At 42.0% G+C, this 288,358-nt stretch overlaps 2 protein-coding genes and 2 long non-coding RNA genes across 12 annotated transcripts; 2 read left to right on the top strand and 2 right to left on the bottom strand.

Moving 5' to 3' along the window:
* Positions 1 to 26,058: 26,058 nt before the first annotated feature.
* On the bottom strand, positions 26,059 to 27,249 carry LOC129474499 (small ubiquitin-related modifier 5). Of its 2 annotated transcripts, XM_055265830.1 has the most exons (2): positions 26,939 to 27,215; positions 26,213 to 26,869 (listed from the first exon to the last, which is right to left on the bottom strand). In XM_055265830.1, exons 1-2 carry the CDS (start codon positions 27,102 to 27,104, stop codon positions 26,799 to 26,801), a joined length of 237 nt encoding a protein of 78 aa, XP_055121805.1. In that variant the 5' UTR covers positions 27,105 to 27,215; the 3' UTR covers positions 26,213 to 26,798. The 2 variants fall into 2 exon arrangements, with proteins under 2 accessions (XP_055121804.1, XP_055121805.1); XM_055265829.1 differs by having other exon boundaries at positions 26,059 to 27,249.
* A 70,393-nt stretch (positions 27,250 to 97,642) lies between these two features.
* BCAS1 (brain enriched myelin associated protein 1) lies at positions 97,643 to 213,031 on the bottom strand. 8 transcript variants are annotated; one of them, XM_055265671.2, is made up of 13 exons: positions 212,984 to 213,026; positions 212,661 to 212,737; positions 211,803 to 211,872; positions 183,134 to 183,714; positions 149,303 to 149,458; positions 148,424 to 148,468; positions 145,941 to 146,075; positions 138,421 to 138,633; positions 128,920 to 128,961; positions 120,098 to 120,265; positions 110,609 to 110,674; positions 106,227 to 106,490; positions 97,643 to 99,069 (listed from the first exon to the last, which is right to left on the bottom strand). In XM_055265671.2, exons 2-13 carry the CDS (start codon positions 212,730 to 212,732, stop codon positions 98,995 to 98,997), a joined length of 1,887 nt encoding a protein of 628 aa, XP_055121646.2. In that variant the 5' UTR covers positions 212,733 to 212,737; positions 212,984 to 213,026; the 3' UTR covers positions 97,643 to 98,994. The 8 variants fall into 8 exon arrangements, with proteins under 8 accessions (XP_055121646.2, XP_055121647.2, XP_055121649.2 ...); XM_055265672.2 differs by lacking the exon at positions 145,941 to 146,075 and having other exon boundaries at positions 212,984 to 213,031; XM_055265674.2 differs by lacking the exons at positions 110,609 to 110,674; positions 145,941 to 146,075 and having other exon boundaries at positions 212,984 to 213,031.
* Positions 101,815 to 102,849, top strand: LOC134735940 (uncharacterized). The gene is made up of 2 exons (XR_010119548.1): positions 101,815 to 102,639; positions 102,732 to 102,849. It is a non-coding gene; the product is annotated as an uncharacterized lncRNA (long non-coding RNA).
* LOC134735939 (uncharacterized) lies at positions 198,865 to 237,890 on the top strand. Its single transcript, XR_010119547.1, has 6 exons — positions 198,865 to 199,106; positions 199,380 to 199,522; positions 224,760 to 225,189; positions 227,225 to 227,450; positions 234,612 to 234,736; positions 236,345 to 237,890. It is a non-coding gene; the product is annotated as an uncharacterized lncRNA (long non-coding RNA).
* Positions 237,891 to 288,358: the final 50,468 nt, after the last annotated feature.

Here is a 288,358-nt window from a genome sequence, read left to right as displayed (position 1 = left end):
ATACACTAAAATTAAGTGATGGCTTATTATCATGGTTAACCAGTCTGTCTTGAATTTGCAGCCTGAGCTGACCATCGCTTATCCTCATGTGACCTTGGGTGAATTAATGGACATCTCTGAACCTCCATTTGCTCCTGTGTAAAATAGCAGCTGCAGCAAAAATGAAATATCAATAATCTCTGAAAAGAATTTAGCTCAGTGTTTGGTGAAGATTGCCTCTCCTGAATCTAGAAAAGGGCTGGTTTGGTATATATTCAAAATCTAAATGTTCTTTTGAAACAGCAACTGAGAAACACTGTATTGAAATTAAAGTGGCAGTCTAGAAGAAGTTTAAAAAGCTGAGAAAGTATGGATTTTGTGATGATCGGGGTAATCTCGCCACCTGGAAGAGAAACCAAACATCCTGCTATGTTTTTTGCTTTGCTGTTATCACTTCAACATCTAGCCCGTAAGTGAACAAAGATGGGAAAAGATTGGCAAAGATCAAAATAGAATTGGAGAAGAGTTTCAAGAAGAGGCCAATGGAGGGGGACAGCTTATCTGTTCTGGATGGAACCTGGTCATGAACACATACGGAGAAGACTGACAGGTGAATGCACAAGCAGCTCTTGCAGTTGTTCAGGCTCACGTGAAGCCCTGGACAATGCTGTGCTGCTGTGGCTGCACCTGCTACCAGCCCTGACACTGCATGTTCTCTGTAGAAATGATACTGCCCTCGAAGGGGTAAAACTGGTTCTTGGGAAGAGGTGAGAGAATCTCACTTTAAAAAATATTAATATAGGCCGGGCGTGGTGGCTCATGCCTGTAATCCTAGCACTTTGGGAGGCCGAGGCGGGCAGATCACTTGAGATCAGGAGTTCTAGGCCAGCCTGGCCAACATGGTAAAACCCCATCTCTACCAAAAATACATGTATAAAAAATTAGCCGGGTATGATGGTGCATACCTGTAATCCCAGCTACTCGGGAGGCTAAGGCAGGAGAATCACTTGAACCCGGGAAGCAAAGTTGCAGTGAGCTGAGATCACGCCACTGCACTCCAGCCTGGGTAACAGAACAAGACTCTGTCTCAAAAAAAAAAAAAAAAAAAAAAAAAAAAAAAAAATATATATATATATATATATATATGCTGGGTGCAGTGGCTCACGCTTGTAATCCCAGCACTTTGGGAGGCCGAGGCAAGTGGATCATCTGAGGTCAGCAGTTCGGGACCAGCCTGGCCAACATGGTGAAACCCTGACTCTACTAAAAATACAAAAAAATTAGCAAGGCGTGGTGGTGGGCACCTGTAATACCAGCTACTTGGGAGGCTGAGGCAGGAGAATTGCTTGAACCCAGGAGGCGGAGGTTGCAGTGAGCCGAGATCGCGCCATTGCACTCCAGCCTGGGCGACAAGAGCAAAACTCTGTCTCCAAAAAAAAAATTAATATATATAATACACAATATATGTACCATACATAAACAGATAACACAGTATATATGTGGTACTGAAGTGTCATGCGGGACAATTAAAAGAAAAAAAGTCCGAAAGGCTCTCCAGAGGATTACAGGTGAAAATAGCGTTGAGAAGCACTAACTCACACCACTAGAACAGGGCAGACGGAACATGGCAGAAGGGCAGGGGTCTGATACAGGACCTCAAGGAAGAAAGGAACTTGGGAGGACGGGGAGGTGGCAGTGGGCCTTGGGAACAGGGATTTTGCATGTTTGGCAAGTGGGAGGTTCCCTTGGAGGTAGCAACACAATCCTCTTGCTCCTTCCTCCTCCCAGTTTGGAAGGCTGTGCCGCGTGGCAAGAAGAGAATAAACATCTTGGGAATTCTGGCTGTGCTGTACATTAGCTGTGTGGCCTTGGGCAAGCTACTGACTTCTCTGAACTCAGGATCTACAAACTGAGGATAAGTAACATGACAATCTCTGTGAAGTACTTTAAAAACAGGAGATGTCTGGTAAATGTGCAGTCACTTTCATGATTCTTCAAGTTTTTTTTGAAATTTCTTAAAATGCCGGGCGCAGTGGCTCGTGCCTATAATCCCAGCACTTTGGGAGGCTGAGGTGGGTGGATCATGAGGTCAGGAGTTCAAGACCAGCACGGCCAAGATGGTGAAACCCCATCTCTACTAAAAATACAAAAAAAATTAGCTGAGTATGGTGGTGCGTGCCTGTAATCCCAGCTACTCAGGAGGCTGAGGCAGAGAATTGCTTGAACCTGGGAGGCAGAGGTTGCAGTGAGCCCAGATCGCACCACTGCACTCCAGCCTGGGTGACAGAGTGAAACCCGTCTCAAAAAAAAAAAAGAAAAATTTCTGAAAATACGTATATGGGGGATTAATTGTGCATGTGGTGTTGTACATCCATTATTCTATTTAATCCTTACACCAGACCTATGAAGTGTCTATGATTAGTGTTATTGCCCTTTTACTGATAATAAACTCAAGCTCTGGAGGGTTAAGTGTAAGTGGTTCAAGCTCATATAGTGCCAGAGAGTGAAGATGTAAATTCCCCCACCCCATCAGCAGAGAGCCCCGTGCTCGTTACCACCATATTATTCGTGAACATTTGACATCAGCTGGGACTTTTTGCCCAGGAAATTACACATCTGTGCACAATTTTGCATGCCACTGCAGAAGACTGAGTCCATCCCAAACTCCTTGTTCTAAAGTAGAAATTTCAACAAGGCACTGTAACTTCCTCCTAAAACACAGTTTGGGAATTGGTAGAGGTGCTTTTGATGAACACATCAGTGTAGCACTAACATATGCTGGCATACACAGCAGGGATGATGGGTTGGATGTGTTTTTTGAAATGTACTTTTAAATTTACATACAGTAGGGCCGGGCGCGGTGGCTCACGCTTGTAATCCCAGCACTTTGGGAGGCCGAGGCGGGCGGATCACGAGGTCAAGAGATGGAGACCACGGTGAAACCCCGTCTCTACTAAAAATACAAAAAAATTAGCCGGGCATGGTGGTGGACGCCTGTAGTCCCAGCTACTCGGAGAGGCTGAGGCAGGAGAATGGCGTGAACCCGGGAGGCAGAGCTTGCAGTGAGCCGAGATTGCGCCACTGCACTCCAGCCTGGGCGACAGAGCGAGACTCCATCTCAAAAAAAAAAAAAAATAAAAAAATAAATTTACATGCAGTAAAATTCACTCTTTTTGGTGTACAGCACAATAAATTTTGACACAGTATAGTGATTTGTTTGTTTTTTGAGAGACGGAGTCTTGCTCTATCGCCCAGACTGGAGTGCAGTGGCACGATCTCAGTTTACTACAACCTCTGCCTCCCAGGTTCAAGCGATTCTCATGTCTCAGCCTCCTGAGTAGCTGGGACTACAGGTGCACGCCACTAAGTCTGGCTAATTTTTGTATTTTTGGTAGAGACAGGGTTTCACCTTGTTGGCCAGGCTGGTCTCGAACTGCTGGCCTCAAGCGATCCTCTTGCCTTGGCCTCCCAAAGTGCTGGGATTACAGATGTGAGCCATAGCGCCCAGCCTAAATCTTTTCACCATTAAAAAAATGGGTAATTTCTTTTTCTTTTCTTTCTTTCTTCTTTTTTTTTTTTTTTTTTTTTTTGAGACGGAGTTTTGCTCTTGTTGCCCAGGCTGGAGTGCAATGGCATGATCTCGGCTCACTGCAACCTCCGTCTCCTGGGTTCAAGTGATTCTCCTGCTTCAGCCTCCCGAGTACCTGGGATTACAGGCATGCGCCACCACACCTGGCTAATTTTGTATTTTTAGCAGAGATGGGATTTCACCATGTTGACCAGGCTGGTTTTGAACACCTGACCTCAGGTGATCCGCCCGTCTTGGCCTCCCAAAGTGGTGGGATTACAGGTGTGAGCCACCGTGCCTGGCTGGTTTATTTTCTTATTATTGAATTTTGAGAGTTTAAAAACCATATCAAAAGTCTTTGTCAAATATATGATTTGCAAATATTTTCTTCTAGTCTGTAGCTTGTCTTTTCATTCTCTTAACAGGTGTTTTTTCAGAGTGAATTTTGATAAAGTCTAATTTATCAAAACTTTCCTCTATGTATTGTGGTTTTGCTGTTGTAGCTAATGTTTTCAAACACCATAAGCCAACCAAAATACAACTAGGGGTCATATTTGCCCTGTGGGTTCCATATTTAGGTAGGATTTTTAGGCTAGAAGGAACTTTAGGAAGACATGGAAGACAGAAACATGTGCCTCTTGTATTTCCTGCAGCAGGGACTGTAATTGACCGAGGGCCCTGCAATGTTGTGATCTGAAATCTATTATCATATTTGTGCCAAGGTCACATTTCCCGTGGGCTGCTCCTTGCCCATGACTACATGCGACAGGGATACTAAGGCAGGCTTGTTCCTGGGGGACATGAGACTCCTCTGATACATAACTTTGGCTTTTTCAAAACTTTCTCAGAACTGCACCACCCTCTCAGACTTTCCCTACCAACCCGTCCTTTCTTCCCTTCTTCGTCTGCGCGGGTTAGCCCAGCATTGTGGGAAAACTCCTTCCCCTTCTCCCTCCAGCTGTTTCTCCCAGGAAATGTCAGGCATGCTTTTTCCACTTTGCAGTCTGATAGTCTGCACCTCAAAGGAACCAAACGAATGCAGAGGATCCCCTGCCACAGGAATCACTGTCTCCAATGCCATGCCTGGCGGGTAATGTGGATGAGTAAACAGGGTCAGGTGACAACTGAGGTGAACTGAAAATTCCATGCCCTATTTTATGAGGACAGCTTCTACCTAGTTCTAACAGGCTGTTATCAAGATGAAACGTGAGCCCACAGTTGAATGCCACTAGATTTTTAAAGAGAAAAGCTACAAAATATTTACAATTTCTAATTCAACTCTATCATTTGTCAGAGGAAGATAGCAAGACAGAGAAAGGAAGTGCTTTTCCTAAGATCATCTGAATAGATGGTGCAAAGTGTGGCTGGAATCCAGAGGTGCTACCTTCTGATCCAGCTCTTTCCTTTCTTCCTATTTATTGTTGATTGACTATCTGGGTTTGTATTTGCTGTGTCACAAGTTACCTAAACATTTAGCACCTTACAATAAGACATATTTATCGTCTCATAGTTTCTGTGGGTCAGAATCTGAGCCTTTGCTTCAGGGTCTCATACAAATTGACATTCAAGATGTCAGCCTATGCCGGGATTTCATCTAAAGACTCGACATGGGAAGAGGCTCTCTCTAGGCTCACGCGGTTATCGGTAGGATTCAGTTCCCTGAGGGCTGTTAGATTGAGGACCTCAGATCTTTTCTCACTGTTTGTCAGAGGCCTCACCCTCCATTCCTTGCCACCTGGGGCATTCCAGATGGCAACTTGCTTCATCGAAGTGTGCAAGCTGAGAAGGCCCTAGAGAGAGTCTGCTAGCAAGATGAAAGTCACAATCTTTTGCAGCCCAATCATGGAAATGACATCCCATCCCCTTTGCTCTATTCTATTTGTTAGGCAGTCATTAGGTTCAGCCCACACTCAAGGGCCTACACTACAAGGACATGGGGACAGGGTGGGGACCATAGGGGCCGGGCTAGAATTCTGCCTATCGCAAGGCTTTTTTTTTTTTGGAAAATGGAAAATTCTCAGTTGTGCTTGATCTTTCTCTTCTAAACCAGGAAACTAGTTTTCAGGGGAGAGGTCAGGGATCTATTAAGACAGAAACAAGCGCTGGGGTAACTGCAGAAAGAGATAGAGAAGAGAGATAGTGAGAACAAGAAGGAAAAAAATTGCAGGGGATAGTGTGAGGGGAGCAAAAGGAAGCTCTAAGCCAGGACAGCAAAACTCTGTTCTCCTTTCCAGGTGACCTCACCGTGCGATCTTTTATTTCTTTTTTTTTTCTTTCTTTCTTTTTTTTAGATGGAGTCTCACTCTGCCACCCAGGCTGGAGTGCAGTGGCGTGATCTTGGCTCACTGCAACCTCTGTCTCCCAGGTCTAAGCGATTCTCCTGCCTCAGCCTTCCGAGTAGGTGGGATTACTGGTGTGAGCCACGATGCCCGGCTAATTTTTGTATTTTTTAGTAGAGACAGGGTTTTGCCATGTTGGCCAGGCTGGTTTCGAACTCCTGACCTCAGGTGATCTGCCCGCCTTGCCCTTCCAAAGTGCTGGGATTACATGTGGGAGCCACTGAGCCCGGCCTGTTCTCTCTTTTCATTTTGTACTTGCCACAGGTGTGAAAAACTGACAGATTGTTCTTAGCAAAGTTCAGGACATGGCTTTTGCAGAGATTATTTGCTCTTTTAATGATTACGTATTTCTTCTTCCACTACTGATAGTGTATGTAGTTGTCAAGGGAGAATACCCAGATCAAAACAAAGGAAACTGATTCCTTTGCACATAGGGGGGAAGTTGTAACTGCCCAATGGGTTCTCCTTCCTCATTGCCTAGACAGAGCTGATTTATCAAAACAGGGGAATTGCAATACAGAAAGTGTTTAATTCACGCAGAGCTGGCTGTACAGGAGGCTGGAGTTTTGTTATTACTCAAATCAGTCTCCCCGAACACTCAGGGATCGGGGTTTTTACGGATAATTTGGTGGGTAGGAGGTTGAAAAATGGGGAGTGCCGATTGGTCAGGCCGGAGATGAAATCCTAGGGAGTCGAAGGGGTCCTCTTGTGCTGAGTCAGTTTCTAGGTAGGAGCCATAGGACCAGATGAGTCAGTTTATCCAGGGCTGTGCTAGCTGATTCACTGAGTACAGGGTCTGAAAATACCTCAAGCACTGATCTTCGCTTTTACAATAGCAGTGCTATCCCCAGAAGCAATTTGGGGAGGTTCAGAACCTCGCAGCCTCCAGCTGCGCGGCTTCTAAACCATAATGTTTAATTTTGTAGCTAATTTGTTAGTCCTGCAAAGGCAGTTTAGTCTCCAGTCAGGAAGAGGGGTTTTGTTACAGTCTTTCTTTCAAAGTGAAACTATCAACTAAGTTCCTCCCAAAGTTAGTTTGGTATCCACGCAGGAACGAACAAGGACAGCCTGGAGGTTAAAAGCAAGATGGAGTCAGGTCAGATCTTGTTCACTGATATAGTTTTCTCCATTGTAATTTTTGCAAAGGTGGTTTCAAAGTGTGGAAAAAATTAAATGAATAACTTAATATTTTTAAAGGGCTGGACAGCCTTGTCCCATTGAATGCTCAGAACAGCCCTGTGAGATTGATATTCGTATCGCCCCCATTCTACAGAGGAAGAAATTGAGGCTCAGGGCGATTATGAAACTTGCCTAACTGAGGTCACAGCTAGATGGTGCTGGAACAGGAATTGATTCACATTTGTTTTACTCCAATAACCGTCACCAGAGCATTACCTAAACTTTACTCACTCATGTATAAACTGTTATAGCTGTTGTCATATCTAATGTCGCTTATTCTACTGTCACATATTTGTATCATATATGGGAACATTTTACCACTCTCTCCCTATAACATGCAGTAGTCCAGGCTCTGAAATGCTGAACCGAACTGAGTTCAATTCTGATTCTACCACAAGCTGGACCATCTGGGCAAGCTACTTAACTTCTGTGAGCTGCAGTTTTCCCATCTCTAAAATGGGGTGCATGGGCTCAGTTTGCTGGCTAGTAGAGAGACTAAGTAATATGATAGAAATAAATTACCAGGTACATTGTAGGTGCTCCATAAATACTTTGTTGGAAGGACCCTCAAAAAGTAGAATTTTTATTTAATTAGCTCTTCTAAAAGGCATATCCATAGTTAACATATTTCCAACACCATCATCAATATTAATGAATTTCTTAGCTTCCCAGGACTCTCCAGAAATGTCCAATTAAGTACTTGTTAAAATTGGGATGAAAATTTGATATCCTATAGTTTGAGACAATATCAAAAAGCGTTGTTACTCTATTTGGATCATATCAAGGAAACTAGATAAATATATTTGCTTATATTTGCTATAGTTGTGTGTGTGTGTGTGTGTGTGTGTGTTTGCTTACTTGTGGAAACCATAATGACAATATTATACAATGGCTGGGAGTGTAGATTTGGAGGTTTTAATTTCTGACCCCTCAGTTCATTGACTTTGTGACATTGATTATCTAATAGTTCTCTGTCTCAGTTTCATTAGATAAGCTGGGAAGGCTTTCAGCTATAAGTAGTAACCACCATAACAAAAAGCCAACAGAGGCTGAAACAAAGAGGTTACAATTTTTCCTCACTTTAACGGATGCAGAGGTAGCAGTGTGCTTCCGTATCTCAAGAATGTCAGTGCTTTGTGGTTCCCCTAGTCTTTCCTTATGGTCGCAGGATGCCTAACCCAGTTCACTTTTATGGCAGGGAAAAGAGAAACAAGTAGAACCACTGACATGTAATCATTTGCAAGACAACAAATCCCTGCCCAGAAACTTTCCAGCAGTCTCTTCTGTTCGGGCTTCATTGGCCTGAATTGTGCCATAAGGCCAAGTTGCAAGGGAGCCCGGGAAGAGCTCCAGAGTGGAAGTGGCCGAGGAACAGGGAGCTGTCGTGAGGATGAACTGAGATAATGCATATAAAGGGCTTGGCACTGTGCCGGACTGTAACAAGCACTTCATTCATACTTAACAATGATTGGCATTTTCATAATCGGGATGTTTGAACTGGAACAGGGGAACTCAGCCCTGATTCCAACATTCTGCGGGGAGCAAATGTTGGACGCGGGGCAAACACCTGATTTTCTGCCAGACTGGATGACAATATTATAACATGACTGAGAGTGTACATTTGGGGATTTTAATTTCTGATCACTTAATTCATTGACTTTGTGACATTGATTATCTAATAGTTCTCTAATAGCTCCCCTCCATGAAGGGTGGGTTTATGTCTTTCTTGTCAATTAGCCCAGCTCAGTGCCTAAAAGTAGATAAACATATGGTGCTGCTCAATAAATATTTCATAAATGAATTCATACCTAATGATAGTTTGATACATTTATTTTTAAAATTTTTTTATTTCCATAGGCTTTTTTGGGTAACAGGTGGTGTTTGGTTACATGAGTAAGTTCTTGAGTGGTATTTGTGAGATTTTGGTGCACCCATCACCACAGCAGTGTACACAGAACCCAGTTTGTATTCTTTTATCCCTCACCCACTTCCCACCCTCGCTCCCTGAGTCTCCAAAGTCCTTTGTGTCATTCTTATGCCTTTGCATCCTCATAGCTTAGTTCCCACTTATGAGTGAGAACATACAATGTTTGGTTTTCCATTCCTGAGTTACTTCACTTAGAATAATAGTCTCCAATCCCATCCAGGTTGCTGCAAATGCCATTAATTCATTTCTTTTTATGGCTGAATAGTATTCTATCATATCTATCTATATGATAGATATATATAATATATAGATATATATGATATAGGGATATATATTGATATGTATATGACATATATATATATATATATATATATATACACACACATGCCACAGTTTCTTTTTTTTTTTTTTTTTTGAGACGGAGTCTCGCTCTGTCACCCAGGCTGGAGTGCAGTGGCGCGATCTCGGCTCACTGCAAGCTCCGCCTCCCAGGTTCACGCCATTCTCCTGCCTCAGCCTCTCCGAGTAGCTGGGACTACAGGCGCCTGCCACCACGCCCGGCTAATTTTTTGTATTTTTAGTAGAGACGGGGTTTCACCGTGGTCTCCATCTCCTGACCTCGTGATCTGCCCACCTCGGCCTCCCAAAGTGCTGGGATTACAAGCATGAGCCACCGCGCTCGGCACCACAGTTTCTTTATCCATTCATTAATTAATGGGCATTTGGGTTGGTTCCAGTTTGGCAGTTGTGAATTGTGCTGCTATAAAGATGTGTGTGCATGTATCTTTTTCGTGTAATGACTTCTTTTCCTTTTTTTCTTTTTTTTTTTTTTTTTGAGACAGAGTCTTGCTCTGTTGCCCAGGCTGGAGTGCAGTGGTGCAATCTCGGCTCACTGCAACCTCCACCCCAGATAGCGATTCTCCTGTCTCAGCCTCCCAAGTAGCTGGGATTACAGGCATCTTGTCACCATGCCCGGCTAATTTTTGTATCATGACTTCTTTTCCTCTGGGTAGATACCCAGTAGTGGGATTGCTGGGTCAAGTGGTAGGATAATTTGGTGCATTTCTTAAAGTTTTTACTGTTCACCATTCTCAAAAGCCATTTATTCGTTGTCTATTTAATAAACTTCAGAATATAAGAATCATAAAACTGGAACTTTTGTCAGTATATTAATTATCTCTTGCTGTGTAACAAATTTTCCCTAAACTTACTCGCTTAAAATATGAACATTAAAAAAAATTTTTTTCTATTTGTTAAAATAAAAGATTGTCTCAAGGGCCAGCTAGAAAAATAATGAACATTTCTTATCTCACAGTTTCTGAGGTCAGCAATCCTACAGCAGTTTGGATGGATGGTTCTGGCTCAGGGCCTCTTGTGAATAGTCAAGATGTAGTCAAGATGTTGTGCTGGGCTGGAGGCAACTAAAGGCTTGACTGGAGTTGGACAACACGCGTCTGAGTAGGCTCACGCACGTGGCTGTTGGCTGGAGGCCTCCGTTCCTCACTATGCAGACCTTCCCATAGGGCAGCTTGAGTTCTCATGTCGCAGCAGCTGGGTTCCTAAGAGGAACAGCAAGGAGGAAACTCCAGTGCCTTTTATGATTAGTCTTGGATATCACCCAGTGTCGCCCCCCAACCTTCTATTCCTTAGAAACGAGTCTCTGGACCCCGCCTACACTCAAGGGGAAGGGAAATAACCTCTGCCTTTTGGAGACAGGAGTGCCAGAGAATTTGTGGACCTATTTTAAAACCACCTCCATCTGTTTTGTTCAATGATTTCTAGCATCTAAATATGCTTGGCTCATATAGTAGGTGCTTTAACGGAAGTGGTTCCTGTTTATAGGTCTTCAAAAGAAAAAGAACACAAAATTAGTTAGGAAAGTTCATGTTTATTTAGAATTTAAAAAAAAGTACAACAAATTGTAAAAATTTTAAAGCTGAAAAAATCACTAATATCATAAAATCCCCCCAAAATAGCATCTTTTAAAAATTAACTAACTGCTTGACTTTTTTTTGAAACAGAGTCTTGCTCTGTCGCCCAGGCTGGAGTGCAGTGTCGTGATCTCGGCTCAGTGTAAACTCTGCCTCCTGGGTTCAAGCGATTCTCCTGCCTCAGCCTCCCAAGTAGCTGGGATTACAGGCACCTGCTATGATACTTTTGTCCTATATGTTTTAGCTACAAACTCTTTAATTATCTTTTAACAATACTGGATTATTATTTTATAGAGAGTGACTATGAGAAGGAGGATTTAGTCTTTCCTCCATCATGACTGATCAGAATTTTTAATATAATTTAATTTAATTTTAGAGACAGGGTCTCACTCTGTTGTCCAGGCTGGAATGCCATGGAGTGATCATATGCTAACTGCATTGTCAAACTCTTGGGCTCAGGTGATTCTCCTGCCTCAGCCTATAGAGTAGCTGGGACCACAAGTATTAGCCACCACACTTGACTAATTCAATTTTTTTTTTTTTTTTGGTAGAGACGAGGTCTTGTTATATTGTGCATGCCGGTCCTGAACTCCTGGCCTCGTGTGATCCTCCCAAAGTGTTGGGATTGCAGGTGTGAGCCACTGTGCCTGGCATGATTGATCAAAAAAGAATTTTTTTAAAATTACTTTTGTCAGTTTTGAAAAGTTTATTTTGGCTTCACCACTTATTACTAGTCAGGTATTGTAAAATTTTAGGATTATTGTGTTAAATTTGAGAAAACATATATCACATTTCTTTCTTACATGATCTCCAAGATTTCAGGGCAATCCAAGTTTTCTTGGGCAGCAATTAATCTCAATGCTCTTTGAAGGATGACACTCATTAACCAGCCTTGTTGTCCCCATCCTCTTTGTAAAGATGGGGCATGTGTTTTATGTTATCTTTGTCAATGCCAATACCTCATGTCAAGTCAACAAGAATTTTACTTCATTTTTCTGGGTGATTCTATCATTTACTCCTCTTTAATAATGGGATGATTAGATAACCCAATCGCTTATTCATTACTTTTACTCAAAATTCTGTCTTGTTCTTAATGGTGTGACCTGTGTTCTGTTACAACAGAGAGTTAAAAGGTCAAGGTGCATCAAACATTATGAGAGGTGGCTGGACACAGTGGCTCACACCTGTAATCCCAGCACTTTGGGAAGCTGAGGCAGACAGATCAGCCGAGGCCAGAAGTTGGAGACCAGCCTGGCCAACATGGGGAAACCCCATCTCTACTAAAAATACAAAAATTAGCTGGATGTGGTGGCACACACCTATAACCCCAGCTATTTGAGAGGCCGAGGCTGAGAGTTGCTTAAACCCGGGAGAAAGAGGTTGCAGTGAGCTGAGATCATGCCACTGCACTCCAGCATGGGGGAACAAGTGAGACTTTGTCTCAAAAAAAAAAAAATAAAATTCATGAGAGGCCACCGGATTTGTTGGAAATGCACTAACCGTGACCATCCTGTGTGTTCTCACACCCATGCTTGCTGTTTGTGGAATTGCAACACTGAAAGGTAAATTTCAGTGTCTGCATATACTGTTTTAGTGGAACACAGCTATGCTTATTCTATGTGGATGCTTTTGTGCGACAGTGTCTGAGTTCAGTACTTGCATCAGAGACTACATGGCCTACAAAACCTAAAGAATTTGCTATTTGGCTCTGTACAAAAAACTTGCTGACCAACTACCCTCCTATGGCAATAAGTAAAAGACATACTCACCCCTTCGGCCTCACTGAGGCAATGACCATTTTTCAGTCCTGAGTACATATCAACCTGTAGACTAGCTCAAGACTCACCTCCCTGCTATTCCTTCCGCCTGGAACATTCTTCTCTTTCCTAGTGATTTTTCCTTCTGATCCCATTCATTCTTCAGACAATATCACCTAATAAGAAAAGACTCCTCTGAACACCTATCTAAAACAGGTCCTCCCTGTTCTTTTTTTTGAGACAGAATCTGTAGCCCAGGTTGGAGTGCAGTGGTGTGATCTTGGCTCACTGCAACCTCCGCCTCTCAGATTCCAGTGATTCTCCTGCCTCAGCCTCCTGAGTAGCTGAGATTACAGGCACTTGCTGCCATGCCCCAGATAATTTCTGTATTTTTAGTAGAGATGGGGTTTCACCATGTTGACCAGGCTGGTCTCAAACTCTTTTTTTTTTTTTTTTTGAGACGGAGTCTCGCTCTCTCACCCAGGCTGGAGTGCAGTGGCGCGATCTTGGCTCACTGCAAGCTCCGCCTCCCGGGTTCACGCCATTCTCCTGCCTCAGCCTCTCCGAGTAGCTGGGACTACAGGCGCCCGCCACCACGCCCGGCTAATTTTTTGTATTTTTAGTAGAGACGGGGTTTCACTGTGGTCTCGATCTCCTGACCTCGTGATCCACCCGCCTCGGCCTCCCAAAGTGCTGGGATTACAAGCGTGAGCCACCGCGCCTGGCCTGGTCTCAAACTCTTGACCTCAAGTGATTTGCTGGATTTGGCCTCCCAAAGTGCTGGGATTACATGTGCGAGCCACTGCGCCCGACCCTTCCTGTTACTCTTCACCATAGTTTCCTGCTTTTCTCCATGATGGTCCTGCCTATGATTTGTAACGATTGATTGGTCTTCTTGTTTAAAGTTGTTGCCCTCTTTACTCTGTAAACTCCCTGTCAATAGAAACTACACGTCTTATCACGATAGGTAAAAAAGATGTACTCCGAAGTCAGATGGCCTGGATTTGAATCCCAGCTCTGTTACTTAGAAGTCATGGAAGCTTGAGTAAGTCATTTCCCCTCTCAGCTTCTCAGTTTTCTCATCTGAGAATGGGCGCAATCATAGTAACTATTGCATTAAGTTCTGAAGGTTAAATGAGTTGATGCAGATAAACCACTAAGAACAATGCCTGGCTCATCATAAGCACTTGAGAAGAGTTAGTTATTAATACTGAAAACTGGCCGGGCGCAGTGGCTCATGCTTGTAATCCCAGCACTTTGGGAGGCCTAGGTGGGCGGATCACGAGGTCAGGAAATCAAGACCACGGTGAAACCCCGTCTCTACTAAAAATACAAAAAATTAGCCGGGCGTGGTGGCGGGCGCCTGTAGTCCCAGCTACTCGGAGAGGCTGAGGCAGGAGAATGGCGTGAACCCGGGAGGCGGAGCTTGCAGTGAGCTGAGATTGAGCCACTGCACTCCAGCCTGGGCAACACAGCGAGACTTCGTCCCAAAAAAAAAAAAAAAAAATACTGAAAACTGTATCTTCAAGGTCCAGCACAAAAGAGCTGAATGAGTGTCCCTTTAACAAGCGAAACTTTTATTTTTTTCTGAATGAAGTATTCGTGGAATGAAGGCTTTATCTAGATGGAAAAATAAGTATCTCATATCTCTCTTGCTCTTCAATCATATGCTGCTGTACTGAAACATTATGGGCGTCTAATTTCATTTAGCACATGAAAGGCAATGATTCACCTTGATTTACAAAACAAAGTCGAATCAGTAATGCAGGAGTTTGAATTATTTTTTAAAATTAATCCCCCCTCCCCCCCCACGACTCCCCCAGGATCTGTATTGGTATGCCATGGCCAGAGTAAAGCCCATAAATATTATGAGGCCTACATTACTCAACTGTTGCCACAATAATGCAAAAAATCACTCCAAGACTCAGTGGCTTAAAATGGTAATTATTTATTCTCACATAAACATTTGCAAGTTAGCTGGGGTTTAGATGACCTGGGGTGGTCCGGGCTGGGCTTCAAGTTATGGGCTGAGTCCGAGTTTGTTCCAGGTGTCTTCCATCTTCCTTGGACGCAGGCATTTGTATGCATCTCAAGGCAATGTTGGAAGTGCAGGAGAGCCAGGCCCACTGTGCAAATCCACAGTGGCCTTGCTGGCAACATGCTTGCTAACATCTTACTGGCCAATAGTCACATGGCCAAGTCCAACATCCCTAAGTCAGGGAAGGGTATTCCTCCAAAGTGGGGAGGAGTAAAAATTTTCTGAACACAAATCCGAACTATCCCAAGACCTGTACCCTAATAAAAATGAAAACAAAACTCAACTAAAATGTAAAAGTATGTCTTCCAAAGGGACAAAAAAATCTGTATGTTGAAACTTAAATTAACTTTCCTGAATTTTCTTGTTGCGTCATTTGGCCAGTAAGGCAGGAGCCCGGTGTTCTCGCTGCTTTTGCAGTCCTTGAAGCATGTGCTTCATCTGCATAATGGGCCAATCAGAGCTGTTTATGTTTCTGTCCTAGCACCGCCCCCATGCAGCAGATATTTGATAAAGTTGATGGAAGAGAATTGTTGAATTCTTTTTTTTTTTTGAGACGGAGTCTCGCTCTGTCACCCAGGCTGGAGTGCAGTGGCGCGATCTCGGCTCACTGCAAGCTCCGCCTCCCGGGTTCACGCCATTCTCCTGCCTCAGCCTCTCCGAGTAGCTGGGACTACAGGCGCCTGCCACCACGCCCGGCTAATTTTTTTGTATTTTTTAGTAGAGACGGGGTTTCACCGTGGTCTCGATCTCCTGACCTCGTGATCCGCCCGCCTCGGCCTCCCAAAGTGCTGGGATTACAAGCGTGAGCCACCGCGCCCGGCCGACAATTGTTGAATTCTATGAATATATGGCAATTGCATCAATGCATGCTATATTTGTTTTACAGAAATTTAAGGTCGCCGTAGGTATTGCGTATTTCTACATCAAAGCTTCAAAAATAGTTCCCGGGTGTGAAGGTGCACACAGCTTCTACTACCAATACACACACTCTGAAGCACTCCCGGGAAGTCGTGGACTCTGGGTTTTCTGTTTGTTTCTCTGTCTCCCTTGCAATGTAAATGAAATCACTTTCTCAGCCTGATCATTGCTCGAGGGAAATGCATGCCTGGAAAATAATCAACAGAGAGGAGAATGTAGACAAGTAAATAAACAGTTTAATGAATATAAAATAAAATGTGAATTAAAGCTGGCTTTCAGAACCTACCATTATCCTTTCATCCACTGTTTATTCAATAATTACACAGTCAATTACAACTTGCATAAAGGATTTTATATACCTATTAGTCTATAAATATCTACGGTATATGCGTATTTATAGATAAAGAGGGAGGAGAGGATCGTGACTGACGAAGAGTGTTCTGACAGAATAACCGCAAATACTGCAAAGATGAGCTTCTACCAATGCTAGTTTTTCCTGACCCAGGAAGTTACATAGTGTTATGAATTTTAATAATCACAAGAATTTTTTATCGAGAACTTAACGGGAGCCACACATTAGATTAGCCGAGAAATCTCTCTATATCTATACCCATATTATTTCTAACCCATGTGACACAGCCACCGTATATCCCATTTTGCAGAGGAGAACACTGAGACTCAGGAAGCAGTTCAAGCCTGTGTTTGAACTCTATTATGTTCCATGAGACAATAGGGCTGTGATGAAGTTTGGCTACCCACCTGTGTACAGAGAGTGCCGTTGGAAGACAAACAATGCGGGCATATTGATATCCATGTGGCTGTCGCATTTTTTTTGTGCCAGGATTAATGTAATAGAACACTCAGCATGGGAAGCCACCCCGGGGCTACTCCTGCATATATTTTGTTGCATATTCCCTTCTGTTTCCCTTCAGTCATTTAACATAGAGCTTCTTTCACTGGAGAACGAGAATAGGCGTGGTGAGTATGTCTCCTGGATTAGCAGGTGCCTCTGGTTTGAAAATGTTCGTTCTCAGAACCTTCGGTGAAACCCAGAGATGAAATCTTGCAAGCTAATGATAAAGCTTCAAGTAGCCACCACCATGGGAAGGACTTAATTATGTGATGTTTAAAGCAGTGTCTGTAGATTACACAGATATGGTGTCTCCTTTCTGTCTGGCGCATGCCTTGCAAGGCACCTTTATTGAATCACGACTGTTAGCTTTCCTTGGCTGTGTATTAGGGCCCTGGAAGCTTCTATTCAGGTTTAGCTATTATCCACGCAAAGATCGTTATTGCTCTCTTGTTTGTGTTTTAGCCTGGAGATTTGTGAAGGAAAGAAAAAACAATTAGGTAACTGTGTAATGACAAAGGAGCAATTTGGTTTGAAAAGTCTCAGAAAACAGTTTTTTTTTTTTTAACTTCTAGGGCATTTCTGCTTTTTGAAAACAAAATATGTTTAGGAGAATCTTCGTTTTTACAGATACAAAATAAAGCAAGAGGGTTTCTGCCATTCCAGTTAAAGAGCAATCTTTAAAAGGCATCCAAGAAAAGTTGGCTGTATTTTCTGAATTGCTAGTTGGGAGAACAAAAGAAGCAAGGGAAAGTTTGACTTGACTTCCTCTACAATTTGTTTATATCATCGGAGCAGAAAGAATCTCAGGGCTCAGCTCTCCACTTCCTGAATGAAGAGAGAGAGAGAAAAAAATGCCCGTGTGTCAAATTCATTGAGATGTGCAAAGCGATCAGCAAAAATTCTGATCGACTGCAGCCCAAATGGCAAAGGAAGGGTATTCTTCAATTCAGCTGCTATCTGGCAAGAGAGCTGCAAAGTCCTGATGCCGAGTGTCACCAAATACCTCCTCCTTTCCTCCCCAGCCACAGAAAGGACAGGCAATGAGGGTGCAGCCTCTCCTGGCCTGTTGCTATGGAGTCGGGCTAATCCAAGACAATGTTTCAGTCCGTCCAATCCAAAGGCAGCAGTGGTAGCAATGGAATAGCATTGAAATTATAAATATTTACTTGAAAATAATGCTCAAGCCAGACTTAACTGAAATGATAAGGTCCTGTTTACTTCTCTTGGTAGTATCCAGCTGAAACAACCAAACCAGTTAAGCAACATTTTTTTTTTTTTTTTTTTGGTCAGGTATGTACTGAATCACTGGCAGCAAACTTCTGGGATTTTAGGAGAGAACTTTTCTCTCTCTCTATTCTGGGCAGAATGCTTATTTTTGTTTTGTTTTGTTTGTTTTAAGGAAAACAAGAACAGAATTTGAGGCTGGCTGAGCTTATTAGATTATTGATTATCACTGTTAGTTTCCCGCTGCTCGTATTTGTTGGGGGTGGTAAGGGAGATGAGGACAAGAATTTATTTGAAAAACACCCAGGCTTCTCTCTTCTTCATGAAATCCCCCCTGTGAGGTTTTCCAGCTTGCCTTCCCATAACTTGATTCTGATGAGGTCTGCCAAAGCTAACCTATTAAAGAGAACATTGAAATTGGTGAGTGAAAAGGGTTAAAAACACAGCTTGGCAGTGAATATATTAGGGTTTAGCACCCTTACTGGAGGCTGTGATTTCACTGGCCTTGGAATACCAGAGGGAATTGCAAAACACGTAGATAGAGCAAAGAGATAGAGTGCAGATAGAGTGGGGACAGAATAGAGTGGTAAAGAGAACCAGGCTAAGGGTGGCTACTTCCCTCTGAAGGGTGGGTCATTCTTGCTACAGTGGGTTTCTTGGTGAATTACAGTGGCAGCTCAGAGCTGGGGAAGAGGGGAAAATGCCATCCAATAAGGCTGGAGGCAGTTTGAAAGATGAATAATATAACATGCAGTGATTTCAAACTTCACGCTTTCTTATTGAAAGTTTTTCTTCCAGTTTGGAAGGCAAATTTCAATCGATTCTCTTGTCTAATCCCTGCTTCCTGCCAGGCTGCGCTGTTGGTGTTTTCAAGAAGAAACCTGGGCCATGATTTGAATGCTTCAAACACTCAGTGCTCAATTAGCCCTCTTTTGAATCCTCTCTGACGGTTGGTTAAATATGGGTCGAAAGTGCTTTTTTAAAGTGGAACTGATCTTTGGAACTGATCTTGGGTTGAGGTAACTTAATCTTCTGAGGGTTAAGACGCTGAAAAATAATGTTTTAACAGAACAATTACTAGAAGACATGGAAATTGCATTACCCTAGGCTTGTCTGCCCAATTCTATTTTATAGACATGAACATTTCAAAGTACAAAGGGTTATTCTATAAAAAGGACACTTGGCTATTCTTTATAAAGGTTCCCCTTGTACTTTTATAGAATGTTTACAAGGTTAATAAGTATGCTTTTTTTTTTTATCACTGTATATTTTAAATGGCCCAACGACTGCTCCCACGTTGATTTGAGAATCATTGAAACTGCCTGAATGGAGCAGGGGTATCCTTTGTTTCCCATTGATTTGGAAACAAAAGACTCAGGGGGGATAAAAAGTTTAGTTTGCTTCTGAATGCCATATGCAGATGAACTTTCTGCTGATAAAGTACACCAAGGATCTGAAAACTTTTTCAAGTCTTAGGACAGAAAGGTTACTCTTGCAGTCATACTGCATGTTTGAACCTGCCTTCCATTTTTCATTTCTCCCATTGTGCCCTGGGCTACCATGGGATTACTTATGTCACACACCCAAGTCTTCAGAAAAAATAAACAGCACTCAATAGAAGAGAATCATTATCAATCGAGGCAAAAGTTGTCTGCCGTTTCTTACTTGGGAAATACCCCATGGACATCATCGGTAAATAAGGTCCCCTACTTTTCCCCTCATCATTTTTCCCAATTTCTCTATATCCAAGATCTCATCCTTGGCGCTAATATTTTGGACTAGAGCATTTTCTATTGTTGGCGGCTGTCCCGGGCAGTGTAGGGTGCTCACCAGTATCTGGTGACAGTAGCCGTTCCCTCTACAGTCATGAAAATAAAAAATGTGAAAATTGAGAGCTGGGCTCAGTGGGTTCACCTGTAGCCCCAGCTACTCAGATGGCTGAGGCAGGAGGTTCCTTTAAGCCCAGGAGTTCTAGTCAAGCCTGGGAAATGTAGGAAGACATTGCCTCTAAAATATATAAATACACACATATATATTATATATACACATATGTACAATATATAATATATATTATATATACACATATATACAATATATAATATATTATATATACACATATATACAATATATAATATATTATATATACACATATATACAATATATAATATATTATATATACACATATATACAATATATAATATATTATATATACACATATATACAATATATAATATATTATATATACACATATATACAATATATAATATATTATATATAATTTATTAATTATAATATATTATATATGTTTTACATATAAATATATGTAACATATTATGTAAAATATATTTTTTACATATAAATTATATATAATATATATTATATATTTATATATAAAACTAAATAAATACGTTATATATTATATAATGTATAAATTTATATACAAATATGATTATACATAATATATACATAATACATAACATATACATAATACATAATATACACATAATACATAATACATAAATACTTATGTATATATGTACATATATACATAAATATGTATATGTATATACGTATATACTTATGTATATATATACTTATGTATATACAATATACGTATATACTTATGTATATCGTATATACTTATGTATATACGATATACATGTATATATATAAGTATATATGTATATACATAAATATGTATATATTTATATACATAAATACATAAATATAAATATATAGAATACAGCATATATAGATCATATATACTATATATCATACTGTATTATGTATATAATATACATATAATATATAATATACATATATAATATATAATAATATACATATTATATATAAGTATGCAGCCTAAGCAATATGGCAAAACTCCGTCTCTACAAAAAAATTAGCTGGGGGTGGTGGTGTGTGCCTGTGGTCTCAGTTACTCAGGAGGCTGAGGCGGGAGGATCACCTGAACCTGGGGAGGTCGAGGCTGCAGTGAGCCATGACTGCACTTCAGCCTGGACAACTGAGTGAGACCTTGTCTCAAAAAAAAAAATGTAAAGTGTCAACATTGCCAATGTCTCCAAGAAGGGGAGGTAGGGAGATCGCTTCTGGTTGGGAAATACTACTTTAGAACCATCTGCCCACAGACTCCTGCTTGAGAAAAGAAGAGGTGAGTTTAATGCTCAGCTAGTTATAATGAAAACAACTGGTTACAAAATAGCACTTTTAGTCAGAATTCATAGAGTTAGAACTTAAAATAGACAAAAGGAAAGGCAAATAATGCATCAAGGGACCCAGAGATCACGGAATAGCCAGCCCTTGATTTTCAGGTGAGGGCCTCCGTGGGAAGGTGCGTTCCAAGCCACACAGTTGGAAGTTGAGCGAACTGAACCAAGGCCGGGCTTTTGTGTTTGCTTTTTAAACTGTGTGGTTCTACTCATCTACCATAGTGCTCCTCCTACTGGTGGGCACCTTAGAGTAGGCTGAAAACAACGCGTCTCACTGTCCTTTTTTGTTTGTCTCTGAGTATTTTTCCTTATGATCTTGAAGTAACATTTACTTACTTAATTTGCAATGAATGAAAACGGGCATGTACTGCAGTCATTTAAAAGGTATATTTTATGAGGTTTTGTTAGGATAATAGATTAAAAATTATTGTAGTGACTGTAAATAAATATGGCTATAAACAGTTAAATTCTTTTTGGCATATAAGATACATCTTTGCTCCTTTAGTAGGTATAGTTTACATCAACTATTTTATTATATACCTAAAAAAGAGAAACAATGCCCAGAACCACATATTCCAAGTCCTATAATCATAAAGGTAATAATAGTAAGGAGTGTTTCATGTTTACTTTTTAAAAAATAAGTTTTGAATTATCAGCTGTCCTGAGCAATAGCAGAGGTGGACAGAATAGCATCACAAACAGTCTTGAGCTCAGCACTCTGCTTGACTGGTTTTGAGCTCTCCTGTTTCAGGGTCTTTTCAGGTCCTTCTGGCCAGGAGCCGTCTTTCCTTTGCAGGGCTCACACCTTCCTTCCTTCATGCAAGCCTCTGCTGAGATGGTGTCTCTTCAGACAGGTCTCCTGACTGTTCTATTTGTAGTGAATGCAACTCCAAAATGTATTCTGTATAATAAACAAAAAGCACCCTCCATCTCCCCTGGTCGCTCTTCATAGCACTTACATATTTGTTTGACTTACTTATTGTCTAGCTTATCCAACTAGAATCCAGGCTGTGACTCGCCGAGGGCTTTGTTTTATCTACCAATACCCAGAGGGATGCCTGTTATACCGTAGGCACTGAGTAAATATCTTTTTTTTTTTTTTTTTTGAGACGTTGTCTCGCTCTGTCGCCCAGGCTGGAGTGCAGTGGCGCAATCTCGGGTCACCGCAAGCTCCGCCTCCCAGGTTGACGCCATTCTCCTGCCTCAGCCTCTCCGAGTAGCTGGGACTACAGGCGCCCGCCACCACGCCCGGCTCATTTTTTGTATTTTTAGTAGAGACGGGGTTTCACCGTGGTCTCGATCTCCTGACCTCATGATCCGCCCGCCTCGGCCTCCCAAAGTGCTGGGATTACAAGCGTGAGCCACCGCGCCCGGCTGTAAATATCTATTGAATAAAAGTATTATTGCCTGGGCAAACTTTGTAGGCAAGAGCAGGCTAGTAACAGTTTGGTGTAGGTTGATGAATTCTTACACTCTGGTAAATGACCTTTGTCTTTTTAAGTATAATAATATTATGTTTAATGTTTAAATGGCTTAACACGACAAATTATATTTCCAAGAGTTAATCATTTATCCATCTTAAATAACAGGTCTTGTTTTCAGTAGAGAAAAGTTTAAGAAGAAAAATAAAAAATGGTCTTTCAGCCTACTGATCAGAGAAGCCCTAGTGACACTTAAATAAGCAAACAAACAAATAATACAGACACAAGTTTAGGCTGCAGCTGCTCATGCCTGTAATCCCAGCACTTTGGGAGGCTGAGGCAGGCAGATCACCAGCCTGGCCAACATGGTGAAACCCTGTCTCTACTAAAAATACAGAAATTTGCCAGGCATGGTGGCACATGCCTGTAATCCCAGCTATTCCGGAGGCTGAGGCAGGAGAATTGATTGAACCTGGGAGGCAGAGGTTGCAGTAAGCCAAGATTGAGTCACCGCACTCCAGCCTGGGTGATAGAGTGAGACTCTGTCTCCAAAAAAAAAAAAAAAAAAAAAAAAAAAAGTTTAGAGTTAGAAACTTAAAATTTTACAGAAAGGTACAGAATAAAAAGTGGCAGATATTCCCCTACGTACTTTTCTAGTTCCTTTCATAAAAATAAAACTCCTGTAACTAATTTTTCATGGATTGTTCCAGAAAAATTTTTCTATGCCTATAGGCATAAATTTATCAACAAAATACACATTCTCTTAAATTGCTTTAAAGATACACACACGTGCACATGCCCATCCCAGAAGTTTCTGTAACAACCCTTGCACAAGTTATACTTAGATATTTATTTGCCCAACCATATTGTGAACATCGCCTCCACCTGACTGTCTGCCTGTCCCCTGTTCCCTCCCTAGTGCCTGGCACGCAGCAAGTAATGACCTATTCATTGAGTGAATAACTAAACTAGTACATCCTCATTCAACAGAAGGCACTATGCTTTTGTTAATGCACCCTGACAAACAGAATTCTTATACCACTAATTAAGTTCTTCAAGATTCATATTCAATGAATATTGATAGTTTTTTTTTAAATTGATTTTGTTCTAGGTGCTTTCACATGAATGAGATCCTCAGGCTAATCTCCTGAAGTGGTTATTTTAATTCCTGTTCCTCATATGAGAAAATGGAGACTCACAGGGTTAAAGCCAAATTATGTAATAAGAGTTTAATACTAGGAAATGGTTCTAGGCCTCTGTGCCCTACTTATATTTCTAAGTCTCTTCCTTTCCACTAGTTTCAAAAGTAAGAATGCTATGAATGTTTAAGCTTAGCTCTGAATACCAAATATTTCTGTACAGTCTGTCATGCCACAAAGGTTCATTTCAAATCTCTCTAATTAGCCCAGCAGATAAAGCAAGGAGCTGAAGACTAAATAAACCACTAACAAACAAAAAACACCTCTAACACAAAAGAAATCTCTTGATAGTGTAAAAACTAAGCAATGTGGCTTCTAAGAACGTGGCTTCTGAACAGCTCAGAATCAAAACACAGGAAGTAAGCTGTTAATGGCACAATGAAATGAATAAAAACTATTTTGGGGGTGAACCAGAATTTGCTCTCTGCTATTTACTGGTCCGTGTTCAAAGTGGGGAGAGGGGCCTTGGGGTCAAGAGTTTTCCCCAGTGGCCCTGTTTCCAAGAAGAAATAGCCAATACACAACTCTGTAAAAAAATTTAAAAACATGGAATTGCACACTTAAACTGGATGAATGTTATGATACGTAAATCACGTCTCAATGAAGCTGTTAGAAAGAAAGAAAGAAAGAAGAAAGAAAGAAAAAGCAAGCAAGCAAGTGAGCCAAATTTAATGTGGTTTTACTTTGCCAGCAGTCAGCTGGTACAGATTTTGGTCGTGTGGTGTGTGTGTGTGTGTGTGTGTGTGTGTGTGTTTAAAAAACGTGGTCTGTGATCCAGAGCATACCAGGATGTAGGAGACTCACAGGTTACCGTTTAATATTATATAGAAAACGTGTGCAGAGCCAACGAGGGGAAAACAGTTCTCTAATTAAAAGACAGGACTAGGGCTTCCTGAGAAGCAAAAATAGATGAAAAAGGTGAATCTTTTGTTCTGTGGGTGTTGCCACAACGTCACCTACTAGGGTGAAACTGCAGTGTGTACCACTCGCCTCCCACTTGTAGCTGGTCCGTTGATTCCGTTGACTTGGAATAGCAGCCTTGTTCCATCTGCTGGAGTCAGAGGTTTACGGAGGCAGAAAGTGTGTGGAATTATTTCCAAAAAAAATAATCACAGGAACAGGGAGAGGGAGGGAGGAAGACAGAGAGAGAAAAAGAGAGAGAGACAGAGACAGAGAGAAAAGAGAAATGAATTTTCAGAATAGAATGAGGTTGGCTGTGTTTGCATTAAAATATTTAAATGAACACTGCAAAAGCTATAAACTGATGATTCCTTGAGAAGAGCTGACTGTTGGGATTGGACCAGAAAAAAGAACCTCAAAAGAGAAGGGATGGGCAGGAGGGAACTTGCTACTGAGAGGAGTAGGGTTTGTAGGTTTGCAGTTATACCTGTTGCTGTGATTTGATGCCCCTGTGACTGTGAGGCACGAAAGGTGGGACGTGAGACTCTCTGCAAGCCAAGGGGCCAGGGGAGACCCCACACACACTCTGCCTGAGCGCCTCACCACGGGAAGGAGGATAAGGACAAACAAGCACTCCCTCCATGCCAAACAAAAAAACAAACCTTCTTATTCAATCTAAAAGGAAAAAAACCAAAAAAACAGGTATTTCCCACCCTCCCCCAACTTTTTTTTTTTTTTTTTTTTTTTTTTTAAGAGCGAGGGTTTCACTCTTGCCCAGGTTAGAGTGCATTGGTGCAATCCTAGCTCATTGCAGCCTCAACTTCCTGGGCTCAACCAATTCTCCCACTTTAGCCTCCCAAGTAACTGGAACTATAGGCATGGACCAGCATGGCCGGCTAATTTTTAAAATTTTTTTGTAGAGACATAGTTTCATTAAGTTGCCCAGGCTGGTCTCAAACTCCTGGCCTCAAAGTCTCCTCCCACAGCGCTGGGATTACTGGCATGAGCCACAGCGCCCAGCCAACTGAGGTAATTTTTTTTTTTTTTTTTTTTTTTTTTGAGACGGGGTCTCGCTCTGTCACCTAGGCTGGAGTGCAGCGGTGCTGTCTCAGTTCATTGCAATCTCTGCCTCCTCAGTTCAAGTGATTCTCCTGTCTCAGCCTCCCAAGTAACTGGGATTACAGGCACACACCACCATGCCTGGCTAATTTTTGTATTTTTAGTAGAGACGGGGTTTCACTATGTTGGCCAGGATGTTCTCGATCTCCTCACCTTGTGATCCGCCTGCCTCAGCCTCCCAAAGTGCTGGGATCACAGGCATGAGCCACTGCGCCCGGCCTCAACTGAGATAATTTTTTGAGAAATTCTGGGCAAATGCCCTCACTTACCACTGATCATACGTTTAAAAACGCCAATAAAACTTGTTTATTGATTAAGACTAGGGCAGTAGTTACCCTTGCTGGGGAAGTGATAGAAGGGGGTGCAGAGGAACTTTCGATGGGTGTCCCTTTGTGAAAACCCATCAAGCTGGATACTCCTGATTTTTCCACTACTGTGTATCTAGGAAATATTTGACTTTTTTTCTTTTACGATTTTTACAAATATTGTTTATTTTAACGAAGCTAGTGTAGATGTCCATTTAAAACCTGATATCCCAGGCCAAAAAGTACAACTAAAAAAGAGCAATATTCTGTTGTATTCATTTCTGCACTTGTACCTTTATTGCTAATGAAAATCAGAACTTTTCTGGGATCTTCTGACAAGATTAAGAATAAAAACATCTTCAAATGTCTTTTCTTCAGGGAAGCCATCTTTGGAGTTAGTCGTTACTCTCAACCTTATCCGTCATCTTGACTTAACCTGATGTTCCTTTTCTTTTGGTCCAGAACCTCAAATCTGAAAAATGGCTTCAAGTTGTTAAGGAGAGGCCATTTTTCCACAGCTCAGTTCTCTAAGAAACTTCCATCTCCCACCAAAAGTCACAGTCCAGGAGTGAAACAATCACATGATTGAACATCAGGGCCAACTGGAAAGTCATTATGAACAGTTGCATTGGTCGATCTTATCATCTGAAAATGCACAGTCCTGAAAACGGTGGCCTCTCTGTGCACACGTAATTTTTATAAAAGAAGAGGGCAATATGAAGAGGACTGAGCCTTGATCACCAGAAATCAGCATAATGAAAACAAACAATAATGAATAATGAGCACTGGAATTCAAATTACCAGATGTTTTAAAGAGATGGAGTGCCCGTTTTCAATTCCGTTTTAAATACCACGTTACAAAAGAACTATTTTAAAAAATAAGAAAGGATTGAGGGAAAAGAAAAAAAAAATGTCTAAATTGTTGAATGACCCCCGATTTGTTCCTGATGAACTTCAATCACATCTTCTTCCTCCATTCCCAGTTCTTCTGGAGTATGATTATCAGCAATTCTCTGACCTTCGAAGAGAAACCTGAGGGAATTCACTGGAACGCCCTGTCTCTGACAGTACGATTTCTTGAGTTTCTTGAGAGGTGTTGTCATTTTCACTTTGAAATGAATCTCACTGCTATCCTGTCCAATAACCCTGAGTTTAATAGCTTCATCTTTTATCTTATCCCCCAAATCCTCAGTTGAAGGTTTTGCCTTCTGGTCAGACATGGTGATGGGGCATTCACCTGCAGGTCTCCGAACAGCAGCAGTCTCGGGGTAGGCAGAGCCTCGCTCTGGCGTTTACAATGCCATCTCCCTTCGTCACAGCATGACACCGCAGCCGCAGTCACTTCCGCTATGCCTCATGTCACTTCTGCTATGCCTCGCATCACTTCCGGTGCACCTTGCGTCACTTCCGCTAGGCACAGAGAGGAGGGAGGGAGAACAGCTAACTTTTTTTTTTAAGTACCGGTATGTATTCCCTGTTCCTGCTTCCTCATCAATTTCAAACTTAACATGACCCAAAGAGAACTTGGGTTCTCTGTTCTCAGGGGCCGCCAGCCATCTTTCCCAGCTTCACTCCAACAACTTCAGTGCGTCCTTGATTCTTCTTTCTGTAATCTCCTCACCCAGTCTGGATAGCCTGTTGTCTTTCCCTCTAGAACAGGTCTCAAATCTCCTGGCTTTACTCCGTCTTCATCGAGCTGGCCAAGTCCGTGTGGTATTTTGGCTGGACAACTGCTGCAGACTCCCAGTTGGTTTACTCACTGCTTCACTTGTCTCCCTCTCCAGTGAATCCATTCTTCATTTCCATTTTATTTTATTTTATTTATTTTATATTTTATTACTTTATTTAATTATTTTATTTTATTTTATTTTATTATTTTAGTCTATTTCATTATTATTTTTTGAGACGGAGTCTCGCTCTGTCACCCAGGCTGGAGTGCAGTGGCGCGATCTCGGTTCATCACAACCTCCACCTCCCGGGTTCAAGCAATTCTCCTGCCTCAGCCTCCCAAGTAGCTGGGATTACAGGCATGCGCCATGATGCCTGGCTTTTTGTATTTTTTAGTAGAGACGGGGTTTCACCATGTTGGCCAGGCTGGTCTCAAACTCCTGACCTCAAGTGATCCGCCCACCTCAGCCTCCCAAAGTGCTGGGATTACAAGCGTGAGCCACTGTGCCTGGCCCCCATTTCCATCTTATAAGAATGGAAATCAGATGATGACATTCTCCTTCTGTAAAACCTCCCCATGGCTGCCCTTCACATTGAAAGAACCATCCAGGCTGGGGAGAAGCCTTCTGGTGTCACACAAGAAAAGCCATGGCCACCTCCCCTCATCCCTTCCCTCCTCCCTCTTGGTCATTGTGTTCTGGTCTCCTTCTGTCCTTCCAACATGTATAGCTCATTCCTTCCTTGGCGACTTTGCCTTGCTGTCCTCTGTCCTGGGTCTCGGCCCTAATGTCTCCTCGCCACAAAGGCCGTCCCTGGTCACCTGTGTGGTTGCCACTCACCATCTCATCACCTTCGAAACTCCTGTCACTGCTGGACATGTGATCTTACCTCTTTGTTTTGTTATTTGTTAGATGTTTCCCTCATTAGGATATAAGTGCCCAGAGGGGCAAGAACTGTCTATCTTACACTACCCTACACTACTTCGGGTGTATAAAAACAATGTGAAATGTCACATTCCTAAAACCCGATTCCTGAACTTCCCATTCTCACCGTCACCACCTCCCTCCTGTCCTGATCCTCTCCTGGTCTTCCCCTCTCAGCGCATGACGACTCTATTCCTTCAGTGGCTCAGACCCAGATATTGGAGGCGTCCGGGGCGCCCTTTTTCGCCTCATATTCCACACTCATCCTGTCCGCACCTTCAGTTGCCTTTACCTTCAGAGAGCCTGAGACCACCACTGTGTCCTGCTTCCGCCCTGGTCTGGGCAGCCACAGGGGTCCCTGGAGCTTCCTGCAGTCGCTGCACTTACTGTCTCTATATCCCCCTGTGCCCTCCTTCAATTTAGTCTCTGGAGTGAGGTTATTTGAAAATCATTTCCAATGTCACATCTCTTTCCAGAGCTTTCCAAAGATGGCCAGCTCAGAGTGAAATCTAAAGCCATTTAGTCACATCAGCCCAAGTGCCCCTCTCTGACCGGCTTACCCACCTACCATCCTTTTCCTTGCTTACTCCACTCTGGGCACACTATCTAAGGGCACGCCCCTGAGGCCCTGTGAGCCTGCTGCTCTCTTTCTGGAAGGACCTCTCCCAGATGCTACCCAGTGCTCCCTTCCTTGTGGAGGTCTCTGCTCAGTGAGGTCCTCTCCAGCGTCTCCCTTTAAAATTGTTCCCATGGGACGGTAGCTGTGGCTCCTGCCTGCAATTCCAGGGCTTTGGGAGGCCAAGGTGGAAGGATCACTTGAGCCCGGGAGTTCAAGACCAGACTGGGCAACATGGTGAAACCCTGTCTCCACAAAAAATACAACACTTAGCCAGGCATGATGGTGCAGACCTGTGGTCCCAGCTACTCTGGTGGCTGAGGTGGGAGGATTGCTTGAACCCAGGAGTTGGAGGCTGCAGTGAGTTTTGATAGTGTCACTGCATTCCACCCTGGGTGACAGAGTAAGACCCTGTTCTTTTGTTTTGTTTTTAAATGCCCCCTTATACACATGGTCCTCCCCTATCTCTCTCCCTATTTTTTCTCCAGAGCACTTCTGACTCCTCAGACGTGTGTCGTTTTTATTATTTGTTGATGCTCTTCTCCCACTACAATGTAAGTTCCACGTGGGTGTGGATTTCTGTCTCTTTGTCACTATGGTATCCTCATTGTTCAAATTGGTGCCCAGCAGGTATTAAACACTCATAGATATTTGCTAATTGAATGAACTAATGATGATGTTCACTGTTGAACAGCATACAGTACAAATCTAAGTCCTCATCCAGTGACCGAATTAATGATAATTAAAAGAAATTTACCAAACTTCAAACTTAATTAACAAATATATATAGAGTTTCTATTGTAAGTCTGGAACTGATCTACCCTGATCTACAGTGTTGAATGAAATAGACGAGATCTCTGACCACCTGAAATTAGCAGTGTACTTGGGGAGAATCCACCGATCAAAGAATCATAGAAACGTTTCATCATAAACTTGGTACTGCTGGCAAGGAAAAGTCAAGGACTCTCAGAGCGTAGTTCCATTTGAGAACTAGGAGGGCTTCTATGAGGAGGTGACATCTGAGCTGAGATGAGACGGTTGAGATGGTGAAGGGAAGAGGTACAGGGGTGGAGAATGGGGAGAAAATTTCAGACAGAAGAAACTTCAGAGGCAAAGTCCCCAGTCCCTGGGTAATGGTTAATCATTTACATCTTACTGCTTCCAGTATTCTCGTTTCTGATGCTTACTATGATTTAACTTCATTTTTTAGCTACCAGTAGAATATTGGTGATGATTTTCATTCTTTACCTCCATATTGGAGGGATGGGAAATGCCTCCAAACTCAGGATTCTAATTAAATTTGGGAGACCACAGAGTTTATGCAGTGTGTGGTTGGATTTTTACATCATCCTTGTTTGTTTTCTTCTCTTTCCAGTCCTTCGACACTGGCTAGTCATTAAAATTTAGAGCTCACCCTGGGTTAAGGGGACAATTTCCTGGAAAACAGCTGGTTGAGCTCTCCCCTGTGCATCGCCGAAATAAACATCCCCTTTGGAGAAAGGTTTCCTTTAGTGCCTTCCTGCTTAGCATCTTTTGGCAATCTATATTCCTGTTTTGCATGACTTCTCAGAAAAAATCTAGAATGATAAGTAAAATAACAGCCAAGGTTTATTAAGCACGTCATTGCTTCACACTACCGTCCTGGGAGCTAGCCACTATTATTATCCTGTATTCACAGATGAGGACCCGAGGCTTGGGAAGCTAGTGTGTTTCACACCCATCAATAATGAGCAGAGGCAGATGGAACACCTACAACCATGTGGCTCAAGAACTTGTGCTCTTAACCATTGAGCCACAAGGCCTCCCTGGCCCTAAATGTGAAGATCTCCTGTCAGTTTCAGTTTCCCCAGCTGTTACATGAAGGCATTGCAATTGCACCCAACATTCTACAGTCGATGTGCAGAGGGTGGGATTGGTGTTTTCTCTTGTAGAGGGCACTTTATTCTATCTTGTGCTAAAGATATTTATTCATCTTTATTCTATCTTGTGCTAAAACTCAGCTGGGCGCGGTGGCTCACGACTGTAATCTCAGCACTTTAGGAGGTCGAGGTGGGTGGATCACCTGTGGTCAGGAGTTCGAGACCAGCCTGACCAACATGGTGAAACCCCGTCTCTACTAAAAATACAAAAATTAGCTGGGTGTGGTGGTGCGCACCTGTAGTCCCAGCTACTCAGGAGGCTGAGGCACGAGAATTGCTTGAACCCAGGAGGTGGAGGTTGCAGTGAGCCAAGATGACACCACTGCACCCCAGCCTGGGTGACAGGGCAAGACTCCGTCTCAAAACAAAACAAACAAATCTTGTGCTAAAAAAGTTTAATACATGGATGTTGAGTAACTCACAGGTGGAGAAAGAAGTCCTAAGAAAGAAAGAAATACAGAGGCAGAGAGGAAGAAGAGAGGAGGAGTGGGGGTTGGGGAAAGAGAGAGAGAGACAGACAGACAGACAGACATGAGCTAATGCCTAGCTCCCAGGATGGTTGTGTGAAGCAACAACAAGCTTAATAAACCTTGGCTGTTATTTTGTTTATTATTCTTCTAGATGTTTTTGTCAAAAGTCCCACATTTCTAGGGAGCAGAAATGCTTCTTGAGAACTTTCTGCTGGAAGGGATGAGTTGCAATTCTGTTTTCTACTCCATGTCACTCTGGTAAAGATTCTCCATCCCTGCACTTAGAGTTTGATGATTTGCCTTGGCCACGGACTCATTCCTTGGCTAAGGGAGAACAGGCTGTCTTTATTAACACTCTGCTGAGATGGCTGACAATGGTTTGTGAGGATAGATAATCCCCTAAAGTTGCTGTGTAACCCAAAGAACCCGAAATGAATGCTGGACTTTTCAAACCCAGCCATTACTCTTCCTTCCTCGTGGTCACCTCCTGTAGAAAGGCTGGAAGTGAAACTTAATTCAGTCTCGATTCTGTCTCTTGCTCCCACTTTTGAGAGCTCATCTTTATTCAGAAGGTGCCTGGTACAATACCAGGCATGTAGTAGGTGCTTAGCCAGCCAATGGTGGGGCAAGTAAGTGAATAGAAAAGAAAAACACATTCCCACTGTTTAACAATTGCTCCCTTCACCGAAGCTCCCTAAAAGAAGCCTTCCTTCTGCTGAGCTTTTTGAGGAGGTCGGACAAATAGCCCTTTCTTCCCTGCCTGGGTTCTTAAACAGCTGAGCCATAAGACAGAAGAATAAGCCAAAATGTGGGCCGGGCACGGTGGCTCACGCCTGTAATCCCAGCACTTTGGGAGGCCAAGGCAGGCAGAACACCTGGGGTCAGGAGTTCGAGATCAGCCTGACCAACCGGGTCTCTACTAAAAATACAAAAATTAGCTGCGACATGGTGGCATGTGCCTGTAATCCCAGCTACTTGGGAGGCTGAGACAGGAGAATTGCTTGAACCCAGGAGACGGAGGTTGCAGTGAGCCAAGATCACACCACTGTACTCCAGCCTGGGTGACAGAGAAAGACACCCCATCTTAAAAAAAAAAAAAGGCCCGGTGTGGTGGCTCATGCCTTTAATTCGAGCACTTTGGGAGGACGAGGCAGGTGGATCACGAGGTCAGGAGATCGAGGCCATCCTGGCTAACACGGTGAAACCCCATCTCTACTAAGAAATATACAAAAAAATTTAGCTAGGTGGGGTGGCGGGTGCCTTTAGTCCCAGCTACTCGGAAGGCTGAGGCAGGAGAATGCGTGAACCCGGGAGGCGGAGCTTGCGGTGTGCCGAGATCGTGCCACTGCACTCCAGCCTGGGAGATAGAGCGAGACTCTATCTCAGAAAAAAAAAAAAAAGCCAAAATGTCACCTTTATTGCTGAAAAGTCTATGAATATGTGTGGGCCAGAGGGCTTGCCAGGACTGACCAGAATTAGGCAACCCCTCCAACTCCAACAGGAACAGAGAGCACAAGATCCGTGGGCAACTCCCTCCTACCGAAATATACAAGGAGCAGGTGGCAGCTCAGCTGCTTTCTTCTTCCCCAATCTACCAGCCAGATCAATCACTCCTCCTCTTGCAGAGTGGAGTGGGGAAGGGGCAGAGACAGACCAGGAGTTTTAGGAGCTGGGCTTTTTTCTGGGGGAAGATGCCTTTCCTCCCAGCCTCCTGACTAGGCCCCTGTGGGCCTAGGGATGTGCAGAAGGAGTGTCGGCCCCAAGCTGGTAAGAATCTACTCTGCAAGTCCTGTTCATTCTCTGTGTGGCTATCTACTGATTACTTTTTCTCAGCCTGTGACTAAAAAAATTTCCATTACCTGAGACATGATATTAAAACACCTGGTTTTGAAAAGTAGGGTTTGTCAAATGACTGTGAAAGTTCTCTTGCAAAAGTAAAAATCCCTCAGAAAAACAAGATCTAATAATTCAAAAAGCAAGATATAATAATAATGATTATTATTATTATTTTTTTGAGACAGAGTCTCACTCTGTCACCCAGGCTGGAGTGCAGTGGCGCGATCTCGGCTCACTGCAAGCTCCGCCTCCCGGGTTCACGCCATTCTCCTGCCTCAGCCTCTCCGATTAGCTGGGACTACAGGCGCCCGCCACCATGCCCGGCTAATTTTTTGTATTTTTAGTAGAGACGGGGTTTCACCATGGTCTCGATCTCCTGACCTCGTGATCCGCCCGCCTCGGCCTCCCAAAGTGCTGGGATTACAAGCGTGAGCCACCGCGCCCGGCCAAAATTTTTCATGTTCGTAGGTCCATAGTAGGTGTATATACTTATGGGTTCCATTAGATGTTTTGATATAGGCATGCAATGTGTAATAATCACATTATGAAAAATGGAGTATCCGTCCCCTCAAGCATTTGTCCTTTGTGTTACAAACAATCCAGTTATACTATTTTAGTTATTTTGAAATGTAGAGTTAAACTATTATTGACTACAGTCATCCTGTTGTGTTATCATATACTAGGTCTTATCCATTCTTTCTTTCTTTGTTCTTTGTACACATTAGCCATCCCCACCTTGCCCCACCCTACCACACCACCCCGCCCCCCTCCTCTGCCACCCAACCCCGCACTTCCAGCTTCTGGAAACCTTCCTTCTCCTATCTCCATGAGTTCAACTGTTTTGATGATTAGATCTCACAAATAAGTGAGAATGTGTGATGTTTGTCTTCCTGTGTCTGGCTTATTTTCAGTTAATATGATGACCTCCAATTCCATCCACATCATTGCAAATAACAGGATCTCATTCTTTTTTATGGCTGAATAGTACTCCATTGTGTACCAAATTTTCTTGATCCATTCATCTGCTGATGGACACTTAGGTTGCTTCCAAATCTTGGCTATTGTGAACAGTACTGCAACAAACATAGGAGTGCAGATAGCTCTTTGATGTTCTGATGTGCTTTCTTTTGGATATACACCCAGCAGTGGGATTGCTGGGTCATATGGTAGCTCTATTTTTAGTTTTTTGAGGAACCTCCAAACTGTTCTCCATAATGGTTGTACTAAGGTACATTTCCACCAACAATGTACGAGGGATCCCTTTTCTCTACATCCTTGCCAGCATTTGTTATTGCCTGTCTTTTGAATATAAGCCATTTTAACTGGGTTGAGATGATACCTCACTGGGGTTTTGATTTTCATTTCTCTGATGATCAGTGATATTGAGCACCTTTCATATGCCTATTTGCTATTTGTATGTCTTCTTATAAGGAATGTCTAGCCAAACCTTTTGTCCATTTTGAGTGGGTTATTCTATCTTTATATTTTTTATTTTTTTTTAGACAGGGTCGCATTCTGTCACCGAGGCTGGAGTGTGGTGGCTCAATCATGGCTCACTGCAGCCTCAACCTCCTGGGCTCAGGCAATCTTCCCACCTCCCAAGTAGCTGAGACCACAAGCACAAGCACATGCCACCATGCCCAGCTAATTTTTTGTTGAGATGGGCTTTCACCATGTTTCCCAGGCTGGTCTTGAACTCCTGACCTCAAGTGATTCACCTGCCTCAGCCTCCCAAAGTGCTGAGATCAAAGGCATGAGCCACCTCACCAGGCCAGATTTTTTTCCTACAGAGTTATTTAAGTTTCTTTTATTTTCTGATTATTAATCCCTTGTCAGATGGGTAGTTTGCAAATATTTTCTGCCATTCTGTGGGCTGTCTCTTCACTATGTTGATTGTTTCCTTTGCTGTGCAGAAGCTTTGTAACTTGATATGATACCATTTGTCGAAGCTTGTTACTTAATCCATCTGGACCTCATTTACACAACTATAAAATAGGGATGGTAATAGCATCCATTCCTTAGGCTTTCTGGTGGCGATTGAAGATATATATGCATTTCAAACACACACACACACACACACACACACACACACACACACACACACACACTAGTGCCTGGCATATAGTAAGTTCCTAATAAATGTGGTTGATACTGTTATATGATTTGTATTATTGGTGATGATAGTTGGGGTCCTTGTATCACCATGAAATGTAAGTTATTCACTTTTATTATGCCCCCGTTGTCTATTTGCTAATGTGCAACAGAAGTGCACTGGGATGCCGGGGGTGGTGGCTCATGCCTATAATCCCAGCACTTTGGTAGGCTGAGGAGGGTGGATCACTTGAGGTCAGGAGTTTGAGACCAGCCTGGCCATCATGGTGAAACCCCTTCTCTACAAAAAATAATAAAGAAGAATTACCCAGGCATGGTGGCACAGGCCTGTAATCCCAGCTACTTGGGAGGCTAAGGCCCGAGAATCGCTTGAACCTGGGAAGCAATTGATCCGAGATTGCACCACTGCACTCCAGCCTGGGTGACAGAGCGAGACTCTGTCTCAAAAAAAAGTGCCCTGAGAGAGCAATCTGGGAGTCCAAGTTCAAATCCAATCTCTGGTGTTTTCTACTATGTGATAATTGGCAAGGTCACTAAGCTTCTTTGAGCCTCAGTTTCCTTGCCAGTTATGAGTGACAAAGAATCAGAGGAAAGATCAATTTGACCTTGGAACAGGAACTTTGTGCTCCCTGGAGCATTCTTTCCTTCTGGCTTTTCTTTAGTTAATACCTGTTCAGCTGGCTGCTGCCTCTGTAGGGGTGCCCTCCACAACCTCCTAGACAGAGTCAACTCCCCTGCTCTTATCCCATTGTGTCTATTCACTTGCTCCACAAATTTTAATGAGCAACTACCTTCCAGACGCTGCTCTAAGGTCAGAGTGAGGAACAAGCAAAACGTGGCCTTGGGCTTTCTAAATTGGGAAGAAAAAGTCAAGGGACTCTCCTACAATATCGTGTTCTCCAAGGTGACCTTCTCTCCCCAGGTGGGCTTGTTCTAGGTTGTGGACATGATCCACATGCTCCAGACCTAGGAACACACACACACACACACACACACACATACACACACACACCCACTTACCTTCTCCCTGGACTAGAAACTTTGTAAACCTACGTACTGGTTTCTAGCTGAGAATACACTGAATTTCCCCAAAAATGTTCTCCCAGCCTCAGGCCTCCTCTGCACCCCAGACTGAGATTATTCAGAGGCACTACTTAGCCGCTTCTGAGAGCTCCTTTCTGACCATTATGGTGTTAGAGGAGCACCAAGTTTCTGACTCAATCTACTAAGAGGTAGGGTTCACCGAGGGGCTCCACCACAGGCAAAGAAGTGCAGGAAACAGCATAAAACCAAACCAACCAGAAGTGGATAGGTCACTTCCTTTCTCACTCCTGTCTGGGATGCCTTTGGCAAGCTTCGCTAGGAAAGGAGGAGCCAGAGAGCTGAGCTGTTAACACACCTGAGTGTCCTCACACTGCCACTTAGTACCAGTGTGGCCTCAGGCGAGGAGCTAAGTCATTTTGGGCCTTGGTTGCTTCATATGTAAAATGGGATGATGGTGTTGACTTCATAAGATCATCATGCGTGCTAATGGTGATAACACATGACAAGTGTTTACTATTATGCTTGCAGTATAACTGCTGAATAAAAATTAGCTACTATTACTATTAGGATGCATGCCATTCTTCTCACATAAGAGAAAGACAAAAGTAGTTTGATGAAAATACATAATGAATAAAATACACGGAATATATGATTCTTCTCTCCCCACTGCCACGATCCCCCACCCACGTGGCTGACTCATGTCACTTTTGAGGTCATGGTTGAAATGTCATCTCCTGAGAGAAGGCTGTCCTTTGAGGCAGTTATTCCCAACCTTGGCTGCACACTGGAACACCTGGGGTGCTTTTCCAAATAATGGTGCTGGTTCAACCCCCAGAGGCGCTGCCTGGATGTGGCCTTTTTTTTTTTTTTTTTTTGAGACGGAGTCTCACTCTGCTGCCCAGGCTGGAGTGCAGTGGCGTGATCTCGGCTCACTGCAAGCTCCGCCTCCCAGGTTCACGCCATTCTCCTGACTCAGCCTCTCTGAGTAGCTGGGACTACAGGCGCCCGCCACCACGCCCGGCTAATTTTTTTTTTTTGTATTTTTAGTAGAGACGGGGTTTCACCGTGGTCTCGATCTCCTGACCTCGTGATCCGCCCGCCTCGGCCTCCCAAAGTGCTGGGATTACAAGCATGAACCACCGCGCCTGGCCGGACTTTTTTTTTTTTTCTTTTTTTTGAGATGGAGTCTCACTCTGTTGCCAGGCTGGAGTGCGGTGGCGTGATCTTGGCTCACTGCAACCTCCGCCTCCCGGTTTCAAGTGATTTTCCTGTCTCAGCCTCCCAAGTAGCCAGGATTACAGGCATGCGCCACCATGCCCAATTAATTTTTGTATTTTTAGTAGAGATGGGGTTTCAGCATGTTGGCCAGGATGGTCTTGATCTCTTGACCTCGTGATCCACCCACCTCGGCCTCCCAAAGTGCTAGGATTACAGGCGTGAGCCATCGCGTCTGGCCGCCAATCAGAAAATTTAAAAATCTACCTGGAACCCGGAACCACCCTCCCCTCACCCCACTTCAAGTTGTCCCATTTTTCTGGACTGAACCAATGTATGTCTTACATGTATTTGATGTCTTATGTCCCCCTAGAATATAGAAAGCCGAGCTGTGCCCTGTCCACCTTGGACATATGTTCTCGGGGGTCTCCCAAGGGCAGTGTCATTGGTCATGGTCACTCACATTTGGCTCAGAATAAATCTCTTAAAAAATTTTACACGCTGGGTGCGGTGGCTCATGCCTGTAATCCCAGCACTTTGGGAGGCCGAGGAGGGAGGATCACAAGGTCTGGAGATCGAGACCATCCTGGCTAACACGGTGAAACCCCTTCTCTACTAAAAATACAAAAAATTAGCCGGGCGCGGTGGCAGCGCCTGTAATCCAACTACTCGGGAGGCTGAGGCAGGAGAATGCCGTGAACCCGGGAGGTGGATCTTGCAGTGAGCCGAGATCGTGCCACTGCACTCCAGCCTGAGCGACAAAGCGAGACTCCGTCTCAAAAAAAAAAATTTTTTTTACAGAGTTTGACTCTTATTGTTGTCAATAGTGAGATCTTTAGTTTTAATTCTTTTTTTATTTTAATTTTAAATATATTTTTATTGTGGTAAAATATACAGAACATTTACCATTGTAGCCATTAATAAGTGCACAATTCAATGGGATTCAATGCATTTCCAATGTTGGATGACCAGCACCACTATCCATTGCCAACACTTTTTCATCATCCCAAACAGAGACTCTGTACTCCTTAAATAACAACCCCCGATTCTCCCCAGCAGTCCCTGAGCCTCTGTTATACTTTCTGTCTCTGTAAATTTGTCTGTTCTATGTACGTCATAAAAATGGAATCATAGAATATTTTTCTCCTGGGTTTGGTTTATTTCACTTGGCGTAATATTTTCAGGTTTCATCTATGTCATAGCATGGATGAGAATTCCACTCTTCTTATGGCTGAATAATATTCCATTGTATGCACATACCTGTTTATGCATTTATCTGTTGATGGAATGTGGCTGTTTCCACCCTTTGGCTATTGCAAATATGTGCTATGAGCATTGCTGTAAAAAAGTATCTGTTTGGTTGGGCGTGGTGGCTCATGCCTGTAATCCCAGCACTTTGTGGGGCCGAAGTGGGCGGATCACCTGAGGTCGGGAGCTCGAGACCAGCCTGACCAACATGATGAAGCCCTGTCTCTAGTAAAAATACAAAAATTAGCCAGGTATAATGGCGGGCACCTGTAATCCCAGCTACTCGGGAGGTTGAGGCAGGAGAATTGCTTGAACCAGGGAGGTGGAGGTTGCAGTGAGCTAAGATAGCACCACTGCACTCCAGCCTGGGTGACAGAGCGAGACTCTGTCTCAAAAAAAAGAAAAGTATCTGTTTAATACCTTTAATTATTTGGGTTTATACCTACAAGTGGAATTGCTGGATCATGCGGTATTCTGTTTAATTTTTTTGTTTTCCTCAATGGCTGCATCATTTTACATTTGCGCCAGCAATAGACAAAGGTTCCAATTTCTCTACATCCTCACCAACACTTGTTATTTTTGGTATCTCATTGTGGTTTAGTTATAATTCCTTTTGATCTCATCCAAAGCAGATTACCCACTGCCTGTCATCCTCTCACCCACAGAACACAGCTCTTTGCTTACATGCTGCTATCACAGCGTGGCCTCATGTTTGTTGAACGTTTGCCTTGCTGAGCAACCCAGGAGTTGGCAAACTGTGGCCTGGGGCTGCAGGTGAAACCTGGTGGCTGCTTGTTTTTGTATAGTCCACAAGCTAAAAATGGTTTTTATATTTTTAACTGGTTAAAAAAAGAAAAAGAAAAAGAATATTTTGTGAAATATAAAAACTATATAAAATTCAAATTTCATTGTTTACGAATACTCTTATTGGAACACAGCCATGCTTACATATTTAGGTACGCCCATGGCTGCTTTTGCCTTAGAAGGCAGAATAGAGTGGTGGCAACAGGGACTGTATGGCCTGTACAGCCTAAAATATTCACCATGTGGCCCTTTAGAGAAAAGGTTTGCTGAACCCTGCACTGGACCCTGAACTCAGGGACAGTGATCCTGCCGTCTCCAGGGTGCCTGGCCACTGGCAGGAAATTAACAAATAGTCATTGTATTGGTTCATTCTCCCATACTAACTCCAGATACAAAAATAAATTTGAGTTAGATCAGAGAACTAAATATAAACTTAAACTAGAGTATTCTAGAAGAAAACATAGAATAATATTATCATAGGCTTGGGTTAGGCAACGATTTCTTAGGACACAAAAAGCACTATAATCATAAAATAAAATAAATAAATTGGTCAACATTAAATTTTTAAGCTTTGTTCATCCAAAGATACTACAGACCAATCTGGAACCTGCCACATGTACCAAAATCCATGCATACTCAAGTCCCCCAGTTGGTTCTGTGGAATTTGAGTATATGAAAAGTCAGCCCTCTGTTTTGCAACCTGAAAATACTGTATTTTCAATTTGCAGTTGGTTGAAAAAATCTACGTATAAGTGGAACCACACGGTTCAAACCTGTGTTGTTCAAGGGTCAACTGTATTAGGAGAATAAGTAGAGAAGCCACAGATTGGGGAAAATTTTGCATATGTGATAACTTGTATCCAAAGTATATAAAGAACTGCAAATAATAATACAAAGATAAACACAACTTTTAAAAATGAGCAAAAGACATCGAAGTGCAATTTAAAACCACAATGAGATACAATTTCACGCATATTAGAATAGTGAAAAAAACAAACAAACGAACAAAAAAATGTTGGTGAATATGAAGAGTAACCAGAAGCCTGGTTCATTGCTAAAGGGTGTACAACTGTTTGGCAGTTTCTTATAGACTCTACTCTTACGTATTACTCAAGAGAAATGAAAACCTGTGTCTACACAAAGACTTATTCATGAATATGCATAGCAGCTTTATTCATAATAGCCACAAACCGGAAACAACCCAAACGGCATTACTAGCAAAATAGATTTTTTAAAATTATTTTATTTTATTTTTTCGAGACAGAGTCTTGCTTTCTTGCCCAAGCTGGAGTGCAGTGGCATGCTCTTGGCTCACTGCAACCTCTGCCTCACAGGTTCAAGCAATTCTCCTGCCTCAGCCTCCTGAGTAGCTGGGACTACAGGCACCCGCCACTACGACCGGCTAATTTTTGTATTTTTAGTAGAGACAGGGTTTCACCATGTTGGCCAAGCTGGTCTCAAACTCCTGACCTCAGGTGATTCGCCCTCCTCGGCCTCCCAAAATGCTGGGATTACAGGCATGAGCCATCGCATCCAGCTGCAAAATAGATTTTTTAAAAACGAGGTCTGGCCGGGCGCGGTGGCTCAAGCCTGTAATCCCAGCACTTTGGGAGGCCGAGGCGGGCGGATCACGAGGTCAGGAGATCGAGACCACGGTGAAACCCCGTCTCTACTAAAAATACAAAAAATTAGCCGGGCGCAGTGGCGGGCGCCTGTAGTCCCAGCTACTCAGGAGGCTGAGGCAGGAGAATGGCGTGAACCTGGGAGGCGGAGCTTGCAGTGAGCCGAGAACGCGCCACTGCACTCCAGCCTGGGCGACAGAGCAAGACTCTGTCTCAAAAAAAAAAAAAAAAAAAAAAAAAAGAGGTCTATCTATACAGTGAAATATGATTATTCAGTAAGAAAATGGAACAGACAATCCATGCAACATGAATGAATCTCAAAATCACGTAGAGTGGAAGAAGACAGACATGAAGGAGCGCAGTCTGAATGATTCCATTTCTATGAAATTACAGGAAAGATTAATCTATAGCAACCAAAAGCAGGTTAGTCATTGCCTCTTGGGGGTGGGGCGTGGTACTTGGCATTGCTTAACAAACAGCCCACGGTGCTTTCTGGGCTAAAGGACACATTCCCTTACTTGTTTTGGGTGGATGTTAATTACAGGGGTGTATATAATTCTCAAAACTCAGAACTAAACACTTAAGATCTGTGCTTTTATTGTATGTACATTATGCTTCCTTTTAGATAATGGGAGAGGAACAGCTGCCCTTGAAAGGTGACAAAATATTCCTTCATAGATGGACAGTGTCCAAGTGTCAGCCCCCATTCTGGCCTTGGTGAGCCCAGTTAGATTGTGAAGGAAATGGGGAAAGCATGGTGCCCTGATGTCTGTCCGCTGAGAATGGCGTTTCCTGTTTTAACCAGACCTCTCTTGTGAAGGAAAAAAATAGCCATCACTCCATGAGCCCTTCAATTTCCAGTCTAGAAGGCCATTTCCTGGCCTTGCGAAAAAACGACAGCACCCTCTGCCCAGCCTAGAACATCTACCTGCTGGGCCCTGCTGGTGGCTGGGGCCCATCCGAATGCAATGACTTGTTTGTCCCCGGCCAGGGAGAACATCCTCCCAGCAGCCTGGCCTGGATCTGCTGAGTGAGCACCCAGGCTCCCAACACTGCAGGGGAGGGGGAGAAGCAGAAGCAGTGATTGTCTCTATGTTTAATTTTAGATGATCAGTTAGACAAAGCTGCCTGCGTGAGGCAAGTTGTCGGGACCTCTGACTTCCTTATGGATCTGAAGCCAGCTTCTCAGTCTTCTCTTATTGTATCAGTTTCCTATGGCAAGGTTAACAAATGTCCTTAAGCACTAAGTGGCTTAAAACAACACAAATGCATTTTATCTTACAGTTCCAGAGGTCAGAAGTCCAACACAAGTCTCATGCAGCTAAAATCAAGATTTTGCCAGTTCCTCCTGGATGTGCAAGAGGAGAATCTGTGGCTGGGCGCGGTGGCTCACGCTTGTAATCCCAGCACTTTGGGAGGCCGAGGCGGGCGGATCACGAGGTCAGGAGATCGAGACCACGGTGAAACTCCGTCTCTACTAAAAATACAAAAAATTAGCCGGGCGTGGTGGCGGGCGCCTGTAGTCCCAGCTACTCGGAGAGGCTGAGGCAGGAGAATGGCGTGAACCCGGGAGGCGGAGCTTGCAGTGAGCCGAGATTGCGCCACTGCACTCTAGCCTGGGCGACAGAGCGAGACTCCGTCTCAAAAAAAAAAAAAAAAAAAAAAAAAAAAGAGGAGAATCTGTTTCCTTGCCTTTTCCAGCCTTAGAGGCTGCCCACATTCCTTGGCTCATGGCCTCTTCTCCACTGAAAGCCAGCAGCATTGGCTCTCTCTGTGCCTGTCTTCTAGAGTCACATTTCTTTCTGACTACTTGACTATCTTCTTCTTCCACTTTTAAGGACCTGTGAGATTACACTGGGCCACTTGGATAATCCAAGCTGAACTCCTTATTTTAAGGTTAGCTGATGAGTCAAGCTAATTCTGTTTACAATCTTAATTCCCTCTTGCCACGCAAGGGAACACAGTCATAGGTTTTGGGAATTAGGATGTGGATATTTTTGGAGAGACATTGTTCTGCTGATTGCACTCCTTGATGTTCAAGTCCAACTTTAACTCATAAGCTCCTTATTCTCTTAAAATGGCCCTAGGTTGATAGTTTGGTTCCAAGACTTATAAGGTGTGTGGATAATGGTAACAGAAACAGCAATAATTACAGCAACCATACACTGAGAACATGCTATGAAGCAGGCATAGGGGACACATGATATCATCTGATCCCTGTAGGACCTGATGGAGTAGGTATCATCATCCCTATTACAGATGGGGAAATCGAGGCCTGGGCAGTATAAATAATGAGCCCAAGGTTACTCAGCTTTTAGATGGCAGATTCAAGATTGGAACTATAGCTTGCCTGACTTTAACGACTTCTGTCCTGACAGCAAATGACTAAATAGCAAACCTCTACCCTGTCTCCAAGTCAAGCTTCCTCTGAGCAGAGATTTTAGATGAGGAATAAAGATGATGTCTGTCCAATGCTTAGTGCAAAAGAGAACCCAAGACATGGAACTTTAGTTAGGTAGCTTAAAAATAATACTATTGGCCTGGTGCAGTGGCTCGCGCCTGTAATCCCTGTGGCAGGCTGAGGTGGGCGGATCACCTAAGGTCAGGAGTTCAAGACCAGCCTGGCCAACATGGTGAAACCTCATCTCTACTAAAAATACAAAAATTAGCTGGGTATGGTGGTGGGTACCTGTAATCCAAGCTACTTGGGAGGCTGAGGCAGGAGAATCAGTTGAACCCAGGAGGCAGAGTTTGCAGTGAGCTGTGACTGTGCCACTGCACTCCAGCCTGGGTAACAGGGCAAGACTCTGTCTCAAAAAAATAAAAAATAAAAATAATACTGTTGCCGGCCGGACGCGGTGGCTCACGCTTGTAATCCCAGCACTTTGGGAGGCCGAGGCGGGCGGATCACGAGGTCAGGAGATCGAGACCACGGTGAAACCCCGTCTCTACTAAAAATACAAAAAATTAGCCAGGCGTGGTGGCGGGCGCCTGTAGTCCCAGCTACTGGGAGAGGCTGAGGCAGGAGAATGGCGTGAACCCGGGAGGCGGAGCTTGCAGTGAGCCGAGATTGTGCCACTGCACTCCAGCCTGGGCGACAGAGCGAGATTCCGTCTCAAAACAAACAAACAAAAATAAATAAAATAATAATACTGTTGCCTCTATCTCCCCTTTCCCTTTCCCTCCACCCCCCTCCCCTCCCCTCCCTTCCCCTCCCTTCTCCTCCCTTCTCCTCACCTCTCCCTTCCCCTCCCCTCTCCCTTCCCCTCCCCTCTCCTCACCTCTCCCTTCCCCTCCCCTCTCCTCACCTCTTCCTTCCCCTCCCCTCTCCCTTCCCCTCCCCTTCCCCTCCCCTTCCCCTCCCCTTCCCCTCCCCTCCCCTTCCCCTCCCCTCCCCTCCCCTCCCCTCCCCTTCCCCTCCCCTCCCCTTCCCCTCCCCTCCCCTCCCCTCCCCTTCCCCTCCCCTCCCCTCCCCTCCCCTCCCCTCCCCTTCCCCTCCCCTCCCCTCCCCTCCCCTTCCCCTCCCCTCCCCTTCCCCTCCCCTCCCCTCCCCTTCCCCTCCCCTCCCCTCCCTTCCTCTCCCCTCTCTGGCATCTTTTGAAGTGGGTGACAATGGGGTAAAGGTTTAGATCTAGGCTCTAAGTTTAGGCTACCCAGCTTCAACTTCTAATATTGTCACATTAGCTGCTTCCACTTGGGTCCACTTCATCCCTGTAAACCTCAAGTTCGTCCTCATTTGTAAAAATTGGAGTGTGATACTGTCTGCCCTGCCAAGTGCTGGGTGGATTAGAAACAATCATGCATGCATAGCACATGGTAGACGATCACTATGAAACCACTCCCACATGTCCATTATCGAAGCAGGTGGTGTGAACAAGAGAGGCATGTATGGTCTTTGTTCACAAGCATCTCTCCCTCTCTCCCTCACCCTTTCTTTCTCTGTCTTTTACACACACACACACACCAGTTAATGACATCAAGGCGGAAATTAGGAAAGATGAAAAATTGGAGACCAAGACGTTCATAACATGGTTCTAATTTGTGGTTAAGAAATTCATGAAGGAATAGGTCAGTGTGTACTCAGAGAAAGGAAAGATTCACTTATAAAGAACGTGGGAGTGAATCACAAGACTGTCACCGTCTGCAACCCTTGAAGGGGCCCCCTGACCATCTTGCTGGGCGATTTGAATCACCAGATGTGGTCTACCGCAGTGTCTCTCATGCCGCTGCTTACATACGAGCTTCATGATTTTTGCCATATCTCTTGCTGCCTTGTTTAGTATTGACTCAAGATTTTTCTTTAAGTGAATCCATTGTTTGGATATTGACTACACTGACATAAAAAGGAAATTTATGTCACGGTGGTCAATGGGAGGCTGATTTTCTTGCCACAGATAGAAACTGAAAAAAATAGATACCATTTTTTTTTTTTAAAGAATGCTTTTTTTAAACTTTTAGGTTCAGGGGTACATGTGCAGGTTTGTTATATAGGTAAATTGTGTGTCATGGGGTTTTGGTGTACAGATTATTTTGTCACCCAGGTAATAAGTATAGTACGAATAGGTAGTTTTTCCATGCTCTCCCCACCCCACCCTCCACCCTTAAGTATATATGTGTCCATGAAAATACACAACTATTAAAAGTAATACAGCCAGGTGCAGTGGCTCACGCCTGTAATCCCAGCACTTTGGGAGGCCGAGGCGAGCGGATCACCTGAAGTCAGGAATTTGAGACCAGCCTGGCCAACATGGTGAAACCTCGTCTCTACTAAAAATACCAAAATTAGCTGGGTGTGGTGGCGTGTGTCTGTAGTCCCAGCTACTTGGGAGGCTGAAGCAGAAGAATTGCTTGAACCCGCGAGGCAGAGGTTGCAGTGAGCCGAGATCGCATCACTGCACTCCAGCCTGGGCAACAAAGCGAGACTCCACCTCAAAAAAGAAAAAAAAGTAATACATAATGTTGCCGATAGCTCTCTGAATACCCTTCTGTATCCCACCAGTGTTTGGTGTAACATACTTCAGGGTGCACCATTCTTGCAGAAAAAGCTGAAAATTCTGTATCTTTATTTATTTAAATTTTTTTTTTTTTTTTTTTTTAGAAATGAGGTCTGGCTCTGTCACCCAGGCTGGAGTGCAGTGGTGCCATCATGGCGCACTGCTGCCTGAATGTCCTGCACTCAAGCTATCTTCCTGCCTCAATCTCCCTAGTAGCTGGGACTACAGGCGTGAGCCAACACGCTGGCTGGATTTCTGCATCTTTAAATTCTTAATCCTTAACCTTTTTGCTTTTCAGTTTCTCATCATTAGAATGGGGCTGTTTCACTGTGCACAGTGGCTCACACCTGTAATCTCAGCACTTTGGGAGGCCAAGGCAGGAGAATCTCTTGAGGCCAGGAGTTTGAGATCAGCCTGGGCAACAAATTGAGATCCTCATCTCTACAAAAAATTTAGCCAGGCATGGTGGTGCATGCCTGTAGTCTTAGCTATTCAGGAGGCTGAGGCAGGAAGATCACTTGAGCCCAGGAAGTTGAGACTGCAGTGAGCTGTGACCACACCACTGCACTCCAGCCTCGGCAACAGAGCAAGACCCTGTCTCAAAAAAAAAAAAAAAAAAAGTGAGGATGTTTATAAAAAGAGTCATTATTATTGAGAAATGACTGAGCTGAGCATTTTGCACCCATTAGTTAATATGGCCTTCATAAAGTTTCCATAATGATGTATTATTATTGAGGTTGTATCTGTGAGGACACCGAGGCACAAAGAGGTAGTTTTGCTCTGTCACACAGCTTGTCACTGCAAGGAGTACGAACCCAAGACCATCTGAATATGAAGCCTTGACATCCTGCAGTCCTGCCTCTCTGTGCTAGCCACTTCATGGGGGCTGACAGCAGCCGAATTAACTAACAATGAAGAAGATGCACTGGGGATAAAGAGGAGAGGCTACTTACTGGTGCTTGCCATGGGCCAGAGACTCCTGGAAGTACTTTTTCTGTATCAACGCATCTCATCCTCATCATAGACGTATAATGGAAGTCTTAGTATTATTCCCATTTTACAAATAAGGATGTTGAGGTACAGAGCCTTTAATTAACTTGCAACTAGTAAGTGCTGAACCTGAATTGGAACCCAAGGGGTCTGGTTCCAGAGCCTGTCCCCCTAACCTGATAAAGGCATCACACAGATGGTACAACTGTTTATATCATTACTGGTGACAGTTTCAACTCTGCAACCGAAGACTTATCTGTCTGCCTCAGGCTCTTATTTAGTCCCTGCCTGGCCCTACCTTGCTTGATTTCTTTTTTATTATAAGATGGAATTCAGATGACCTGAGCCTTCTAAGGAATTAACTTTGTGGCAGGAAGGTGCTCATTAATTCATTCACCTGACCAACATAACTGGGGTCTATCTATGCGAGGCACTGCATTGTGTGCCAACAAAACAGGAAAGCAGTTGTGTGTGATGGTTCAGATGGGAGACACAACAGCCACACAGACCCAAGATCCACACCCCACATCCATATTCGTTAGCTTGCAGGACTTCTGGTCTGAATTTCTCCAAGCATCTGTTTCCTCATTCTTATTCCTATAAAATAAGATGACTAAACTTGTCCATAATTTATTTTTTTCCCATAATTTTTTTTTTTTTTTTGAGATGGGGTCTTGCTCTGTCACCCAGGCTGGAGTGTAGTGGCGTGATCTCGGTTCACTGCAACCTCCGCCTCCAGGGTTCAAATGATTCTCCTGCCTCAGCCTCCCGAGTAGCTTGGATTACAGGCAGACACCACCATGCCCAGCTAATTTTATTATTTTTGTAGAAATGGGGTTTCACCACGTTGACCAGGCTGGTCTTGAACTCTTGACCTCAAGTAATTCACCCATCTTGGCCTTCCAAAGTGCTGGTATTATAGGCTTGAGCCACCACGCCTGGCCTTTTTCCATAATTTACTTTTTGAAGAGAATGTTCTAGGTGGATGTTTACCTCATACATACCTTCTTAATTGATAGTCATCTGTTGAGTAGGGGAGTATCATTATAATTTTCACCTTCCTATCCCCCTGATTATAAACATAATACAGGCCCACAATCCTGTATCCCCAAGCCAGGGGCCAGATACATTTCGTAAGCCAAATTTTTTGAGCTTTTAGATGCATTTGGTTTACACTAAATGTCAAATAATATGTGAACACCTCTTCAGAGAAATGTATGGATAGTCACAGCACCTGAGAGCATTAAAGACTTCATGTAAACTCAGAAGAATCCATATTTTGCTGTCAAATGAACTTTGTGGATTTTGGAATTATAGGTAAGGGATTATTAATGGGACTTGCATATGCTTATGGTGGCAAATTTGGAAAAATACAGTGAAGTATTAAAAAGAAAGTAATCACATTAACAAGAAATAACAACTGGAATTTTCATGTATGTTTTCTAATTCATTGAATTATTCAACAATATCATTGATCCCCTATTAGATGTTCTAGGCCAGTGGTTTTCAAAGGTGAAATTTTGTCCCCTGAGGGGATTTAGCAATATCTGGAGACATTTTGGTTGTCACATCTAGGGCCAGGCGCTAGCAGGTAGAGTTGGCATTTAGTAGGTAGAGTTGGCATTTAGTAGGTAGAGCTGAGGATGCTGTTAAACATCCTACGATGCATAGAACAGCCCTCATGACAGAGAATTATCCAGCCCCAAATGTCAATAGTGCCATGATTAAGAAGATTAAGAAATCTTGGCTAGGCTTTAGACATACAGTAATGAATAAAACAATTAAAAGTTAATATATTTACTATATATTTATAAAATATATATAATATATGCACACACAGAAAACTATAAGGGTTTTAAAATGTGGTATTATTCCATATACAGGTTTTTTTTAACTTAACATTGCTTCATGAATGTTTTATGATATTATCAAAAACTCTTCAAACACGTCATTTTTATGCCGATAGAATATTGCTTCAGAAAGAAATGAAATTATTTTTAGCCATTTCTTTACATAAAAATTGATTTTTCCTTCTTTATTTAAAATAATGCCATGATGAACATCCTTATATTTACATTGTTTTATGACATCTCTGATTATTTCATTGGGTTCTCAGGCTGACAGTTCATTCTGGAGTAGGGTTATTGAGTCAAAGGATACAAACTTTAAAACATCCTTAGTGTATGTGATAAAATTGCTTTGCAGAAAGGTTGTTCTAAGTTTTACTTGGTGCAGGAGTTTACATTAAAAATCAGAGACTTATGGTACCAAATAAATATAGCTAGGGCTGGGCGTGGTGGCTCACGCCTGTAATCCCAGCATTTCGGGAGGCCAAGGTGGGTGGATCATGAGGTCAAGATATCAAGACCATCCTGGCCAACGTGGTGAAACCCCATCTGTAGTAAAAATACAAAAATTAGCCAGGCGTGGTGGGGTGTGCCTGTAGTCCCAGCTACTTGGGAGGCTGAGGCAGGAGAATCGCACCTGGTAGGTGGAGGTTGCAATGAGCTGAGATCTCGCCACTGCACTCCAGCCTGGTGACAGAGTGAGACTCTGCCTCAACAACAAAAAACCCCAAAAACCCCCCAAAATAAAAAACAAAAACAGAGCTAGTTCAAGCTACGAATAACACATCCAGAAAATTCTGGTGACAGGAAGAAGCCTTCAGAAAGAGAATAGCCTGTTGGCTATTCTCAGCTGGCCATTTGGTCCTGGATGGACTGGGTGTATTTCCTCTCAGTCAGGCTCATGATACTCATTGTATTGTAATCACCCCAGTATGCGAACAGATTGGACAACAGTTCAAAGACTGGGCAACAAAACACAATTAAGAAGTGATTAACTTATGGGAAAAGATGAAAAGAGCTCAAGTATGAAAGCCATGTGGCAGAAAACCCCGGGAGGAGGTGATCACCATTTCCAAGCATTGAAATTCCATAAATAAAAGGCTAGAAGAGGAACTTCTCGGGGGATTATTTAAAAGGTAATGGCATATCTTTGAACAATGAAGATTCCAGGCTGAAATTTCAAGAGGAAGCTTCCTTGTTCTGGTTCTCGACAGGAATAATCCGTTGAGGAAATGATAGAATTCCTTTTAACGTGTCGGTAGGTGAAACAGCAAGAGGAACATGGGCCAATCAGATAATGTGAATTTGTCCTCCAGCAAGTGCTGTACGGGAGCTTAGTGAATGAGTAAGGTTCTCCCAGACTCAGGGCAAGGGAGCACACTCCATTATAGGCAGCAGTTGATGGCGAACCTCGATTTGGAGGGAAGAAAATTCCTGGTTTCTCTTTTTCTGAGGCTGAAGGAGAACAGAAGCTCATAAGTAGAGGAGGGCTGGCTACTGCTGCAGCCATAAAAAGGGAGACGGAGTAGATATTTTCAGCTTTGCAGGCCCACCAGGTTCTGTGTCAACCACTCACCTCTGCCTCCACAGACTGAAAGCGCCGTCATAGACATAGGTAAATAATGGGTGTGGCTGTGTTTTAATAAAACTTTATTTGCAGGCCGGGCGCGGTGGCTCACGCTTGTAATCCCAGCACTTTGGGAGGCCGAGGCGGGCGGATCACGAGGTCAGGAGATCGAGACCACGGTGAAACCCCGTCTCTACTAAAAATACACAAAAAAAAATTAGCCGGGCGTGGTGGCGGGCGCCTGTAGTCCCAGCTACTCGGAGAGGCTGAGGCAGGAGAATAGCGTGAACCCGGGAGGCGGAGCTTGCAGTGTGCCGAGATTGCGCCACTGCACTCCAGCCTGGGTGACAGAGCGAGACTCCGTCTCAAAAACAAAACAAAACAAAACAAAAAAACTTTATTTGCACAAGCAGGTAGTGCCTAGGGAGCATGGTTTGCTGACAGCTGATCTCAAGAAGCGGGAAAGACTCCCTGTAAAAGAGCGAGGAAATTTAAAGAGAAATGGGTTCAAGTACCATCTCTACACTTAACGGCTAGTTAATTAACCTTTGTGAACACTTGGGGTTTTTTTGGTCCATGAAAAGGGTTAATTGCAGTGCCTCCCTCATGGGTTTGTTCTCAGAATCAAATGGAACAATGTCTGAATAATGCTTATCATAGGCCTGGGTGCACAGAAGTACTAAAATAAGAGAAAGAGTAATAAGAATGCACATTTTATTATAGTTCTTACCCTATTCTATTGGGTTTATGTAACTGTTTCCTTCACTAGTATGAGCTCCTGGAGTTCAAAAATCCCACTTAGTTAACACACGTCTCCAGTACCTATCATGGTGGCACATGGTGAGTGGTGTTTTGGGTTTGAAAGCAGCACTGGGGATGGGGGGTTGGGGGCAGTGGTTTAGTGAGGGAAGGCTCCCAGGGGAATGGGAACCAAGGAAGCAGGACACGGTGGGAGAAGGAGCGAAGCAGAGGTTTCTGTGAACTGGAGTCTAGCTTCAGCCTGATGCCTTGGGGATATACATTGCATGTATCGGGAGCAGATACGGCACCCCAGCATTAGCTCATGTTGAAGCAAAGGGGCTGGCCTTTCATGGGCTGGAACAGTCAGTTACTGGCTGTGGGCTGGCCTCATTAAGAGTGAGGAGATAATCTCCCAGGTGAATTGGCTTCTGTGCTACTGAATGAGAGCAGCTGGGAGCTGTTAGCTCTGCCATTGGGGTGGGGGGATGGGTGAGGGGGGCATGACAGCTTCTCTGCAGTGCCCAATTATTGCTTGTTCCATAAAAGCCTATGTGTTTGTGGTTATGCTCTAAATCACCCATGAAACACAGCTGGTTTATAGGAAATGGGAGAAGGGCAGAGCCAGGGTGACTAAGTCATCACCTGTCACTCCAAAGACAAATTGTTTAGCTGAGAGGCTGAGCCCAGAGATGGTGAGCAACTTGACTCAAGGATGGTGATGTTCTCTCTTTACAGGGACAGGAAGTGGCTTCTTTTATCAGTGGCCTGTGAGCGTTTCCTTTGCCTCCAGACTGAGCGTTGCTGAAATCCCTCACCGTGCTTGATACAAGTGCCAATAATGCCACAGTAACATCTGCCTAGGTTCTGGCATCTAGCGAGAATGGGATTGAATCCCAGCTCTGCCACTTTAGCCATGTGACCTTGAGCCAATGACTTAGCAATATAAGCCTTAGTTTCCGTGTCTGTAAAATGGGAATAGCAATATTTCCCAATTCTTAGGGCTTCTGTGAGGCTTAGAGTTAATGCTTATAAAATGGCTGGCACCTAATTAAACTCCAATTACAATACATGGTAATTTTATTTACTTTCTTTGTTATGATGGTGTGTTTTTTATGTATTTATAGAAATGGTATTGTTCAGTTAATGTTTCCCAATTGTCATTTGCATATTATTTTGGATTTTTGCCATATCTGTTGCCACCTGTACTATTATTTATTTAACATACATTAGTTGACTCTTGAAAATAAAACTTAAATAGTTTTAATAGGACCAGGGCAATAAGGGGTTTGGATGGGCTAGTGCTTGGCCTATGATAAGTATGCTATGAATGAGAGCTACTATTATCATCAACATTGACATTAAATGACTCTTAGTTTTGTATTCTATCTGGGAATTTGCGTTGACTCATTTCATTTCTTCCTTTTAGAATCAAGTTGCTTGCATTCTCTCCACCGGATGAGGTCACATCTTTACTCCTGCCTGAGCTAATTGATGTATTCTTAAAGTGGCTTGCATGGCTAAGAATTTCATGCATAGTATCAGGGGATTCTTTTTCTCTCTGTTAAGTAACTCGGGCTGTGACAGATTACAAGGAAGTTGTTACTCACAGCTAAGTGCTCAAAACTGATTGTAGGGAGCAGTGGAAATTCCCCTTCCTTGCTTAAAATAACTGGAACTGGAACATGACAATATGAGCTTTGTCCAGGCTTGAAACGATATCCTTTCCAAGTGAATTTTGTACGGAAATACTTACCAATATATAGTGGTAGTTCTCACTGACAGGCTAGAAAAAGGTTAGTCATTCCCCGTATTCCATAGCTAAAAGGGCCATTGTTAGGGACAATAAGCCCCCGAGGAGTGAAATTTAAGCATGTGGACATAGTAATATTGGACTTACGTGACTTCTCCCTGCGCCTTATCCCATCTGATTCCTTCACTATCAAAAGAATCTAATTCCGGAAATAGACATGCTCTCCATTTGTTCGATTATTTTTATTGCAAGTATGTTTGTGACAACCTTCCCCCGAACACTCCTGAGCAGGTCCTGAGGAAACGGGAGAAGGAAATGCTCAGGTCCTTGGAGTAGATGCGAGTTCAGAGTGGCTGACTCAGATGAATGTCAGTGAGTTCAAATTCCACAGCAGTTTTTAATCCCATGCCTTGAGCTGGTTCAGAAGGCTGATAATTAGCAAGGGCATGGGTCCAGCCCTCACAGACTCAGGATGTAAAGATCTGGAGATTTTGTTTGAGTGAGTATTCCAATGCTGAACAAAAAAACTAAACTGGGCAAGATCTTGTGAAATGCTTCACTCTTTTTTTTTTTGTTTTTGTTAATAAAAATTTATTATTAAAAATATTTAAGGCTAAGTGGAAAAGGGCGGCAGGAATAAAAGTGGGAATCCGTCAGTGAGCTTTTTTTGTTATTATAAGCTCCAAGAAATTCTGTTAGTGCTGGTCATATTAGCTAGTGTTAAGATTTTCTCAAGGCCTGAAATCTACTGCATGCAATTTATTAAGCTGCAGCACCCGTGCCAGGAAACATTCCCCTCTAAAGGAAGAAGGAGGCAGAGTGTAAGGGTTATTTTGATTTGCCTTTCCTGGCTGAGGTCTCTGAAATCACTCTCGACACAACAGGCTTCCTCTTTTGGGGAGGGTCTCCCTCTCCTACCAACCTTGCAGGTTCAGGAGGGAGGCCCTGGGGGAGCAGGAATTTGCTCCACCCACTAAATGAGGCCAGATGATTCTGGCATTTAGTGGAGTGGCAGGTAGGACTTCAGAGCTCACTAAAGTCTTTCCTTGCTTTTCCCTCTTCCGTTCCTCTCATCAGTGCAGAGGAGTCACATCTTTAAGCTCCTAGAATGGATATGACTCCAACTCTGCCATCCCAAGCTTGGTGGGGGTAATAATAGGAATGAGAGGGAAATACCAATATTAGTGGGGCCTGCCAATTCGCACACGTGCAGGTTGCAGGGGAAGCTTGGGCTGGGAGGGCGTGGGGTGCCTGCTCTTAAGAAGGGAGCGTCTCCCTGCTCCTGAGTGAGTAAGCACAGTTTGCAATGGCATATATATTTTTTCTTATACTGTACTATGGTACCTTGAATGCAAGTCTACTATTGCATCTATTACAGTATTAAAAGATCTCTATACTCCACAGTACCCCTTATGTGGATGCCTAAAGAGACTTGAAAAGAATCCTTATGGCAGCATGGCTGGTCATGGTGATCAAGTGGATATGCACAAAATGGCCAACAAGGAGAATGGGTTCTGGGTTGGGTATGGGTTCCAAGTATAGCCAGAGAGATTCTTGCCTGGGATTTCTGTGAGAGCTATTGGGAAAAAGGGGTGTGTGTGTTTGTGTGTGTGTGTGTGTGTGTTTCTTTTGGTTTCTTTTGGAGTCACCAGCTGTGGGGACCATCTAGGCCTGAAGCTACAGATGATTGCTTTGCCATTCACATGGAGACAGCCTACCTGAAAGGAATAGCAATATAGAGGAAAGGAGAGCCAAGAAATAGAGAATGACACATTCCTGATAACGCTTCTTGCTGCCTGGATCCAGCGTGCCCAAAGTCAGCAGTAAACTTGGATGCTTCAGTTACAAGTGCTAAGTTCCCTTTCATTTTTTTTTTTTTTTTGAGATGGAGTCTCGCTCCGTTGCCCAGGCTGTAGTGCAGTGGCATGATCTCGGCTCACTGCAAGCTCCGCCTCCCGGGTTCACGCCATTCTCCTGCCGCAGCCTCCCGAGTAGCTGGGACTACAGGCGCCTGCAACCACGCCCGGCTAATTTTTTGTATTTTTAGTAGAGACGGGGTTTCACCGTGTTAGCCAGGATGGTCTCTATCTCCTGACCTCGTGATCCGCCTGCCTCAGCCTCCCAAAGTGTTTATATTACAGGCGTGAGCCACCGTGCCCGGCCTCCTTTCATTCTTAAACAAGATGAGTTATGTCATTGTCATGTGCAACAAAAGCAGTCTTGGCTATTTCATCTTCCTCCTATTGATCTGAACTCTAAATGTATAGGTAAATACTTATTTTGGTTAGAGACCAAGCTTTGCAAGATAGAAAAGTCACTATTCCAAGGACCAAGCGCTTAGGCTCATTTGTGCTCCAAGTTGGACTTTTATTTTGAGGAATTGGCCTGCTTTAATCACAGATAATTTGTCTAAGCTATTCCAATTGCGATTGAATAGTCATTTATGGCACAAGTTGGAATCAGCCGATGCCTTCAAATGTTGATATCTGTGATGAGTGCAAAGAACTTTTTTTCTTTTTTTTTAACAATCAGTTTTCATAACAGAGGTGCACACTCAGCCCCTGAGTCTCCCGTTGGCTACCAGTTCTTTCTCCCATTTGTGATGGCCATTCACCCATCTGAGTTTTTGATAGACATACACTCCCAAATACCTGTCCTTAATGAGCCTCTATGTTATGCTCTGGCATGCGGGATATTGCCCCATAATCCTGTGGTCCCAGTATAGACAGGTACCCATTTCCTGTGGCTGCCCACTGAGTGAGTGGTGATTTCCCCATCAGAGGCATCAGCTTTTGACTTGTGTTTCTTTTAGATATGATGCTTCATGCCAAGTCATCCACCAAACACCGTGCAACCAGGGACAGGGCTGAGTTGTCTAGAGAAGCAAAAGGAAAATTTTGTAAGCTGGTTGCATAACCATTGCTCCTTGTTAGTGCTAGTGCCTAAGAGGACTGTCTTCCTCCTTCAGCTTTCCAGAGATCTGTATGCCCTCAGGAAGCAAGTGCAATAGGGATCTATCTCCAAGAATATGGACATTAAACAGGTACAGGGCCCAGGACCACACAGAAGCCGGGAGAGACACAGGCGTGTCCACTCAATGAGGCATCTGGCATTTCAAGACATAAAGACGAAGAGATGGCAAAATAGGGGTTATCCAAATTTATGAAATATTTTATTTTCTTTTTTTTGTTTTTCAGGGACAGGGTCTCATTCTGTCACCCAAGCTGGAGTGCAGTGGTTCCATCATGGCTCACTGCAGCCTTGACCTCCTGGGCTCAAGTGATCTTCCCACCTCAGCCTCTTGAGTAGCGGGGAACTACAGGCATGTGCCACCATGCCTGGCTAATTTTTGTTTTTTAAATTTTTTGTAGAGATAGGGTCTCATGTGCTGCCCAGACTGGTCTCGAACTCCTGGTCTCAAGCGGTACTCCAGGCTTGGCCTCCCAAAGTGCTAGGATTATAGGCATAAGTCACCACTGGTCTCCTTGGAATATTTTTCAGTGTTATATTGAACAAAATAAAAGCTTGAATACACACACACACAGATTACTGTTCATTGCAATAGCATTGTGCCGTATACAAGGCTATAGAAGTTATTAACCATATTGTCTTAGAATGAACTTGAGGTAACATGATCTGTGGATGGGTACATAAGTGTAAAATTGCCCTGTTACGAATGCATCCCTGTGAATTCATGCAATGTTTTTGGAGATGACATTGGAAAGTCAATATGAGGCCAAGGCCAAATGTCCCCTGGCTCCTCACAGCCAACCCTATTAGAAGGCATTAAGTTAATACAAAATTAAGATTTTTTTTTTTTTTTTTTTTTGGGGATGGAATCTCACTCTGTCACCCAGGCTGGAGTGTAGTGGCATGATCTCGGCTTACTGCAACCTGTGCCTCCGGGTTCAAGCGATTCTCCTGCCTCAGCCTCCTGAGTAGCTGGGACTATAGGCACACGCTGCTGTGCCTGGCTAATTTTTGTAGTAGAGATGGGGTTTCACCATGTTGGTCAGGCTGGTCTCAAACTCCTGACCTTGTGATCCACCTGCCTTGACCTCCCAAAGTGCTGGGATTACAGGCGTGAGACACGGCGCCCGGTCAAAATATTAAGATTTAAAAACACGATTAGGTTGTCTTGTGTTTCCTCCCTCCATAGGCCTGGAAGAGAAGGGCAGTGTGGCGTAATGGGCAGTGTGGCGTAACACTAACTTGATGGGGACCCAAGGGAATGCAATGCTTGCTCTGTGGCTTTGCCCCAGCTAGCCGTGAGAGCGTGGGGGAAATCACTTACCGTCTTTGGATTTCCCCATCTATAAAGATGTTAAGTGTTGGACGATGGGCTTGCAAGTTTCTTCTAAAACTTTGTGATCACATCTGTTCCATGTGGATGGTCTAGGTACTAGGGATACAGTGGTGAGAAAAATCACCTTACGCAGATCGTTCCTGCCTACAGGGAATGAGGTAGGGGGATGAAGATAGAGAGGTGAGAAGATAAGCGGGTGGAGTTTATGTGTATGTTGATAACAAGCAAAAATATGAACTCTACAATGTTAGAGGGAGCAAATGCAATGAAGAGCAATGAGCAAGAGGAGCTAGAGAGTGGGCAGGGAAGGCCTCTCTCTCTGGCCATCAATGCTTCCCAACTGATTGGATATTTTTTTTAGAAAGACATTAATAAAGGATGTGCCATAGAGGGGGTGGAGGACTCAGTGGGCAGAAGAGCCACTGAAGAATCTACTAGATACAGGAAATGATGTAGGCCATAGGTAATGGTGGTTGTTCATTATTTTTGCATGCCGATATCCAATTGTTCAAGTATCACTTGTTGAAAAGACTACCATTTTCCTATGGAGGAAATAATCCAAGTTTTAAAAGTTCCACTTAGTGGTCATTTCTATGAACAAAATAAATGGTGCTGGATAACAGGTGAGACTTACATGATTCAAAGGCAGTTACGTGAAGCCCTGGGGAAGAGCTTTCCAGGAGAGGGAACGGCAGGTGCACAAGCCCCGAGGTAAGAAAGGGAAATGTCAAGACCAGAAGGCAGGCTGGTATGGAGGAATCTTCCAGAAGAAGTTCAAAGGATGAACTGAGACTGGACTTGAGGCAGGACCTTGAGAGCCCAGGTAAAGATTTAAATTCTACTCTAAGGAGCAATGGATACCATGGGTTTTGTGTTACATAATCAATTCTACTGTATAGCTGCTTCAGTGTAACTTACTGGCAAGACTGAGTGCTTGGCCTGTATTTCAGAAATGTCTAGAGTCCTGAGAAGCCACTGGGGGTGTGGCTGTGCCATCTGGCAACTTCCTGAGAGCCCCCTAATCTGGGGGAATTTATGAAAATGCTCAGAGATAGATGTACTTCACATTTCGACTGTTGAACGGCCCTGTATGCAAATAGGAATAGCGTTAGAATGAAGAATGAGTTTTGATATATGGGGTGCATGTGTGTTTACAATTCTTAATCTTGATGAGTCATGAAGAGTATTTCCACATTTCAATAAGTGAACATTCTAGTTATTGTTTACAGTATTTCTCTGTCCACAGCTTTTAAAACACCTTTTATTTGAAAATAAATTCAGGCTGGGCACGGTGGCTCACGCCTGTAATCCCAGCACTTTAGGAGGCTGAGACGGGTGAGTCACTTGAGGTCAGGAGTTTGAGACCTGGCCAACATGGAGAAACTCTGTCTCTACTTAAAAAAATTCAAAAATTAGCTGGGCGTGGTGGCGCATGCCTGTAATCCCAGCTACCCGGGAGGCTGGAGCACGAGAATCGCTTGAACCCAGAAGGTGGAGATTGCAGTGAGCTGAGGTCACACCACTGCACTCCAGCCTGGGTGACAGAGCGAGACTCTGTCTCAAAAAAAAAAAAAAATTCAGAGTTACAAATATAGAAGTAGTATAAAAATACTTATATTGCCTTTATTTATCTATTAATATCTTTTTTTTTTGAGACGCCGCTCTGTCACCCAGGCTGGATTGCAGTGGCGCCATCTCCGCTCACTGCAAGCTCCGCCTCCCGGGTTCACGCCATTCTCCTGCCTCAGCCTCTCCGAGTAGCTGGGACTACAGGCGCCCGCCACCACGCCCGGCTACTTTTTTTGTATTTTTAGTAGAGACGGGGTTTCACTGTGGTCTCGATCTCCTGACCTCATGATCTGCCCGCCTCGGCCTCCCAAAGTGCTGGGATTACAAGCGTGAGCCACCGCGCCCGGCCTATCTATTAATATCTTAATATCCATCTGCATGATTGTTTATGCAGTCCTGTAACCTGGAACATTCTCACAGCTTTTTTTGTCTGTTATGATATTAGCATTTTCAAAGACTACAGCTTCCTCCTGTTTGATAGAATGTTCCCCATTTTCTGTTTGTCTGATGTGTCTTGATTTGGTGTAGGCTATGCATTCTTTGCTGGACTGTGGGGCATAGAGGATGTTGTATCCTTCTCAGGATATCACATCTGGACGCAGGTGGTGTCTATCTGTTCGTCACTGGTGGCATTAAATACCTCCAACGTTGAATCCAATGTTTGTGGATGAGACAAGGCGGGGGAGGGGAGGAAGAAAGTTGAAAACACAAGATGTCATGACTCAACATTAGTTAAGTTCTTGAGTCATCTGTGTTGCTAAATTAACCACCAATGCAAGGCACATATAGGCATGCACACAAGCACACACTCACATGTTAAAACACACACACACACACACACAGAGCTCAGTTCTATGTTGCATTTTTTTTTTTTTTTTTTTTTTTGAGACAGAGTCTTGCTCTGTCGCCCAGGCTGGAGGGCAGTGACGCAATCTCGGCTCACTGCAAGCTCTGCCTCCCGGGTTCACGCCATTCTCCTGCCTCAGCCTCTCCGAGTAGCTGGGACTACAGGCACCTGCCACTACGCCCGGCTAATTTTTTGTATTTTTAGTAGAGACGGGGTTTCACTGTGGTCTCGATCTCCTGACCTCGTGATCTGCCCGCCTTGGCCTCCCAAAGTGCTGGTATTACGAGCGTGAGCCACCGCGCCCGGCCTCTGTTGCATTTTTAAAGCTATCACTGGCCGGGCATGGTGGCTCACGCCTGTAATCCCAGCACTTTGGGAGGCCGAAGCGGGCGGATCACCTGAGGTCAGGAGTTCAAGATCAGCCTGGCCAATATGGTGAAACCCTATCTCTACTAAAAATACAAAAATTGCCAGATGCGGTGGTGCACGCCTGTAATCCCAGCTATTCAGGAAGCTGAGGCTGGAGAATAGCTTGAACCCGGGATGTGGAGGTTGCAGTGAGCCGAGATCGGGCCACTGCACTTCAGACCAGGCAACAGAGCGAGACTCTGTCTCATTTAAAAAAAAAAAAAGCTATCACCAAAGTCCCGTTTTAGCATTGAGGACATTGGAAGAAATAATTTCGGGAGATTTTCAAATTCCGTAGTAAGACTTCACATATAATTAGTACTTCCTAATAATTCCTTGGGTCTTACAGGATTTGGTGCTATGGCTAAGAGGTCTGTGGGCACCAGCCAAGCAAATGCATTAGCTTAGAGCAGTTGTTTTCAGCCCTGGCAGTTCATTAAATTCTCTTGGGTGGATTTAACACCCAGTGCTGTGCAGACCCCACCCCAGATCAACTGAATCAGAACTGAACATGGGCCACAGATGGGAGAGTTTAGAAGCTCTGCAAGAACTTCTGATGTCCTGCCAAGGTACAGAACCACCAGCTGAAAGGTGTGATTCTGAAGCTTCAGTGATGCCCAAATATTCCTTGCCCTCTGGTCAGGTGCTTCCTTTAATAGCTAACATAGATTGAGTACTAACATGTGTACCAGGCCACATGTTGTGGGCATCCATAGATTTTTGTATTCACACATTTATTTCCCTTCTTTGGGTAAAATCTCCCCAATTTTCCTTTGGCTAACTACCACCCCCACTTTGAGCTCGTGGTTTTTAGGGCACTGACTGTGCGCTCTGACTTCAGGGATGAACATTGATTCCCAGCTTGAATGGTTCATAAATGATCTAAGTGGTCAAGTGAGACTTGAGCCCAGGACTTTCACTGAAATTACTGGGCAAGAGGCTGGACGCAGCAGCTCACACCTGGGATCCCGGCATTTTGAGAGACAAAGGTGGGCAGATCACTTGAGTTCGAGACCAGCCTAGGCAACATAACAAAACCTTTTCTCTACAAAAAAACCCCACAAAAATTGGCCAGGTGCAGTGGCTCAGTCCTGTAATCCCAGCACTTTTGGAGGCTGAGGTGGGTGGATCTCCTGAGGTCAAGAGTTTGAGACCAGCCTGGCCAACATGGCAAAACCCCGTCTCTATTAAAAATGAAAAATTAGCTGGGCCTAGTGGTGGGCGCCTGTAATCCCGGCTACTTGGAAGGCTGAGACAGGAGAATCACTTGAACCTGGGAGGCAGAGATTGCAGTGAGCCAAGATCACGCCACTGCACTCCAGCCTGGGGGACAGAGTGAGACTCTGCCTCAAAAACAAACAAACAAACAAACAACCACAAAAAATTTGCTGGGCATGGTGGCGTGCACCTGTAGTTCCAGCTACTCGGGAGGCCGAGGATTGTTGGCGCTCAGGAGGTCTAGGTTGCAGTAAGCCGTGATCATGCCACTGCACTCCAGCCTGAGCAAGAGAAAAAAAAAGAAAAAAAGAAAGAAAGAAAAAAATAAATTATTGGCCAACAGATGTTTTTATCTTTTCTTGGACTTAACATGGAGAAAGAAAACCATGAAGTAATCAGAGTTTACTACAGAGAGGGGCCAAGCCAAGAATGAAACCGACATAGAAGAAAGCAGAAAAAAAAAAAAAAGAACAGAGTAGATATGGTTTGAGCCCCCTGGATTTAGCCACACCTGAAGCTATCAACTCCTGGATCATTAAATTATATGAGTCAATAAATTCCTATTTTGCTTAAGTCAGTTTGAGTTGAGGTTTCTGCCATTGCAACTGAAAGGCTCCTGGTTAAAACACATTTAAAACTTTTTAAAATTTTACAGAAGTCTAGGAAGTAGCTATTGTTAGTATCCTTGTTTTATAGATGCTTTATAGACACTGAGGATTAGGGAGTTAACCGCTTCAGATGATTCCTATGTATACTTAAATTTGAGAATCACTGGCCGGGCGCGGTGGCTCACGCTTGTAATCCCAGCACTTTGGGAGGCCGAGGCGGGCGGATCATGAGGTCAGGAGATCGAGACCACGGTGAAACCCCGTCTCTACTAAAAGTACAAAAAATTAGCCGGGCGTGGTGGCGGGCGCCTGTAGTCCCAGCTACTCGGAGAGGCTGAGGCAGGAGAATGGCGTGAACCCGGGAGGCGGAGCTTGCAGTGAGCCGAGATTGCGCCACTGCACTCCAGCCTGGGCGACAGAGCGAGACTCCGTCTCAAAAAAAAAAAAAAAATTTTGAGAATCACTGATAAAGGTACTTGATCTAGCTGCTTCTTAAGGGTGATAACACTTTTTTTTTCCTCTTCTTTCCTTTTCTTTCTTTTTTTTTTTTTTTTTTGAGATGGAGCCTTGCTCTGCGGCTCAGGCTAGAGTGTAGTGGTGTGATCTTGGCTCACTGCAACCTCCGCCTCCTGGGTTCAAGTGATCCTCCTGCCTCAGCCACCCGAGTAGCTGGGATTACAGGTTACTCAGGTGGCTGCCACCAAGCCCAGTTGATTTTTGTAGTTTTAGTAGACACGGGGTTTTGCCATGTTGACCAGGATGGTCTCGAACTCCTGACCTCAAGTGATCTGCCCAGCTTGGCCTCCCAAAGTGCTGGGATTACAGGCGTGAGCCACTATGCCCTGCCTCTCTTCTTTCTTCTTTTCTTTTCTTTTTTTTTTTTTTTTTTTGAGACAGTGTCTCGCTCTTGTCACCCAGGCTGGAGTGCAGTGGCGTGATCTTGGCTCACTGCAACCTCCACTTCCTGGGTTCAAGCAATTCTCTTGCCTCAGCCTCCTGAGTAACTGGTATTACAGGCGCCGGCCACCATGCTTGGCTAATATTTGTAGTTTCGGTAGAGATGGGGTTTCACCATGTTGGCCAGGCCTGTCTCGAACTCCTGACCTCAAGTGATCCACCCACCTTGGCCTCCCAAAGTGCTGGGGTTACAGGAGTGCACCACCACGCCCGGCCTATTTTTGCTTTTAAAAATAAGTCTGGAATCTAACATAGTCTAAGCAAAGAAGGTTTAAAATCCCCACCCAGACCTAACTGACTAGAGCCATGGAGCATGGGGTGAAATCATGAGGTGCTTGGGTTGGAACCGTGTGGATTTCAGCGTGGCTGCAGTGGTGCCTGCCACCTCCTAGCTGTGTGGCCATGAGCACACTGTGAAGACCCTCTGCCACAGGGCTTCCAGGAGCACCGTCTGCAGCAGGCTTCCCACAGCTTCATTGAGATGAGCCATCGAAAGCCCTGCCTTGGCACTCAAACCTGCAGTTTCAAGATTGGGAAGGACAAGTGTATTTCCGCATGTTGAATTTTCTTTCTTTTTGTTTCCTCTTTTGGTGGCTTTATGAGGAAGATGGAAGTGGCAATTGCCAAGTGGAGAATAAGAAGTGGAAAAGAATGAAAATAAGAAAGATAATAGGTGGAAGGCAGTCAGGCAGAGTGAAGCAATCAAAGAGCAGCACAGGACCCTGAGATCTGCCCATCATCCATTAACAAGTATTCATGGAGCACCAATGTGTCAGGAACTGTCCTCCGCCCTGGGACCATGCTGGGACATAGACCGAGAATAGTCACAAGTCCGTGGAGCTACTGAGGGAGAGAGATGCCAAATAATTATGGAAAAGGTGTATCTGCCAAGTAGAGGTAAGTGCTGGGAAGAAAAATAAAACAGGGAGAGTAATGGATGCGTGGGGGACAGGAGGGCACAGCCTTGTGAGGGTTGGGGAGTGAGCCACCAGGAGGGAGGGTGTATTAGTCCGTTTTCACGCTGCTGATAAAGACATACCCGAGACTGGGAAGAGAAAAAGGTTTAATTGGACTTACAGTTCCACATGGCTGGGGAGGCCTCAGAATTATGGCGGGAGGCAAAAGGCACTTCCTACATGGTGGCGGCGAGAGAAAAATGAGGAAGAAGCAAAAGCAGAAACTCCTGATAAAACTATCAGATCTCATGAGACTTATTCACTATCACAAGAATAGCAAGGGAAAGACCGGCTTTCATGATTCAATTACCTCCCCCTGGGTCCCCCCCAACAACACATGGGAATTCTGGAAGATACAATTCAAATTGAGATTTGGTGGGGACACAGCCAAATCGTATCAGAGGGAAAAGCTACAAGGTGGGAACATGCTTGGCCAGAAGCTATTGTGGCTGGGGTGAAGAAAACAAGGATGGAGGGCCGGGCGCAGTGGCTCACGCTTGTAATCCCAGCACTTTGGGAGGCCGAGGCGGGCGGATCACGAGGTCAGGAGATCGAGACCACGGTGAAACCCCGTCTCTACTAAAAATACAAAAAAATTAGCCAGGTGTGGTGGCGGGCGCCTGTAGTCCCAGCTACTCGGAGAGGCTGAGGCAGAAGAATGGCGTGAACCTGGGAGGCGGAGCTTGCAGTGAGCCGAGATTGCGCCACTGCACTCCAGCCTGGGCGACAGAGCGAGACTCCGTCTCAAAAAAAAAAAAAAAAAAGAAAACAAGGGTGGAGAGGAGTGACAGAGGCCATCAGGCCAGGGCGTGAGCGAGGATCCCAGAAAGATAGAGATTTGTCAGCGGGTACAAGTCTGGGGACACTGGAGCGATGCAGGCCTTCGCAAATTCTGAAGTGGTAGTGGCCCTTGTAGGTGGCCTTTGTAGGGAGGGCCTTCACCTCCAGCACACATCCCTGTCCTGGGTTAGCCATCCTTGCTTCAGCTTTGGCCAGGGTCCATATCATCAAGATCACTGTCACCCTGTTAAAGAACCTAGGTTTTGTTGGAAGGATCATGGGGAGTCCTATGCAGCATGAGACAATGAGCTTTACATTTAAAAAATGACACTGATGCTTCTTGGAGAACAGATTGCAGGGATGAGGGCCAGTGGGCAACAGAGAATGTGACCAGTCATCTGGATTCACCAGAGATGGAGGGGTTTCCTGGGACATGGGACTTCCAGGTACAAAACCAGGCACTGGAATGAGTTGATGACCAGAAAGCAGAGAGACCAGAGAGGCGGCTCTAGTAGTCTTTGACCAAGAGGTGTGAGTAGCTTAGATTAGGGTAAGAGCGGGGGGAGGGGGTGATGACAAGTGGTTGGATTTGAGAGGTATTTTGAAGCAGTGGTAAGACGAGGTATTGCTTTAAGAAGTAGGCAAGGGAAATCTCAGCTCCAGGTGGCAGGAAATCCTTTCAGAAGGAGAGCTCCCACCCTGGGCCTGCAGGTCAGTTGGCTGTGGGACATAAGTCATTCATCTCCCCAGGCTCCAGCTCCTTCCTTGGTCGGGGAGAGTGTGGGGATAATGATGCCAACCTCGCAGTGTTGCCACAGGATTCAATCGCACATCCTAGGATGCCCCTTTGCAGCAGGCGCTGGCTGATATTATTTCTTATGAGCCTGCACAAAAATTTAAGAAGGCATTTAGGAAGTTGGTGGAGCAGGAGATATGGATGTTTATAAAATGAGAGCCGTCTCTCCTTTGGCCAGTGCTGGATCCTCTCTGCTGTGTGTATCTATATGTGAGAGGGAGGTTTGGGGCTCTTACGTGCAAGACCGCTTTCTGTGCTCTCTGTCTCTTATCTCCTGTCCCCAGCTGAGGTAGGAGCCATCACTCCATCATCCTTGCCCCTGTCGAATGGTGCTGGTCTTCTGCCCCAGCCCTTACCCTTCTGGCCTGCTGTGTAGTTAGTTCCTGGCGTGGGATGGAATCCTAAAAATGAAAGACAGGTCAAGCCCTTACAGTTTGCAAGGCCATCTGAGAGGTCTTCGTGTACCTTGATGATGATGGGGTCCTCTCCCCAGCCCCAAGTGAAGTTCAAAGGAAAAATACAATAACGCGGCCGGGCGCAGTGGCTCATGCCCGTAATCCCAGCACTTTGGGAGGCCGAGGCGGGCGGATCACGAGGTCAGGAGATCAAGACCATCCTGGCTAACATGGTGAAACCCTGTCTTCACTAAAAATACAAAAATTAGCTGGTCGAGATGGTGGGCGCCTGTAGTCCCAGTTACTTGAGAGGCTGAGGCAGGAGAATGGCATGAACCTGGGAGATGGAGCTTGCAGTGAGCCGAGATCACGCCACTGCACTCCAGCCTGGGCAACAGAGCGAGACTCTGTCTCAAAAAAAAAAAAAAAAAGAGAGATATATATATATATATATATATACACACACACACACACACACACACATATATACATATATATACACATATACATATATACATATATACACACATATACATATATACATATATACACACATATATATATAAAATAAAGCATAAGATATAATTATATTTTTGGAAATGACACACAACTCTATGTATTATGATGGTTTTCTTTTGAGGTTTCCTCTTTGGTTCTTGAGGAGTCAAACCCTTCTTTGCTATGCCTTAGCTGCATGTTGAGAGGTCCTGTGCCAGGTGCTCAGGTACCTGTCATTTCATCAGCTACACACCCTGGAAGCAGGCCTGACTCAATGGTCCCTGCTTTCCCCATGAAGCAGCAGCGACACAGAGAGATGACAGATTTGCCCATGGTCATTCCGTTTCTCAACTAAATGAAGCTTCATTTAGCTTCATTTCTCCTTCTCTTAATCTCCAGGTATCTATTTATCTATCCATCCATCCATCCATCTTCCTATCCATCTATCCTCTATCTGTTGATGTAAGTATATATATATGTATTATGTATCTATGTGTCTATTACCTGTTTATGTTTCTATTACTCATCTATCTTTATCTACCCATTTATATGTAAGTATGTATCTATCTACTATCTATCTATCCATCCTCTACCTATTTTCCATCAATCTGTCTATCATCTTTGTATGTATTATGTACCTATGTGTCTGTCATCTATTTATGTATCTACTACCTATCTATCTTTTTAAAAATTTATTTAATAGAGACTGGGTCCCGTTATGTTGCCCAGGCTGGTCTTGAACTCTGGACTCAAATGATCCTCTTGCCTCGGCCTCCCAAAGTGCTGGGATTACAGGCATGAGCCACCATGCCTGGCTGTACCTATCTATCTTTATCTACTCATCTATATATATTGTATTTATCTATCACCTATCTGTCTGTCATCTATCTATCTATCAATCAATCATCTATGTGTCTTGTCTATCATCTGTCTTATCTATGTATCTCTATGACCTGTCTATGTATCTATCTGTTATCTCTCTGGTTATCTGGTCTCCAGTGCCCACCTCCTCCTCCCAGTCTTTTCTCTCACCCTGACTCTGAACCTCTCCAGGCCTGGTGTTATGTCTTCTGTAATGTGACCTTATAACTAACCATCCCATCGAAGACACTTGGGGAAGTGAAAGGAGGGGCTATTAATACTTCTGCAAAAACTGGTGCTGCCCTGAGCACACTGGGATGCCTGGCGGTGCTGGTGGTTAGGTGTAGATTTCTCCCCATTCCTTAGTGCCTCACAAGGGTGCTGTAAACGTTTGTCGAGTGTGTTTTATCAACAGTCTCAGAAGGGGTGGTAAAAAAAATACTCATTTGTTTCATACAGAGAGAAATTGCATCACAAAGTGATGATTTACAGAATCACGGAAAGGAAATCAATGGTGAGGTGGAGCCAAACCTCTGCTGTAGAATTTCTGGATTCAGATAACACAGAGCTCTCTCCATCAAGCATTTGTGTACAGAAGCTAAGCTCCAGGCCCAGGGAGAGAGCTTGAAGCAAAGACATAATAAAACAGTAACAGCTGCTACCGAAGCTGTGTCATGCAACTTTGCTTAGCTCTTTACTGTATGGTCTCATTTATTCCTTAAGGAAGGTGAGATTATAATAGAAAAGGAAAATGAATGTGCCGCAGTCACACAAATCACTCACTACTACACTGCCACCAGAGCCCAACAGAGTAGCCACAATTCTTGTTTTCTTCCTTAAAGGTGCAATGGAGCAATACTGCACATTTTCCATTTAGATGTCCCTTCAACACGTTTCCTGGGAATCTTAGAGCAGTTCCTCTAACACCCATTTAGAAAGGAGCTTTTTCATTTCGTAAATATGTTCAATGCACCAAAACAGGCAAACAAGATAACCCAAACTCTTAACTTGCCTCAGCACCTCACCCCTTAAGATACACAGAAACAAATCAGAAATTATGCTTAATAAGGAATTTGCAAGGCTGAGGAGGGGGAGCTGGAGTCAAATCAGCTGGGTCTCCCGCCCCTTCAGTAGGAGGGGGAAGATTACTGCAGAGAATATAGCAAGGAGAATAAGAGAGAGGGAGGGAGGGGGAAGAGAGAGAGAGAGGGAGGGGGCTGGAGAAAGAGAGAGACAGAGAAAGAAAGGAAGAAAGAAAAAGACAGAGAATAACTGTTGGTAACGGACAGCCCAAGAAAATTGTAGAAAAGTCCATCTCTGGTACCTACCTGGTGTCACCTTCCCCCCACCCCCGCGTTGTTTATTTATTTATTTTTTATAGCCACCACCATTTTGTTGCCTGGCAGAGGTGTGAGATGCAAGGCTGTTTACAAAGCCCCCAGCAAGGGCAATCCCATCATCAGGAGGTTTGCTTCCCCCACCACGGGCCAGCCCTCTCGCTCTCCATGCCCGTCTTGGCTGCACGCGTTGTACCTAACACATTTAACCCGCGTTTCTTGAGTTCTGCAAAATGGTGTCTGCTGGTGTTCGCAAGGGAGGCTCCCGCTGGGCGTCCCGAGCTGGGTGGGAGCTGAGTGTGCGGTTCCCTAACGAGCTGGCGGCCGGCCTGAGCGGCTCTGATCTCCGATTCTGACGGCTTGTCCTTCAGGTGACCTATATTATCTGGCACCTCAATTGCTGCTCACAAAGAAAAAGTATCACTGGAAGAAAGAAAAAAAAAAAAAATCCCAAGTGATTGTGTACATGCTCTTTATTGAGAATATTAAACTCAGATGCCCTCTGCTGGGCAAGACGGGAAGGGGAGGCTGGGAGTAGGGGAGGGCGGCCGGGAGGGCTCAGGAGAAGCCGGACGGCCTCCTTCCTGTGTGATCTGTGGGCATGATTCAGGGCAAAGGGCACCCATCGGAGCTGCTTTAGGCAAAGGGAAATACAATACAAAACTGAAACCGCTGACAAGAAAATCATTTAATTGGGGAGAAATGACAACTTCTTCACTTGGATTTTTTTTTCCTGTTCCTAAAATTGTTGCTTTTGATAGGTGAGAGGGAATGGGGGCGGGGGCGGGGGGAAGCAGGGAGACTGCTGGACACTGCCAACTTATTCGAGACAAAGGGTTTGGGTTTCAGGGAAGTCCTAGCAAAGAGTGTGGCTCAGCGGGTAGAGAGGGTAGCTGAACTACCAGGACATTTTTGAGAGTGAAACAGAGTGCTATTGATGATGATGCGGAGACAGCAGGTATAGTCCAGAGTTTCCCGGGCAAATCTGACTACCTAGTCCAGCACCACACAGAGAGCTTTCTAGGATGATATGAATGTTTTGCATCTGTCCTGTCCTATTTTATTTATTTATTTATTTATTTTTGAGACAGTCTTTCTCTGTTGCCCAGGCTGGAGTGCAGTGGCACGATCTCGGCTCGCTGCAACCTCCAACTCCTAAGTTCAAGCAATTCTCGTACCTCAACCTCCCGAGTAGCTGGGATTACAGGCACCCGCCACCATGGCTGGCTAATTTTTGTATTTTTAGTAGAGACAGGGTTTCGCCATGTTGGCTAGGATGGTCTCAAACTCCTGACCTCAGGTGATTCACCTGCCTCAGCCTCCCAAAGTGCTCGGATTACAGGCGCGAGCCACTGCACCCAGCCTGTCCTGTCCTATATGGTGACCACAACCCGCGTGTGGCTACTGGGCTTTTGAGATGCAGCTACGCAACTGCGAGGGGGTGAATTCTTACCTTCATTTAATTTTTGTTATTCTGAATTTACATTTAAATAGTCACATATGTCTAGTGGCTATCAGACAGTAGAGCTCTGGTCTTTTTTTTTTTTTTTTTTTTTTGAGACAGAGTCTCGCTCTGTCGCCCGGGCTGGAGTGCAGTGGCGCAATCTCGGCTCACTGCAAGCTCCGCCTCCCGGGTTCACGCCATTCTCCTGCCTCAGCCTCCGAGTAGCTGGGACTACAGGCGCCCGCCGCCGCGCCCGGCTAATTTTTTGTATTTTTTAGTAGAGACGGGGTTTCACCGTGGTCTCGATCTCCTGACCTCGTGATCCGCCCGCCTCGGCCTCCCAAAGTGCTGGGATTACAGGCTTGAGCCACCGCGCCCGGCCGAGCTCTGGTCTTATTATTCACAGGGACACACCATGACCCCCATTGACAGCAGCTAAGACCCCAGGAATAGGCTTGTTGTGAGAGGCCCTCCAAACAATTTACTGAATCAATAAAAACTCAGTAATCAAAAGTCACAGAGAGAAATTCACAACACTTCTTGGAGACTTATAGGAGCTTCGAGAAATACAACTTCTCCCAGGGAGAGTCAAGAGAGCAGTGTCATTTCCTATAAAATGTCCAAGGCCAATCCCAGGTCCTGGTGTCAGCCCTTGCGTGTGGCACTGGCACCAGCAGCCAGAAAGGTTACTTGTGACTTGTTTTCAGTGCTTTCCTGGGAGTGTCCTGAAAGCTGGCAGTGTTTCTGCCTCGTCAGAAGAGGCCTCATTCATTTGGGGTTGTACCAGCAACTTAAAAAGTTTTTTTTTTCTTCCCTCTCCCAGTGTTAATAGATTTTGAAAGAGGCATTTTTGTTTCTAATTACAAATTCCTGGGTGATGTCATTAAGCCCTCAAACACCCGGTGAGGGCGGCACTGAATAGGGAGAGACAATATGCTAACAAGTTATCTGAGGGTGTCAGAAAGAAATGATGAAAAACAGTACAGTTGGGGGAAATGTTTTCCAGCCTGCTTTCTGGTTTTAGCGACTGCATGGGAAGAGATAAGACACACATGGCTTTTATAAGGAGCCACTGGGATCTCTAGGGGACATGAGGCAGGAGAAAAGAATTGGGCTGAAAGCATCCAATCATCACATATTCACTGAGAAAGAGATTACAATATAGCAAAGGAAGCTCTTCAACAGCTCCTACAGGGACCTTTGGGGCAAAGATTCAGTGGGCTTTGGGACAGCTTGACTTCAACTAGATGGTATTTGAATAATCTGCTAGAGAGAAAACACATATAGTACACATTGTCACATTTAGCGTTGAAACTCTCGGTTTGACTATGAGTAATGTTCAGCCATGCCCAAGGGTCAGGCCTACACTCACTCAGAAACAAGTGGGGAATTGAAGCAATTATTCAGATAATCCATAGACATAGCTACCGGCCAGTGCTGCATCCCTGATTTAGCCCAGAAACAGTAATGCTATTATAAGCTGTTGGTGATTTGTGGAGCAATCTTGAATTTATTAAGGAAAGGAGATTATAGAAAAATCCAGAATGCCAATGGGATGCATTCAGGTTGAGTCATGCAGAGTAAGGTGGGAAATGGAGGGCCTCCCACCCCCACAAGGAACATCTTGCTTTAGGCCAAAATGGAAATCAAACTTTGGGTTGAAATTTTGCAGATGGTTCGTTTCTCCACATCACTGTTTTTACATGTGTAGTTGATAAATTTCATGTTGGATTGTATGTGGATCAAAAGGCAGAAAATGGTAAAATGGCACATTAAGAATTTTGAGATAATATGAATAAAATATTATTATTTACAGGTGTTTCTTAATTAGTACCTTCCCATGATTTTGAGTGACTAGCCAGTGGGAAAAATGTGTTCATTTTCTTCAGTTGTTCAAAACTACTTTGAACAGAATATAGTTTATCTGCCTATAATGGAAAACCCAGATACCAGCAGCTTAGGCAAGATTTATGTTTCTCATTTACTGCATAACCTAGAGGTAGATAGCTAGAGGCAGAGGTATAACCCAGAGGTACCTACCTAGAGCTAGGTAGCTGCCTACCTCTACTCTACCCCGTCTCTACTAAAAATACAAAAATTAGCCAGGCATGTGCTTGTAATCCCAGCTACTCAGGAGGCACAGGTAGGAGAATCGCTTGAACCCCTGGAGGCGGAGGTTGTAGTGAGCCGAGATCCCACCACTGCACTCCAGCCTGGGCGACAGAGCGAGACTCAGTCTCAAAAAAAAAAAAAAAAAAAAAGAAAGAAGGGAGACTCAATTAGACTCAATTAGGGGTAAGCATCACGTAGACTTTACCATTTCAAAGAATCTTTAAAACACGGAAAGTAGTAGTTGATGTGGTGTGGATTTTAAGGCCAGATTTTTTGACCCTTCTCTGATCGTCACGTAGTCTTCCAGGTAGCAGATAGTCAGTCACATCGTCTTCCAGGGAGAAAGGCAGAAGGAATCACTTAAGTCCGCACTCCTACGTGCTACCCCACCTCCACCTTTAAGGAGCGTTTGGGGAAAGCCCCAATCAATGATTCTGACATCTCATTGGCCAGAGGTCTGTTAAATGGCCACCCCTAGTTGCAAAGGGGGCTGGGAAATGTAGTTTTAATCCCCCTTACCCCCCACCCCCACACACCAAGTTGAAATCACGTTATTAATACTAAGAAGGGAGACTCAACTGGGCGCCGTGGCTCACTCCTGTAATCCCAGCACTTTGGGAGGCCGAGGCAGGCGGATCACCTGAGGTCAGGAGTTCAAGACCAACCTGGCAAACATGGTGAAACCCCATCTCTACTATAACTACAAAAATTAGCTGGGCATGTGCCTGTAATCCCAGCTACTCAGGAGGCTGAGGGAGGGGGAGAATCGCTTGAACCCGGGAGGCGGAGGTTGCAGTGAGCCAAGACCACACCACTGCACTCCAGTCTGGGCAACAGAGCGAGACTATGTCTCTAAAGAAAGAAAGAAAGAAAGAAAGAAAGAAAGAAGGGAGACCCAATTAAGGGTAAGCATCATAAGTCTAAAGTAAAGTAGACTTTACCATTTCAAAGAATCTTTAAAGCACGGAAATTTGTATCTAGTTTTACAAAAATCATCCTAACTCAGTAGTTTATAGGAGCAACTTTTATGTGTAACTAATTACCATGGAGCAAAATAATCATTATGTATAATAATTATATATGTCGAGGAGACAGTTAAGGGGTGTGTGTGTGTGTGCTCTAAGAATGTAAACCTCATTCTTACTGGGTGAGCTTAACTACACTTCTCCTGGGGATTTTAAATAAATTAGCTGTGTCTTCGTCCGTCAGCAACTCAGTCTACCTCTATTAGCATCTGTGCTGAGTAGTGCACTCCTGAGAACTAAATGAAGAGCTTCAGTAGTAGTTTCGTAAACCTGAAATGCAATGTCTAGAGCAAGTTCAACTTCATTAGCGATTTGAAGAGAGATTTATCGAGCCAAAGGGAAGACCTCTCTGAACAGAGTTTGTCTGCCTTGATTTAAGGAACGAAAACAACCATGGCATTTGAGTGGTGGTTAGGTTCAGGTCTGAAACAATTTCTTTGTGAGTCAACTGTTATTAGCGGTGGAAGAAAGGATGGGGATGAAGGGAAGGGCCGGGAGTAGAGACTATGGTGAGGCACAGGGGCTGATCACACAGGGTCTTGTGGGCACATTAACAGACTGAGTTTTGGCCTTTGGTTCGGTGGTTGGAAACTCTTTTAGGGCCAGGCAGTAACATCCGTGCATGAGGCTGGCCAGGGTACAGAAATAGAGAAAGGAGAAAAACTGCAGGGCTCTAAAGCACGTGGCTCCCCAAAGCAATGGTCACTACCTGGCTCTAGAGGATGGATTCCATGGGAGACTAAAGACCTACTGCTACAAGCCAGTTAGATTTTTTTTTTTTTTTTTTTTTGAGACAGAGTTTCGATCTTGTCACTCAGGCTGGTGTGCGGTGGTGCAATCTCAGCTCACTGCAATCTCTGCCGCCCGAGTTCAAGTGATTCTCCTGCCTCAGCCTCCTGAGTAGCTGGGATTACAGGGGCCCGCCACCATGCCTGGCTAATTTTTGTATTTTAAGTAGAGACACGGTTTCACCATATTAGCCAGGCTGGTCTCGAACTCCTGACCTTGTGATCCGCCCGCCTCAGCCTCCCAAAATGCTGGGATTGTAGGTGTGAGCCATCACGGCTAGGGCAAGTTAGATTTATGAGGAAAAGTCCAGTATCTAAATACTTCTATGAAATCTGACTTCATAATGTTGGATCAAATTTTATAATGGGTCAAGTGCTGAACAAAGGTGGCCACAGTTAGCAACTATTTGATGGGCAACATGGCGTTAGCAAGGCTCTCTCTGAGCAGGGAAGACACGGATGCTTTCCCTTTCTCCTCCTCCTGTCCGCCTCCACCTCTTCCTTCTCCCCTCCCTGCCTCCTCTGACATGACGTTCTCTCCAGCAGCCGTGGCAAGGATGCTTTTGAATGGAGTGGAGGGTAGCACGAGGCAGGTAGGGTAGGCATCACCTAATGGCAGGAAAGCCAGTTAGGATGTTCTGGTCACAGTCAGGATTTGATCTGTTGAGAGCTGGAATTAAGGCAATGACAGGGAGGACAGAAGGGTGGGCTGAATTCTGGAATGATTTCTCAGTCACTCACGGGACTGGTGTCTGACTGGATAAGGCACAGGCGGGTGTTAGGAAAGGGAGGATTTGAGGAAGAGAGTGAATTCTGTTTTAGGTCGAAGTCACCATCTGGGATCTTGGCAGCTGAAACTACTCCACAGGGGTGTTTTGTTAAACACAAGGGATTAAAATTTCTTTTGAATTGATTTTCAATTCTTAAGAAAATGCGAGCACTTATATTTAAAGCTAGATTTCCACCTCCTTTTGGAGAAAAAGAAATCTGAGAGTATTAGGCATAGATTCCAATAAAGCAACAACAGCTGCAGCTGGGGGGTGGGGTCGGGGCTTGGATATTGGGGGAGGTACATGGATTCCCTAGTATTTCTTTGCCCCACCTGCCTTCCGTAAGTATTTCAGTCTGTGACCTGTGAGGGAACCGGTTGTGCAAGTCATAGGAATATACGAGATCATTCAGGCACAACAAGGAGAATTCCAGGCAACAGTCACATTTCAGGACAGACAGAAAAGGGGAAGATTGCAAAGGGGATTTAGAAGCTTGGGCTGGGAGAGCGGGAAAGCAACAGGAAGACAAAGTGGAATAAAAGATAGAAGTGGGGAACCCGCTGTACGAGACTACTGAAGAGCCGAGTAGCATGGTGTTGAAATGGGTTGTTCACGTAAATGTGCCACGTTGTGGTGGTGGTTGGAGCCTATTAACGTTAAGAGGAAAAGTGCGCACTCAATCAGCCTGCAGGTGCAATTCTCTGCATCTGCCCTAGAGAAATGAAATTCTCATGGGTGCACAGGGAGAACGGGTAAAGGGTGTCCTTTGTTGTATTATTGTTTGTTTCAGTGAAGAACTAGAAACAACCTAAACGTGCATCAGGAGTTCAAGACCAGCTTGGCCAAGAGACCAGCCTGGCCAACATGGTGAAACTCCATCTCTACTAAACATACAAAAATTAGCCGGGCGTGGTGGCGGGCACCTGTAATCTCAGCTACTCAGGAGGCTGAGGCAGGAGAATTGCTTGGACCCCAGAGGCAGAGGTTGCAGTGAACCGAGATGGTGCCACTGCACTCCAGACTGGGTGACAGAGCAAGACTCCCTCTCAACAAACAAACAAACAAACAAACAAAACCAAAAAGAAACCCCCCCCACACAAAAAAGTGGAGTTATAGGAAAATATAGCGTTATAGAGGGCCTGTGCTGTGGCTTCCTCTCCCTCTCCTCCTCCCTCCTCTTCCCCCTCTCATTTCCACCTCCACTTCTTTAGAAACAGGATCTGAAGAAAACACATCACATATACAACACTAGATACCCTTGATGTTCCTAAGATTGGGAATAAGTGGTTAAAAGTGAATTTAGGCTGGGGGCAGTGGCTCATGCCTGTAATCCCAGCACTTTGGGAGGCCGAGGCGGGTGGATCACTTGACGTCAGGAGCTTGAGACCAGCCTGACCAAAATGGTAAAACCCCATCCCTACTAAAACTATACAAATTAGCTGGGCATGATGGCGCGTGCCTGTAGTCCCAGCTACTTGGGAGGCCGAGACAGGAGAATCACTTGAACCTGGGAGGTGGAGGTTGCAGTGAGCCAAGATCGTGCCATTGCACTCCAGTATGGGCGACAGAGCGTGACTCCGTCTCAAAAAAAATAAAAAAATAAAAAAATAAAAAATAAAGTGAATTTAATGTTTACCTTTTTCTTTAAGTTGTTAATTATCATTTTAACTAAGAAAGTGCTGTTGTGTATCACTTGTGCAATTAGAAATTAAAGCATAGCACAATGGATTTAGTGTTTCGCAAGGGCTGTTTCAGCAGTTATGGGAGTGGAAAATAGATTACAACATTCTGAGAAGTAAATGGGAGGTAAAGAGGCAGAAATTGAAATTAAGGGGAAGTGAAACATAGGGCTACAGGATGGAGGAAGAGAGTCAAGGGAAACTTCTGTGTTGTTTTGCTTTTAACTGGAGTGACCCAAAAGCTCACTAAAAGGGCATGTTGGCTTCTCCTCAGAGGGCGTTGCTGCTACGGTACAGCAATGGAATTTGTTTCTGAGCTGAGATCACTTCTGTAATTTACATCCCAACTCTTCTGATATGGAAAAGCCTAGAAGGAAGTTGGTGTGAAATAAAAATAGTTTGGTGGAATCAAATTATAATCTCTGTATAAAGTCTAAACATTTGTATGGGGGAGATGTTGCTTGAAATAGGATATAAAGGAATGTCCACCAATAGAGAAATTATTAAATGTTTTAATAATCTATAGGGTAGACTATTAGATAGTTATTAAAAATCATGTTTTCCAAGTTTTAGAAAAATTTTAAAACATGGGAAAATGCTGGTAATACAATGTTTAATTTTAAAAGTGCATGCTACAAAACGTTTTATGCAGTTGAGTGCTTATAAAATAGTATTTATGCATAAAGGAAAAAAAAGAAGGAAAAGTAGTTAAAATGTTAACAGTGGTTCTCTCTGGGTGATGAGGAAATTGGTGATTTTATTTTTCATGCATTTCTGTTGACACAACAATTTTCCATCAAAAACATGATTGCTTTTATAATTCCTTGAAGGAACTGTTTTTAAAACTGTAGTTTGAAAATCATTTAGGAGGGAAGACAGCCAAGGAAGGGCTCCTGTTTGACAAGCAATCAGGCAAGCAGGCCGTAAGCAGCCTGGGCTTGGATTTTGGAGTTTTTTTTTTTCTCCCACCTTTTCCCCAAATATCAAATGTTAGGCCTCCACACTGTTCAAAGGACTTAGAACCATCAACTTCTCCAAGACTGGGAAACAAAAGTCAACTCTTTCCCGCTCCTAACTCCAGAGGGTGTTGTGTGTTCTTAACTTTATAAGAGAAACACAGAACTCTAGGGAGCTGTAGACACAAGCTAGCAACAAAGATGTGGCTCCTGTCTCCTCAGGCTGACCTGAACAAGTTGTGTGATTCGCAGAGAGAAGGACTCTGCCTGCCTCCCTCATACTGACCCCTGCTGCTTTCCCCAACATGGCAGGAGGCGATGCAGCCTCATGATTAAGTCTGCAAACTGGGAATCACACACTCCCATTTGTAATCTTTCCTTTTTCTTAACAGCTCTGTGGCTTCTGGCAAATTCTGTAACTTCTTTACACCTCAGTTTTCTCATGTGTAGAAAGGAGATGAAGAACCCCACCTCACTGGGTTCCTCTGAAGATTAAATGGAATAAATCCATAGAGGAGAACATACGACAGTTACTGAATCAATGATTTCATTCTCAGGTTCTCTAATTTTGTTTTCTTTTCATCCTGCCTTATGGCCATAATTCAGGTGATAAAATAAGAAAAGACATGGCTGGCTGTGGTGGCTCTTGCCTGTAATCCCAGAACTTTAGGAGGCCAAGATGGGAAGATTCCTTGAGGCCAAGAGTTCAAGACCAGCCTGAGCAACATAGCTCAAAACATTCTCTACAAAAAAATGAAAAGATTGCTGGGCATGGTGGCATGTGCCTGTAGTCTCAATTACTTAGGAGGCTGAGGCAGAAGGATCTCTTGAGCTCAGGAGTTTGAGGCTGCAGTGAGCCATGACTGCACCACTGCACACCAGCCTGGGTGACAGACCAAGGCCTTGTCTCTTATAATAAATAAATAAATAAATAAATAAGTAATAAAAAAGGATAAAGAAAAGAGGGTTTGAAGAGAAAGATTCTCTCTCTCTCTCTCTCTCTTTTTTTTTTTTGAGATAGAGTCTCTCTCTGTTGCCCAGGCTGGAGTGCAGTGGCATGATCTCAGCCCACCTCAACCTCTGCCTCCTGGGTTCAAGCAATTCTGCCTCAGCCTCCCGAGTAGCTGGGATTACAGGTGCCTGCCACCATGCCTGGCTAATTTTTGTATTTTTAGTAGTGACAGTGTTTCGCCATGTTGGCCAGGCTGGTCTTGAACTTCTGACCTCAGGTGATCCACTCGCCTCAGCCTCCCAAAGTGCTGGGATTATAGGCGTGAGCCACTGTGCCCGACCCACTGTGGCTTTCTAAAGCCAGACTTAGAGTTAACCAGATCTGCTGAGATATTTCCTTACTTACACCTACTAAAGGTGAATTTAGTGTTCTTTTGTTAATGAATACATCAAAAGACTCATATCTTTTATTAATCTCAGATAAGACATCACTAGAGTATTGGAAGAATCGTTTCTAATACAACTTTTTCAGAAGAGGGGAAGCAGCTTTTCAAAATGAAAATGAGGTCACTATTTCATTCACATGACTGTCATCTTGTGAAGTTCATTTTATTACAACCTGATCTTATAAAAAGAATCTCATTTTGGTTTAACTTTTTTAGGCTGTCTTACAGATAACTTAAAAGTTTAGCTGAGAGTATTTATTTCCAAATTCCACAGTTGTCTTAAGAAATTTTAGAAAAAAAGGCAAAACACTGTGTACAAAACAGTTCGATGTGGTGTTATCTAAAATAGTGTGGTTTGTAGTAATTCCATGTATAATAGTACAGCAAAAGAAAAATGACTTATTCAAGGCGTGTTACATTGACACCATGAGATATCTTGTAGCCATAAAATTGTAATCACGTTGTTTATGAGGAAAAATAAACCAAAGCGAAATATATCTGATATAATTTTATGTACACAAAGCATAAAACAAAATAGTTTGCACTGAACTGGGGAGTCAGCCAGCGAGCATTTTATTGAGTGCCTACTATATGCCAGCTACTTTCGTAAGTATGAAATGATCAATGTAAAAAATATTTGCAAGTACTGTGTAAAATTAAGATTGTGCCAGGGGAATGGGATTATCATGGTTGTTTTCCATTCTCTCCTCTAACATTTAAAAATACGTTGTGGTTTCATAATAAAGAAAAACACATGTCTGAAACAGCATCATAATAAACATTGCAGATGCTGATTTTGTGCTAACTTGATGCCAGGCACTGCCCTGAGCAGTGTGTGTCTGTATCTGATTTACTTCCATGATGACGGTATTATCACCACAGAACAACACCATTATTACCATAATAGCACCACCCCCATTTTATAGTGAAGAAACTGAGACAGGATGTTCTAGCTCAGTGTCTTAGCTTGAACAAGCTCTCTCACTTAGCTCAGTGGGAGAGCTGAGTTGTAGAATCCATGTTCTTACCAAGACTTCAAGCATATCACACAAGGGTCTGCAACACAGTTATGCATGTGGCAGCTGCCATAGTATTTTCTTGACATTTGGCCTTTGGAGTGGCTCCCTCCCGTTATACTGGGGTGTTCTGTGCTTTTCTGATTTATCACTCCCTTAAATCTTTACTCACAGGCAATATTCAATCAGGCATTGAATAAATCAATCAATTCCCCTCTCATAAAAGAGGCCAGGGATAATGTTGTTCACTTTCTTTTCTTTCACAAGTGTCTGTCAGCTCCCTGAGATTTTCATAGAATTTTTCCTGCATGCCCACCCCTGCAAGTTTCAACAGACAAGGCTAACTCAGTTCACTAGACAAGCAAACACTTTAACTGAGAAGGCAGTGATAAACACAGGAAGTTATTTCACCCTGGGAATATTCCGGAAACCAACTTTGAATAATTGCTTCATGTTCAGTTGGACACAAGTTCACTCCCAGGTTGAGTCATGTATGTGAATGCTTGTGACTACCATCTGACTGCATCACACACACACCCCTACCTTTCCAAAATGCTAACTACACAGCGTGAATCAGCCACTCCTGATTCAGAGCCCTGAGTCCTTCATCATCAACCTGGGCTCCTGCCTTTGCCTTCTACCCTCATCCAGTCCAACAGCAAACCCCACCTGCCCCATCTTCTAAAGAAATCCAGAATCTGATCACTCTTCACCATCCTGCAGCAGCACCTCAGTCAAATTCCAGTCATCGCTGAGCTGCGTGACAGCAACAGCCTCCAAACTCCTCTCCCCGTTTCTTCCATGGGAAGGCTTGGAGCCGATCTGACTTAAATTTTAAAAGACTCATTCTGGCCGCTGTGTGGAGGGCGCGCTGGAAGCTCACCTCTTTCTCTGGACCAATTTCTATCTGCTTTTTTCCTTCACATCCAAAATAGGTGCTCCCCGGGGATTTGGCTCCTGATCTTATATATACATGTGTATATATATATATGGGGTGTGTGTATATATACATACATATACACATGCACACACACACACACACACACATTTGAAATGGAGTCTCACTCTGTCACCTAGGCTGGAGTGCAGTGGCGTAATCTCGGTTCATTGTAACCTCTGCCTCCCGGGTTCAAGTGATTCTCCTGCCTCAGCCTCCTGAGTAGCTGGGACTACAGGCAGGCACCACCATGCCCAGCTAATTTTTGTATTTTTAGTAGAGATGGGGTTTTGCCATGTTGGCCAGGCTGGTCTTGAACACCTGGGATTACAGGTGTGAGCCACTGTGCCGGCCGCTGATCCAATATTTTACAAAGTTTGTGAAGAGGATGACTAATTCATGGAATCACAGGTTTTAATAAGCTCAGGGGCACTGGGCTCAGCAACTTGCAACTGGTTATTTACTGCAGGGATTCTCAGAACCTTTAATATCCTCACATGTCCTGGGGATTCTCAAGAGAAAGACAACAGCGAGTGTTTTCAAATCATGCTGTTGTCTCAGATTCCTCCATGGCTTGCTCCCTTTGTCCTTCAGGTTCATGCTTCATGTCACCTCCTCAGAGAAGCTGTCGCTGGCTATCCATCACATCCCGTCCCCTTTCCCTGACTTAGTATTTTGGGGTGTGTGGCATTTATCAACATTAATAAAACTATATCTCTTTTTTCCTATTTATTACTATTATTTTTGCTTATGTAATCTCTTGAATTATCTTTGCTCATTAGTTTCTGCTACTTAGACTCAGTAACCCAGAATCTATTAATATAACCTTCAGGAGGGTGCATGACGAAGTTATATTCTGTCCTGCTTAGTCTTCAGGGGTTACACATTTTTTGTTTTTTGTTAGACAAAACAAAACAAAACAGGCCGGGCGCGGTGGCTCACGCCTGTAATCCCAGCGCTTTGGGAGGCCGAGACGGGCGGATCACGAGTTCAGGAGATCGAGACCATCTTTGCTAACACGGTGAAACCCCGTTTCTACTAAAAATACAAAAAATTAGCCGGGCATGTTGGCGGGCGCCTGTAGTCCCAGCTACTTGGGAGGCTGAGGCAGGAGAATGGCGTGAACCCAGGGGGCGGAGCTTGCAGTGAGCCGAGATCGCGCCACTGCACTACAACCTGGGGGACACAGCAAGACTCCGTCTCAAAAAACAATAAACAAAACAAAAAAAAACCCAAAAACATGTGACTGCTGAAGGTCAAACCTGTGGCCCTGCTCTGTGGCTCAGGCTGGAGTGCAGTGATGCCATCTCAGCTCCCTGCAACCTCCGCCTCCCAGTCTCAAGCAATCCTCCCATCTCAGCCTCCTGAGTAGCTGGGACTAAAGGCACACACTACTACACCCAGCTAATTTTTTTTGTAACTTTTTTTTTTTTAGACGGAGTTTTTGGTCTTGTTGCCCAAGCTGGAAGCAATGGCGGGATCACGGCTCACTGCAATCTTTGCCTCCCAGTTTCAAGCAATTCTCCTGCCTCAGCCTCCCGAGTAGCTGGGATTACAGGCATGCGCCACCAAGCCTGGCTAGTTTTGTATTTTTTTTTTTTTTTTGAGACGGAGTCTCGCTCTTTCGCCCAGGCCAGACTGCAGTGGCGCTATCTTGGCTCACTGCGAGCTCCACCTCCTGGGTTCACGCCATTCTCCTGCCTCAGCCTCCCAAGTAACTGGGACTACAGGCACCCGCCACCGTGCCCGGCTAATTTTTTGTATTTTTAATAGAGACGGGGTTTCACCGTGTTAGCCAGGATGGTCTCGATCTTGTGATCCGACCTCGTGATCTGCCCGCCTCGGCCTCCCAAAGTGCTGGGATTACAGGCGTGAGCCACCGCGCCTGGCCTAGTTTTATATTTTTAATAGAGACGGGGTTTCTCCATGTTGGTCGAACTCCCAACCTCAGGTTATCCTCCTGCCTCAGCCTTTCAAAGCACTGGGATTACAGGCGTGAGCCGCCGCACCCGGCCTTCTTTTGTATCTTTAGTAGAGATGGGGTTTACCATGTTGCCCAGGCTGGTTCAAACTCCTGAGCTCAAGCAATCTGCCTGCCTTGGTCTCCCAAAGCATGGGATTACAGGCATGAGCCGCCTTTGTTTTTCCTATTTATTATCTGACTTTCCCTGCTAGGACTGTAAGCTCCAGGAGAGCAAGAACTTTGTCAGCCTCGCTCTCTGTGCATCTTCAGTTTCTGGAACAGCACCTAACATGCAGTAGGTGCTCTCATTAAAGCTCGTTGAATGGACACAGGTGTATTGATTTTCTATCATTATGTAGCAAATCACTGCAGAGTTAGTCACTTAAAACAATACCCATTTATTATCTAACAGTTTGAGACTCTGGGTATAAATTAGATGGGTCCTTCGCTTTGTGTCTCACTCAGCTGAAATCAACATGTCGGTCAGGGTTGTAATCTCATTTGAGGCCTGGGTCCTCTTCTGAGCTCACTAGTTTTTGACAGAATTCAGTTCCTGGCAGTTGTAGGACTGAGGGACTCAGCTCCTGGAGCTCCTAGTTGGCCGCCATGTTGTTCTCTCCACAGCATGGCGGTTTGTATTGTGTCCCATACAAGGCCATGGGACAACATCTGCTGCTGCTTCCCTAGTTCCTTTTAAAGGATCACCTGATTAAACCAGGCCTACCCAGGATAAACTTCCTCTTGACTAAATCAAAGTCAACTGACTGGGGACCTTAGATACAACATTCTTTTACCTTTGTCATCTAACTTAATCATAGTAGTGATAGCTCATCAATTCAAAGGTCCAGCCAATGTTGCACGTGAGGGGATTATGGATGCCATGTACACCAGGTCAAGGAGGGGACAATCTTGGGGACCACTTTAGAATTCTGCCTGCCACAATGTGAAGCTTTATATCCTTAAGAATACCTTATAGGATTGGTGGTCCTCTGGGAAATGCTTTGAGAAAGGTGCTTCCTCTTCCCCAATTCATCAATCTCATTTCTTAAACTAGAGAGCATATCTGCAGACAGCTGTGGGGGCTGAGCAGGTAAGAAGAGTTCTGTGGGGATTGTGTAAAAGTGAGACTGAGCCCCAGCTTAGTCCTGTATTTGGTGTCCTATATTTTGTCCGTGATCCCCCAACTTCCAATATTTCAAGAGAACATGGAAATCTGAATTTGCATATGCATTTTTCTGGTATTTAAATCTTGGAAACAAATTCAAGTTTTAGCAGAATGCGTTGCCTCTTCCCCAAAGAAACGTGATTGTAGGCTGTACTGGGGAGGTTGCGTTTGAAAATTGTTGCTGAAATGATCACTGTCTTTTGAAGGCTACTGCATCCATATCTTTAACTTGAAACTCTGAGGTGTCATTTACATTTCTACTTGCTTGCATGGTGGAAATGTTTCTTGAGCTCAGAACAGAAAGTCCACTAACAGTTTCATCATATTTTTACTCCCTCCTCGTAGTCACACATCCTTCCTGGTGGGGTTAAGGGTTTTCATATACACCTGTTCAACCAACCTCAGACCTCAGTGATGTTTATGACTTGTTCTGTCTCTGTCACTTTCCTAACATCCAACTATCATGGGGTGAAAAAAATCGCTCTTAGAAAAGCTGCTCGAAGCCCTCTCTCTCCTGGCAGGAGGGCAGGAGGATGTATTTATGGAGAAAGTTTGCTTTTTCCTTGGAAAATCATGCTAATAGAACTTGAATTACAGAATTTAAAGCCTGTCAGGGAGGAAAGTGACAAATTAACCTGCTTGGAAGAGAAATGGAAAAAGATGTCTTATGAATGATCAGATTCTGTCACTTCCCTGCCGAAAATGCTCTAGCATCTTCCTATCAAGTTCAGGCTAAAATCCAGGTCTTACCATCGTGGTTACAAGGTCTTTCTGGCTTCTGACAGCCTGTCCAACATTATCCAAGGGCACACGAGCTCTTTTCAATGTGTCAAATGTGCATTCACCTTAGGGCTTGTACAGTACCTCTTCCTTTTGTCTGGAATGCTTTTCTTCCTCATATTTGCATGATTCACTCCCCATTCTATGAAACTCTGTGGTCAAACGTCATCTTAAAAGAGCCTTTCCCTGATCAACCCAACTAAATTCACATGCCCTTTTCTCTGTATTACTCCACTTTTTCATTTACTAATAGCATATTCCACTTTTTGAGGTCTTATCACTAGTTGTTTATTGCCTGTTTCCTGTACCAAAACATAAGCTCTTTGAAGGGAAGAACTGTGTTTTGTTCACTTCTTTATTCTAAGAAATTAGAACAGTGCCTTATCCACAGCATATGGATTCTCAGTAAATATTTATTCAATGAATGAATGAATGCAAGGATGGATGAACAAATGAATGGTAGGTCTGTTAATCTAACAATAAGAGGTGTTGCATCTCCACAAAGAGCTGTTTTGTTGTACATTTATTTTCCTTTCATAACTGTCTTCTCTTTATTATCTCCTTGTTCCTAATTTTTCTAGGTTTGATTGCTTTTATTTTTCTAATTTTCTAAAGTGTGTGCTTAAGTGATTGATTTTCTTCCTCTCTTGTTAGCTAATATGTGTATTTAAAGATAAACATTTCCCTATAAGCACAGCTTTAGCTGAATCCTACATTTTGATATGTCAAATAAATATTTTCTAATTTCTACTGTGATTTCTCTTAAATCATGAGCTATTTGGATTGCTTTGCCTAATTTTCAATTATTTAGACATTTTCTTATCCTTAGTTATTGGTTTCTAGCTAATTCCACTGTAGTCAGAGAACATATTGTGTGTTTTTAGCATTTGAAGTTTGTTGAGACCTACTCCATAGTCTAGCATGTGACAACTTTTGTTAAATGTTCCATGTGCACTTAGAAAAAAAAGAGGCATTGTGCAGTTATTGGTTGGTTTGTTCTACAAATGTCAGTTAGGCTGAGTGTGTAAATAGTGCTGGTCAAAATTTCTCCATTCTTAGTGACTTATTATCTTTTTGTTTATCAGTTGCTGATAGAAATAGGTTAAAGCCTACCTCTATAATTATGGATTTATTTCTCCTTTTAGATCTGGCAGTTTCTGCTTTATGTATATTGAAGCTATTCTAGTAGGTAGTGTAGATTTACAATTGCTTTTTTCTGGCAGGATTGACCCTTTTTGTTATTATAAGATAATCCTCTTTATCTTTTATATTGTTTCTTTTCTTAAAGTGTATTTCATTGGAAACTAGAATAGCTACACTAGCTTTCTTTTGATTAGTACGTTCATGAAATACCTGTTTCTATATTTATTTTCATCTTTTCTGTGTGCTTATATTTAGGTCTTATCTCTTGTAAGAAGATTATATTTAGGTTTTTGTTTTTTCATTTAGCATAAAATCTGTCTTTTAATTGGAATATTTAGTCTATTTACACATAAAGTAATTATTAGTATAGTACTATCACAATATTAATATATTACTATTTTAATTAGTTTCAACTTTTACAAGTTCCCCCTTTTCTCCTTTCTGACCTTTTAAATTAATGAGGTCTTTTTTCAGTCATTGTGCTTCTCCTATTAGCTTGTTTTTTCTATATTTTTTATTACCTTATAGATTACAATGATAATTCCTGACTTATCAGAATCTAATAAATTAGTATATTTGCTAGCTCTCAGGCAATAAAAGAATTTGGAATATATTTAGTACCGTTTTTTTCTTGACTACCTTTTGTGTTATTGCTACCATGTATTTTGACTCTACATATATTTTATTTTATTTTATATTTTATTTCTTTTTGAGATGGAGTCTCGCTCTGTCGCCCAGTCTGGAGTGCAGTGGCACAATCTTGGCTCGCTGCAACCTCTGCCTCCTGGGTTCAAGCAATTCTCCTGCCTCAGCCTCCCAAGCAGCTGGGATTACAGGCAGGCACCACCATGCCTGGCTAATTTTTGTATTTTTAGTAGAAATGGGGTTTCACCATGTTGGCCATGCTGGTCTTGAACTCCTGACCTGAAGTGATCCACCTACTTTGGCTTCTCAAAGTGCTGGAATTACAGGTGTGAGCCACCACACTTGGCCTTCTATATATTTTTTAAATCCCAGAAGACATTATTATGATCTTTTAATATAGTTGGTATTCGTTTAGATTTACCGACACATTTATCCTTCTGTTGCTTTTAATTCTTTCCTATGTTTTTTTTCTTCCATCTGAGATCATTTTATTTTTTTCTTAAAGGGTATCTTTTAGTAAGGACCTGCTGGTAATATAGAATTTAGTTTTTGTTTATCTGAAAACATAGTTATCTTCAATTTTGATAGCTATTTCTTACTGGGTGTAGAACTATAGGATGGCAGGGTTTTTTTTAACCCCTTTTTTTTTCTTTCTTCTTTTCTTTCTTTTTCTTTTCCATCTTATCTTGACTTTTTTTTTTTTTTTAAGGAGATTGTCCTCAGACTTTCATTAGTGCTGCTGAAAAGTCAACTGTCAGTCTTATTGTTGCTTTCAATTGAAGTGGAGCACTGTATCTCTCTTTTAGGATGCCTTCAAGGTTTTTGTCTAGCTTTTATATTTGTACTCAGTAGGTAAGACGGTCTGCAACTATGTAGCCATTTTTCCCAAGAGAAATTTTACATATTAAATGGCTTTGGTTTTCCACATATGTTAGAGACAGCAAGTGGAGGTAGAGGGAATGAAAGGAGATCAAATCAAGAGAGGTTAAGATAGAGGAAGTAGCTTTACCTAAGGTAAGCAGACCCTAGACAACTGGCAGAACACTGGGCCAAAGGAAAGAGATAGGGGGCAGGATGGCATTTTCTGAAGATAAATGACGCCAGAAATTCGGACACTGTGATATCCAATATTCATTTTATATCTCTCTTTATTGTGTTGTATTTCCCTTAAGTAAGTGAGGTCCAGAGAGGATAATCAGCTTGTCCAACATCAAACAGCCGGTCAGAGTGACAGGCTGACATTCAAACTCATGCCAGTAGACTCTAGATCCCACACCTTTAGCCGCTGAACTATATTAAAGATCAGAGGCTTTTAAACTTTTCTTATTACAAATCATAATAAGAAATACATTTTGAGTCTATACACATATATTAGTAATCAAAACAAACCTCCCACTAATGGATATTAACCATATTACCCGTGATGCACCATGAGCTTTCTATTGTATTCTATTCTATTCCATTCTGTTCCATTCCATTTCATTTGCTGGATCAACATAAGTGGGTTGGGCCCTGGCTTCAAATAAAAACCACTGCTAAAGACAGGAACTTACCTTAAAGGTTAAAAAAAGTACATAACTCCGATTAGCCAAGAAAAACTCAGAAAGTGAGAAGGAAGGGCAAAAAAAAAAAAAAAAAAAGTCACTTCTTTTTGTCTTTCAGGAATTTTAATAATAAAACAGCTTTGGATCACCTATTTTAGATTCTTCTAGTAGACAGCCCCCAGTAGATTCCTTAACTTTTCAAATGGCGTTGAAAAAGCGAGGAAGTTATTTCACCTCTTTGGGAGGCTGTCTCCATCCTCTCTATTCATTGGAGGGCAGGGCAGCCACTCAATAAATGTCTGTTGCATGAGTCAAGTAAAGGATCAGACCCGGCTGTCTCAGAGTCTTCCCTGCTCTTCTATTCTCTGTTAAGCCACTGAATGAAGAAGGCTGCCATATTTTCCTCTGGGTCAATATCAACAGCAAAACAATATCCCAGAACGGTCATTTCTGGGACAATAAACAGTTTTCCAGAGCTGCTATCTTAGGCCTCTCTGCCACTAAGGGATTAAAGAGAAATGCACCCCCCTCCAGAATTTCCTGTCCTGTCTTGCGGTTGACTTAAAACATTTTCAACTCCCGCCTCCCCCTTTCTCACCATCTCTCTTCATGGTTAAAGAGGTTATAAATTTGCAAAGGAAATGATTAAGCAAATCCAGAAAACTTGGCCATGAGACCTGATTTTTCAAGACCTTAGTTTTTGAAAGCTGAAGAAATCTGTCCACTGAAGGATTTGCACATGAGTTTTTTAGTCTTAGGGCTGGGGCATAATTTCCTGTTTTTGTATTCTCAAAACTGTTAAGCTACTTGTGAACAACTGGCCAGCAAAGATAGGGAGGGGGCAGGGGATGCGGAGAGAGGGTTGTGAGCCCAGAGGGGAGGAGAAAGGCTGTTTCTCCTCAGTTATCACAGAACCTCTATGAAAATAGAAAGATTTATTTATTTATTTAAAGACAGTGAAGTAGAGACAAGAGGTAGATTCTAGACATTGAAGTTGGAGGTGTGAGTGGTAAAGAGGAGAAGAAACATGTTTTAGCAGGAACTTGAATAAGCTGATTGAAACTCAAAGAACAGTCTGTTTCCATAAGCATGAACATTTCTTAGACACTCATTTTGTGCTTTGCATGGAATACATCATTAAATCCCCACAGCAACTCAGTGAGGTGGATTCTGCTAGTGTCTCCACTTTATGGATGTGAAAGTGAAGCTGGAAGAAGTTAAGGAACTTGCTCAAAGCCATGTGGCTAGCAAGTAGCACCACTGGGATTGCAACCAAGGCCGTTTGGACCCAGAGCCTGTGTTCATAGCTACTGGTCTCTTCTGAAGATAAAGGAGGAGACAAGGATGTCAGCATGACCATAGCATACATGTTCATTTATTTAGAGCCAGGGAAGGGGGTGGGACCCTAATCAAGGTTGGCCCTTCCCTTCCCTTCCCTCCCCTTCCCTCCCCTCCCCTCCGCTCCCCTCCCCTCCCCTTCCCTTCCCTTTTTTCTCCTCTTAAAGCCACCAACTGTGCTAGGTATTTGTCTGTTTTCTCAGATCATTATTCCAAGCTTCTCTTCAAACTGCATTTCCCAGGTTCCATTACCAACTGGCTTCTGGTTAGGTTCAGCCAGTGGGCGGCACTGACACATATTTTTCCTGCCTCCTCCCTCCAGTCAACAAAAAGGTACTGTTTGCAGAAGCCTCCATCGGGTTCCAGCTGCCCTCAAGCAGCCTCACCCCCATCCACATGGGGTTCTACTTCCCACAGGGTGCCCAGGTTCCCTGGCTCCAGTACCATCACCTCTTCCCTTTGGCTGTGTGTCTCTAGTGGCGGTTCTGTTTGTAGCCTATTTCTATTTCTTTTTTTTTATTATACTTTTTTTTTTTTTTCTTTTTTTGAGACGGAGTCTCGCTCTGTCGCCCAGGCTGGAGTGCAGTGGCGCAATCTCGGCTCACTGTAAGCTCCACCTCCCGGGTTCACGCCATTCTCCTGCCTCAGCCTCTCCGAGTAGCTGGGACTACAGGCGCCCGCCACCACGCCCGGCTAATTTTTTTTGTATTTTTAGTAGAGACGGGGTTTCACCGTGGTCTCCATCTCCTGACCTCGTGATCCGCCCTCCTCGGCCTTCCAAAGTGCTGGGATTACAAGCGTGAGCCACCGCGCCCGGCCTTTTTTTTTGTTATACTTTAAGTTTTAGGGTACATGTGCACAATGTGCAGGTTATTTACATATGTATCCATGCGCCATGCTCTATTTCTAATCTCTGGGTGAGCCTCACGGCCCCATGGTTGTCTTTTCAACTCTTCCAGCACTTTTAAAACTAGCGCCCATATTAATGTCCTTCTATTCAGCTCCTTGTTATGGGATAGATGTTCCCGAGAAAACCCTAAGACACAGATCACAGATTTTGTTTTTCTTTTTTTTGGGAACAAAGTCTTGCTCTTGTCCCCCGGGCTGGAGTGCAATGGTGTGATCTCGGTTCATCGCAACCTCCGCCTCCCGAGTTCAAGGGATTCTCCTGCCTCAGCCCCCCGAGTAACTGGGATTACAGGTGCCTGCCACACCTGGCTAATTTTTGTATTTTTAGTAGAGACGGGGTTTTACCATGTTGGCCAGGCTGGTCTAGAACTCCTGACTTCAGGTGATCCACCCGCCTTGGCATCCCAAAGTGCTGAGATTACAGGCGTGAGCCACCACGCCCGGCCGACACAGAAGTTTTTAACGTAAGACACAGACCCTGAGACAAAAACTTGGGTGCAAGTAGTTTATTTGGGAAGTGATCCCAGGAAGCACAAATGGGTGGGGGGGCGCTCATGAGTGTGTTACTGCTGTGGGTGACGGGTGGCTCGGTCTTGCTGAGGACCCTTGAGAGAACACAAAGACGACCCCGCAACATTGTCCCACTGAGAGATGGGGCAGCTGAGATATTTACCTGCCCTCTCCCATCTTTCACTGATTGAGAGTTGTCCTTCGGGGCATAAAATTTCAGGTATTTTCAAAATGCCATGCAGGTGGGCTAAACAAGCTCCTACAGCCCCTGGAGAAAGCCACCGAAAGGAAAAGCAACGCACGAGGAGTTTTGGGGTGGGAAGCTGTCAGTGCTGCAGGTAAACTCGGGTAGGCTGAAGACGATGGGGCAGGGCAGCCACAGCACTTACTGCCATGGTGACTTGGCCACCGTTATAAGTAGATTCAACTGTACAACCAAGGAGAGCCAAGGGTGGACCCGAGCCCCCTCTCCAGAAATTCTGCCTTACTTTAGAATGGGGTGAACAGCAGGGAAAATGAACATTTTTCTTTGCTTTTTCTCCTCCCTCCTTTCCTTTTTCTAGATAAGCCAGCCAGCCAACTGCTTATGAGGATGAGGAGAAACTGGGGCAAAGTTTAAGGATGTCGCGAAGTCTGGGTGGCCTTCAGTCCGTGAAAGAGAATACATCTGTTCTCTCTCAGGCTGAGGTCATCTGCATCCTTGTCAATAAGCTAACTGAGCACTCATTACCTGCCAGACACGGTGCCTACATGCTCTAAATGCACGGTCTCATTTATTCTCAGCAACTTTCTGAGATAAGTGCTGTTAGCATTCCCATTCCACAGAGGAACAAACTAAGGCTCTGAGAAGAAGTAATTTGCTCAAGACTGCACGGCCTGGGATCATGGGTGTGAATCATCTGGGTGAATGATGAGGCCAAATCCCAAGTCCATGTTTATGACACTTAGAAATAACCATTTAAGTGTCCTTTGAAGGGTCAAAACCATTTAGAGGTTTTATCTCTTTCTTACAATCTTCAGAGAAGTTTAACACCTTATAATAAATATCTCACGGATAATGCAGGTCACTCAGTGCAAATTAGTTGAACTGCTTTTGTATTAGATCCTACCTGCAGCCAAAATATAAATCCGACTATGTCACCCTCCAGCTTAAATATCTTCCATGGCTCCCCATTGCCCTCAAGAGACAATTTAAACTCGTTCCTATGGACTCTTTACTCCAAGTCCTTGAGATCCATCTGTGCCACCTCCCCAGCGTCCATCCTCTTATCCGTTCTCACAGTCTTACTTCAGTCATGCTAAGCTACCTGCCATTCTCTCTGTGGTGGGCTCTTGCACTTGCTATTCTTCTGGGAGCCCTTTTGTCCAACGCTTATTCATTCTGTGTGAGTTAACTCAACTGTCACCTCCCCAAAGTGGCCAACCTCCACCCACTGTGGTCTTGCGCCAGTGCCTTCCCCTGAGTCCCATGACATCCTGCATTTGCTTCTCTTACATTGTATTATTATTATCTTTTGGCCTGCCTGTCTCTCCCACAGACACGAAAGCAAGCCTTTATGTACTTAGGTTGGATTTCAACCTTGGCTCTGCCATGTGTGTTCTTGGGCAAAGTTTTTTTTTTTCTCTGTGAGCCTTAGTTTCCTCAGCTGTCAAATAAGCAGTGAACAAGGTTAAGTCATGTGACACACAATACCTGGCATATAGTGAGGTTCAATGTTAGCTTTTTTTCTCTAAGCATTTTCAGGGCCAGTCTTTGGACCAAACACGCTGTTGATGCTCACTGAAGTGGTAGCTCTACCTGGACCAGTGGTTTTCAAATTTTCTCCTTCATTGGAACCACCTGAGGGGTTGCTAAAACACAGGTTACTGGGTCCCACCCCAAGAGTGTTTGATTCTGCGGGTATGGAGTGGGGCTTGAGAGTTTGCATTCCTAATATGTTCTCAGGTGGTGCTGAGGCTGCTAGTCCTGGGACTGTACTTTTAGAACCACTGGGCTGGTTACCTGGGAAGGGTAGATGTCTGGTTAGGGTGATCAGACATTCAGAGCTAAAACAAATTCACACTAGAGGATAAGGCAATCCACAATGGGTGTGGCCACAGGATATTTCTTTATCAATTTATCCATTCAAGCAATATTTGTTGAGTATCTACTATGTCCAGGCATTGTGCTAGACACTGACAATAGAACAATGAATGAGCAAGACAAGAAGGTCCAGATCTTGATAAGTTCACATTCTAGTGGCCCTGCTTTGGAAGGTGGGGACTGTCATTACACAAATCCCATGGGTGTGAATTGAAGGGACACAGTTAGTTTGGGGAATGGTTAGCCTTAAAGCCACTGATATCAATAATGGCTTTACTTCTACTGCATCATTGTATTGCCTTCTCAACATGATTTCACCAAAATGATTCATTGAAACTGATTATGGTATTCCCACAATCCCCTTGCCTGGAACTGCAGCCATCATTCAGCACAGTTTTAGGATGAAGTCAACCCATGGAACATGGCAGAATGGAGTGTCAGAGAACCAGAGCCAGGCTATGAGTCTTAACACCAGTTATATGAAAGGATACATTTCCTCATTATCGTTGTTAGCTGGAACAGAGTCTCAGAGAATCAAAGCCAAAGATGTTATACAACACCTATGATATGAAATGATAAATACCCTTATTGTTACGATTATCTGCCAATTCAAGTAGGGGTTTTCTGTTACTTGGTGCTAAAAGTTCCCCATGATAGAATAGCTTGCCTTTCCTAAGTGCTTACAATGTGCCAGCCACTGCAGTAAATGTTTGGTATGCACCATCTCACCGCATGCTGGCAGCAGCTCCACAAGTAGGCTCTATTATTAGCCCATTGTTGAGGGAGGACACTCAGAGTTTAAGTCACTTGTTCTCTAGTTGGGAGTGGAGAAGATGAGAGGTAAGGCTGCTTTGTGGAGCAGGATGGGCCAGTAAGGATTATTTAAATGCATTGCAATGACACCAACTTAAACGTTTTGCAATCACACAATCTTCCTTGAGCTTCTTCCAAGATAGAGCAGATAAGGATGGACACACAAACCAACCAACCTTATCTTCGTTTGGAGGACTGAGAATCATAGAAGGCACTGACTTGCCCAGTTCAGCTTTCTCGTTCTAGTTCTCCTAATTAAACTTGACTGCTTTCTAGAAGTTAATCAACAAATACTCTCTCTGGCTGCTTTGGCCCAGTTTCCTGGTTAGGCAATCAGGGAAAAAAGGTCTAGGCATTGCAGAACCCCAGGTCCTGCAGCTCCCCCACGTGGCTGCATTTTGACAAAAGCATGCTTCTGAGAGAGTAGATCACGTAAGGAACCAGCCCTTCCATGGCTGTCATTAGCAGAAGTGCAGCTGGGGGCCATTTTGTCAAGAAGTGCTTATTTGGAAAAACAAAACAAAACAAAAAACGAAAAAAAAATCTATACAGGTGCATGCCAGTCCCCCGGTAATGAAATGTAACAAAGGAAGTACTTAAGTTCAGTGAGGGAAATACAGCTTTAAATTACAGATTGTACCCAGAGCACTTTATAAACGGTAATGTGTGATAATGTATTATCCTTACTTCTGTGAAATTGTGGACTGCAACTTCTGCCGGGGCCAGTTAAAGGGCCAGGAGATGGAGAGGGTTGCGTGAATGCCGTTCAAGAAAAGGGCAACAGAGGCTAAGGGGTTAAACTCCCCAGAAAACCAATTTATGCAAAGGGCTGGATCCTGACCGGCATTCTGCACTAAAGATCTGAATTACAAATTTAGAGAATTTGCTGCTCGGTAAGTAATTTCTTTTCTTCCTAATGGAGACTATAATTTCCAGTGGGCCAGTGCCACTTAATTTGCACTGATAGAGTGAACAAAATCTTGACCATGGAGAAGCCTAATTCTACTCACCGTGCAAAATTGCCCTTTAAAAAGGCTTAAAGAGGGACATTCAAAGGATGGTTAAAAAACCAACCCCTATAATCTTACATTGCTGCAAAGCACATTCCCTAGTTTCCCCTGTGTTTGTGTCTTGGGTTAGTTAATAATTGGAATTCTTTCTTTTTCCTTCCCTGTAAGGTAGGTAGTGTAGCTGATTTTATTTTTTTAAGGTATAAGATCTACTTGGGATTATCTGACATAAGAAATAACATTGTCAGATTCAGATTGGAGAAATCTGCACCCTTCCAGGCACTCTGAGAAGGGGAAGGACACAGATTCTTGGTTTCTTGAAATCTAATTCTTTAAGACACTTAGAATCTAATTTAATGAGACCCCAGTGCTTCTGGACTGTTTGCAAACAAACAAGAACAATCTAGTGTGTGTGAAGTGCGAGGAGGGAGGGGAGAGAGTGTGTGTTTAAACCCCTGATAATTTATCTAAAAAGCAAGGGGATACATACAACAAAGACACAGGAATTTCACTTTCTTTCTCTTTTCCTTCCCATTTTGGTTTCTATTTTGTTATGTGCCTCCTTCTCCAAGACGACGAATGCAGGAAGGACCTCACTGGCTGCTGAGAACAACTGCCCTTTTGAATGAATTCTTTTATGGTTACCAGTCAAAAAGTCACCGTCAGCTGGAACTGGAAGGGAGAGAGGTGTGTGTGTGTGTGTGTGTGTGTGTGTGTGTGTGTGCAGTGGCAGCCATTTCAGCTCAATAGCTCCATTCCTGGAAAGGCCACTTCTTCTTGACATGGGAGAAGACACACTTCCCTGTGTACCTAAAAATAAATAATAAGTAAATAAATAATAATAAAGTCATTTTTGCTCCCTCCCCCAGGTCTTAATTCTTCTTTCTCTTTTAATAATGTTTTTCTGTGTGCCACCTTTGCTTTGCTTATTTCCCCCACTGCTTGTTCTGTCTGAGTGGCATTTCTGGGAATCTGTGTCCTAAAGGCTTTCTTGGGTTTACTAGTGAGTTTCAGCTCTTTTTCACTCTAGTTCAGCATAAGGGGGTGGGCATTAGAATTTATGGTAAATGCACTGGAAATGCAACTCAACACAGCAACAATAACACACACACACAAACACAAAAGTGGAGTATTAACTTGTTTCTTGAGCTATAACTGAATTTAGAGTTCTCCCAGTAAGTCATGTGCTTTACTTCTCTCTGGCCTTTCTTGCTTTAAAAAAAAAAAAAGCAATTTCATTACAAGACTATTCTCTTTTTTGGCCCAGAAGCATAGGAAACCAGTTATAAAAACTGTTGGCATGCTTTGCAGAGAGATTCTCAGCAAAGAGCCTTTTTTTGTTTTATTTTGTTTTGTTTTGTTTGAGTGGGGGGGCTTGGGAGGGCTCCATCTGCCTTAGTAACTGGCTAAGTAACTGGCCTGGGCTACTCAGTCTGTTTCTCTTCCTCCTGCCTAGGGGCATTTCTTATCTGGGCAAAAAGCCCCTGTACCCAGCGAGGTGAAACTTGCAAATGATACTGTCACCTTCCTCAATGGACCGCAGCTCAGGAGCTCACCAAAGGTTGCAGCAGGCAACCCCCGCGGTGTTTGGAGACAAAGGAATAGCAGCTGCCTGGTTTCCTCGAATCACCCCATGCTCTGATGATGGCAGTGATGGGCCTCCCATCAAGGGCTTCCCCAAGTGCTGTTTTCCCGCTTCCTGCCAAGTTAAGCATTCTGATACTAAGCGGCACGAGATAGTTCGCAACTGAGTGAGGCACAGGTGTGAGTAATCTCGAGGTATGGTCAGGAGGTTTGAAAAAGCTAACCCAGCTGCAAGGAAAAGACCTCTGGTCTTTATTGGAAACACGAATTTGGCCCGTCCAAGCTGGGAGCTAACAGGCCCCAGCAGCACAGGGTCCTGTCCTCGCTTACGCTTGGGTTTTGAGTGATACCATGTTTTTCTGAATACATTTTCCAAATGCCTCTTTGCCAAAGGCATGGTGTAATTTGCCTAAGTGGCAAACTTGTCCTTATAGTCGAGGTCCACATCAGGAGAGTATATTCAATGTTTATCTCCGATCAATGTGTGATGAATTGCATATGAGATAGATTTGTGTGAGCCAATGTGTGTGTGTGGATCTGTGTTAGTTACATGTGTTTATTTGCATGTATGTAAATATGACTGTGTGAGTGCATGGATCTATTCCTGCATGATATGTATGTATATATATGAGTATGTGCATTTATCTAAAAATATGGGTATAAATATGTATCTGAACATATATGTGTGTATCTGTAGTGGACACTGCCAATGCACTCATCCTCCAATTACTTAGGCATCCCAGCTTCTCAGCTCAATGGGGGCCGCTTGCCCATCCCCCCACCTCCCAGGGCAGCCTAGAATTCACCAACGGGGGTTCAAAGACCGGCTCCCTTGACTCAAGGTCAAACTATCTGGGTGGTGCAATTCATGCTCCAGCTGAAACCAACCCTTGCCCAACTCCTTTCTTGCCCTCTTCTTTTTCTCTTACTCCCTTTCCTTGGGAGCCCACTCCCAGTATATCCCATGCGCCCAAACCCCCATCTCAGGCTCTGCTCCAAGCAACCTGGCCTAAGACAGCACTATTTTATACATGCGTGTGTGTGTACATGCAAACATACACGTGCACACATTTGTGTGTGTGTGTGTGTGTGTGTGCCCATATACAAGGAAATCCGGGAGGATCTGGGAGAGAATTATCTTCCAAAGAAGATAATGGAGGAAGAGTATGGATTTTATAATGTAGAAGTTAGAGCCATTTCAGATATAGAGTGGGACTGCTTCGAAAGTTAAAAATTAAAAGATACTTTAGAAGTAAATGTATTTTTTATTAAATCAGAAAAAGAAAGATACAGTTTACATGACTGTCAGTCAATCATATGCTACTTTGAATTACATTTTAATAGACTCAGGGTCCTATTTACTCCTTTGTACAGGTATTAAAAACAACTCAGGTATTTGAGAAATCTTCTGTAAATTTTTATTAACTGAGGTTATGGGGAGGGTTTTATCAGAGCACATCCTGAGAACATTAGGAATGACAGACACACTTGAGATAAGTGTCAGACGGAACAGATGAAGCGAGCCCCTCAGCCATCTGAGAAACATTAATAATGTAAGATAGCAGAGACCAAATCTTTGTTAGGGATACAGAATACAGGATAAAAATGGGGACCTTGCCGCCCCCTTGTGTTGCAAAATAACCGTGCAACTTCCTTTATTTTATTTTTTTGAGTTGTAATCTTTGCCCTTGTCACTCAGCCTCAAAAGCAATTGTTTTCCCAAATCATTTTAAGCCCTCCCCAGTCAATCTTTTCCCTCTCATCAATAACTTACAAGGACCCTATTTGAAAAACAACGCTTATTCATTCCTTTTTCTATACCCCACACATTCCATTCTAGGAAATTGGCAACCACCCAACACAGCCCGGGTTCTCCCTCCTTGAGATGTGAATTTAAACAAATGTTAGAGGATGAGCACGCGTTTACTACAACGCTTAATTCCTTCTAGCAGCAATTCCTCTTCTATAACTTACTTGCCACTGCCTTTTTTTTTTTTTTTTTTTGATAGAATCTTGCTCTGTCGCCCAGGGTGGAGTGCAATGGTGCAACTTTGGCTCACTGCAACCTCCACTTCCTGGGTACAAGCGGTTCTCGTGCCTTGGGCTCCCAAGTAGCTGGGACTACAGGTGTGTGCCACCATGCCTGGCTAATTTTTGTATTTTTAGTAGAGACGGGGTTTCACGATGTTGGCCAGGCTAGTGTTGAACTCCTGACCTCAGGTGATCCACCTGCCTCGGCCTCCCAAAGTGCTGGGATTACAGGCGAGAGCCACCATGCCCGGCCACCACTGCCATTTTCATCACTTAACCCGAACACATTCCTCTATTCCCTCCCTTTCCTGCTTAGTGACCATCGACTCTTCTGACCCAACTAGGTGACCTGCTAAACCATCTTTACAGTTATTTGCCAGAAAAGACTGGACCAGAGACGTAAATAATACACCTCAATATACAACAGCTCAGGCTTAATTTCTAGGCAGAATTTCATTTGCTGGCCATCAGAAGAATATATACATGGAGCGTGTTTGGGGAGGAGATGGAGTAAGGAGAACACATCTTGGTGGCAGGAGAACCTGGTGGGAACCATGCTGATTTGTTTACTTGGATTTGCCAACTGGTCCGATGGATACTGGGTCTGTTTGCACTTGAGCATCCAACATCCGCTTTGGTCCCTGGAGAAAAACAGAAAGACGTGGCAGCCTATTGAAGATCTGTAATGTCAACAGCAACAGTGGCCATTTATGTAGCACTTACTCTGTGCTAGGTGTTGTGCTAAATTAATATATCTCATTCCTCAGTGCTGGGTAAGAGAATGGTCTCCAATCAGATGCCCGGGTTCGACACCCAGTTACATGACTTTCTAGCGTTGTGAAATCTTGGACAAATTACTTATCATCTCTTTGCGCTTTGGTTTATTTATCTTTAAAATGGAAATGACAAACTTAGAGAGTTTTTCCCAAGATAAAGTGAGTTCATACGTATAATGCACTTAGTACCTGGGGGGTACTAAATCTACCTCACTTTAGCCCCCTCCCCAGTTACCATTTAGGTTCATCACCCTGTTTTATTTTCTTCTTTTTTTTTTATCATACTTCAAGTTTTAGGGTACATGTGCACAATGTGCAGGTTTGTTACATATGTATACATGTGCCACGTTGGTGTGCTGCACTCATTAACTTGTCACTAATTCATTCAACAACATATATTGAGCACCTACTGCAGGTATATCTCCTAATGCTATCCCTCCCCCGACCCCCACCCCAAACCCTGTTTTATCTTCTCTCAGAACATACCACTCTCTGAAATGATCTTACTATCTAATTTATTTGTCTAACATCTGTCTTCTACACCAGACTGGAAGCTGCAAAGATTCTGTGTGTCTCAGCGCCTTGCAGGTTCCTAGCACATGGTACCTAGCCTTAACATTGACTGAATGTGGGTGAAGGAATGTTGTCAGGCAGATACTATTATTTTATTTTATTTTTTTGAGACAAAGTCCCACTCTGTTGCCTAGGCTGAAGTACAGTGGTGGGACTGTGGTTCACTGTAGCCTTGAAGTCCTAGGCTCAAATGATCCCCCCACGTCGCCTTCCCAGTAGCTTGGACTACAGGCGCACACCACCAAACCCAGCTAATTTTTAAATTTTTTGTAGAGACGGGGTCTCAATTTGTTGTCCAGGATGGTCTTGAACTCCTGGGCTCATGTGATCCTCCTACCTTGGCCTCCCAAAGTGTTGGTGTTACAGGTGTAAGCCACTATGCCTAGCCTGAGTACTATTATTATTATTATTGTTAGTATTTTACCGTTTCTGTCAAGTATAACTTACAAATAGTAAAGTTAACCTTTTCTGTATTTGGTTCTATGAGGTTAGACCAACACAAATAGCCACCTAAAACCACCACCCAAATTGATATGTCACATGGTTCTGTCCCCTCTCAGATCCTTCTTGTGCCTTCTGTGGTCAACCCCTCCCCACCGCAGACCCTGGCAAGCACCCACCTGTTTTCATCCCTAGAGTTCTGCCTTTGCCAGGATGTCATATCATGGGATCCTAGAGTATATACAGCCCGTCAGACTAGCTTCTTTCATGTAGCATAGTGGATTTGCGATTCATCCACCTTGCTGCATGTATCAATTGTGGGCCTCCTTTTATACTATAAGGCAGTATAGGGTAGTACAAGATTGTATATATTGTATACAGTATATATACATACACATAGAGAGAGTATAGTATAGAGTAGTATAATAACGTATTGCAGCATAGTATATATAGATAGTATAGTGTAGTATACGGTAATACAGGATAGTATAATATAGGGTAGTGTATATTTTATAGTATATATAGGATACATATATAGTATAGTCAAGTATGGTAACTATGGCACAGTATAGTTTAGTATACTGTATAGTATAGTAAATAAAGTATAGCAAAGCATAATGTATAATATAGTATGATATATACAGAACACTATATAGTATAGGAAAGGGAAGTATAATGTACTATCACAAAGTATGTATGGTCTAGTATATGTACATAGTGTAATATGGTTTAATGCAGTAGAATATACATGGTATTGTATAATATGTAATATAGTATATAGAGTGTTTTATAGCATAATAAATAGTGTAGTTTAGTATATATGATGTATATAGGGCACATATATAGTATATGTATATAGTACATAGATTGTGTAGTGCTCTGTATAATCTAGCATAGTATAGTATATTGTATATACTACACAGTGTAGTGTAATTTCATGTAATTTACCATGGAATCAGATTGCTGGGCTTTGACTGCCAGACCTGTCACTTCCTAGCTGGGTGACTTTGGTCAAATTGCCTAACCCTCTACTTAAGCCTTAATTTTACCATTGATAAAATGGGAATTCACAGGGTAGTTCTGAAGATTAAATGTTAGTATATGCAATGTACTTTGAACAATCTTTGTCACGCAGTAAGTGTGATAAAAGAGTTATGATTATATTTAGTGGTGGTAGTTGAATTCACTAATTCATTCAACAACATATATTGAGCACCTACTGCAGACAACACATTGTGTTATTAATAGTTTTGGGGCATCACGAGATGGGGCATCACGAGATGACCAGGACACCGTGAGATACCAAAAGCTTGGGCTCAGGAGTCAGCTGTGGGTCTGGGGATGCTCCATCCCTTTCTGGTTGCATGACCTCTGGCCGGTCCCTCGCCGCTGAGAGCCTGCTGCCTCATCTGTGTGAGGTCTTAGACTGCCATCCCACCTGGTCCTCACTGCAGCCCTGTTCACTGCCCGCTGTTTCCAACCCTCGGTCTCAGGCTCCTTGCGGTGACTGTGCTGATTGTCACAAGCCTCGGTTCAGCCCACACCAGTGTGGACAGATGTCTTCCCCTTTCAAGCCTCCATTTGTTCATCTGCTAAACCTGCCTGCAGATTGCACTGCACACAATCTAGCACTTCAGGGGCTCATGAAAATGGGAAAGGGGAAGGCTGGGAAAGGGCCATCAAAGAAGTGGTGCTTAGGGGAAGGGAGAAACCCAGTCTTCCACCAATCAGAATAGTTTCACTTTTATCATATGTGTCTGTGTGTGCGTATATGCATATATCTGTACACACACACACAGGTTTTGTGACATTTTCTTTTGTAAACAAAAAAGTCCCTTTGCTCAAAAAGAAAGGAAAATGTTTGCAAACAGTTGGACTTTGTGAATTCCAAGGGCTTCCTTCCAGTTCTTTTCAGATTTTTGAAAACCAAGTGGGTTGCTCTCAGTTAGAACTCAAGCAGCATGATGGAGAAGGAGGAAAAAGGACCTGACTAACGAGGACGTCACTGTGAGACAAAGATCATGAAGGGATCGGCCTGCGGTGTGTCTCATTTCCTGTGGGTGATAGGCACCACGATAGTTCTGTGGGTGGTGACAGGCTCGGCTGCCAGCAATCCCCTGCCAGGAAGGCGGTCAGGCAACCCTGGGGAATGTGTCCAGCTTGAAAGTCTTCCAGACTTGGTCTTTGGAAAGTGGCAGGGAAGCCCCCCTCCATCCTCCATCATTGCTGGAGGCCTTGTGACACTGGGACGATGCAGGACTTGGGGTCTAGGGGACCTGAGCTGAATGCTGCCTCTGTCTCTTACAACCTGTGGAATGTTCAGCAAAAGACACAGCTTCTTGGAGGCCCAGCTTATTTGTCTGGGAGGTGTGGCAGAAGCAGTCCTACCCTGAAGGGATGCTGCCATCCTAAAGAGATGAGGTCTGTAAAGGAGTGTGGTCCCAGAGGAGGGACTCAGTTTCTAGAACTGTAATTAGTGTCTGCAACCTGTCTACTTCTTGTCACTTCTTCAGGAATCACCAGGCCTATCTCCATCAGCTCTCCCAGGAAACATGACCTGTATTAACCATCTCCTAATGATCTTCAGCAGCCATTCTCCACCACAGCAGCAAATAAAATCTTTGAATGTTATCAACATGGGCCAAGACTTCTTACTTAATATCTGTGAGTAGCTTCCCTGCTCAGATAGGATTATGTCCGCATTCCTTGCACAGCCTGTACAGCCTGCATGAGCAGGTCTCCGCCCACAGCTCCAATCTTACTTCCACCATTCTCCCCCTACCCTACCTCTCCACCCTCAGCAACCATGGCCCTGTTTCGCTTCCTGAAATGTCCTAAGCTCACTAAGCTCATTCCCACGCCCGCGCCTTTGCCAGGGCTGTCCCCTCCTCCTGGAAGAAAGAGCCTTGCTCTCTTCCTGTCTGGCACCTTTAACCTTTCCTGTCTCATCTCAGACATATCTCCTCAGAGACAATTTTGGGATTGACTGATTAAAAGTAGCACACCCCGCCCCCCATCCATACTCAGGCAAACTCTATCGCGGGACCTTGTTTATTTCCCTCAGTGATCTCCCAGACCTACAATTTTGTTGGCAAATTTTGTCTTTAATTCTGTAATTTTAACGTTGTAGTTTTAATAATTTTAACTTTGTTTTTTAACTTATCTATTAATACTTTTTAGCTCCATGCTTCCCCTTAGAATATGAACCCCTGATGTCAGGGACCCTGTCCCCTTTGTTTGCTGAATATACCTCCAGTGCCTAGTTCAAGGCTTGGCACATGTTTCTGCAAAGGGCCAGATGGCAAAAATTTTTAAGCCTTATGAGCCATGCAGTCTAGTTAATTAGCCAACCAGTCAACCCAACTAGTCAACTCTAGTCATGCAACTAGTCAACCCTAATGTTTTTGTGTGAAAGCAGCTACAGACAACATGTAAATGAATGAACATGGCAATGTTCCAATAAAACTTTATTTACAAAAACAAGGGTTGCATTTTTAATACCCCTGGTCTAGCTCACTGTCAGGATTCTAAATATTCTACAAATGTTTGTTAAATGAATGACCAGATTATTAGAAATCATCTGAACTTTTCCATACCATCTTTCTTTTTCAGCCTTCATACCTATTGTAGAGGCTGGCTTCTACTAAAATAATTAGAAGCCACAATGTAAATCATTCCCTGGGTGGTGTTCATTTTAAATGAATGAATAAATCATGGGTTAAAAAAGTGTAAACTAAGGCCAGGCATGGTGGCTCATGCCTGTAATCCCAGCACTTTGGGAGGCTGAGGCGGGTGGATCACTTGAGCTTGGGAGTTCGAGACCAGCCTGACCAACATGGAGAAACCCGTCTCTACTAAAAATACAAAATTAGCCAGGCGTGGTGGCACATGCCTGTAATCCCAGCTACTCGGGAGGCTGAACCCGGGAGCTTGAACCCGGGAGGCGGAGGTTGCAGTGAGCCAAGATTGCACCATTGCACCCCATCCTGGGCAACAAGAGCGAAACTCCATCTCAGACAAAAAAAAAAAAAAAAATAATAAACTAAAAGAAATCCAAATACTTTCCCCAACATCTTCTTTTCTGGTCCTTTAGCAACTTGCTACTCAAAGTGTGATCCTTGGATCAGCAGCTTTTGTAGCATCAGTCAGGAGCTTTGTGGCATCCCAAGTCAGACCCCAAAACTACTCAATCAGAATGTGTGTTACTAGATCCCTGGGTGATTTGTGTGCACAGTACATTTTGAGAAGACTTGTGTTGGCAAATCCAGTAAAGCCTCACCCACTTGGGTGAAGTCTTTCTCCCAGGGCTACAAACCGGCATTCCTGCTTTACATCAACATCTGCCTTCCTCACATCAATGAAACCACTGCAAGGACTACATGATTAGTTTGAAGACAGCACTACACCCAGAAAAAAGAAGCTAGTAAGGAACTATTACATCTTGTGGAATAGGAGAGAGAAGCTATGAATGTGAATGTGCTTTAGATGGAATGCTTAATAAATATTTTTGGAAGAAAAATGAAAGAAGGAACGAGGGAAAAAAGGAAGGAAGGAAGGGAAGAAATTTCAGTGGTTTCCATATGTAAATAAAATGATTAGTGGATACCTAGTTTCAGTGTCTCCATTCTCAAAGTGGGTGTTTTTTAAACATGCAAGTAGAAATTGTTAAGTGTGGTTAAAGTTGAGTACAATGTTTTATCGAAGGGTAACAATTTCAAGTAATGTATTCCAACTTTATATATCATATTTTGGTATCTATTATTTTAATCTCATCCATTCATTCCTTTGTTTATCAAGCACCTGCTGTTTATACAGTCCTATTTCAAGTGCTTGAGATACAGCCTTGAACCTGAAAGGTGGTGCCCTGCCCTCACGGAGCTGGGAGTCCAGTGGTGAAGAGGTGCTTCCATTTTGTAGAGGAGAGTAAAATAAGCAAATCTAAAACACCTCCTCACCAGTCTGCCTAAAACTGCAAGCAGTAAAAAAAATTTCGTCTGCTTCTAGCAGCCATTGATTCTATAGTTTATGGAGTAACACGATTGTACATTTATACCCCTGTTAAATAAGCAGGAGGCCTTTAGCCTGAGGCAGTCTCCTTACTCTGAGTATCTATGTAACAAACTGCAATCACACTTAGTAAGTAAAGAAACCAAAATCTACCTTATGAGTATACTTTTTTTTTAAACAAATAGCCAGGTTGTAGCCAATCACAAATAGCTGAGCGTCAGCCAATCACAGGCAACCAATTGATCAGACCATTCCCAAATAAGGCAGACACCTCATCACATCGTGACCAAATAAGGCAAATGCCTCATTGTACCCAATCAGATAAATTTTCTACTTTGCTTCCATGTTTGTCCTATAAAATCTTATTGCTCATGCCATTGGGCAGGTGCTCTCTGAACCTCGTTGTGTTTTGAGTGCTGCCCAATTCATGAATTGTTCTTTGCTCACAACATAAAGTGTGTTTAAATTTGATTTGTCTAATTTTTTTAACACTTCAAATTGGTATAATATAATGTAAACAAAATAAACCAATAATGCATTAATTCTCCATTCATTCATTCATTCAACAAATATTACCCAGAGCATCTACTATGCACAAGACACTGAACAAAACTGATGATGATGTTGATGGTGATGATGACGATTACTTCTACGTGCTGATTGCTCCCTAGGTCTCAGGCACTGTGCTAGGTGACTAGATGCAGTATCTCACCTAATTGTTTCATGAACTCTATGAGTTAGGCACTATTATTTATGCACAGATAAAAAATCTGGTTCAGAGAGGCAATAACTTCCTCAAGGTCTCAGCTTGTAAAATGGAGAGCGATTGAACCTGCTGGAAGTCACATAGCAGTTCAAAAACCCTGAGTGATAGACCCGGGATCCCAGTGTGAAGAGCCACATGTAGAATTTGAAAAACTGACTGGGGCAGATGGTCTTGGGGAAGGAGAGAGCCCAGAAAGAAGAGGAAAAAAAAAAAAAAAAAAAAAAAATCCACCTACCAGGCCTTTAAAGAAGCCCCCGAGGGACTGCTGCCGCTTCTCAGGTCTCTTTTGGAGCTTGTCCCCATTCTGCAGTGAGTTCGTGTCCACTGTGGCCTGTTCTGTGCACTGGGCTGGTTCTTTGGCTTCCTGCTTGTTGCTCTTCTGCTTGTTCATCTCGGCTGCTGACTTCTTGTCCTTCAAGGAGCCCTCTTTACCCTTCTGTGGTGCTCCTGTTGGTTCAGGCTCTGGTGGTGTGATAGTCTTTTCTGTGGAGTCTGACGTCTACAGCAATTTCAAACAAAGTACATTTTTAGTGGCTGCAAGACAACTCTCAATAGCAAGGGAATAAATATGTTAAAACAGAGATGTTCAAATGTTGGGTGGTATCTACATTTTCATGAATCCTAGGTGAAATGAAAATAAAAAAAAGAAAAATGTGCACTTATGAAGTTGTTGTGGGGACATTTATTTAGTTATCTAACAATTCATTAATACATTTTATGTTATCCCAGAAAGCACTCTTTATCCCTTATTCTGGAAACAGAACTTGGCTTTTCCTTGGGGAAACACCCTTCTTCCTCATCTACTCCATGTGGTCCAGGCAAACTACTTCCACCTCCAGACAGGAGCATGTGACTTAGGCCTGACTAATCAGAGCATTGTATGTGATTGGCCTGCTGTGATTGGCTCAGCATAGCCAAATGCAGATAACACTGGAGCTAATCTCAGAGCTTTGCTGAAATGAGAGAGGCTGGTTCCCTTTCTGTTAGATTTGAAGCTGTGAAAAGGTAAGACTGGAGCTTCCAGAACCACCAATATTTCTAGGGAAAATCTTCCCGAAAAGGAAGCCAACACAGAGAAAAGCACAGCTGAGAAATGGAGAGAGAGAGAGAGAGAGAGACCAGGCATTGATGGTATCATGCATGCCTCCTAGATCTAGCTGTTCCTGAAGCCCTTTTATGCTTAAGCCAGCTTTGAAGGGGCTGCTCCCACTTGCAACCACATGTCAGTGTTTTCCTGGGGATGCCCATTCTTTTCTTCATAATTACATTTACCCTAAATTTTTGGTGTGAAACTGTCCTTTTGCTTCATGAAATGGTGATAAAAGAGATTATTGTTTTATTAGTTTTGAGTGTATATCGTTTTTTGTCAAACTGAAAGGTTTACAATCCTACATGGTTGCAATAATTTGATGAGATGAGGCTGTAAAATCCAAAAATCTAGTACATGCAGGCTAGGGTAAGAATAACCATGTGGATATCTTATTTCTCCAGCTGCAAAAGCAACAAAGTTCCAAAAAAATATTTCTCCAGTATAAGAAAAGCACTAGTTCAAGCAAGGCTGGCTTTGATATTGGGGAGAAAATTTAGAGCAGGGGAGACTGAATGTTACATACCCTGTCCAAAGGGCAACAGTTGCTCTGATCCAGCCAAGACATACCACGTAGGCTTGCAGCCCCAGTGTGGTCAGAGCTTCTGTTTTTTCAAGACAACCTTGAAATTAAATTTTAAAAAATGCAAAATGTCAACTTTTAAATATTGACTTTAAAAGTTTTAAAGCCCTGATTGTGGCAACTGGCAAACACACTTGACCCACCGGATATGTGTGTATAAGCATGATTCATGAAGTTATGTACTGTACCCAGGTAAAAAGTTCTACAACAAGGTAGCAGCTTTGATGGAGAAGGCATCAACTGTAGGAGAACTTTCCTTTCACATCAGTGAATCATGCACACCCTTAGAAGTAAGCAGGAAGACAAACAGCAAAGACTCCCCAGTCCAGGAGGCCTTCACCGGTGCTCTTCAGAGGACAGAAGTCCTTGGAGAAAGAAGCAACAGGCATCCAGTGTACCTTGAGAAGCTCTTCTGTAATACATGTCTTGAATACTTCTGGCAGAGCCCAACTGTCAGAGTTGCAGCAAATGCTAAGATATGGATGTCCAAGTACAATAGATATCCCAGAGCAGATACTCTCCTTAGAATGAAACAGAAACTCTCACCACAACGCTCTTCAGAAAGGCCAGAAACCAGAGATCCCAGTTCAAATGCCTTGTTAACTGTTTTTGTTGTGTAGAAGATTTTAAGATGCAGTGAGTGGCTAAGAGCTCAGTGCCTGGAGTCAGAAGGACCTGGTTTCTTTCTAATTCCACCATAATCTTGCTGTGTGACCAAGGATCAACTGACCTCTTAGTTTCCTCATCTCTATGGGAGCAACAAAAGAAATGACACCTTATGGTGCTGTGAGAATTAAATTAGCTAAAAATGGAAAGAACACATCAGTGTTCTCAAGTCTGAATCCAAGGCTCCGGAAAATAAAATTCCCAATTGGATTCTGAAAACACTCCTAGATGGGTATAAATACAAGGATGTTTCCAGCTTATTTGGATTTGTATGGCTGTCATTCCAATTTTAGAATCACCAAGATTATTGGCATAATTCCTTCACTGTAAAATTCCAGACAAAATATACCATAATATTTAAGCTTTTCTTTTTGAATAAAATAATTTTATCCTGTTTTTAGGTAATAATCTTTGGGAATTTTGGTCCCAAAGTTGTCTAGGGACTTAGTTTGGAGGCCAGGTATAGTCATAACTTAAGAAACAAAATGAGTATAGTAAAAAGCAATATATTTCCTGTTTAAAAATGTAGGATAAACCAATTATTATGGAAATAAAAATACTATAACCTATTTACAGTCATTGCTGTCCATTCATGAGAGTGATATGGGCAACATTATAAGATGGAAATTCCCTATCAGCCACATAATAGTAACAAATAGACACTGTTAAAATAGAATTGTGTCCCCACCCCAATGCATGTGTTGAATCCCTAACTCCCAATGTGATTATATTTGGAATAGGAAGTAATTAAGGTTAAATAAAGGCATGGGGGGGGGGGCCCTGCCCCAATAGGATTAGTGTCCTTATAAGAAGAGACATTGGTGAGCTTATTCTCTTTCTCTCTCTGCCATGTAAGGACACACAAGCAAGAAGGTGGCCATTTATAAGCCAGAAAGAGAGTCCTCACCAGGAACCAAACCCTGCTGATTTGGTTACTCCTTAATCCTATCTTTTCCAGCCACAAGAACTGTGAGAAAATAAATTTCTGCTGTTTAAGCAACCAGCTATGGCATTTTGTCGTGGCAGCCCATGCTGACTAATACAGTAGCTAACATGTATTGAGCCCTCTATACCAGAAATGTTCTAAGTGTTTTACATGTATTAATTCATCTAAGTATGACAACCCTGTGAGGAAGTACTTTTCATAGCTCCTTTATATAGATGAGGAAGCTGAGGCGCTGACAGATTTGGCAATTTGCCTAAGTCACACAGCAAAAGAAAAAAAAAAAGTGGCTGAGCCAGGATTTGAACCAGACAGTTTGAGTCTACCACTCATTCTTGTAGCCACTTCTCTATATTGTCAAAACTACTAGAAGAATATTTGATGCCATTTTTTGTGGAGGTATATTTTTAAATTAAAAAAACAGTGCAGTTGCATGATCCCATTTAAAAAAAGGAACACGTAGTTATAAACATGTCATAGCTATGTTTCTTTAGAATAAAGAAAATAATGAAAGCAAACTGCGTGACCTCCCCACTCCATGTCTTTATTCTGTTCAAGACATAGATTCTAGTACTTGCCAAACACTATGCAAGGTGATAGAGAAATAGAAGAAGGAGGCTTCTTGCTCCACAGACATTCCAGACAGACATGAGAAGGAGCAGGGGAGATAAATGAATTATTACAATTTGCGATGACGCTATGAAATAAAAGAACAACATGTAGTCATGAGAGGCAGATATGGAAGGTCTTTTTGAGGAGGTGACATTTATGGCAAAAAGTGAAGGGTGAGAAGAGATTTTTTTTTTTTTTTTTTTTGAGATGGAGTCTCGCTCTGTCTCCCAGGCTGGAGTGCAGTGGCGCAATCTCGGCTCACTGCAAGCTCCGCCTCCCGGGTTCACGCCATTCTCCTGCCTCAGCCTCTCCGAGTAGCTGGGACTACAGGCGCCCGCCACCACGCCCGGCTAATTCTTTGTATTTTTAGTAGAGACAGGGTTTCACCGTGGTCTCGATCTCCTGACCTCGTGATCCGCCCGCCTCGGCCTCCCAAAGTGCTGGGATTACAAGCGTGAGCCACCGCGCCCGGCGAGAAGAGATTTTTAATGCAGAAAAGAGGGAAGCGCACGTGTGAAAACTTTTTGATAGGATAAAGCTGAGGAACTCTAGCTTGTTCATGCTTGTGTCTGCAGACCTCAACATAGTTCTTGGTATATAGTAGGTGCTTAATCCTGAGATATTAAATGAGTTGGCTGTGGCTGAGAATTTTATTGAAAAGTATACTGTGAAGAAGTGAGAATACACCACTAATCCCACCACCAAACTGAGTTCAAGGTCACTTACTTGGCAGCTGGAGTCTTTCCCATTTATTTCTTCTGAGTGGGTGATCACTCCATCCCCTTTCACTGACTAAAATAACAAACAGACAATGGCCTTCAGCCACCACAAGTACAGTGACATGGAGAATGCAAGAAAGTTCTAAAATGGATGATCTCAGTCATTTATCATTGAGGTTTGGGGTCCAGACAAATGGAAGACCAACTGGAAACATGTTACTCATTGGATATAGAGATTTCCATGCAATTTCTAACCAGATCTAATTAAATTCAAGTGTTGGCCTCCAAAAATAACAACAAAAGTACTAAATCCTGGAATTAGGCAATTCTGAGATAAATGATGATGGTTCCAATTAATGTTGGAAGCAGGAGTTAGTTGAAAATATTAAATGAAGACTGAATGAACAATTGACCCATGAGTAGCCTTCCACTGGGAATATGTAGGCTGTGGGTGTTTTATTGTTTTTTTTTTTTTCTCTCCTTGATAGAGATATGAGTTTTGTTTAATATTTCATTTTCTACTCTTTAGCACCCACTATAGCCAGCAACACCAGTGACAGGGATAAAAGGGGTTGGCCTTGACTCCTTAAACTCCACACTCTAAGCTAATGGTTCTAGAAGCATGATTCCAGGACCAGCAGCTTCAGCATCACCTGGGAACTTGCTAGAAAGGCAAATTCTGCAGACCCATGCTGGATCTAATGAATCAGAAGCTTTCAGAGACGGAGGCTCAACGATCTGCATTTTAATAAGCTCTCCAGGTGGTGCTGAGGATTGTTTTGAGTTTGAGTACCACTGCTCTCAGCAAGCTGGCCATATACAAGTTCAGACTCATGCTGGGGTCTGTGGTTTTAACGGTGCATTTAGTAATGTCCTATGCTTAGTGCTTGATACCTAAGAAACCTGGTGATAAAATGCTCGGTTCTTATCAACAACATTGACTCAGGTCTAATTCCCACATATTTGACCACTGCTTAATGTCTCCTCTTCCCAGCTAAAGGAGGAGTATAGAGAGCAGGGTTTCAGCCATGTGGGGCAAAGAGGAAGACTCTAGATTCCACTGTTATTTATGGCCGTGGCTGTTCTCTTAGCAGACAGTAAGAATCCACAACACATGCACTAAGAACAGCCAGAAACATTAAAGGCACTCAAATACTTTTTGACTGATTAATATTATGTATCTTTGTTGTCTGAGCTATGGTGTTCACATTAGAGATAATACAAATTATTATTTATGAAGGATAGTTTTTAGTGGAGTGCTTACTAAGTGCTGGGCATTGTGCTAAATGAGATAGTAACTTGCATTATTTCATTTATTCATTATGTTGGAACCTTAAGATAGAGGAATTACTTTATGTTTTAGACAAGGAAATGGAAGCTCAAAGATACTAGCATCACCATGGAACTAGCAGGTTTGAGTGCCAGTATTGGATAGCAGGCAATGACTCCATATTCCAGACTCTAAACCACCTCCCCATACTGCCCCTAGAAGGCAGGAGGCACTACTCAATCAATAAACGTTTGCTGAGCATTCACTGTATGAAGTTGCTGAATGTTAGATTAAACAAAATGATAAAAGCTTGGATAAGATGGAGGATGACCAAACTTAAATGTGGATATTTATAGGATGTCCCCTCATCAGAAGTCAACTGTGCTCTTCTTTATTTTTGATATTATTATTGTTTTTAAGAGACAGGGTCCCGCTCTGTCACTCAGGCTGGAGTACAGCGGCACAATCATCATTAACAGCAGCCTCAACCTCCATGGTCAAGCAATCCTCCTGCCTCAGCCTCCCAGATAGATAGGACTGCAGGTGTACACCACCATGTCCAGCTATTTTTTTTTTTTTTTGAGAGAGAGTCTCACTCTCTTGCCCAAGCTGCAGTGCAGTGGCATGATCTTGGCTCACTGCAGCCTCCACTTCCCGGGTTCAAGAAATTCTCCTGCTTCAGCCTCCCGAGTAGCTGGGACTACAGGCACCTGCCAACATGCCCTGCTAGTTTTTGTATTTTTAGTAGAGACAGGGTTTCACTATGTTGGCCAGGCTGGTCTCAAACTCCTGACCTCAAATGATCCACCCGCCTCAGCCTCCCAAAATGTTAGGATTACAGGTGTGAGCCACTGTGCTTGGCCTAGCCATTTTTTTAAGAAATTTTTTGCAGAGATGGAGTCTCACTATGTTGCCCAGGTTGGTCTCGAGCTCCTGGGCTCAAGTGATCCTCCAGCCTTGGCCTCCCAAAGCACTGGGATTACAGAAGGGTTGTGCTCTTTTTAATATACTGCTTAGTGTGAAAGAGGTGGTGTCTGGAATTTCCATGTACTGAGAACATCATTGTTGCAGGTTTCACTAAGATTTTCAACCCAATGGCAAACAAAGATTAGACTGTCCTCTCCATAAAATTTAGATCTATCTACATGGAAAGTGGGTTTTTCCTTCCTCCATGTCTTGTGCATTGTTCTGCAAAGGCCAGTCTTGCTTGAGAAGGTTTAGAAAAAGAAATGAACTCTTGGCTATTTCTTCCCTCCTCATAAACAGCTCTGTCAGCCTTCCCATCACACCCAAAGCTTTGGACACGTAAGGATTTCATTCAGCCTTCAGATTCAGGCTGTGTCGTAAGAGACCTTCCTACTCAAGCACCTTCCCAAGTGGCCTTTAGACTATGGCTTTGGATCAAATCTGTCGACCTCTGGGGAATGTTGAGCAGCAAAAAACAAACAAATGCACAAAATGGCTTTTTAGGCAAAAACCGAACGGACCTGAAGAGTCACGCATAAGCACTCCAACACCTTCTAGAGAATAAAGTTCTCTCACTTGCCCCCTAGGAGACAGGAATTCCAAACTTCCTGTTAGTTGTTTCAATTTGGCATTCATTAAGGACTCTGTCAGTTTAAGGTTTCAGTTTGCTTTCTTTACCCCCATTTCTTTGAGAGCCCTTGGAGAAGAATTGGGATTGAATCAGAAGGCTGTGTTGACAGCAGCTGATCTCAGCTGACATCATGAAAACAGACCTCCAGGCTGTCAGGGAGATTACCGCGACGAAGTTCAACTTCTAAAAAATTAAAAAAAAAAAAAAAAGAGAGTATCTCAAACTTTTCAGTGATTTTTCTCTATTGCTTATTTTGAGGCATGTAAGCTGTATGTATGCAAAGGTGACTGAAGTTGGGTTTAGACTTAGAATCTTATTAAGACCATCTGAAGTCACTTCTGTAGCAGCAGTTATTATTAATAACAACTCCCTCCCTTCCTTCCTTCCTTCCTTCCTTCCTTCCTTCCTTCCTTCCTTCCTTCCTTCCCTTCCTTCTTTCCTCCCATCCTCTCTCTCTCCCTCACTTCCCTCCTTTTCTTCTATCCTTCTTTCCTTTTTCTTTGCAGAAACAAATCAGAATAATTCATGTTGAACTCTGTATTCAAAGGAACCATAAACATAGAAGCTTATTTTTTCTAGCTGTCAAAAATAGCAAAGTTACTGTTTAAAGAGACTAAAATTCTTCCAGAGACTATTTAATACTTTGAAGAACAGTTTAAAGACTATGAAGTAATTTCAGAGATTTTCCAGTGTGATATTGAGCAACATTCTTCATGGAGTTAATTTTTATTCATGAGAGTCAAAGGTGAAGCATCTCAGGGCATTCAGCCTGCAGTGTTGAGATGGAATACTTGTGGCATCCATGCCTTGTATATTAATGAAATCATTTTTTATTTCTTTCATCGTGTCATGCATTCCTATAGCTTGATACTCTGAGGAATGTTTGAACCATCTCCAATGTGTATCACTCAGCTGTTCAAAAATCTAGCAAAAATGTTTGGTGGTCAGTTCACATTTCTTTGAAAGGAATGTTAATGTATTTTGATGGCAATATAATTCAAACACGATTGACATTTAAAAGAAAAAGAATTGGGCTGAAAATTTGATATATGGTGACTATATCTGCAATATTGTTTATCAGACCAGTCTCATGAAAACAAATCCAAGGAATGGGATCTACTGGAAATTTCTAGGATCAACAAAGGTAATGGATCTGAGCTTAGTATTTTACCAAGATGCTCACTTGAAATGGAATTGGACTAGTCAGGCAAAATTCCCCAGCCAAGGTAAATTTTGTTTTAGTGACAAATATATTTAGAAAACGTATGTGCAAGCTTTAAGTAAGCCATATATTAATTTTCTTCTCCTTTGCCTTATTGTCATTTTAGCTAAGTGCAACAGCTCAATGCATCAAAATGGTATTTCCATAGAACACACTACTAAAGAAATTACAAAAATGGAGCATGTGGTTGTTCTACCTTCATATCCTTTCTGAGAATACCAGCTGCAGAAGCACAGGAAGCAGCAATTACACATGAGCCAAAGGGTGAGCTTTAGAATAACAAAATGACAACAAAACAAAAAACTGAGTTGGAATTCTGGCTCTCCCGCTTCCCAGCTCTGGGACCGTGGAAAAATCCCATAAATACTCACGAGTCTGTGTCCTCATATCTGTCATGGGGCAGAGAGAGAGCTTGTTTCCTAGAGTTCTCTATTAATAAATGAGATACTGTGTGCAAAGTGCCTAGCACACAATAAATAAACGGTAGCTCTCATTGTCATTACTGCCAATAACTGAAAAGTGCTGAATGACTACAGAGGCCGTTTTAGGGTAGAAAGGAATGCAAGTCATTGGTAGGGACAGGAACTGACCAAATTAATGCTTCCTTCAGAAATCTTTCCTTAAAGAGCAAATCAGTATTAATCTTTTAATGCTCAGGGAAGAATTTCAGATCAAAGACTTTCGGTTTTCTGTTTTGTAACTACCATCGCAGACCACCCTCTTTCCACCTCCAATAGTACGTCTCAACAGGTTTTGTTAGACTTACTAGATTGAATGTAATTAATTAAAAAACCCTCTGATTTCATGGCTGCCTCCTCATTTGGACTTTTAATTTACCCATTATTAAAGCTCATAGTATTTCTCTAAGCCTGAGAACATTATTCCAACAAAGATTTTCTTACAAATCTAATGGTCCAAAGAAAGATATGAGGAGTAAATGAAATAATGTAGGTGAAAATAGTTTGGAGGAGGAAAGCATTTTCAAGTGTAAGGTGTTATTAATATTGATGAAGTATAAAACTGTATCTAGATATTTCTATCTACCACCTTTCTGGTTTCCTTTGCCTACCTGCTTTGTGGACACATGAATGCAGTATTCTACCCACTCACTTTATAAAAATACACCAGCACTTCAAATATTCAATTTCTTGACATACAGCTGAATTAATATGTATAAGAATCTTTTCCTATTTAGGGCATGACAGATGTCTTAGATATTCCTCGCAATTATTTAAAATCCTGCAGGAGCCCGCAGAATTTCTGTGAAGTTCTACATCTCTATGTGTTGAATGCACTGTTAGGACTTATATGATTCTGTTTTCCCTTTCCTAAAATATAGTTTTTTAAAAAATGATACTTTTTCTATTTTTATTTATTTATTTAAGACGGAGTCGCGCTCTGTCGCCCAGGCTGAAGTGCAGTGGCGCTATCTCGGCTCACTGCAAGCTCCGCCTCCCGGGTTCACGCCATTCTCCTGCCTCAGCCTCCCGAGTACCTGGGACTACAGGCTCCCGCCACCAAGCCTGGCTAATTTTTTGTATTTTTAGTAGAGACGGGGTTTCACCATGTTAGCCAGGATGGTCTCGATCTCCTGACCTCGTAATCTGCCCGCCTCAGCCTCCCAAAGTGCTGGGATTACAGGCGTGAGCCACCGTGCCTGGCCTCTATTTTTATTTTTATGAGCAGTAAATTTCTAGAAAGAAAAAGATCTCCAGCTGGGCACAGTGGCTCATGCCTGTAATCCCAGCACTTTGGGAGTCCAAGGCGGGTGGATCACCTCAGGTGAGGAGTTTGAGACCAGCCTGGCCAGTATGGTGAAACCCTGTCTCTTCTAAAAACACAAAATTGGCCAGGTGTGTTGGCATACGCTTGTAATCCCAGCTACTTGGGAGGCTGAGACATGAGACTCACTTGAACTCGGGAGGCAGAGGTTGCAGTGAGCAGAGATTGTGCCATTGCACTCCAGCCTGGGTGACAAAGCGAGACTGTCTCAAAAAGAAAAAAAAAAAGGAGGGAAATGCAAAGGATAGAAAGTAGAAAATCATGATTTGGCGAATGGTGAAACTGAATACAAAGCATAAGTTTTGCAGTTGAATTTTCTCTTCCATTAAATCAATTATTTTAACAAATCGATATTTTGCTAACAATATCCAAAATTTGTTTGAAACGTTTATTTATTTGGCTCAACATCCCCACCCGCTCAAAAAACCCTTCGTGATGGGCCAGATGTTGTCTCTATTTTCAAGCTGTTAGGGCAGGTTTTTTCTTTCCTTCACAAATCCGAAGACTTTGAATCAGTTTGGAAGCTATGAACATGTTACCAAAAAGTATTTCCTAAAAATAATTGCTAGAGCCAACTTCCAGAAATCTACCCAATGGGGACATTAACACATGTGCACAGAAGTAAATGTATAAGGATCTTCATACAGGCTTGAGAAGCAATTGAGATAACATGGGTAAGACACTTGGTGTGTGCTCACTGAATATGAGGATAGAGTTAAAAATAAATGTCTGTTTTGTTCTCCACGGGGAGAGACTGCACCTGTTTATGCTCACTGTTGTAACCCTTGTGCCCAGAATATAGTAAACACTCAATAATTATTTGTTGAATAAGTGAATGAAATGCAAAAAGTTGAAAACATACCAAATGTCCATCCATTGAGCAATGGTTAATCTGAGTATGATAAATCCAGACAATATGATTCAAATAAATTGTTCTAAGGAATGAGGCGGTTCTCTATCAGGGGTTGCAAACTCAAATACCCACAGGGAAAGGGCCGGTAACATAAATGAGTGAGCCAGACTGGGTGTGAGTGGTAGGGATTTTAGTAAGCTGGAAAACTCATCATTTGTTTATTTGAATTAATCGCAATATAAATATAGTGTTGTAATGAAAGGAAACAGAAAAAAAGACAATAGTTAGAATCCCTGGAATTTTAAAGGAAATTCCAACAATCAGTATTTAAACTTGGCAAAGATAATGTCTGTGTTCCCAGGCCTTTTTGTGGGCAACTGGTCACAAGAACAATGGACATCATGGAACCCAATTCGAAGAATCCACTGGGGATTGCTGGGGAAAAGTGTGTCCTCACCTACCTTCATCCCTATCCTATAGCGAATTGATTCCAAAGGACGCTTTTCTTTTCAATTTGTTTCCCTCAGAATTTAGACTTACCCATTTTCTACTGCCAAAAAATTTTCCCAAACAGCATCTAACAGATAGCTGTAGGGGATAAATTTAAGTAATATGAGACCTCATTAGAATTTAAGAATTTGTTTTAGATGGATGCTGTGAGTGGCTTACAGGTTTTTTTTTTTTTTTTCATGCTTTCTTTGGAGTTTCTTGTACTTTTCCCTGTTTTAAATGAAGGAGCTTCGTGTTGGTTATTTGGAAGAGACCATCATTCTATTTGCTATTTTTGTTTTCTGTATCTCTCAATTCCATCCAGAAATGGAAAAGCTGATCACTCTCAATATTATGATGAGCTATTTGGGGATCCCATTTGTAAGTCAGATGAGTTGCCAGAAACAGGCCAAATGTTCTTTTCTTTCCTGGCATAATGTAAAAATTGGTTTAAAAAAAAATCTCAAGTCTTAATCTCCATTTTCACTGCCAAATTGCAGATCAAATGGCCAATGAGATAGATGGGGTTTTGGCCATATGGGCCGCCCACAACTGATTCTACACTTTTTACTCCATGAGAATATAACGAGAAAAGAAAATGGTTCCTGTCAACAATTTCTAAAATAATTATTTCTAATATGCCTCGGTTCCCATTGGCAAGGATTTTGTTTTGTTTTGTTTTGTTTTGTGGGCTAGATAGATTTCCTTAACAGGTTGAGCCTGTGAAATTAGAGAGTTGCTTTCTCAAAGGATTAAACTCCAAATACTCCTGAAAATAAAGTCACACTATAATGAAATTCTTGTTTTTCATTAAAAGAGAATTAAACTAATGACCTTTTACATGCATTTTTGTTTTTTGTTCTCCAACTGATTGAGGTTTTGTTGCATTATATTATTTAAGCTCCTGGCTGTTTAGCCGTTTAATATGCATTGCTTTTTATAAACAGTAAATATATCTATCACATTCTTTCTATTCTACACAAATTAAAAGCATGGCTAATTCATCAACTAAGTTACGTATTTCACTATTGGAATATTATGTTGTCATTTCCTTATTTAATTTATCTATAACCTAGTTTTGTCCCAATTTGTGTCACTCACATGTCACCTTCAGAATTTTTGCACTTCTTTATATAACTTGGACTATTTAATACACAATCCTTAAAATACCTGATATTCTTTATGTAAACAAATGTAATTCAAAGAAAACGTCATATCATTACCATAATAAGAAAAGCAGTATCATTGACCACCAACAGAAGGAAACTTTAAAAGTAAATAATACTAAGCAATAATAGTAACTTCCAGTTAGATGCTGTTGTATGCCAAAATTTGGACGCAACCACAATTAAAAGGCTGAAAAAAAAATAGATGTTGGCATGGATGTGGTGAAAATGAAACACTTTTACACTGTTGGTGGGAATGTGAACTAGTACAACCACTATAGGAAACAGTGTGGAGATTCCTTAAAAAACTAAAAGTAGATCCACTATTCGATCTGGCAATCCCACTACTGGGTATCTACCCAAAGGAAAATAAGTCATTATCTGAAAAAGACACCTGCACACGCATGTTTGTAGCAGCACAATTCACAATTGCAAAGATATGGAACCAACCTAAGTGCCCATCAACCAATGAGTGGATAAAGAAAATGTGGCTTATGTACACCATGGAATACTACTCAGCCAGAAAAAGGAATGAAATAATGTCTTTTGCAGAAACTTGGATGGAGCTGGAGGCTATTATTCTAAGTGAAGTAACTCAGGAATGGAAAACCAAATACTGTATGTTCTCACTCATAAGTGGGGGCTAAGCTATGAGGATGCAAAGGCATAAAATATGTTATAATGGACTTTGGGGACTCAGGGGAGAGGTTGGGAGAGGGGTGAGGGATAAAAGATTGCATATTGGCTATAGTGCACACTGCCCGGGTGACAGGTGCACTAAAGTCTCAGAACTCACACTAAAGAACTAATCCATGTAACCCCAACCCACTTGTACGCCCACAACTATTGAAAAAAAAAAAATTCGGACCCAAGGGCAGCTCTTTTTTGTTAAAAAGTGTTAGCAGGCATTACAGAAGGGTTAAAGAATATTAGCAATAAACTGAGACTTTCTGTATGATTGAATCAGAAGGAAAAAAGGGAATTTTCTCACTATGCAATTCATATTCCATACATACCATCTACAATTATGTTTCCTACTACCTGTGGCATGAGCCCATTGTTCCCAGAAGCCGCTCTAGGTATCTTAGGTTTCCTATACTGGAAGTAAGGGGCTTACCATTTGTCTGAGAAATGCCATCAGAGAGGTTCTTGGTTTGCTTTCTTCTCTTTTGATTTTCGTTTCTGTGGGTTCAGGTGCAGTGTCTCCTTCGTTGAGGTCCACTGTTTGTAAGGCTGATTCTACTTCCTTGGACTTTATAATCTCTACTGGTGATTCACACACCACCTGGATTATTTTGCCAGGTAATAAGAAAATGAAAAACAAAACATTCCCCCAAAACATGTTTTACAAAGTGGGGTCTTTGTTGCCCCCTGTCCACATAGTAGCTACAGTTTTGAATCTATGACCATTTCTACACAGGCACATCTTGGAGAAGTAATGCTTATGTTGTACAACGCACCAATTTCCAAGCAATTGCCACATTGACATGGAAGTGGCAAAATCCCTTCCCCAAGGGGAAGAAGAGATAGGAGGTTCTTTTTGGGGACTGTCCTTCGGAGCATGCCCAATACCCATTCTATTCTAGTAAGTCCACCTCTTTAATCTGCCACCTAGGTGAATTACACTTGGCCTGTGTAGAAACCAGGAATAATCATTTTCTTAAGAGTCCAACCTTAGAGACGGTAACCATCACAGCTTCCAGTTCTCTTTCCAGTTCCCCTGCAACTGTGAAGAAACTGTCCTTTTTGTAGAAAGGAGAGTGTAAAAACCACTCAATTTAATCCACTTCATCATTAAGTGATATCTAATTTTTCCCCAGAACAGTCATTTGCCATTTCACTTAATTGAAGTTCATGCTTTCAGAAGAAAAATGAACTTGGCAAGAAATTGATGGTTAAGTTGTTCACGGCCCTGGCCATGGTACCTAGTGAGCTCGATTTCCTCTGCCTCTGAGTGTCTGTGGCGGCTTGGATGGAAGGGCCCATCTACCACACTCTGCTCTCAACTTGTGTTCTTTTGCAGTGCCTCACTCCATTTGTACAGGGCCCCAGTCACATCTGGGACAGTTTCTGTATTTGTATTGCTCTCTGCAACAGGACAGAGCGAATTGGCCAGGAAAGGCTTTTATAATTTCCTTTGTTTCCTCAGGCAGGGGGCTGGCAAAATACTACCAAATCCAGCTCAGTGACTGTTTCTGTATGGCTCCTGGGCTAAGGATGGTCTTTACCTTTTAATTTTATTTATTTATTTAAGAAATGAGGTCGCACTACGTTGCCCAGTCTGGCTTTCAACTCCTGGACTCAAGTGATCCTTCCACCTTGGCCTCCCACGTAGCTGAGACTATCAGCACACGCGACAATGCCTGATGGATTTTACGCATTTAAAGCGTTGGAAGAAATATTTTAAAAGATAAAATGTATGGGATGGAGACCACAAACGGCCTATGCAGCCTGAAATATTTACTATCTGGCCCTTTAAACTGCACGGCTTTCATCTGCTGCCTCCCTGGAAAGTACCATAGAGTCAAAGGCATCTTCCCACTTGTCTTTGCTGGGCCAGACCCCTAGCTCCTCGGAGCCTTTTTTTTTTTTTTTTTTCTGAGACAGAGTCTCGCTGTCGCCCAGGCTGGAGTGCAGTGGCACGATCTCAGCTCACTGCAGGCTCCGCCCCCCGGGGTTCACGCCATTCTCCTGCCTCAGCCTCCCGAGTAGCTGGGACCACAGGCGCCCGCCACCTCGCCCGGCTAATTTTTTGTATTTTTAGTAGAGATGGGGTTTCACTGTGTTAGCCAGGATGGTCTCGATCTCCTGACCTCGTGATTTGCCCGCCTCGGCCTCCCAAAGTGCTGGGATTACAGGCGTGAGCCACCGCACCTGACCAACTTCTTGGAGCCTTGATCTTGGTGTCTGGGGGTAGGGGAAGGGAACTTAGTTATTTCCAAAAATATGGTCTGCTGAGAAACTATTTTCTTTCCCATCATACAGAACATACCATTGGTTTGCAAAATGACATGAATTTTCCAAATTGAGAAGAACCCTTAATCTCTGTATTGTCATTTGATTCAGGGATTTGCCCATCAATAAATCAGCATGCAGAACACCCCAACATTTGGCAACTAAATCACATTTCTTAAGCTAAATTAAATTTCTTAAGCTATTGACACAATTTCTAGTATTTTCTTTTTTGTAAACAAAAATGGAAGTTGGGGGGTTATAGACTCAAAAGTCCTCAGGAGGCAAGGCAGAGAATATCAGCATGGATTGACCAGACATAAGACAAAAAGGAGTGATAGGGAAGATGACAAAGTCAAGTCAAGCTGTCCCATTGAAAGATGTTAAACGATTAAAAATGCTGGATTGGCCAAACAAAACCTATTTGTGAGGAAGAGTCTGCTGCTGGGCTGCTGGCTTTGGACCCCAATCTATCTTTAGGAAACGAGGTGGAGACTGGAGCCATACCAAAGACTGAGAATGGCAATAGAGCGTGGACATGGATTTCCATATTTTGAACTGATTTAATTCAATTGCATTTCTGAAAAATAAGTGTGAGCCACAAGAGCCCTTCAAGTGAGCCCTTCAGTTAGGCAGTCTAACTCATGGTCATAGAGGACAAGCTCCAGAACAACTTGCTGGGCTCTAAATCACATCTGTACCTCTTATGGGTGTGCTAATCTAAGCTCAGTGCTCCACGTCTCTGTGCTTTCGTCTTCTCTGTTCTCGGTGGGGATCGTATACACATCAGAAAGTTGTCTGCATATTAAATCAGGCAATACATGTCAAGTTCTTAGCACCATGAGCTCAATTAATGCTAGTGGTTGTTATTTGTGTTAATGTTACAGCTATTTAGTCCATGAGCATGAATTATCTGGATTAGGCACCATTCACATATCCAATATTTAGAGATGATTATATTAATAGCTACTTCTTACTATGCCTGGTGTTGTACCAGGTGTTTAATATTTTTTTTATAAATAGCATCAAGAAATAGTTCGACAGCTTAGGAAATACAACATTATCCCTATTCTATAAAGAGTGAATAATTGAATGACTTGGCCGAAGTCTCACCACAGATAAATAGGCATTACAATGAGGATGGCATTCTCTGTGGCAACTCAACGTATCTAATAGCGGCTTAACCAATGAAAACATGGAACAAGAAGTTCTGGGGTTGGTTCAGGGGCTCCACAGTATCTCTAAGAACTTTGGCTGTTTCTGTTCTCAGCTCCACTATTCTTGGCATGCTAGATTTTCATCATTTTATTTGTTACCTCATGGTTATAAAATAGCTGCCACAATTCCAGATATCACATGCTCAATCCAATGTTCTGAGAAGGAAGGAAGGTCACAGCCAAAGACTTGCACCAAATAAACATCTGTATTTTGATCCCCTACCTCAGGGTACCTAAATTTCATGGGTCAGAGCTAGGCCACTTACCCCCAGGCTACTTACTAGTGAAGAAAATGAGATTACTAACTTAGACTAATCATGATCAAATACTTTGGGGGTATAAAGTTGGCAACTTTGCCTAAAACTAAGAGTAGAAGAGTGGAGAAATAGAAAATAGCTCTTAAGTAGATAAGGAATAGAGTTTGCGTTCAGAAGTATTCTGTCTTTGAGGCAGTGAGTTCTTTCTTTGTGTGCAAAGACCTGGAGGAAAAATTACTCATAAATAAAATGATCAGATTGTATGGCAATTACTCTGTAAATCAGTTCTATTTGGATGCCAGTGGTTCCCTTGCTGAGCCTTTCCAAATGTTGAGAGGCATCGACCCATAAATCCTAGGCCACAAGTCCATTCTCCAGAACACAACTATTGCAGTAGGTAAAAAAATATAGTACTTCTGGAGACTTGCACTGCCTTTGAAGTCAGTCCAAGAAGTCGGCTTTTAGTAGCCAAGGAAAATCCACTGACATCCAGTGTGGAAATCCAGAACAATCTTGGCTAAGTAAGGATCTGATTTGCATATACAGACATAAGAATTCAATTTTTATTTGGATAATTTTCCAAATTTCTCCTAGGCCAGGGCTTTGGAAAAAGTTGTTTCCTATTTAGAACATATGACTGCATCTGCACATTTTAATTTTGGATATCATGAATGGACATAATTAAAGTCAGATGTGTGCTACATTTTAGAATTAAATCCCCCCTGCTTGATTTCTGTAGAGGATATGGTAGACATTGCATGAAGATGTCAGTTACATCTAACATTGACAATATACATTTCAGTGAAGAGTTTCCCTTTTTGCCTCAAATTTTATACTACACTTATGCTTGAAATTTGGTTATACAGTTTTTACTAGAGCTGTGGCTTTTGGAAATTGATTTATGGCAAATAGATTTCCTCCATTTAAACTTTATGCACATCATATTAACATTAAAGGTTTTTATTTTAAAATATTTTAAAGATTATTTTGATAGGACTTTTAATGTGATTGATTACAAAGACCTCCTACAGTTTTTTTTTTTTTTTTTTTCTACTCAGTAACTATTCTCTCTCATCTGCTTACACACTCTAATTTTGCTTTGGGAGAGCAATCTTTCCTAACTTCAAGACTATGTAATTTGGATTAAGCCAACTGAAAAGGTCTAAACCAATCAACATGGTCAAGCTCCTTGACTGTGTTGGTTTAGAAATGACAGCATGCGGCAAATTGTATTATTTCTCCAATTATTGACCCTACCTTCCCGTAAATGAATTACACACCTATGCCCATTGATGTGTGACTTGCTTTAATGAATGGAACATGGGTAAAAATGACATATACCATGCCTGAGCAGAAGCTTTAGGATCCGTTGCATGATTCACCCATGCCACTATTTTCTCTCTGCAACAAGAACTGCATGTCTTATTGAAGGGACTGCTGCTTCCCTACTGACCTCAGCAGGAAGAGGCCACATGGGTTAGCCAAAGCCAACTGATAGCTGGCTTGTAGCATGAGTGAGAAAAGAAAAAAAAAAACTTCTTTGCTATTGAGAAGCACTGAAATTTGGGACTTGGTTGTCACTGCAACATAACCTGGCAAAAGCTGACGAATACAGCATGTGATTGCATTTCAGTCAGTGAAACAGAACAAACTCCAGGACATGTAGGGTTGCTACTTGACAAATAGCTCATTTACTTTGGACTGAGTGATGTGATGTTGGAAAGCTGAACGTGTAGCCAGGCCAAGAAGGCTGAACCCAAGGAGAGCCCTGAATTAAACTTTATTTGAAACCAATTTAACTTTCTAGTGATGACAGCCAGTAAAGGCCACTTTCTTTCTAATCCAGGTTGAATTGGGTTTTCTTTCACTTGCAACTGAGAGATTACTTATTAAGAGAGATAAACAACAGAAGTACCTCTTTCTGTGGTCTTACAGGTTATTGGAAGGAAAGAAATTTTTTTCACTAGAACGTTAACTCAATTAACCAATGGGCAAAACATTTTTTTTATTACAACTGAAAGATTCTATCATTTCAAGAGTTAAAAAAAGATTTATTTCTGATAGGACCAGAAGCACATTCTAGGAAAAGCACTAAACTTCCACAGGCTTCAAAATCCTTATTTTTCTTTCTGTGAGAAACTTTGAGAAATATTGACATCACTCGTTTTTTTTTAAATACAAGTGGGCCTTGCATCAGTTGATAGATTAGTTCTGGAAAGTTGTAGGTAGAGAAATTTTAAAGAATAAACTCAACCACGTTTTAGCCAGAAGTCGCTATTTAAAGCACTCTTGTAATATGGTTAATCACATCTAGTTGTCCTGTTGTGAAGGTGTAGAGTACTATACATTGTTTTGACTAATGCCTTCTCTCTTATTTAAGAGAGGAGGAAATTAAAGCTAACTCTGTTTTACATATTCCTTCAATCCACATGGACACTGAGTCAGCTGTGAGCTGTATCATTTCACTAGGAAATAAAATCACTGATTACTGGGACATGCTCACTTACTATGTTGTCTCTTATTCGCTAATTTGCTAACAATTACTGCAGAAGGTGGCAAACTTTTCCTGCAAAGGCCCTGCCAATCAGTGTTTCTGTTGAAACTACTCAACTCTGCTGCCTAGCAACAAAGCAGCCACAGATGATATGTAAAGGAATTAGCATGGCTGTGTTCTCATAAAACTTTATTTCTGGACACTGAATTTGAATTTTGAATTCACATAATAAAATATTCTTTTTTAAATTTTTTTCAACCATTCAAGAATGTAAAAATCATTTTTAGCTTGTGGGCTGTATTCAGCCCGTGAGCTACAGTTTGCTGATCCCTAAAATTATTGAGTTCTGCCTACATTTCAGGCACTGAAGTAAGCACGTTATAGACATTATCTCATTTAATTTTCACAAGAATCCTAAAGTGTAGGTGATATTATTATCACCATTTAACAGATGAGTAAACTGAGGCTTAAGAAGTATGGCCTGAAGATGATGGGATGAACGTCACAACCATCAGCCTCATTCCCTCCAAGTGATAGGCTGTCAGAAGATGAAATACTGATGCTGGGAGTGGTGGCTCACACCTGTAATCCCAGCACTTTGGGAGGCCAAGGTGGGCAGATCACTTGAGGTCAGGAGTTTGAGACCAGCCTGGCCAAGATGGTGAAACCCTGTGTCTACTAAAAATACAAAAATTAGCCAGGTGTGGTGGTGCCTGCCTGTAATCCCAGCTACTTGGGAGGCTGAGGCAGGAGAATCACTTGAACCTGGGGGGGTGGAGGTTGCAGTGAGCCGAGATTGCGCCACTGCACTCCAGCCTGGGTGAAAAGAGCAAAGATCTGTCTCAAGAAAACAAACAAACAAACACACAAACAAACAAACAAAAAAAGAAGATAAAATATTGAGCCTTAAAAATCAAAATGTTGCTTGCAGTGTTAAGTCATTTAAGGCAATTTTTATAATGCTTCTTTATTTTATTTAACAAATATTTTGCCTTATTTTATGTCCCTATCATCAGTTTTTGTGTTATTGTTTGGTGTCAATAATTTAACTTTTAATTCTGGTTTATATTTCTATTTAAAATTTCACACTAGAAAATAGAATATCTCCTGTTTGCCTGTTAGAGATCAACTCTGCATTTTAGCATCTGAGCTGCGGGAAACACAGGGTTCCTTAAACAAGCAACTATACACAAACATCCAAAAAGTTTTTCTTTAGAAAACTCAAAGCTAATAGATGCTACAGATTTTACGGGCAGCTTTTAAACTTAAAGTTCGTGGAAAGAAGTCTTGTGGAGTCCTCCTTGTAGGTTGCTGGAATAGAAACTTTGACTTTCTATAAAATAGTAATTCATGAGAACTTTCTGGAATGATGAGAGACCTGAGCTTTGCTGGGCTACTAAGATTGGCTCAAGAAAGAAAAGAAGGAAGGAAGGAAGGAGGAAGGAAGGAAGGAGAAAGGAAGGAAGGGCAGTAAAACCAACAACAGATTTTGAGAGGTGAAGCCAGCTGGACTTCCTGGGTCGAGTGGAGACTTGGAGAACTTTTCTGTCTAGCTAGAAGTTGTAAACGTACCAATCAGCACTCTGTAAAAATGCACCAATCAGCACTCTGTGTCTAGCTAAAGGATTGTAAATGCACCAATCAGCACTTTGTGTCTAGCTAAAGGATTATAAATGCACCAATCAGCACTCTATAAAAACACACCAATCAGTGCTCTGTGTCTAGCTAAAGGATTGTAAATGCACCAATCAGCACTCTGTAAAATGGACCAATCAGCACTCTGTAAAATGGACCAATCAGCAGTCTGTAAAATGGACCAATTAGCAGGATGTGGGCGGGGACAAATAAGGGAGTAAAAGCTGGCCACCCCAGCCAGCAGCGACAACCCGCTTGGGTCCCCTTCCAGGCAGTGGAAGCTTTGTTCTTTCCCGCTTCACAATAAATCTTGCTGCTGCTCACTCTTTGGGTCTGTGCCACCTTTAAGAGCTGGCTTCTTTCTTGAAGTCAGCGAGACCAAGAACCCACTGGAAGGAACCAACTCCGGACACAATTTCAAGATTTTTCTTCCAACAAGAATCATAACACAGCCATTCTAATTTTTATTCCACATCACAGACAACATTTCAGAAACGTGTTTAGATGTTCAACATCTGTTAAGTTCCCATAACTAAATAAAAATAAAAGACACGCCCTATTTATGGCAAGTAAATAAGGGACACCCAGAACAACTTTTGCTTTGGCAAAATGATAATATTCGGTTTCTATCTCAAGGAGCTGCGAATTCACTTATCCCTACTTATAAAAATTTCCCAAAGACTGCACTTCTTTCAGGGCAGAGAGCTGTTGTTTTGGGTCTGAAACTCACGAGGTCAATTTATTAATCTCCCTGGAAGCTACGTTTTTGTGGTGTTTTATATAGCGCCATCCCTTTCGGGGATGAATGTACTGTCTTGAAAATTTTGACGATTCCTCTAGAAGATTCAAAGCCAGGAAAACAGTGAGGCTCAATGTCTGTATCTCAGAGGTAGACCTGTAGAGTCAGCTCTCTAACCTGAAACTGACATTCTCAGCGTCTATTGCTGAAAGATGTTCTCATGCCTGATGCAACTCCCTGTCCTGGGTACCGCCCAAAGTTAGTAAGAAAGTGGATCACCATGGAAATAAGAGTTAACGAGCAGTCAAGGTGGAATGAAGCAGAAGGCGGAGCATCATTATCCCTCAAGGAAGCGCAAAGCTGTTCTTACGTGTAGTAGACTCTTTCAGCCCCTCCTGATAACAATTGTAAAAATTAATTCCCTGATTTTGCATTTATTTTGCACTGATTCAATGAGAGTTACAAAAATTCATCCAATGTTATCCTCCATGCGTCCCTAATCACATACGGGGTAAAAGAGTCTACAACAAACGAATCACACTGGCAGCATGCAAGAACACAAGACCCCAGTGCTGAAAATGCCCAATTGTCCAACATGGCGGAAGATGAGAATGGAATGATTCTGCCGTGGTGTGTGTAACTTACATTCTCCTCTGCACCTGTGGGGACTGAGTCCTCTTTAACTGACTAAAGGAAGATAAAAACAAAAGTGAGAGTTAAAAGGTTACAAAAAACAAAATTGTTACATAAAAGCAAAGGGTTAGTTAGGCTCGCAGTCTTGTGGTGCGTTCCGGGACATTGAGTTGCCTAGGTACACCTCCTTCTAAAAAGAAAGGAGACTTACAAAAATGAAAACGGTATATATATATATAGTTATGTATTTTAAAATGCAACAAAGAGAAAATTAAAACAAGATGCAGCCAGGATACAAATGGAGCAAGCAGAAGTGTTGTCACAGAAAATGCTAACTGCTGTAGGTAAGCAATGTACTTGCCTTTGTATTTTCTAGTAGCTGATGAAAAGAGAGAAATGCAATTAATCATTTAATACAGAGTCACTGTTAGGTAAAACAAAGAAGCTGCTCAGGAAAATTCTGGTAACAAGTCCAGAGAAACTCATTCAATTATCCTTTTGAGCAAGCAGGCTTTATAATACAATACGCAGGGTCCAAGCCCTATCCTGACCATAGCACAGGGGCCAGCAGCAGGGGCCGCTGCTTTCGTCAGCCCTCAGTCTAGGCCAAGTTCATTAGGTCAAAGTTCAATTTGACTAAAACATGTCTGTGGAAGGCTAGAGAGCTGCAGTCCTACATATCCACATTCACACACCATTTTACTCCCAGGAGTAATTCTGGCATATACAGTCCTGCCCCAAGTGGGATAGGAGCTATCCCGATTCTGTCAAAGGTCAAAGCCACAATCATTCTTTCAGTTAGCCAACTTTGGAGTTTATTTCTGCATCTTTCTTTTGGTGGTTCTTAAACTTCTGGAGGGATGGGGGTGGACGTTACAGACCACTTTGAGACTCATTTGATAGATTTAGACTCTCCTCCCAGAGAAATGCACGTAAACAATATACTTTGCAAATAATTTCAGGATTCATAGACCTCCTGTGTCTCTCCTCTTGGATTACAAGTTAAGAACTCTGTCTATATCCATTTTGTTACTAAGTCCTATTTTTTTTTTTCCTTTAAGGCATCCAGGGGAGGGGAAGACAGGAAGTGATATTTACAAATGTATCTTCTGCACTAGGCATCTTGCCTTATATATCATCTCATTTAAAGCACCCCAAAATGGTAAGTATTGTGATCCTAACTTACAGAGTAAGAAATAGAGGTTCAGAGAGGTGAAGCCACTTGTTCCAGTTAAACAGCTAGAAAGTGGTGGAAATGGTTTTGATGCATTTATTTTACATCTAAAAGCCAAATTTTCCCCTGCTATGATGACTTCAAGGGTCAGAAACACATGTTTTCGGCAATTGTGTGAACTCCTTTCTTCACATATAGACTTACTCTCTCTAGCTGAGATCTTCAGATTGCATAATTTATTTCTAGTTATCTTCTTCCCACAGTGAAGTTTCTCTGGGCACAAAAATGTTCCTAAAAGAGATTGCTGAATTTCTGAAAGCTTCTGATTATCAGGAAAATGTAATGTGTTCAGAAGAAATTAGCAGTAGTGTCACTGTATTAATCCGTTTTTACATTGCTATAAAGATACTACCTGAGACTGGGTAATTTATAAAGGAAAGAGGCGTAATGGACTTACAGTTCCACATGGCTGGGGAGGCCTCAGGAAACTTACAGTCATGGTGGAAGGGGAAACAGGCATATCTTACATGGCGGCAGGCAAGAGAGAGCGAAGGGAGAAGAGCCCCTTATAAAGCCATCAGATCTTGTGAAAACTCACTCGCTATCAAGATAACAGCATGGGGGAAACTCCCCCCATGATCCAATCACCTCCTATCAGGTCCGTCCTTTAACACCTGGGGATTATGGGGATTACAATTTGAGATGAGATTTGGGTGGGGACACAGCCAAACCATATCAGATACTTTCTTGAAACTGCACCCCTTTTTCTCTGAGATTAGTCAGACACTAGTTAATACCATGAACACGTAATGAACCAAATGGTATCTTCAAAGCCAGTCCTCCTCAAGGCCAGCCCACAAAAATTTCAAGAATCATTATACTGTTTATATTAGACAGAGAAAACCCTTCCATTATTTAAGAACAGCACTTTTAGGTTTTCATACCCTTTTTCCTGTCCCAGTTTATTGCAACAAGACTACTTTTTATCTTTGATTGCCTGTGTCTAGAAAGTTTCTGGCTGTTCATTGCTCACTATATTTCAGAAGCAACTGGGAACTTGGAGTAGATTCCATCACCAATGTAGATGATGGTGAGGAATAGAAGGGGCTGCTTCTGAACAGATTTTTAAAATCTTCATTATGTTTCAGACCGCCACATCTTTCTGATGTTTTAAATCTGGCATTATAAATATTGTCTGTTTCAAAAGGAATTGCTATTTTATATTTTTAAAGTCAGACTACTTAGCAAAGCACTCACTTTGGGAACTAATACAGTTGAGCATCTCTCAAACTTCAATGATTTTCATACCATGTTCTAATTCTTGACCTGTCCATGTACCACCTCTATTCAGTTGATGTTTTTCTTTAAACTGTCTCTCTTCTCTTTTTACTTAAATATATTTTTACTTAATATTTTTTACTTAAATATATTCTACTTTTTAAAGTTAAATATATTTTAAAAGAAATGCCTTATCATTACAGTAAATGTCATATCAACATCCTTGCTGTAAATAGCAGTACGTATTAAAAAGTACAATAGATAAAAAACACGCATTAAGTTCTAATTGTTTTTAAGTCTTTCTTTAAAAAAGAGATCAGCAGGTGTTTGTACAGTAATAAATGCCTGTGACTATCAGGAAGAGACTTCTTAATGTCACCAGGAGAATTGGAGTAGAATGAAAACAGGAGATAAATGCACTATGTAAAGGATTAAATGCTTCTCAGATTGTGCCCAAGAGTCATTCTAAATAATTTTGAACTATTCTTGTACATTTGCACACTAGCCTGCAAGTGTAGCCTTCTGTTAGCAGTTGTTGAAATATCCAGTTAATATAAGAATTCAAAAATGGATAATAAGAGGGTAGGTTCTGATCCTCCTTTAGTGTTTGACACATGTAAAAGAAAATCTGCTCAGAACCCAAGTCTAGAGTAACATACACTGTGGAATCAGGTACAAATTCAGTGTTCCAACTATGCAATCTTGGGCAAATTAATCACACTTCTCTGCACTTCAGTTCACTTACCCAAAGGCTGTCAGACTATCTACCGATCATAGTGTTGTTTTAAGGAAAAAATAAAATAAGGCCTGTGTAGGGAAAATCATGGCTGAAGCACAGCTGCGACTCACTGAAGCCTGGTGGCTGGAGTCAAACCCACATGGTTCCTCTTGGTACTTACATGAAGACCCTCATTTACATGGGAGTTGGAGATCCTGGAAGGTATGCGTATGGGGGAGGGACAGGAACAACTCAAACCATATCTGGAATTAGGGTACAGTTGTCTATAGGCTTTTCTGCAAGCCAGAATGTATTGAAGTAGAGCAAAAATAAAGTTTCAAGAAATGGACCCTAGAAATAGAATTTGCTGGGAGCAATAAGAACTCTAGACTCAGCAACCTCCAGGGCTTGTGGGAAATAGTGGCTCTGGGTAGGGTGCTGGTGGCTGGTAGAACAACTCAGTCCAGCTCAGCTACTCTTGAATTGGGTGTGTACTGGGGAGAAAAAGGGCTGTATGGATGCCTATGGTGGGTCTTGCCAAATGGGGTCACTCTGAGGCCCAAGCAGCTGCAGCGGGATTCTCCTTCCAGAGCTGAGCATAACATGGAAGGAAAAGGTTTTCTGCCTGCTGCCTTGCAAGAGACAGGTGAATTCTGGTGGGCTTCGTAGTCCCAACAGCAGTGATGAGTGGGATAACTTGGCACGGATCATCTCCTTGGTGGCTGTGGTGGCGGAAGTGGTGTGGCTTGGGGGTGACCACCCAGTAGGGACATATGGCAGCCCAGGCTGATTCCTGGGCTGAGTTGGATTCCTGGAACTATCTGGATGGGATTTGTGTGGGCATGGATTCATTTATGTTCAGCATTCTATTAAAATTGCTGATATTTATTTTGTTTATGTAAAGCACTTAGCACAGTACCTGCACATGGTATATTTTCAATTAGCAGTAGCAATTTTTATAAATGCTGGGAAGAAGTGACATTGGCTAGATCTACTAGACCTATTTAGAATTTTTCTTGAGTAATTCTATGTTGCTTTTGAAATGTTCTTAAGTCTGCTTGGGCCAGATGTATGTTTGCTACTGAACCCCTTTATAAACAGACATTTTTAACACTGCTAACTAATAGGTTATATTAGGTTCCAAAGTTGGAATGGTGTGGGGGACAATGTGGGTCTCAGTTAAAATCTTGATGACCCAAGTACCATAACATAGTGTTACGTTGACCTTTCAGAACCAAAAATTCTAGGTCATACTAACTTCAGCCCATTGTGCCATTAATTTGAGATTCATATTGTTTATATTTTGGACTGCATTAGTGAACCCACCAAGCCTGTAAACTTGATAAATGTTCTTTTAACTTGGTCGTTGTCCAAGTTAACTGATAAAAATTTTGAATAAACAGGGCTGAGTCCAGATTCCAGAGGTCTTCCCAAAGACAGCTCCTTGCAATATGTTTTGTTCCTTAATAAATATTTGTAGGCTTGCATTCCTCCAGCTTCTTAGCATGCATTAGATGCAATTGCACAGAGCTGAAAAAAATAGTAGTGCTAATAAAGATAATAATGATGACAACCCACATTATAGGGCCACTCTTAGGCTATTATTGTCAGGCAGCGGGTTAAGTGGTTTATGTTGTATTCCAAGCTAGTATTCAAAATGGAAACCAATCTCCTTTAATTTCCAGGTCTCTACTGGAACATCTGTTAAACTTTTGCTCTTACTTGAACATCACATCTGCCGTTGGGGCTTGAGGTGTGTCTCTACTCAACTTGAAAGCTGACTGATGTGTTATAGCATCCTCTTTGAGTCAGTTCTTTGAGCCAAGCCTGGATCTCACATTTAACCTGTATTTGTATTGGGCATGGTTTCCATGCTCATACATAAAGACAAATGAAGGCAATTTCTCCCTTCTTTCTATATGTTCTCTATATAACAGGAAGCCTGGAGCTAGGGAACCAGAAGTATCATTTTTCAATTCATTATTTTCTACTGCCAATGAGTATGTTGTGGTGGATGATCCACAGTTGAGGTCCAGCCTCATTAACAGTGACAATAAAAAATCTAGTTTAAAATCTACGGGATCCTGTTTGGACATTTATATTGCTAAGAATAGGGAGCTAAACAGCAGATAAATTATCCATAGGAACTTGAATAACAGAGTTTCCTGTCCTTTAAAGAGCAAATTCAATTCTTAAGGTTTCTTTAAAAGACTTTCATATGGTAACACTTAAGCCAGCATTTGCCCTGTTCCTAGTGAGTCTTCTAAAAGCATCATTTTGATCATGTGACAGCTCTTCTGAGCTCATTAACTTCACAGTAGCCCTAAGACATTTTCTATTAAGCCCACATTGGTCAGCCCATCTTTCAAGTGCTTTCATAATTGTCCAGACATACGCCCAGACTTTCTTAACCAGAATCCCTATGGGAAGGTGTTAAAATCTATATTTGAAACAAATCACCCAAATGATTCAGATAAATTTTTTAAGTTCTTAAGTCTATTTTGACGTACACTGATTGCTCCCTTTTCTAAACAACTGTAGCATTTGTTACCTGTACTCCGTAGAGTAACACTAAATTGCAAATTTCATTGTTTCAGAATGGGGTTATAATTCACTCAATATCAGTCATTTGGCGTTCTTTTTTTTGTTTCACTCAATCCTCCCAATAAACACAAAAGATAGATGTCATTGGCTAATTTTGTGACTGAAGAAATGGAGGCTCAAGAGTTTAAGTGCTCCGCTAAAATTCAAACAGTCAGTAACTGTCAGAACTGAGATTTGATACTGTCTCTGTGGCTTCAGAGCACATTCTTTTCCCACTCCACTCTTTGTCTCTCCCAGAGGAAAGCAGAAAAGGGCTATTTTGAAGATATTCCAAATATATCAATTATTAATTACAAATACATGTGCGTGTGTGTGTGTGTATCATGTTCCTCCAAATGGATTTCAAATCTTTTGATGGTAGCAAATGAATTTTGTACTTGTTTTGTACCTAGGTGGTGTTAACACCAGAAGCCACACATGAGTGTTTAGTCATGACCACTGATTTTTCATACTTGAAGAAATGATGACATCATTCACTGAGCACATACTATATATTTGGTGCTTTATATGTACAATTATTGGTTTCTTATAACAACACTGTGAGAAAAACACAGTCCTTATTTTACAGATTAGAAAGGAGGGTCTTTGAGTGGTCAACCAATTTGTCCAGGGATACACAGCTCAACCTTTCTGATTCTGTTATGTAAGCCTTGCCATACACAAGAACTATCAAGACTGTGTATCCCAATCCTCTTATTCAACAAATGGGGAAAAGAAACTCAAATAGTGTAAATAACTTATGTAAGGTCACAGAGCAAGTAAGAATCCAATTTACAGAATAATAAATGGCATATTTACTCCAGTTAACTGCATTTTAAACACATTTTTGGAAAGTACAACATAATTTGAAATTGGTTTCCTTAAAGGTATTTTTTTATTTTATAATAATAACTACTCTAGCAATAAAGAGTATAAATCAAAACAACTTATACTTTCATATCCATAGCCTGTTCTGGGAAAAATTCATTTCTGCTGTCCATAACTACAGGCTTATAAACTTTAAAATCAATATGTTTGAAAGCTTTTCAACTAAAAATGAGAGAAGAGAGAGGTCAGGTTAGTTATCAGTGAAAATATAAGAAAATGTAAGAATTTCCTAGAATTTCCCTTTGCATTTTTCAAAACTCTTCAAAAATTTACAAGGGTGATTTTATAGTCATAGTCTTTGTAATTTAAAGAAAAGAAAACAAAGGTCCTCATTTTGTTTTCTACTAGAATATAAGCTTTCTTACAAGAATATAAGCTAGGAAAGGGCAGACATTTGTTTACTGCTACTTTTTCAATGCCTAGTATTTAGCACAAACTATTTAGCACAAAACAACTTAGCACAAATAAAGTAATTAAAATATTGTTGAATAAGTAAAATTTCGATTAGAGCCTTTTCTTCTGATTGGGTGCAAGAAGGAGAGACACAGGGGATTTGGTTTTTGATTTCTTTTAACTTCATATTTTTAATGATATACTAAATAAATAAAGCTAAATAGTGGCACAAAAGACAGTGAGACTGAAATAAATGAAATTCTATCATCAGGGAGATGAATGTCAAGTTGTCCTGACATTGTTTTTCAAAGGAATAGCTTGAATTTCAAAGAAGAACCACTGTATCTCTTGTAGATTGCAAACATTAAATAAGCACTTGAGGCAATAGGTTAGCAGCTTTCTCAAACTGGACAGTACAGAAAGATAAAGAGGTTGGCATGGTTAGTTCTTCAACCCTCCTGAGCACAGAGGAAATAGATGAGAGGTAACACTGTTCAACGGGCACTTTTGTACTAGGTCCAGTGTTGGAGGTTTTACCATCATTATTTCACTTAATCCTTACTTCATTTGTATGCATTTGTATGACATAGGTACTATTATCATTTGCATCTTACAAGTGAGGAAACGAAAGCTCATAGAGACGAACTGAGACTCAAAGTCAGATCTGTCTGATTTCAAACTTTTAGCTTTTACATCAGTGTTTCTCAAACTTCAGCCACTGGCACACCACCTATGTGGTTTTTGCCATATTGTATCACCTGTAGCAGCCATGGTAGTGTGCTGCTCAGATTCTTGCAGGAAAGACAGCCCCACCTGTCATGCCTTCAGCTTCTGCTCCTCTCCCTGGGGGCTCCTACCAATGACTGGGCATGACAGGAGTACTGGGCCATTCATTCCGGTCCAGTGTGGGCCTCCTGGGACAGGCAATCTGCACTCTCCGACTCTCCATTGGCTTGGTCAGGACTTTGTTAGCACCACCTTCAGTGTGAGGCTTTCTCCACCCACTTCTCCTTCCTCCTCTCTCTTTCTTCCTAGATGGTCAGAACTCTCTGTAGTCTGAAGGCTCTCTGTACCTAGCCCTGCCACTCCCACTTCTCCTTCACAGATGTCTTCCTCCAATAAATCTCTTGCACGTCAACTCTGTCTTGGTGTCTGCTTCTTGGAGGACCCAAATTTACCATTATTTATCTACTATCAGAACCATTATTTATGTAACACTGTCCTTTTTATTAGATTCCTTTTTAAACAAAATATGCTTATTTAACCTTGAGCAAAACATACGTTAATCTCAAATTTAATGTGCTAACTCTATTTTTCCTAAGACACCTTGAATATGCATATGAATACATGGTAATTATTTAACTAAAGTTATTCAGATATGGGCCACTTAAGTCTTCATCTCCAATATACACATATAACTTACTTGGAAATTGTTTCTTATATTACATTGCTGGTAAAAGATATTTTAAGATAAGTAATGGTGGGTGATGAAGAAAACGGATTACAACAGACTGTGTCAGCTGACATCATCCAAAGTTTTTATGAAATAGTGAAGACTGTGTTCTGGGAAGAACCTAGAAGGAAGGTTTCCGTATGACAGGAAGCAAACAGGGAAGGGGCCCCGCATCCAGCTGGATTCTGGATGAGAGAGTAAAGTTGACACCACAGTGGCATCTGCATTCATCATCTGCTTTGCATGGTGTGCCAAGTGCAATAGATATTTTGATGAAATTCTGAAGTTAGATTTTTCCAGCTCTATGAATTCCACCCACACCCTCATCTCTAACTTCTTGCTCATCTTTTGGCCAAATTTAAAACAGACAAAAGCTCTGCACATGTGTAGCAGCTGGGGTTTGCTCAGCAATGATAATTAAGGAATAGATCTAGAATAACTCAGCCCCACTCCCTCTGTCCTTGCACCACTCAGACCTCAGATGGGAACAAAATCAGACCGTGGTTTGACTTTTCCTGTCATAGAGCACAGTGTGTGCCTTCCTGGTGGTGAACTGCTGGACACCCTAGGTTTCTAAAAGGATAGTGGAGACCTAGTGGCTGATAATGAATGATTCTGTCTGGCTGGGGAGGAGTGAAGACAGAGAGCCCCTAGGTGGTTCATCTTGCCAGAGTAAGAGTGCTCAAAGAGACTAGGAAGAAGTCAGGGTTTTAAACCATTTCAGAAGGAAAATGAAATCATGAAATACCACAACTCTCTCTCATGAAATGAAGTCACTCGAAGAATGAAAAATTCTACTTGTTCATTTCCTTTTCTTCCCCACGAAACACATGTTTATAACATGACAGGCATTTCATTCTTCCTAGGAACACATTAGAAGGCTTCAACTCAGTGGCAAGCCAAATCATTCTGAAGAAGAAGAAACACCTTCTATATATTGTTGAGTACAACAGTTAACCCAATAGAAATATGTTCTCAAGTCATCCCCGCCCGGACGACTCTCTAAAGCTTGAAAACCAGACTTACCTTTTTCCAAAACAGTTTGCCCAGAGGCAGAGAGGTGGGGCCTGATTTCTCCTTGGTGCTTTCCTTCGCAGTGTCAGGGGTTGTCACGGACTGTGTGTGCCCCGATGGGTTGCATCCTTTGGAATTCTTGCCAGCCCCTTGGGTCTCCTGGGATGTAAAGTTGGCTTTGTCTGACTTAAGGTCAGCTGAAGTGGTGGGTGACTTTTCAGCACCCTGAAGAGTTAAAAAAATGAAGGGAAAACATTCAAAATGGTCTCAAAATTTTAAAAATGGAAGATCTCTTTTTAATAAACATGGGCTGAGGTTATACATAATGTTAATTTTCTTCTTTATATTTTTCTGTATTTTAAAATTTTTTACTGTGAATGTGGAGTTGTGTTAAAATCTCAGAAAATGTTAAGATATTTTTCTTTCAAAAAATAAACATAGAGGCATTATTAATTACGTTTATGTAAGTAACTCATTAGGAATCAAGGTGGTGGTAAAAGACCCTTTGCTGTTAGAATATGGAGTTCTTATTTAGGCCACTGGTCTCCAAATGGTTTCAGTCAAGTTCCCACCAGTAAAAACATTTTGAATTTCCACCTTCAATACATGCATACTTATTTATGTATACATTATAAACATGTGCCGGGCGCAGTGACTCACGCCTGTAATCCCAGCACTTTGGGAGGCCGAGGCGGGCGGATCACGAGGTCAAGAGATTGAGACCATCCTGGCTAACACAGTGAAACCCCGTCTCTACTAAAAATACAAAAAATTAGCCAGGCGTGGTGGTGGGCGCCTGTAGTCCCAGCTACTCGGGAGGCTGAGGCAGGAGAATGGTGTGAACCCCGGGGGGCGGAGCCTGCAGTGAGCCGAGATCGCGCCACTGCACTCCAGCCTGGGCAACAGCGAGACTCCATCTCAAAAAAAAAAAAAAAAAAATGCATCATTTTACTAATCAAAATTAGAAATTAAAGAAGAGTTAAAATAAATATAGAACTTCTGAAATTTTTCTCCATACTCCACTTTGGGGATGACTGAGTTAGGCTATAAAGTTAGTAAAAGGCAACTAGGCTGGAACTTGGTGAAGGGATTTTGAATTGGAAGAGTGTCCACAAACCCTATTTCTTCACTTGTAGGTGCAGCCCCTACACTCCACAATTAAAACTTCTTCAAATGTTATCCATTCAGTCTTTATTTCCTCTCTTCCTCTCTCTTCCTTCCCTTCTTCCCTTCCTCCACCTCCTTCCCTCTGTCTTTTTCTCTCTCCCTCTGTCCGTATCTCCTTTCTCCCTTTCTGTGTCTCTCTCTGAGCAGCTGCACTGAAGTCCAATTCCAGGACATCTGATTTCTTCAGCAAGGGGGTGTTAATTTCTATGCTCTGCCACCCACTGAGTCATGAGATAAAGGAAGAGTTGGGAGAATTATAGTCAGAATTTATCTTGACATGAGTGAATATTGGTACTCATAATTTTAACATCAGGTTCATCTGACCTAACCTTTTAATCCTAAACATCTTCATTTTATGATTTTTTTTGCTCTGGATACTTGTGACTCAATCCCTTTAAATTCCCAGGGATGTAATATCCTTGACTAAATTTTCTGACTTAAAGAAAAAATATATTGCAATAAAAATGGGGTATGGGCCAGGTGTGGTGGCCCAACACTTGTAATCCCAGCACTTTGGGAGGCCGACATGGGAGGATTTCTTGAGGTCAGGAGTTCAAGACCAGCCTGGGCAACATGGTGAAACCCTATCTCTACAAATAATAAAAAATTAGCTTGGCATGGTGGCTTGCGCCTATGGTTCCAGCTACTTGGAGGCTGAGACAGGAGGATTGCTTGAGCTCAGGAGGCTGCAGTGAGCCATGAGCATGCCACTGTACTCCAGCCTAGGCAACAGAACAAGACACCATCTCAAAAAAAATATATAGAATATGGACAAATTTAGAAAGTTTGACAGTATTTTTTGATCCTGGGAAGAGTCTTAAAGCCCATCTGTTCCAATGCATGAATTTTCATGGATGGGGAAACTGAGGCCAATGATCTGCCCAAGGCTGAACAAGGGCACAACCTGGCCTCAAGTCTGAACTTCTGGCTCCTGTCTAGAGCTCTTCCCAGGCAGCACATTGCTTCTCCAAAGGATGTTTGCAAATAACATGAATTTTACTATTTGATGCAAGACACAACATCTTCTTTGCTGAAATTTTTAATACTAAGAAGGAGTCATCCATTGAGCAGATTCTAAGTTCAAGTTAAGATAAAGAACTGATGTCTGGAAATGAATTTTGTGATAGTTGATACTGGAATAGCTCCAGTTCCATTTAAAAGTATACAAAATGGCAAAATGTTGGAATTTACAATAACATTTGCATTTCATAGACAGTGAAGTCAAAATGACTGAGCTCATAAGATTCTGCATTACAAACGTCACAAGTGCTCTTGAGGACCTGGTGCTATTTTAGCTCTAAATGGTAATTAAATTAAAGGGGACTGGTTAAAGGGTAAGTACCCCTCCTCCTAACACACATGCTAAGTAGCTTGTTTTCTTTTTTAGAAAATAAGAGAAAGTATTATTCATTAATTCATTTAAAAGCCACTTTGAGTGTCTTCTATGAGCCATGATATGTACTAAGTGCTGGGGTTACATGTCCTCAAGGGGAGGATGACAGTAAATAATTCCACAAATAAATGTAAAATTTCAACTGTAATAAGTGCTACTGAGTGGGGAGGGGATTTGAGGCTTTTCCTCTCAATCCCATAAAAAGCTAAATCAAGGAGTTTGATCCACTCATGAAAATCAGGGAAGGCTTTACTGAGAAAAGGATGGTTGTGCTTTCATCTGAAGGGTGACTGAAAATTAACCAGAGAAGGGAAGAAGAGAGTTTTCCATGCACAGGGAACAACTGCCCTAAGGTCCTTCGGCAAGTATCGGAGCAAAGAGTGGCCAAGCGTGGCTACTGCTCCAACAACAACCTCTCCTTCTGCTTTCCAGGGAGAATCTCCATTTGCCCAGTGGTCTATTTTAGACCAAGAATCCGGGGGTTGGGGCTGACCTCATTCCCATCTCTAAGAAAAGGCTCTGGTTGCTTTAAGCCAATCATCAATCCTGTCAAAGTCATTAGAAGGGAAGCTTCAAGGCCCCATGCTATTTTGGTGTAACTTCTGTGGCTTGGCTTTGTACCTTTTCTAAATGCTGTGTTATTTTTCTGGCTCAAGGGTGCCCTTTGATGTGCATTTAGCCCACTTACTCAGAGTCACATAGAGGTTACAAAAAACAAGGTCCCCAGGTCCTGGAGTGCCAGAATTTCCCTGGGACAGCTTCAGTTTACCTAATGCATTACATACTTGGCCGTTTTCGCCACTCAACCACCACCCTTTCTCTCTCTGCCTAGTCTCCCTGGACCATCGTTGCATCTTGAAGACATAATTTCCAACTTCAAACTTTTATGTGATGACAAGAATAAAAGGTAACAGTGACAGACACTGTTTTAAGCACCTGAATGTCCTGACAAAAGTCCTACGAGGAAGGACCTATTGTTTTTTGTATTTTAAAATTTATGAATCATAGTTGTACATATTTTCGGGGGGTCCATGTGATATTTTGATGCCTGTATATAAAGTGCAATGATTAAACCAGGGTAACTGGAATTTCCATCACCTCAAACTCTTATCCTTTCTTTGTGTTGGAAACTTACAATTTTTCTCTTCTAGCTATTTTGAAATATCCAATAAATTACTGTTAACTATAATTTCCCAATGGTACTATCAAATGCTACAACTTATAGGAAGACACTAATTTTTATGTCAATTTCACAGACAGGGAAATTTGGCTGCTTGGTGGCTAACTTGCCCACGGTTATACTAATGAGGGGGCAGAGCTGACAGTTGAATCCAGGGAGTCTGATCCCCAAACCCAAGCATTAATAGTGACTCCATACTACACTGTTTCCAACGAATCAAGGTTTCCTGCTCCCTGGGCTATTCCACCCATCAGTGAAGGAAATCTATACCACCATTCTCAACAAGGGCAATATACAACAAAAAATAATATTGCCTTTGTTCTTGGGAGAAGGGTTATGACAAATTAGATATTAACATAGTCTGTGGCTCCCCTAAAGAATTACAGTGCATTAACAGGTATAAAGAATATTTGTTACATTAAAATTTCGTGGAGGGAAGGGTGATTAGGGCAAAAAATAGTCTAAAAAAGCATCATGGTGAGGGCTGATACCGAGATAAAGATTGGGAAACACATCTATACTGATCAGTTTCATAGGGAAATGACCAATTTTTTTCTCTTTGCATTGGGAGGACATCCAGAAACCCTTGAAAAACATTACAAGGACACAACCCTACTATAGTTATAGTAACTATATAATTCTAATTTATTTGTGTAGTTGTTTGTTGAATATGTATCTCTTTTGCTAGAGTCTTGGTCATCATCATATCCTAAGACCAAGAAAGTCTTGGTCATGATTACGTCCCCATTTCCCATCAGGCCTAGCTTCTGGAACAAAATAGATAATCAGTCATTCAATTAATAATTACAGTCTATGACAGGGACCAGAGAGAGACACCCACACAAGATCCTGTCATGCCATATTTCCAGCCACCCACCCCTTCCTCATGGGGTTGTAGAGTACCAGTCAGAACACCATTAGTCTTTTCATTTCTGCCCACCACTCTCCTGCCTTCCCAAAGAAGTCCCCCAGATGGAGTTCTGCCAGGATCAACCAACTGGATATTCTTTGTTTGCGTTACAGAGGAGACTACAAAAATTTTAATTGTGTTTTCAGAGGCAATCTCACGAATAGGGTTGCCAGATTTAGCACATGAGAATAAGAATATAAGATACTCCACTAAATATTAATTTCAGATCAGCAAAGAATAACTTTCTAGCATAAGCATGTCCCAAATATTGCATGGGACATACTTATATGTAAATTAAAAAGTTATTTCTTGTTTATAAAAAATTTGAATTTAACTGAGTCCTCTATATTTTACCTGGTGGCCCTACCCATGAAATCCTAGTGGATTCAATTTGGAGATTGTATGTCAAATGACCTTACTTTCGTAATAAATTTTCATCTTGTTGTCACACTGGGTGTGGGAGAGAGGAGATGTTAGTAAGATGTAAACACTACACCAAGAGCCAAAAACAATGAATGAATGATAGAGCTTATGAATCATGCATGCTGCTTGCTAATACTTCAGCTGCCTTACAGAAAGGGTGAGCACTGGGGAAACTTGAGGAGGGAGGGGAGCCTTTTGAGGCATGGCAAAGGCATTCTAAAGGAATGCTCTGTTTTGTGTCTAAAGTTGTCAACAAACATTGGCGGCCCATGAAAAAATTTGATTCTGAGACATCACATGCCATTAGGCCAAGAAAAATGGTTCCAATTCAGCAAAAGCTGACAATAAATGTATTTCATTTACTGATTTCAGACTTCCCCACTTTTTGAACTGAGAAAATTCTTTTTATAAGGAGGATCATAGAGATGTAGAGAAATAAATCCCCAGGATTAACCAGAATTGGTAACTTTTTTTTTTTTTTAAATAGCAAAATAGTTTTATCCTTGAATTTACTTGAATTTCCCGTTTTCTGTTCCAGGTGACAAACCCATGGGGAAATGGAGAGTATCACATCTCCTAAAATCATGATAATGTCACTGAGAGAATCTGGCTGGTTATTTAAAGGCCCTATTTTCCTATCTTTAGAGACAACAGAAATAATCAAAAGAGAAAAAGAAATAAACTGTCTCAGGTGTAGAGGTAAAAGCCAATGAGCTCTAACAAACTGCTGCGTAAATAAGAATTCAGAACATTTGGGAGATGTCCCTTACTTTAATTTACACTTACATAAAAAAATACACTGAATGCCACTCAAGGCAAAACCCTAAAGTCCTTGTGTCTGTGTTACAGAATTTCAGAAGGCTGTTCCCGCTACCTCTTCTCACTCTTCCAGAATCCTGTCTTTTCCCCATCTACCTCAGTGACAAGATGGAAGGCTAACAGTTTTGCAAAGCCCTAGGAATGATAACATTGAACTTGTGTGCTCCCTTTATTGGTGGCAAGAGATACTGCAGACGTAAAATTTTGTAGTGCATGAAGTGAATGTCATAATGAAAGGCAGATCTGGGGAAACGTGATGTACTTCTTAAACTTTCAAGGCCCCTTACTTACAAAAGCTCCAAGTGGGAGTTAAACTAGATTCTTTCATATGAGATCTATGACGTGTTTCACCAGCAGTTACTAAGTTATTTCTCATGTGATGTTGGAGCACATTTTAATCTCCCCTCCCCTATTGCAATATTTATCGCTCCCAATTCTTTTCTCTTTACAGAACAAAATTATCCTGTATGGAAATTGAAAGGTGGCTTCATAACACAGTCTGCTTATGCAAATACAGATTCAGCTGTGAGAACTTTCTATGGAGTGCTTATTTGCATATGCAGTCCCGGGACTGTGACATCCAGGTCACAGGGAAGTTTTTTTAATACATGCTTTCGACTTGGTGGAAAGTGGCTGATATTTTAAATAAATTTTCAAGCATGCTAACCCAATTCAGGGATCCTTTACACTGATGGTTTCAGACCAACACTGGCGTCTTCTTAAACACTGGAAGCATAATATTTCCCAAACTGACTTCAGTGTTGTCCTAACTTCCCAAGGACATGGAGCTGAAACACGTGCTGCCTTCATTCATTGCTTTTTTCCGCCTGGACTTTTATTTGGGTTCAATGTAAGCTTAGTTAATATTGGAAATAGATGAAACAGACCACAGAAAGATAACATTGTTACTTGAGGTTAGAAGAGTATTTCCCAAAATGTAGGAAGCATACCATTGGTGGATCAGAGAAGATTATAGATTGTGCAGAAATATGATATTAAATAGTATTCAAATAGTGAAACTACTTCTCCTTTTCCAACTCTCATTTAATCCTTCTACTAACATTCTGGAGAAAGTCTCAGTCTGATGATGGTACATCTTTAACATTTTTCTACGATTGGCCAATTAATCACCTTTTAATAAAGCTAGAAAGAGCATCAGATTCAGAGCTTAACACAAATGAGGTAGCTAGAATGTAATGTCTTTTTAATTAGCCAAATTAATGCTTACCTTCCTCTTAGGAAAAATTATTCTGATTTTCTGTATATGATATAGAGTTTCTTTTAAAGATACATTTAAATAGAAAATAGGTCAATTTCAATGTAAAAATATCAAATAATAGTACATCTAACAAAAATGGTGAAGGTGGTACACAAGTGATTGACATTTGGGAAATACTGGGTTAGAAGAATAGTTCCAGAACCCTGGTCCGCACTAGGAAGACACCCATTTGAAATGTTTATGACTATGGGGACTTAAAAATCACTGAAGTTTAATTCATATCATCTTTAATTCTCTTTTAATGATACCCACCATCCAAAGCTCTGTTTTTACTGGAGAGGAGCTGGGTGGGCTCAGGATGGCACATGTCTTGTGCAGACCAGAGTTCTTGTTTTTCCTCCTACTTTAACAAGATACAGACCTTATGCCTAAAGAATTTTCTAAAGGCGAGTCCTAGCCTGGGGCTATCCAGGTGCTTTTTCTTGGCGCCTCTAGCCTGGATCTCAGATGTCTTCTGACCAGCTTGTCCATCACAGACACTTTCTGCTTTCGATGCCTTTGGGGCAACAGCAGTCACAACCTCAGAACTTTGTTTCTGAACAAAATTCTTTTTCTTTTCTGTTGTTTTAAAGTGTGTTAATACACTGTGACAATTAACTGTTGGTACACCATCCCCTCTTATAACCACAAAACACCGTGTAAATGTTTATCTTTTTTAAACTCCCATATTCACAATTTTAGATACACAATGATTTTCAACAGTGACCTATTTAAATGACCCAGATGAACACTCCTCAAAGCAAGATAGAACTAAACAAAACTCTGTATCCCCATTTGCTGAAGACAAATAACAGGACAAGATAATGCAGTCTCTACTTGATAGTTGTAGATATCTAAATGCTATTGCTACATGGTAAAGTAAAAAATACCTGCAGACAAAATATTTATTTTTCATCCTGGAGTCAAAGCAAATATTGCTGCTGAATGTCTTTTAGTCTCAAATCGATCTCCTTTGATTCACTATCAGAAACTTTATGGAAGCAATATCACCTGCAAAAATTTCAATTCACTTCTAGATGGGCAGACCCCCCAGGCAAAGAAAATGTGTAGTGTGAACCAATCCACTGAGGCAAAGTAGAGGGAGATTGAAACCGAAATAGCCTGGCTACAACCACTCAAGATTGTTGACTCAAGTTACAAATGTCAGGGCCTTTTGTGTGGGGGAGGTAGTGGGCTGAAAATGATACAGACTTCAAAAGCATGAATCCAAGAACTTCAGTAGAAAAGATATCAAAATTGCAAGGTATGAGAACCAGATTTGTAGAAAACACATCTGTTTGTGGATGTCATGGACAACCTACATTCACAAAACCCTCTTTTGAGACCCAGCTCCACTAATGTGACCCCACGGCTTCCTGGGCAGGATGGTGAGATTTTATCAGCTGGGTACGTTCAGCTTTGACCACATTCTGGGTCAGGGAGGAGTCTTGGTGCATGACCAGCTAAAGAGAATGAGTGCATCAGGTCACTTGGGAAGCCACACACACATTCCCATACCCCACTGTTTAGAGCCTTTTATGCTATGTGCTTCAAACAATGCAAGACATAGAACCAAAAGAAATACATTTTGCCCCAACCATTCATTGAACTTGACCCTATGACCTTGTAGCAAATGAATAATTTTATAGGAAAATGCATGTAGATACTTCAGATACATATTTTTTTTTCAATGGAAGAAGAAAATTCTCAAGGAATCAATAAATACAATACAAATGTAGTCATGTCATTCAACCAGTCTTGGCTGTGATCATGGAAATAGGGATCACTACATTTAATCAGAGCTCTACAGTTTGCAAGGCATTGCCACACCTTCATTCAACTCTGGGGTCCAGGACAAAGAATTTTTTTGTCCCAATTTTATAGACATGAAGACTTGGGTTCAGACAGATTAAGATTGTACCACTATCAAGTAGCAGAACTGGACCTGAAATGCAGGTCTTTTGAGACAAAATCTAGGATCCTCTTTTCACAGCCAACTCCTTCACATATGGGTAGCAGATGAAGGGGGCAGACCAAGCCATGTATCTGATCCCACTGTTTTTCAAAGTACTTTCCAACATCAGAAGAAGGACCCAAGACACTTATCTGTCACTAAGTTAAACTTCCGTCATGGTTCTTGTGAAACTTAAACCATGTATTCCACTAGAGGTAACGAGCCTTGTCCAGTGTAAAGGGAGACCATCTCTAGGAAGATATTATTTCAAACAAAATTTATTTTGAGGGGAATTGGCTGAATTTCTTGGATGACAGTGAAGAATCTAGGCTCTTTAGCGTGTCCTAATGCCTCTGCATGGCCATCCGTTTGGCAAGTGTCCCATGGAAACTATTTTATTTCACCAAACCACTGCCTTTGCGGTAAAGATTTATTTATGTTTCAAATTACATTGAAAAATAACATATTTTTTAGAAAACAAAAATATAGCAGCTTTCTTCTACTTTATTTTTTTAGAGTCCATGTCCTACTGAAAAGCTTTCTTCTACTTTACATGGACTGTTTTTAACTATATCACCTGGGTCCCTCTACACGCAACTAAAAAGACTAAGATGATGATATAATTATTAGTATTCTGTTCTTATGCTATATAAGAAATTGGTATTGTGATATTATTTAGCCAGAGTTGGCACATCTTTCAAGCTTTCCAGTAAAATTTTAACTACCATTAACATAAATAAAATATTTTAAAGACAATCTAACAGCACTATTAAATTGCTAATTATATATAGATATGATACACACACACATGCACACACATATATATTCAAAAAACAAGCAAGCAGACGCAAATCCAAATCCAATTATATGCGCAAACCCAAATATATACATACACACTTCAAACTACCTACCGTGTCTTCTGGGTCCTTTTTTGTTTCAGCTTTGTTAGGTGAAACCTTAAAAGTTTGAGAAAGCCAAATATTAGAAATCATTGCTCTTTACAGTGATTTTTATTTCATAGATAAATAATTCTTTAGGGTGGTCCAGTTCACCAAACAGGTCAAGAATAAATTGACAAGTATTTTTAGTTCGATAGAAATCTCCAGACTGCCGGGTAATACAAAAGTTAACAAAATTAGTATCTTATAATGAGATACATCTGATCCTATACATTTACCAAGAGTTTGACCACATTCAAAATTGTCTCCTGGAAGACCGCAGACTTTCCATAAATTCTACCATTACCCCAAACACAGGTGCAACCCTCTGGTGTTTGTGGCACATTCTGTTGACATTTATTGTTTTTTCTTTTGAGGTTAGTCTTGATATTTGAAAATAGCCCAGACACATTTGGGACAGTCTGCTTCACTATGCATTCATTCATTCAGGTTTTTTTTTTTTGAGTGATTTCTACAGTATTTTATTTGCCACTTGAGTGGCAAAACTGCTTTGAGAGGTCTACAACACAGGGAGATACTTTTCAATTATTTTTATGATCAATGACCATAAGACATTCAATTGCAATAGAATTCCATTACAACACAGCCCATGTTACATGATTTGGGCATCCACTGCTTATACCATGGTTCCCAACTTCAGGGGCTATCTCGCTAAAAGCCTGATGTAACACAACTTTCTTATGAAGCATATCTTGTCCCTGTTCTCTCCCATGCTCCAACTGCACCATGATAATCCATTCAGTACAATAACATTCAAATGTGCGTTGTTCTTAGGATTAACAAAACTTTTGAGCAATAGAGTTGTGGGGAAAAGAGGAGAAAACTGCTTACCAGAGTTTTAAAGAAACTCATGATGGAATTATTATTCTCTGCTATAGCTGCTGCCTGGGAGTCGTCCTTTGCAGTCTCCAGTACTTCTGGGTCCCCAGGGACAGAGCAATTCACAGTTCCAAGTTCTTGTCCTTTTTCCTTGCCGTCAACTATGTCCTAGGAGCAAAACAATTTTCACAGTTGCCACTTGCTGAATGTGAACTCTCAGAGTCATACTTTTGCTTCATACCCCTTTCTCTCTTACCCCCCTAATTCCAGCCATACTTCTTCTGCCCACGGGTGTGCAGAACAATCATGAGATTATAAAAGTCACTCTTCCTTCCCTCCCCCTCTTTCTAACATATTCAGCATTTGCTGTTGGTTGGAGGGACATTGTTTGGAGCCAAAGGGTAACAAACAGCAGTGCACGTTGCATTTCAAACAAAAACCCTTTTCTTCCAACTCTGCAAAGAAGTTGTGTAAGGTATCGATATTTTCCATCTTTATAGTCTCCTTATTTAATGATGTGTACATTATCCCCAGAGATGGCGTTATTTGATTTCCCATAATTTCCATAGAGGTGAATTACATCAACTAAAAAAAAAAAAAAAGAAAAAGGAAAAGAAAAAGTACTGGTGTTTTAAAATAACTATTTTGCTTTTGAGATCTGAGGTTCATCGGTGCAAGGGGTGTGATAGGGGAACTGATTTTCTCCCTGACCTCTCTCAGGAGGGTAGGATGCGTTCTGAATCTGCCTTCCTTTCACCATCTCACCTCTCACGACCCTGGGACAGGAAGCTACTACCTCTCCACCTTACGACTGCAATAGCCCTGGCCCCGTCTCTACTTGGGCTCTTGACCCTCCCAATACATTCTTTACTCAACAGATCACATCTTTCCACTCCTTACCACCCTCCAGTAGCTTCTGACAGCTCTTGGAGTCAATCCCAAACTCGGATGCAGGATCTCCAACGTCTAACGTGGTCTGCCCCTGCCTAAATCTCCATCCTCTCTGTACCACGTGCTCCTTCATTCCATTTTCTGGCCCACTTTCTTTGAGTTTTTCAGACACACCACAGGCTATTTCCAAACCTCTGGTTCTCTGAAACATTCTGCTCCTCAGATCACTGAACTTTTGAGTGTCAGGATGTTTGGAAGGACAAGACAGTAAAGTGTTTTAGTACAGGGTTCAGTATTTAGTAAGCCTTCAATAAATGATATTACAACATGTAATAAAAACTAAGCATTGAAAGGACTAGGAAAAATGCATCAAATGTTAGTTCTGCAGGTTATAGAATTATACTTTTACGTAATTTTAAAATTTCAGTTATGAGCATGTTTGTCCATTAACAAACCTATAATAGCTGAAAAACAGGGTTGTGAGAACAGCTTCATTTAAAATTGTCCTGTCTAGCTTGAATATTTCAAGAACAGAAAGCCTCCTTTTTTTTTTTTTTTTTTTTTGAGACGGAGTCTCACTCTGTTGCTCAGGCTGGAGTGCCGTGGTGCGCTCTCAGCTCGCTGCAACCTCCGTCTCCCAGGTTCATGCAGTACTGTGGCCCACCCTCCCGAGTAGCCGGGATTACAGGCGCCCGCCACCACTCTCGGCTAATTTTTTTGTATTTTTAGTAGAGATGGGGTTTCACCATCCTGGCCAGGCTGGTCTTGAACTCCTGATGGTGATCCACCCACCTTGGCCTCCCAAAGTGCTGGGATTACAGGCGTAAGCTACTGTGCCCGGCCCCCGCCCTTTTTTTTAAATTACAGAGAAATAAGTTACACTTTAGTATCAGATATTAATTTTCTTCAGTGTTCAGGCAATTAGTATTTAGAAAGCTCTTGTCATGAGATGGTTCTGGGATGTGATGATGATTGTTGGGATTGAAAAAATGGTAGTATCATGGAGAGATCATAATAAATTCTTATTACAATAAAAAAAAAACATTCTGCTCCTCTCTCTGCCTGTAGGTAATTTCCATCCATCCTTAAGGTCATAAGTGTCATCTCTTTGGAGAGATCATTCCTAAACATTCATCTAAGGCTGTCCTCCCACCACGGTCGTCTCCACCAGAGTCCCTTGCCCTTTTAAAAATCTTTGCTGTATCAGCAGTTCTGTTTACTTCTCAGTATCTGTGCGTTTCCTCATACTCCCATTAGACTATAAACTCGACAAAGACAGGATAATATCTGCTTCACTCAGTGCTTTTCTCAAGTACCAAGGACAGCGAGGCCCACAGAAGGCATTCAATAAATATGTATCATTTATGAAAATTTTACAAACATAGAATAGTGCTATCTGTACCAGCATAAATTCTCATGTGACAAAGTAGTACAGAAACTTCCCATTGCAACACAGCTAAACCTGCATCATTCTTTATGACTCAGGTGACATTTATTCCATTGCTTGGTTATAACATTGTTTGTTGTCTAATATCCTTATTGATGGACATTCACAGTGTGTATAGTTGTACATCTAGAGTATTATAAGCAGTAGTAAAGTGCACATCTCACTTTTAAATACTGATATGTATCTATATTTTCTTTGGGTAAATTATCAAAAGTGAATTTTTTGGGTCAAGAGGTATGCAAATTATATAAACTTGATGAATATTCTTGCAAAAAATGAGAAGATTTCAATAGAGAGATCCTGCAGGTACATCGATGGGTCTGAGAATTTGTTTGGTGCACCGGTGGTTGTGACAGGTGAGACCTAAAATGTATCCAGGCTGGGCAGGTCGGTGCATGTGGTTGTGGCCTGGCAGTGGGGAGCTTGGTCTGGAAGTGGGTGGAGTGAGGGAGGTGGACTTGACTCTCACCTGCTGGTTGAGCATCCTCTTCACTCTTCGCCCTCCCTTTCATCCCTGAGTAGTCCTTCCTTTCATCCCAGGGCTGTGGGTTCTGCCTTCTCCACACCATCTCCCTACCCCCATGATGCCAGTTCCCTTACTTAGAGGAGAATGGAAGGAGACACTTCTGTTTCCTCAAAAGCGATTTCTAACAATTCCCAGTGTGTGAGGTGGCAGAAGCCCACAGAAGACTTGGTATTTCTATTTTGACCCATTCTCTCAGTAGTGGAGAGTGGGATATGGTAGCACTGCATTTAGACTCCTGGATTTTATACTTTCTCCTCTGGGGTTGGCAGTGTCTGGACGAGCAGTATAAATTGATATGGGTTGACTATCCCAACCACTGAGATACAATTCAACTCATTTTAATGGACGATTGTATTAGGCCATTTTTGCGTTGTTATAAAGACATACCTGATTCTGGGTAATTTATAAAGAAAAGAGGTTTAATTGGCTCACAGTTCTGCAGCCTTTATAGGAACCATGGGACTGGCATCTGCTTGGCTTCTGGGAGGCCTCAGGAAGCTTACAATCATGGCGGAAGGAGAAGTGGGAGCAGGCACAGCACATGGTCAGAGCAGGAGCAAGAGTGGAAAGAGTGGAGGGGGTGGTGCGACGAACTTTCAAATGACCAGATCATGTGTGAACACAGAGCAAGAGCTCAGTTACCACCAAGGAGATGGTCCAAGCCATTCATGATGGATCCACCCCTGTGATCTTTCACCAGGCCAAACCTCCAGCATAGGGGATTACAATTCAACATGAGATTTAGGTGAGGACAGATGTGCAAATTACATCAACTACTTATTAAGCACTACATGTACACCAGTGCTTTCTCTTTCCTAAGCTAGTATAATTGGAACGAGGTCACTTAATCTTAATATATCATTATTTATTATAGAATAATATACAATGTCAATATGTCAAATATTTTACATTTACAGCATGCAAACCACTGTACAAATAAATGTATTAAACATATGCCACTTAATCTTTACAACAATCTTCTGAGACAAATATTACAATTAACAGTTTCAAACAATGAAATGAGGCTCAGAGAGTTTAGGTTACTTGTCTAAGGTCACACAGCTTGAGAGGGGCCAATCTGGGGATTATAACTCAGGCCTGTCAGAACTGAACATCTTAAAATGCTATAGATTATTTGGCTATGAGTGTCAACTTTGCTAAACTCATATAGTATGTGCAGTAAAATGTAACATCATATAAATTAAATGCAGGTGGTGGAAAAGCAAGATTCTCATAGGGAGTGTATATAAATATAGACTACATCCATAAATTCCACCCGTAAAAACCCTTCATAACTTAACTCTCCGAAAAAGTACTGCACTTACACCTTGTTTAAACCATGTCATCCTTATGTCTGAAACAATGTTTGTTTATGCTTGTATAGCTTTACAGTTATGAGGCGCCTTCACACATCTATCATATCTAATCTTTGCCAAGATTGTGCAAGGCATCTTACAGATGAGAAAACTGAGGCCCAAAGAGGTTTAAACATCATGTCCAAGGCCACAGAGTTGGCAAGTGTAAGCATTAACTTGTTTTTGCCTAAGTAGCATTCCTCACTCCTTGTGATAACAGGACCCTCCTGCTCATTCCTGGAGAAGTGCCCCTCTTCCATTCCATTCTCGTTGCTTTTCTGCCCTTTTTTTTTGTTTGTTTTATTTTCCCCCGGGTCACTCTTTTGTAACCCCAGTGACCTGCTTGCTCTTCTTTGAACATGTCAAGTAGGCTGTTGCCTCCGGACCTTTGCATCTGAGCTGAGCTTCTGCCTGCCAGGAGCCTGTGACCTTGCTTCTTTCAAGTCTTTTTAAATTGTCACTTTTTTTTTTTTTTTTTTTTTTTTTGAGACAGAGTCTCACTCTGTCACCCAGGCTGGAGTGCAGTGGCATGATCTCGACTCACTGCAACCTCTGTCTCCCCGGCTCAAGCAATTTTCCTGCCTCAGCCTCCCAAGTAGCTGGGATTACAGTGTGTGCCACCATGCCTGTTTAATTTTTGTATTTTTAGTAGAGATGGGGTTTCATCATGTTGGCCAGGCTGGTCTTGAATTCCTGACCTCAGGTAATCCACCAACCTCGGCCTCCCAAAGTGCTAGGATTACAGGCATGAGCCACTGCGCCTGGCCCAATGGCCACATTTTTATTGAGTTCGTTCTTTACCACTCTACTTTAAGTTGCTATAATATATCCCAGCATATCTGATGCTGCTAATTGCTTTATTTTTTTCCTAGTATACTTCACTTCTAATATATTACTGGCTCCTCTTCCCCCCAAGGACATCTGGTAATGTCTGGAGACATTTTTTTGATTGTCACGAGTAGCGGGTTAGTGAGCTACTACTGGTATCTAGAGGGTAGATGCCAGGCATGCTGCTGAAATTCCTGCAATGCACAGGACAAAGAATTATCTGGCTCTCAGTGGCAAGACTGAGAATTATATTAAAACTCTCACTTGTCATTTTGTGTTTTGTTCCTCTCCCTTCACTGGAATATAAACCAATGAAGGTTCTTTTTCTCCCTTATGTTTCCCCAGCACCTAGACTTGTGCACATGGTACAATCTCAAAAATTACTAATGAACGAATGAACAAATGATTTAATCCAAGTGAGACTATCAATCATCAATTTTTAGCCATTATGTCTTCAAATATTTTTTCTTCTTTTTCTGTCCTTTCATGGACTCCAATTACCTGCCTACTAGCCTACTTGGGGTTATCCTGTAGCTCATTGATGTTCCTTTCTTCTTTTTAAAAAAGCCCTCTTCCTTTTCACCCACTGCCCTGTGGTTCCTTTTGGATAGTTTCTATTGCTGTGTATTTAAATTCACAAATATTTTCTTCTGCATTGTCTAATCTGTTGTTAATGTCATCCAGTGTATTTTTTACCTCACACATTGTAGTTTTTATCTCTAGAAATTTGATTTGGATTTTAAAAATATATCTTCTACGTCTCTACTTAACTTTCCAAACATATGAGACACATTTATGCTAATCCTTTTTATTAATTTTTATTTTTTTGCCAATTCTAACACCAGTGTCAGTTCTGGGTAGGTTTTGATTGATTTCTCCTCACATCATGAGTTACATTTTCCTGCTTCTTTGCTTCCCTGGTAATTTTTGTTTGCATGTCAGACATTGTGAATCTTACCTGTTTGGGTGGCTGGATATTTTTTTGTTCCTATAAATATTTTTGAACTTTGTTTTTGGAGGTAGTTAAGATACTTAAAATCAGTTTGATCCTTTTAGTTCTGGCTTTTAAGATTTGTTCGTGAAACTGACTTTGCAAAAATTATGAGTGAAAAAATTATGACTGTGAAAGAAATCTGACCTAACCAACACCATCTTGCCTTTAACTTCCAAGTTGCCCTTGTTCATTCCTGGGGGTAGGTCACGCTAACTTTGGGAGGAATTTAGTTATAGTTTAACTTTGAAACAAAGATAACAACAGTCCCTTCCCCAGACAAGCCCCCTTTATTCTTGGGGACCAGTCCACCTTTGTAAAACTAGCAAATTAGACACAACATTAGAAATTATGGCTCAGGAGTCATACAGCCAGAGGCCACAAGATTCTTAACCTCCCCAGTTGTTCTTATGGATAACATTTCTGCTGTAAAACCTAATATTGGTGTTTGAGATATTTTTCAGACCCTGCATTCTGGTCTGGCTCATCTGGACTTGCGGCCCCCACCCAGGAACTAACTCAGTACAAGAGGACATCTCTGATGTCCTATGATTCTGCCCCCAATCAACTAATCAGCATTCTCCACGCCTTAGCCATCTGCCCACCAAACTGACTTTAAAAACTCTAGCCTCGGCCGGGTGCGGTGGCTCACGCCTGTAATCCCAGCACTTTGGGAGGCTGAGGCAGGCGGATCATGAGGTCAGGAGATTGAGACCATCCTGGATAACATGGTGAAACCCCGTCTCTACTAAAAATACAAAAAAAATAGCCAGGCGTGGTCGCAGGCACCTGTAGTCCCAGCTACTCGGGAGGCTGAGGCAGGAGAATGGCGTGAACCCGGGAGGCAGAGTTTGCAGTGAGCCGAGATCGCGCCATTGCACTCCAGCCTGGGCCACAGAGCGAGACTCCATCTCAAAAACAAAAACAAAAAAAACAAAAAAACAAAAACAAAAAAAACTCTAGCCTCTGAATTTTGCGGGGAGGCTGATTTGAGTAATAAAAAAGCTTTAATCTCACATTTAATTGGCTCTATGTGTAGTAAACTCTTTCTCTATTGCCATTCCCCTGTCTTGATAAATTGGCTTTGTCTGGGCAGTAGGCAAAAATAACCCATTGGCAGTTACATTAGGCAGGACCAAAATCGTGTCTAGTCTAGGAAGCTAATCTTTTCTCGCTAATGAGGAAAGACCCTGTGACTACTCTACCCAGTGCCTTATTAATAATGAGGTTTTCTAGTCTGGCTGGTGAGAGAAGGCACTCTCTCTGGCCCTGTGTAAATGCCTTTCTGGTGGTTGGTTTTTTTTTTTTTTTTCCCTTCAGTCTTTGCTAGTTTCCTCATATGAACATATTGGTCAGCTCTCTGCCTCATACTCTGTGAGGACCTTTGACAGACCCTTGGAGTTTGCTCTCCGTGTATCTCTCTCTCTCCTCTGATGCTTTGTCTATGAACTCTGGCCACCTTGGGCTCAGGGAGCCTGCTGGGCTCTGCCTCAGTTCCTCCCCCCAGGATGTGGGCTGGAAACCCTCTCAAGGCACTAGGCAGGAGCAGACACAGGGATCATCTCTTATGTCCTGTCTCTCAGAGAACACCTATCCTTGTTGCCTGATATCTTAAAACAGTCTTAAAAATTGTTGTTTGGTTTTTTTGTCCAGGTTTTCATCTGTTTTAGGCAAGAGGGCAAAGCCAGTTCCTGTAACTCTCCCTTAGCTGAAAGCGTCTACTCTGCTCATAGTAGACAGTGTTGACTTCCTGTAGCTGGCTACAGGTGAGGTCATTTTCGGTGATGCATGAATCTTGAGCTACATTATCATGTGAACAGCAGTGAGGATCAAATCAGGTCTGAAAAGAAGTGAGCTCCCTAAATTTGAAATTAATAAGTGTATTTGAAATATGAACTTTGTCACCAAAATTAATAATAAATCTTGTTCTAGGGGTGTAGCAGATCTTTTTATATTAATTAGTGATAACAATTATGAACATTATTTATAAATGAATAAATGAGGAGAAGAATGAATGTCAATGATCAATCTCTCTTTTTCTTTCCCATAGACTGGTATTCAATTGAGTAATTTTGCAAACAAGAATTCAAGCTCATTATCTCTTACTGCTATTTGTTTTCATAATTCCCCTCTCATCACTACCCATCATACTGAATCATAATTGATTAATTGCCAGTATCACCTGCTCAACTAGGCATTTGAGGACAGGCACTGTGTGTGTCTCATTCACAACAGGATCAAGTGGTTGATAAAAGTTCCAGTGCCTGACAAAGACTCCATATTCACCTCCCAGCTCCACTCACAGGTTGGGGAACCCCAGCTGGGGTCTTAGCCTCTCTGAGACACGGTCTTCTCATGGAACACAGGATTAATAATAAACCTTGCCTGGTATAATTTGTTGTGAGTTTCCATAAGAAATAATGCATGTAAATTCCTTAGCATAATGCCCAGTATAGAAGTGTCCGATAAATGTTAGCCAAACAGACAAAAAAAAAAGCAATGAAAATGCCATACAATTTGCACAGTTCCTGACACAGAGTAGATTCATGAGAAACATTTGTTAAAGGATGAAGGGATATGGAGTAAATTCTTTTTTCTACGCCTTTGTACACTGTGCTCTCTACTCCAGCTTCTGTCTTCCCTCTTCAAATCCATTCTTCATGATTGGAATCAAGTCTCCCTCTCCCATCAATGTTTTTCTGGGTCAGGCCACCCATGGAGTCTGTCCCCTTCTCTGAATTTCTATACCACAGTTCTCAGCACTCAGTTGGTACTTAGATTATGCACTTAGACCAGCCTAACAACAAAGGCCAGGTTGGAATACTTTGCATTAAAAACGGGGCTTTTGTGAAATGGCTGCAAAAATACAAAAAGCACATTTTGGTGAGTATTTTAAAAGTAACAGTAATACACATATTCTACAAGGGTTTCAATCAGCCGCAGGACTCTTTCTAAATGGAAGCATACTTCTTGTGAAATGCCTCATAAACAGCTGACGCTTCATAAAACTAAAAGCAAATAAAAGCTATGGTCTTAATAGTCTTGTTAGGTTTTCTGGTTAATTCTGGGAGAAAAGTGTTTTGCTTTGGAAGAGATGTACTTTTTAAAAACAGGTTCTAATATGAGTTGAACTTTTAAAAACTAACTCTGAGGTATAATTGGGATCCAAGTGGTTAAGCTGGTTGATTAGAAGGATGGCTGCAAATTCTGTTTATAGCAGATGAGTGTCGATATACGTATGAGGGAAGTGATTTTATTTTAGGTGGTATGTGTGCACACACACACGGTTATTCTTTTAATGTGTATTGTGGACTGAAAGTTTGTGTCTCCCCAAAATTCATGTGTTCAAATCCTAACTTCCGATGTGATGGTATTAGGAGGTGGGGCCTTGGGGAGGTGACTAGGTCATGGGGGTGGAGCCCTCATGAATGGGACTAGTGCTCTCATAAAAGAGACCCCAGCGAGTGTTCTAGTCCTCTTTCCATCATTCCAGGGTGCAATGAGAAGTTGGCCGTCTGCAACCCAGAAGAGGGTCCTCACCAGAACCCAACCATGCTGGCACCTTGATTTCAGACTCATAGCCTCCGAAACTGTGAGAAATCAGTTTCTGTTATTTATAAGCCATCCAGTCTATGGTACTTTGAAAGCGGCCTGAACTAAGACAATGTGCACTAGAAAAATATGTCCAGCATCAACCTTTTCATATTATGGATATTTTTGCTTAGGTGAAGTTCAGTATAAAGTAAACTTTAAATAAAGCTATTACATGAATAACTGAACAGGTGTCTTGAAGATGAGTCATTATGAAAGTGGTACAAGACATAAATCTAGACTGAGAAATTCCCCACAGGCCTAAGTAAGGTGTTGCCCAGGAGCACCATTCATGAATTCCTCCTCACTCAGTAACTATGTGGGGGTAGTTACGTTACATACAAGCTGTGCAGAGGCCACACAGCATTAGCATGGGCTCTGAAGTTATTCTTTCACTGTGTATTGTGGACTGAAAGTTTGTGTCTCCCCAAATCCTAACCCTCAATGTGACTACATACAAGCTGTGCAGAGGTCAGCTGCCCAGGCCCAATCCCTGCTCTACCATCTATGCATCTGCAGTACTGCACTTTCCCTAACTCTGGGTTGCAATTTGCTTATTTGTAAAAGTGGGGTGATGAGTAGCACCTGCCTTTTAGGGTTGTTGAGGCAGTAAATGGGATAATCCATATAAAGGACTTAGGAGAATGTGCAGCACACAGGAAGCATTTGGTAAAGGCTAGCTATTATTATTGTGTTTAATTTAATTACTGAGCACTGTGGTGAGCTGTGAGATTTACAGAAATGAACCTGACACTGTCCTCTCTCCTAGATGCTTGGAGCCTCATGGTGGATAAAGGTCAGTAGATAGGGACAAGTACTCTGATAAAAAGACAAGTGAGGCTAAGCACAGTGGCTCACATCTGTAATCCCAGCAATTTGGGAGGTCAATGCAGGAGAATTGCTCGAACACAGGAGTTCAAGACCAGCCTGGACAACATAGTGAGACCTTGTCTCTATGAAACAAAACAAAACAAAAAACCAGAAATTAGCCAGGCATGGTGGCATGCACCTGTGGTCCTAGCTACTTGGGAGGCTGAGGCAGGAGAATTGCTTGAGCCAGGGAGGTCAAGGCTGCAGTGAGCTATGATTGTGCCATTGCACTCCAGCCTGGGTGACAGAGCAAGACCCTGTCTCAAGAAAAAAAAAAAACAAAAAACAAGTTAATTTCGTCAGCCCACTGGGTCTCAGCATGACTGGATTTTCGAATCACCTGGGCAGCTTTTTAAACAAATGCCAATACCCAGATTCCACCCCGACCAATTACATTAGTCTTTTTGGAGGTGAGGCTCAGATGTCAATATTTTTAGACCTCCCCAGGTGCTTCCAGTGTGCACCAAGGTCAAGAGTGACTGAACTAGAAGGGAGAGGGAGACTTGAAGATGAAGCAGCATTTGCCCAAGGCCATCGAGCATAGGTTGCAAGTAGACTCGCAGAAACAGGGAGGAATGGGGGGTGGTGATGGAGAAATTCCTGTCAAATGGACATAGAGGAAGGCACATGAGAAACGTAGAAAAAGATGAGGTGGGGATGGGTTTGGGGAGGGTTTAGGGTGCAGGTTATTCAGTTCAGTGGAGGTATGGGGGTTATGAAAAGCAAGATGGTTATAACAATAATTTGGAGTCAGACGGAGGAAGTGTTGACTGACATTTAAGGAGTAGGTGCCATGAAGGTGTTTGGGCTCAGGCAGCCTCACTCTACCTCACCAGGAGGGTGGGCACAGGGCAAAGGGGCTCAACAGCAGCAGAAGCAGCGGAGGGTCCCATCACAGAATTTTGAAGTGGAGAAGTCCCCACTTATTCCCTGAAGAGAGACATCATGTGGATGCCCACAATGGAGAAAATATGGAGAGTCGGAGAGAACAGTGGCACCTGCAAGGCCAAAAGCCTAGAGCCCTTTTCCCTTAACCCCTCCTCCCTAAACTCACATGCATGGAGGGAGGGTGAGGAGAGGAAAAAAAGCAAGTCCCCCTTCTTCCAGACTGCAAGGACCTCAGGCCATGGGTCAAGGCAGAGCTTGCTTCTAGCAGGAATTGGGATGAATGTTATAATGAATGTGAGATTAAAGTTTTAAAGTTGGATTGGGCTGGGTATGGTGGCTCACGCCTGTAATCCCAGCACTTTGGGAGACCAAGGCAGGTAGATCATCTGAGGTCAGGGGTTCGAGGCCAGCCTGGCCAACATGGCGAAACCCCACCTCTATTAAAAATACAAAAATTAGCTAGGCGTGGTGGTGCATGCCTGTAATTCCAGCTACTGGGGAGGCTGAGGCAGGAGAATCGTTTGAACCCAGGAGGTGGAGGTTGCAGTGAGCCAAGATTGCACTACTGCACTCCAGCCTGGGTGACAGAGTGAGACTCCATCTCAAAAAAAAAAAAAAGTTGGATTGAACAGGACTTTTGAATCACAGCAAGTTTGGGGATCTGCCTATGGTGTCATGAAGGATTAGAAGTTTTTGATCAAATATCTACTGTGTGCTTCCCACTGATGGAGGCAGTGAGAATACAGCTCACAGTCCTTGGGGAGCTGAAATTCTCACAAGGGAAAAAACCAAAGTGGACAAAAATACAGATAAACTAATACATCTCACAGATGACTCAAGTGGTGAGGGCTGCTAAGGAGAAAAGAAGAGGCAAGGCCATGGAGGGTGAGGGGATGGGCTGCTGGCTACTTGGACAGTAGGCAAGGTTCTCTGAAGTTGGCGTGGAGGCGAGGAGGCAGCTCTTCTGATCCCCAGCCTGGGTCCACTGCTCTGAGCTACTCCGGTCTGACAGCCCACATGCTCCCCAGTGCTCATCACAGAAAATAAAAGGGGCTATGTCTAGGTCGCCCCCAGCTCCTGTCCAGATTGGGTTTCCTAAAGGGCTGCAAGGCAATGATTCTTTTCTGTGGTTCCAGGGCTAGACATACAGGGAATATCTACTGAACTTTCTCAAAACAAAATGGAATACAGTGATGTCAGCTGAAGGGAATAGGAATTACTAAAATATCAAGTGGACCCTATGGATCTAGGTGGCCATCAGGATCTGCCGCGTTGGACGCCCTCTGAATGCGGAAGAAAGCTGTGAGTACTTCCGTAACCTGGAGAAAGAACCCTACTGGAGTGGACACGGTTCAAAAGAACTCCAGGAAAACAGGAGCCTGCTGCCTTTCTGCATTGCCCCATGACATCTTCTCTAGCCTCTCTGCTTCCCTGATTTCCCAATTGCAGTACCGTCTCCTGCCTTGGACAGACAGTAGTTGTGGAGGAGCAAGATCTGCCTGCCCAGGGCAAGGAGTAGGTTTGCGTGTGGCTGTTCCTGAGTGAGAGTTTTATGGCCTTTCCAGGTGAAATTCTCAGCTTGAACTTAAGCCCTTACTTTCAAATATTTTTTTTTCCTTCTTAGATTGACAATAAAAAACAACCTAAGACTTCCGCTTCTGGGAAGATGGGACACACACGCTTTCTCCTGTTTCTCTCACCAAGGACAATGAAGAACCCTGGACATTATATAGAAAACATACATAAAAGGACTCTGAAAGGTGGAGAAGAGAAGGCAGACCAGCTCAGGACCCCAGGAACAACACGATGCTGAATTCCTTGGGTTTTCTTTTTGCCTTATGTACCTCAGACTTGGAGTTGAAGAAGTTAGCAACCCGGAAACACCTATAGGCGCTGACATACTCACAAATCCTTCCCGAAAGCCTACTCTCTCACTAAAGGACCAGGAAAGTGCAATCTAGCAAGACAGAAAACTTTTAGACAATGACCATACTACTCCAGCCAAATACCACAGGACATTCTGTGGTCTCACCATCTCCCATGCCAGAGAAAGCCAAGTGGGGAGCCCAGACTTCCACCTTCACGAGGCCATAATAGGTTATCCCAATATCCCTGCAAAGATGGCATCTGTGAGGCTAAGTAGGGAGCTGGGATTCTCATCCTCACCAGTTGGTAATAAGCCACCCCCACCATGGTATCTGTGGGGACCACGTGGGGACCACATGGGGAGCCTGGACTTCCAACTCCACCCAGGAGTAATGAGGTGCTCCTCCCTCTCCCCACTGGGGTGGTGTGAGAAGAGACCCAGCGGAGTTAGCGTCAGCCAGTGGTAATGAGACCTCTACTGTGGTATCAGTGAAGGTCATGTGAGCAGAAAGAACTCCCACCTCCACCCAGTAGTAATAAGGAGTGTACTCCCGCCCCCCCACAATAGAGGCTGGTGAGGAACCTGGATGTTTGCCTCCACCAGACAGTAATGAGGTAGCAGCCCCAGTACTGCTGGAATGGTGTCGGGGACAGCCAGCTAAAATAGAAAGTTTAAGCAAGATGCAGTCTCATAATATGAAAATGGTCAGATTTCAATTGAAGACAACTTGTCTTACCAAGAACTAAGAAGGCCTCAAACATAATAAAAACAAGGCAATCAACAGATGTCAACATGGAAATGAGATGACAGAGATGCTAGAATTATTTAACAAATTTTTTTTTTTTTTTTTTTTGAGACAGAGTCTTGCTCTGTCATCCAGGCTGGAGCGCAGTGGCGTGATCTTGGTTCACTGCAGCCTCCGCCTCCTGGGTTCAAGTGATTCTCCTGCCTCAGCCTCCTGAGCAACTGGTATTACAGGTGTGCACCACCATGCCCAGCTAATTTTTGCATTTTTAGTAGAGATGGGGGTTTCACCATGTTGGCCAAACTGTTCCCGAATTCCTAAACTCAAGTGATCTGCCCGCCTTGGCCTCCCAAATTGCTGGAATTACAGGCGTGAGCCACTGTGCCCAGCCTCTGTCAAAGAGTTTAAAGTAGTCACAACAAAATGCTTCAATTAACAATTGTAACAGTGCTTGAAACAAATGAAAAAATAGAAAGCCCCAGCAAAGACATAGAAGATATAAAAATAACTAAAATGGAAATTTTAGAATGGAAAGGTATAATAATGAAAACAAAAAGCCCCAGTGAGTGAAATCAACAGCATAATGGGAGAGACAGAGAGAAGCAGCAGCAAAAACCTCTATTAGTAGAAACAACAGACGACAACAAGAAAGAGAGAGCAAGAGAGTCAAGATACAAATTACCAGTATCAGGTACGAAACTGGATAGGAGAATGCTATAACCAATGCTACCCACATAAATTTGATAATGGGCAAAATGGAACATTTGCTCAAAAAACAAACTATTATAACTGACCCAATATAATATAAATGATTTAATTATCCATATAACTATTCAGAAAATTGAATTTATAATTTAAAAACTTCCAGGAAAGAAGTCTTCAGGCCCAGAAGATTTCACTGGAGAATTCTACGAAATGTTTAAAGAAGAATTACACCAATTCTACATGAACTCTCCTAGAAAACAGAAGACGGAATGCTTACTAATTTATTTTATAGTTACCAAAAACTTGGTACCAGAAACAGATAAAGATGGCACCAAAAAAATGAAAAATACCCTACAGATCAATATGCCTCATGAGTATAGATGCAAACATTCTTAACAAAATATTAGCAGGTAGATTTCAGCAATATGTGAAAAGAAGTATACATCATAACCAAATGAGATTTACTATAGGTTTGCAAGCTTGATTAATATTTGAAAATCAGTTACTGTTATCCACAATAGTGACAGACTAAAGAAGAAAAGTCATATGATCACAACAGTGAATGCAGAAAAAGTGTTCAACAAAATTCAATCCTCCATTCGTGATAAAAACTCTAAGGAAGACAGTAACAGAGGGTGCTTCCTCAACTTGATAAAGACGATCCACAAACTAAAAATTGAGAACTAACATTATCTTTAATTCTGAAAGACTGAATGCATTTCTCCTAAGATTAGGAGCAAGGCAAGGATGTCAGCTCTCATTATTTGTATTCTACATAGTAGTGGAAGTTCTAGGAAGTATATTAAGGCAAGAAAATAAATATAGGGAATACACATTGAAAAGGAAGAAATAAAACTGTTCCCATGAGAAGATGGCAAAATTAGACAATTTCATTATTTTCAAAATTAGAAAATCCCAAGGAATCAACAGAATAACACCTAGAATTAATAATTGAGTGCAGCAAGGCTGAACAATACAAGATAAACATGCAAAAATGATCTAGATTTCTATATACTAGGAATGAACCCATGGGCACTGAAATTAAAAATACAATACCATAGTAATCATATGAAAATGAAATACTAAGCTTTACATCTAACAAAACATGTGCAAAACTTGTATGCTGAAAGCTATATAATGCTAATGAAAGAAATCATAGGAGACCTAAATAAATGGAGAGACATACAATGTTCATGGATTGGAAGAAATCATAGGAGACCTAAATAAATGGAGAGACATACAATGTTCATGGATTGGAAGACTCACATAGTAAAGATGTCAATCTGCCCCAAATTGATATGCAGGTTTAATGCAATTCCTATCAAAATTCTAGCACTTGTAGCAAGACATTTTGTAGAGATAGATGAGGTTATTCTAACATTTATATGGAAAGACAAAGGAATTAGAATAATTTTTTAAAATATAAATTGATGAATCAGTCTATCTGATCACAAGACTTGTTATATAGCTACAGTAAGCAAGGCTGTATGGTATTGGTGAAGACATAGACATATAGAACAAACAGAATAGAGAAGCCAGAAAAGACCCACACAAGTATGTCCAAATGACTTTTGATAAAGGTGTAAAAGCAATTCTATAGAATAAAGATAGTCTTTTCAACAAATTGTGCTAGAGCAATTTGACATCTATAGAGGAAAAGAAAGAACCTCAATTTAAGTCTCACATCTTATGTAAAAATTATCTCAGAAGAGATCATGGACTTAAACATAAAAATGTCAAATATAAAACTTTTAGGAAAAAAAAAGAAAATTTCTGAGACCTATGGTTAAAAAATCCATAAAAGACAAAAGACCAAAAGCAAAATCCATAAAAAGAAAATATAATAAATTGGAATTCATCAAAATTAAAAAATTTTGCCCCATAAAAGATCCTGTTAAAAAGACGAGAAGGGAAACTACAGAGTGGGAGAAAATATTTGCAAACCACCTATCTGACGAGAGACTAGTATTTAGAATACATTTAAGAGAAAAAAAACTCTGAAAACTCAACATTAAAAACAAACAAAACAATTAGAAAATGGGCAAAAGATGTGAGGGGGCATTTCATTGCAGAGGATATACAGATGGCAAATAAGCACATGAAACATGGTCAATCTCATAACCATTAGAAAAACGCAAATTAAAACCATAATGAGATATCACTATGCACCCATCAAAGTGGTTAAAGCAAAAAATAGTGACTATTAAATGCTGGGAAGGACGCAAGAAACTCGATTACTCACTTTACAATGTAATCACTTTACATTGCTGGTAGAAATGTAAAGAGATACAGGCAGAATAGAAAACAGTTTGACAGTTTCTTAAATAATTAAACATGCAGGCAGGGCGTGGTGGCAAGTGTCTGTAATCCCACCTACTCTGGGGGCTGAGACGGGAAGATCACTTGACCCCAGCTGGTTGAGCCAAGATGGCGCCACTGCACTTGTCTGGGCCACAGAGCAAGATCCAATCTCAAAAAATAATAAAAAAAAATAAATAAACATGCAACTATAGTGACTGCACTCCTGGTCATTTCTCCTAGAGAAATGAAGAATTATAGTCACACAAAAACCTATATATTAATGTTTATAGCAAAGTTATTTACAATAGCCTCAAAGTTGGAACAACCAAACATCAAACTGGTACATCCACAGCATGGGATACTACTTGGCAGTCAAAAAGGAAGAGAAGGACCAGTATCTACCAAGACACCCAGTGATTTGGATTAATTTCCAGAGATTTATGCTGAAGGGGAAAAAAGCCTATATAAAAAACAGTACTCACTGTATGATACTATTTAGATAGCATTCTTGAAATAATAAAGCTATAGGAATGGAGAACAGACTAGTGGTTGCAGGAGGTAAGAAAGGGATGGGGGTGAGAGTGAAGTGGATGCGCCTGTAACAGTCAGTCTGCAGTATCCTTGTGGGGATGAAAATGTTCTCTATTTGATTGTATCATTGTCAATATCTTGGTTGTGATATTGCACTATAGTTCTGAAGATGTTACTGTTGAGTGACACTGGATAAAGGGATAACTGTTCTATTTCTTACAACTGCATGTGAATCTACAATAATTTCAAAGTTAAAAAGTAAAAGAAAAAAGAAGCTTTATAGAATAGTTCTGGAAGTGTAACAATGAAGAACCACTTAAAAAGTTGAACTTTTGGAATCTGCAGTTAAATAAATTAGCATGTGGTTTTAACATGTGAAATTAACCTACAACAATGTGATGGAATATTTTGCAGCCATGAATTATTTAAGGGGTGTGTAATGAGAAAATAAGTGTCCATGATAACAACAAAAATGATCAGACTTTATGTGTCAGGCCCAGTGCTAAGCTTGTTAAAAAGATCCCATTTAATTCTTACAATGATTCCATGAAGTATGCACTGTTTGTAATTCCAATTATACAGATAAATAAATTAACGCACAGAAAGAATAAATAACTTGCCTAAGGTCATAAAGTAGAGTTGGGATTTGACCCCAGGCCCAGCTGATTTCAGAGGCCAAAGGTTTTTCAGTGCCATGCTGCACCGATTCTATCTCCTTTCCTTCAGATGTTTACTCAAATACTATCTTCTCACCAAGGCCTTTCCTAAGTTTCTGCCACTTTATTCCTTTTCTCTGCTGTATATTTTTCTACTTTGTAACCATCAGCCACACAACATATGTTACCATCAGCCATACAACATATGTTACCATCCACCATACAACATATGTTAGCATCAGGCATACATACATATATTGCATGGCTGATGATAACGGGGTGGTAAAATTCCAAAGACATATAGGAATTTAGTATATGATAAAGATGATACCTAAAATCTATGGAAGTGAAGAACTTTTAAATAAAAGATGCAGGAAAAACAGAGCAGCCATCTGGAAAAAAATTAACTTGGTGTCACAACTCAACCCTCTACCAGGATAAAATCCAAATAGACTAAAAATACTACAAAGAAACATGGAAAACATCTTTTCATTTTGGATTGAGAAGGCTTTTGTGTGTATGACTAGAAATCCAGAGGTCATGAAAAGGAAGAATGAAAAGTAAAAAATCCAAATATTTACAAATACATTCATTGGCCAAGCTTGTGTGAAGAAGGCAGTCATGCATTGCTGTTATAAGTATAAACTAATTCAATCCTGATGGAGGGCAATGTGGCATTACGTACCAAAACTGTAAAAAAGAATATATTATTTTATCCAGTATTTCCATCTCTAAGAGTTGATGTAGAGGATAAACCTAAACTTACACGTGTGAAATAGCAAATGTACAAGGTTATTCATTGCAGTGAGGTTAATAGCGAAAGTCTGGAAGCCAGCCAACGGGTATTAATGAGGTCCTGGTTAAATAACTCATGGTACAACCATTCAACAGAATACCCTGCATGCGTTACAAGTGAGGAAGCTCCCTGCAGATACAGAAAGTATTGTTAACTGAAAACAAGCGTGGAATAGAACAGAGTGCATATTATGTTACCGTTTGTGTAAAAAAGAATAAGAATTTGTTTTATTTCTCATATATGCTCAAAGAAACCTTAGAAAGATATATTAAAAAATACAAACAGTAATTATCTACTGGGTGGCATTTTATAATTTTTTATTTTGAACAGAGTGAATATGTTACATATTAAAATTAAGACTAAAGCAAAATATGCATGATTAACTAAAAAAATTTAAAAACATCAAAAGGGCCAAACTAAGCACAGTTGGGATGAGAGTCCAGCCTTCAGGCCACCAGTGTGTGGCCTGTGCTTTAAACGTGTCATTTGTAGGTGCTACTGCTATTCTCATCAGGCCTCCGAATCATTCTCAGCAAACAACATTATACGGAAACAGAAACATTCTCCAGGAAATACCTGGAAACTGTTTTTAAGCAAACAGATGTCCGTGGTGTTAGCTTGTTTTTCACCTGTGTGTGAGAAGTTTATACATATTTTCTTTTTTTGTTGGCTTCAAAGAGCAAACAGATAGGAACACTGCTAAAGTGATTACAATTTGTCATGTTGAAAAATCATGCCGCCTTATCATAATTTGATTGTCTACAATAAGGCCCATATGGAACTTCTGGCACTTTCTTTCAACTGTATATTGTCAGCTGGACTTCAGACTCCTTTAAGCAAGATCTACATTGTTAAAGTGAAAATATAAGGTAAGGCTTAAAAAGCCTTGTCTGGAATGATTTGTGATGCCTCTACTCCATCTAGGTTTCCTCATTGTGCAGCACTGATTTTACTCTTAGTCTTAATACCACGAATCAGTACCGAAAGTACAGGCGAACACAAGAAAATTTGTCTGAAAAATGTTGAATGGTACAGAAACTCATGACTCCACTCCTTTCCATCTGTTAGAAATTTGAGCCCCATGCTGCTTGGGATAAAAGGGAAGCCTCTGCTTCCTCTCCCCAGAGAATATCACATGAGCACAGAGGGTTTGATTTGCTGGACAACAAAAGTCTCTGGACAATCATGGAGTCTTCATTTTTCTTCTTCTGAAAACACTGTCACCTGCATGTAGCCATTGTCAGATTCAGGAAGAAAAATAGGGTTTGGTTAATTTTTGAAGATAGAATTTGTCCCCCAATTTGCCTAGAAAGGAAAGCAAATTAATATGCAAGCACGAAGGAATGTGAAGACCAATACAAAAATATTTTGCAGAATCTCAGAATTTCCTAAGCAGACTATGATTTTTTTTTTTTTTGAGATGTTGCCCAGGCTGGAGTGCAATGGTGCCATCTCGTCTCACTGCAACCTCTGCCTCCCAGGTTCAAGTGATTCTCCTGCCTCAGCCTCCCGAGTAACTGGGATTACAGGCATGTGCCGCCATGCCTGGCTGATTTTTGTATTTTCAGTAGAGACGGGGTTTCACCATGTTGACCAGGCTGGTCTGAAACTCCTGACCTCAGGTGATCCACCCACCTTGGCCTCCCAAAGTGCTGGGATTACAGGCATGAGCCATCATGCCCAAACTTTTTTTTTTTTAAGTTTGTTTTACTACAGTGCTCAAAGCCACTGAAGGAGGGTCGATAAATATATATTAATGTAGGAATTCTGTACTTTTATTTTTTCCACTACTTCTACCCAATTCACATCAACTGATAAAAATTCAGTGAGTGGTTTTTTTTAAATAATGCATTCACATCTTTCAAGCCCTTGGCAAAAACAGGGAAAGAACACAGACAGCACAACCATAGGAAATCCAATTATGAAAGGGCTTCAAATCTGCCCACTTAGGACATTTCTCTTTCTGCTCTCCTACTGGAGATTATTACACATTAGCTATAAGTATATTTAAAAAGTTGTTATTCTTTCTGAACAATGAATTGTCTCATAAGCTCTGGGTGGCATAGTTTGGAAATTATTGTTAGAGGAAAATAACCTCTTGTTGAACTGTTGCTAGCAGCCTGTGGCAATTTCTAATTAACACAGCTCAGGAATCCTCAACCTCTTAATGCAGTCTAGGGGAGGAATCGAGAAATTACCTAGATAGTGGTATTTTTTTACTTTTACTTAGATTGGTTGTTCACTACAGTGCTCCTTTTATAAAAAAGAGAAAATACAGATGAACAAAGAATAAAACAAAATGCATCTATTATTCTATTACTGAAAGTCAACTACTCTCAACAATTTGCAATTTTTTATTCCATGTTGCTCTTTGGGTGGGATGACAGATCTAGGGCACAGGCAGGCAGAGATCATTTTTACCCAAAGGAGATTCTTCTGTATGCTAGTTTGAAATCTGCTTTTCTCATTTAACATTATATTATGACTTTCTTCACCTGACCAATTCTATTTTTATGTCACCCTTGCTTATGGTGTCTAGTGTAAGGGTGTGCCACAATCAATATAAAAGACCTATTGGATCATTTCAGCTTTTTAAAAATTATTATTATACTTTAAGTTTTAGGGTACATGTGCACAATGTGCAGGTTTGTTACATATGTATGCATGTGCCATGTTGGTGTGCTGCACCCATTAACTTGTCATTTAGCATTAGGTATATCTCCTAATGCTGTCCCTCCCCCCTCCCCCCTCAGCTTTTTTTCTTATAGACAATACTGGAAATTTTTTAAAGCCCCGTGAATAAAATATTGATCATGTTCTCAATACATTCTTTTTAAACATTTTTTATTGATGCATAATAGATGTACATAATTTTGGGGTACGTGTGATAATTTAATACATTCATATAATTTGTAAAGATCAAACTCATGTACTTGGGATATTCATCACTTCAAATATTTGTCTCCTCTTTATGCTAAAAACGTTCGACTTATTCTATTCTAGCTAGTTTGACACGTACAATAAACTATAGTCACCTTACTGACCTATCAATCAATAAATTCTTAAATGCAGATTTGCTCATTCAGAAAGCATGTGTGTTTGAAGACTTCAAAATTTCATACTGCCAAAGTGCCACAGTGGAAACAATTTTCTTAGTGGTCCAGGTAGTTGATTAAGAAATTATCTAAGACTTCAGAGGGAAATAACATGAAAATATAAAACCAAGAAATCCACATTTCCATTGTCCTCTGGCATCTTTTCTGAGACGGAAATTGAGTCTGGATAACACAGGTATAAAAATGTTCCACTTAGCCATTTTTCTTCCTCTTTTGGGGAAGAGAGAGGCAATGTTAATTTCAGCTGCTTATACTAATTGAACCAAGCCAGGTTGGACCAATTATCCAGTGTGATACTCTCTACTGTAAATCAAAACATCACTACCTGTTTTACTACCCTGTGGACATAACCTCAGGATACTTAAGGCTCATCTCACACGGGGGTAGCAGAAGTCTAGCCCAGGGCCTTAGCATGGTACATCATCATTAATCCATAGTTATTAACCGATGTGGAGATGTTACGTTTGTAAGATTAAATAAACCATTGTCTGTTGCTCACATAGGTGGAGGGTGGAAAGAAATCTAAGAAAGCAACGCACACTTGCTTCCCATATAAAGCTAGCGTGCATTTTCTCTTTTCTCCCTCAGCAACTCCTCTGCTTGACGCGTAAGTGAATTTGTCAACTTGAGTTCCAATGGCAAGTAAAATGTGGGTAGAGAATTAAGCAATAAAATGTTCTTCTCTTGTTTCCCTTTTGGCAACGGGCTTTGCTTTGGGGATATTCCTAAGGACACATGAGTTGGCACACTCTTAAGTAGATTTCCCTTATGTGTGATTTTTTTTTCTTTTTTCTTTTTTTTCTTTTTTGAGATGGAGTCTCGCTCTGTTGCCCAGGCTGGAGTGCAGTGGTGCGATCTCAGCTCACTGCAACCTCCATCACCCAGGTTCAAGCGATTCTCATGCCTCAGCTTCCTCAGCTTCCTGAGTAGCTGAGATTATAGGCATGCACCACCATGCTTGGCTAACTTTTGCATTTTTAGTGGAGATGGAGTTTCACCATGTTGGCCAGGCTGGTCTTGAACTCCTGGTCTCAAGTGATCCTCCTGCCTCAGCCTCCCAAAGTGCTGAAATTATAGGTGTGAGCCACCACGCCCGGCCAATATGTGTGATTTAAAATGGAAAAATACTGCTGCAGGCGGAGTGAGTGAAGAGTGATTCCCAGGGTAAGCCACACTGGGCAAAAGGGATTTGTGGAAGATTCTTCTGTTCCATGATTAGTTCCTAACTAGCACAACCTTCCAGACTGGTAACAGCATTTCACATTTACTAAAGGAAAAATACCGAATGTTACGGAAAACAAACAAACAAACAAAAACAAATAAAAACCACACCAGAAAACCTGCCTTTAAATACAAAAAACTAATAATCCACAGCCTAGAACACATTCGTCATCTATTTAACAAACTTCCCCAAAGCGAGAAAACAGTTTTGAATGCTGCCAGAATTAGGCTGCAGACTTTCTAAGAATTGTTTGGCCTGTGCAAAGAAAGAAAGAAAAAGTCACATCCTATTCACTGACTGTTTAAACACTTCTCTGTTTCTGTTCCTCACCCAATTGTAATTTTCACTCTCCTGTCCACTTTCTATCTCAAAACTCTGTTTATTTCACTCAGAGCTCTTTCTAAACTCTGGAAGTGTTTGCTTGTTAATTCTCTTTCTTTTTTAAATTGTTGGTCTCTCCACTAGAGGAAAGCTCCCATGAAGTACACTGTTCTACCTGCTGGGGAATCTAAAATCATTCCTGGCACAAAGAAAGTACTCATATTTGTTGCATGAATAAATGAAAGTATCCACCCACCTTTTTTTCTTTCTTTTTTGAGACAGTCTCGCTCTGTCATTCTCCTGCCTCAGCCTCCCGAGTGGCTGGGACTACAGGCACCCGCCACCAAGCCTGGCTAATTTTTTGTATTTTTAGTTGAGACGGGGTTTCACCATGTTAGCCAGGATGGTCTCGATCTCCTGACCTTGTGATCTGCCTGCCTTAGCCTCCCAAAGTGCTGGGATTACAGGCGTGAGCCACCGTGCCCAGCCTCCTACCCCTTTTATATATTGCTTAACACCGGCTGCCTGATTGACTCTCAGACTGGAATGACAGATGATCACCTAAGTATCTTCAAATTATGATAAGTGCTATGAAGGATAAAGGAAGTAAAGTGGTCCATGATGGGTGTATTTACTTGATTCTCAACTGTACCCAAGAAAAATACCAATGCAAGTGTTATGATGAAGGACAACCTACATGGCTGCGCTGTTGGGAATCATTTGGTGAACTGGAGACTGGGTGCCCCATCTTAAGGGACAGTCACAACTCACATTCTGTCTGCAAATATAGGGCAAAACTACCCATTATGGGGAAGTCTGAAATATAGAATTGTATTGACATATTATTGCTTTAAAATATCAACTTTGTCAATTCAAAAATATAATTAACTAATTAAAATATTATTTAAAACACTATGTAGGCCAAGTAAGATGTATCTGTGGCTAGAGGCCTTCTACAGGTGGCTAGTTTTCAACTTTTGGTTTATATTTTTAATTTTATTTTACTTCTTCAAAACCACAGCCAACATCATACAACTTCTGGTCTAAATGCCTAGCTCAACATTCTCTAGAAGAACCATTCCTTGGAAAATTGAGCCACCTTGTTAGAGGCCCAATAGCTACATGGATGATTAAGTGTGAGAAACACTTAGTTAAACAAAGTGAAACAGGCATGCTTGCTGCAGGACTTCTCAGAGCCCTTAGAGGGCGGATGTCCATTGTGAATCTTCAGTACGGACTATAAAGCAAATAGATTTTCTGAAATTATTCCATAGCAGAGCCCTATTTCTAGGCCCATCTTATTGGACTAACGTTTCACAGACCAACTTGGAAAGTACTAGGGTGCTGGTTAACATTAGGTGTCAACTTGATTGGATTGAAGGATGCCTAGATGGCTGGTAAAGTATTGTCTCTGGGTGTGTCTATGAGGCTGTTGCCAGAGGAGATTAACATTTGAGTCAGCGGACTGGGAGAAGCAGACCCACCCTCAGTGTGGGTGGGCACCTTCCAATGGGCTGGCAGCATGGCTGGAACAAAGCAGGTGGAAGAAGGTGGGATAAGCTGGGTTGCTGAGTCTTCCAGCCTTCGTCTTTCTCCTGTGCTGGATGCTTCCTGCTCTTGGACATTAGACTCCAGGTTCTTCGGCCTTTGGACTCTTGGACTTACACCAGTGGTTTGCCAGGGGCTCTCAGGCCTTTGGCCACAGACTGACGGCTGCACTGTCGGCCTCCATACTTTGGAGGCTTCGGAACTTCTGCCACTACTGGCTTCATACCTCCTCAGCTTGCAGACGGCCTATAGTGTGATTTCACCTTGTGATAACGTGAGGCAATTCTCCTTAATAAACTCCCTTTCACATATACGTCTATCCTATTAGTTCTGTCCCTTTGGAGAACCCTGACTAACACAACTAGCTTTAGAAGTTTTTAAAGATGTAAGATGTTTCAAAAGTTTTAAAGTGTTTCATCTCTTTGAACCTATAGGCACAGTGGTTAAGTGTGTGGGCATTGGTGACCAATTTCCACCCTGCCACTTTCTAGCACTATGATTTGCACAAGTTACTTTACCTCTCCGTGACTTAGTAAACTTGATAAGTTATAGCCATTATAACTTCTGAGGGGGCGAATCAGATGGGACAATACCAGAGGGAATGATAACTCAAAATTTATTTTACAAATTAATTGCAAAAAACAATTTACTAGATATTTCAAAGGATTAACGCCATGACATGTTAAAGACCAAATTTAAAATACCAAGTAAATAGTACAAATGTAGATTTGTACTATGATTCTAAAGTTTAAGTGAAATCGTATACACCATATATTTTGAAATGACTTTCTATTTCAACTTGTGTTAGGCAGAGCAGATAATGACATTGCAATAATACATCCTAACAGTCTTTGAAAAGTTGAACTACGACGTGTACCACCCTTATTCTTGTCAGGTTCATTTAACAAACATTATTGAGTGCCAACATGTGCCAGCCATTATGCTAGGCATTGGGAATACTCAGTTGCATAAAAAATGGTCACGTCTCTTAAGATAACTGTCTCGATGTGTCAAAGTGGTCAGATAGCAGAACAGCGTTCTCCAAATTTCAGACTGTGATCATTAGTAGATTTGAAAATAATTTAGTGGGTCAAAACCAGTAGTAAACAAATCAAACAGAATAGAAAATAATACAAAATCCCTGCAGGTGTTACATGCTGCAAGGATAGTATTACTTCATGAATTCTTTGTTTCATGTATGCGCACGTATATCAGCTCAGGTAAAATCTAGTTCTTACTATGGGGTCACAGTTAAATTAGAAAACTAATGTAATGGATACACTCAGATGAATTACCATAGGTGGATACTGTAGCAGCTTCTACTTGCTCCATTCACTTAACGATTTCCAGACAATGTTAGGTAGAGAAGATAAATCTGGTTTCTATCTGTGGCATGTCCTCTTGCTGGAAGATCCATCTTTCTACTGAAAAATCTGAAAATACTGGCTAATAGCTATTTGCACCTTGACACAGACACGTGACTCAATTTCACCAAACGGCTCTGAGGATAAATTTTAGGAAACTCCTTTCTTATTTATAGGACATTATGACACATACATCGGAAATATTACAGGTCCAATTCCAGGTCACTGCAATAGAGTCAGTATCACAATAGAGCCACACACATTTTTCGGTTTCCCAGTGCACATAAAAGTTCTTCACTGTCCTGAAGTCTATTAAGCGTGCAATAGCATTACGTCTAAAAAAAAGTACATACTTTAATTTAAAAATACCTTGTCTCATGGTGTATATGTACCACATTTTCTTTAACCAGTCTATTGTTGATGGGCATTTGGGTTGATTCCAAGTCTTTGCTATTGTGAATAGTGCTGCAATGGAATACTATGTGTCCATAAAAAGGAACAAGATCATTCCCTTTGCAGGGATATGATGGAGCTGGAAGCCATTATCTTTGGCAAACTAACGCAGGAACAGAAAACCAAACACCGCATGTTCTTACTTATAAGTGGGAGCTGAACAATGAGAACAGACAGACACAGGAAGGGGAACAACACACACTGGGGCCTGTCGGGGGTTGGGGGAGGGAGAGCATCAGGAAAAATAGCTAATGCATGCTGGGCTTAATACCTAGGTGATGGGTTGATAGGTGCAGCAAACCACCATGGCACACATTTATTTTAAGTTCTGGGGTACACATGCACGTCACCCAAGCTCCTGCACATTCTGCATGTGTACCCCAGAACTTAAAATAAAAATTACAACAAAAACTTTATCTCTAAAAAATGCTGACACAAAGACACAAAGTGAACACAGGCCATTGGGAAAATGGTGCTGATAGACTTGCTTGATGCAGGATTGTCACAAACCTTTAATTTGTAAAAATGCAGCATCTGTGAAGCACAATAAAGAGAGGTATTCCTGCATACTTGGAATCATGTTAAAACCACAAGGGACTAAGCCTAGGGACTAACCAATAATGGAGGACACCAGTAGAGAAAGACTGAGGCGGGCTTGTGGGGGCTGCGAAGATGTTGAACCAACCTGAACTCCCCTACCTCTAGGGTTCTTATTACATGTAAGAAATAGTACATTCTCCTTAAGTGAACCACTATTAATTGAGTGTTGTGTTTCCTGCAGCCAAAGTAAAAAAGATATATTACCAACCCCTAAATGATACACTATTCAAACTCCATCACTCTGAAAAGCCATTTGATCTATTTCATAATTATTCAAAGTTTCTAACAATTTAGAAAATACACCGTTTTATTTAGCATTACTACTACTGATGGCCTATATTATCTTCTAACTTTACAAAAACCCCTAGGGCAGGTAGTAGCTTCCTTTTGTGGGTGAAAACACAGGTTTTGAAGTGATTGAGTATAACAGGCTTAGGTGACAGATGGATCTTGATTCCACTTCTGCCACTAATTAGCTTTGTGACCTTACGCAGGTAACTTGAGTTCTCCCCAAGTTCTCTCCTCTGTTCAATGGCAATAGAAATACCTACCTTGTTGGGTTGTTTTAAGAATAAAAGCAGATAATGTATGCAAAATGCTTACTACACAGCCTAGAAATAATGATTTAAAAATGGGGTAATTATTATCATTTAACTCAACCACACAGCTATTAAGTGGTAGAGTCTGGACTCATACCTAGGTCACCCAGGCTCCTAACACTTCCACTTCACCTCTGCCACTGCAAACATCTCATGTTAAGCATTTCTTACTGCTAAATGCATCAAAATCCCAGTGGTATAGCTGAGGACCTTGTTTACTCCAAAACTTGCATAATGTAAGATGGATTTTCCCTTTGCACTGACAAAGTCTTTTGGGTGGCTAGTTCTCTTTACCAGTTGAAAAGGCGTGGCCTTGTGGACATAAGGCAGAAACAACACAAAATAAAAAACAGTTAATAATTCACTTGGCCTTCTAATGTCGAAATTGGGTAATTCTTTTCATTTGATTTTATTTTTCACTTGGGATTTTGGGTATTTACAACTTTGCATATGCTAATATCTTTGAATTTCATTGCCTCAAGTTGCAACTTCATTGAATGAGTTCCAAATAATTGGCAAAAATAGAAACGTTGACTATCTAAGACTATGGGCTTTGGAGATGGACAATTTTGCCTGTGCCACTTTTTAGCTGCGTGTCAGGAGTGATACGCTTTCTCTGAACTGTTGACTTCTTCGTCTGTAAAATGGTGAAAATACAGGAATTCCCTGGTAAGGTTTGGTGGCTTAATGAGCTGATTTCTTCAAAATGATTTAATCACAGAATTTGACTTAAAATGCGAGAGGGATTCATGCTGTCTGAAATCATCCAAGAGTGGAGATATCTGGTTAGCTTCATGGAGAACTTGGCACTGAATATCAAGTCAATTTTTGATAAACAGAGAGAGAAAGAGACATAGGTGGAGAAAATACCAGGAGACAGATGGTGTTTGCACAGGTCAGGTGCTGGCCATATTGACTGGAGAAATTTAAGGGAAGGGTGGAAAATGCAGTTGGAAAATAGGCAGAGGAAACATTGTGGAGGCCCTTAAATGTCAGACAAAGAAACTGAGGCTTGTGGGCACGGACACTAACGTTTCTATTGTTTCAAAAATAATTTTACAACTTTTATACCGTTCTCACCCAAGTTAGGACTTGTGCCTTTGGTGATACATCTCTTAAATTAGAGTCAGCTGTGCTATCTCTGTGAGTTTGGGTTGACTATGGAAGAGAAAAGCAAAAAATAAAAGTAAAATATGAAGTAGTAGACAGAGAGAAAACCCATAATATTAGCAATAGCTAATTTCTCTTTTTTTTTTTTCAAAATGCAATTTGTGCTAAGTACTTTATATGGCTTATCTCATTTAACCTCTAAAAGTGTGAACAAGGTGAAAATGTGCTAGATACTATTATTATCCCCATTTTACAGATGAGGAAACTGAGGCTCAGGAGGTGAAGTAGCTTGCCCAAGGTCACACAGCCAGTAGGTGACGGAGGTAGAGAAGAAACCTAGGCTACCTGACCATGATGCTTACGTTTAATTCACTACTAAATACCATGTAGGAAAGGACTCTGGAGACCTTGGTTCTTTAATTCCAATTCTACCACTAAACAGTAGAGACAGGATGAACTTGTCATTCACTGAGATGGAAAACCCTGTGAATTAAACTGGTGGGCATTTTGTTTTTGTCATTGTTAGGTGATGAATGAAGAGTTCCATTTTGGACACATTAGGGTTGAGATTCTCAGTGAGCAGCCAAGTGGGGATGTAGAAATTCAAGTAGACATGTGGAAGAGGAGGCAGCTGAGACTCACGTCTGGACTTCAGGGATGGATCCAGGCTAGAGATGTAAATTTGGAACTTGTCAACCCATAGCAGTATTTAAACCTTTGGGACTGAGGGAAACCTTCAAGGAAATACGCGTAGTTAGAGATATCCAAGAAGTGAACCCTGGGGAAGTCCAACATTTAGAGGGTGAGATCCAGCAAAGGAGATGAAGGAAGAGTAGCCAGGGAGGTGGAAGTATGTTGTTTCAAACGGTAAGGTGTGGCCCACTCACTCACTGTGTCAGGTTCAACTTGCAGGTCAGACCTACTAGGACAAAGATAGAGACCTATAGGATTTGACAGCCAGGGTGATGGTGGGGAATTTGCCACATCGTGGTGGCTGTGACAAGAGCCTGAATGGAGTGTGTTCAAGAGAGAAAAGAAGAGAAGTGAAAACACAGAATATTGTTCTTATTATTAGTAACCTGAGTCAATCTGAGGACTGATGCACTTATCACAATGTCTCTTAAAATATTATGTCTCTTACTAGATTATACACTCCTTGAAAGATGAGAAACATGATTTTTCAAATGCCTTGCACAAGGTTGGTGCTAAAGTAACGATTGCAGGATTTAATTACATTTTTAAAAGAAAAAAGACATTCTTCAATCTTATGAAACTCTGCATGGCAACACTTTATGCACCCCACACCCCCACTCAACACAAATACAACTCTGGAAATACTGTGTTGATAACAGAAATGTGGTGGGTTTTATTTTTAACCAATAAAGGTCAAGTTTGCATTATGTGATTTTTTTTGTGTGTGTGATGAATCTTTTAAATGCATATCTTACAGCTCTGGTTCAGTTGTTGTGGGGAGAGGAAAAAAAACTCATCCCTGCCAACACATTGGTTTGTATGAATCACAGCTCAGTGAAACCTTTCAGGCATATAATTTATCTTTTCTTTGGCCTATGTAGTAAATGCTTCATTTGTTCATGAATTCTTGCCTTGTTTTAATTATGCTTTGCCCTGAATGTAGTTTTATAAGGCACAAAAATAAGATTGTCATTCTGAAAACACAGAAGATTTGTGTGTTTCCCCCAGGATGAAATGGTGGCATCTTTCTCCCAATTCACAGCTCTGTGGGCTTGTGGCTGGAATTCCAATCCAGCAGGGAGCAAGCCATAAAAGTGGGGGGAAGGGCTGCTGTAGGGAGGCAGTGGATGCGGCTGAGCCCAAGGCATAATTCACCCTAAGAATTCCGAATCAATACACTGACATCCATCCATGTACAATGTGGTACTCCCACCAAGAAAGCCACTGATTGAGAAGTTTTATTCATGTTACTTTCTGAGGGTTGGATTGTCCCATTACATTTATAGAACAATTTCTTTTTTCCCCCCTAAATACAGAACTATGCAGCCGGGAGTCAGAAAAGAAACCTTGACAATCAGAAGGCTGTTTTGTTGTTGTGAAAAGTCTTTGTAGGCATATGCATCTGAATATCCATAAGTTCACAGGCTGAGAGAGAAATGGCTATTTCATAACTTTTCTGTGTTTCATATGTACATAGTATAAAGTGGGCACTTAGTATTTCAAATTTCAATATCAGTGAAAAAAATGGAAATTTGTAATGTGACAAAATCAGATGCAGACTTCATTGGTGAATCTGAGGGAGTGAATTCACTTATTCAGAAAGGAAGACAGTTACAATTCTTGGGTCTTCTGAGAGATCATTATAACTTGAAAATATTACACAAGGGCTTTGCTTTATTAGATACCTGCCATGTTCCTAACACAAGCTCCCATTTTCTGACTCAAATCTCATTTTGGAACACATTCCACTCAAATTGAGGTTCTGGCCCTATGAGTTCTTTTTCAATAAAGAAAGCTGAGTTAATAAATCACAACTCCAAAACTTTTCCTCACTTTTCTTAGACTAGAAATAGATTGAATGTGTCGAGGTTTTATGGCTGAGTACTTTGGAGGGCTGGCTATTCTATGCTGAATTGGTTTACTTGATTAAGATGGGGATTTGGATGAGTCACTGGACACCTGTCCAAAGATGAGTAAAACACATTCCTTCATTGTCTTCCCATAAATAACTCAATCTTCTCCTAACTGAGCCAATGGATAGGCTTTGGATGCCCAAGCAAAAGAAACACATGACTGTTAAAAAATCACAACCTCAAAATGGCCTTAGAAGCCTATGACCAGTAATGAGAATGGTTTCTCCACTCAGGCAGAAGTAGTAAACAGTTTCTCCCATAAGCAGGAATATTGACGACCAGTTTACCACCTCTGGACACGTTACTTTCAGGTCCTGGTTCATGCATTTGCTGGAATGTTCCCTGGGCCATGGAGCCCAATTCTCCTGGCGTCTGGCATCTCCCCCACACTCTGCTTCCCCCAGCACAGCACTTGGCATCTTGCATTACAATTGCAGGTTTATTTATTCACTTCTCTCACTGGACAGCAAACTCCACCAGGGCCGAGACTGTGTCTCGCCCTCCACTGTGGTCCCTGTGCCTCACCTGTTCCTGGTACAGTGTCACACTCAGTAAAGAGCAGATGCCTGGATGCATTTGGAGACTTACTTTAAATTATACGGAAAGTTATTCAACTGGCTTCTTGAACTGGTGCATTTTGGAAAGTGGGTGTTTGAAGGGAAAATTTTTAAACTCTGAAAGAAATGTTGGAAATAAGCTCTTTGAGTCAAAATGTTTAGAAAACACAAGAATGCTGACAGTAAGAGCCTAAAACACATGATGCCTATTATCTTTTCCCAATTTTAGCTCTCCAGAGTGTTCAGCGGTGCCCAATCTTCAGAATGTAATTCTTCATAGCACCCTGGATGCATTAAAACCATAGATTAATGGGATACTCATTTTCATTAAGGAAAATAATTTACGTACAGTGCTCAGAGTAGAGCCTGGCACATTGAACATTTTCAATAAATGACAGCAAGTGTAATTATTAGCACTTCAGAAGTGCAAAGTTGCACTGTTATTAAGACAAATATATTTGGAGCTCATCCAATTTTTTCCTGGCTCTAAAGTCTGCTAGTGGCACTTAACTTTATTCCCAAGTGTTGAAAAATATTATTATTTAAAAAGTCTGTTAACCAAGGAAATGCATGCCCTAAACCTATAATGTATCAAGTTTTACTTCCTTCTTCTTTTAAGGAGTTCTTTTCCTGCCTTGAATACAAACAATCTCTCTCAAGGTTAAAAGCAAATGCTCTTTTTAGTGTCAAAAAGAGCTTGCCTTTCTTTGCTCAGGAAAAAAAGCAACTGATTCCAGTATACCTTCTTTGAAAACCAACACAAAAAAACCCCAAAAAAACAAAAACAAAACCCCTAGTTTTTACAAAGGTATTACTCCTACTTGTTGGAAAAGAATTAGTACATAAAAGAGTCTGCCCAGAGCTGTAAAATCTCTTCATTCAAACACACACCTTAGAGCAAAAGATGGTTAAATATCAATTCAGGCTATTAAGAGTAAGGAATGAAATGTGTTCCAACAAAACTCTGCATGTCAACAAACTACAGAGACTAGGTAACATCTTTTAGGAATCATTTTTATTCCACTAATGCCTTTTCCTCCAGAATCCACTGATCGTAAATGCAACCTGTCTACTTCCGCCTTTGAAAAATGGATGGACAAATTCATCTGCATGTAACTCACCTTGTCTTTTCTTTTACATAAAACAGATGCCACAGCTGTTATTGTTCTTCACACAGATGTTTCTACCCAGAGAAACATCAGGATGATACTCTGCTACAATGTGCTATTTGTTCTAGAGGGGTCAACAGCTTGCCACCTTGCCTAGGCCCAGGGTGACTGCATATGTGCAGTGGTCTTATCCCATTAGTGCCCCCGAGCATGCATTCAGAACCAAGTGGATACACCTTGGCACACTTACCTTCCCTGCAGGGACATCATCGGACTGCCCTGATAATCCAGGAACCTCATCCACCTTGTCTTGATGCTCTGCCCTCTTGGCTTCCTGTTGGCTGTCACCTGGCACCTTTTCCTGTCCCTTGTCCAGCTTGAAGAATTTGTCAAAAAAGCTGGAGTCCTTGGGCTTGGAGGGAGCTTCTCCTCCTGCTCTCCCTGTCTCAGGTGGGAGAAGCGTGGGATCCCCGGCGGCAGAGAGGACCTTGTCTTGGGCCGGGGCGTGCCCTGGGGTTTTATCTGTGTCCTGCCCCGGTCCAGCTGCCACCGGAAGTGTCCAGCTCTCACTTGGGTCTTTGTTCGCTGGAGCTTTATTGGAGCTGACATCAAGCTTCACTGATCCAAGGGATGAATCTGTGGCTTGGTCTCCGGTACGTCCTGGTACAGGCCGAGAGAGCATCAAGAAAAAACGAGATTTAGCAGCTGGTGCCTCGGGTTTGGCCACTTTCCCAAGATTCTTTCCGTTGGCATCCGCGACGGCACTTATCTCCATTGTCTCGGGGGAAGAAGTGGCCACATTATCCGTCTTGACACTTATTCCCAAGTCGACTGTAAACACAAATATAAACAGCAGTTATTCAGCCAAGCCGGGAAATTCAGGCACTAATGATGGACTCCAGATATTTTTTATACAAAAGCCATACTGCATACTGGAACTGTGTTGTTCTCTGGTCATTCTGAAAGGCAGAAGTTAGCTCTCCAGATCTCCTCGGACCCTGCTTTTCTTGGGAGAGGAGAAGGCAAGGTTGGTGAGGAGGGAAAGCTACTTAATGGAAAAGTCACTAGCTGCCAGGTGCAGAATGAGCGATATTCAATGTTAATTAATCTTTTATCTGCGTAAGAACTCTGTGAGCAGCATATTGTGATGATGTCAACCGGGAGGCAGTACAGCAGTTAGGAGCTTGGGTTCTGGAGCTAGAACAAGGTGTCTCAACCTCAGCACTGCTCACATTTGAAGCCAGATTATTCTTTGTTAGGGAGGCTCGTCCTGTGCATCATAGGCTGATTAGCAGCATCCCTGGCCTCTGCCCACTAGAGGCCAGTCACATTTCCCAGTCATGACAACCAAAAATATCTCTAGGCATTGCTAAATGTCCCCTGGAGGACAAAATCTCTCACGTTTGAGAGGCACTGAGCTGAAATGTCTTTTTGAATCCAGATTAGCTAACTTTCCGTGCCTCAACTTTCTGGTAAAAGGAGACAGATAATAAATCTACCTTGTAATTTTGTTAGGAAGATTACATGAGTTAATAGTTTTAAAGCAAGTACAACAGCGCCTCGAATATATCAAGTGCTTAATAAATATCACAAACATTAGTTATTATCATTATTCATGAGTGAGAAAACTGACAGTCAGAGAGGTCAGTACACCCTCCCCTGGCTGCCCAGTAAGCTAGTAAGCAGCAGAGTCTGGCTTCAGGCAGAAATCTGACTTCTAAGTTCATGCTCTCTCTGTCTTACCAAGGACTTGTATTAGCATAGTCTGTAAAGAATATGGGAAGATTTTTAAAATACAGTACTCAGAAAGTTTCTCTTTGAAAGGCTGGAAGAGCAGATATCCACACAAGAAGGCAAATTAGACCTCAGCCCAATGTGGAATTAAAGGTGTAGGGTTATCTGGTCAACACTGTGTGTGTGGATACAGGCTCCAACCCCTCCAGGGAAGGGCACTGTTTCCAACATCCACCCTTTCTCCTTTGACCTCTACCTTGACCTAAATTAACTATAAAAGGTCCTTCTTTTCTAGGACCCTATTATAAATCAGTGTAATAGTCAGGAAAAAAAGAACACCAAGAATGTTGGGATCCCAGTTAAAGATCAAGATTCTCTACTGATAAGCTGTGCGATATTGAGTAAATCACTAAAAAACTTAGAATCTCTTCATTTGTAAAATGGGAATATTGGTAGTCCTCCTGCAGGGTTGTTGTAATGCTTAAAGAAGAAAAGTCATGCAAAGGATCTGGCACAATGCCTTTTCCATAATAGGTGCTTAGTAATTGACAGATACTGTGATAACTTTTCAGGTTTCTCCCATGCCTTTGACAACATTGCATTTTGCTTGATATATCTGTAGTCAGACACTTCTTAATATCTGTTTGCAGGAAGACAGAAAAAGAAAGGGAAGAATTGAGATTTCTTTGATCTATTCATATTGCTCATTAATATGTAGTGAGAAATACATACACACACACATACACACATGCATCCGTTAGCAATTGTTTTTGCCCAATTCTAGTGTCTCACGGTGTCTAGACTAAAGAACAAACAAAAAAGTGGGGACAGTGAGCTGGATTAAGCATTGAGGCACAGGGAAGAAACGGTCTGGGGCAAGCCCAGGGATGAATGTTAGGGGTTTCTCATAAACCTGAACCTGAAGGAAATCACCCTGCCAGCACATTGATCTAGCTCTTCTTAACCTTTTTTTCTGTGATTCAGGAATTCATAATGATGGCAAATATTATACTAAAGAAGAAAAAAAAGAGGGAGAATAAGTAAGTGATAGATGGATGCATCAGGGTGTAAAGTTAGCAAGTAAGGCTGTTGAAGTGTCAGAGTGAATATAAACGAATTGTGGGAATGGTCCATGCCAGGAGAAGAGGGAATGGTTGACAAAAAGGGAAATGCTAAGATTCAAAACAGGGAAGGGCTTTTCAAAACGCCAACAGCACCAACTTATTTCTTTCAGTTTAATTCCTGTCTTCCTTACCCACTGGCTGGAAAGCAAAGGAGCTAGTGGTAAGTAAGAGTGTTATAGCCAGAGAAAAAGTCTTTGAAAAACACAAAGTACTTTCCATAGACAACCTTTTTTATTTTAAAGTGCCAATATGTTGCTTTGAGAAAGAATAAATTCCTTACATCCAGGTATCTGAACTAGACTTCAACGCATTTAGTGATTATAGCAAATCCAAACAGTAGCTCTTGATATCAGAGAATGAGTAAAGTGTTTTTGACAATTTGTAAGAACTTAGAGTTCTTAGGTGATACATTCCATGCAACTGAAGCTCTGCTGTCCAAATTTAGGTGGGTGCATACCCAAGTCCATCACCTGGGGCTTCTATTTCCTTTGCTCAGATGCTCACCTCCCAGGTGGGCACATGACATAAGATAGACTAATAAAAATACATCCTGTAACTTTTGATACTCCTATTAAAAAAGAGTTGCAAACCAGTAGGAGGTACACTTGAGAATCAGCACATATGAAAGTAGAACCTGGAAATCCAGGGAGCAGATGCCCAATCATATCATTTAAACATCTAGATCCAGCTGTGCCTGAAGCTGAACTTTAGCATTATATAAGCCAATAAATCACTCCTCCCCGACTTACGCCAGTTTAAATTGAATACATACGCAGTGACTTTGAGAGAGTTCCAGGGAATTGGTCAGTCCCTGTTTCACTTATAAATACATAGCAATCAAGCCTACCAAATCTATGATTGATTGGGGTGTCTGAAAGAGATGGAGGGAATGGAACCAACCTGAAAAACGTATTGCAGGAGCTCATCCCTGAAAACTTCCCCAACCTAGCTAGAGGGGCCAATGTTCAAATTCAGGAAATGCAGAGAGCCCCAGTAAGATACTCCACAAAAAGATCTTCCCCAAGACATAATCATCAGATTCTCCAAAGTTGAAATGTAAGAAAAAATGCTAAAGGCAACTAGAGAGAAAGGCCCGGTCACCTAAAAAGGGAAGCACAGACTTACAGTGGACCTCTCAGTGGAAACCCTACAAGCCAGAAGAGATTGAGGACCAATATTCAACATTCTTAAAAAAAATTCCAAGCCAGAATTTTATGTCTGAGTAAACTAAGCTTCATAAGCAAAAGAGAAATAAGATCCTTTCCAGACAAGCAAATGCTGAAGGAATTTGTGACCATTAGACCTGCCTTGCAACGGTTCCTAAAGGAAGCACTAAATATGGAAAGACCATTACCAGACACTACAAAACACACTGAAGTACACAGACCAGTGACATTGTAAAGCAACTACATAACAAGTCTGCAAAATAACCAGCCAACATGATGATGACGGTATCAAATTGACACATATCAACACTAACCTTAAATGTAAATGGACTAAATGATCCCATTAAAAGACATAAAATGGCAGGCTGGATAAAGAACCAAGAACCATTGGTATACTGTCTTCAAGAGACCCATCTCCTATGCAGTGACACATATAGGTTCAAAATAAAGGGATGGGGAAAAATCTACCAAGCAAATAGAAAACAGAATAAAACAGGGGTTGCAATCCTAGTTGCCGACAAAACAGACTTTAAACCAACAAAGGTCAAAAGAGAAAAATATGGGCATTACATAATGATAAAGTGTTAAATTAAACAAGAAGATCTAACTATCCTAAGTATATGTGCACCCAACACAGGAACTCTCAGATTCATAAAGCAAGTTTATGGAGACCTTCAAACAGACTTAGACTCCCATACAATAGTAGCGGGAGACTTTAATACCCCATGACAATATTAGACAGATCATTGAGACAGGGAATTAACAAAGATATTCAAGATCTAACTCAGCACTAAATCAAAAGGCCCTGATAGATATCTACAGGACTGTCCCACTTGAAACCATACAATTACATGGTAATTGAATGACCTGCTCCTGAATGACTTTTGGGTAAATAATAAAATTAAGGCAGAAATCAAGAAGTTTTTTGAACTAATGAGAACAAAGATACAACATACCAGAATCTTTGGGACATAGCTAAGGCATGTTAAGAGGGAAATTTATAGCACTAAATGCCCACATCAAAAAGTTAGAAAGAGCTCACGTTAACAATCTAACCTCACAACTAGAGGAACTAGAGAACTGAGAGCGGAAAAATCCCACAGCTAGCAGAAGACAAGAAATAACCAAAATTAGAGCTGAACTGAAGGAGATTGAGACATGAAAAACCATTCAAAAGATCAACGAATTCAGGAGCTGTTTTTTTTTTGAAAAAAAAAATTAATAAAATAGACCATTAGCTAGAGTAATAAAGAAGAAAAGAGAGAAGATTCAAATAAACACAATCAGAAACGACAAGGGGGATATTACCATTGACTCCACAGAAGTACAAACAACCATCAGAGAATATTATGAACATCTCTATGCACATAAACTAGAAAATCTAGAAGAAATGGATAAATTTCTGGACATATACACCCTTCCGAGACTGTACCAGGAAGAAATCGAATCCCTGAGCAGACCAATAATGAGTCCTAAAATTGAGGAAGTAATACATAGACTACCAACCATAAAAAAACCCAGTACCAGACGGATTCACAGGTAAATTCTACCAGTTGTACAACGAAGAGCTGGTACAATTCCTACTGAAATTATTCCAAAAAATTGAGTAGGAGGGAGTCCTTCCTAACTCATTTGATGAGGCCAGCATCATCTTGATATCAAAACCTGGCAGAGATACAACAACAAAAGCTTCAGGCCAATATCCTTGATGAACTTCAATGCAAAAATCCTCAACGAAATACTGGCAGACTGAATCCAGCAGCACACCAAAAAGCTTATCTACCATGTTAAAGTTGGATGCAAGGTTGGTTCAACATATGCAAATCAATAAATGTGATTCATCATATAAACAGAACTAAAGACAAAAACCATATGATTATCTCAACAGATGCAGAAAAGGCTTTCAATAAAATTAGACATCTATTTATGTTAAAAACTCTCAATAAACTAGGTATTGAAGGAACATACCTCAAAATAATAAGAGCCATGTATGACAAACCCACAGCTAACATCATACTGAATGGGCAAAAGCTGGAAGCATTTTCTTTGAAGACTGGCATAAGACAAGGATGATCTCTCTCACCACCCCTATTCAACATAGTATTGGAAGTCTTGGCCAGGGCAATCAGGCAAGAGAAATAAATAAAGGGCATCTCAATAGGAAGAGAGGAAGTCAAACTATCCTTGTTTGCAGATTACATGATGTTATATCTAGAAAACCCCATAGTCTCAACCCCAAAGCTTCTTAACGCTGATAAACAACTTTAGCAAAGTCTCAGTATACAAAATCAATGTGCAAAAATTACTGGTATTCCCATGCACCAACAACAGTCAAGCCAGGAGCCAAATCAGGAATGAACTCCCATTCACAACTGCCACAAAAAGAATAAAATACCTAGGAATACAGCTAACTAGGGAGGTGAAAGATCTCTACAAGGAGAATAATGAACCACTGCTCAAAGAAATTAGAGATGACACAAACAAATGGAAAAACATTCCATGCTCATTGATAAGAAGAATCAATATCATTAAAATGGCCATATTGCCCAGAGTAATTTATAGATTCAATGCTATCCCTCTTAAACTACTGTTGAGATTCTTTACAGAACCAGAGAAAACTATTTTAAAATTCATATGGAACCCAAAAAGAGCCTGAATTGCCAAGGCAATCCTAAGCAAAAAGGATAAAGCTGAAGGCATCATGCTACCTGACTTCAAACTATACTACAAGTCTACAGTAATCAAAACGGCATAATACTGGTACAAAAACAGACACATAGACCAATGGAACAGAATAGAGAACCCAGAAATAAGACGACACACCTACAACTATCTAATCTTTGACAAAGCTGACAAACACATACAATGGGGAAAAGATTTCCTATTCAATAAAAAGTGCTGGGATAACTGGCTAGCCATACACAGAAGATTAAAACTGGACCCCTTCCTTACAACATATACAAAAATCGGCCAGGCACGGTGGCTCACGCTTGTAATCCCAGCACTTTGGGAGGCCGAGGCAGGCGGATCACTAGGTTAGGAGATCGAGAACACGGTGAAACCCCATCTCTACTATAAATACAAAAAACTAGCCAGGCGTGGTGGTGGCGCCTGTAGTCCCAGCTACTCGGGAGGCTGAGGCAGGAGAATGGCATGAACTCGGGAGGTGAGCTTGCAGTGAGCTGAGACCGCGTCATTGCACTCCAGCCTGGGCAACAGAGAGAGACTCCATCTCAAAAAAAAAAAAAAAAAAAAAAGACATACAGGTAGTCAACAAGCATATGAAAAAAAGCTCAATATTACTAAACATCATCAGAGAAATGCAAATCAAAAACCACAATGAAATACCATCTAATACCAGTCAGAATGATATTATTAAAAAGTCAAAAAATAAGATGCTGGTGAGGTAGTGGAGAGAAAGGAATGCTTATACACTGTTGGTGGGAATGTAAATTAGTTCAACCACTGTGAAAGACAGTGTGGCAATTCCTCAAAGACCTAAAGATAGAAATACCATTCCACCCAGCAATTCCATTACTGGGTACATACCCAAAAAATAGAAATCATTCTTTTATAAAGATACATGCATGCATATGTTCATTGCAGCACTATTCACAGTAGCAAAGACATGGAATCAACCTAAATACCCACCAATGATAGCCTGGATAAAGAAAATGTGGTATATATACACCATGGAATACTATGCAGCCATAAAAAAGAATGAGATCATGTCCTTTGCAGGAACATGAATGGAGCTGGAGGCCATCCTTAGCAAAGTAATGCAGAAAAAGAAAATCAAATACTACATGTTCTCACTTATAAATGGGAGCTAAATGATGAGAACACATGGCCACACAGGGGGAACAACACACACTGCGGCCTATCGGAGGGTGGCAGGTGGGAGGAGGGAGAGGATCAGGAATAATAACTAATAGATATTATTTCATCACCCAGGTATTAATAATACCTATTTCATCACCCAGGCTTGATACTTGGGTGATGAAATAATCTGTACAACAAACCCCCATGACACAAATTTACCTATATAACAAATCTGCCCGTGTATCCCTGAACTTAAAATAAAAGTTAAAAAAATGCAAAAAGATGACATACCAAAGAGATGTTACTTTTCATTTTTAAAAAAGTCAAAGAATTTAAGGAAAATTAAAAAGAAATCAAGTAAGAATGACAATAGCAGCTCCAAAATATTTAGAAGGTAGAGTTGAAAATTTTGATTTTCTTAGTGCAGAAAAATATTTTGTGCTGCATGTTTTTTTAAAGAAAGTCATTTTATCTGTATATGTGATTAAAAACTTATTTTCAGTGCCATCTTCGTGTAATTGTTAAGAACTTGGATTGTGGATCACAAGAACCTGGCTTTGACTCTTAACTGCTCACTCTTTAAATGGATAACCTGGGTAAGTTATTTCCTGTCTCTGTGCTTCAGTTTTCTTACAAATTGGCATGAAAACAACAGTGCCTCCTTCAGAGGGTAATTATGAGGATTAAATGAAATATTGCCCATACAGTGCTTACCGCAGGCTGGTAGATGATTGGTGTTCGGTAAACAGTAATCACTTTTGTTATACTAATATATTATTAATATAATTACCATTTTGTATTTTTAAATGGAAGCCATAAGGAAAGGAATTATTCCAATAGTTTAATTTACAAACTTGAGTTTTCTAGAAAGACTTTTAAAAACAGTAGTGATATAAATCAATTTACCTTAAGAAACATAAGTATCTGGGCCAGGCAAGTTTCAGAAATGTTTATCATTTTAAAAGTACCAAATATTTTAGTCAAAACAAGCTGCTTCATCAGAGTTCTAGTTACATATTTAAACATACATGCACACACACACGTTTGTATTACAATATTCAAAACTTCTGAAGAAGAATTATCTTTTTTTTTCATGTGCCAAAGCTAAAACTTTCACTTGCTACCGCTGTGTGTTAGTCTATTTCCATACTGCTATAAAGAGCTGCCCAAGACTGGGTAATTTATAAAGGAAAGAGGTTTAATTGACTCACAGTTCAGCATGGTGGGGGAGGACTCAGGAAACTTACAATTATGGTGGAAGTCAAAGGGGCGGGCAAGGACCTTTCCTCACAAGGCAGCAGGAAGAAGTGCCAAATGAACGGGGAAGAGCTCCTTATGAAACCATCAGGTCTTGTGAGATCTCACTTACTTTCATGAGAACAGCATGGAGGAAACTGTCCCCATGATCCAATCACCTCCACCTGGTCTCTCCCTTGACACGTGGGGATTATGGGGATTAAATTCAAGATGAGATTTGGGTGGGGACACAAAGCCTAATGACATCCAGCTGTAAAAACAATAGCTGACATTCATTGACTCTTTCCCAGCATTAGCATAAGTGTGTGTAACAAGAGGCATTTTATTTATGTATAACATTTTATTTATTTATTTGGATAAATGTCTATAACAAGAAACATTTTATAAGTATAACAGCAAATCTACAAGTTAGGTACTATCATCACTCCCATTTTACAGGTCAGGAAACTGAGGCTCTGAAAAGTCAAGTCAGTTTTCTAATGTTGTCCAGCTAATGATTGGTAGATTTAGTATTTGAACCCACGTTTGCCTGATTCCAGAGTTCAAACTCCCAACAACATGTGGTAACCAAAGCAAGAACAGAAGAGAAAGAAGAAACAGAATGGAGGGAAGATGAACAAAGTAGACAAAGTTTAGTTAATAGAATTAGTGGATACTCAAGAAAAAACTATGCACAAGAGGGGGAAAAAACCCTGTTTTCTCACATCTGGGAAACATTGATATCTATATATTTTTGGTTTTAAATAAACATTAGGTTATGTCATTCATCTGCATAAAACCATCCAAAGAAGGGCCTCACAAAATTAAAACAAAATCCAAACTCTCTACCATGGGCCACACCCTCCAGAACTTCAGCTCATATTATGTTTTTCCTCACACCTCTCAACATACCAACATGTTTCCACCTGCAGCCCTCACCACTAGTTATTCTTTCAATCTGGAAATATTTTCACTAAGATCTTCCTATGGTTACCTTCTTATCATTCAAGACGTAGGTCATGTCAGGCCTTCCCTGACTCCTCCATCTGAAGTAACCCCTCCTGCTCACCCCTGTTTATTCTCTAGACTCCACAGAGGATTCATCACTCTCTGAAATAATCCCATTAATTTCTTCTTCACTTGTTTCCTCTCCACGACCTGTAAGCCCCAAGTGGACCCGGACTTGGTCTGCTCTGCTTACAGCTGCATTCCAGCGCCTCCCATAGTGCTAGACACTAGGATTAAGCCAGGAAACATGGGTGAAGCAGCAAGCACAGAGCTTGGGGTGCAGCCTAGCAAACACTCCACAAAGGACCATGATTGTAACCGTAGTAGGGCACGCCAATGAACAGGTTGGGAAACTGAGTCTCTGAGAAGAGACTAATGTGCTGGATGAAATTTCTTTTTCTGACAATACATTATCCAAATCCTCCAAGCTTTCAGTTTAAAGAGGAAAGCAGAAAATGTCATTATAATTTTATTTACAAAGTGTCCATGTATGAACATTATTCACCACCCAATCATCTCTTCCTATGCAAGCGACACCGTCCTATGCATCAATATCCTGATCTGTCAGGATTCAGGATAAAGTGGACATATACACACTAATTGCAAAGGGAAATTGCAAATCTTGCAAAAGATGCAGGGGTTTATAGAGTCTTGTAACATTGGTGAGCTGCTCAGATCACACACATGACCATGGTTGGACAAGGATCTGGCAAAGTTAAAACAGATCACCGAAGAAGGAAAAGTGGACAACACAACACAGTAAGTTCTTCAAAAGAGTTATATTAGAATATCAAAGGATTATGTTAGGCCTTTGGGAAAACTCAAAACTTTAGGAAGACCTCAAAAAATTATGCAAAAATGACCCTTCGATGGTCATGCTGCAAGAGTCAAATGACACTTCAAACAACTGTGGCTTGCTATGTTGTGCAAATGCATTTGTTGTTTTAAAGGTCCTAAAGTCAGGGTACATGTGGCAGATACTTATGACTTGGAGGAAGATGTTAGATTTGAAACTTTCACTGAATGATCGCATTTCATGCTTTTCATCTGTACATTAAAAAGCCAGAATGTCTTTGCCAAGAAATTCTAGCATAAATAAAAAAAAAGGATGGGATTTTGGAACATCGTGGTAGAATTCTTGACTATCGGCTTTATATAACATGTCTGGACATTTAGTGATGGAAATGCTGGATTCCAAAGGAATGTCGACAAAGGTACTACTACCCCCATGCTCTTCAGAAAGCATCCTCTAAAAGCAGTGATGATCAGATACTGTGGGGCAAGACTGACAGTGACACTCACGATTTCCACTCTTCTCTTTAATCATATATTTCCTGTCATTCATGTGCTACAAAACTCTGGAATATGCAAAGCTCATTCAAATGCAAAACCAGCCTTTGCTCCAACATGAGCATATATTTTCATTTAAAGAGACATCAGATGTTTCATTTGGTCTTTTTTTTTGTAAATCTGATAATAATGTACATTTAACCTGTATTTACAACCAAAATAATTAATCTCTCTGAACCCTTTGTTTTTCCTGTCTCTATCCTCCACCCTCATTGCCAGATAAATAACATCTGCAACCTGATGTGGCATATTGAACTTCGTTTATACTCACACAAACACGTATAAGCATCCCAGATACACATATACAGGGACTGTAACTGTCCTTGTTGTTTTTATAGAAATTGGATCACATTAGACATATTTTCTTTTTTTTTTTTTTTTTTTTTTTTGAGACGGAGTCTCGCTCTGTCGCCCAGGCTGGAGTGCAGTGGCGCAATCTCGGCTCACTGCAAGCTCCGCCTCCCGGGTTCATGCCATTCTCCTGCCTCAGCCTCTCCGAGTAGCTGGGACTACAGGCGCCCGCCACCACGCCCGGCTAATTTTTTTTGTATTTTTAGTAGAGACGGGGTTTCACCGTGGTCTCGATCTCCTGACCTCGTGATCTGCCCGCCTCGGCCTCCCAAAGTGCTGGGATTACAAGCGTGAGCCACCGCGCCCGGCCACATTAGACATATTTTCTGATGACTTTTGTACATTATTGTTGGTCTTCACAGTCAATAGCTCCAAATCTATCTTATCTTCTAAAATAGCTGCATAATATTCCTTAGTATGGATATACCAAAAGATATTTAAACCATTGCCTCAACAATGATGATCCTGGAAGTTTCCACATTGTTTTTATCATTTCCACCACGGCTGGAATAAACTTTCATGTTCAAATATCCTAAACTGGTGCTATATTTCTATAGAATAGAGGCACAGATGTAGAAGTGTTACCCTCAAATCAATATGCATTTAATTTTTAAAAATAGACACTGCCATATTATTTTCTTAAAAAGGCTCTACAGATTCACATTTCCAGCAGCAAAGAGTGTCTTAAGCACCTTTTAAGTGGTAAGCAGCTTACCAGGGGAGGTGGTCTATTATTCTACCAGTGGCTTCAGTTGTTAGGACACCACGGGTCGGCTGTGGAGATGGGGTTGGGGGGCAGGTTGAGTTCAGGACACATAGAAGATTGCCAAAGAGTGACTATTATTACTTTGAGACTCTGGAAAAATTAGCCAGGAAACAGAGACAAGAGGCTCAGGGTGCAGCAAAGTAGCCAAATCAGGATGATATTGTTTTCTTTGGAGCAGATATACAAATGGCCAAGGAACTCATAAAAAGATGCCTAATGTCATCTCATTAGGGAAGTGCAGTCAAAGCCACAGCATGATACGTCTTCACACCCATGAGGATGGCCATAATCAGAGAGACAATAACCAGTGTTAGGGAAGATGTAGAAAAATCGGAATGCTCATGCATTGCTGGTGGGAATGTGACATGGTGCAGCTGCTTTGGAAAGCAGTTTAACAGTTCCTGGAAAAGTTAAACATGGAGTTACCCTAAGACCCAGCAATTCCATTCCTAGGTAAGCAAGAAAATGAAAACATATGTCCACACAGAAACTTGTACACAAATGTCCATAGCAGCATTTTCATAATAGCTGAAAAGTGGAAACAACCCAAATATCCATCAACTGGAAAAAGGAAATCTAGCATTTGCATACAATAGAGTATTAATCAGCCGTAAGAAGAAACAAAGCACCGATCCATGTTATATCATGCTTTATACTTGGAAGCATGATGCTAAGTGAAAGACGCCAGACACAAAAAGCAAAATATTGTATGATTCCACTTATATAGTGTCTAGAATAGGCAAATCCATAGACGCAGAAAACAGATTAGTGGTTGCCAGTGGCTGGGAATAGGGAAAAAACTAAGCGCTAAAGGATAGGGAGTTTTGTTTTGGAGTGATGACGATGTTCTGGAATTAGACGTGGAACGGTTGCACACATGGTGCAAATATCCTTAAAATCACTGAATTGTCACTCTAAAAGGTGAATTTTATGGTAGGTGAATTGTACCTCAATTTGTAAAAAGAAGAATTAGATAAATAAACAGCAACACAGAACCAAGGGCTGGGGGTAGGAAATAGACAACAAATAGGAGTGAAGAGTTCACAGGAAAAGACATGCAGCCAGCTTTTAAGCAGAAGAAAAGATGTTTGGCCTCATCAGTAGTAAAATAAAAGCACAATAGAATTATGACACTTGGCTTTCCCCCTGCCAAATTGGTTAAAAAGGAGACATTTGATGACCCCAATGGAAAGCGCATAAAAAAAGAGCAGCTGTTGCTGGGTACAGTGGCTTACGCCTGTAATCCCAGCACTTTGGGAGGCCAAGGCGGGCAAATCATGAGGTCAGGAGTTCAAGACCAGCCTGGCCAATATGGTGAAACCCTGTCTCTACTAAAAAAAACAAAACAAAACACCAAAAAATAGCTGGGCGTAGTGATGGGCGCTTGTAATCCCAGCTACTTGGGAGGCAGTGGCAGGAGAATCATTTGAACCTGGGAGGCAGAGGTTGCAGTGAGCCGAGATTGTGCCACTGCACTCTAACCTGGGCAACAGAGACTCTGACACACACACACACACACACACACACACACACACACACACACACACACAGAACAGCCATATAGATCGTCCGTGGGAGTGTAATTTGACCACCTCTTTGGAGAATAGCTCAGTAATATCTATTAATACTTAAAATTTCACAAACACTATAAGTCTAACTTCCACTTCTAAAATGTTATCCTAGAAATACAATTGCACAGGGGTAGAAAGGCTTACACATATGGAACTGTTTGCTGGACTACTGTAGTTGTGGCAAAAAACTGGAAATGACCTAAACACTTATTAGCAGAAACCTGGTTAAATAAATTATCATATGTCCTTGAGGACACAGGGACACAAAGAGGGGAATGACAGACACTGAGCCTACTTGAGGGTGGGAGGAGGAAGTCGATCAGAAAAAATAACTAGCGGGTACTAGGCTTAGTACCTGGGTGACATAATAATCTGTACAAAACAAACCCCCATGACGTGAGTTTACCTTAGAATAAACCTGCACATGTACTCTGAACCTAGATAAAAATTAAAAAAAATAAATAATCATATGTCCCTACAATGAAATACTCCACAGGCATTAAAATTCCCCAAGGAATTTTAGTAAGGGAAAAAAAAGCTGTGCCCAACAGCATGTACAGCATGTTTCCATTTGTTTTTAAAAAATGGTGTCGGGAGGTTGAGGAGAGAATTTATAAATAGACATGCTTGGGATACCTCTGGATACAAGAAACTGTACAGTATTTACCTCTAAAGAAGGAAATTTGGGATGGGGTTTGGGGAGCCATCAGAGTTAGGTGGGGATTTTTTTTCTCTGCCTTATATTATTATGTATATCATTCAGAATGTTTACTATGTATATGCACCTACCCCATCGATGCCATTAAGAAATGAAGAAATAATGAAAAGAAAAAATGAAAGTAGGGAACTAGAAACGAGAGGTGGGATTCAAAGTGGACTGAACATTTGACCTATTTCCCAATTTGCCTGGGGCTGGCCCAGCAGCGAGGCAGGTTCTAACCAATGAGCATCAGCTTTGAATGGAGGGGTTGATAGGCCAGGTGGGCCCTGCTTGCTGAGAGTGTCATGGCCTTAGGGACATCTCCATGTTGAAGAGTCTGAGCCTCTGCTTGGCAAATTCAGAAAATCCAGCTTTTCTTTTTATATCACCTGGAGTTGATGTAACTCTCAGAAGGCATTTTTAAGAGGACCCATGAATTAACCACATAGCCAACTTACTGGCTTAAGACTACGTGACAGAAAGCTGCAAAGGGGGCCAGCCACTGGCAACATCCCACCACCGTCCCTCTCTGTGGAAAACACAGATGGGACGCACATTGTGACAGGCAGGATGCCTGGTGAGCCCACAAATCTGCAGGCACAGCTGAAATTGGTTACAGGATTTCAATGTTTCATTGCTTGAAGCTATGATAACCTGATGATGATGATGAAGATGATTTTTTTTATAGCCATCTTTTTAGAGGGATTTGAAGTAGGGAAGAAAATAAACTTCACACTATCGGAGGTTGCCAACCATGAGGTCTGCTGATTGTTTGGCCAACACAGTGTTTATATTTTTTTGAATTGGGAAATTTCATTTGAAAGTCCTAAAATCAGGCTGTTATTGAAATATCTTATTATTGGCTAAGGGTTTCCCAGGGCAGCCATCCTTGAAGCTGCGTGGAGCCCTATAAACAAGGAGACTTTCCAGTTCTCTGCAAACTCCATTTCATTCAGAGCCTTGAGCCAGTTCTTACATAGTCCTCAGACTTGAGCCAGTGCAAGAATACCCAGGAGGCATTGTGGAAACAGATAGCTGGGCCCCACCCCCAGGGAAGGGGGTGTTTCTGACTGAGGAGGTCTGGCCTCCGGCTGCAGAAACTGCACATCTAACCAGCACCCAGGTGATGTGATGCTGCTGGCCCAGGGACAACTCTGAGAGTCACTGCTATTGGTCACTGCTGCTGCACCCACACATAGAGGCAGGCTCTGCTTACATTTTTTGGTTCTTGTTCCCAGAAACATTTGCTCTTTGAGGTATGCTTTGCATATAACGGATCCTACCCACTAATACTGTATGCTGCTTTTATTGATAAACTTCCAGAAACTTGGAGGGCACCTTACCATTTCTTTGGTCTCGCTGATTATTTTTATTTTTGTTAAATGAAAATTGTTGGTAAGTTCTTTTTGGTGTGGTAAAAGGATATGAAAAACAGATTTAAAAAAAATGTCCACTCTAGGATTAGAATTGTAGGTGTGTTTATTCTATTTCAAGATCTGGTTAAAATGCACCTTGAGGAAGAGAACTGAGTGCAGCTGTTATTTGTCCATGCTGTTTCTCTTTTCATGTTCTTTTCATGTTGTCTCTTGGTCTGTCCTATCTCTCTTGGTCTATCCTTCAAGACAGAGATGAGTGATCCTGAAACCCTGCCAATGTTTTTATCTTTAGAGCCCAACTGTGCTGCCTGGTTTTCTTCTCAGTCCGAAGAGGCAAACAGAAAGTTGCATATTACTCAACAGCAGTTGCATGGCCGTTAAAATCAGACTGTATGAGCCATGGAACAGTAAGTTGTGTCCAGAGTATCAGTCATGGTAAGTACAAAAAAGTCCTTAAAAATTTAAAACAGAAATGCCAATATTTTATTTTTGAAAAATGTGAATAAGAAATTTTCCGGCTGGGCGCGGTGGCTCATGCCTATAATCCCAGCGCTTTGGGAGGCCAAGGTGGGCAGATCACCTGAGGTCAGGAGTTTGAGACCAGCCTGGCCAACATAGTGCAACCCCATCTCTACTAAAAATACAAAAATTAGCCAGACGTGGTGGCACGTGCCTGTAATCTCAGCTACTAGGGAGGCTGAGGCAGGAGAATCGCTTGAAGCTGGAAGGCGGAGGTTGCAGTGAGCCAAGATCACGCCACTGCACTCCAGCCCGGCAGACAGTGCGAGACTCCATCTCAAAAAAAAAAAAAAAAAAAAAAGAATTCAGGCAGATGCCAAGTGCAGTGGCTCATGCCTGTAATTTCAGCACTTTGGGAGATTGAGGTGGGCAGATCACCTGAAGTCAAGGAGTTCCAGACCAGCCTGGCCAACATGTTGAAAACCTGTCTCTACTAAAAATACAAAAATTAGCCAGGCATGGTGGCACGTGCCTGTAATCCCAGCTATTCAAGAGGCTGAGGCAGGAGAATCACTTGAACCTGGGAGGTGGAGGTTGCAGCAAGCCAAGATCATGCCACTGCACTCCAGCCTGGGTGACAAAGTGAGACTCCGTCTCAAAAAAAAAAAAAAAAAAATAGAATTCAGGCAGAGAGGATAGGATCAGCTTATTTCTGCTCTGTGATGTCTGGAGCCACAGCTGGGGTGCCTTGAAAGGATGAAGATGGCTGGGACAGCTCACACAGGCACATATGTCTGGAGCTTTAGTTCTGGCTATGGGCTGGTTTCTATGGTCCTTCCTCATACGGCATCTATTAGCTGAAATGCCCATGATGTTTTCTTTACCCACAGGTCTGGTTCCTGGACTGGGATGGCTGGAATATTTGGGGACTGGCTGGGCACCTCTCTCTTGCCTCATGGCCTCTTCATGTGGCTAGCTTGGGCTCTCTCACAGCATGGCAATCTCAGGGTAGAACTTCTAATATTGTGTCTAGCCTTTCTCAGAGCTAGTGTTGCAAGAGACAGGCAGAAGCTCCAAGTCTTCTTCTTTTTTTGAGACAGTGTCTCGCTCTTTCGCCCAGGCTGGAGTGCAGTGGCGGGATCTCGGCTCACTGCAAGCTCCGCCTCCCAGGTTCACACCATTTTCCTGCCTCAGCCTCCCGAGGAGCTGGGACTACAGGCGCCTGCCACTGCGCCTGGCTAATTTTTTTTTGTATTTTTTAGTAGAGATGGGGTTTCACCGTGTTAGCCAGGATGGTCTCGATCTCCTGACCCCGTGATCCACCCACCTTGGCCTCCCAAAGTGCTGGGATTACAGGCGTGAGCCACCGCGCCCAGCCTCCAAGTCTTCTTAAAGGCTTCTTGAAAGTCCTGTGTCATCTCTTCTACTACATACGGTTGGTTATATAGGACCAGCCCAGAGGGGACTACACAGGGGTGTGAATACCAGGAAGCATGGGTTATTGGGTGGTGGGTTGTGTGTGTGTGCATCTTTGGAGACTATCAACCACAATAATGCAATAGGGAAGATAATTTTATCTAACAGGAATTCTCCACTAGACTTTTTGGTGAGAAAAAGCACTGAGTTTGAGAAGGATGAGATTTCCCCAGGGCTCTTGCTCACTCCCAAGGCAGACAGAGGCACAAGGAGCTGTTGGGCCATCTGGGAGAGCCAGTGTTCAGAACTCTGTTATTACTTTAGACTGAGTGGTGATACAGTGCAATGGAGGGAAAGAAGAAAGGAGAGTGCCTGTGAGTGTTATCGGTGGAGAGTCGTCCAGGTTCTTGGTGTTTTGAACAAAAAAATTGGACAAAATGCACAAACAAAGCAATGAAAGCACAGATTTATAAAAATGAAAGTACACTCCACAGAGTGGGGAGCAGGTTTGAGCAAGTGGCTCAAGAGTGCTGGTTACAGAATTTTCTGGGGTTTAAATACCCTCTAGTGGTTTCCCATTGGTTACTTGGTGTATGCCCTATGTAAATGAAGAGGACGAAGTGAAGTTACGAAGTTATTTACTTGGTGTACACCCTATGCAAATGAAGAGGATATTTCCTGCCATAGCTGAAGTGCAGTTACGTCCATAGTTGAGCATAGAAAGTTGCGGGTTTTCTGCTTGATTTAGTTCTAGGAAGTCCTTAGCTTCCCCGCCTCCAGACCCCATTCCTCTACCTTACGAGGATAGGGTGTCTCGCAGAGTTTCAAGGCGGAGAGGTGAGGATAGGGAGCCTCTTGAGGGAGAGACATATAGCAATGCGAGGAGAGAGAAAACTGGTGTTTAGGACGTGAGTTAGATCTCCTTAATGTCTTTTGAAAGGCCAGAGTAAGGATATGAACTACTTTCCTTTGTTCAATTCTAGTAATTCTTTGGAATCATCTCTGACCAACACTGCTGCCCAATAGCCAATCGTCTCCAGCCCCAACCATGTATTATTATTATTTGCTTTCATCTCAAAGAGATGCTTGATTCCCAGTATCCCATGCAGCTGGTATGGGCCATGTGATGTAGCTCTGGCCAATAAGAGGATGCCTACATGGGGGCAGGGGCTTTGGGGAAAGATCTTCCTTCCTCTATAATACAAGGAGAAAAAAAAATGGTGGCAAAGTTTGGCCTTTCCCCTCCTGCTTTTGGATCCCATGATGTAGAGATGTGATGTTTGGTTCTGTGACAGCCATCTTGTGAGCAGGAGTGACACAATTGGCTCACGTACTTGGTGTTTTGATGAGGCTGTCAGACTGCTGTACCAAATTTAGAACTGCCACCTCCAGACTTCTTGCTCAAATTAAAAGTGCTATTTATTTAGCCAGGCTTGCATTCCTCGAAGCTGAGTGCAGCAGAGTCTGGGAACTTGCCCTTCGGCCTTACTATTTTGTTCCTCTGCTACCACTGGCTTAATATGCCACTGTTCATTCATCAACCAAGACTTAGAAATAAGTCTTTAGTGTATCTCAGGCCTTGTGCTGAGCTCTGGGACCCTCATAACAAGAAAGGATGGCAAGCGTCCTGCTCTCAGGGACTTTTACTTGAGTTTGGAAACAGATAAAAAATAAGACCAATTGGAGGGAAATAGTAGACACTAGGAGAACACATGTATTTGCTCCCTTCCAGACAAGTGCTGTTGCCTATATTTTTTTACTACATCAGGGAGCTATGCTTTTTGGCATCGGGTCTCCCATTCCACTTTGCCTAAGCACTGATATTGGCAAATGCTTCTTTTCTCACTCATTATGTTATTGGCAGGAGCACTTTGCTCAAGTTAAAATTTTCAATCCAATAAAATGATTCCAATTACATCTTTTTTTTTAAAAAAAAGCAAAATTAGTCCATTATTTTTAGGAACAATGACTAGAAGCAAAAAGGAGAATACTAATTTTAGAAACCTCTTATCCAGGTCAAACATTCCTCCTGTTTTTGGAAAATGTGTCCTGGCAGAGAAGGCATGTCTTAGTCTCTGCCATACATTAGCAGTGAGGTCTGAGAACTAATGTCATAAATTTGCTAGAAAGGAATCAAAGAAGGGCAAAAATCAGGCATTTTTATTTCTGCAAAGATCTATGAAGTTTTAGGCATAAATAATATGCAGGTGGGAAAATCTGGTCAGGTGATACGTCAGGGAAAGCCAATGGTAAAGAATAAGTATGAGAATAGCCTCTACTTTTTTTTTTTTGTTTTTAAATAGAGATGGGGTCTCTATGTTGCCCAGGCTGAACTCAAACTCCTGGACTCAAGCAATCCTCCCACCTCAGCCTCCCAAAGTGCTGGGATTTTAGGCATGAGCCACTGCACCCATCCCAATAGCCTCTACTTTTAGTTTTGCTCAGACTCCTTTATTTCAGCACTTTTATCTTGTGCCAGCTGCTGTTTTTAGAGCTCCCCTACAAAGTTCATACTATTATTCCAATTTTACAGATGAGATTCAGAATAAACTTCCTTGCCAAGGTTGTACAGCTAGTGAGTGACAGAGCCAAAACCTATGCTCGGGTCTGTTAGAGTCCAATGCTTGAGAGGATATGGTTCCATTTCCAATTGCTGTAACAAATTACCCCAAATGCCCCAGCACAAATATATTACAGTTCTGAAGCCTGTAGGTCAAAAACGGGTCAGCTTCTAGAAGCTGTAGGGGAGAATCTATTTCCTCTCTTCTCTAGTATCCAGAGGTCACCTACATTCCTTGGCTTGTGGCTCCATCCTCCAGCTTCCAGGCCAGCAGTGTAGCATCTTTAAGTCTCTCTCTCTCTGTGACATCTGCTCCCATAATCACACCTTTTCCTGCTCCAACCCTTCTCCCTCCCTCTTATGAAGACCCTTGTGATCACACTGGGTCCACCTGGATAATCCAGGATAATATAATCATCTCACATTCCTTAGTCACATCTGCCAAGTCCTTTTGCCATGTAAGGTCACATACTCATAGGTGCTGAAGATTAGTTGTGAGCATTTGATGGGAGAAAGGGCACCGTGCCGTGTGCTGGACTCTTAGCTGTGATACTCTGTGGTCTCATACATGAAGAAATTGCATAAGTAAGTTGCACTCCCTAGTGTATGCACTCTCAGTGGGGATGGTATTAATCCCAAGGGGGCAAAAATTGGTTCTATGGGAGAGGATGAACAAAACTCATTCTTTTTATGAATAGAGCACAGATACAGTACATACACAGATACACATCAGTGATATTACAATTTCATGAATGGGATGCGCTTAGCTCTTAATGCATTACCTCGTCTAGTCCTGGATGTCACCTGCGAGGCCAGTGTGTCATCCCCACTTGCCCACCTGCCTTCTTTGCCCTGGCTGTCCATGCTCTGCCTCCCCTTGCATCCCTCCCCAACACCTCAGCTCTGCTTGAGTTAGATGATGACTCTGGGGTCCCCCTTGAGAACATATGTGCCTTTTAAAACTATGTTTTTGTTATTGAAGAACAAAATGTTACTTAAATCACATCAGCATTAAATGCGCTCTCACAGAGCTTGGTTTTATGCTAATACTGGCCATCTATCTCTTTAGGTGGGTCTTTTGCAAAGAAACAAACTAGAAAACTATATTCTCAAGGTGATAAAAAGCCTTTTTAGGTATTTCCTTCCCAGAATCTCTAGGCTTAGGCTTTCTCTTCTGTTTTTCGCTTTTGAGTGAAAAAGGTAAGGAGCAGCCGTCATTCTCCTTTCTTATTGTTGGGAAAGTGATTGTTGCATATTAATAGGGGTTGTGGCACCTCCGTGGTAATGTTTCACTAAATGGAACAGAGTATTCTCTTTCTAGGATGATTAATTTTGTCTGGCCTGACAGTGGTGTGTGGGACTAAATGTTCTGTCCTTTCTAACTGCCTGATCTCTGAGCCATGGGAGATTGAGTTTCTCTTTCACAATCCACCAAAGTTTGCATGTGAACAAAACAGGGGAACTCTGCATGCAACAGGAGGGTGATGTGCTCAGTTGTGGGGTGTGGTCCTACTCGAAGTTGTCTGATTCAATGAGATGCAATAAATTCACATACCACATGTATTGGGGGGAGGTGAAGAGGTATCAGATGACAGTCTCCTAAGGTCTCCCTCTCTTGGGCAGTATATGGGAGGAATGGGCTGACAAAATAGCTAAGAGATGTCATCTCTTCACAAAACACCTCCCCATCACATTACTTTCTTTCGTGCAGACTCCTCCTGCCCCCAGTGATGAATTCAGAGGAAGCAAAAGAACTGGTTGAGCAGAAGACACCCTTCTAACATAGCAAATTATCTTTTCCCCCCATTCTTTATTGAATTTATTTTTTTTCTTTAGTTGATGTGAGCTGGTTTTGACTATGCTGGTATTTTTCTTTTTGTTGTTGTTGTTGTTGAGATGAGGCCTCTCTCTGTCTCCTAGGCTGGAGTGCCATGGCACGATCTTGGCTCACTGCAACCTCTGCCTCCCTGGGTTCAAGAGATTCTCCTTCCTCAACCTCCCGAGTAGCTGGGATTACAGACGGGTGTCACCACGCCCAGCTAATTTTTGCATTTTTAGTAGAGACGGGGTTTCACCATGTTGGCCAGGCTGGTCTCAAACTCCCAACCTCAGGTGATCCACCTGTCTCGGCCTCTGAAATTGCTGGGATTACAGGCATGAGCCACTGCACCCAGCCAACTATGCTGATTTTTAAAAAACTTCATTGTACCTTAACAGCATTTACAAAAATCAGATTTATCTGATTGAAGTATAATTTACATACAATAAAATCCACCAACTTTAATAGCACAATTCAGTGCATTTTGACAAAATATGCAGTCATGTAGCCTCCACCAAGATGAAGACATAATGCTTCTCCATCATTCCAAAGTTTCTTGATGCCCCTCTGCAGTGAGTGTCTCAACCAGCCCCAGCCCCTGGCAACCAGTGATCTACTTTCTGTCACTACATTTGTGCCCTTTCTAGAATTTTATATAAGTGGAATCATGTAGTATGTTGCCTTTTGTGTCTGGCTTCTTTTTCTTAGTATAATAATTTTGAGATTCATCCATGCTGTTGCATTGATCAGTAGTTCCTTCTTATTTATTGCTAAGGAGTATACTATCTGCTATAGCCTGAATGTGTCCCCCAAAATTCATATGTTGAAACTTAATTACCATGTGATCGTATTAAGAGGTGGGGCCTTAAGGAGGTGATTGAGTTTGGAGGGCAAAGACCACATAAATGGAATTATAGACTTTATAAAAGGACTTGAGGGAATTAGCTAGTCTCTTTCATGCCCTTCTGTCGCTTCTGCCATATGAGGACACAGCATTCCTCCCCTCTGGTGGGCACAGCAACAAGGCGCCATCTTGGATGTAGAGAACAGGGCCCTCACCAGACACTGAACCTGCTGGTGCTTTGATCTTGGACTTCTCAGCCTCTAGAACTAAGAGAAATAAATTTCTACTTTTTATAAATTACCCAGTCTGTGGTATTTTGTTATAGCAGCACAAACAGATTACGAGACCATTGTACAGATAAACCCTAATTGGATTAACCGTTCTTCTAATGATAGATATTTTGCTCTAATAGAAATAATTCTCAAGATATTTTTGGATTCAAATAAAACAACTATTTGAAAAGGATGGAGACAAATTGGGGATACTAATTTAAACAATTGTATATTGGCAGAACAAGCACATAAGCCTCTCACCCAAAGTTTGCAAGCAAATGTGTTTGTCTTAGTGGCATTGCAGGTAAATCACATGGTATGTTACTTTAACATCATTAGCAACCTACTACAAAACGGAACACTCAAATAGCACTAAAATTGGTGAGTGAAGCTAGAAATATAACATAAGCAAAAACTGAGACATTTTGATTTTTCAATATATTGTTACTTAAGATGAATAATAATACCAAACTTTTGAGAAAGATCTCTAATCCACATGGATTGTATTACTTAATGTTTGTTTGATATCAAATTCCCATGGTGGTTTGTTCTTACTAAGAAAAAGCACTCTACACGATATATTTCTTTCTAGGAGGATATAGAATGTAATTTCATGTTTTAGTTTAAAAGAGGTATTTTCCCTGATTGATATCTCTCACATTGTATCTAAAGACAAATAAAAGACTTACAAAGCATAAGGGATGTAGGAAAGACTAGCTTTAACTTTTGATTTTAAAGTTCCAAAAGATATGTTAGGCAGAAATAATAGAGTTAACTTCAAACAGCAATGGCAGTCTTTATGTCAATTGACATTAAATCCAAGACAGCATAACTTTCCTTATGTGTTTACCACATGCCAGACACTGTTCTGAGAGTTGTAGGAGTATCAACTTATTTAAACCATACAATAACTTAGAAGCTTGGTCCTATCATTATTACAATTCCCATTTTACAGATGATAGAACAAAGAAGCTCAGAAACCTGCCCAAGCTCACATATTGGAGCCATGATTCAAATGTAGCATCCCAGCCTCTTTGGCTGTTTGCTTAGCCACGGTACCATTGCTGCTTCTAAATAAGCCTTCATAGGAAATATTATTGGATGCCAATTGTATTAGTCTGTTCTCATGCTACTAATAAAGACATACCTGAGACTGGGTAATTTATAAAGGAAAGAGGTTTAACGGACTCACAGCTCCACATGGCTGGGGAGACCTCACAATCATGGCAGATGATGAAGGAAGAGCAAAGGGATGTCTTACATGGCAGCAGGCAAGAGAGCATATGAAGAGGAACTCCCGTTTATAAAACCATCAAATCTCGTGAGACTTATTCACTATCATGAGAACAGCATGGGAAAAACATGCCCCTATGATTCAATTACTTCCCACTGGGTCCCTCCCGTGACATGTGGGGATTATGGGAGCTACAGTTCAAGATGAGATTTGGGTGGGGACACAGCCAAAGCGTATCACCAATGAATTGTTTTAATTGTAATTTTTTAAAATAGGAAAAGTATAGATAAAAAGAAACCAGTCACCTAGAGTTCTATTTACGTATTTTTCCAATGACTTTTCTATACCTCTATACATATATGTACACACCAACAGAGATCAATAGAAATGTGCATCAAAAGACATGGTCAGATAATTCTCTCTGAAGGACAAAAAAAGGTCACCCAGAATTCCACTTTTGTATCCCTTAAAACTGCACTGAAAATTATAACTTAGCTAATAACCTTAGGAAAACAGCATGAGGACAACAATAAGCTTAAAAGGGATAATCACTCTAAAGCAAGTTGCACAGGTTGAAGGTGTCAATGAGTAACAGGCAAAATTGCTGCCTTGGGATTAACTGGGACTCTTTACAAACTCTCCAGCAGTAGCTGAGGATGTTGACAGCAAGACTGCCAGGTATGAGGGCGAGATACAAATAACCCATGACTCGGAAATGTGTGTTTCTTTTCCCTCGTCACGTGCAGGTGTTCACACAGCAACTGCTATCTCAGACTGTTGTCCTAGGTTTCAAGAGAAACTTATTTCCCTCCTTTTGGGAACATCTTTGTGATATACATACATATATATGAAATATGCATACATATATGTATATCTCAAATATGTGCATATATGTATGTGAGATATACACATATATGAGATATGAGATATACCTATGCATATGTATATCTCATATATGTTAACACACATGCATATATATATATATATATATATATATATAAAAAACATAAATATATTACAGGTGAGAGAGGAAAGAAAAGAGAAAGTGAGACAGAGGATGGAGAGAAGGGTAGAGAGAGAGGCTTTCTCAATCCCAACAATTTTTCCCTATTCATTCCTTGCCCTTGCACTCCATATTAAATATAAGAGGATAATTGAAAACAAACAACCCGATTAAAAATTGGGACAAAATGAGAATGTAAACTGGCATAGTCATTACGGGAAATAGTATGGAAGTTCCTAAGAAAGTTAAAAAATAAAACTACTATATTAGTCTGTTTTTCACACTGCTGATAAAGACATCTGAGACTAGGAAGAAAAAGAGGTTGAATTGGACTTACAGATCTGCATGGCTGGGGAGGCCTCAGAATCATGGCGGGAGGTGAAAGGCACTTCTTATATGGCGGTGGCAAGAGAAAATGAGGAAGATGCAAAAGTGGAGACCCCTGATAAAACCATCAGATCTCATGAGACTTATTCACTACCATGAAATCAGTATAGAGGAAACTGCCCCCATGATTCAAATTATCTCCCACTGGGTCCCTCCCACAACACATGGGAATTATGGGAGTACAATTAAAAATGAGATTTGGGTGGGGACACAGAGTGAAACCATATCAACTACCATATGATTCAGCAATCTACTTCTAGGTATAGATCTAAAAAAATGAAAGAAGGGTCTCAAAATGCTAGCTGTAGCCCCAAGTTCATTGCAGCATTATTCGCAATAGCCGAGATATGGGAATGACCTATGTGCCCATCAGTGGATGAATGGAAAAAGGAAATATATATATGGACACACACATATACATATACATATGTGTAAATACACACACACACACAACGGAATAGTTATTCTATCCTACAAAAGAAGGAAATATTGGCATTGGCAACAACATGATGAACCTGGAGGACTTTATGATAAGTGAAATAAGCTAGACACAGAAAGACAAATCCTATATGATCTCACTTTTATGTGGAATCTAAAAAAGTTGAATTCATAGAAGCAGAGAGTAAAATGGTGATTACCAGGGGCTAAGGTCCAGGGAAAATTTTGGTCAAAGGGTACATACTTTCACTCATAAGATGAATAAGTTGAATGGTAAATATAAGTTAATAATACTGTTTTGCTTACTTGAAATTTGCTAAGAGTAGATTGTAAGGGTCCTCACCACACCCTACAACAAAAACAAAAAAGTAGCTACGTATGGTGGTGGATGTGTTGATTATATATATATATATATATATATATATATATATATACACACATACACACACACACACCATGGAATACTACTCAACCATAAAAGTAACAAAATAATGTCTTTTGTGGCAACTTGGATGGAACTGGAGGCCATTATCCTAAGTGAAGCAACTTAAAAACAGAAACCAAATACTGCATGTTCTCACTTGAAAGTGGGAGCTAAGCCACGTGTATACAGGGGCATAGGGTAGCATAATGGACATTGGAGACTCCAAAGAAGGGAGGGTGGGAGTGGAATGAGGGTTGAAAGTTACCTATTGGGCACAATGTACACTACTTGGGTGACAGGTACATTAAAAGCCCAGACTTTGCCACTATATAATCACATCCATGTAACCAAAAACCACTTGTACCCTAAAGCTATGAATTTTTTTTTTTTAAAGAACTTTCTACAGAGCCACTAATAGTTCAGGTTCTCAGTCCCCAACCTTAGGGTATTCTGAATAGCAGCTATGGGATGAGACTAGGGCATGGAATTTTTAATACATTCCCCAGGAAATTCTAAAAGCTTTGGAACCAATGCTATAATATACCTCCTTCATTACTCAGGAAAGGAAACTGAAGCCCAGAATCTTACATGTGAATGAAAACAACCATAACCATAATATGATAATGATAGGAGCACTTATTATCTGTCAGGCACTGTAATATGTGCTTTCATTATATCAGATGCTTATGCTATAAGTACTGTTATTGATTCCCACTGTACAGATGAGGAGCCAGAGGTTCAGAGAGGTTATGTAACTTGCTCAAGGTCACACAGCTAGTACGTGGCAAAGCCAGCAATCTGACTGCAGAATTCTTACCCTCAACTACTGGACTATACTACCTCTTCTTATATAATTTATATGTATCCGTCACATAGTAGAGCCTGACCACCCTGGAAGTATTGAATATATAGTCTTATACTCCAGGATAAAGTCAAATAGGTAAGTATATACCTCAGTTTTAACCCTGCCCTCATGTGGACACAATTCTGTTGTCTTTTATAATTTACCAGTTTCTGAGGAATTTCTAAGTGCTGATAATGGCAGAGGCTGTGCGCATTTGGGGAAAAGGAATATATGAAATATCTCTGGGGACTATGTTAAATGTTTAATAAACAACCTCCTTTAATCCTCATAGCAATTCTGTGAAGTAGGTACTTTTATCCCCATTTTACAGATGAGAAAACTGAGGCTGAGAAAAGCAGATGCCTTGTTCCAGGTCACACAGCCAGTAATCTGCAGGGCAGAGATTGCAACCTAGGTCTGCCAAGCTTCAGGTTTTCACTCTATCGCTTTTATCTTATCTGCTGTAACTCCTCAGTCTCCTCCAGCTGTCACATATACTCAGAAGAGATCCGTTGTTATGGCTGAATCATATCGCCCTCAAAGATGCTGAAGTCCTAACCCCCTGTGAATGTGACCTTATTTGGAAACAGGATCTTTGCAGATGATCAAGTTAAGATGAGGTTACTATGGTGGGCCCTAATCCAACATGGCTGCTTCCGTATGATGAAGGGGACATTTAGACATGCATAGAGGGAAGATGACATGAAGATGCAGGCAGAAGATGGCCATCTACAAGCCAATGAGAGGGGCATGGAACACATTCTCCCTGACGACCCGCAGAAGGAACCAATTCTGCTGACAACTTTATTTTGAACTTTTGGCCTTCCGCACTGTGAGACAATACATTTCTGTTGTTTAAGCCGCCAGGGCGTGGTAGCCCAAGGAACAAACGCAAGTATTTTCAAAGTGAGCCTGCGGCTTCAACCCTTTCATTTTTTTTTTTTCACCATAAATAGCATCTGCAGACCCTCCTTCCCCATGAGAGGGTAGCTGCCCTTCCCAGAGTGGCACTGACCTTCCTCTAAGTGCTGAACTGTGTGGGTCGACACCACCACCGGAACCCCGTTCAGAGCAGACGCGTTGTCCTGAAACAGAGCACGTGGCATTGTGAGACAAATCTTCGGGGGAAAATCAGAAGAACTCAAGGAAGAACCTCGAAGATACAAGGGTGTCTCACCAAAATTAAACTTAACTTAAAGGCTGTGTTTCTAGAAACTCCCCAATTTTCTTTTTTCTTTTTTTGAGACGGAGTCTCGCTCTGTCCCCCAGGCTGGAGTGCAGTGGCGCAATCTCGGCTCACTGCAAGCTCCGCCTCCCGGGTTCACGCCATTCTCCTGCCTCAGACTCTCCGAGTAGCTGGGACTACAGGCGCCCGCCATCACGCCTGGCCAATTTTTTTGTATTTTTAGTAGAGACGGAGTTTCACCGTGGTCTCGATCTCCTGACCTCGTGATCCGCCCGCCTCGGCCTCCCAAAGTGCTGGGATTACAAGCGTGAGCCACTGCGCCCGGCCGAAACTCCCGTTTTCTATCATGCCTTGGAGAACCGAAATAACTCACTCCAAGAGTGGACTCCAGTTATTATGAGAGCACACCATGGTGCCTCAGCTCAGGGGACCCCACACTCACAGGAAGCTCTGACCCGTCGCACGGAGGGGACCCCAGGCTCAAATGAGCATTTGTCAAGTCAGGGCTGGAGCACGAATTTAATATGCTGATTCTGAAACATTTTAGGTTATCCTCACTCCACTGTCTTGCACACACAGACACAATCAATCAGCAGCCAGGACTTTAGTCAACACACTTGTCAAATACAGGAAGTTCTTTTTTTTTTTTTTCTTCTGCTGATGCCCCTGTAATGGTTACTACACTACCTTGTAAGTCTCTGCTTCTGGTTCGTTCTCTTGGTCTTCAGTTCTTTGGGGAACACTCATTTGGTTACCCATTGCTCCTATAACGGAGAGAAAGAGAGGAAGAGAGAATCAAAACCAAACGAAGCTACACGTGATACTAAGGTGCAGAGGCCTGGCAAGTTGCCCACGGCTGTATTATCATCAGCTGAGATCAGAACAAATTGCTTGTATTAGTCCGTTCTCACACTGCTATGAAGAAATACCCGAGACTGGGTAATTTATAAAGAAAAGAGGTTGAACTGACTCATGGTTCAGCATGGCTGGGGAGGCTGCAGGAAACTTACAATCGTGGCAGAAGACACCTCTTCACAGGACGCCAGGAGAATGAGCGCGAGCTGCGGAAACGCCAGATGCTTATAAAACCATCAGATCTCACGAGACTCACTCAGTATCACGAGAACAGCATGGAAGAACATGCCCCCATGATCCAATTACCTCCACCTGGTCCCACCCTTGATGTTGGTATTATGAGGGTTATACTTCAAGATAAGATTTTACGTAGAGACACAGCCAAACTATATCATTGCTTATATTTATTTTGGGGAATAGAAAGGAGATTTTGGACTCATGTATTCAACAGAATTAAAGTTAAATGCAGTCATAATTTTCAGTTGCATTTCATTGCTAGGGGAAAATATTTATCATCATGAAAAGTGTATTCAGTGTAGATAGCATTTTTTTCTCTTTTAGCTAAAGTCACAGCTATTAAGATTTTAGAATGAGGGTAATTGAAATTATAATAACTTTTTCTGATTCTCGAACTAAATTAATTCCCCTATTAAAACCTTTTAAACGACTGCCTTTTTTTTTCATAGCATTTAGCAGGGCTTGTAATTATATACTTATTTGGGTATACATTCATGCTTTCATTGATTTAACACATATGGTCATGTGTCACTTAAGGGCGAGAAAATGTTCTGAGAAATGCATCATTACATGATTTCATGGTTGTGTGAACATCATAGACGGTATAGCCTACTACACACCTAGGCTGTATGGTATAACCCATTGTTCCTAGGCCACTAACCTGCACAGCACGCGACCACATTAAACACTCTGGGAAATTGTGACACACTGGGAAGTATTTGTGTACCTAAACATATCGAAACCAAAAAAGTCCAGTAAATACATAGTATCATAATCTCATGTGACCACTAAGTATATGTGGTCCATCATTGACTAAGGTATCATTATGCAGTGTATGACTGTGTCTATTGAGCACAGCTCTGCACCTGTTGCTGGGCCAGGCACTAGGGTTACAGCTGTGAATTAAACAGGCAAGGCCCTCTGACTTCATGGAGCTGAAATACGGTACACAGGGAGAGAGTTAACATATGAACAATAAATCCACAAACGAGGTCATTTCTGACAGTTCAAGGCAGCATGGCACAGTGGTTATGAGCACAGACTCTAGAGCAAGACTGCCTGGGCATGAATCCTCTCTCTGCCCCTTGTAGCTGTGTGTCCTTGGGAGAGTTAATTAGCCTCTCTGTGCCTCATAAGACTGCTATAAGGACCCAATAAGTTAATGCTTGTGACGTGGTTAGAACAGTGTCTAGCTCATGTTAAGCAAAATATATGTGCTTATTAAACAAAATGCATAGGGTTCTAAGTTATGAATAAAAGTAATTTTTTTTTTTGAGAGTGAGTCTCTCTCTTTCGCCCAGGCTGGAGTGCAGTGGTGCAATCTCAGCTCACTGCTACCTCCGCCTCCTGGGTTTAAGCAATTATCCTGCCTCAGTCTCCTGAGTAGCTGGGATAACAGGAGCGTGGCACAACACCAGGCTATTTTTTTTTTTTTTTTGTATTTTTAGTAGAGACAGGGTTTCACCATGTTGGCCAGACTAGTCTCGAATGCCTGGCCTCATGTGATCTACCCGCCTTGGCCTCCCAAAGTGTTGGGATTACAGGCGTGAGCCACTGTGCCTGGTTGAATAAAAGTAATTAATAACATCACGTGAGATGGGATCATATGGGAGATGGCAGGTTATGGCACTGCTGGGTAGGATGGTTCTGAAATGACTGTTAATATGGTTATTGTCCCATAGGTGAAGGGCAAAGTTTACATTTAATTTATGTCTCCCTTCCACAAGAAATTGTAGGCACCCTGAGGTCAAAGGCAGTGTCTATCTTCACCCAATTTTGTATCTCCTAATCTTAGCAGTGTGTTTGCATTTATTGGGAGCTTAATTATTATTAGTCAATGGAGGGAATAACGATTGATAACATCTCTCACATATGAGACACAGAGCTAGGTACATGACCACATCATCACCAAACCTCTGAAGAGCTTTGTTATAATAATGTATGATGTATAATAATAATGATGATAATAGTAAATCATTACTTAGCATGTTCTCAATTCCAAGCTCTAATTTCTGAGTGCTTCACCTGTATTGTCTTATGTAGTCCTATAGCACTCCTGTGAGATAGAGGTATCATGATTTCATTCTTCCTATGAGGTAGCCGAAACTCAAGGGGGTTAAATTATTTTCCAAAGGTCACCCAGTTAATCAGCAAGATTCAAACACAGTCTGGCTGTGCTCCTAACCACTGGAATGTTCTGCATATTACTAGCTTCCCTTAAAAAGGAGGAATGGAGCCTCCAAGACTCACCAAGGGCAAACATCCAGTGAGGAATTGACTCCTGGTATATCTGATCCCTACACAAGGACCCTTGCAGCCACTCCAAAGGCCTGCTGTCTTGCCACCTAAAGTTCTTTTGCACACGTAATTCCAATGTAGCCCATCTCCAAAGACCTAGCTTCTGGCTTATCTGCTCAAGTGGCTCTCGGAATAAAAATTAGGACTTTTGATTTCTGTCTGAAAGGAGCCACCGAGTCACCAGGGATTCTTGTGGATCTCTGGCCATTGGTGTGAGTTTTTACTCCCTGGTAGTAGATGCATCAAGCAATTGGATATTGAGGAGGCCAAAAAAAGGGTCGTGGATCTCACCATGTGTTCTCTTGCAGGAATTTAATACATAACCAAATCTGCGGATTTTGTATGTCTTCTGATCATACCACATAATGAAGCTGAGCACTGTTAAAACATATAGGACACTTGTTGTTTTGTGCTAGTTTCTATTTATAAAATCCATGACTCACACACTTGCATCAGATCATCGCTTCTGTCTGTTAATGGGACATTATGAATATAATATAATATTGAATCCTCAAGACCAGGGTTGGCAAAGAACAGCGGTGGCTGGATTCAGCTCACTGCCTGTTTTAGTAGGCCAGTGAGCTAAAAATGAGTTTTAAATTTATAAATGGTTGGAAAAAAATTAGAAGAATCATAGAATGTGACACATGAAAATTATGTGAAAGTCAAATTTCGGCATCCGTAAATAAAGTTTTGCTGGAAGATAGCCATGCCCTTTTATTTATATATTATCTATGATGGCTTTCATGCTATAATGGCAGAGCTGAGTAGTTGCAACAGAGACCTATGGCCTGCAAAGCCTAAGATATTTACTATCTGGCTCTTTACACAAAGTTTACCAGGGTTTGAACCTACTGTGTATAAAAACAATGACAACAACTCTAAAAAATCATAGAAATGATAGAGTAATAACAATAACAACATTTGGTGAGTGCTTACCCTCTGTTGAGAAACTGTTCTAGGAGCTTTATTTGCAGTAAAACTAATTTGCTCTTTGCAGCAATTCAACAAGGCAGAGTAGTATTATTTCAATTTTGCTGGTGTGGAAACTGAGGCATGCAGGTTAAATGTCTTAGTCAAGGATACACACAAACACATACGTTCATATATACACATGCGAGAATATATATACACAAAGTATCTCTATCTAAATTCAGCTTTTAACAAGTTTTAAAATTATTTTAACAGTAGGTTTATAAGCTTTATTTTAAAGCTCTTACTATTTAATGTAAATTCAATCCTAACAGAGCTACTTTGAATCAACGCTTGAGGTTATGAAAAATCTTGGAGCTGGAAGATGCGTGGTGTATGGAAGTAGGAGAGAAGCTTTTTCTTCCCACAGAGTTGGGGTTCCATTACTCTGATCATTGCACACCCTAAGTAGCCTCTCGGCCACTTCAAGGTGAAGGGCCCTGAAAGAAGGAAAATCTAATGGCGTGTCTTTTTCAGTGATAACCTCGATTCAGATATTGTCACTTTCCACCAGCAGTTATAATGCATGTGTTGTGAAATTGCTCCTGCCTGTCCATCAACCTTTTATAGAACAGGATTTATCTGGGTGGGACAAAAGCAAAAGGTTACTGCCATCTATTGGCTGACGTCAATATTAGCAGAAATGAATTCAGCCTACAGGACTAGGTCCAAACAACTGGGAAGGCTGAAAGAAGCATTTTGATGTTTTGCAATGAAGCCTTCTGTTAACAATTGTCAAGAAGATGGCAACTCCTTCAGTGCCCCAAAGGTCCTGGAACTCGTAATAATGATAACCATATATGACTTGTATGGAGAGCTTGCCGTGTGCCAGCCCAGTGCTGAAGCTCTATGTAGACATCAGTGTAGCACATAGGATAGGAATGTGGGCTCTGAAGTTTGGAATCCCTGAGCATCACTGAGCCTCGCTGGGCCTCAGTTTCCTTATCAGTAAAAATCGGGATAATTATAGCCTCCATCTCAAGGGGCTGGTATGAGAATCAAACCAGTGAATATAAGCAAAGTGCCCTGAACAGGGCCTGGCACATAACGAGCACTGCGCAAGTGTCAGCGTGAATAGGACTCTCACCGGTATGATCTTTGCTCTTTGAAGCCAGTTTCTCCCACAGGTGCCTGGTAGTGAGACTCTACTGAGGAATCTGGCAATATTTCTGATTCCCGTGATCCTCTCACCAAAAAGTCAAGTTGGGGCCCTGGAATTTGTATTTTTAGCAAATGCCCCAGTGCTTCTCATGATCAGACACCAATAAAAAATACTGTGATGGTGACCATCTTCAAGGCTTTTCCAGGAATGAGGATGCTCTAGGACACAGGACTCTTACGTTAAAGTTGGAAAACCCTGGGCAAACCAGAATGACTTGGGCGGAGACTTTGTATTAAATCCCCGTTTAATAGATGGGAAAACTGAGGCTCAAGGCAGTTCAGACAGAAATTCTTGTCTGTAATAGTTTTCTCCCATTTCCCAAAAAGGAGAAAAATAAATCAGATAGAGTTTTTCATGATAAACATACAATTGAAAGAGCTAGCTTTCATTTTTGAAAAAGAAAAAGTTTGAATGGGGTGTTAAAATGCCCTTTCTTTCATGAACTGATTAGACGAGTGTTTTGTCTTTATGACCTTATTTTACATTAAACATACTAAGCTATGGTGGGTGGAGAGGTGTTGTTTTTGAAATTACACTTGTGTTTGAGGGTTTGACACTTTGCCACTGGGGGTTGATTGTGGGGGTTCAGATGAGAAAGCCCCTTCACTTCCCCGCCTCCTGCCTGTGTCCTGGGGGCCCGTCCCCAGAATGGGCTGCACGTGAGAACCTCCTGCAGAGTTCTGAGATCTCCATGCCCAGGCCCCAGCCAGACGGATGACAGCAGATTCTCTGGGGTGGGGCTGGGCATCGGGGTACTTTCAAGATCTCTAGGCTGACAGCCCCTGTTTTGGATATTTCTGGGGTGAGTGAGCAAGTGTCTCCTGGGGTCAGAACTCTCCTGGCTGCTGCCTACCCTGACCTAGACAACCAAACCCACGGATTCTCAGACTGAGGAATAGCTCAGGCTTTGGAGTCCACAGACCACCATCACCCAGGCACCTGAATACACTCACAACCCTTCTAGGGGCACTGATTTGCTGGTGCACTGTTTTGTCAGCTTGCAAATCAAGAGAACTGTCCTGGGCCTCCAGCTTCCCTTCCCCCAGAACTGGCGGGCAGGGCAGGCTTTCCAGCTAGTTATTCAGAAGCAAGACCAGATACCCCCCCGGAGGTGGGTGGAGGCTGCCCTCCAGGGTCTCGCTCTCCTGCGTCTCTGGGGTTCCCCTCTCTCCTGTTGAGAACAAGAGCTCTGGAGTGAGACAGGCATCCATAAAATCCCATGATTGTGAGGCTTTGGGCAAAGCACTTGACCCTTCTGAACGTATCTTTCTTGTGGAAAATGGCAGTATTCATAATGGTGACAATAATAAACACATTTAGAGTGTTTTCTCTGTGCTGAGCAGTTCTGATTTGCATATATTTGCCTCTCTTGGTCCTCTTGGTACTTTTATTTTCCCAGTTGTCTTAGGAGAAACCGGAGCACAGAGAGGTTGAGGCATGTCCTGATACATCGTGGTATCGTGCGGAGGGGTAAATGTGATGGGAAAGTGCCTGGCAGGGTGCGCACCTAGTAGATGTTAGCGATATAGATGTCCCAAACTCAACTCATGATGGTTCGACTGACGATATTTCAACTTTATGATGAGTATCTATCTATCTATCATCTATCTATCTATCATCTATCTATCTATCTATCTATCTATCTATCTATCTATCTATCATCTATCTATCATCTATCATCTATCATCTGTCTACTTTATCTATCTCACATACACAGACTATATATATATAACATATTTACAATGTCTAGGGTATTTTATTTTGGTACCAATTTTCCAGGACTATATATCTATATTTCATATTTTGGATCTTGTCCTGTTCCTTGATGACTTACATTGCTTTGCGAAACGTTTTCTCCTTGGAAATATGCTGTGTTTTGTTTCTCCCTCACAATAAGTGGAGCACAGTATTTCTGGAGTCAGGAGTGATTTTGGCCCCCAAGGGGCGTTTGGAAATGCCTGCATGCAGTTTTGATTGTCACGGTTCAGCTTTGGGGCGCGTGCACTGGCATCCGGTGGGTAGAGGCTGGGGATGCTGCTACATACCCTGCAATGCCCAGGACCGCCCCCTTCCCCCAGTGAAGAATTGTCTGCTTTGCTGAGGGTCGCTAGTGCTGATATTGAGGGGCCCTGCTCTAGCGCCTGGACTTGGGGATTTTCTCCTCATGTTTGAGCCAGGTGTCACCTAGGGATCTGCATTTCTGAAAAGCACGTGAGTAAATTCGTCCGTGGTGGTGAAATAGCGCAAGCCCTTTGCCTGGGCTCCCCTCTGGCTCACGCCGGCCATGTGCATAAGCCCTGGCTCCTTGTCTGAGAAGTGAGGGTGGAGGGAAGGACCATAATAGACTCCTTGCATGGGGCTCCTGTGAAGATTAGAAGGGTGTGGCCCATGCGTTGTATAACTGGGTGGCTGGTGCACAGCAGCTGAGGAATAGAGATAAGCTAAGCTGTTAGCATAAGCAGTAAATAAAATGGGCCATACATTAGCAGTAATAATACCTAATATTTCTGTAGCGCCTACCTTATGCCAGCCATTGCTCTGAATGCTTCTCTGTGTTAACTCACCACTTCCTTATCAGAATCCGACGAGGCAGGTATTTTTATTGTCCCCATTTTACAGATGCAGAACCTGAGCCCAGGGAACTTAAGCTCCTCACTTAAGATCATGCTATGGATTGAAATGTGTCCTTCCAAAATTCGTGTTGGATTCGTGTTGAAGCCCTAACGTGCAATATGACTGCATTTGGAAATATGGCCTCTAAGGAATCAAGGCTAAATGAAATCAGAAGGGTGGACCTTGATCTGATAGAATTAGTGTCATTATAAAAAGAGACACCGAAGGGCTCTCTCCTCTCTCTCTCTCAACTGTGTGAGGACACAGCAAGAAGGCAGCTGTTGGCTAGCCAGGAAGAGTGGTCTCACTAGAAATGCATCAGCCAGAACCTTGATCTTGGACTTCCAGCCTCCCGAACTATGAGAAAACAAATGACTGTTGTTTAGGCCACCTAGTCTATGGTATTTTGGTTACCGCAGCCCAAGCTGACTAATACAGATCATCTTCTAGTAAGTGGGAGAATCAGGACTTAACTCTCACAAACTCAAGTTCAGAGTTTAGACTCTTAACTTTCTATTTTCTTACTTTCTACTGTCTCTTCTGCTGTATAATTGATGTTATAATTTTATGAAATATTTATATGTAATATAATAGACATGGAATAGAAAATATTTCTTGCATATTCATTCCTACAATGAGAAAATTATAACTAGGCAAGGAATATATATGGTACAATCTAAAGTGAGGATTAGGCCGGGCGCTGTGGCTCATGCCTGTAATCCCAGCGCTTTGGGAGGCTGAGGTGGGTGGATCTCTTGAGGTCAGGAGTTCAAGACCATCCTGGCCAACATGGCGCAACCCTGTCTCTACTAAAAATACAAAAATTGGCCAGATGTGGAGACACAATGCCTGTAATCCCAGCTACTCGGGAGACTGAGGCAGGCAATCGCTTGAACCCAGGAGGCGGAGGTTGCGGTGAGCTGAGATCGCACCACTGCACTCCAGCCTGAGCGACAGAACGAGACTCTGTCTCAATAAGTAAATAAATAGATAAAATAAAGTGAGGATTGAACAGTTGAAGGGTCATTGATAATCACTGTAAGGATTTAGCACCAGGGCTTGGCAGTACTCAGGTGAGTAAATGCTAGTTATTGCTAATATTATTCATTTATCTTATTGTTATAATTGAGTTAGCTCTGTGTTCTGATCCATGAGTGAATTGGCCTCCTGAAAGCTGCCCTCAAATCCCTCCTCTTTTACACAGTGATTGATGGTCCATGTCGCCTCCTTGTAGTTACAGATTAACAATAGGCCCTCCTCCTGGAAACAGGCCAGATGCCAAACCCCATGCGAGCTGGCCTGGAGAAAGCACTTCTGAAACTTCATCACCAGCAGGCAGCTAGATGACTGTTGAATGGAAGGGGGTGGTTTTGAAGGGTGGAATGGTGACAGAATTAGTCACCAAGTAAACAAGCAACACCTTCGATCAATGCAATGGAATGTAGGTAACCCAGGGGCCCTCCTCACCACTCAGCTGAGGGTGATGCCAACATGGCCAGGCTGGCACACCCAGCAGAACCAGCCCTCTGCCCCTAGCGTCAGTAAAGACCTTGCAGGAGCAAAGAACAGACCCGCTTTGCCTGCCCCACAGTCCTGCACCTCCGTGTGTGTCCCCGCACAGTGCTAGGAACACGGTAGCTATTATCAAGAGTGCCATGTACAGTGCTACAGGTTGCCTCCTGCACAAGGGGACACAGGGAACTGAAATCCGTCCTCACTGAACTGCCCAAGGCTTGATTCCTGGTATGGGACTTTGTGGGTCCAGGGGCAGGGGTGCCTTTATGGAAATCACCTTGGGTGTTTTAAGGCTGCTTGGTGATTGATATTTTGCTTTTGGAGTACTTAATTATGTTTGCACAAACGGATGTTAATCCTAAAAATCTTAGAGCTCGCTCTCATAGTCTTATTATTGCACCAAACATTTTTAAGTGTGTGGTAATCGCAGGTAATGTTAATTGGAGGCTTACTATGTGCCAGGCAGCACCAGGGTGAGCATAGCAGGGCACAAAATGTAGGAAGGCAGCCATCTCTGGTGCACCTCCCTGCATTTTATCCCCCAGGTGCTCACTGGCTTCGCCCTTGCCCTGACCCTGGTGCCAGGCACTTCACACACACTGTCTCCTTTTCCCTTGCAGAATCCCCTTATTCCCTGATTGCACAGATAAAGAAACCAAGGCTGAGCAATGCCATCCCCTCATCTCACCAATGTCACCTTCATGAGGGTGGGCACCTCGCTAGTCCTACCTGCCCAAGAGTAGCAGTCAGAAAGCTACGGAGAGGCACACCTGGGGTTTGAACCTAGATCCACGTGACTCAGGCACTCAAATCCTGAACTGCTTCATGGCAGGGCACTTGGCTTGAAGAGAAACTGCAGACACAGAGACAATCAACTCACATCTAATACTTGAGCAGGACAGATGTGCCTGCGTGGTGCAAAGGTATCGCCGCCCCCAACCCAAAGCCTTTTTCAATTCCTTTCCATCCACATCGCTTGTCATAGTAAAGCAGGCAGAATCCATGGGCTTTAATGGGCCCATTGCTTTTCCTAAAGCCCATGACTTTTTCCTAAAAACAAAACCCTTCTGGGTTCCAGAACTCTTTGGAAAAAAAGAATCTTCTGTGATTTGGGACATTGGTTTGTTCCCTTGCTTAAATGAAAAGCTACTTTAGCATGCCCCGCCCTGTCTGTTGTCTTCATTTAGGAGGAAGCACTCTCTACATACCCCGAGTGTATACACCCAGGGCCTGAAGCCGCTGTGATCTGCTCAGGATCCCCAGGAGGCTGAGGTGGATCAGGCCCTGGACTTGGGGGGAACAATGTAAGGGACACCAAAAAGCTCAGCAGTCATGGAGATGAATAGTATTTTAACATGAAATTTATGAAAATCAAAATTAACGCTATTCCTGATCTTATCTTTCCCTAACATGTTCATAGTTTATTCATCATGGGTGTCTTGCCATTATTTCTGACTTTAAAAATGTTGTGTTAACATACCGTTTATCTCCATGACTGAGTTTTTTGGAATGCCTTAAATTTCGTGCCCAAGGTGAGAGTCTCACTGGCTGCACCCTCATCCCAGGCCGGTCTGGCCTCCAGTTCCACAGCGTCCTTTCCATGAGACCTTGGAACCAGATGCAGCTCCCTCTTCACCCAGCCTCATGTTCCTAGTTGTAAAATGGAGATGATGGTAACAGCAAAAACAAGAACCACAGCTAAGAGTTACAAAGTGCACAGGTATTTACGGGCAGTAGAGTCCTCTCAGCCCTTTGATCTCAGTACTGTTATTAGGTTCACTTTACGGATGAGGAAACTGAGGCCCAGAGGGCTGAAGGAACCTGCTCCAGGGCACCCAGCCAGCCCAGGGTGGAGCTGGGGCTGGCATCTGGCGGTGTGGCTCCAGCGCACCCGCATTCTAATTGCAATGACTCTTCCAGGCAGGAAACTGGTTCAGAGGGAGATGTAAACAGCAGGGGTCCTGCAGCCGGGATTTGAATCAGCAGCTGCCTCACAGGGTGGTCTTGAGCGTTAAATAAGATTCACAAAAGGCACTTCACAAGTCCTTTTTCTTGTCTCCCCACTTCTTTAGGCAATGCCTAAGGTGAAGGCTCAGATTCCACTCGGCTATGCCCTGACGGATCCCCAAATCACACAGCCTATCCCTCCTTCCACTGACTTCTCCCCAAGTCCTGTGCTTGAAATGACTCTCAATGGTTCCACCAAATAGGAGCTATTTATGTGGCTATGCGCCTGACACTGACCACATTGTCATTTGCTCCTTGTAAAACTAAAAACTTTGAGATGAGCGCTATCTTTGGGTTCATTTCACAGATAGTGAAACTGAGGCTTATACACATCCAAGGCCACACAGTGAACAGAAGGCAGAGCTGGGATCAAACTTGACCCTCTGACCCCTGGCCTCTATATGACACCGTCTACCACAAACAGCAAACCCTCCAGCCATGCCTAAAGGATCTGAAAGCAGTTACCTGCTGAGCCCCTGTGGGAGTATCTTCAGTCCCCTCGTGTCACCCGGAGCTGCTCCTGCACAGGGTCCTGGGTCTCCAGTGTGTGCTGCCCAGTGTCTGGCTGTCGGTGGAGCTCCGCTCCCTACACTCTGCTTCCTTGTGCAGAGCCTGCTGGCTGAATACACAGAGCAGCGCAAACACAAGCCTGGGTGGAGTCCTCCCTTCTCCCCCGACCGTCCTGCAGAAACAGGTTCTCTTCCTGATGTGGGGCTGCCCTCCCAACTCCAATAAAAACTGAGCACCTGACTCCTCTTGCATTAATGCCTCCCTGGCACCCCAAGTATTCTACCCAGTGCCCCTCACCCACTGAGGCTGCCGGGTTGACCTGGGTAGGCAGTTTCCTTCCCCAGGAACTGTAGGTCATGGTCAGAGCAGGGAAAACACGTTCTGTGAGATTTTGCAGTTCTGTCTGCCTTTTACCTTCATTTACTTCAGAACACCACCTCCACCACCACCCAACCACCTAATTGGAAGGAAATAGCTTCTCATCCACTCAACTACCCCTAGTCATGTAAACCTTATTCCCAAAGGGGTTTGGACACCAGAAATCAGGTAACCTAAGGGTGGTTTATTGCTCTGGAGACATACCATGATGTTGGAAAGGGCATTCTTTTTCTTTGCAGGCCAGAAATTCGACAGGCTGTGCAATTTATTTAATTCAAGCAAGGATGTTGTTTAAAGTGTCTTACAAGGACATATACAATAGATTATGAGAGCATGAAATAACATATAACAAAAGAAGATTGAAGAACAAAATCTGGAACATCAAATGAGAACAGGATCGAAAATAAATGCGAAAATAAACAGGATCGAAAATAAATGTTGATTTACAGACTTGCCATGAAGGGTTTGCAGATACGGCTTTGAGCTTCCTAACAGCCAATGCAAGAAAGGAAACATGATAAATTACACTACTTAGTGCTCTGGAGGAGACATTCGAGAGAATTGCAACCAATAATTATTGTGGTTTTATTCAACAATATACTCAGCTTAACCCCTATCATGAATACTTGTCGGGCACCAGGCTATATATATAAGCCAGAGTTTACAGAGGTGAGTAAAAGATGCTGAGTCTCTACCCTTCTTGCACTCAGTGTCATTGGACATAGAATCCTGTAAATATAAACACAGAATTACAGGGTGTGATTCTCATTATAAAAGAAGCCCAGGCAGCTAAGGGAGAGAAATAGAGAGAGCTGGGGAAGGCCTCTTTCAGAAATCAACATTTAAGAAAAAAATACTATTTAAATAAATGCTGAATACACAACCAGGCACACCATAATTAGGGTTGTAAAGTCGATTCCAGCTGAGCACTGTACATGTCAATCTGGAATGTAGTAAACCCAATTATTAAGCAGCTGCTATGCACATGCTGTGTGCTGACCCAAACCTGGAGGCTCAGGAGCTTGAGTTCTGGCCCTGGGTTGAGACAGACAAGGGCTTGGATCTTGATTCTTACTGATCGGCTGTGAGATTATGAGCAAGCTACTGTACTTCCCTAAGTCTCTGTCAGCTGCCTCAGCTGTGTGCTCCTTTGTGTTTATTTTGCATCTATTCTTGTATCCCCAACTCCTAGCACCCTGCAAAACGAGGATGGGGATCCCTCTATGATAGAGTAGGTACTCTGCAACTCCTGGCTGATTGGACTTGTTCAGTCTTTTTTTTTGAGACGGAGTCTTGCTCTGTCACCCAGACTGGAGTACAGTGGTGTTATCTTGGCTCACTGCAACCTCTGCCTCCCAGGTTCAAGCAATTTTCTTCCCTCAGCCTCCTAAGTAGCTGGGACTACAGGTGTGTGCCACCATGCCTGGCTAATTTTTGTATTTTTAGTAGAGGTGGGGTTTCTCCATGTTGGCCAGGCTGGTCTGGAACTCCTGACCTCAAGTAATTTGCCCACCTCAGTCTCCCAAAGTGCTGGGATTGTCGGTGTGAGCTAACACTCCCCGTCGTCTTGCTCTCTTTTAAATTATACATGGCAGTAACTGCCATTTGGATGGCATGTTAGTCTTTGCAAAGCCTTTTGTGTTTATCCATCCATTTCATTTATGTCCACAGTGAAATTAGGATCTTTTGCTCCCATTTTACAGAAGAAAAACATAAGGTTTAGGGATATGAGCGATTTAGGAGATTAAGAAAAATCATTCAGGTGGGGCACTCAGCAGCGTGTCTGGCAAACTGTAGACCATCACCAAGCATCAGCTGGTGTAGTCAGGAGTGGTGATGAAGGCAGGACCGGCTATATAATTTGCTGAACCCAGTGCAAAACAAAAACGATGAGACCTTTGTTCTAAAAGCAGGGAAAAGTACCATTAAAGGTATGAAACATAAAGCTGTTTTCTTTCCTTCCTGGTCTCTTTCTCTACTTGTCATGTATTTTACTTATTATTCGAAGTCATTCTAAGGAAAGAAAAAATAAAAATGTAGGTGATCAGCATGAGTTTTCCATCCATCTTTAGATCATGCCATGCTGGTTTGAAATGCAATGAACTCGAGGGCAGAATCACCAAAATCACACGACTTGTATTTTGTAGTTTGTCGTGGGGTCTATGTAGTCTGTTCTCACTAAAACAGTGTAAACGCTGCATAGAAGTCATCATTCAACTGTTTTTACTCTACCTCTGGACGCTCACCCATTCTACCAATGCTTTCTATCTTCAGTTTATTGATGAATAAGGAAAAATCAAAAGAAAAAGAAACTCTAAGCTGCCCTATATTTCTGTCTTGTTATGTTATCATTTTCAGCACAAGCGGTTGGCCCTTACAGGGAGGTAACCTGGGTAAGAAAGGCTAGGATAGGATTCTTTTGTTGTTTGTGTTTCTTGGAATGTGCTGCCTTTTTTTCTGTATTGAAGATAATTTCTGATTTGCGTGGAAAGCCTGGACTCTCAGGGGTGTCAGTGCCCCCACATACTCAATTGCAGCTGTAACACACATGCGTTTTACTTGCTTTGAGGCTTGCTGAACAGTCATGAACCCACTGGCATTCTCTGCTCATGGGCATCATGGATGTTATATGTGAACAGGCGGCAATGAACCGTAGACTTGCATATTGCTTGTATCTCATGGCTATGCTTCATTGTCTCATCAGATTTTACGTACTCAACCCAAGTTCAGAGATAACACTACAACTGACCCTTGAACCACAAGGGTTTGAACTGCATGAGTCCACTTAGACATGGATTTTTTTCCTCCTCTTCTGCCACCCCTGAGACAACAGGACCATCCCCTCTTCTTCCTCCTCTTCCTCAGCCTATGCAATGTGAAGATGACAAGGAAGAAGACCTTTATGATGATCCACGTCTACTTAATGAATAGTAAATATATTTTCTCTTCCTTATGATGTTTCTTAGAATGTGTTGTCTTTTTAATGTTCTTAATAACACTTTCTTTTCTCTAGCTTACTTTATTGTAAGAATGCAGTATACAAATGTAATACATATAACATAGAAAACATGTTTATGTTATTAGTAAGGATTCTGGTCAACAGTAGCCTATGAGTAGTTAAGTTTCTGCAAAGTCAAAAGGTATACTTGTATTTTCAACTGCACAGGATTGACACCCCTAATCCCCGTGATGTTCAAGGGTCAGCTGTGTTAAGATTTTCAATATGGCAACCGCAGAGCAATAAACCAAGCTCAGGGCCCGGGGTGGAGGTAGCAACAGGTCTTCAAAAGTGCAAACTTCTTGGTGGAAAAATTTACTTCCCGGTGTCGACAAAGCAGGGAGTTCACTAAGAGTAAAGTTTCTCCTTGCTACACAGACTTCAAGTGGTGCTCACCATCACACTCCCGACTTGGTTTGCCTCTTAATCTTCTCTCTTTACCATCTCCACCCCTCTTCAAATATTGACAAGCACATGTGGCTGTCATCTCCTGTTATCAAACTGCTTTCCTGAAAATCTGGGTAGAGCTGGTTGTTGAATCTAAAAGAGTCATTGGAAAACTGAAATCGGAAATCTCCCCAGGACCTTCTTTCTGACCTGCCCCTGCCTCTCTGCATATATTCCGTCCTCCACCCAGGCTTCTCGCTCATGCTAAGCCATGTTGGCTGTGTTTTTGATCATGAACCAGAGGAAGGCATGACCCAGACATTATAGTGTGGTCATGCACCCATGGCCCGTCAGCGACAGCTGGTCTCCTGCCAGTCAGGATGCCGACCCTGCTCCAGCTGAGACAGGAAATCTGACAGGCACCTTTGTCTTTTTGTATGCCACCCATCACTTGGCATTTTTCAGATTACTTTCTTGTGCTTTATCTGATATGCTCCTTACTATAATCCTATGACATAAGGAGTATCTATTTGCCTGAGGAGGAAACAGGTTCAATGAAGACTGATGTCTTGTGCTAAATTAAGCCATGGGCTAACACTGGGGGCAGATCTCTCAAGGCTAAACTCAGGGTCAGTCTTGGTTAGGAACCCAGGGTCTGGCATCACTCAGCCTGAGACAGAATTTTGGTTTCACAATTGATTCGCTGTGTGACCTTGGGAAGGTTGCTTGCCCTTTCTGTGCTTTGGTTTTATGATCTAAAAATGGTTCTATTGGCAGCACCCAAGTTATAGAGTTGGTGTGGGAATTAAATGAGATAATTCACAGAAAATGCTTAGCACAGTGCCTGGCACACCGTATGCTTAATAAAATGACACAGTCACTAAGGATAGGGTTGGGATTTAAACACATAGCATCTGACCTCAGGACCTGCACTCTTAACAACTAAATTTACACATGCATATGTAATATATATGCACACAGATGCATGAACATATCAACATAATTAAAGGAAAATAAAAAATAGTAACAAAACTCACAAATAATCTAGAAACCGCATGCAAACTGCATTGAATGTAGATTACTTGACCATGTGTCTCTGTTTCAAATCTCTGATTCTTTAGGTCATATTTTAAAACTTATGCAACATTTTGAGAACGACGTTGGATGCTTTCTCATGGAGAATGCATCCAGTGTAGTGCATGGAGAGGGTTTAATCCTCCTAATCTTGTTGAAGTATGAGACTATCATGCAATAAACAGAACACAGTTTTGTATTCACCTCTATCCCTGCCCCTGGAGATAGGATGGGGATTTACTGTTGTCATCGGCAAAGACCACATCTGCCATTTCCCCTAATTCAAACCATGTTCTGCATCATGATATGCTGTTTACTGACTTCTGTGAGGGGGCCAATGATGAGCACAGTGGTTAAGAGAAGGCCTTGGAATTACACCCCAGTTTGAACTCTGGCTCATACTTCTGCGTTGTGCAAAATCAACCATGTGCAAAATCAAGTTGTACAAAATCTTCTTACTCTAAAATAGAAACAAGAACGTCTCTCCTGAGGATTGTTTTGAAGATAAAATGGAATGAGGAATGAAAACACCAAGCCCAGATGCTGACAGACACTAAGGGCTCAACCAGCAATACCTGTTATTACTGTAATTGGCTATCATTGAGTCTACAGAGATGTGTATGACCATGATGCAGCCATATATTCAGAGAGATTAATTTTTGTCACCACTATAGTGCACCCCTCTTTTTTTTGGGATGGAGTCTTGCTCTGTCACCAGACTGGAGTGCAGTGGCGCGATCTCGGCTCACTGCAACCTCTACTTCCCGGGTTCAAGCGATTCTCCTGCCTCAGCCTCCCGAGTAGCTGGGACCACAGGTGTGTACCACCATGCTCAGCTAATTTTTGTATTTTTAGTAGAGATGGGGTTTCACCATGTTGGCCAGGATGGTCTTGATCTCTCGACCTCGGGGCACCCTTCTTTTATTGCAAAAATTGTGTCTTATTTATATTTGTAACCTAAGTGCCTACCTGAATGCCAGCCCAATGTCAATGTTGCCTCAATGGCTCATGGCATGTTGAATACAATATGGTACCTGCCATATCAGTCTTAGATTTAGGTCTCACTTCTGCTTCAGCTATGCCATGAGAATGTGGGCAAATTCCTTAAACTCCTTGGAACTGTTTTCTCACTGCCAAATAGGGATGGGACGTTTAATGTATGGGAAATGTCTAGCACACAGCCTGGTACATAACTTGTGATGTACAGCAGCAGAAGGTAGCTGTGGTTTTTCATCATTATTAGTATTATTGAAGGATAAAAAAAGCAATATAGAAAGGAAGAAGCCAAGGGTGGTGGTCGAGGCAGAGCAAGGTCTCCCCACCTCTGCACTACTGCCATGTGGGGCTGGATCCTTCGGTGCTGTAGGGTCTGTCCTGTGCATCGTAGGGTGTTTGGAGCATTCCTGGTCTCTACCCATAGGTGCCAGGAGCATGTCTCCAGTTGCCATAAGAAAAGATGTCTCTGGACATCGCCAAATGACTCCTAGGGGGCAAAACCTCCCCTGTTGAGAACCACTGGGGTAGAAGGATGGGTGAAAGTTTGGTAGCCACTTTGCAGGGGGTGTATGCCTCTGGAAAGCTGAAAATTGGCAAGGATAGGAGGCTTGGAGTGTGGATGACAGAAATTCCAGAGAGAGAAAAGAGGCAGGGAAATACGCCATAAGCTCTAGGATCAGCAGGTGCCCAGTGGCTGGACTATAGGATATCATTGCAATACTTAGTATTATTTTTATTGAGAATAAGGCTATGAATATGGCCAGGGAAAGAGCTTGGATATCACGCTAGGGGTCTGGGCTTTATCCTGAAGGGTCATCAAATATACTGACACTGTGAGGAATTTGGGGTAGTGTTGCTTGATAAAATAATGAAACTATGACACAGCTATAGCATGGATGAACCCTGAAGACACTATGCTAAGTGAAATGAATCGGACATAAAAAGAAAAATATTGTATAATTCTACTTATATGAGAAGAATTAAATTCATAGAGAAAGAAAATAGAATGTTGGTTGTCAGGGGCTGACAGAAGGGGAATGGGAACTTACTGTTTAACAGGTACAGAGTTTAGTTTGGGAAGATGAAAAGATTCTGGAAATGGATAATAGTGATAGTTGCACAGTATTTAGAATGTGCCTAATACCACTAAAACGTACATTTAAAATGGTTAAAGAGATAAATTTTATGCTTCTTATATTCTATCACAATAAAAAATACAAGAAGTCCAGTTAAATTTGAATTTCAGATTCAACGATAAATAATTTTTTTACTCTAAGTCTGTCCCAAATACTGCATAAGCATAGCATAAGTATGTTTCATGTACAATATTGGACATACTTATACAAAAACAATTATTCATTATTGTTGAAATTCAAATATACTTGAAATTCAAATTTAACTGGGTGTGCTGTACTTGTATTTGCTAAATCTGGCATCCCTAAGTTGGGGACATTGCTGAGGATGGGCTAGAGGGAAGGGAATGGTGGCAGGCAAGCCACAGAGGATGCATTTAGCCACAAGTAGCAGGAAACGTGATGGACAGCAGCTTAGACCAAAAGAGCATTTCTGGTTTAATTAACAGGAAATCCACAGGAAGGTGCTTCTGGGGCTGGTGCAGCCGCTCAACAGTGTCTTTGAAACTCAGGTTCTGATTTTCTCCTCTGCCAGACTCAGGTATTCATCTCATCAAAGCAAGAAGACCACCTCAGCTCTAGACACCACAGTCGCCCCCTAACTTCTGCTGCACGGAGCAGGGATAGACACAAAAGACCTTTCCTTCCCAGATGTTGTTGAAAAAAAAAAAAAAAAGAAAGAAAAGAAAAAATAGAAACTTTTTTTTTTTCTTCTGGGAGAAAAAGCTTTTGAGAAGGCCTCAGACAGAGTAATTGACTTCTCTTCATGCCTCACCTGTCAGAACTGGATCTCACCACTCCCATTCATGAACCAGTCCCTGCAAAGGATAGTAGGATTGCTGTAATTGGCTTAGGTCAGGAGTCAACAAACTTTTTCTGGAAAGATCCAGATAGCAAATATTTTAGGCTTTGTGGGCCGCATCGTCTCTGTTTCACACTACAATTCTGCCATTGTAGTGTGAAAGCAGTCAAAGGCAAAGTTTAAATGGATGTGGCTGTGTTTCAATAAAACTTTATTTAAAAAAGTACAGGTGGTGACATAACAACTAAACTCTAAGAGTCTGGACAGAAGCCAGGCAGAGAAAGCTGTGGAAAGAACATTGAACTTGGAGTCAGTCCCACCCACCTGGGTCTGAACTCTTGGCTTTGCCTTGTGTCCTTAGGTAACCTACTTCTCTCTGAGCTTCAGCTTCTTCTTCAGCTGCAAAATGGGGCTAATAATATTTACCTACTAAGGTTCTTGTGGGGGAAGTAGGCAATGGAAGTGAGTGTAAGGAGGGAAGAGTAGAAGGAGTCCAACAATAATCTGAATTTTCTGAACTCAAGAATGTCAATACAGGCAGGGCATGGTGGCTCACACCTGTAATCCCAGCCGAGGCAGGCAGATTACCTGAGGTCAAGAGTTCGAGACCAGCCTGGTCAACATGGTGAAACCCTGTCTCTACTAAATATACAAAAATTAGCCAGGCGTGGTGGCACACGCCTGTAATCACAGCTACTCGGGAGGCTGAGGCAGGAAAATTGCTTGAGCCTGGGAGGCGGAGGTTGCAGTGAGCCGAGATTGTGCCATTGCCCTCCAGCCTGGCCGACAGAGTGAGACTCTGTCTCAAAAAAAAAAAGGAATGACAATACAATTTCCAAATCCCTAACTATTAACAGTGCTTACATCTGGGGAGAGACTGAGGGTGGATCAGGTGGGGAAAAGAGGGGGAGGGGACTTTCTATTTCAATTTTATAAACTTTGGTATTGTTTGAAGTTTTAAATATGTAAACATGATTTAATTTTTGTAATTAAAATACATTCTGTATATCACCTCCTACCCATTAAGGTTGTCTACTAGCAAAAAACCAAAACAAACAAACAACCACAACCAGAAAAGTGTTGGTAAGGATGTGGAGATACTGGAACCCTTGTGGACTATTGGGACAAATATAAAATGGTGCAGCCACTATGGAAAATAGTATAGAAGTTCCCCCCAAAATTAAAACTAGAATTACCATATGACCTAGCAATTTCATTTCGGGGCATGCACTCAAAAGAATTGAAAGAAGGAATATTCACAACAGCCTAAATGTAGAAACAACCCAAGTGCTCATCACAGATGGAGAGACAAGCAAAATGTGGTTTATACATACAACAGAATATGATTTAGTCTTAAAAAGGAAGACCATTCTGATACATGCTACAACATGGATTAACCTTGGGGACATTATTCTAAGTGACATAAACCAATCAATCACAAAAAGACAAGTACTGTATAGTTCCACTTTTATGAGGTAACTAGAGTATTCAAATTCATAGAGACGGAAAGTAGAACGGTGGCTGCCAGGAGCTGGGGAGAGGGAAGAATAGGGAGTTGTTTAATGGGGACAGAGCTTCAGTTTTGCAGGAAAAAAAAAATTCTAGAGATGGATGGTGGTGATGGTTGTACAACAATGTGAATGTACTTAACACTACTGGACTGTACATTTAAATGGTTAAGGTGGTAAATTTAATGTTATGTGTTTCTTAACACACACAGTTTTAAAAAATTCTATGTGGATATCATAGTTGAATAAAAAGTTTTTAAAAGCTTATATTCCTGTAGTGGCTTAGAAGGTCATCTAGGAGACTGGTAATAGTTGGTTGCTTACAGGGAGGAGAACTGGATGAACTGGGTGGGGATGGAAGGGAGAATTTTCCTGTGTACTCTTTCACCCAGTTTGAACTTTTTGCATGAACATTTTGTATTTTTATCTTTTCTAATATGTAGTAATCTTTAAAATAGTTTAAAAATTATTTTAAAAATAAAATAAACATGTTAAATTAAAAAAAAACCCACACAAACAAACAAGCAAGCAGGTAGTGGTCCAGGTTTGGTCCAAAAGCTATAGTTGCCAATCCTTGGAATAGAGAGAAACAGACCTACACATACACCGTCAGTTTATTTTTGACCACATTACAAAGGTAACCCAATGCAGAAAACGATTGTCTTTCAACACAAGGTACTGGAGCAGCTGGTCATCCATTTGTAAAAAAGAAAAAGAAAATAAAAAGAACTTTGACTACTAGCTTGCATCATATATAAAACTTAAGTAGAAATAGATAATAAATATTTTAGGTTTTGTGGGACATATGATCTTCCTTTCAACTATTTAACACTGCCATTGTAGAGCAATAACATCCATAGACCGTGCATAAACAAATGGGTGCAGCTATGTTCCAATAAAACTTTATTTACAAAAACAGGTGACAATTGTATCTGGCCTATGGATCATCATTTGCTACCTTAGGCTTAGACTCATGGTTTTCAGCACTGGCTGTATGTTAATATTAATCAGGGAGCTTTAAAACATCTAAATCCTCATCTTTGAAGGTGGGGCCTGAGGATAGGTAGTTTTAATAATGTAGGTGATCCTAAAGTGTAAGTCAGGGTTAAAGGTCATTCATTTAAACAAATATGGTTTCTCTCTGAGGGTGAACATATTGCCAAAGAAGCAAAAACACGGTTTTTATCTTTCAGCAGATAACTGGGAATGGGAAATAGCTGATGGCCACCGACAGTGTCTACTCCATGGGCAACTGGGTGAAGAGGCAGTTAATTCATTCCATAGATGTTCCTGGAGCACCTGCTATTAGCTGGACTCGGTAGGTAACTGGGCACAGTCCATGTCCTCAAAGAGAGGGATACAGTCAAGTCAACAAGCAACTATAATGCGATGTGACCCTGATAGGAGGGGAGAAGAAAGTAAGAGAAAGGAATCGGGGAACAGAGGAAACAATAAAGACATAATTTGGAAGCAGAACTGATAAGGTGTGCTCAGGGGAGAGGAAGAGTTTATGAGATTTCTACCATGGACAGCCAGGTAAACATGTAGCCAGACTTCATCTTTCTGTAAAATGGGGAACACCATAGAATCTACCACGTGTCATTATTGTGATGGTTAAATTAGTTAATATATGCAAAACACTTAGAACAGTCTTAATGGATCTTTTTTTATTTTATTTTTTTGAGACGGAGTCTTGCTCTGTCGTCCAGACTAGAGTGCAGTGGTGCGATCCCGGCTCACCGCAACCTCTACCTCCCAGGTTCAAGCAATTCTCCGGCCTCAGCCTCCCTAGTAGCTAGGATTACAGGTGCCTGCCACCGCCCTGGGCTAATTTTTGTACTTTTAGTAGAGACGGGGTTTCATCATCTTGGCCAGGCTGGTCTCGAACTCCTGACCTTGTGATCCACTCACCTCGGCCTCCCAAAGTGCTGTTACCAGATATTTTTTATTAGAGGTGGCTCACTTTTATGTTTCTAACACTTTTTGAAGATAGAATCCCATTCACTTTCGGTTCTGGGTTTGGAAAGAAAGGGATCCCAGGAGCTCCTAAATGACAGAGGAAGGAGATATTGACCTCACGGGTCCTAGTCTAGATCTGGGGACACACCAAATGGTTAGAGCTCAGACAGGGTGAGAGTCACCTAATCTAACATCTGATTTTGTGAGACCTGGCTCCAATGCTGGCTTCACTGTGAAGTTCACCCAACCCCACGCTGGGTCAGAATCCACAGAGAGGTAACACCAATGCCAGGGGTGGGGGAGTTACAGGCTTCCCTGGTAAACTCTCTATTCATGGAGGGGGATGAGGAAGGGAATATATTTTCTGCCATTTTTCTGCCTTGTTTCAAGACATCATTATGAAAAATGTAGGGTAAAATGAAATTGTATAGATATTGCAATGTTGTCCATGGATTCTGCGGCAGAGACTCTTTAGTCAGAAACTTGTTTTAAATCAGAAGCATCTGTAAATATTTATTCAAATAGAATTGAAAATATAATATTATGAAGTGCTAATAATTTTCCCGTATCACGTGACTTCTCGTGGGTTTTTTTTCTTCTTGAGGTAAATAGCATAGGAGGCAGGAAATATGAACTCCAAAGGCCAATCTCCATCGCAGAGTCTGCTTCCGACAAGACCAATCTATGACAATGGCCTCAGGAAAGTTTATTTTGTTTTAATTGAAATGTATAGTGGAAAAACGAAATTAACAATTTGAAAGGTCATCCAAACATATGCAAAGTGAAGCCATCACTCCAGTTGTCCTAGGGCTCCCTCTGAGAGCAACACACTTTCTTGTGTATAAAGACGGTGATTCTCAAAAGGTGGCCCAGGGATCCCTGAATGTCCCTGAACCTTTTAGGGGATTTATGAGGTCAAACCATCTTCATAATAATACTAAGCTTTTTCACTCTCATCCTCTCACAGTCACAGATAATAAGAAGTTCAGGCCGGGAGCAGTGGCTCGTGCCATGCCAGCACTTTGGGAGGCCGAGGTGGGCAGATTACCTGAGGTCAGGAGTTCGAGACCAGCCTGGCCAACATGGTGAAACCTCGTTTCTACTAAAAATACAAAAATTAGCTGGGTGTGCTGGCACATGCCTGTAATCCCAGCTACTCAGGAGGCTGAGGCAGGAGAATTACTTGAACCCAGGAGGCAGAGGTTGCAGTGAGCCTAGATCGCGCCACTGCACTCCAGCCTGTGCGACAGAGCGAGACTCCATCTAAAAAGAAACCAAAAAAGAAAAAAAAACAGAAAAAAAGAAGTTCAGTGGTAGGTTTCAGATTCCACACTGCAACGAACTTTGAGCAACTATCACTTGCCAAGTTTTTGGTGGTGGTGTAGAAACTACCTGCAATTACCCAAAAAGGCTGTTCAAATACTTCTCCCTTTTCCAGCTACAGACCTGCAAGAGGCTGGAGTTGCTTTGTGTGCTTTAACCAAAACAACATATGGCAACAGACTGAATGCAGAAGCAGATACCAGAATCCAGCTGTTTTCTATTAAAGCAGATAGTAAAAAGACTTGCAAAAATTTAAAACTACCATTATTTTTGCCTTGTGTTTTGGAACAAAACAAATAGTTTTGTTGAAAAATTTTTAGAAGAAAATCATTTTTCATAAAAATGTTATTTATGTTAAAATGAAAGGGATTTATTTCTTTGAGATGAAATTATATAAATTTTTAAAATTCTTAGTTTTAATTTTTAATGTGGTAAATAGTTATTGCTGAATCCACATAAAAATTCTTTGAGGTCTTACATAATTTTTAACAGTGCAAAGTGTTCTGAGAACCAAACTTTGAAAACTGCGTTTTATTTTTTCATTACAAATTTATTATAAAACACACAGAGGATAAAATTTAAAATCATAATCTATAATCCTATCACTAAGAAATACCCTCTTTTGGTATTTCTTTCCTTCCATATCAATATCATACCTATATTACTCATTCTGAAATACTGTCTCGAAAGCTGGAATTTTTTTTTCATTATAGATGTCACAAATAAATTTAAAATAGGGGTTGGGGGGTTTAAGTACCTGAGATGAATTAACTACCTGGCCATATTGGGCATTTAAGTGTTTGACACCTTCTGCTATTATAAATATGAGAGATTTCCTAGACTTCTCCCTTAGCATTTTCCAGATGTTAAAGTAGTGGATCAAATGGTAGTCATGTTTAGAGGCACTTGATACATATCGCCAAATTCCTGTTCAACTGCATAGTCTTCCGTGAGGCCAGGCTGGGTCTCCATAACTCAGAATTATATTTGGCACTTCCATGGATGGGTGAATGGATGGATGAATGGATGAACAAACATGTGAAAGGAATGGTTTCTTTGTACCCACATTAAAATTGGGTGTTAACGGTTAAATTATTTTGTAGTTGCTTAATTTTAAAAAGATGTCTCATTGCTGCTGTAATTTTCATTTCCTTCGTGACTGTGACATTAAAAGTGTTGTCTCATGTTGACTGAACATTTGTCTTTATCTCTCGTCAACTGCCAAAGCCATTGATTCTTGACACCCAGTTCCTTTCATCTTCCAGCACTCAGCCTCCTTGCGGATCAGTTTTCCCCACTCCACCAAGTCAGAGATAAAAGGAAGGGGCTGGGGGCAAGAGCTTTGTGATGAGTCTTCCATGATGTTGCTAGAGGAAGTGTGTTTTTTCCAAGTGAGGATTAATTGCCAACTTTTCTTTTTTTTTTTTTTTTAAGATGGGGTCTCATTCTGTCACCCAGGCTGGAGTGCAGTGGCACCATCATGGCTCACTGCCGTCTGGACCTCCTGGGCTCAAGCCATTCTCCCACTTCAGCCTTCCAGATAGCTGGGACTGCAGGTGCATGCCACTACACCTGGATTTTTTTTTTTTTTTCATTTTTTGTAGAGATGGCATCCCCCTGTGTTGTCCAGGCTGTTCTCAAACTCCTGGGCTCCAGTGATTCTCCCACCTACGCCTCCCGAAGTGCTGGGATTACAGGCATGAGCCACCATACCTGGCCGATTGCCAACATTTAATAATCAGGAAACTGTATATAAAAATTTAAAATTCTAATCTCTCATTTATCAATTAAAAGTTTTGGCAATATTGTCACATCACAATTGCCTGGGTCTAGGCATTGGCAGCCTTTTCAAAGGGACACTTGTTTCTTAGTTTATCTTGGTTTCCATCACTCCCTCCCTGCTGGCCCCACATCCATTGCCTATTTATCTTCACCCTCGTGCTGCCATTTTTCTTGGAGCAAATTTGTAAGAACCATGAACTATTTCTACCAAAAGTACGAAAAAAAAACACTATAGGGGATCCCGTGTCTTCATAAGAATGCAAAAGCATCCTTGTAAATGAAAAGTTACATACATTTCATAGAAGTTTGATGTATTTAATATAACATAATTATAATATTTAATAGAAACATAGTTGCATATGCTTAAAATACAAAGTATGTCTGTATTGAAAACAAGTATAATTTTTTCATCCAATACATACTATGCTCTTAGCTGGAGAGTTTATACCCTGATGTTTATCACATAGCATAGGAAGACCCCCATCTCTACAAATATTGAAAAAAAAATTTAGCCAGGCATGGCGCTGTGTGCCTGTGGTTCCAGCTACTTGGGAGGCTGAGGCTGGGGGTTTGCATGAACCCAGGAGTTCGAGGCTGCAGCCATGATTGCACCTAGGCACTCCAGCCTAGGCAACAAAGCGAGACTCTGTTTAAAATATATATATAGATGATTAATTCCCACTTTGAACAAACATACTTCCTGAGTCTTCCTGACCCCTGCAGACACTTGAGTTTGTGAGCCCTGACCAGGCTGCTAAGCGGTGTCCGTTGGTTTTCCTGTTGCGCCCGGGGTTGAAGTTTGAAGCTGAGCTTCAAGTGTTTGTCTTTCTCCTGGGAGAAGGAGATTTTCTAGCTCACCTCACATAGCGTCTAGACATCTGGATTATCCTCGCTTCTCTAGAGAACTATAGCTGAGAAAATGAGAAGCCATCTCTGAGGAGCAATAACACACACTGCTCTGAGGATTGAAATAGAAACTCAGGAAAAAAAACCCAAGTTTTTCAAAGGTGGATTTAAACATGATCAGTTTTGCCATATCTGTGTTTTCTCTCTCCTGCTGCAGGGCTTCCCAAACTTTAGTTATACACTGAAGCTTTTTTTTCTCATTCCTCATGCCATATAAATGAAAACATATTTTCTTTAAATTGACTCACGATTTCATTTAAAGTATCTAAAATAGAGACTATGACTACCGTAAGTGGAAAATTAGTATTATGTCCCCCAAATAAAATGTAATATTAAAAAATAAACCTGTAACGAATGTAAAGAAAGGTCTTACATTCTAGCTAGATTCTGTTGCCTGCCTAAGATGCACACCTAAGGCCAGCTCACTCTGTTAAAAATATGTTAAAGGAATTCTAGCATAGCCAGGCACGGCGGCTCATGCCTGTAATCCCAGCGCTTTGGGAGGCCGAGGCAGGCGGATCATGAAGTCAAGAGTTCGAGACCAGCCTGGCCAACATGGTGAAACTCCATCTCTACTAAAGATACAAAAAATTAGCTGGGCGTGGTGGCACATGCCTGTAATTCCAGCTACTTGGGAGACTGAGGCAGGAGAATCACTTGAATCCGGGAGGTGGAGGTTGCGGTGAGCTGAGATTGCGCCATTGCACTCCAGCTTGGGGGATAAGGGCAAGACTCCATCTCAAAAAAAAAAAAAAAAAAAAAAAAACCAGAAAGAAATTCTAGCATCAAACTAACGCTTTCTCTTTGATACAGCCAGAAGCATTAGTTGATAATTAAAAGAAAATGGCAAAGGGAATAACTCCCTCACCTTCTCAGCTGGTGACTGAATAGTATTTAAAGTTCACTTTATGCCCAGTGCAAACTTTTCTATCACCACTGGTAAGCATTTCATAACTTGTGAAACACTATCTGACTGTACTGTTACTCATTTATTAATTGAAATGAAAATATTTTTATTACTACTTGTGTTACTCCACCAACCAGCTACTATACCAGCCTCTCATTGACTGAAAAATTACCACACCATGCTATTTTTCTTGTTCCCTGACACAAGTTTTTGAAACATTCTTTTATGCTATTTTTCAATAATTCCTAGTTCCCCTTTTACAGATGATGAAAATAAGAGTTAGTGAAGTTAAGAAACTTAGCCAAGCTTCACAACTAGTAAATGATAGAGTTGAAATTCAAGTGAAGTTTGGACATTAATTCTAATAGCTCGAGGTTATTTATCCTTCAGATCAACCACCAAAGTTGATTTGATTTCACCCCTCAAGCCCCAAGCTCCCACAACTTAAGAAACAAATGATTCTCCTGTCAGAGAACAAGGATAATAAACTCCAGAGAAGTGCTATTTTTTCCTTAGCAACAAGGGGAGATATGGTTCCAGACTCTTAGAATCAATCACAAATGTGATTTACATGGAACTGAATTTTTATCCAGAGGAAACATATTTACTTAGTAACAAGACCATCTTGAAGGAGGGCAAGAGTCCAGAAATAAAACAACTTTCATTCTGAGTAAGGGAAAACGTGGTGTGGGCCTTCTTCTCCAGTGATAGATGTACAGAATTTTATGGACCAGTTATAGCTGAAGAAGATTAGGTTTCTTTGAATTCCACAAAATGAAAGGTCCTGTCACTCCTTTATCAGCTGCCTTCTAGAAGCATCCAGCCATTCACCTATCTATCCCTTAAACCATCCACTCAGCCATTCATGCACTTACCTACCAACCCATCCATTCAGGTATGCAACTAACCATTCACCCAACAACTCACTAATCCATCCTTCCATCCCTTTCTCCATGTATCCATTCCTCTCTCCATCTATCCGATCATCATCCATCCATCCATCCAATCATCTACCCATCCAACTATCCATTCATCCATCCATCTATCCATTCATCCAATCATCCATCCATCCACCCTACATTCATTCATCCATCCATTCATGCATCCAATTATCCATTCAATCATCCATCCATCTATCCTACCATCCATCCAATTATCCATCCATCCATCCATCCATCCATCCATCCATCCATCCATCCATTGTTTTTGTTCTCCAAACATTTATTAAGCACATACCACGTGCCAGGCCCTGCATTAAGTGCTAAGATTATAAAAGGATACAAAGATTAAAAGAGTACAATTTCCATCTGGGCTACAGACTAACAGGCAGAGAGGTGTGTATAAAGTGAAAAGAATGTGCAAATAGCAGGAAATTAAGGGGGCATATGAGGCCAAGAATGAGACGTGCTATCTCAGCCTGAGGTGGGGAGTAAGGCTTTCTGAAAGAAGCATCTTAGAAATTGAGAGTTGAATAAAAAGGTGGCATTGGTCAGATGAAAGCCAGAGGTCTGGCAGGGAGGGGAAAGTTGATTTCAACACAGCCACATGTGCAAAGGCCGAGCATCCATAGTGTTCTAATGGTACAGTGCTGGAATATATAAGCTCTACATTTGGGGTTCTGAAGGGATTGTCTCATTCCTGATTGAGCTTCCTGAATTCAGATCCTTGTTTAGGCTCTCCCTACCTAAAGACTTGGATTTTCATTTGTGTTTGCACTCAGATGTTGGCTGAATCTTGGTCAATATTGTCTCAGATTGTTTGGTACCAGGCCTAAATGCCACAGTATTACTCAGAGCAATTAACCTTTAGTCGTCAGCTCAGCATATTCACCATACCCCTGTTGAACAAGAGACTGGGCTTTTCTCCAGCTCATTTCTCCTGGCCCAGGCTGCCTACTGGCAGACTTGTAATGCAGAATTATTTTGCCTGCAGCAAATATTATGGAAGCTTTCTTGGAGGTCTGAGGTTAAACCAGTGCAGAGTTTGCTTTTTGCATCTTCTTGGCATCCTCAATGGGGCCATCATATGCCCCAGCCTTTTTCTGGTGAGGCTAAACATTGGAAACCAATATCTGTTTCCTTCACATTTTTACATAGGATACAACTTTATAGCATGTTGGCACTCATCATTTGGAATAGTAATTCAGTGGGCAATTCAAACCTGTCACTCTCAAAATGTTGTAGTGCCTGACATTGGATTTGTTTGTAAACTTAAGAAAAAGTGTGTTGGAATTGGAAGGGCTGTGTGACTTTGGGCAACTTACTTAGAGTCTCTGGGCCTCAGTTTTCTCCACCTGTAATAGTAGGCACAATAATATACTACCGCCTGGAATTTTTCCACAAGTTAATATTTGAAGAGTTCAGAACAGTTCCTGGAATACAGCAAGCATAGAAGTGTTTGTTAAATAGAATTAAAAAATAGGAAAGAGGTCTAGAGTAGTGAAATCCATTTGTGCCTAGTGTTCCATTATTGGAACACTAAGCATGTGGGAGTTATTTATATACTACTGCTCAAGGCCATTGCCAAGGTCTGATTTTTCAATTCAAAAAATTGCAACTTCAGGCATAAATGGATTAAGAGCAAAGGTGCAGGAGCCAGGTAGATTTAGGTTCTGTTGTGAACTCTGCCACCTTCTCACTGTGTAGCCTTGGGAAAGCTAATTAACCTCTCTGACAGTCCATTTGCTGTGAAAATGAGGCTATGATAGTTCCTCCCTCTTAGGATGGTGTGGGGTTTAAATGAGATAATGCACAGCACGCTCTTGGCATGGTGCTGTCATAAAATACATGGTGGTGGTTTGCCTCTATGTCATTATTATTCAACTGAAGATCTGAGTTGGCTAGAATGAAGAATTATGAAATCACATGTGCAAGAGGAAAGTGAAATCCTGTCCCCCGGAAATCCCAGTCACCTGCCCTTCTCCTGCATGTCCACCAGCATCCACTCAGGGATAGGAATCTCTGCAGGCGGGAGAAGGGGACTCGGTTACTTCTGACAATGGTCCTGGGCCACAGGTCCTATTGGCCTTACTTTATAAACCTGGGCCCTGAATGTTTGGTGACCTGCCTAAGGTGCCCCAAGCACTACGTGACAAAGACAGCATTTGAGCCCCTGTCCCCTGCCCCACTCTTGGCATGCACATGGCAGCCCTGGAATCAGACAGACCTGGGTTTGAATCCTGGCTTTGATACTTCCTGCCTGTGAGACTGACAGTGAGTCACTTCATTCCCTTCAGCTCCAAATTCTTCGTCTGTCTAGATGACTAGCAATGGCTGCTCTCCGGGCTTTGGTGAAGATCACGTAAGGCAGAACATAAGAAGCGTTCAGCGTCATGCCTGGCCCACAGCGAGTGCTCCATCAATGCCTGGCACATGAATTTACTGTAATGTGTACTGCTCTTATTACTCAGCACATTCTCAGCACTACTCTAGGTTTCCAAAAGAGGAGAGATTTTTGAAAGCCAGGACCTCCAGCTTCCTCACCCTAGGATGATACATTTATGACTGCCAATTTCCTGGGAATCATATTTTTTTTTCTTGTGTGAGTTACAGTGTGTAAACGTTCATAAAAGGACACTGCCCTGTTTGAAAGCCAAGAACAGCCGTTCGGAGAGCATGTGTTGTAGGGATCTTCTCAAACAACCCCACACCCTGGCCACCAAGTTTGTTTTCTGAAGGGTGGCTTTGGATCCTTGACAATATCTATCACTGAAAAGAAAGTGTTTCAGGCACTGGGTCCTTCCCCACCAGTTTCTACTTCTATGACTGTGGAATTACAAGTCAGTAGATGAAATCTGTGAGAGCTATCCAGTGGTGTATCAGCAAGGGTCAAAATGACACAGATGACACACTCGAATATGAGGATAATTCAAGGGAGATTCATTGCCTGACAGATTAATTACCAAGCTTCGAGTGGGGCGTAGCAGGACAGGATAAACTGGAAACCCAGGGGTAGCAACAGTGGACCCCAAAGACAGAGCATGGGATAAAGCTATCCACTTTTTTTTTTTTTTTTTTTTTGAGACGAAGTCTCTCTCTGTCGCCAGGCTGGAGTGCAGTGGCGCGATCTCGGCTCACTGAACCTCTTCCCAGGTTCAAGCCATTCTCCTGCCTCAGCCTCCTGAGTAACACAGGTGTGCACCACCACACCCGGATAATGTATTTTTAGTACAGATGGGGTTTCACCATGTTGGCCAGGATGGTCTCGATCTCTTGACCTCATGATCCACCCTCCTCTGCCTCCCAAAGTGTTGGGATTACAGGCGTGAGCCATCGCTCCTGGCCCACTATCTACTTTAAGAACAGAACAGGGATTTTCTGTCTAAGGATGCTGCCAATCTGAGGTCACCTCACTCTCCTCGCTTCCTATAATTTCCTACCTGGGATCCCCAGTAGCCAAGCCCAACCAGAAGCCCAAGATACAGCACTACATCAACTGTGTGTTGCCATCATCCATACATGTTGGCCTTGGGAAACAGAGAGCAGAGATGGGTGGGAAGTGGACCAGGAGGGGCACAGAGAAGCAATGTGGCAGGGGAGGTGAGGGCAATGAGCTGCGTGCATTCAGAGGCACTGGAGAAGCTAGTCCCATTAAGATCAATCAGACTGATCAACTGTTGAGCTAGCAATTCAAAGTACCAATTAAAGTTGGGCAAATTTTCTAAAATAGCAAGCGTGACATGCTGCATTGCAATCTAAAAATCACTGTATCTTTTGTTTTTTTTTTTTTTTTTTTGAGACGGAGTCTCGCTCTCTCACCCAGGCTGGAGTGCAGTGGCGCGATCTTGGCTCACTGCAAGCTCCGCCTCCCGGGTTCATGCCATTCTCCTGCCTCAGCCTCTCCGAGTAGCTGGGACTACGGGCGCCCGCCACCACGCCCGGCTAATTTTTTGTATTTTTAGTAGAGACAGGGTTTCACCGTGGTCTCGATCTCCTGACCTCATGATCCGCCCGCCTCGGCCTCCCAAAGTGCTGGGATTACAAGCGTGAGCCACCGCGCCCGGCCTAAATCACTGTATCTTTTGTGAGGAAATATATTGTAAAGCCCAGATAGCAGAATGATTGGCCGAAGGAAAATAGGTCGTATTATTCACCTCTACTTTACAGGTTTACTGGATCGACTTTTCCTCCACTTCATCCCGAGGATGCTCACAGCCCTGACAGTAAATGGGAGTTGGCTATTCCGTGGTCTGGGTACTCTTTTTGTCTACGTGTTGATTTTTAGGCCTAGTAACTCAATTGTGTTTGTTCCCATGCCTGCTTATGCCTGTAGTACCTGTTAATGGCAATTGAAATAAGTAATCCCTAATTCAGCAAACTGTAAGGATAAAAATAAAGAGAGTTGTTGCTTCTGTGAAAATTCAGTTACATTTTGTGGAGAAATAAAATCAGCAAAGGCCAACCATTATAAAAGAATTGCAGTCAAAGTATTTGTGAGCAAGGCAATTGTTAAATGATAGGGGGAATCATAAGAATCTAGAAGGATTCTATTTATAATTTATGGTCGGTAGTCCCATGTCATTCCCTTGCTCCCAATTCAAGCCCGTAGCCAAGCTTTTAACATTCTTCCCTTGGGGGATTTTTCAAGGGTGACAGATGCTTCTGCTCTGTGGTCGATTGCTAAAATGGAGAAGAGGAACCCAAGCCTTGCTCATCTTCTGGAATTTTCCACATCTCTTTCCTTTCATCCAAAGACTTTGCTTGTTCTTCTTTCTCTCTTGTGCTCCAGGGACACCTTGGAAACTTTCTTCATTGATCTTTTAATATTACCAAGAATGGGACATGCCCTTTACATCTGATGATTTCTGCTTTATACCTGAGCTATACTGAAGATTCCCTGAGGCAACTGAGAAGGCTTTGAGTATGAATGTCCCTCCTCTCTGCTCATGTGGAATTTTTCTCACTTGCCATGTTACCTTTGAGACAATTTCTTTCCATGCCTGCCTGTCTTCTAGACAGTTAGCCCCTGAGGATGGGGAACATCTCTCTTGCATGTTGGTCCCTTCAATGTCCTGGAATTGCTCTGGAATATTCTAAGCAGTCGGTGAATGCTTGTAAAAATCATCCGAAAAGTTTTTGAAAATTATTGCTGGAGACACCAAAGGACCCAAAGATTTTGCATTTATGAGTAATAACACGTTATCCAAGCTCTTTAGACCTGAAGGATGTCTGGATGGGGCTATGGTGAACACACCTGATAGTAATAACTTAAGCATACCTTTAGACTGACCCTGTATGGCAGATGAACCTCGATGTGTGTTCCGAGGTAGGGGATATGGAAGTGGCCAGCCTAGAGATTCGTTCCCTGTCTATGAAGAACATCTGAGCCCCAGGGCCATCCAGTGGAACAGGGACCACAAAGGGGATTGAGGCCCTGAGTGTTGTTGGGTTGAATGACTGCCAGGTGGAGGTTGTTAGGGGGAGGGTGCTACATGAAAGTGCTATATAAACTGCTTGTCTTTTGCAAGCTGCTGCAGTTCTTCTGCTCAGCTCACCGCCACTGGGCCGCGTGGTTCTCATGTCCAGTCTGCTGCCACTGAACTCTCTTCCCGGTATGTAAGCCCCTTGTAAAACCCCATGTCTCGATTGCTGGCTCTGGGTCTCTTCTTCAGCCTCTTGAACCTGGAGCCAACCCTATTGGAGTCAATAGGGGTTTGGGGTAACAGAGGACTAAGCTTGTTGAAGATCAGATTTGAAAAAGCAAATAATCAAAAGCAGAAAAGAGCAGGACACTGCTAGGTCACTCATGATGGCCTCAAGAAGTTTGTTCCATTTTTTTCTTCTAATGACTTATTTCTTTTCTTTGCCTGAAAGATTTATGTATCTGTAGGGAATACTTTTGGCTGCAAGTAGCAGAATACCCAACAAACAGTGGTTTAAACTGTAAGTTCACCTATTTATTTCTTAAGAAGTCCACAGCTCAGCAGCCCAAAGGTGATACAGTGGCTTAATAATGTCATCAAGGAAAGAACGTCTTCCTGTCTTTACATTGAATTATCTTCAGAGCACTGGCTTTTTGTCCCTGGGCTCATAATCTCGCAGTTGTCACTAATTTAAACGTCACATCCCGGCATGGCAGCATCCAGAACAGGAAGGGGAAGGGTCCTCTTCCTTGTTTGGCTCTCTCTGATGTAGGGAGGAAAATGTTTCTAAGAAACTCTAATAGAGTTGTCCTTTCCTCATTGGCCACACCTGAGCCAATTGGGTTAATTGCCCACCTGCAGGCAAATTGCTGGCACATTTTAACCTGGTGCCACAAGCTACAAATTGGCTTGAAGCAAGTGTGGCTTAACCCCTTAGGGATGGATCCATCATTGTCTGGAAGAATAAACAGGGTCTATTTGCAAAGAAATGGGAAACCAGCAGTGTCTGCTGCAATGTATTTGTTACCATGGCAAACACATGTATTGAGATATATGCCTTTAATGCGGGAGTTTTGAAGCCATGAGAGATACCTCAAGAAATTCATCAGGCTATCTGTGTTCACCATTTGTCCTTCCCTGAGGAGTAGCTTTTTTGTCTCAAGATCAAAGATAGAGGTTTCCAAACCTTTAAAAGACAACATTCAGGTTTTTCTTGGGAGATAGAGGTGCACAGAGTGTCAGGGAGGGAAACGGGCTGGTGATTGAGAAAGGGGAAGTGATTCCAACCTGGTAGACAAATGGCAATGCCTAGTACCAAGAGAAGGACAACACTTCTTTTGGGGGATTGCTGTTTTCTGTGGGTACCAGATACCAGCACCACCTTTGCCTTCAGTCTTCCTGGTGGGGGCAGCTATGGGATGGTGGTGGCATCAGGCTTCTGAGTGCAGAGGTTCTGGGAGCAGCAATGTGAGTCTCTGACTCTCAGCCTACGGTCAGGGGAAAGGTCATCTGTGAAGAGCGTCTCTGAGCTGACTTGAAGCATCAGAGTTCAGCAGATGGTGCAAGGGCCAGTCAGGAGCAGAGATAATGGGCAGAAACAGCCACTGTAACCTTATAGTGACTCCCTGGGGACTCTGAACCCTCAGTTTTCTTATTTGTAAAAATAGGAACTGTGGTTGGGCATGGTGGCTCACACCTGTAATCCTAGCACTTTGGGAGGCTGAGGGGGGTGGATCCCTTGAGCCCAGAAGCTCAAGACTAACGTGGGCAACACGGCAAAACTCTTTCTCTACCAAAAAGTACAAAAATTAGCTGGGCGTGGTGGTGCTCACCTGTTGTCTCAGCTACTCGGGAGGCTGAGGTGGGAGGATCCTTTGAGCCCAGGAGGCAGGGGTTGCAGTGAGCTGCTGTACTCCAGGCTGGGCACAGAGTGAGACCCTGTCTCAAGAAAACAAAAACAGAAACAAACCAACAAAAATCGGGGTCAAAACTGTATCTATCTCAGAGATACGATTAACGATATAATATGTTTAAAGAGCCTAGCACAGTGCCAAGCAATAATAAACGTACTAAATAATAGCTATTATAATATTATTTCTTATATGATTATAGAAAAAGCAGAGACTCCACAACCAAGATGAAAATAGAAATTCTCAGAAATTGAGTTGGTTAAGTCTTGGAGCTAAATTCATTTGATAAAGAAAAAAGAAGAGATGTGACGCCAGTTGAATCTCAATATTGGGGAGCAAATTCCTATCTACTATATTAAGGAACTAATTGAAGGTCCAAGTCCCTTTGAAAATCATGTTCTCTTTGGAGTGCAGCCTTTTTAATTCTACTGCTAATGGTACCATAGCTGAGGCAGTCACACTGTTATCCAGATGTTTCTGTCACCTGTATGCTGAATTAGACATATGCTATAGATTGTCTACCATCTAATTCTGTCATCTATGTCTGTATGTATCTATCTATTGCTATCTATCTGTGTCTATCTGTCTACCTATCTGTCTGTCTGTCTATCTATCTATCTATCTGACCTATTTAGTTCTTCATCTGTGACGTGCACTATGACATTGTCTCATTTAATCCTCACAACAACTCTTCAGGCTAGAACAGAGGCTTTCAAACTTTTTGGAAAAGTTACAACTAAGACAATCACTTTTCCTGAGAACTCTGTTTATAGAAATACACACACACATCCGAAAAAGTTGCCTATACTTACTCCATGTGACACATTCTATTCAATTCTATGCTACTGTATTCTATTCTGGTCCGTTTATAACTTAATTTATTGTGGGTCACAATATGGCTTTTATGAATCATTATTCAACTGAGTTCTTGTTATTCTCCATTTATAGAAGAGAAAGAGTTGGGGGAGGTTACAGACAGATGGGAAGAAACCCAGCTCATCAGAGTAAGAGTTGGAATTGAACCAATGGCTTCTCTGATGTCCGAGCACTGACCATGATGCCCTGCTGCCTCTCATGGTGCTCCTCTGAGGATGGGTGCTTCACACCCAGCTAGTTCCCTGATTATTTTATGATGACCATTCAAGCCCACCCACTTGCCTCTAGCTCAGTGGTTCTCAATTCTGGCTGCATGTTGGAGTCATTGGAGCCACCACGGTCCTGAGGATGAAAATTGCATAGACCTGGACTGGGGCCTGCGCAGGGGTACTTTGTATTTTTTTATTCCAACCTATTTCTATCTTTAGATCTAAAGTGAGTCTTGGCCAGGCACAGTGGTTCACGCCTGTAATCCCAGCACTTTGGGAGGCTGAGGCGGACAAATCACTTGAGGTCAGGAGTTCAAGACCAGTCTAACCAACATGGCTAAACCTGGTATCTACTGGAAAAAAAAAAAATACAAAAGTTAGCCAGGCGTAGTGACAGGCACCTGTTATCCTAGCTGCTCGGGAGGCTGAGGCGGGAGAATTGCTTAAACCTGGGAGGTGGAGTATGCAGTGAGCCGAGATCGCGCCATTGCACTCCAGTCTGGGCGACAGAGCGAGACTCCATCTCGATAAATAAATAAATACATAAAAATAAAGTGAGTCTCAACCTGTTGAACTATTCTAAAAAATCCATTCTGCCAATCTGTGCCTTTAATTTATTTACATTTAAAGTAATTACTGATAAGGAAGAACTTACTTCAGCCATTTCGCTCTTTGTTTTCTGTATATCTTGTATGCTGTTTGTTCCTCAGTTCCTACAATATTGCCATTTTTGTATTTAGTTGTTTTTTTGTAGTGTATCATTTTGATTTTCTTTTTGGTATATGTGTCGTTATTTTCTTAGTGGTTATCTTGGGGACTGCAATTAACTTCTTGTGCTTATCAAACCCTAGTGGATAATACCAACTTAGTTTCAAGAGTATAAAAACAGCCTGCTCCTAGACGTCTCTGTTTACTCCCCCTCCATATGGTTGTTGTCACAGATTACATCTTTGTACATGCGTGCTCGTTAACAATGATGTATAATTATTGTTTCATGAACCTAACTTTTAAATCATATAGAAACAAAAAAGGAGTTACAAAAGAGAAGTAGGTACTTTGCATTTTTTAAAGTCTACCCATCTGATTTCAGTGTGCACCTGGGGTTAAGAATCCCCACAGGGAGGGGCCTAATCGGGAACTTACTTCTTCCTGTTTTAGTGGGGGCTGAGATTGCAAAGCAAACTAGCTAATTTGCTGGGACATTTATAACCAGGGAAGATTAAATAATATGTACAAGCAGAAACACAAGGCATATTATTAAAGCAAGCATGTGTGCAAAACACAGTGTCCTTTCAATTGCAGCATTGTTTGCCTCTTCCCCCAGCTGGCTCCCAAGTATGTAAGGCCGCTGCAGAACCGGCTGTGGGGAGGGAAAAATAAAGTGCACTTCTCTGATTTTGTCTGGTACCATCCACTTTCACTCAACCTTCCCTCGAGGAGAGAAGAACAATACTCCCATTGAGTCGTCTTCGTAACTTGAATCTGAATCTGCTTTAATAATTCCTGTTTTTCGGTTTACGTATAATTATTTCAACTCCCTGGGTCACTAAGTCCTCCCTGAAATCGGAGGGCTGCCTTATTTTCATATCTCTGGTATAGAAAGCCCAAAGAATACAGTCAAATTGAATTTCCTCCCCCTGCATAAATGGAAGAGTTCATGAATTCTAAGTGTTTTCTCCACATGAACAATCTATTCTTGGGAAAAGAGAACTGCCCTTTATGAATGATGAAGGAGCCATCGTCAATTGGGTAGAGTCCAGTTCCTTCTTAGGAAGCAGCATTAAGAATTCATGGCTCCTTTGTTTCCTGATATGGGAAAAAAATTCACATGCATAACAACATAAAACCCACCACATATTTAGGTAATAAATTAGGATGAAAATCTCCTACGATAATTAGATTTGAAAATGCCACATTCCTGCAGAGCTACGCAAATACGTTAGGGAATGGACTGTGATGATGTTCCAATGAGCCTCAGTGTGTCTAGCTGTGAAATGGGTAACAAAGTCCCATCTTCTGAGGAAAGGCTGACATTGTCAAAGAAAATCATGAAGTGCCACATTTATGACTAGCCTTGAGATTCATGGTCTTTCATTTTAAAAATATACAATGTAATCCTTCATAGGAGTTATCCTAATAGCTCACTGTAATAGAAGGTGCTGATGGGATTCTTACCTGGTGTACTGCGTCTTGGCAAATATTGATGTGGGATTATTTTGTTCAATCCCAATAATAAGCGTATCAGATAGGAAGTGATATTAATCCCACTTTTCAGATAGCAAAGCAGGGGTTCAATGAGGTTAACGCATTTATGCCTGAGGTTGCAATTTTTTAACTTTGAAAAATCAGACCTTGAGAAGCAGGATATAAATAACTCCCACATGCTTAGCGTTCCAATAATGGAACACTAGGTATAAATTTAATAAGCTCAGTTGTGCCATCTGAAAAGTGGGGTTAATATAACTTCCTCACTTCATATAACCTGCAGATATCATTGCCAGGATAGGAAGACAGGTCGCAGGGAAACTGAAGACCTGGTCACTTTTCCCCAAAGTTGGGGGGATGTCACTTGTGGAGAGCTGGATGCTTTTAGGCATTACACAAATGAATTCCATGTATTTATTTTTATTTTTGATTTTTAAAAATTTTTTGAATTATACTTTACATTCTAGGGTACATGTGCACAATGTGCAGGTTTGTTACATATGTATACATGTGCCATGTTGGTGTGCTGCACCCATTAACTCATCATTTACGTTAGGCATATCCCCTAATGCTTTCCCGCCCCTCTCCCCCCACCCCACGACACGCCCTGGTGTGTGATGAATTCCATGTATTTAAATGAATAAATCAAGCAACAAATGTATCAAGTAATGTCACACACTTCATTGGACAAATATTATTGCTTTAGGGCAAGAATTAATAAAAACAAAATGAATGGGTTAGAGAAAAAATATTGAGTAAATAATAATCCAGATAGTACATGTCAAAAATCTTAATAGCTTATTCAAATGACTAGAAAATATTTTTTAAATAGTGGAATAGAAAATGTGAAGGCCGGGCACGGTGGCTCACCCCTGTAATCCCAGCACTTTGGGAGGCCGAGGCAGGTGGATCACCTGAGGTCAGGAGTTCGAGACCAGCCTGGCCAACATGGTGAAACCCCGTCTTTACTAAAAATACAGAAAATTAGCCAGGCATGGTGATGGGCACCTGTAATCCCAGCTATTCAGGAGGCTGAGGCAGGAGAATTGCTTGAACCCAGGAGGTGGAGGTTGCAGTGAGCCGAGATTGTTCCACTGCACTCCAACCTGGGCAACAAGAGTGAAACCCCGTCTTAAAAAAAAAAAGAAAGAAAGAAAATGTGAAGGACGCTTTATATTTTTTCAATGAGTGATCTCATTATTTCCAGAGTCATAGCCCCCAAATATTATCAGAACCTCTAATTGTCTAGGAGCAGGGGCACATTCCCAGTTCTCCTTTCGCCACAGGGCACAGCCCAGTGCTGGAGCCTTGCAAACCCTTAGGAAACTTTACTGAAAGTGTGCTGTGCTCAAAGGAGCCTGGGCGACTTTGCTGATCTGTCACCAACTTGCTGTGTGGCCTTGGGCAAGTCACTTAACCTCTCTGTACCCCAGATTTTTTTCTGTATAAAATAAATGTGTGAACAAGTTTGTATCTAAAGTATATTCCAATGCTATGTTTCTGGTATTATTATTAATTAATTATATATTAATCCACTTAATTAAAAAATTATTAAGTGGATATTCCCTCTAGCTATTCTGGGGGGAAGTAGCCTAGCCTGGAGATTTAGAGTGGGACTCTGGGTGCAGAATAACTGGTTTGAATCTTGTCTCCACCATTTTTTTTGTCTTTCTTTTTTTTTTTTTTTTTTTTGGAGATAGAGTCCCACTCTGTCGCCTAGACTGGAGTGCGGTGGCGCCATCTCGGCTCACTGCAACCTCCGATTCCCAGGTTCAAGCAATTCTCTTGCCTCAGCCTCCCGAGTAGCTGGGATTACAGGGCCCACCACCATGCCCAGGTAATTTTTTTTTGCATTTTTAGTAGAGACGGGGTTTCACCATGTTGGCCAGGCTGGCCTGGAACTCCTGACCTCGTGATCTGCCCTCTTCATCCTCCCAAAGTGCTAGGATTACAGGCATGAGCCACCACGCCCCGCCACCAGCACTTCTTTCTGTGTGGCTTTAAGCAAGTTACTTAAATTCCCTGCGCTTCTGTTTCCCATAGAGTTCATGTACATCAATTGTCGAAGGGCAGATGTCTGGCACATTGGACATGTTACCAAATGTTAGTTATCTGTGATTCGGGGGACTGATTTTATAACTACCCAAATCATATTTATTTCCTAGAGGAATGAAGATGAAAATAGTGGTGGTTAGTGTCTAGCATCGCACTATGTTTGCCAAGATTAATTTGCAATGAGCTGTTTTCAAACAGGTGTTCAGCCACTGTATGTACTTCTTGAAGTAACCAGCAGGTGGTGAAGTTGGATTATATTTTAGATAGTCAGAGCCTGGTGTACCTCTTGCCTGGGGTTTTGTGAGAGAAAAAAGATAACTTTCTTTTTTATCAGCACCCCAAACCATTAACATCTGGAATCAATATAGGCTGTATCTGTCACTTAATGCTATAGAAATCGCAAGAAAAAAGTCCTGCATCATTTGCGTCACCTGGGGGGACTTGTCAGAAATGCAGTCTCTCTGGTCCCACCCCACAGGATGGAATTGGAAACTCTAAGGGTGAGCCCAGTCATCTGTGTCTTCAAGAACTCTCCAGTGATTCTGGTGCACTTGCGTTAGAGAACCACTGTGCTAGAGGTCTTAGTATTGGCTGCGAATGTGAGTAGGTAATCTCAGTGCAGGCCAGGGACCAGGGGTTCCACATCAATGTGGGAGAATGTTAGAATGCAGGGTCTCTGGCCACACCCCAAACAGGCTAGATCGAAATTCTCATTTTCACCAGATCCTGGAGATTCTCCTGCATGATCTCTTTCTCTTTTTCTCTCCTTGTCTTCCTTTCTCATTCTCCTCTCTCTTCCCCTTTGCCATCTCCACTGCTCCCTTTTGCAGTGACAAGTGGGCATGCCCCTCACAGTGCTGGCTGCTCGGGTGGGAAAGTGGAGAAGACTCTTCTATTTCCCAGCCTGAGAAAATTTGCTTACCTGTAATCCCAGCACTTTGGGAGGCTGAGGGGGGCAGATCATTTGAGCCCAGGAGTTCGAGATTAGGCTGGGCAACATTGCGTAACTTCATCTCTACAAAAAATACAGAAATTGACCCAGCATAGAGTCGTGCACCTGTAGTCCCAGCTATTGAGGAGGATGAGGTGGGAGGATCGTTTGAGCCTGGAAGGCAGAGGTTGCAGTGAGCGGAGATCGTGCCACTGCACTCCAGCCTGGGACAGAGTGAGACCGTGTCTCAAAGAAAAAAAGAAAGAAAGAAAACTTACTTGAAGCCTACTGGAGACAGACAGCTAAACATTCAGTGTGAGACACCTGTGCCGCCACCTGAGCACCACGAGCAGGGAAGGACCCTTTGAGTTGGGAGCTTCGCACAGAGGGCGGCCTTGAGCAGCACCTAGAAATCCAGTTGAGATCCTCACTTTCTCCACATCCTCCTCTCCCCCTGTTGTCTGTTGTTCTTTTTCTACTTACCTGTCTTCTGGCTCTTTTCACCTGTGGATAATTTATTCCCACAACTCAGTCTCACCAGGATGACTTAAAGTCTAAAGTACATGTCAGTGTTTCTCAAAGTGCAGTCCGTCACCAGCAGCATCATCACTTTGGAACTCGTTAGAAACACAGATTCTCAGGCTCACTCCAGACCTTCTGCATCAGAAACTTTAACAAGGCTTCCAGAAGATTCTAACACACATGACAGCTAGAGAACTGTGGCTTTAGATGGTGGCAGAAATTGTTCATTGCCTACTCAAGCCACGGGTTCAAATTCTTCTTGGTAACAGACCCAGATGAGGGTCCAAGTTTCAGGTGAGCAGCAAGCACTCTTCTCAGGAACAGCAGACTCTTTCCCTTGCCCCAGGGGAATGAAATATGATTCGTCTACACTGCAATTCTACTTCGCAATGATAGGTAGTGGTAAATCAGGGACCCAAGAAGCAACTGATGGCACAGTCAAAATAAGGTAATGTAACGGGCATTTCCTGAAAATAGGCTATTTATAGGGATGTGAATGTGTGGTAATGCAAGGAAGAGAGAAGTAACCACAGACAACAGCTGAGCAGTCGCCTTCCCCGTGAGAAGGATCCCTTCAACTCTAGACCTAAGGGAGCAAGAGAGGAGAATTTAGGAGAGAGTCAAGTCGGGGGAGTCCTTGACAGGATCAATGACCTTACGTCAAAGTCCTCAGCCAGCCTGAGGTCGAGCCAGGGGGGATGTCAGGGGACTCCTTCCCCTCTCCCCACCTGTCTTCTCTCCCTGAGACCTTGAGCTGGCAACCCCCATTGGCTGAGACCATCTGGGTATACAGGAATCCTAAAGTCTTTACAGGTAGGCTTTGCCAGTCTACATAGGGTACTAAAGAGTCGAATATGAATTTGGGGGGCAAAAGGAAGATGTCCTGTTCTGGTCTAGGGTTGAGCAGGTGGCCAAATCTGGCCAATGAGACATATGGGAACGTCTGCTGGATGCTTCTGGAAACATCTTCTTCCCTGACTGTCATAGGAAGAAGGGTCTTTTCCTTCCTACCTGCTTGGGATGCTTTTGAGAGGATGCACTTCATGGACTTTGAAGCCACCTTTGGCCACAAGGGGAATGCAAAGAGAACTACTGTCAAGAACCTGGATACCCACAGAGCTACTAAAAGGCCTTGGAATCCCCAGCTCCAGCCCTCTTGTTAAGTAAACAATGGATGTCTCTATAGTTTAAGCTTCTGAAGGTTGTGTGTTCTGTAATGGGAAAATCTGTGGAGTTATTGCTAGGAATGGTAATGGTGAAATCATTAAAACACGGACCCCAATTCAGAGTCAAATTCAGCTGTGTTGATGCCCTTGGATCTGATTAAAAGAGCTTCCTTCCTATTTCTTTGAGTAGGGGAAGTGGATTCTGGAAGACAATAGAATATGGACATGGAAAGGCATCCCTGAGTGCCTGAGGAGGGGGCTTCTGGGGGAAGAGCCTGGCAGTGGTGCCTGGAGAGTCAGGGTCACACCCCTGGCCCAGGCGGAGGGCGCTGCTCAAAACACCTTGTACCTTCCCAGGCAGGGTCCTTGTAACCCATGACCTCAGAGCATTGAGTACTTTAGCTCAGCTTCATCTGCGATAGAGAGGAGACAGCTCAGCCTGTCTCCTGTGAGGGGAAGATTTCTGTGTGTCTGAAGGAAAAGTTCTCTGCACTTGCCCAATGCACAGCACTTCACAGCCGCCCTCACCCCAGCACCACAATCCTCTCAACCCCTGCCCTGTATCAGCCTCTCCCCTCCCCAAACAGACAAGCATCCAGGAGTAAGGCCATGGTGGCTGACTCAAGCATCTCTCTTCCCAGGCTGAAGTTCCACAGGTCTTGCTCTACCAACTACAGTCCTGTGACACTTAGCAATGTGGTATGTTCTGAGAAATGTGTTGTTAGGTGATGTCATCATTGTGGGAGCATCATAGAGTGTACACACACACCTTCATGGCATAGCCTACTACACATCTAGGCTAGACGGCTTGGTCTGTTGCTTCTAAGATACAAAATCTGTACAGCGTGTTACTGTACCGAACACCTCAGGCAACTGTAACACAATGGTAAGTGTTTGTGTATCTAAACATAGTAAAGGTACAATACAAATATGGTGTAAAAGACTAAAAAAAAAGATACACCTGTGTAGGGCACTGTATTAGTCTGTTTTCACACTGCTGATAAAGCCATACCCAAGACCGGGTAATTTACAAAAGAAAGAGGCTTAATGGACTTACAGTTCCACATGGCTGGGGAGGCCTCACAATCATGGCAGAAGGCAAGGAGGAGCAAGTCACATCTTACATGGATGGCAGCAGGCAAAGAGAGCTTATGCAGGGAAACTCCTGTTTTTAAAAACCATCAGATCTCTTGGGTCTTATCACTATCACGAGAACAGCATGGGAAAGACCCACTCCCATGATGCAGTTACCTCCCACCAGATTCTTCCCACCACATGTGGGAATTGTGAGCGTTACAATTCACGATGAGATTTGGATGGGGACACAGCCAAACCATATCAAGCACTTATCTCAAATAGAGACTGCAGAACTGCAAGTTGCTCTGGGTGAGTCAGTGAATGAAGAGTGAGTGAATGTGAAGGCCTAGGACGGGACTGTGCACAGGACTGTAGAATTTACAAACACTGTGCACTTAGGCTACACTAAATTTATAAAAACATATTTTCTTTCTTCAATAATAAATTAACTGCTTACTGTAACATTTTTACTTTATAATTTTTTTTAGTTTTTTAAACTTTTTGACTTTTGTGGTAACACTTAAAGCACAAACACATTGTATAGCTGTATGAAATATTTTTTCTTTACATATTTATTCTACAAGCTTTTTTCTATTAAATTTTTGTTGTTTTACTTTTTAAGACTTTTGTTAAAAATGAAGGCACACACACATTAGCCTAGGCCTACACAGGGTCAGGACCATCAATATCGCACTGTCTTCTCCTTTCACATCTGCTCCCACTGGAAGTCTTCAGGGGCAATACCATGCATGGAGCTGTCATCTCACATGATAACAACGCCTTCCTCTGGATACCTCCTGAAGGATCTGCCTGAGGCTGTTTTCCAGTTTTTAAAAAAATTTATAGCTAGAAGGAGTACACTCTAAAATAATGATAAAAATTATAGTATGGTAAACACAAGGCAATAAGAATATTTTGATTCCATTATAATCTTATGGGACTGCAGTCATAGATGTGGTCTGTCCTTGGAAATGGTATGTGGCACATGACTGTGCTTCATCTGTCTCTGTCCTCTCAATCCCAAGTGCCTATTTCTCTAATAGTCAGGCACTGACAGAAAGTCAACACGTGCATTCTGACTGAGCTGCACAGCATTGACCCTGTTAGTGGCTCTGAAAGTCAAAAAAGCTTCAGCCCTCCATCACTCATCTCATTCCTCTTTTGTTTGTTTGTTTATTTATTTCCTGAGATGGAGTCTTGCTCTGTTCCCCAGGCTGGAGTACAGTGGTGCAATCTCGGCTCACTGCAACCTCTGCCTCCTGGATTCAAGCGATTTTTGTATCTCAGCCTCCCGAATAGCTGGGACTACAGGCATGCATCACCATGCCCGGCTAATTTTTATATTTTTAGTAGAAATGGGGTTTCACCATGTTAACCAGGCTGGTCTCAAACTCCTGACCTAAAGTGATCTTCTCGCCTCGTTTTCCCAAAGTACTTGGATTACAGGGATGAGCCACTGAACCTGGCCTCGTTCCTCTTTTAAAGCTTGTTCAAACCAGTTAGTTTCATTGAACTTGCCAAGAATGAAATGGAGAGGAAGAGGGTTTCTAGTTAATCAGGACTCCTCTTTCCCAGCTTCTCGAGTCATTTTGCTTGAGAACGAATATGATCAAAGTACAGAGTGAAGGAAAGGCATACGTAGAGGAAAGGGGGCTTTTGTATGCCAAGCCCTATTCCCACACCTCATATCATTTAATCCCCAAACCACACCAATCACCCCATTGTACAGGGGAAATACTGAGGCTTACAGGGCGTAGCCTAAGCCCCTGCAGGAAAGAAGGTGTGGATCTGGAATTGAACGGGGCGGTCTGGGAAGACCACCTTGATGAGGTGACATTTGTCTGGAGGTCACGATGAACTGAGAAAACAAATGATATGAATATTTAGAGGAAGAATCTTCCAGGAGAAGGCAGTGAAGAGTGCAAAGATCTGAGAGTGAGCAGGCTTGGTAAGTTCCAGAAAGAGCAAGATGACTAGTGGAGTGGGGTGAGAGAAAAAAAAAAAAATGCAGCGGGTGAGGTCAGCAGGGTGGAAGGTGTGGGGCAGGTAAGGTAAGGTCTTGCTCGATTGTCCCCTGCAGTCACACATATGGGACTCACCCCATTCCCTCTGCTTGCTGGTCCCTGTCCACCCCACATGGTAGCATTTCCCATGCTGAGTCAAAGTGGCCTCTTCACATCTGTCTTTCCCCCTTGACTGAATTCCCTGCATCCAGCTTTGTATTCTGGCTCCTAATGGAATCTTACCTACAGGCAGTTTCCTTTACTTGAGCCAGGGTGGCAAATCAAGTTTCTTGCACAAAATCAGATTGTGCTGGAATGCAGACACATCTGCAAAACTGTGCTTCGTAAAACTGCATCATCTTTTTCAAGAATGATCAGTACCTTCCTGGCTGCTCTCTGCTTGTGAAAAACTGTGTATTTTCTATTCCTCTTTGAAATTCACATGGAACATACCAGCATATAAAAGGCCCTGGGAATTCTGGAATCAACAGACTTTATTTTGTTGAACCTACCTTTGATTTTTAAAAAAAGTTTGTTGAGCATTAGAATTTTCAAAAGACATATGGCTTTCTAGCAGAACTAGGTTTCCAGGGAAAGCAATTTGGAAACCACTTGGTTGAGTGGAGCAGCAGCAGTGAGAATCAAGAAATAGATTTCTTGAGACGTGTTCGTTCTTTACAAGGCCTAGGCCTTTTAATATTGCCAGTGAAGGGTAGGAATGGATGAACGTTTTCAGAATGAATTGATTAAATGCGTATTCTTAAAACCAGAGGAATTTGGTTAGGGAACCACAGCTCTTGCATTAGATGTAAATTGCTGTGTAACAAATTACAACAAACATGGCGGCCTTAAAACAATACGCATTTATAATCCCCCAGTTTTTGTGGGTCAGGACTCTGCGTATGGGTTAACTGGGTTTTCTGCTCAAGGTCTCCAGGCTGAAATCCAGGTGTGGGCAGGACTGCACTCTGATCCGAGTTTCAGTGTCCCTTCCAGTCCACTGGTTGTTGGCGCAATTCATTTCCTTGCAGCAGCCGAACTGAGAATCCCTTTTCTGCTCACTGTGCTCCAGGGACCGCTTTCCACCGCTAGGGGGCGCCCACAGTCCCTTGCCATGTAGCTTTCATAGACCATTCACAATGTGACGTTTACTTTCTCTTTTTAAAATCTTTTTTATTATTATTTTTAATTGACGCAATAATCGTACATATTTATAGGCTAGAGTTTGATATTTTGATGAATGTATACAATATATAATGATCAAATCAGGATAATTAGCATATCCATCATCTCAAATAGTTATCATTTCTCTGTGCTGGGAACATTCAGAGTCCACTCTTCTAGTGATTTGAAAATATATAGTAAATTGTTAATGATAGTCACCCTATAGTGCTGTAGAACACTAGACCTTGTTCCTCCTATCTAGCTGTTTACCCACCTTGGTTTTCCCTCCTGCCCCTACTCTATCCACTGTTCTCTGCCTCTGGTAACTATTACTGTCCTCTGCTTTTATGAGGTCATTTTTTTTTAGCTTCCACATATGAATGAGAGCATGGAGCATTCAATGCTCATGAAAAATGAGAATTTGTCTTTCTGTGCTAGACTCCCAAAGAAACAGGATCAGCACTTGACAACCGCTGAGCTTTCTTTTGACCTTTGGATAGTAGTTGACAGTCTGTTTTCCTTCTGCAGGTTCATTGCTAGGATTTCCCCATAATGCATGTGTTCTAGTGGGGAATGTGGCGCATCCCCAGGCAAGGTCACTGAGGATTTTTGAGCAATCATTTCCTCCAGGTCACTGTGGTCACCGGGGCATAGAAGGTGAAATGCTCCAGCCTGTAACTGGTCTAGATTGGTAGTGATGGAAAAGCATTCTCATTGTCAGTGTCCAGCTGCTGGCGGGGGGGGGAATGCCAGCTGGCAGGGGCACTGAGAACAAAACCAAATGGATAGTACGATGAAGCAAGGATCACCAGGTGCATAAAAGGAGAAACAACTACCATTTATCGAAGGCCAGTAATGTGCCAACAATGTGCCAAATGCTCTTTTTGCAGATGAGAAAACTGAGTCTTGGAGGTTTTATAGCTCATCCAACGTCACACAGCTAGGACATGGTGGTACCAGGGTGCGAATATAGACTAACACAAAACTCAAGTTGGAACATAATGGTTGCACATTAAATCATTATGTAATGCTAAGAACTGGCCTAGAAGATGGTAACAAAATGGCTTACATAGTCCCTGTTGTGCTGGAAAAGTGGTATTTCTGAGCAAGAGGTAAGCTTGCCTTTAAATTTGTCAAGCTTTGGAATTGAGTTACTGTTTCTGGACATGTGTCGCACCTATGCATTGAGATGATATTCTCTTTGCTTGGCAAAATAACTAATAAGCAATTGTAAAGTCTTTTGATTTTTGTAGGAAACTATCATAAGCCTTCCTGATCCTCCCTAATAAGCAGGCTAAGTCCGTTTGCTGCCACACATAGAAGGAGCAGGCTTTGGAAGAGACAGTTGCCAGCTCTGCCGGTTTTTATGTTAGTGTTCAGTTAGCTCACCTATAAAATGTGGATAATATCTGCCAGATTGTAAGACTCAAATGAATGATTTAAGTTCAGTGCTTAGCAGGTATTCATGGCTATAATATCCTCACTGGTGTAGCAGAGAAGAGGAAAAAGCAATTTATTCTAATCATGGATGCTGAGCTGTGTATGAAATGTGACTTGATTTTTTTGAGCAGTGGAGCAGTGGGGTTGGGTAGCTGCTATCTTCCAGAAAGGGAAATGTGTGGGATGATGAACAAGAACTCTGTTCACCATCTTCCCACTGGCCTCTGGGCCTCAGTCTTCTAATGTGTTAAAATGAGGGTTTTTTAGATAAGGTGAGGTCTGCAGGGTATTGGTTCCAAAGGATGGGTGTAGGGGGTTAATAATTAAAGAATGCTGTGATCCAATTAGGGAAACAATTGCAAAGCAAATTAAACAGATTACTGTTATTATCCTCAGACTTCTCAGAACCTTTAATGTGCCAATGCATGTGCTAGCTCTCCTAGAAGCAGCGTGGTAGAGAGTTTCCCAAACTAATTTGAAAGATGCATTAGAAACATTTTATTTCCATCATCCCCAAAGCTCCTCTTGACCTGAAATTCTATGATTCTAATATCTAGGTAATGTAGAATGGCTGGTTCTTTAGAGGACAGTAACAACATTTTTCTAGTTTTGACTTAGGATTTTGGATAAGGCAAATTCGACTTACCTGTTACCTCTGGAGACATATGCAGTCATTCAGTTATCTCTCTTGCCTTTGAACTGCGTATACATATTCAGTTGGATTATTTGTCTCTGGATTTGAAAGAATTGCATTTAATTTTGAATCAAGGGGAAAGTGATCGTGGTGTTCTGAGTCACTAGTGAAGCCAGTTACAAGCCAGCCTCAAAGCAAGCACAGTCTTGCACTGATTAGGAAACGTTGAGACAAGATGGCAGCCAGAAATATTTGAAGCCTTTAGCACCAAACAGTTGTGACAGCAAAGGTCTCCAATTTTTGCTTTTCATCTTAATATTATCTTTCTTTATAATATTTTTAAATGATGGAACTACTGAACTGAAAAATAGTGAAAGCTACTAATTATTAAAGTGCTTACCATGTGCTTTTGCTGTTCTGACTGCTCTTCCTGCATTATAGCCTCGGTTTCATCCCTATGAGACAGGTCCTATTTCCTCCATTATCCAGGCAAGGAGACGGGCAGACAAAGCAGATTTTCTGAAGTTACACAGCTTAGAGGAGAATGGTCCAAATCCCGCCTTCATCAATTCCTGGCCATGTGGCTCTGGCCAACTGGCTTATTTGCTTTAAGCTTTATTAGCTCTTCTACAAAATTGGAATAATAATAATAATAATAGTTTCTAAATAACGAGGTTGTTGTGAGGATTAAACAAGCTATTATATTTATGGAATGCAGAGTGTTGCCTGCACAGAGTCCATACTCAAAATCTGTTAGATATTATTTTAAAATTATTGTTATTATTACTATATTGACATGTGTGTTAGGAAGCTGTTATTCGATCTCAGAGGTAATGCTTTTAATATAAAATATAAATATAATTGTGTGTATATGGGATAGGTATAAATGTTAAGCTATTAATTCACTGTGTTATGCCTTTTTAAAGTATGTAGATTATGTAGTCATAAGTTAATACCTATAGCTTTCGTTCTTTTTCCAATGAAATAAAGCTGTTCATTAAGAGCTTTATGTGAACCAAAAATTTGGAATAAAATCATATTGAATTGTACCAGAGTAGGAACTCTCATAGAGTACTGGTGGGCATTTGAAGTTGCAAAAACCATGGAGAGAGAATAATTTGGCAAGATCTAGTAAGGAGGACGCTGTGCATACCTGTGACCTAGTAATTAATATCCTGGAGGAACTCACACACGTATACAAGGAGACTTGGGCAAGAATGTTGGTGGCAGAAGGATTTGAGATAGTAAAAAATGGGAACAAACCGAAGGCTCGGCAACTAGATAAAAGAAATGAATTAGAGCTCTAAGTATTGGCAAGGTAATATCATAAAAGTAAAATATTGAATTAAAAGGAAATTACAGGAAAATATATGCAGAATAAAATCTGCAAACAATATCACAAACTGATCATGAACATATTCATATATTGCAAAAATATCATACAAGCTTGAAATAATGAACACTAAATTCTTGAATTCAGGATGGCTGTTGTTCCTGGGTAAGGAGGAACAAAGATGGGTTTGCTGACAAGAAGGCAGCGCAATTCAACTGCATCTGCGATGTGATTTTTATGAACGTGTCGGGGCATGAATGACCAATGTCAAGATTTGACAAAGCTGGATGGTGGCTGCTTTTTTGTATGCTTGAAATGTTTCATAATTGTAAAAAAATCCCATTTTATTACTTGTTTTGCCTTCTCTCCTCTTTTTGTCTTCGTCTGTTTCATAGTTTCGACACACTTAGCACCTTATGTCCAGGTGTACATTTTGAGGGAACAGCAATTTTTTGTGCTACAAACTTTCTGTAAGAGGTTTTGGACTTAGGGATTCCACTTCCCAGTGTTAGACCTTGTTTTCTGCTGGGTTCAGATGAGAGGTCATACAGTGCAAGCTGGGGCTCAAGTTGAGTTAATTATTTAATAAGGCTTCCACTTGGTCTGTGTAAACTCCACGAGTTCTCCTGACGGCCAAGTCATTCACACTCTTTGGCCCACAGAGGGTTCAGAAGGGCCAGGAGGTGAGATGGTTGGCGAGAACAAAACAGCATCCTTTCCTGCTGTTTATCAGTGTTTCCGCTGCTTGCTCAAGTAATCAACAGCATAGGTAAGGCTTAAAGAGGAAATCCGGTGCCTGCAGAATTATGACTGACCTATTGAGGAAAGGTTCAGAGAGGCCGGGGAGTTTATGACCTTCTGGTTAAAGTGTGACTTTAACCAAGGCAGACCAGGAGGGCGGGTGAGGCATCCAGTTTATAGATGAGATCAATGTCAACGGGTGCAAATCCAGCAGAGTGACTCTGTGCATGTGCGTGTATATGTGAATAACACAAAGCATGTCATGAAATAGATGCATTAAATCTGAAGTATGTAACATTGTATAGAATGTCTTAAAAGTTCCCAACTCGGCACACCATGAAATGTCTAACCATGACAATTAAACAATGAAATGGCTCGACAGGAAGGGCTTTTGCATTCCTTAAAGAACTTACATTCCAAAAAAGCCAGGTGGAGACATAAAACAATCCTTCCTCATAGATGGGTTTGTGTTGGGTTGGTTTATTTTATTCTATTTTATTTTGATAGGAACATGTAATATGAGATCTATGCTCTTAACAGACTTGTAAGTGTACAGTAGAGTGTTGTTATCTATGGCACGAGGTTGTACATGGGTCTCTAGGACTTATCTTGCATAACTGGAATTTTATATCTGTTGATTAGCAACTCCCATTTCCTCCTCCTTCCAAACCCTGTTAACCTACATTCTATTCTTCATTTCTATAAGTTTGACTGTTTAGCTACCTCATATAAGTGGAAACATGCAGTGTTTGTCCTTCTGTGACTGGCTTGTTTCACTTGATGTAATGTTTTCAAGGTTTATTCTTGTTATAACATGTTTCAGGATTTCCTTCTTTTTAAAGGCTGAATTATATTCCATTGTATGTGTGTGTATGTCTATGGAATATAATTATACATGTACACACATACAATGGAATATATATTATATATAGATATCACATTTACTTTATCCATTTATCCTTTGATGGATATTTAGGTTGTTTCCACATCTTGGCAATTGTGAATAACGTTGCTATGAACACAGTAGTGCACACACCTCTGCAAGATCCTGAATTTAATTCTTTTGGATAAATACTCATAAAGGGGATTGCTGGATCTTATTATGAAGCAAAATTAGACAAGTGGGACTACATCAAACTAAAAATCTTCTGCACAGCAAAGGAAACAATAATAGAGTGAAAGGCAACCTACAGAATGGGAGAAAATATTTGCAAATTACATATCCAGTAAGAGTTAATTTCCAAATATATAACTTCTAAAACTTAATACCAAAAAAGAATTACCTGATTAAAAGACGAGCTAATAGTTTAATAAATATTTCTCCAAGGAAGACATACAAATAGCCAACAGGTATGTGGAAAGATATTCATCACTAATCATCAGGGAAATTCAAATAAAAGCCATGAGTTATCCACCTCACACCTGTTAGGATAGCAATTATCAAAAAAAACCCACTTGTATGCTGTTGGTGGGAATGCAAAATGGTGCAGCGTCTATGAAAAAAAGTATGGAAGTTTCTGGAAAAAGTAAAAATAGAATTACCATATGGTCTAGTAATCCACTTCTGGGTTTATTTGTTTTAAACACATGCATGTGTTCACACACACACACACACACACACAGCCTTTTTCCTTTTTAGCCTATTTATTTTGTTTCAAATGAGGAATTGAGAAGGCACCATGGGTTACTGGAGCCATGGTGGTGATAGCTTTCTGGAATTATCTGAGACTAAGTGTGTGGTCAGAGGCGTTTCTCATCTTTGTTCTTGGGCCAGGTGGTCTGACGAGGTGTGAGAAGCTGGATGGGGAGCCCCCTCTTCCGGGAATTCCATTTCCCACTTCAGGAGTGAACCGTAGTCATCAGCCCATGGGCTTTGGTGTCTGAGAGATGTGAGTTCAATTTGGGTTCTTTCCAGTTCTACAGCTTGATATAAGTTACTCCTCTGAGCGATAATATTCCCAGCTTAATTAATAAATTAATTAATAAATGCCCAATAAAAATTATCTTATTACTGTTATTATTTTATTAATTTCATTTGTAAAGCAAGTCTTCTATGTAACCTTCCAGTGAAATCAGGAAAGACCCTACTGTCATAATTTAAAACAAGTTTTGTAAAACTTAACTTTCATTCCTTTATCATTGGTAACATTCACATGGTTCAAAAGTTACTAAGGCTATCTTCCCCAGTGCCTTCTATGGAGGCCTTCACTGTGTTATGCCTTTTTAAAGTATGTAGATTAGGAATATGCAAACAAACAAGCACATACATGTACCAGATAGTTACTTACTAAGTAGACTATGTGAGCACTTTGCTTTTTTTGGTCGCTTAATGTATCTGGGAGATATTTCCTTTTTGTTGCATAAGAGGTTAAGTCATTCTTTTGTATGGCTGTGTTGTTTGACAAATGGATTCTTTTGATTTTTTGACTTTTCTTTCAGTCTTCTTTTGCAATGGAATACCTAGGAGTTGTATTTCTTAATTTTACTCATTTTATTCATTTATTTTTCTTGTCTGTGCCTCTTGCACTAGCTGAGCCTTGATTCCATCATGATAGAGGGATTCCACCAAATTCACTATTTGAGAAGCCCTGTTGTGTGATGCACATCAGGGTATATGCCCCAGGAAGGTGAGTTTCACAATCAACATTGCTGATTATAATCAATGTTTCATAATTAATCTACTCAGGAAATAATTTCTGAGCATCTATTATATGCCAAACATGTTCTCTAGGCTCCAGGGACAAAGAAGAAAAGATGATATGGCCCCTGACCCCGTGGAGTTTATGGTGCAGCCGGGGAGCTATAAAGTCATGTAGTAACTATAAAAAAAAGCCCGGCAGATGTCGTGGTGGGTAAATAGAGGAGGCCTTAAGCATACAGGGCAGTGGTTATCAAACCTCAGTGTGTCTTAGTATTCCTTGGAAAGCTTGTTAAAATTCAGATGACTGGGCTGTACTCCCCAGAGATTTAGATAAAGTGTGTTTATGCTGGGGCCCAGAAGCTACATTTTTACTAAGCACCACAAGGGATTCTGGTGCAGGCTGTTCTGTCGACCTCATTCTGAGAAGTACTGGACTAAAGGTTAGTAAAGAAAGGTGGGCTGGGTGCGGTGGCTCACGCCTGTAATCCCAGCACCTTGGGATGCTGAGGTGGGCAGATCACCTGAGGTCAGGAGTTCAAGACCAGCCTGGCCAACATGGTCAAATCCTGTCTCTACAGGGTCTACAGAGGACAGCCCCTCCTCTCTGAGGCTGTGCTTTGCTGTGCTTGTGAGGGTTTGTGCCTCCTCTGGCCCCGTGTCTCATTCACACCCACCCGTCTATTCCTGTTGGTAGGTGAGCCCTGGCTCTAGCATGGGACTCAGGCCCCATGAATCTCATTTTAAAACAAATGCTCTTTGTATTTTGTAAAAATACAAAAATTAGCTCAACATGGTGGTGGGTGCCTGTAATCCCAGCTACTCAGGAGGCTGAGGCAGGAGAATATCTTGAACCCAGGGGGCAGAGGTTGCAGTGAGCTGAGATTGCGCCATTGTACTCCAGCCTAGGCAACAGAGTGAGACTCCGTCTCAAATAAAATAAAATAGAATAAAAGTGTATTAGTCAGTTTTCACACTGCTATAAAGATACTACCTGAGACTGGATAATTTGTAAAGGAAAGAGGGTTAACTGACTCACAGTTCTGCATGGCCGGGGAGACCTCAGGAAACTTACAGCTGTGGTGTAAGGGGAAGCAGGCACATTTTACATGGTGGCAGGCAAGAGAGATAATGTGAAGGAGGAGCTGTCCAACACATAAAACCATCAGATTCATGAGAACTCACTCACTATTATGAGAAAAGCATGGGGGAAACAACCCCCATGATCAAATCTCCTCCCACAAGGTCTGTCCATCAACACATGGGGATTACAGGGATTACAATTTGAGATGAGATTTGAGTGGGGACCCAGAGCGAAAGCATATCAGAAGGCTTCCTGGACAAGGTGAGGGCTAAGCTGAGATCTAAGAAATGAACATGAATTTGCCATGTAAGGAAGGTAGCAAAAGATCTTCTAGTCCATTACTTCTCAAAGTGTGGCCCACAGACTGGTGTCTGTCTGCAAACTGTTTATCATCAGTCCCCATCAACATAAGCACAGAAATTCAGTGTTTAAACTTTATGTGGCAATTTGACATTGTAATGACACCCCAGCACGTGATTAGTGGATTCATCAGTGGACTCATCTATACTGTCTGAGCTTGGTGTCAACCTGCTTGGGTGATGTTAAATTCATGAGGGCATCACATGTGACACAAACTGCACCCTTGTCCTGTATCGAGATCACATGTATGTACAGGATGGATTGGAAGTTAAGTCCAGCAAAAAGTCTCAGTGCTGGTTCTTCCCCAAAGATGGGTTTGGGGAATATTGTTCTAGACAGAGGTACAAGAGGACAGCTGCTTTGGAGGAACTGGAAGAGGTTTAGTGTGATATGGGGGCCTAGGGTATGAGAATGCAAGTAGTAGGCTGTAACCTGGAACAGAAAGTAAGGGGGGTAGGTTGCCACCTGATTGAGAAATTTAGACCTTGTGCAAGTGGCTCTGGAAATCCATTGAGGGAACTTAATTGATGTTTTTAGGCACCAGGCCCTTGTGTTTAGAAATTCATTATAACCCTCCTGTGTAGTTGGGTTTCCCTGTTACCTGCAGTCTATTTTCAAAGCCAGATAAGAGTTGGGGAAGTAGCGAGATTATGAATTCGCCTGAAGGATTTACTGTTTATCCAGTGGTTTGCTTTACTCCTCCATTGGCTTCTCCCATGACGGCCCCTCCTCTCTGAGGCGGTGCTTGTGAGGGTTTGTACCTCCTCTGGCCCCCAGTCTCATTCACACCCACCCGTCTATTCCTGTTGGTAGGTGAGCCCTGGCTCTAGCTTGGGACTCAGGCTTCATGCATCTCCTTTTAAAACAAATGTTGTTAGTGTTTTCCACATACCATGATGCTTTGAAAAAAAATTCAATATTTTATTTAAAAAATTTCAAACTATAGAAAAGTTAGTAGAATAACAATATAAATACCTTTTTACTTTTCACCTAGATCCTTCAAATTGTTATCATTTGTCACATTGACGTTCTCTATAACAGATGCCGTATATTATGTAATATATGTAATATATGATGATATAATATGTACACACTTTTTTCTGCTAAATCATTTGAGAATAAATGGCAGATATTACGCCCATTTACTCCTAAAAACTTCAGCACGTATCTTCTAAGGGCAAGGGTATTCTCTTATATAAGCACATGCACTGATCATGTTAAAAACATTTAACATTGCTACAATGCTATCATCAGTAGAGTCCATATTCCAATTTGCTCAATTCCTCCCAAAATGCTATCTTAAGCAGTTAATTACCTGACGTAGGATCCAGGGTCACATATGGTATTAGTTCTCTTCAGTCTTCTTTATTCTAGAATAGTGTCTTAGCCCTCCTTTGTTTTTTCTGATACTGACAATTTTGAACAGTGCAGGCCAGTCATTCTGTGGGATGACCCCCAGTTTGCGTTTGTTTTCTGGTTCTTTCCTCCTGATTAGATTCAGGTTAAGTAGTTTGACAGAAAAACTATAGGAATAGTGTTGTGTTCTTGGTGCATCATATTCCGGGGTGCACAGTGCCAGTTTGTCCCTTTATTGGCAATATGCATTTTGGCTGCTTGGTTAGGTGGGGCTTTGCAACTTCAAGATGCAATTCCCTGGAGTAAGTTTATTGCCACGATTGTTTCCTTGGGTACAAGGGTTGCCTTAGAGTATGTCTTTCTCTGGGAAGGCCCTTCTTTACTCCTTTCTAAGAGGGCGGGTCTCTGCCAGCTCTGCCTTAGGACACATGATCAATCGGTCAGGTGACTTCTCCCATCTCCAAGAGCCTGTGTTCTAGTGAGGAGAGACAGGCAGTAAACATATAAATGTAAATGATCAGAATAAATGAGTCAATTCCGGATTATGATAAATGCTGTGAAGGAAATAAAACAAAGGAATGGGACAGGGTTAGGAGGGGGAAAGTTACCATCCATAAAACCAAGTTCCTGCCCTCCTGGGGTACCCATTGCAATGGGGGACACCAAGGATAACAAACATATATATAGGAAGTCAAGTAGTGCTGAGTGCCTTGAGGAGGAATGAAGTCTGTAAGGAGAGAGGAATGTCCTGAAGGATTCTACAGAGGGAGCAGAGAAAACCTCGTTCAGGAAGTGACAGTTGAGTGGAGAAAGAAAGAAAGCAAGGACAAGCCCTGTGAGACTCTTGGCGGGGAGCGGTGCAGGCAGAGGCACTTGGTGGGCACAGAGTTGGAGGCAGCAGCTCTTAGTGCAGTGAAGGAAAAGCAAGAGGCTGGGCTGGTTTGGGGAGTGGGCTAGCGTGGGGAGTGGGCTAGTGTGAGGAGTGGGCTGGAGTGGGGAGTAGGGAGTGGGCTGGAGTGGGGGGTGGAGAGTGAGTTGGAGTGGGGAACCAAGGTGGGGCCAGGGCCAGACCCTGGAGGCTTTTCAGAACTTTTTCAATGATAATGACATTGGCTTTTATATTTATATAGAGTTTGGGAAACCGTTGAGGTGTTGAGAGCAGGGAGAGACATCATCCATGTTTTAACAGTATCAGCTTGACCAACTTGTAGAGAAATTGATGAGGTGGGAAGGATTGGGTCCAAGGTCAAAGTCAGGCATCTAATTCCATTTCAAATCCTAAGTTTCAGGATGTGTGGGAAAAAGAGACACAGGAGAGGGAAAGAAGTGGCCTCTTGAGATCCAGAACACCAGACCAGGGAGAGGCCAGTAGGCTCTGTCTCTGATAAGGGCGCAGTTTCTGTGGTCAGCCAAAGCCTCATTTGAATCTCAAAGCAGAAAACCCAGTATCTGGAAGAAAAATGAAGGGGGCTCCATGGGAACTGTGACCCTGTGCTGTTCACCTGTGCCTCCCCAATGCCCACGAAGGGATGCTCAACAAATAAATAGATGGATGGATGGCTGAATGAATGATGCAATACATTAGCTTCTATTATTACTAATGTTCAAGTACGGAAACCCATCTCCTGAGGGTGAATTTGCACCATGTCGATTTAGCTAAAGTGAGACTACATTTCCCGGAATTTGCTTTCTTCTATATCCCCTGCTGGGAGTTGCCTGCAAGAGAAATGTGCACGTGACTTAGAAGAGGGAAGTGAGGATCTGGCAGTTTGAAGCATCTAGGGGTCAGCATGGAACCAACACGTTTGCAGCTGCCGCAAGCTGTGGCAGGTCAGCAGGCTCATCTCCTTGGCGCTGGGCAGTGGCTCCATTCCTGGCTCCTGAAGCCCCTGTTGACCAGCTCCTTCTGGTCTTCAAATCCTGGTCCAGGCAGATGTGTAACTGCGTGGTGAGGAGGCTCCACTGCTCATGCAGGTCACATGCGTGGTTGAGATCAGAGACCACGAGAAAAGCCACAGCTGCAGTGTATCACGGAGGTTTCATGCTATTCTTTAGCCTTCCTACTTCATGCCCATCTTCTCGACAGCCAGTTCTGCTGACTTCAAGAGCAGCTCCCACAGTCATATACAACCTAATCTCATAAAAAACCCCTTCAAACTCACTCATTCTGGTTCTCCTTCCCTGAACAAATCCTGAGGATGAGACTGGCTTTAAGTATTTCTCAACCTTGGAGCTTCTTGGGCTTTGCTATTGCAAATGTTAAGTAAGAATATTAATTTTAAAGGCATGTTTATCAAAATAACTGATCAACTCAGCTATTTTAATACCAGCGATTCTCACCTAAACATACGGAATTGTTTTCAAATGGGTGAGTATGTTTCTCTTCAAGTTTTATAGAGGTTTGGTAAGAAAGCAAGTTTTTCTTTTTTTTTTTAAAATTGTTTGCCTAAGAGGGATATAAGAAAATATCTGTGTTAGATTTTGCAATATGTGTACGAAATGACTTTGCAGTGAGTCGTGGAGGTGATGAAGTTCAGCTGGCAATCATTAGCAGACCCCGCCGCCCCCTCTGCCCGCCCCCCCACTACACACACACACACACAGTTCCCCTGCTTGGGAGCTGTGACCTTTAACTGAGTTCCTGAGATTAAAGTTTAGTCCTAGTTTGAGGCTAGACCTAAAAGATCTTAATTTTTCGGATATATGGGGGAAAGAGGCATTAAAGAAGGAGAGGCTGGGCTCAGTGGCTCATGCCTGTAATCCCAGCACTTTGGGAGGCCAAGGTGGAAGGATTGCTTGAGCCCAGAGGTTTGAGACCAGCCTGGCCAACATGGTGAAACCCTGTCTCTACTAAAAATACAAAAATTAGCCATGTGTGGTGGCATATGCTTGTAATCCCAGCTACTCGGGAGGCTGAGGCAGGAGAATCACTTGAACTGGGGAGGGAGAGGTTGCAGGGAGCCAAGATGACACCATTACACTCAGCCTGGGTGACAGAGCAAGACTCTGTCTCTAAAACAAAATAAAATATAAAATAACATAAAGGAGAGAAGTGGCTGCTTGAGATCCTGACCATTGGAACAGGGCAGGGAGGCCCCTGGGTTTTGTAACAGCTAAGGCACAAGCTCTGTGACCATCCAAAGCTGGATTTGAATCTCAATCATGCTGTGTAACCAGAAGCAATTGACGGTGCATCTTCAAGTCTTGATGTCCTGATTTAGAATGTGGGTGATAATCATTTCTCCATGTTTGCAAAGGTCAAATAGGACTGTACACCAAGGACTCGGCACAGCATCTGGTGCCCAGCACAGCAGACAAGGGATGCCTGACTTTGACCTTGGTAGGTGACCTGTTAAATAACTTTTCTGTGCCTCAGTTTCCTCATCTGTAAAATGGGGCCTACTAATAGTATCCACTTGATAAAGTTTTCATGAACATTAAATGAATAAATAATGTGGTTAGGATGGCAAACACTAGATTCAAATCCTGGCTCCAACACTTAATTGCTGTGTGACCTGGAGAAAATTACTTAACATTTCTGAATCTCAGTTTCTGACCCACATAAAATGAGTCTGGTAATAACAGTTACCACAGGGCTGTTGTAAGAATTAAATGCCAGCATGTATGCAAAGCAGTTAGCAGACCCTAGTGCATAGAAAGTGCACGTTGTGCACATGTACCCTAGAACTTAAAATATAAAAAAAAGAAAGTGCTCAGTAAATATTGTTTATTAATATTGCTGTCCTTATCACGATAATTAACCAAATTCAAAGATCTGAGCGAAGGGCATTGCGTGCCTAATTGTCTTTAACTCATACAGACATTCTTCTGGGTAAGGATGACACCATTCCCATTTTATGGAGAAGCCACTGGAAGGTTGATAGTAGGTGTCGTGTTCATCTCTCTGACTGGGGAGCTGAGCTCCTAACTACTCCACCCTGCTGCCTCTAGGTTATTTTTTTCTTTCCTTTTCTTTTCTTTTTTTTTTTTGACAGAGTCTTGCTCTGTTGCCCAGGCTGGAGTGCCGTAGTGTGATCTCGGCTCATTGCAACCTCTGCCTCCTGGGTTCAAGCCATTCTCCTGCCTCAGCCTCCTGAGGAGCTGGGATTACAGGTGTGCACCACCACGCCAGGCTAATTTTTATATAGGTTATTTTTTCTAAGAGTACCTCCTGAGGATTGAACGAATGGAGCAGCCCACTTCCTCTGGGACCACTGTTTCTCTCACTCAAGGGTTTGATACACGCAGGGCAGCCTGGGGTTTGAGTGCCTGCATTGCTATTGGGTGTCATCTTTTAGGACACATTTGAAAGCCACCCCCTGACACATGGGTAACTATGTGAGGTGATGAGTGTGTGAATTAGGTTGATTGTGGTAATCATTCTCAACATATACATATGTTAAAACAGCACACCTTCAGTATTCCTATTTGTCAATCACACCACAATATAGCTGGAAAAGAAAGGAAAGAAGGACTAGGGTGATCTCTTTGTGTTGCGAGCGATGGTAGGGGGAATGGTGGGTGGGTTGTGGGGGGGGACTGTGACTGATCTTCCCGATCCCCTCAGTTCCATTACTCTGTTGACAGTGGGAATTCTGAGGGGCTTCTCAAGGGGAAAACATAAAACCTGACCCTTGTGTAATTCTAAAGCAAGACCTTAATGAAAACTTGCTTTTAATAACGAAGAATGACAGTATAAAAAGTCAGGAAGCTTCTCCATAGACGTTGCAAGTAAAATATATATCAGTGAAGATGCTTGTTGCTAATAGGTGGGAACACGAAACAAAATCTAATGTACAGAAGGAATTTCCTCTTTGGACTCCTGGCGAGTGAAAGGTAAGTAGATGCTAGAGGCACTGAGCTCTGTTGATTGCTGAGGCCGCGTATTTCAGGACTGACATGGATTAGCTCAGTGCTTCTCCACAAGGACAATTCTACCCCCAACCCCAGCAAAAGATGTGTGTCAATGTTTGGAGACATTTTTGGTGCCACACTGAGAAATGCTACTGTCTTCTAGTAGATAGGGGTCAGGGAGGCTGATAAACATTCTGCAATGCATAGGACAGCCTCCCACAACGACAGCAAAAATCTGACCCATAATATTATAGTGCCAAGGTTGAAATCCCTGAGTTAGAAAGGTGTTAGGCAGTTGTCATCAAATGTTAATAGCTAAAGGAAACTTTTTGTGTTTGGACGCGTGTCTCAGCTAGGGTTGCCATAACAAGACGCTACCCATTGGGCGGCTTAAACAATAGGCATTTATTTTTATCATCGCTCTGGAAACCGGAAATGTGAGACCAGGGTACCAGCATGGTTGGGTTCTGGTGAGGGATGACTTCCTGGCTGGCAGATGACTGTCTTCTTGCTATGTGGCAGGGAGAGAGAGAGCAAGCGAGCAAAAGGGAACATGAGGTCTTTTCTCACCAGGGCACTAATGTCATCATGAGGGCCTCACCCTAACAATTTCATCTAACCCTAATTACCTCCTAATGGCCACATCTTTAAATACCACCATATTGAGGGTTGGGGCTTCAACATATAAATTGTGGGGGAGATGGTAACACCATCATTCATTCCATAAAAATGTAACTAATAAGATTAAACACGTATGTAGCATTTACTCTTCTAAGTGCTTTACATGTATATGAACTCATCTAATCCTTGAACAAGTCTAAAAGGAGACAATGCCTTTATCCTCATTTTACAGATGAGGAGATTAAGTAACTTGTCCAAGGTCACATCGGTTGGGGATGCAGAGCCTGGTTTCCAACCCAGGCAGTCTGGCTGTAGGGTCTGTGTTCTTAACCTCGATGTGAAAAGTAATTGACATACTCCATCAGTTGAAACTTCCTCCAATTAAAACAAATAAGAAGTTATATGTAATGACTGCATTGGCATAAAGAAAAATACAGGTTGGATTCATTATGACATATTCATTATCATTATTATATTTCTTTTTCCTTCTGATTTTAAAATAAATTGAAATAAAAACATGTTTGTGGTCCTGGATCCCGACACTGTTCCTAATGAAGAAGTCAGCCTTGGTGGCAGTGGGTGCTGTCAGGAACATGATGGATTGAAGAAAGTCAGGTGTGAAAATGATGGGAGTTTCAGCAGCCTGGGAAGCTGTGCCCCTGCTCTGGGGACAGCAGTTGTTCAGCTCCGGTCCACTGCTAAGAAGTGGAGGGAGATCAGAGAATGAGAGCTTAGTATTGACAAACTGGCAAATTTTGAGTTCCAATTTTAGAGAAGAAGCCAAGAATCCAAATCCAAATGTTCTTTTGAGTCAATTCAGTTTCTACAAGCACTATTACAAAAGAAAGGAAGAAGAAAGAAAGAAAGAGGGAAGGAAAGAAAGAAGGAAGGAAAGAAAGAAAGAAGAGGAGAGTAGAGAGAGAGAGGGAAGGAAGGAAGGAAAAAAGGAAGGAAGGAAAAAAAGTAACAAAAAAGGGAGGAAGAGAGGGAGAAGGACAAAGCATCACATTTGGTGAAGGAAATGAGCTTTGGGGTCAGATATGCCTTGGCTGGTCTGTCTACTTGCTAGGCATGTACCTTGGGCAACAGACTTCATTTCTCTAAATCTCATTTTCTCATCTGTAAAATGGGAGTAATACTAGAATGCACTTTTACCACCAGGATGTGGGTATTGAATGCAAATTAGATTTGCATCTCATTGTTAAAGTACAGTGGCATTTCAGACCCAAACAGGAACTTGCAGATCAGATTCCAGTGCTTTCTGGAGCCAGAAAAAATGGTATATATGGGCAAACGAGCCAGGTGAGGCCTGTGGCAGACTGGAGAGCTCAGACGCATCTCAAGGGGAAGCTGCTTGGCCAATTCTTGCCATCTGGGGGTGTGGTCCATGTCAGACACATCTCCCATTTTAAATAGTAGATAGGAATCTGGATTGTTTGTGAAATGTCTCGTTTATGTTTTTAATCTTAGTAATAGATTCCAATTTTTGAAAATACAAAATGGGCCGAATGATACATGCCTGTAAACTGGACAAGGCCCAGGTGGTCACCAGTTCATGGCCTGCTCTGAACAGAAGGCAAGTGTCTAGAGAGTGTCTTCCTGTCTTGTAGGTGCCCTGGTGGCATCTGTAGACATATCTGCAGTCCAACAGGGCTAAGTTCTTACACATCAGGTTAGAATATTAATTTAGTGATATAGCTCATATAAGAAAATAAGACTTTTTTAATCAGTTGGGTCCTGGACATCGTGACTGGCAATGTCAGTCTGGAAACTGAAGATGTCACCAGGAAAAAAGGACAAAGATGTGTGAGGGATGGAGCAGGGAACAGACTGATTTTTTTTTTTTTTTTATGGAAAAGAATAAAAGAGGATGAAATAAAAGAACAAAAGATTCAGACATGCAAATCGTAGTACTCTAGAGAAATTTCTAGGCCCAGAAATCATGAGGAAAATAATGTTAGCTTCTTTTTCCACCCTTTCCAATGAGATTTTTCATGAGGATAGGAAAGTACTTCTCTTATAGAATTTTACAGCTGAATAGAACTAAAGAGACCTCTAGTTTTCAACTTAGAAAAATTTTTTTTAAAGTAAATGAAATAAGGACTGCAGTGAAGAAATGACTGGTCCATAGCCATGGCACATGTGAAAATTCCAAATGTGTATGAGGTAAAGCTAGGGCTTGTCATGAGTGAGATAGACCAGGTGGAAGGTTCTACGGAATGGTGGAAACAGGCAAACAAGCCAAGGGTCTGGCCTGCTCCAAGGGGGCTTTGTTACTCAGCTGTAGCCAGCCGTGCTAAGCAGAAAGTGGACCCACCATAGACATAACTTTTTTTTTTTTTTTTTTTGAGATGGAGTCTCACTCTGACACCCACGCTGGGGTACACTGGTGTGATCTTGGCTCACTGCACTCTCCATCTACCAGGTTCAAACGATTCTCCTGCCTCAGCCTCCCGATTACCTGAGAATACAGGTGCGCACCACCACACCCAGCTAATTTTTGTATTTTTAGTAGAGACGGGGTTTCACCGTGTTGGCCAGGCTGGTCTCAAACTCCGGACCTTAGGTGATCCACCCACCTCGGCCTCCCTAAGTGCTGGGATTACAGGCATGAGCCACTGCGCCTGACTGGCAACAGATCTAACTTTTCAAGGCAAGAGAAAAATATCAACTTTGAGAATGCAATCCCTCAATTTTTAAAAGTTGTCAACAAATTCAAAAGTTTAAAACACATCATGCAAGCCAAAAAAGCCCACGTGAGGTCCACATTTGGCTGGGAACCTGCCAGTCTGTGACTTGCATTAAAGAATCTTCCAACATCCTGCACATTTTCTGACAAGGTAGTTCTCACCTCACTTCCTGTCAAGTGTTTACTTAAGTAAGGAACCCTTAGTGTGATCATTTTCTTAACTCTTCATCCTGAAGAAAGACCTTCAGTAAAGACAATATTTTAATGTTTTACTTCGGTTTCCTGTATTTTACTTTGGTTGCCTCCATTAGTCACCAGTTTCTGCTTGTTCAGCCAGAAATTCAGGAACCAGAGGAAAGCTGTTGACTAAAGAAGACCTTAAGCTTTCATCAGAGCACTGTTCACTGTTTTTTATTAAAGAATTTTCTTTTTATAGTAAACTAAAGAGAGGATGTTCAGAGTCCAGGTTTATGAGCTGCAGGGCTTTTTTTTTTTTTTGCTCAGCAGAGCCCCCAAAATAGAATTGCAAAAATACAATTTGGTAAATCTTTAATGCCCAAATACTACTCCTTCCCCTAACTAAGTCAGCCACTGGAACCATTTCTGCCTCTGCACATGACACTGACCAGGAGGCTAAGCCCATTATTTATGCACGGCTGATTTTATTTCTCAATTCCTTTTGAGCATGTTTCATGCAAAACAACAAGAAAAACAGCAGCAAAACCCGCAGCTTGATTATAAGCCTTTTCTCCCGACTTCTAATGCAAACCCAAAGAATGAGTCAGAGATGACTCGTAAACTCATTAACTTCAGTTTCTGGTGAAGACCATTATTTAAGACAAAGTCAGTTCCCCAGACTGTGGGTTTCCCTATTTAGTGAACAAACATGTTTACTTTAAAATGCTAATCAAAAACGTCCTTGAACAGACATTCTTTTCCCCAAAATTACCAAAATAGTTACCATGTTTCAAATTATTTAGAATAGGAAACTAAATTATAATAAAATAATCGAGGATAGAAGTCTAACTGATTTTTCACCTATTAAAATTTGGGTCACAAATTATACACACACATACACACACACACATCTACACACACATACATACACATCTCCAAGACACAAGATAGTAAGCACGGGAAAATTTGCCGAATGTCCTAGTGGGTTGATCAACAAACAGCCCAGGTAATTCTGCATTTCTTCTTGGTCGAAGCCACTTTTTCTTCCTAACTTTTCACTCAGACTAGGTACAACTAAAATGTAGATAAGTCAGTCACTTTATCTGTGTTTTATTTAAGCAGTACAGTGGTTAGGTGCATGAATGCTAGAGCCAGCATGCCTGGGTCGGATTCCTGGTTATGCCACTGTTACTGGTAGCTTAACGTGGAGATGGTAAGACGGGGATATGGAAATAGCAGTGTCAATTCGTAACTTGGTTAGGAGGATTAAATGAATGTATAGAACATTGCCTGGCCCTGCGTACAAATTCAAGACTTTGAGCTCAGTTAGTCTGGAGAGCTAGCAGATTCTTAACCTTTGAATCCCCAGCTAAAAATCCTGCCCTGATGAACGTTCATGCACATTTTGACGGCCTTTCAGGGATGCTCAGAACTTCTCTGCCTCTCTTACTCCCCAGGCTAAGGTCCTCTACTCTAGAAAACACCTAAAGGACCTGGGGAGGTGAGTTACATATGAAAACCACTTTAGTCCTCCTCAGGACACCAGACATATCTTCTGAGCCATGGCAAAATAAATAGGTAAACAGGTATTGTTAGAGGGAACTAGGCCTGGTTCTTTTTCAATGGGGCTTGAAAGTTGTATTTGGTTTATTAGGAAGGAAAGAACTGGATCTTTCCAGTGGGTGAGTCATCATCTGGTTCCTTCAGGGGAAGAGAGGGAGTAACTAGAGAGAATTGATGTCCAGCCTGGGGCCTGCTTTGCTCAGCAGCGACCTCGTGAAGGCAGGCTTCTTCCTCCTGACATTTCCAGCACTCCTCACGGGCACTCGGGAGAGGGATCTCTGAATCATCGCTGTGTCTAGACACATCAAAGGGCAAGCTGCCTGTTTCTCAGGCTCACCAAACCCAGTCAGGAGCACTAACGTGGCAGGTCTCCCTCTGAATCACTCAGACCAGAGGGAGGGCGCTGAGAGGTGAGCAGGTTCACCTGCCTGTATTCCCTCTTGGGCGCAGGCAACATTCCTCCCTGGGGAACGCAAAGTCATGTTGCCTCTTGCCAAAGACAGTCAGGTAAGGAGACACTGTTGATTTTGTCTCTGCCTCCTGGTGCCAGAGCAGACCCAGCAGGGCTTTGAAGATGTTGATTAGGCGTAAGCCTTGACGAGGAATGTGACCATCATTCAACAGTGTAGGCCACTCAGTAAATACCTGGGGCATGAATTCAAGGGAACGCTACCTTGCAAAATGGGCCACTCACTTCAGACAATTAATTAAAAGAAACATTTAAAAATTCCAAGAGCAAGAAAGATAAAATAATTGCTTTGGGTTGCTCTTCAGAAGCCTAATCCAACATAGACTTCCTCACTGTTCTTAACAAATTTCTTTTCTTCAAACTCATGTTGTTCTTATATCTGAATGTTCTACTACATACTCTAATAGATTTGATTTCAACCACATCCCACACAAAATCAATTTACACACACATACACACACATACACATATGTATATGTATGCAGTTGATTATGGATCATAGTTTTCTGCTTTGCAGATACTTTATTAAACATCTATTATATGTGATATTGATATTTCCTTTTCACACATTAGAAATATTTTGTTTTCAGGTCTCAACCATTTTTTTTTTTTTTTGAAATGGAGTCTTGCTCTGTCGCCCAGGCTGGAGTGCAGTGGCACGATCTCGGCTCACTGCAACCTCTGTCTCCCGGGTTGAAGCGATTCTCCTGCCTCAGTCCCCCAAGTAGCTAGTATTACAGGTGCCCGCTCGGTTAATCTTTTTGTAGTTTTATTAGAGATGGAGTTTCACCGTGTTGGCCAGGCTGGTTTCGAAATCTTGACCTCAAGTGATCCGCCCACCTCGGCCTCCCAAAGTGCTAGGATTACAGGCGTGAGCCACCCTGCCAGGCCAGGTCTTAACCATTTTTGTAGGCCTTGTGAAATTCTGATCCTGAATTAAATAGTCCTAACACTGTAGAAATGAATAACCTTTAACGGAGTATATGCTTTTTATGGCCTCATCAATAAATGAATTTATTCCTGATGTTCTTCTAAGGCTAATCACTCCAAAGGATTTCAGAGTTTATCTACTTGAGGTTATTTACTTGATACATTGAGGTGGTTCCATCCTGTGACTGGTTAAGTGGATAGTGTACTGTTTTGGGCTATTGAAGGGAGGAATGTAGCTTTCATTTTCTAAGCACCTCAGGAGAAATGGAGAGGAGGTCCTATGTGTGCGCTGAGATCCCAAAAGGGGAATTTTGAACTGAGAGGAGCATGTGCTTCAAATAGTGTGCAAATTTGGGCCAATGAGATGCTCTTTAAAATGTCATCCTCAAAGGAGGGCCTCCCATTCATGGGTCTCTGTATGAGCAGCCCTAAAAAGCAAAGAGCCAGCATGGTAGCTCCTGCCTGTAATCCCAGCACTTGAGGAAGCTGAGGTGGGAGGATCGCTTGAGCCCAGGAGTTCAAGGCCAGCATGGGCAACATAGTGAGGCCCCATCTCTACACAAAATTTAAAAATTAGCAGGGCATGGCAGAGCGCACCTGTAGTCTCAGCTACCTTAGGAGGCTGAGGCAGGAGGATCGCTTGAGCCCAGGAGGTCGAGGCTGCAGTGAGCTGTGATTGTGCTGCTGCACTCCAGCCTGGGCAACACAGCAAGGCCTTGTCTCAAAGAAAAAGAGCAGACTTTCATTCCTAATTGGAACAAAAGCCCCACTAAAGGCGCTGACAGCTCCTTGTGGGATGCCTGGTTGGGTAATGTTGGAAGACTAGCATTCTCCTGAGGCAGGAACTGTGTCTGCTTTTCTGTCCCATATTACACTCCCCATAATAAGCACAGTGCATGGCACATAGTAGCTGCACAATAAATCCTTTTATTTACCACTTGTCTGAAGTAAAGCATTATAATGTAGTCATTACACATGTGGCTTTGGAGCCCGACTGCTGGGGTCTGAGCCCTAGCTCTGCCACTTACCCACTGTGTATCTTTGGGTAGGTTACTTCTGCCTCTCTCTTGGTTTCTTCATCTGTAAAAGGGGGATAATGAAAGTACCTACTTCAGTGGATGGTTATACTTCCTTTACATGCATTTACCAGTTTTCTGAACATATAATCCTGTTTAGATCCAGGTGGACTTGATGATTCTAATTATTTGTAATGCATTACACTCTTCATACTTTTGGAGTTAGAATGTATATATGTATTTATGATAATTTTGATTATATTCTTCTTAATAAATAGTGCAGACATTTGGATCAAGGAAAAGGAATGTGTGTGTGTGTGTGTGTGTGTATAATTTTTTAAAATTGCTGGTAAGATATGTCAAGCTAAGATTTAACCATCTGTGACCTGCACATCTTTAGTTTGAGGAAACAAGTCACATTTTATTTTTATTTTATTATTATTAATTTTTTGAGACAGAGTTTTGCTCTTGTTGCCCAGGCTGGAGTGCAATGGCACAATCTTGGCTCACCACAACCTCCGCCTCCCAGGTTCAAGCAATTCTCCTGCCTCAGCTATGTCCAAGTAGCTGGGATTACAGGCACGCACCACCATGCCTGGCTGATTTTGTATTTTTAGTAGAGACGGGGTTTCTCCATGTTGGTCAGGCTGGTCTCGAACTCCTGACCTCAGGTGATTCACCCACGTTGGCCTCCCAAAGTGTTGGGATTACAGACGTAAGCCACCGCGCCTAGCCCACATTTTATTTTTTTAAATGTGAAACCGTATCTTGGTCATGTCTTTAGCAGCATGGAATTTTGGAAAGATGATGACATTTGAGGAAAGGAGGTGAAGGAAGAGACTTGAGTTTAAACTGGCACCTTCTAATTTCTCTGCCCCCAAAAAGTATTGATGTGTGTGTTTTAATTGTTGCCAATATGTATCTGAAAGTTGAAGAACACTCAGAGAAAAAAATTAAAGAAACACATGTGTTTAAAGTGGTCCATAACTGAAAGCAGCCTGGAAAAGGTCATGGAGGTCGTGGAGGTAGTGCTCTGGGGTGCATTTCACTAAGGGCTACATCATCCCTTGGGCTTTGCAAAGCTGGTAGCTAAGGAGGATGAGGTAACGCAGGGATGTTCATCTGGCACATTTCATCTCAAGAGCTGATCATCTTTAGGTCAGGAATGAATTCCTCACCCCATACAGAATATTACAGAGTTGGCCCAGGTGGGCAGAGAGGAAAGAGCAAAGAAATTTTGATGTTCTCGAGGCCAAGAATGTTGCCCTTATATGGGCTTCCTTGGAGGAGTTGGCTGTGTGTGCAGCTTGTTCCTTACTTGAGGTATATCAAGACGTTCACCACAATATTCAGTGATTAATTATCCCAATCCACATTTAAGAAATAGCACAAGACATTCTGACATTATCTAACAATCTCTCAGGTCACTGCAGGTGATACTAGCTTTGGGACATAGGCCTCAAAGATTCCTGTGTGTAGCAGTAGCTCATTAGCCCTTTTCAAGAGAAATATTATTACTGTGAAATCAGAAGCTTTTGAAGCCTTTTGGTGCTATTCTGTCTAACACATAAAAGTCTTCTACCCAGGGAGGCATAGTATTTGGTTTGTACCAAATTGTTTCTCAAAGTAGTTACTTTATTTCCCTTCAAATTTCTCCTCTATTTTCTCCACCACTTACTGTTGGCCAATTGGATTTTTTTTTTAAATTGTCTTCCTTAAAATTACCAGCACGGAAAAATAAACTATTCCCAAATGCGTGATGCTGTGAATCCGAGAGTTCAAATGCAGTGTCAGTGGAGGGTGTGGTTGATGGGCACGTAGGTAATATGTCTTGTGATAAAATGCTCCTAAGAAGGAACTTTGGCCCCATTCACAGGAGGACATTCTTTTCTTCATTCTGACTTTTTTTTTTTTTTTTTTTTCCTGCCTGGACACAAAGTCTCTAGTAATTTTATCACCACCCTTTTTGGGAATGGTGATTCCTGGGCCATAATTGAATTCAGGAGTTTGTAACTGGGCTACAAATCAAACTCGTGGGAGAAAATATCTCACCAGTATTGTTGAAGCCCTTTGGTTTATGTGCTTTGGTAATAAAATCCTCAGCAGGGCAGTTCAACACAATCTTTTGGTTTCTGTTTCCAGGTTTCTTCTTTCTTGCTTGAGGAATGGGTTAGTATGTGGGTTTGTGCAGGAGATTCAGAGAAAGGGCCTAAGATTCCGCTTAGGCTTCGTGGGGTTCCCACCTTTAGGTTTGGGGCCTATTTGATTGCTTTGCTCTATTTTAAAGTGTTTTTTGTTTCATAAAACTTCTTTCTTTCTTCTTAGAGGTCATTTATAGAGATTGCATTAAGGCTTACACATCTGTTGTCTGGTAGAATGCTTTGTCTTTTTTTTTAAAAAGGAACTAGCTTGCTAGCTTGGTACTAGGGTGTAATGATGACATCATTTATTTGTCTCTATAGGAAATAGGCATTCATTCCTTTTTTTTTTTTTCCCCAGAGGTGAATGAGTTCATGTTGAGAGTATATGATAGGGTATATTCCCCCTGGTTATCATAAGCAGATGCATTTTTTCATTTACTTGGAAGATCTTTCTGAAACATGACCTGTGCAAAGGACTAGGCTTATGGGAGAAATTATAACAGACAAGGCTGCTGTTCTACAGAAGCCCTTCGTCTAGTGGTGGTGGGGGCACAGATGAGCACACAGGAAAATTCAGAAAGATAAATGCTAAAGAAGGAGGCCCAGCCTTGTGCCTCAGGGAGGCCTCAGGGAGGGAGTGACAGCTAAGGGGAGATCGGAGGGGCGAGTAGGAGCGGGACAGGTAAAGAGGGGGTGGGAGAGACAGGGATTTCTGATAGGACAGAACACCCCAGAGAGAAGGAATTGCAAGTTCAAAGTCCAGGAAAGAGAACTTTAATTACATTTTTCAAAGTACTTATACATATGTTATGTTTATTTATTTTGTAACCTTGAGTTAATGCAACTCAGAGTCTCAGTTTTCTTATCTGAAAGATGGGATAACAATCCCCACCTCCAGGGCAGACCTTCGGGAAAATCCGAGATAACTGATAGAGCGTTCCTTGTTAGCACACAGCTGTTTAAGAGTGTCTGGCACATAGTCTATGCTTCATTAAAGAAACTGCCTTTACTGTTGTTCTTACCGTTCTTCTTCTCTATCTTAATGTTTCCCTTTGCCTAATTTGTCCTACCTATTTTTAAATTATTTAATTTTGCTTGAGGTATTTCTCTCTCTAATTTATCTTTTTTTATTGTAGTAAGAACATTTAACATCAGATCTATTATTTTAACTTTTTTTTAAACTTTTATCTTAGGTTCAGGGGTACATATGCAGGTTTGCTATATAGGTAAATTCACCTTATGGGGGGTTAATTTCACAGATTATTTAGTCACCCAGGTATTAAGCTTAGTACCCATTAGTTATTTTTCCTGATCCTCTCTCTCCTCCCACTCTCCACCCTCAGGTAGGCCCCAGTGTCTGTTGTTCCCCTCTTTGTATCCATGAGTTCTCATCATTTAGCTCCCACTTATAAGTGAAAACACGCAGTATTTGGTATTCTGTTCCTGTGTTAGTTTGCCAAGGATAATAGCCTCCAGCTCCACCCATGTTCCTGCAAAAGACATGATCTTGCTCTTTTTCATGGCTGCATAGTATTCCATGGTGTATACGTACCACATTTTCTTTACCCAGTCTAGATTTTAACAGATTTTTAAGTGTACAATACATTATTCTCTATGGATACTATGTTGAACAGTGGCAGCTCTCTGGAACTCATCTTGCATAACGGAAACTTTATTCCTACTTACTAGTAGCTCCCTGTTTTCCTCTCCCTGTAGTACCTGGCAACCCCCCTTTTACTCTCTGGTCCTTAGAAGTCCTCCTCACACATTGTATCGGGGCAGGATACAGTTTCCTACCCCTTCCTAAGACAATCACAGGCAAGAGCACTGTCACTTACATGACAGATTAAGAGTAAGCATAGTATATGCCCTGTACACATTGTGCCAGCAGAAGGCAGGGAGATTGAAAGAATTCAGTAACACAGGGGGTCTGCCAGCATAGAACAGTGTCCGCTATGATCTTTTGTAACCCAAATGCAGCATTATGCACAGCTTATGTCTTTATTTTAAATTGAAAACTGTGATGTGACTAGTAACACCTGACTTCAGTGCACCATCTAATGACAGCCTCTGTGTGAGAATGAATTGAGCTATAATAACTACTAAATTGACTCATAATGACTTACACCAAAAGGAGATTTATCATCCCATAGAATTAGAAATGCAGAGGAAGGATGGCCCTGAGGATGGTTAATTTAGCAGCAAAACAACATCACTAAAGATTCAGGAAAGTTCCGTCCTCTTTCTCCATTTTGATATCATTGAAGCCAGAAGTTCACTTTGTGTCTTCGTTTTAAAAACCAGGAGAACCCCAGAGCCCTAAGAACACCTTCCCTCACAATTCACTGGCCAGACTCAAATCATATGCCTCCTACTGAATGAAGAGGAATAAAATTATCAGGGATGGCCAAGGCATTAAGCAAGACACAAACTCTAAGGATGCAGATGGTCTGTACTTACTATGAGAACCTGATACCTGAAGTTAGGATTCCACTGGTAAGAAGAAAAACGGGAGTGGGCAATGGCTAGTGGGATACACTTATCATATCTGCCTGATACACATTTTCTTGTATATTTGTGCAAAAAGAAAAACAAATTCTCTCCCCTTTCTGCTTAGACCAGGGAGGTCCAAGGTATTTGGAAAGAGGAGCGGCTATGCCAAGTAAAAATACACAAGCCCACAGACATCCATAGGAGACACACACATACCTTCCACATCTGGATCAGGGTGCTGCTGATGATGGTGATGGTGAGTGAGAAATCTCAAGTTCCCCACATCTGCCAAAGTTGGAGCAGCTGCTACTAGGAGGGCTAACCAAATGGTAGGTCCTTGCTTCCCGTACTGCTCAGAGTCCCAGCAGAAAACAGAATTCCATTCAGATGTTTGACCAGATATTTTTTTCTTTCTTTTTTCAATTATACTTTAAGTTCTGGGATACATGTGCAGAACACGCAGGTTTGTTACATAGTTATACATGTGCCATGGTGGTTTGCTGCACTCATCAACTCGTCATCTACATTAGGTATTTCTCCTAATGCTATCCCTCCCCTAACCCCCCAACCCCCAAGAGGCCCCGGTGTGTGATGTTCCCCTCCCTGTGTCCATGTGTTCTCATTGTTCAACCCTCACTTATGAGTGAGAACATGAGGTGTTTGGTTTTCTGTTCCTGTTTTCATTTGCTGAGAATGATGGTTTCTAGTTTTATCCATGTCCCTGCAAAGGACATGAACTCATCCTTTTTTATGGCTGCATAGCATTCCATGAAGTATATGTGACACATTTCCTTTATCCAGTCTATCATTGATGGGCATTTGGGTTGTTTCCAAGTCTTTCCTGTTGTGAATAGTGCTGCAATGAACATACGTGTGCATGTGTCTTTATACTAGAATGATTTATAATCCTTTGGGTATATACCCAGTAATGGGATTGCTGGGTCAAATGGTATTTCTGGTTCTAGATCCTTGAGGATAACGAGAGATTTTTTTTAGTTACTATTTCTAAAGGCATGGGTAGGTTAAGAAAACTAGCAAGGGAGGA

The sequence above is a fragment of the Symphalangus syndactylus genome, chromosome 24, assembly GCF_028878055.3.
Source record: "Symphalangus syndactylus isolate Jambi chromosome 24, NHGRI_mSymSyn1-v2.1_pri, whole genome shotgun sequence".
NCBI classification, from domain to species: Eukaryota; Metazoa; Chordata; class Mammalia; order Primates; family Hylobatidae; genus Symphalangus; species Symphalangus syndactylus.
The sequence above is the reverse complement of the archived record's forward strand: the minus strand, read 5'-3'. Positions and strand labels throughout refer to the sequence as shown.

Coding starts and splice junctions, on each gene's coding strand:
- LOC129474499 (XM_055265829.1), bottom strand. CDS start 27,104: ATGTCTGACCAGAAGGCAAAACCTTCAACTGAGGATTTGGGGGATAAG.
- BCAS1 (XM_055265671.2), bottom strand. CDS start 212,732: ATGGGTAACCAAATGAGTGTTCCCCAAAGAACTGAAGACCAAGAGAAC. Junction 183,715..211,802: donor AGTTCAGCACTTAGAGGAAG/GTCAGTGCCACT, acceptor TTGTGTTTACAG/TCGACTTGGGAATAAGTGTC. Junction 99,070..106,226: donor GGGGCTTCTTTAAAGGCCTG/GTAGGTGGATTT, acceptor GTTTTTCTCCAG/GGACCAAAGCGGATGTTGGA.